This window comes from Pan troglodytes, chromosome 22, assembly GCF_028858775.2.
Source record: "Pan troglodytes isolate AG18354 chromosome 22, NHGRI_mPanTro3-v2.0_pri, whole genome shotgun sequence".
NCBI lineage: Eukaryota > Metazoa > Chordata > Mammalia > Primates > Hominidae > Pan > Pan troglodytes.
In genome coordinates, this window is record NC_072420.2 from 43,236,682 (window position 1) to 43,494,318 (window position 257,637).

General features: G+C 50.3%; 1 protein-coding gene and 2 long non-coding RNA genes across 11 annotated transcripts; 2 read left to right on the forward strand and 1 right to left on the reverse strand.

The window, feature by feature from the left end:
• Positions 1 to 15,452: 15,452 nt before the first annotated feature.
• Positions 15,453 to 31,253, reverse strand: LOC101058401 (uncharacterized). The gene is made up of 2 exons (XR_168986.5): positions 31,011 to 31,253; positions 15,453 to 16,892 (listed from the first exon to the last, which is right to left on the reverse strand). It is a non-coding gene; the product is annotated as an uncharacterized LOC101058401 (long non-coding RNA).
• Positions 31,254 to 68,786: 37,533 nt separating this feature from the next.
• Positions 68,787 to 191,865, forward strand: PDE9A (phosphodiesterase 9A). 9 transcript variants are annotated; one of them, XR_010154451.1, is made up of 21 exons: positions 68,904 to 69,088; positions 101,367 to 101,437; positions 103,092 to 103,169; positions 114,243 to 114,286; positions 148,428 to 148,607; positions 148,728 to 148,782; positions 150,013 to 150,083; positions 160,326 to 160,410; positions 167,682 to 167,763; positions 170,545 to 170,619; positions 175,400 to 175,486; positions 176,705 to 176,809; positions 177,202 to 177,284; positions 178,463 to 178,619; positions 181,782 to 181,895; positions 184,587 to 184,691; positions 185,423 to 185,551; positions 187,065 to 187,160; positions 187,255 to 187,453; positions 188,800 to 188,881; positions 191,635 to 191,865. XR_010154451.1 is itself a non-coding variant. In XM_063803507.1 (20 exons), the coding sequence occupies exons 4-20, from the start codon at positions 112,577 to 112,579 to the stop codon at positions 191,646 to 191,648; spliced, it is 1,458 nt and encodes a 485-aa protein (XP_063659577.1). In that variant the 5' UTR covers positions 68,826 to 69,088; positions 101,367 to 101,437; positions 103,092 to 103,169; positions 112,575 to 112,576; the 3' UTR covers positions 191,649 to 191,865. The 9 variants fall into 9 exon arrangements, 5 of the variants coding, with proteins under 5 accessions (XP_001140087.3, XP_063659577.1, XP_001140174.3 ...); XM_063803507.1 differs by lacking the exons at positions 148,428 to 148,607; positions 187,255 to 187,453 and adding an exon at positions 112,575 to 112,650 and having other exon boundaries at positions 68,826 to 69,088; XM_001140174.8 differs by lacking the exon at positions 187,255 to 187,453 and having other exon boundaries at positions 68,826 to 69,088.
• Positions 191,866 to 206,536: 14,671 nt separating this feature from the next.
• On the forward strand, positions 206,537 to 208,056 carry LOC107970203 (uncharacterized). The gene is made up of 3 exons (XR_001712591.4): positions 206,537 to 206,670; positions 207,428 to 207,508; positions 207,835 to 208,056. It is a non-coding gene; the product is annotated as an uncharacterized LOC107970203 (long non-coding RNA).
• The last annotated feature ends 49,581 nt before the right edge of the window (positions 208,057 to 257,637 follow it).

The following is a 257,637-nucleotide window of genomic DNA, read 5'->3' on the forward strand; positions in this document are numbered from 1 at the left end:
AGCGTGGCTCTGCCTGTCACGCACGTCTGCGCTTGCCGTCCTGTGGAAGCGTGGCTCTGCCTGTCACGCACGTCTGCGCTTGCCGTCCTATGGAAGCGTGGCTCTGCCTGTCACGCACATGTGCACTTAGTGCACATCACTAAGACCCTCCTATTCATGTTGACAAAAAAATGCCGGATGATGGAAACACAAGCTGGTGACAGGGCCAACAAAAGAGCTCAAGGTGGGACTCCAGCTCTCCAGCCTGTCTGTAGGCAGGAAAAACTACTCCTGGAAGCTCACCTCAGTGAATGCACCTCAGAGTCCAAGAGCTGCCACGAATACAGGGGCCTGGTGGCTCGTATACTGTGCGTCTCAGAGCAGAGCCAGCTTTCCCATCACCAGCTTGTAAAATCCAAGAAAACGAAATTGCTTGATAAACTACGAACTGAAAAAAAATGAGCCCTGATTTATTATTATTCAATTCAACAGACATAAAAACCACTCTGCTAAATGGCCACAGGACCACTCCAGTCTTGACTCAGCAGAGCACAGCTGGGCCAGGTGAGAAGCAGGTGTGAGGGCACTGTGTCCCTTGCAGGCTGTGCCCACAAGGCACCCAGGCTGTCCCCCACAGGGCTCCAATGCGCCAGGCCACCTCCCTTCCCAAGGCTCCGCATTGACCCACAGTCTCTGCACAGGACACCCCAGGTCCCTGGAGGGCAGTAGAAGAGGCTGTAGCACTGGCTGCCAAGGCAGGGGCAGCTGCCAGGCCCACCAGAGACCACAGGCAGTAGGCAGGTCACTTCCCAGGATGGGGAGGAGGGCTGAGGTGGGAGCACAACCTAGGCCCCTCCTGGGGAGGTGGTGGAGTCAGAATCACGTAAAAGCCAAAGTTCCAGTCCCTCAGTGCCGGCTCCATTGTCCCCTGGACTTCCCTTACAAACCACAGATGCAAAGAGAGCACTTCTCAGAATCTCCACACAGCCACGGTGGAGCACTCAACCCACGCGACCCTCGGGCACAGGTGCTGGGTGACTGCCCTGGCCACGTGCCCTGTGGCCCCGCAGAATGACACCTCATCCAGGATGGAAGCGGGAACCGAAAGCCTGGCTGAGAGACCCCAGGGGCCTGAGTCGGGAGGAGCGATGGTTCATTTGGAACCCGGTGGTGCCCTTCACTGAGTTGGGGTTAACTGTCATCACTTCCCTGTCCCATGCGTTCCAACGTGCCCTGCCCCTGAGAACAGATCCAAGGGACTCTGAAGAACACAGTCCTGAGCTGCTTGCTCATTCTGAAGCCAGCTCTTGTTGCTGGCCCCCTCCAAGGGGGCCTGTGAGCTCCAGACATGGGGATAATGTGGGGTCTGGGCCACCCGTAGTGGTGGCCAAGTGCAGCATGTTCCCCGCCACACCCCTTGGGAGCTGGAATTTAACTCCAGCTGCTGAACACAGGCAGTGTTTCTGGCACCCAGGGCCTTACCCTCCCAGGAGAGTCCATCATTGCTGAGCCAGTCGCAGGTCACCATGAAGCATCGTCCTGGGCAGCAAGTGGGATGCAGGGGCACAGCAAGGCACCTCCCAGGCGGCTGAGAAAGTCCACGGAGGGCAAGGGCAGGGGCATGCACCATCGCCGGAGACAGTCAGGGTGGGCGGCACCCTGGACTGCTGGGAAGGACAGTTGGGGGAGGGTGGAAGGCAGGGGAGCCCTTGCCAGTTGAGAATTTCTTGATCTTTGGAATTGGTCCCCAACATCCTCTGGGACACGCTTAACAATGGTCAGGTCTGGTAACTGAAAGAAGCAATTGAGGCAAATATCTCAATCAACCGAGGTTTATTCTGCCAGCATTAGGGCATGTCCAGGAAAACACAAGCCACAGACACATCTGTGGCTGTTTTTCTAAAGAGGCTTACAAGAGGTTTGGTATTTAGACATTGAGGTGAGGTGAATGGTGACATTCTTGTGAGACTTCAGTTAGCACCCAGTAAATCTGCATTTCACATGTAAATATTTGAAGAAGAAAAGGGAGCAAAGGAGGAATCCATTTTGCAGACTTCTCTGGGTAGGTGGAGGAACACTTGATCTCGTCTTGTCTTTGGCCTGCCCCTGGGAGGACAAGCTTGTAAAGGACATTATCAGCATAGAATGGAACAGACTCTCATTTTAGGAGCTGGACTTACATTGCACACCTAAATTTATGACTGGCATGTCCTTGTTTATGGGAGGCCAGCAAAGAATGTACTGATGAAAGATCTGTGGGAGCACTTGCAGACGGCTGTGGCCTCCACCTTTCTGTGGGGACCTGGCTGATGCATCCTATTCATGACAGCTATCCATACGGATGCAGCGTTGCATGACTCTCACTCCAGGCTTAATCTTCCCTTTGGCATAAGAAGTTTGGGCATCCTGTGATTTTTACACCCACAGCCACTTTTTTTTTTGAGACGGAGTCTCGCTCTGTCACCAGGCTGGAGTGCAGTGGCGCCATCTCAGCTCACTGCAACCTCTGCCTCCTGGGTTCAAGCAGTTCTCATCCCTCAGCCTCCCAAGTGGCTGGGATTACAGGCACGAGCCACCACGCCCAGCTAATTTTTGTATTTTTAGTAGAGACAGGGTTTCACCATGTTGGCCAGGCTGGTCTCAAACTCCTGATCTCATGATCCGACCACCTCGACCTCCCAAAGTGCTGGGATTACAGGCGTCAGCCACCGAGCCCGACCAGCCAGGCCAATTTTTGACCAAAACAGGATCGGTGAGTGGATGTCATGTGTCATTTGGGCCAACAGTGAACACGGACTTTGAAGGCATCTTGATCCAGAATATTCCATTCCCTTCTTCCTTGACTTGGTAATAACCAAGACGGTTCTGTCTCTCTTTGAAATTCTAAAATGAGGCAGGCATTGGACATTCTGTTACTGTTAAAATCCATACCCTGCCTGCCTCTAAAAGGAACTTGGAGTGGAGATGCAGAAAAATGGCAGGTGCATTTAAGGAGTCCCTGCACCCCACGACGAAGTGACAGCCACACCCAGACATCCTGGAGCCCAAAAGGAGGAGCTAGTGGCTCTGGAGGGGCAGCCTCTCCCGGTCTCAAGGGCTATTATTATTTTTTTTTTGGAACTGAGGTGACATTTACATAACATGCAAATAATCATTTCAAAGCATACGGTCGGTGGCGTTTGGCGCATTCACAGTGCTGTGCAGCCACCAGCTCTCTCGAGGTCAACACGTCTCATCACCCCAGAAGATCACTCGAACCTGGTAAGCGATCGCTCCCCTTCCCCTCCCATTTAAAATGAGAGTTTTCAAGGAGATTGGGTCCAGGGTGGCTGTGAGCACTAAAATTCTGGAGCAAGGTGAAAAATAGACCCCACTTCTCCTTCCATAATAAGCCACTGATTCATTAAAGAAACACAGGGAAGGAGCCTACACTCAAAATTAGCATCTCCAGTGGAAACATGGCTTGAGAATTATGCGTCCTTACGGACCAGAGACCAGGCCTCCAAGAATTCTCCCAGGAAACAAATGTCCAGCAGGACCACGGCTGGGCTGTCACGTCCAGAAGCCACCAGGCCGCAGCAGGGGCCCCAGCAGGCAGGCCACGGTCCAGAAGCCACCAGGCCACAGCAGGGGCCCTGGCAGGCAGGCCACGGTCCGGAAGCCACCAGGCCACAGAAGGGGCCCCGGCAGGCAGGCCACGGTCGGAAGCCACCAGGCCACAGCAGGGGCCCCCGGCAGGCAGGCCATGGTTGGGGCTGCTTTGGCCTCTCTTTCCCTTTTGCACCAGCTTTCAATAAGGCTTTCTTCTTCCACGTCCCCACGACCCCTTGATTGTCCACCTGCTATTGGCAGCGAAGCCTTGAGGCTCTCATGGTGTGTCCCCACATGTCCGCAGACGGGAAGGAGTCACCCCAGCCTCCTGGGGCAGCAGGATGCAGCATATCTGACTCTCATCACACTTTCTGTGTCTCAGCAAGTTACCAGCATTTCTTTGTATTTACTTCTGGTAAGAACAAAAACCTTAGCTGGGGCCTTGGCTGCCCTTGGAGCTGCTGGGAAAGTTACATGAGTAGAAGGGTTGGGTTAAAGGATGGAAACACCTCTGTCTACACCAGCTCACGATAAGCCTGAAGAGGAGTTTGGAGTCCCTCAGACGCTCTCGGCACCACTTACTCAGCGGGGGGAATAATAGCTTTCCGGGAAACAGGCCCGAGACGCGGGAAGGGAAGGGAAGGGAACCCCGTGGGAAATACCTTACTCATTCTGCCCCTTGCAGTCAGCACCTGAGGAGAAGCAGCGGGGAAAAGAAGTGCCAAGCTCGGCGCGTTGACCAGTGTTAGGGCCGAGTAGCCACAGGACAGAACTGAGAAGCGAGTACCAACATCAAGCCTGCCGCGCCATTTATATCCACGCATGCGTCTCCCCTTACCTGCACCGAGCCTCCCGCCCCGTTTACATCCACGCAGGCGTCTCCCCTTACCTGCACCAAGCCTCCCGCCCCGTTCACATCCACGCAGGCGTCTCCCCTTACCTGCACCGAGCCTCCCGCCCCGTTTACATCCACCCAGGCGTCTCCCCTTACCTGCACCGAGCCTCCCGCCCCGTTTACATCCACGCATGCGCTTCCCCTTACCTGCACCGAGCCTCCCGCCCCGTTTACATCCACGCATGCGCTTCCCCTTACCTGCACCGAGCCTCCCGCCCCGTTTACATCCACGCATGCGTCTCCCCTTACCTGCACCGAGCCTCCCGCCCCGTTTACATCCACGCATGCGTCTCCCCTTACCTGCACCGAGCCTCCATTCCCGTTTACATCCACGCATGCGTTTCCCCTTACCTGCACCGAGCCTCCCGCCCCGTTCACATCCACGCAGGCGTCTCCCCTTACCTGCACCGAGCCTCCCGCCCCGTTTACATCCACGCATGCGTCTCCCCTTACCTGCACCGAGCCTCCCGCCCCGTTTACATCCACGCAGGCGTCTCCCCTTACCTGCACCGAGCCTCCCGCCCCGTTTATATCCACGCAGGCGTCTCCCCTTACCTGCACCGAGCCTCCATTCCCGTTCACATCCACGCAGGCGTCTCCCCTTACCTGCACCGAGCCTCCCGCCCCGTTCACATCCACGCATGCGCTTCCCCTTACCTGCACCGAGCCTCCCGCCCCGTTCACATCCACGCAGGCGTCTCCCCTTACCTGCACCGAGCCTCCCGCCCCGTTCACATCCACGCATGCGCCTCCCCTTACCTGCACCGAGCCTCCCGCCCCGTTCACATCCACGCAGGCGTCTCCCCTTACCTGCACCGAGCCTCCCGCCCCGTTCACATCCACGCAGGCGTCTCCCCTTACCTGCACCGAGCCTCCCGCCCCGTTTACATCCACGCATGCGTCTCCCTTACCTGCACCGAGCCTCCCGCCCCGTTTACATCCACGCATGCGTCTCCCCTTACCTGCACCGAGCCTCCCGCCCCGTTTACATCCACGCAGGCGTCTCCCCTTACCTGCACCGAGCCTCCCGCCCCGTTTATATCCACGCAGGCGTCTCCCCTTACCTGCACCGAGCCTCCATTCCCGTTCACATCCACGCAGGCGTCTCCCCTTACCTGCACCGAGCCTCCCGCCCCGTTCACATCCACGCATGCGCTTCCCCTTACCTGCACCGAGCCTCCCGCCCCGTTCACATCCACGCAGGCGTCTCCCCTTACCTGCACCGAGCCTCCCGCCCCGTTCACATCCACGCATGCGCCTCCCCTTACCTGCACCGAGCCTCCCGCCCCGTTCACATCCACGCAGGCGTCTCCCCTTACCTGCACCGAGCCTCCCGCCCCGTTCACATCCACGCAGGCGTCTCCCCTTACCTGCACCGAGCCTCCCGCCCCGTTTACATCCACGCATGCGTCTCCCTTACCTGCACCGAGCCTCCCGCCCCGTTTACATCCACGCAGGCGTCTCCCCTTACCTGCACCGAGCCTCCCGCCCCGTTTATATCCACGCAGGCGTCTCCCCTTACCTGCACCGAGCCTCCATTCCCGTTCACATCCACGCAGGCGTCTCCCCTTACCTGCACCGAGCCTCCCGCCCCGTTCACATCCACGCATGCGCTTCCCCTTACCTGCACCGAGCCTCCCGCCCCGTTCACATCCACGCAGGCGTCTCCCCTTACCTGCACCGAGCCTCCCGCCCCGTTCACATCCACGCATGCGCCTCCCCTTACCTGCACCGAGCCTCCCGCCCCGTTCACATCCACGCATGCGCTTCCCCTTACCTGCACCGAGCCTCCCGCCCCGTTCACATCCACGCAGGCGTCTCCCCTTACCTGCACCGAGCCTCCATTCCCGTTTATATCCACGCATGCGTTTCCCCTTACCTGCACCGAGCCTCCCGCCCCGTTTATATCCACGCATGCGTTTCCCCTTACCTGCATCGGGCCTGCCGCCCTGTTTATATCCACGCATGCGTTTCCCCTTACCTGCACTGGGCCTGCCACCCTGTTTTTATCTATGCCTGCGTTTTCCTCTTGCTTTTTCAATCCAGAGGCCTCACTAGCTTTGGCCTAGTCATCCTTTCTCCTTGTCTTCTCTTCAGGTATTTTATTGATGACTTCCTGATAGCACCAAATGGCTCCCCGAGGGCTCTGAGGCATTCACACGTGTGTGAGAGTGTGCAGGGATTCCCTGGAATTCAGAGGGACTGCCTTAGACTAATTTGACTGCTTTTAGGCAAAATAAGCTTATGGCCTGAAACTTGCCGATTATCCTGGCCCAGACGTGCCTTGCCAAAGGTGTCTCTGGCCTGGCTAGCGGGTTTGGGCAGCAGCAGCAATTACCAGTGTGACCTGAGGGCGCCGTGTCACAAGCGCAGGGTACTTTGGTGGACACCTGAGAGGCAGGAATCCTGCTCAGGAGGATGAGGCTGCAGGACGCCCCCACAGCCTGCTGTGGTCAGACCCCGAGGATCCAGTGCCAGCTTGTGGTCCCCCTACTCGCTTACTGAGAACCCAGAGCCTGCCCCCAGGGCCCCGAGAGCCTTTACGCACAGTTTAATAACTAGCTGTGACTACACACCCATGCAACCGCTCTCCCGGGCAGGAAATCGAATGTCACCAGCGCTCCGGAAACAGCCCTTATGAGGAAACGGCATTCTGGCCCCGGGGGTTTTAACTGACTACCTGGTAGGCCATGTGGATCCCGTCAGCCGCGCCTCTCCTCTTTGCAGCCTTTGCCCACTGTCCTACTGGGCCGTTTGTCTCTTTCTAACTAATTTGTGTCAGTACCTTCTGAGCTCCGTTCACGTCTGTGAGGGTTAGTTTTCTGCGCCCTCTTGACCAGGCCTTAGGACCCAGTTATTCAAGTGAACACTACTTAGGATGTTGTCGTGAAGGCATTTTATAAATGTGCTTAACACCGTCAATCCATCAACTTTAACTAAAGGAGATTTATCCTCCATAACTTGGGTGGGCCTAGTTCAGTCAGTTGAAGGGTTTGAGAGCAAAACTGAGGCTTCCCCGAGGAAGGAGAAATTCCACCCGTGGACTCAGCCTCAGCTCTGGCCTGAGAGTTTCCAGCCTGACACCTGCCCTGGATTTCAGACTTGCCTAGCCAGCCCCCACAGTTACATAAGCCAGTTCCTTGAAGTGAATCTGTGTGTGCACATGTGCATGTGTGTGTGTGTGCATGTGTGTGTCCATATGTGTGTGTCCATGCATGTGTGTGCATGTGTGTATGCATGCATGTGTGTCCGTGTGTGCATCCATGTGTGCATGCACATGTGCATGTGTGTGCATGTGTGTGCATGCATGTGTGTGCGTGCATGTGTGTGCACGTGTGCGTGTGTGCACGTGTGCATGTGTGTGTGCGTGTGTGTGCGCGTGTGCGTGTGATCTCCAACTGGTTCTGTTCCTCTGGCTGAACCTGGAGGATGCATCGTCTTTCCGCATTGTCTACCTGTTTTACAGGGACCTGTCTTATCTTTAAAATCAGAAGTAATTAAGTTCATTTTAAAAGTCAAGGCCAGTACCAAAAAGAATGTAAACACTCTATTCCAGGGCTGTTTCTTCCTGGGACAGTTGTATTTTTAACACATTTTCCCAAGAGTTGCTGCAGCCACTCTGTGTGAGCCCCGCATCCTACCACAGCCTTAGGGACAGCAAGGTCACCAGCTCTAGAAGCTCTGCCTTCAGAACGGCCCACTCTGCAGCCAGCCCCATGAAGACACCTCTTGGGTGCCTGGTGTTGTAAAATTTACCCAAATCCAGAGCCATGATTCCAAACCTGATGGTACAAGAGCAGCATTCATTTGCTTGTTCATTCATTCAGCACACTCGTATCGCCAAGCCCTGAGAATAAGCGCAGGGATACGGTAATAAACCGGGAAAGCCAAATCGGCCCCATGGAGTCGAGTCTAGGGGAAGCAATAGACGACTAACAAAGGAACAGTAAACAGTCTGGGGCAGGAGCGGGGGGTGTATGATTGTGTATTGACGGTCGTCTTCAAGGATGGGATAAGGGCATGATGGAATGAACCCTGCAGATCTAGGGAAAGGCCATTCCAGACCCTGGAGGAGGTCCAGGAAGGAAGTTCAGGAGCACAGGCCACAGAGGGTCACTGATTTCACCAATTTCACCAGGATCAGGGTTTTCCATACCAGTAAGGCTGGAGGGACAAGGGACAGGAGCGTGAAAGGAGAGGCGAGGCTGGTGCCCCAGGAAACCCAAGCCTGGTCTCAGGCTGGTGAAGAGGTGGATGATGGAGCGAGTGGGGAATGAGTGGTCCCAGTGGCCGGAAAGCTTGCTGGGGGCTGATCTGGACAGATGGGAGGTGGGTGAGGTCCTGGGAGCGGAGGTTCTGGAGACTGGCGGGCATGGCCAATGATGAGCCCTAGGGCGTGACTCTCACAATGGGGACTGAAGGGGTTGGAAGGAGGTGCCGTTGGAAAATTGTAGTAAGTGAGAAGAGTCGGAAATGGGAGGACCAGAGGGAAAGCCACTTCTCAGAGAAGAGTAACAGGTTCAACTTTGGTCCAATAATCACAATTTAGAGCTGACAGCAGCTTCAGAGGCCATGTGACAGATAAGGAAACTAAGGCCCCAAAAGCAGCCGTGGAGACCAGACCCAGGGGTTCCGGCCACGGCTCTGTGCCTTTTGTAAAGGCAGCCTATGTCTGCACTCACCTGTGCTCTGGCCCAGGCCGGCCCTGCACTTCGATTGCCAGGAGCCCTGCACGCGGAACTGTGTCTGCAGAAGCTCCTTTTGGCACCTGGGAGGGCACCTCTCATCAGTACTCCAGGACCTCGGCCATCGCCACGGACCGCAGGGTGAACGCTGGGTGGGCTGTACCATGGCCTCGGCCACCGCCTGCAGATCCAGGCTCCCTGCAGCCTGCTGGGCTGGTGGCCTCAGGGGACCGGTGAGCTGGGTCTGCCTGGGCTCCCGAAAAGCCGCTCCCAGGTTTTGATTTTGCTTTGTTACATAGAACCCAGGCCCTCTGTTGCCACAAGAGGGCGCCCCAGCCCCGGCTCACTGAGGCCCTCCCCATGGAGGAGCGTATCCTGTCCGGTCCGCAGCTCAAGTATCCAGAGATCGGGAGACCCCGGCCCTGGCCCCACCCCTGCCCCAGCTGGGCCACACTGCCCCCTCCACCACACCCCGGCAAGCCCCTCCTGGGGCTGCACTCAGTCCTGGGTGTCAGAGGGTCCTCTGGCTTCGCTTGTCACATTTAATGACAAATCAGAAATCAAATGTATCTAGAGCCAACCTGGGCTTTAGGATAGAAGAGGAGGGCAGGAGTGGGGGCTCTGGGGACAGAGGCTGGCCGAGGAGGGAGGATGGGGGCAAGAGGATATTCGTGGAGCACCCACTCCCCACCCATCCGCCACCCCCTCCTCCCAGCGCTCCTTCTGAGGCCTCGCTGTCCCCGCCTTTTAGTAAACAGTGGAGAAACAGCCTCACAGGGTGACCTGCTTCAGCTCCCAAAGCCATGCTGTGGCTGACTAGGGTCAGGACCCAGGTACCACGTCCACGGCTTAGGGGTGGGAGCCAAGCCTCACGCAACTCCACGCTCAGGGCCAGGACCCAGGCCACAAGCCCGACCTTTGTCCTTTCCTCGAGCTTGCTGGGAAGCCTAGACTCACCCAAATCCAACCCAAAAAAGGCTGCAACAAACCAGCCTTGCTTGTGATTTCGTTTTATGATTTTCTTTTCACATTTTCTTACTATGGGAATTCTCATGGGTACATAAAAATAGACAGCTTAATAAGCACCACATCCCATCCCTCAGCCTTGACAGTTGTCAACAGCCTGCCTTTCCTGCTTCAAATCTACCCCACCATGTAAGCCTTCATTTTATCTCATATGGTTTGCTTTTTTTTTTTTTTTTTTTTGAGCTGGTGTCTCACTCTGTTACCCAGGCTGGAGTGCAGTGGCGCCATCTCGGCTCACTGCAACCTCTGCCTCCCGGGTTCAAGCGATTCTCCTGCCTCAGCCTCCTGAGCAGCTGGGACTACAGGCTCACACCGCCATGTCTGGCTAATTTTTGTATTTTTGTAGAGATGGGGTTTCATGATGTTGGCTTCACAATGTTGGCCAGGCTGGTCTCAAACTCCTGGACTCAAGTAATCTGCCTGCCTCAGCCTCCCAAAGTGCTGGGATTACAGGCGTGAGCCACCACGCCCAGCCTTATTATGTATTTTTAAGCAAATTATTGGATCATACCATTGCACCCAAACAGTGCTGCTGTGTTACACAGCCATTTGTCCAGCCTCCTGTTCTATGGATGAAGATCGCCAGGCTTCTCTACTTTCCAGACGAACGAAGCCACTGACGCCCCGACAGGCCACGTGACTTGGCACAGCGCAGCCCCCAGGATCAGGGTCCGATCAAAGCCCTCTGGGGATGCTGGTTGTGTCTGGTGGCATTGCAGGAGGGAATGAGCCCTGCCTGGACTGTCCCCAGGTGATCACACACATGCCACTGGGATGAGGCAGGAGGGTGGACCCTTGTGAGAGGAACAAGCCACGGGTGCTCTGTCCCCTGGCGTCCCCTCAGCAGCAGGACTCTAAATCCCCTCGCCTCCTACTGAAGGAGGAGAGAAATGAGTAAGAAATTGAAGTTACCACTAACGTTATTTTTAGAAACTGCAGTACGAAATGAAAAAAAAATGTCTCCAGACTACCGAGTGGGGGAAATGAGAAATACATGCCTCCAAATTATATGAAAGGCAAGGAAACCACCCAAGTGCCAGTGACTCACAGGAGCTGGGGTGGGTTCAGTCAGGATAGGGAACTCCTGGAGGGCCTTCAACTGGGCGGCAAGTTGATGGCACTGCTGTCACCCTGCAGGAAAGACCCGGCTCTCTTCCAAAGCCTCCCCAGCCATTTGCAAGCTCGGCGTGGGAAGCAGGCCGGGCTGAGCACGTCCAGGGCTCCCAAACTACGCTGGAGCCAAAATCCAGGACTCCCGCCTGAATTGGGATCCTTGGAGCGGGGTGCTGGAGGGAATGCTGAGGCCTCTCAGGTCTGTGACCGCGTCCACGCCAAGGCTTGCTGCATGCAGCCCGTGAGCTGAGAGTTGCCACCATCCAGACACCACCCTGTGCAGCAGAGTGGGGCAGGGCAGGACAGAGAGACGGTGTCTGCCCTCCAGACCACCTTGCAGGCCCATGCTGTGGGACTCAGTCTCCCTCACCCTGGGGCGTGGATCAAGCAGGCCTGTCCCCTCTAAGAATGCCCCGTCTCTGTAGTCCTCTGTAAAAGTCACTAATGCTTTCTGCCAAGTATTTCCAATTCTTGCCCCTTCTAGGCTCCTGCAGCAATTCCGCTCCCAGCCTCCTACCATGTTGGCCAACATTTTGACACGTGAACCTTCTGGGCTGGGCATGGGTCATGTGGCAGAGCCGTTTCCCCTCGGCCATGGGGACTGGCAACATCCGACACGTCGGCTGCTCAGTGAGCCTGGTCCAGGCGTGGCAGTGTGAGGCAGAGTCCCCCAGCCCAGTAGCCCCCCAGTAACTGGGTAACCAATGTGACAGGACGGCCACGGGGAGGCCGGGGTGGTGCTCAGTGGGCAGAGGTGGCTCATTTACAGCACTGTGCCTGTGATGCTGTGGGAAGCCGACCTCACACCTAACAAAATCGCAGCTCCAGAGGAGGGGCCTGGAAACGATGTTAGTAGTAATGGGTGTTGCTTGCCTTTGGATTGCTTTAGAAAGATATTATAAGGAAATGAGGCACTCAGAAAGTAATTATGTGGTTTGTAAGCCAGGATGAAAGGGAACAGAGAGTTCAATTCAGGAACGTGCAGGACTAAACAGAAGCTCCTCAAATACCAACAGCAAAATGGTAAAATGGAAAGATGCCTGAAGCAACAGCTGCCACAAAAGCTCAACGTCTTCAAGAGGGAAATCAAGCCATGGCCTCATGTCCACTTCCACCACATCTCTTAAGAAAAAACTCAAATCTTTTTTTCTCTGCTCTCACACAATTACAACAATCAGCACAGAAGACTTCTGTGACCCCAAAATATGTGGAGATTTCTCCCCACCAGCAAGCAAGCAGTCAGCACTACAGCAGACACCGTCTGGGTGTCCTGTAATTCCATCCTGACACTCTACCTGGAGAGAGCTTGTATTCCATAGCATGGGGGCTCCATCCCCAAGACTGCCCCCTCCCACCTCAGACACCAGTTGCAAGCCTGTGCCTCTGGAACTTCTGACCAACTGGCTATAAATCAGGGTTCCCACAACCCCATCTCTGGGTTCAATTAATTTGCTGGAGCAGCTCATACAACTCAGGAAAACACTTATGTTTACCAGTTTGTTATAAAAGACATTGCAAAAGATACAGATGAAGAAACACATAGGGCAAAGTATGGGGGAAAGGGTGCAGAGCTTCCATGCCCTCCCCAGGGGCCACCCTCCAGGAGCCTCTGTGTGGTCAGTGTTCAGCCATCCTGAAGAGCCCTTTCCTCTTGGGCCTTTCATGGAGATGCATGGGGTGGGCATGATTGACAACCATGTAGAAATATGATTGGCCCAAAAGGATATGGTCTAAACCCAGCGAGGCTGTCTGGTCACATTCTTCTTGGCTTTTCTGGGCAGCATTCCCTCCTCCAGGGTGTGGGGTAGGACCCCCTCTGGAATGAGGGGCTTATGACCCACAAGCAGATTAGGGTTCCACCTGCCCAAGGCAGGTGAAAAGAGGGCAGAAGAAGATCAGGGAGAGAGATTCTGTTTGTTAGGGCTGTGGGAGTTATAAGCCAGGAACTGTGGACAAAACCCCATATATATATATATGTATATACATACATATATGCATATATTAAGCCATATGTATATGTATGTATATATACATATACATATATGTCTATACATCTATATGGGGTTTTGTCCACATTTTTTATACTTTTTTTATATATAAGATAATATTACAATGTCTGAATGAACCGAAGTGAATCATGTCAGGTGGACACAATGGCTCGGGAAAAACAGACAAAGGGTACAGCGTTCCCATGTAAGCTCTGTCGCCTCGAGAGGCCTGCAATCGTCTCTTTCCATAATTTCAGTAAGAAGCCAAACAAACGCATTTTTAAGAGGATGATAACACCAAAGGACCAATAAACCCAGAAGAAAATCATCAATTATCATTATCTGCAGCAGTTCATGTTCTAAAAAGTCACCGTAAACACGGATTTAGAGATGAATGAGCCATGCTCCTAGGAGAAAGACAGGGTTGAGGTTCCTGAGAGCTCTGGTCACTAAATTTTCATCAATCCACACGCGATCTTGTTTTATGTGTGTTTCTGTTTAAAGACACCTGTGTAATATTGTTGACTCATTAACATTGAAGCTTTCTCTAAGATGCCTTTTTTCTCTGTCTGGCACATGGCACCCAGCTTCCCAGTGCTTAGGACCACATCAGCACTATGTTTGGGCCAACTTAGACAGCAAAACCACCAAAAAAAAAAAAAAAAAGTCACTAAGGAGACCATGGAAAGACCCGTGTTTACAGGATGAGCTAGAACGAGAAGGCAGAACGTCACTGTGTGCGACCTCAGCTGGGAACATGCACATTCTATGTCTCAAACTTTCCCCCTCCCTGTATGTGTCCAGTGACCTGGAGTGCCCCAAGTATTGATGTGGGGGTTACAAATACATTTTCCCCAGCGGGTGAATTCACAGACTGCATTTGTGATCGTTTGAGAACTTGAGAATAACCCAGGGCTCCCATTCTTTGAGGAGTGGCAGAGAGGCTGAGAAAGTGGGGACTCTCCAGTGCCTGGGACGCAGGTGGCCCAGGGGACAGACCAAAGGAAGGGCCAGTCACTGCCACCAAGAACATGGACTGGGGCCTGCCTAGGGAGGAGAGCTAGGGCCACATCAAGGAGTGTCCCCTACCAAACTGGGATCTCAGGCTGGCCGCACTCCACGATTGCCATGTGCTTGCCACTCTGCCCCTCTCTGAATGGGGGCAGTTGCTATTGTCTCTGCTCCCACATTTCATAGTAAACAGGTAGGAAAAGTGAATGACTTGTCTTTCCACTTCATAGGTCTCCAGTCCAGAAAGGGCCTGTCCAGACCCGCTGAGGACCACTGGACACCACCCACAATGGAGAGACCACCTAGATCGCCAGGGCAGCCGTAGCACTTCCGGCAGGACTGGCGGGAACTTCAGGTAGGACTGGCGGGAACTTCAGGTGGGAGAGAGAGAATGTTCTTCTTACGTGAGGGGAAGAAGCTTGACCTTGGGATGGCCATGTGATGTCAGCACTGCTCAGTTACTTCTGGTTTCTCTACTCTGGGAGGGTGGCAGTGTGGTAGGCGGGTCCCCAGGAAACAGACTCAGATTCGGACCCTAGCAGGCAGGAGGCTCATTGTGAAGTTCCCTTGGGGTCAAGGGTCATGGAAAGGAGGCAGCAGAGGATGGCACAGGGAGAGAGACGGCAGCCTTGAGCCCCCATGGAGAGAGAGAACCATCCCATCACGCTTGGCCCAAACAGCCATGCCTGACCTTCCCTAGGGGTCGTTCAGGCCTCCTCTGCGGCAGGTGCTCTCTGGGAGCAGCTGCCTGTTACACACAGATCTTTGCACCTCCTGCCCACTCCCCCACGTACAACCCATGCCTCATCCCTGACTGCCCATCCCCACTCTCCACATCGCTCCCATTCTGGGTTCAGCCGGCAAAGTCGTTGGCCATTGCCCATGGGTTCAGAGATCTTCTAACCTCACAGCCACTTACACAGAGGGGATGACCACTGGGAGAATGTTCCCTCATCACCCTCTGTGTTAGTCCGTTCTCACATTGCTATAAAGATACTACCCAAGACTGGGTAATTTATAAAGAAAAGAGGTTTCATTGACTCACAGTTCTGCATGGCTGGGGACGCCTCAGGAAACTTACAATCATGGCGGAAGGGGAAGCAGGCACGTCTTACGTGGTGGCGGGCGAGAAAGACAAGTGCAAGCAGGGGAATTGCCAGACACTTATAAAACCATCAGATCTCATGAGAACTCCTTCACCGTCATGAGAACAGCATGGGGAAAACAGCCCCCATGATCCAATCACTTCCCATCAGGTCTCACCCTCATCACCTGGGGATTACAGTTCAAGATGAGATTTGGGTGGGGACACAGAGCCAAACCATATCACCCTCTTTAAAGGGCAGCTTGCTGAGACTGGAGTATGGCAGCCAGGCGATTTGGGCTGGCCCCACAGGCAGAGCAGACACCTCCATGAACTGAGGCCAGGCTTGTCCCTCCCTCCTCAGTTCACCAGAAGGTTCCTCCACTGGGGCTGTGGGGACTGCTGTGGAGGGTGGCGGGGTACTGGGCAGCTGCCGCTGCTTGGCCTCCTGCTCCTGCTCCTGCTTCTGCTGCTTCCACACGCACACTCCCACCTGTGATGGGTTATTTCTGAGTCCCCAACCTCATGACCCAGGGGTGAGACAGAATCCAGCTCATCTGAGCAGTTCCACATGCACAATCAGGTATTCCATCACCCCAGGCCCCAGGAGCACATCAGCAGGGACTTTTCAGAATTTTTTGCAGAATCCTCTGCCGCAGATAGCATGGCTTTGTTTCTGAATCCCAGGGGCCTGCACTGTGATTCTGGCATAGTGGCTTGCCATAAACACACAGCATTGCTTTCCCACATCTGATACCTCTCATAACACAGGGTCTGACCAGCTGCAGGGCCTGAGTCACAGGGCTGCCAGCACTGCAGCCTCGACCTGCTGCAGGCTCAGGGAAGGCCAACAGCTTCTTGTATCAATGGTACATAGGCTGGAGTAGTCTTCATGTGTGTGGAACGTGCTGCCTCCAGAAGGCGTACTGGCATTGTCTCTCTCTTGGTCATGGGAGATGCAAGATGCAGTAATTGGCTCTTTGCTGTGGACGGGAGGCCCAGTATGCTCCTGGTTATGGGACCTCCCCACCAAGAGTGTTATTAGTGGCAGTTCCCAGAATCTTTGTAGGATTTGTCTGCCAGCTGCAGGCACTCAGGCATCTTACCAAGACTCCCAGTGTGTTAGCTGCTTCTTGGTTAGCACCCGGCCAGCGCAATGTAATCAATGTGGTGGGCCAGTGCCATGCTCTTTGGGATATCCAGCTTGTCCAGCTCTCTCTGGGCTTCCTTAGGGCATAGAATACATAGTTTATTAGCACATAACACTGAGGCAAAGCCAAGGTCCACTGTTATTCATCCTATGTGAAGGCAGGCTCTTTCGGATGCTCTTTCCTCGTAGGAATAGAAAAGAATGCACTTGCCGTCTCAGTGGGGCAGAGCACACACCTGAGGCTGTGTTGATCCACCTTGACCGAGATCCCGCACCTGGCAGGGCAGCTGCCGCTGTGGATTCTCCTTGGTGCAGCTTGCTGAAGTCCACTGTCTTCCTCCAGGAGTCTCTTATTTCTGCAGAGGCCAGCCTGGTAAATTAAATAGAGATACATTGAAGACCACCACCCCTATCCTTCAGCTCCTTAAGAGTAAAACTGAGTCACAACAGCTTGCATAAATCCTGTTTAAACATTTCAACTTACATAATCCTATCAACTTTTCATTTGTATGCTGTGGTCCTATTAGGGGTGGAAAATATCTGAGTCTCATGGTACCAAATATGTTACCAGTGGAGGTATCCGAATTATTGGCAGTGAATCCTTATGGGTCTGCAGCAACCTCAATTCTTGCCTCCTCAGAAGAAAGAATTAGACTGAGGGGCATAAGGCAAAAAAAGACACCAAGGCAACTTTCAGAAGAGGAATGGAAGTTTCTTTCAAAAGGCTTTAGAACAGGAAAGAGGCCGGGTGTGATGGCTCACACCTGTAATCCCAGCACTTTGGGAGGCCGAGGCGGGTGGATCACGAGGTCAGGAGATCGAGACCTTCCTGGCTAACACAGTGAAACCCCGTCTCTACTAAAAATACAAAAATTAGCCGGGCGTGGTGGTGGGTGCCTGTAGTCCCAGCTACTCGGGAGGCTGAGGCAGGAGAATGGCGTGAACCCGGGAGGCGGAGCTTGCAGTGAGCCGAGATCGCGCCACTGCACTCCAGCCTGGGCAACAGAGTGAGACTCCGTCTCAAAAAAAAAAAGAACAGGAAAGAAAGAAAATACACCTGGGAGAGACCCAAGTGGAAGGTCGAGTGCAGTGTTTAACCACGATCTGAGGACTTTCCAGGCTGGCCTCTTTCCCCTGGTTCTTCCCTTAGGATGGGCTGCCCGCATGCACCTGCCCTCCTTACCCTTGGGAGGTGAGCACACACAGTGTGTTTAGGAAGTGGTACGCATGCCCCTCTGAGGCTTTCTTCCCTTTTCCTGTGGTGTGCCCCTAGAAGGTCACATTCTGCCATTTTGTTTCTTAATGCACATGGCCGGGAAGGTGCTTCTCCCTGGCGCCTGCATTCAGTGAACACTTTAGTGCAACAGGTGTAGACCATCAGGAAATGGCCTCTCGCTGGTGCCGGCTGCCAATTTATCCCTTTTAGAGAGACAATGTGATCATTGCCAAAGCATCACCTGACGTTCCTAGTGGGTGGGAGAAGAGCTCTCTCCTCCCTCTGCTCATGAGTGTCTAACTATACCTGTAACAGCACCAGGAACTTCTTTTTTCAACCCCTAGACCATTCTTCCCTCTCTCGTAAAAAAGATTTAAGTTCCCAGCAGGGGCTGAGCCAAGGGTCTCTCTTGCCAAACTTTAATCTGGACTTATCTGCATCAGCATTGCCCTAGGTAACTATTGCTCAGCTTTCTCATTGCAATCTTTGCCCTCTGATTTTTTTTTTTAATTTATCCAATCTGGGATAAATACAGAAAACTGGTTTGGGGCCCTTTAACATTGTGGGGACCAGTGGAGGCTTCCTTTGGTTCACCCAACTTTTGACAGCGTTGATTAAGACCTTTGTTTCGGCTGGGCGTGGTGGCTCACGCCTGTAATCCCAGCACTTTGGAAGGCTGAGGTGGGTGAATCATTTAAGGTCAGGAGTTTGAGACCATCCTGGCCAACATGGCAAAACCCTGTCTCTACTAAAAAATACAAAAAAATTAGCAGGGCATGTTGGTGCACGCCTATAGTCCCAGCTACTCAGGAGGCTGAGGCAAAAGAATTGCTTGAACCTGGGAGGCTGAGGTTGCAGTGAGCAGCTGAGATTGTGCAGTGCCAGCCTGGGCAACAGAGCAAGACTAAATCTCAAAAAAAAAAAAAAAACTTTTATTTTAACTCCATCAATTTCCATTTTATTCTGTTGCCGCTATAAAATATTTGAAGAGATTTATTCTGTGCCAAATCTGAGTGACCATGGCCTGTGACACAGCCCTCAGGAGTTCCTGAGAACATGTGCCCAAGGTGGTCGGGGCACAGCTTGTTTTTATATATTTTAGGGAGGCATGAGACATCAATCAAATACATTTAAGAAATACATTGGTTTGGTTCAGAGAGGCGGGACAACTCAAAGCGGGGCCTTCCAGGCTATAGGTAAATTTAAACATTTTCTGGTTGACAATTGGTTGAGTTTATCTGAAGACCTGGGATCAATGGAAAGGAATGTTTAGGTTAAGGTAAAGGATTGTGGAGACCAAATTTTATTGTGCAGAGGAATCGCTCAGATAGCAGACTTCAGAGAGAGAGAGCAGTTTGTAAAATGTTTCTTTTCAGACCTAAAAGGGTGCCTGGCTCTTAGTTGATTATCTCCGGGATCTGGAAAAAAAAGGAAGGACAACAAAGTGGGAAGGGCATTCTCTATAGAATGTGGATTTTTCCCACAAGAGACTTTGCAGGGCAATTTCAAGGTATGGCAAGGAAATATATTTTGGGGTTAAATATTTTTTTCCTTGTCTCATAATGTTATGCCAGAGTCGGATTGAAAGTAAGTCACAATATATAGGGTTAAATAAAACCCACCTGATGAGAATTTATGCTTTGTAGGGCATGATTCCCCAGACCCCTTAAGTACAAATTTGGGCAAGTAAAAAATAAGAAAAAATAAGTCCTCAATTCATTCCATTTCTTAGTAATTATCTAAAGATTGCCACCCTGGGATAAGCCCCAAGACTCTCTCGTCTTTCCTCTTAGCCTCATCTATCAATTTTTAAAAATTTATTTACCTTATTTTTATTTTATTTTTTTGAGACGGAGTTTCGCTCTTTCACCCAGGCTGGAGTGAAGTGGCACGATCTCGGCTCACTACAACCTCCGTCCCCCCGGGTTCAAGTGATTCTCCTTCCTCAGCCTCCTGAGTAGCTGGGATTATAGGCACCCGCCACCACGCCCGGCTAATTTTTGTGTGCGTGTTTATTTTTAGTAGAGATGGGGTTTCTCCATGTTGGCCAGGCTGGTCTCGAATTCCTGACCTCAGGTGATCCACCTGCCTCGGCCTCCCAAAGTGCTAGGATTACAGGCATGAGCCACCACGGTACCTGGCCTATTTACCTTATTTTTAAATAATCATTTAAAAATGTCCACTTCCCTTTGATGGATTCTGACTCTTCCTTTTGCCTTTCCCCTGCTCTTAACTAACCTCATGTTTTTATCAGCATCCGTAAGACCCATGAGAAGAAACCAGCTGCTTCATCTGAGGTGCTGCACTTGGCATTTATATTGGAGTCAGACCGTCCCTTCTCAGGGTTAACAGACCTTCCAGTGCCTTTTATCCAGTTCCCCAGGCTGGCTGCTCCCTCAGGAATACTCTCCTGTGTGTCTGGATTGTGTATACCCAGCTGCATTGTTCAGTGGTGAGTGTGGGTCCTGCATCAACCCAAACATGCTCTTTCCCTCTGCAGCATTTTAAACCAGAGACACTGCTCCCAAATTAGTCACTCTCACAATCCATTTTCATAAAGGTTCTTCAGGGAGCTGATGCTCCAGATCTACAAAATGGAACAATTCCTCCACACTCCCCTCCAGTTTCAATAGTCGCTTGCTTTTTCCCTTCCCCAACATTGACTATCTTCTTGGTAACTACAGGTCTCAAAGGTAATTTCTTTTGTTCCTGGCATAATTTTCCCGTTTGTGGGTAGCTTTGAGGCTGGTGATCTGAGCTCAGACAGACTCACATCTGAGCTCAGACAGACCCAGATCTGAGCTTGGTCCAGCCCCAAGGCCCAACCCAGCATTCTCTTCCTTTCATTTTGAAATAATCTTTAAATATCCTCTATTCTAGATAAAATTGCTTTTCCTTTCAGCAAAAACCACGTTTTTATAACCTTTACCAAACACACTCTGAGTAATCCCAATTTCTGCTGAAAACCCTAGGATTAATTTAACATAACATGACTTTAAGATCTTAAATTCCTGAAGAGAATTTTGAAACTGGTTTTATTTACCATAGATTACCAAAATCACATGTGCTAAAAGGCATTCGAGCTACCATCTATTTTTCTGATAAAATATTTGATTTAAGCATGTAAATGCTCTCCTTCATATATTTTGGTAGTGTTAGGAATGCAAAATGCTTGTTCCCTGGTGCTGTAAAGAAATAGCACTTGAGGGCTGGGCATGGTGGCTCATGCCTATAATCCCAGCACTTTGGGAGGCCAAGGTGGGCGGATCATGAGGTCAGGAGATTGAGACCATCCTGGCTAACACGGTGAAACCCTGTCTCTACTAAAAATACACAAAATTAGCTGGGCGTGGTGGTGGGTGCCTGTAGTCCCAGCTACTCAGGAGGCTGAGGCAGGAGAATGGTGTGAACCCGGGAAGCGGAGTTTGCAGTGAGCCAAGATCGCGCCACTGCACTCCAGCCTGGGCAACACAGCGAGACTCCGTCTCAAAAAAAAAAAAAAAAAGAAATAGCACTTGAACATAAATTTAATTATCTCAGCAAGGCAATTTTCACTTTCTGCAGAAAGGGTACACTCACCAGCAGTCTTGCCACAAGAGTACACCAAACAAAGGAAAAGCAGATGTATTTATCCCTTACGTATTTGGGTCATCCTTACTGCTGTGTCCTGCATCCATTGGCTGGAGCCGAACCTCACAGTCTAAACTGACACTCAACTTGCTAACAACCTAAAACTTTCTTAAATAGGTAAAGGCAAAGGGAGAACAAAGGAAAGGAGGAAGTTGCTTATGAAAGATTTAAAGAAGCAATAACGTTTCCAAATAAGGAAGGGGCATAGGCTGTGAGCTGGAACGTGCCTGTGAGCATGTCCAACAGCTACATAGGATAGGGCTTAACAAAGAGTTATTAGCACAAAGCAAGGAGGCTTGAAGAAAGTCAGTCTTTAAAAGAAACTATTATTTCTAACACTTATGATTTATTCTTTAACAGGAAAGGAAACTTTGAAGAGGAAACTTTTTACTTTCTACAGTAGCGCAGTGTCACATACGCATGACACATATGTAGATGTAGCAGACACAGCAGCAGATCTTACACATTTAATAAGATTTTTCTTTTGCCTTTTTTTAAAGATTCTCCCTCACTTTAGAGTATTAATCTCTTGATTTCCCGTTTCATGCCCTAAACAAATGTTAGGGAGAAAATTCTAAATCTGCATCTCCCAAGATGGGACTCTGGGGAAACAGGTAGAAAGGAACAGAACTTCAATCTAAGCAAAAGCAAGGTCTGTTATGTAAACTTTAAGCCATTGTCTTCTCCATAGAGAAAGCTTCTAGTGGTTTCAGTACGGAGACAGACATGCCCTTACAAATGGAGATTCCCTCTAAAGATGTACATTTCCTTTACAAAGCGTTTTGAAGGCTGATTCGTTGGATAGGCGGTCTTTTCAATTTAGCTTGTTTCTTAATTAGATTACTGGCTTTAAGGTAGAGCCCTTTAAGGACCAGGACCAAGAAAGCATGCAGGTTTTAGGACCTAAACCACGACTTTCTTATTCAAACGTGCAAACACCCAAGTAACCCCGTATCAATGATCGTTTCCATTGCACGACTGTCCTGAGCCACCTCCAACACTGTGGCTTTCACCCGCCATCAACCACCAGCCATCACACACATCAAGGTCAAGTCCTCTCACAGTGCCAAGCAGTCTCTAGTGCCCTACAAACAGCCAGCGAGCCCAGTAACACAGTACAAGAGAGCAGAGCCCTAGACCTGAGGGGAACCTGTCTGCTTACAACCTAGGATGCCACGAGGAAAAACAGGTTCCTCCCAAAGAGAGGAGACTGGTGCCTTTTCCCTGTTCCCCAAGGATCCTAGGCTGTCAGAAATTTCCTTGTTTAGGTCCTCATGTGTCATTGAAGGTTGCAAGAGGAAAGAGGGACAGAGAGAAGCAAACAGAGAAACAGACAGGGTTCTCGACTGAGAAGTTTTACAGAGAGCAGAGGCCGTAAAGCAATAAGCAAGCCGGGCGCAGTGGTGCAAGCCTGTAATCCCAGCACTTTGGGAGGCTGAGGTGGGTGAATCACCTGAGGTCAGGGGTTCGAGACCAGCCTGACCAACATGGTGAAACCCGACTCTACTAAAAATACAAAAATTAGCCAGGCATGGTGGCGGACGCCTGTAGTCCCAGCTACCCTGGAGGCTGAGGCAGGAGAATTGCTTGAACTTGGGAGACGGAGGTGCAGTGAGCCAAGATCTCACCACTGTACTCTAGCCTCTAGCCTGGGTGATGGAGCAAGACTCCGTCTAAAAAAAAAAAAAAAAAAAGCAATAAGCAATAGGCATGCACACATATACAACCCACATGGCAGATTGAACCAAGTTACCTTTTGACTGCCGAGCTCTTTTAAAAACCTTTTCCCAGTTGTAATTCCTACCAAAGCCATTTTACTTTGCCTCTGCTGCTGGCTGGGCTCCATCACCAAACAGGCAGCCCCTAGAAGCAGCTGTCCACAGCAGTAGCTGCTCACCACCCTTCCTTACCGCTGTGTGATGGACGGCTCTCAGCTAATGATTGCTTTAAGCATGCCAGCAGTTTAGGGACATCACTGCATTCACACACATGCACCTAAAAGGCGAACCATGCTGCTCCACGTGGAAGTGGCTGCTGCCTGGGATTTCTCCCACAGATGCTTCATGCCCTTTGCACATTTCTTGGTCTCTCAGTCCACGTTTTACAGTGGGCAGGTCTAGGCAAACCAGCCCCAAAGTCCAAAGAAGCTGAGAGGCTGACACATTGAGTTTCTTAGAAATGTTTCATATGGACTTACAAAGAGAAGCCATGTCTGTGTCTCAGGTGGCAACGAGATGAGATGGTGGATCCCTACCCCTCAGCCCCAGATCCAGAGCTTATATAGCACAGGGAGGAGTGGTTCAGAAGGAATGTGCAGGATGATTGAAGGATGATAATGTCAAGGTTGTTTGACCTAAGGGCAGGACCTACAGTAAGTAGCTGCTCTTACACAGGGAGTGGTAGATAAACTGGAAATCTTAGAGGCCTCCTCAGAATGTTAATCATAAGCCAATGTAAACCAAAAATAAAATTCTAAGTCCCCCAACCATCTGAATGAATGCCCCCTCTTGGCCAAGGGCATTCCAAAGTTAACCTGAAAAGCTAGTTCAGGCTGTGATGGGAATCAGGAGCCAGACATACCTTATTATCCCTTCCTCCCTTTTGGCATTACTAATAGAACTGGTGAACAAAAGGAGTCAAACTCTGTAAAATATTTGAAGAGATTTATTCTGAGCCAAATATGAGTGACCAGTGGTCCGTGACACAGCCCTTGGGAAATCCTGAGAACACGTGCCCAAGGTAGTCAGGGTGCAGCTTGGTTTTATACATTTTAGGGAGACATGAGACATCAATCAAATATATTTAAGAAATGTGTTGGGGCTGGGTGTGGTGGCTCACACCTGTAATCCCAGCATTTTGGGAGGCCGAGGTTGGGGGGATCACCTGAGGTCAGGAGTTTGAGACCAGCCTGACTAACATGCTGAAACCCCATCTCTACTAAAAATACAAAAAAAAAAAAAAAAAAAAATTAGCCAGTCGTAGTGGCAGGCGCCTGTAATCCCAGTTACTCGGGAGGCTGAGGCAGGAGAATCACTTGAACCCAGGAGGCAGAGGTTGCAGTGAGCCGAGATTCCGCCATTGTACTCCAGCCTGGGTGACAGAGTGAGACTCCGTCTCAAAAAAAAGAAAGAAAGAAAGAAAAAAAAGAAACACATTGGTTCAGTCCAGAAAGGTGGAACAAACAACTTGAAGCTCAGGGGTTGGGTGGTTATAGGTAGATTAAACATTTTCTGATTGGCAGTTGGTTGAAAGAGTTAGCAATAGAAAGGAATGTCTGGGTTATGATAAGGGGTTGTGAAGAACAAAGTTTTATTGTGCAGATGAAGCCTCTAGGTAGCAGGCTTCAGAGAGAATAGACTTAAATGTTTCTTATCAGACTTAAGGTCTGTGTTGATATCCATGCTGGGGGGTACAATGAGGCACGTCTGACCCCCACTTCCTGTAATGGCCTAAACCAGTCTTTCAGGTTAAATTTAGAATGCCATGGCCTAGAAGGAAGTCCATTCAGATGGTTGGGCGGCCTTCAAATTTTATTTTTGGTTTATAGAACAGAATTTTTAAGTCTAATAAGAAACATTTACAATCTATTGTCTCTGAAGCCTGCTACCTGGAGGCTTCACCTACATGATAAATCCCTGGTCTCCACAACCCCTTATCTTAACCCAGACATTCCTAAGTCTTTCAACAGTAACTTAACTCTTTCAACCGACTGCCAATCAGAAAATCTTTGAATCTACCTATGACCTGGAAGCCCCCACCTTCCAGTTGTTCCACCTTTCCAGACCAAACCAATGTACATCTTCCATTTATTTGATTAATGTTTCATGTCTCCCATGACCCCCTTGCACCCAGACCACCTTGAACGCATGTTCTCAGAACCTTCTGGGGCTGTGTCACAGGCCATGGTAACTCATATTTGGTTCAGAATAAATCTCTTCAAACATTTTAGAGTTTGACTCTTCATCAACACCAATATATTAGTCCTTTCTCACACTGCTATGAAGATACTACCTGATGCTGGGTAATTTATAAACAAAGGAGGTTTCATTGACTCACAGTTCCACATGGCTGCGGAGGCCTCAGGAAACTTACAATCATAGTGGAAGGTGAAGGGGAAGCAAGGCACAACTTACATGGCAGCAGGAGAGAGAATGAAGAGCGAACTGCTACTTATCAACTATCAGATTTATGAAAACTCACTCACTATCATGAGAACAGCATGGGGGAAATTGCCCCCATGATCCAATCACCTCCCACCAGGTCCCTCCCTCAACACGTGGGGATTGCAATTCGAGATCAGATTTGGGTGGGACACAGAGCCAAACTGTATCAACCAACATGGCAGATTAGCATCCAGGCTGGAGCTGCTGTGGCCTCCACAGCCCTCTGTCTCAGTGCCATAATCTCTGGTGTATAATAAGAAAGATTTATGTTATTTCTCATTCATACTCCATGTGCACTGCGGTAGTTTTGGGGGCTTTTCTCTCACTCTGGGATCCACCCTAATGAAACAGCCACCACCTTAAAGGTTGAAAGAGACGTGCCTCAGGGAATGAGACCTCTGATGCTCATTACCTGTGCTCACAGCTCATTGGCCACAGCAGCCATGTGACCCCACCCAACCACAAAGCTGCACAGCTCATTGGCCACAGCAGCCATGTGACCCCACCCAACCACAAAGCTGCACAGCTCATTGGCCACAGCAGCCATGTGACCCCACCCAACCACAAAGCTGCACAGCTCATTGGCCACAGCAGCCATGTGACCACACCCAACTGCAAAGCTGCACTTGTATGAGGGCAAGACCAACTTCTTCAAAGCCAGTCACTCAAAGGGGATTCCTTAGAAAGGAATTCCCCAGGGTTGGTTGACTTCTCAGAAAAAGTCAACACTGGCTAGGACTTCCAGTACAATCTTACTCAGAAGCAGGAAGAGCAGCCATCATTGCCTCAAAGGAACATTTCACTTTTAATTATGATGGTTTCTGTAGGTTTTGGGGCATATATGTAATCAGATTAAAGAACTTCCATTATAGTCTAGTTCACTAAGAGTCCTTTTTTAAAATTACAAGTGTACATTGATTTTTTTCATGCCTTTTTCCTAATCTGAGATGGTTTAATCCTGCCTTTAATGGTTATAAAACTATTCACATTTCATTTCTTATTATTAATTTTGGTAAGTATATTTCTGTTGTATATTTGTTTTCTATTTCAATAATTTCTGTTTTTTTCCTTCCTTCTACTTTGTTTTTGTTTTTGTTCTAACTTCTTTCTTTTTTTGAAACTAGGTCTTGCTCTGTTGCCCAGGCTGGAGTGCAGTGTCACAATCATGGCTCACTGTGGCCTCCACCTCCCAGGTTTAAGCAATCCTCCTACATACCTATATATGTATGTATATGTATAATAGAATGAAAATATAACGAATTTAGAATTGTTATATCTTCCTGGTGAATAAAGCATCCTTCTTTGTCTCTAATAGATTTGTCTCCAATAATTTTATGCCTAAAGTCAATTTTGTCTGATATTAGTATATGTACATTAGCTTTCTTTTTCTGAGTATTGCCATATTATGCTTTTTCCATTATTTTATTTTAAGTCACTTTTATTCTTACATTTTAGGTATTGTGGAATGCAGCAAAGCAATGCCTAGAGAGAAATATTGATCTTAAATGCATTTCTTCAGTTTAAAATTTTTTCTTAACCAATATTTTTTCAAGTATTTTTTCTGAGCATTCTTTTCCACTTCTCCTTTTCAGACTCCAGTAGTTTTTAAAACTTCTCACAGTATCTTCTATGTTTTTTACCACCTCTTTTGAATGTTCAATTTTTATGTCCCTATCCATGCTTGATTCTGGATAGTTTCTTTTTTTTTTTTTTTAAGACAGAGTCTCGCTGTCGCCCAGGCTGGAGTGCAGTGGCATGATCTCGGCTCACTGCAACCTCCACCTCTCAGGTTCAAGGGATTCTTTTGCCTCAGCATTCTGAGTAGCCGGGATTACAGGCATAAGCCACCACATCTGGCTAATTTTTTAAAATATATTTTTGGTAGAGACAGGATTTCACCATGTTGACCAGGCTGGTCTGGAACTCCTGACCTCAAGTGATCCACCCACCTCAACCTCCCAAAGTGCTGGGATTACAGGTGTGAGCCACTGTGCCAGGCCTGGATAATTTCTTTTATCCATTTTCAAGTTCACTAATTTTCTTATTAGCTGGCCCAATGTTCTGTTAAACCCATCCATTGAGTTCTTAATTTCAAAATTATATATTGCAGTTCTTAAATTTGTATATGAACTTTTTCAAATCTGTCATGTCTTTCTAAAATAGTTTAACGGTCTTACCTATTTAAAAGCTTTACCTGGTTGGCTGGGCACAGTGGCTCATGCCTGTAATCCCAGCACTTTGGGAGGCCGAGGCAGGCAGTCTCGAGTTCAGGTCAGGAACTCCTGAGGTCAGGAGTTCAAGACCAGCCTGGCCAACATGGCAAAACCCCATCTCTAGTAAAAATATGAAAATTAGCCGGGCATGGTGGCATGTACTTGTAATCCCACCTACTTGGGAGGCTGAAGCAGGAGAATCACTTGAACCCTGGGGTCAAAGGTTGCAGTGAGCCGAGATCACCCCACTGCACTCCAGCATGGGCGACAAAGTGAGACTCTGCCTCAAAAAAAATTAAAATAAAATAAAAACAAAAGCTTTACCTGGTTAATTTCAGTATCTGGAGCCCATGATGGTTGAATTTTATTGTCCTAGTTTCTGTGGATTCTTGTCCACACTGTCTTTTCTTTTTGTGTGTTTGCTTATTTTAGATTGTGTGCTAGACATTGTATTTGGAAAAAAATACATTTTGTGGACACAATCTGCTGATACACTCTTTCTCTGCAAATTTTTTGTAACTACCAAGCAACTGGGTATATTCACAATCTGGAATCATCTTAATCTAATTTTAGAAATTGAGATTTTTCTGGACCATCGAGATATCTAAAAACTGAAATAAAGTTATTGAAATGATTTGTCTATTTCTGGCTTATCTTTTTTCCTTAGATGTAATTCTTCAAAGTCCTAATGTGAAGAAGAAGGGTTGCTAAGACCCCCACCCTCAAAATTGGAGTGTCTCAGATGCTAAATTTTGTCCTTTATTCCTACAGAATGGCAAAAACATATGGCTCCACCTCTTAACCATCTCTTCCATGACTAAAAAAACACTCCCAAGGAAAAATTGCCCCAAATGCTGGGTTCATTTGCCTGAATTTTTATCTTCTTCCTCATGTTGGCCCAGTAGTTTTTTGCTATCTCACTAGCCCATCAGTATTCAAGTATTTTTTTTTTTAAGTATTTTGTTCAAAAGTTTCTGGCTATCTGCCAAAAGAAGGTTGGTCCATATTGCTTAGTTCACCATTACTAGAAAGAGAAGCCTTATACTGTCATGCTCAGTAGAAATTTAAAAATAGCTCATCTTCTTCTGACACCAATACATCATAGCTTCGTATTTTCTCACTTTGACAGCCTGGTTATGCTGTTCTATACTCTTGAATACAAGTGGGAAAAAACAATTTGGTCAAACTTTTTTAAAAGTTTGGATGCTTGAGCACAGACTAACCAACAAGTCTGAATATGATGCATTCCAAAGATTCTGTGTCCACGGGGTGTCTGGAGTTCAGAATGCACGTTTCCATGCCTGACAGGCCAACCCACGGGAACCCCTCATGGGGCTGAGCTACGGAGGCTACAGCAGTGGCCCAAATTCTGTGTTATGGAAGCAGCAGGTACAGATAGAAAGAGAACTACAGGAGAAAGAAATGTGCCCCCTCTCATGCTAGGGCCCTCACGCATGAAGGACCCCAGGAGAAAATGTCAGACAGGCCTTCCCTGGGGTTGGCATGTGCCCGCTGTATTAGTCTGTTCTTACACTGCTATAAAGAACTACCTGAGACTGGGTAATTTATGAAAAAAAGCAGTTGAATTGACTCATAGTTCTGCAGGCTGTACAGGAAGCATGGCTGGGGGCGCCGCAGGAAACTTACAATTATGGCAGAAGAGTGAAGGGGAAGCAAGCACCTTCTTCACGTGGCAGAGCAGGAGGAAGAGAATGAAGTTGGGGGCTGGTCGTGCTAGGCACTTTTAAACAACCAGGTCTTGGAAGAACTCTATCAAGAGACAGCACCGGGGGATGGTACTAAACCATTAGAAACCACGCCATGATCCAGTCACCTCCCACCAGGCCCCACCTCCAACACTGGAGAATTATAATTCAACATGGATTTGGGTAGGGACACAGAGCCAAACCACATCACCCACCTCTCTGCATTCTGAGCACACTGCTTCCCTTATTCCAAACTCTCCAGGTGCCCTGGGCCTTCCTGAAGTGCTCGGGACCCAATGAAGGGTCCCCATCCACCCTGTCCTCCCTGCTCAAAGTGCCCCATGCTCCCAAATCCAACCGTTTCCTCCAATAATAAAACCTCAAATTCTCTCCTTGCCGGCCACCTCCGTTCAGAGTTGAGGGAGGGAAGAAACTGCAAACTCATACTAATCACCTGCCAGTTTGTCTTAGTTTTCAAAGTGACTCTTCTTATAACAGGTGTAACAAGTGAATTGATCATTTCAGGCAAGGAAACAGAGCGGAGAGGAAGCCTGAAGGCAAAGTTGGGGAACCGATGTGGAAGCAACAGTTAGAGAGAAGGTCATTGAGGAGAGGGCACTTCCACTGCCGCCTCCCTCAGCGGGGTCCTGCCTTTCCAGCCCCTCTCCCTCCAAATCCCAGGATTCTCTCAGCGCCAGGACCAGGGATTTACTTCCAGTGGTTCTGGGGGTGTCCATGTGGTATTAAGGAGCCACAACTGACAGAGGAGATGGGATAGGGGCACTTGGGGGCTGCCCTGAGGCTCCTGGGACTTACTGGATTTATGAGGATTTATGAGAATTTTGGAACTAGGCATCCATAACCCTAGGAGTCTCTGGACTCATATTTTTAAGATTTTTGCCTCAGATGAATAAAATATTTTTATAGGCTACAACGTTGCTGCTTTTTTTCTGTTCTTTAAATCATCAGTTTAAAAATAAATTGCATTCAAGTTTTCATTCCTGGCAGGGTGCAGGGTTAAGCCGCCTACATTTGACTTTAACAGATGATTTCATTGCACTCAATTTTTTTATAAAACAGAAAACCTTCCTAGGTTGTTGCAACCACAAAGAGGAGGCTTTGGAGCCTCCTCTTACCTTTATAAGAAGGTAAAGGATTCTTAACACATCGCAGAGCCGCACAGGTCTTTATCGTTAGCCAAGCTGGATCCTGGCAACCACCTAGGACAGTCAATGTGGAGTTTTCTATTTTACAGGTGAAGAAAATGAGGCTTTCCGGTCTGGCTGCTCATCCAGGGCCCTGGTTCCCAGTACAGCGGGCCACGCTGGGCTAGGGTATTATCTGTGTGTCTGCATAACCCCCCTCCCGTGGTTGACAGAGTTTGTCTGATCAAAGCATCTTTAGTGGAAAACCACACTCACCACAGGGCTATTTTCACACACCAAAACTTCGGAATACATTTTTTTTCCAGAGAGGACTTCTCTGGGACAAAATAACACTTTTACATCCCACTGCTGGTCTGGGCAGTCAACTCCCTGATGTCTCGGTTTCTGAACATACCTTGGCAAACTCCAAGAGGAGTCCAGGCGAGAGGAATGGTCCTGTGTGGGCGGAGACGCCCCAGGCAGTGCCGGAGCTGAGCTTCCCAGGCAGACCCTGTTGCCCTGGATCTCACCCGGGGTCTAGCCCTGCTGGCAGACCTGTGAGGTGTTCCTGAATTGGGTTCAGATGTCCCCTCAGACCAGCCCTCTTACAGGCAAAGCCTGTCCCAATGCTGGCCCGTACCTGTTGTCACAGGACCTGAGCTTTAGGGGATTTAGCAATTTCAGATGAGGAAGCTGATTAATGAGTGGCTCAGAACACGGAGGACGCTGGGAGCAGAGCCGAGCAAGGCAACCTGCAGCCCGTTCCTGCCCCATCGGATGCGCCTCGGGGCTCGGGGCTGCACGTGGTCACACGCAGTACACACACACACCACACATACATCACACACCACACACACACTACACACACATCACACACCACACACCACATACACACACCACACACCACATACACACACCACACACCACACACCACACACACATCAAACACCACACACACTACACGCACACCACACACCACATACACACACACCACACACATACCACACACCACACACACCACACACCACACACACCACACACCACACACACCACACACCACATACACACACCACACACACCACACACCACATACACACACCACACACACCACACACCACATACACACACCACATACACACCACACGCACCACACACCACACACTACACACCACACACACACAGCACACACACACACATCACACACCACACACACTATGCGCATACCACACACCACACACCGCATACACACACACCACACACACCACATACACACACCACACACTACACACACCATACACCACATACACACCACACACACCACACACCACACACACCACATACACACACCACACACTACACACCACACACACACCACACACACACTACACGCACACCACACACCACATACAAACACACCACGCACACCACACACACCACACACCACACACTACACACACACCACACACACTACACACACACCTCACACACCACACATACCACACACACCACACACACCACAAACGCACTATACACACTACACGCACACCACACACAAACACAAACACACTACACACACACCACATACACACCACACACACACTACACACCACACACACCATACACCACACACCACATACACACACCACACACTACACACCACACACACCACACACATCACATACGACACCCACTACGTGCATACCACACACCACACACACCACATACACACACACACCACATACACACACACCACACACATCACACACCACACACCACATACACACCACACACACCACACACCACACACACCACACACACTACACACACACCACACACACACCTCACACACCATACATACCACACACACCACACACACCACAAACGCACTACACACACTACACACACACCACAAACACACTGCACACACACCACACACACACCACACACCACATACACCACACACACACCTCACACACCATACATACCACCACACCACACACACACCACACACACCACAAACGCACTACACACACACCACACACACACCACAAACACACTGCACACATACCACACACACACCATACACCACACACACCATACACCACACACACACTGCACACACATCACACACCACACACATACCACACACTCCACACACATACCACACACTCCACACACCACACACCGCACACACATCACACACCACACACATACCACACACACACCACACTACACACACACAGCACACACACCGCACACATCACACACACACACCACACCACACACACAAACGTACCACGAATGCACACTTTCAGGCACACACCCCCCACACACAAATACACATACACCACACACACATAAACTTACCACAGATGCACACATGCAGACACACACACACACCACGCACCACCCCCACACCACACAGAAACACATACACACCACACACACAAACGTATCACAGATGCACACATGCAGACATATCCACAGCATGCAAACACACATACACCACACACATCACACCATACACATACCACACACACATACATACGCATACACACCACACAACCATATACACAGACACCACACACACCACACACACATATACACACAGACACATACACACCACATATACATACACACAAACAGTTGCACACATACATACACACAGACACACACAAGTACACACACTACACAAGCACACACATCACACACACACACAGACATGACCCCTAGCCATGCCCAACTTTGCACTGGTCACTAATAATTTTTCTGGTTCTACCAATATTTACCGCTCTGATCAGGGAAGTGTCTGCATTTATCTATTTCAAAGCTGTTCTGTAGGTATCACGTCGTGGGTGGTAATATTGGCCACCCTGCGTCCTGTGTGCAGAGAAGGAATGAAGAGCGATTTGTGAACACGAAGCAGCAAAGCTCACTAACGGGTGCAGTTAAGAAACAGAACAATCAAGAAGAAACAAGAAAACGCCCTCCAGGAAACAGAAACCGGGTGCAGAGGCACTGTCTGCAGACCCACTGGAGCCTCAGGCAACCTGCCGAGGAAAAGCCCCAAACTTCTTTTCAATCTTTGCTCCTGATAGAGAAAGACGGTGTCCCACCGTTCTTTTCATTTGCATGCGTGGAATTTCCAGTGAGGTCCACGCTCGCTGGCTCGCTGGCAGCTCCGTGGAATCCGCCCCACCCTTGCAGAGCTCTTTCATTGATTTGAAAGAGCCTCTGTGTGCACATAGTGCGACTGTTCCGAAGTCTTTATCACAGTTACCGGTGATGCTTTTTTCCAGATGTCCTCGACGTGCACCCATGAAGGGCTCCACCTGAGAGTGCCAGGGTCCTCCGTGGGATGGGGCTGGAGGGGGTGCTCTTGCAGTCCTGGGTCCTGGGCTCCCAAGCAGCCATAGGAACAATAGGGTGATGGGGTCCCAGAGATAGAGGCCAGTGGCAGCAGCGCTTTGAACCCCTCACACGGGCACGGGCCCTCTGGCAGGGATGGGCGTCCCGGTCACACGGAGATGGGGGCTGCTGCTGCCTGCAGGTAGAGGAAGGGACGTGTTTGGCAGTCCTGTGACCCCTGGGCACCTCGCCTCCCCCACGGCCGGCTCTGCTTGTAAACAGACAAGTGCACAAGCGCAGCCCGGTGAAGGCACAGCGGTCCCAGGAGGCATCTGGGCTGCACCCCAGTGAGCCGCCCATACACGTGGAGATGCCGGCCAAGGCCCTGCAGCACACGGCAGAGGAAGGCGCGATGGGAGCCATGCTGGGCCCGGAAGGTGCCGCCGCCCGGAGCTGTAGCCATCACTCCAGCTCTTCTTTTAAGTGTTCCCAGAAATTGTGACCCACCAAAATCTGAGAGCACCCGACAGTAAGCCAGAGGACCTTGATGTGAGATCCCAGCACGGTGTGGGGGCGGACTGTGGTGGGTGCTGTCTCGGCCCCCACCCCTTCCACAGGTCGGTGTGCACATCCCACGGCGCCTGCTAAGCTGCAGTCTTCTCCAAAGGGGTCACTCTCCGTGGGAAGGGAGCCACCCGCCCCCGGGTGATGTCCCCAGTCAGTGACTGACGACAGTCCCCAGCCGAGGTGGGGGACCAGCTCCTGCATCCCTCACTCCGGGGCTTGCCTGTGGGCCAGGGTGGGGGCGAGCCTCAGCTGAGACCGCGTCCCCTTTGCCTGTCCTGCCCTGCCTCCCCTGCCTCCCCCCCGCCTCTGCTGAGCACGCCCATAGGGAGCTGCTTGCTGCGGAATCCCCACGTCTAGAGAAGGCAGCCTGAGACACAGCGGAGGTGGACGCGCACTCAGCCATTTTTCCTGAGATAGAGATGGATTTATGTTGATCTTGCCACATCTTTCTACTGCTTCCTCTAAGGTGCAAATATTTTTAAAACAGCTGTGGCTAGTGAAGTCTCACATGGTCTCAGAATCATTCCAGGTGCAGAGAAAGCCCAGATGTTGAGCCCTAGCATACGGAGGCCTTAGGAGTCAATGACCTGAGAAGCTTCCAGCAAAGCACCCAACGCTGATGTTAAAACCAGCACGAACCGCCCCGCCTCCCCACCTCCCCCCAAGCGTTGCCGGGACTGACAGATTACAGAGCTCTGCTCCCTCTGCACTCCTGCTGTGCCACCCCCAGGGTGTCAGAATGTGCCCCCGACACAGTTTCCAAAAGATTCCACACATCTGGCTGGGCGTGGCGGCTCACGCCTGTAATCCCAGCACTTCGGGAGGCCAGGGTGGGTGGATCACAATGTCAGGAGATTGAGACCATCCTGGCTAACACAATGAAACCCCATCTCTACTAAAAATACAAAATTTAGCTGGGCGTGGTGGCAGGTGCCTGTAGTCCCAGCTACTCGGAGGGCTGAGGCAGAAGAATCGCTTGAACCCAGGAGGTGGAGGTTGCAGTGAGCCAAGATCGCACCATTGCACTCCAGCCTGGCAAGAGAGTGAGACTCCATCACAAAACAACAACAACAAAACCCCACACATCCAACCTCCAGTTCTCCCACAACAGAATCCACAGCAGGAAGGACAAAGATGCAAAAGGACGTTTTCACAAGACTTGCTTTTCTTATCAGGGAAGAAAATATTTCCCAGAAATGCTCCAGGTGCCTTCTCCACGTGTCTCCTTGGTCAGAATTGGGTGACCTGCAGACTTGTGGCTTGTTCACAGGGACAGGTGGACTGGACAGCCATGGTTGGCTTGCACCAGAAAATAGTTAATCCTGGGGCTGGGGAAATCACTGCTTAAATAAAACAGAGGTTCATTAGCAACAGCAAAGGGCTTAGAGCCAACAGTGCCTGCCACCCTCCACCCTTAGAGAATTAAACCAGTGCTGGAGTAGAGCGTCACCAGGTGGTGGAAGGACCTTTGATGGTGCTGATCTCAGGGTCTATATTTAGTATCTAAAATAATTAACTGGTTGTTCACTGCCCAACACTGTAATTCATTCATTCTTTGAACATTCGTTAAGTACTTATCACTGATATTTCAGACAGTATTATAGATATAGTGATCTTTATCCCGGCTCCTTATGTAAGCAATATTACCAATAATAGAGTTGAAGATAAAAGGAAGGAAGCAAGCTTCCAAAGAAATAAACCAACACAGAATTTAATAATGTCTCATTAACCTGGTGGTTGTTCATCAGATATTCTGTGGTCTTTATTAAAATGCAGCTGACCAGGCAGCATCCCAGCACTTTTCCTGTGGTGAGGAATCTCGTTAAGTTGGGGAGCAAGGCCCCCAAGTTTTGCCACAAGAGCAGGAAAAGACGAAGTTCTTCCCTTCTCCCTGGAAGCTTAGATGTGGATTTGTGGCTCTTGGCCAGACAACTTACTGAAACGTCGGTAAGTACATGCGCCTGTTTGAGATGTTTGCCTGTACACCCGCTCATTAATTCTCTGTGAGGTCCTCTCTGGCTATAAGGCCCCATTGTTTTAAAGACAGCAACTTACAATAACTTAAAATGTCTGTTTTGCCTGGACCCACCATGGAAAGAATTGAATTAACGTGAAGTGTGTTGCAGTGAGTTCTGTGATGTATAAATTGCTGAGAACAAAGCAAAGCAGGGGCGAGGGGCATCTGTGACTGCACTGCAGGAACGGGAGAGGGGCCGGGGCCGTCTTCAGAGGTGGCTGTGCCGTGACGGTGTCTGCAGGCAACAGTGTTGTCGCAGATGGCCATGGGTGATCTGACTATGCTCTCAGCCGCTGGGCCTGCCTGGGCCCCTGTCCTTTCCTCAGCCGGCTCTCCAGCTTTTCCTCAATCCCATGACTGTTGGTTATTCAAGGGAGGCTGGTTTCTGTCGTTTCAAAACAGGAATCCAGGTCCACGTCCCTCACCAGGGAGGATTCCCTGACTGCTCACCTGACAGGTGCTGCTGACTGGTGCACAGGGCTGGCACCCCCAACTGTACACTGGGAAGGTACCTCTGGCTGTAGGTAGGGATGGTGGCCCTCACTAGTACCCCAGGCCAGTTCCCATGACTATGCAGGAGGCTGGGACCCCTGACTGTACACTCAGATGGGACCCCTGACTCTACCCCAGGGACGGAAACCCTGACCGTACGCCAGACAGGTACCCTCTGACTGTAAACTAGGATGGGATCCCTGACTGTACTCCAGGCAGGTACCTCTGTTAACTGACAAATGATGAGGTTCATGAATTTGGGAAGGAGAGTTTTATTTCTCATAGAGTTGCAGCCTGCGCAGTGGCCATTATGACAGGCTGGGAAGTGTAGCCTCTAGCCAGAAGCCACAAACAGGCACCTCAAGGGAGGAGCAAAGGGAAGAGGAATTTATGCTGGTGGCGTGGCTAAATATATATATTCAATTAGCTCTAGGAAAGCCATGAATATTTATACAAGGAGAAACACATGCATGTGCAACTAAGCTTCAGGCCTCTCCATGGGGTGCATGTTAAAAAAAAATGGCAGCATTAAGCTGGGCACGGTGGCTCACGTCTGTAATTCCAGCACTTTGGAAGGTCGAGACAGGCAGATCACCTGAGGTCAGGAGTTCAAGACCAGACTGGCCAACATGGCAAAACCCTGTCTCTACTAAAAATACAAAAATTAGCTGGGCATGGTGATGGCCATCTGTAATTACAGCTACTTGGGAGGCTGAGGCAGGAGAATTGCTTGAACCTAGGAGGCAGAGGTTATAGTGAGCCAAGATTGCACCATGGCACTCCAGCCTGGGTGACAACAAGAAAGAAAAACAGGACGGGCGCAGTGGCTCACACCTGTAATCCCAGCACTTTGGGAGGCCAAGGGGGGCAGATCACGAGGTCAGGAGCTCAAGACCAGCCCGGCCAACATGGCAAAACCCGTCTCTGCTAAAAATACAAAAATTAGCTGGATGTGGTGGCACGTGCCTGTAATCCCAGCTACTCAGGAGGCTAAGAGAGGAGAATCACTTGAACCAGGGAGTTGGAGGTTGCAGTGAGATGAGATCACGCCACTGCACTCCAGCCTGGTAACAGAGCAAGACTCCATCTCAAACAAAAAAAGAAAGAAGAAAAGAAAAACAAAAAAATGGCAGCATTAGCACCATCCAAGGGTGGAGTGTTTGGCCCTCTGACATCAAAAGGTGAAGCTGAGGGCACGAACCCTCACTGGGCATCCCCTGTAGACCATCTAGATCCACTCCACGGCCTCTCATCGGGCAGGAATGCTGGTCGGTTGCTTGTTGAAAGCACACAAGGGAGGGGCGGAGTCCAGCGGTGGGTGGATATCAGGGAGGAGTCTGTTGAAAAGGCTGGCTTCTGTTTAGCCCTGAGGAAAGAAACAAGGGAAGTTAACGAGGGAGGAGGCATAACAAGTTATGTCCAACCTCCCATCCCATCAGGGCCAGCAACTCGGTTTCCCTGGAGTTCCCCTGGGCTGAGAGGAAGACGTCTGTTCAGTCAGTTGGTGGACTTAGTAGTTCATCTTTCTCACCCGTGACTGTACACCCGGCACATACCCCCAACCATACACCAGGCAGGCATCCCTGACTGTACTCCCGGCACATACCCCCGACCATACACCAGGCAGGCATCCCTGACTGTACTCCCGGCAGGTACCCCCGACCATACACCAGGCAGGCATCCCTGACTGTACACCCGGCACATACCCCCGACCATATACCAGGCAGGCATCCCTGACTGTACTCCCGGCAGGTACCCCCGACCATACACCAGGCAGGCATCCCTGACTGTACTCCCGGCAGGGACCCCCAACCATACACCAGGCAGGCATCCCTGACTGTACTCCTGGCACATACCCCTGACGTAACATGTGACTGGTACATGAGCTGGTACCCTGGCTGGCACACATTCTTTGTAGGTCCAGTCTTACTGACATGCTGAAACAATTCGCTGTGCTTTTATTTCTAGGTTTCAGACCCATCGTAAGGCCATGGTCAATTTCTCTAACTCCCCAAGGGACACAGTCAAGAGAGACTGTTGTCACATAAGGGCCTTCTTTCAATGATTATGTTTGCATCTGAAAGAGGTAACCCACCATTGCCTGCCAGAAATGAGGGAAACAGACCGTGTCCTGAACTGCTTCCCACATACAAATCACCGCTTGTTTCCCAGGACATCTCAGTGCCAACAACTCCCTCGCAGCACATGACTCCCCCAGCATCTTCCAAAGGCTTGCATTTTCTCCACGAGCCATTACCTCTTGAAAAACTTTCACAAAGAAGACGTAAGGGCTTAAGTGGCGTGGAAAGTGGGTTTCACACAATGAGTCTATTTGAAAAGATCTTCAGAGGCTTCCAAATCCCTCTCTCAGGGAGCAATTTATGCCTCACACCACTCACGGCAACACTGTCTTTAGGTTAATTCAATTCTTTCCATGGTGGGTCCAGGCAAAACAAACATTTTAAGTTATTATAAGTTGCTGTCTTTAAAACAATGGGGACTTATACCCAGACAGGACCTCACGGAGAATTCTTGAGCGCGTATACAGACAAAAATCTCAAACTGGTGTATGTACTTACTGAGATTTCTGAAATAGGAAAAATCTACTCATACCCCTATGAGGAATAAGCCCTCCTCTTGTCCCCATTGCTGGCAGGGCACACTGTCTCGTGCTCTCTTAGGACAATGCTCAGATTTGACGTGTTGTCACTGTGGGGTGGCCTGCAGTGCAAATTCCTAACGTGAATATGATTCATTCAACGCAGAAACTCTAGAGAGCTACAATCTTTGTCCGAAATGGTCTAAAGGTGAAGGTGAATTAAGGCATGGCTCACAGGAATTATTGTCAACTTGACTTGACAAAAGTTGAAAAGGTTGAAAATGGTGCCAGCAGGCACAGGTAAGCCCTCTAAGTCAAATCATCTTTTCCCCCTCAGTACTTTCATGTTATGTGTGACGAGTGAAAAACGTGATATTCATTCCTGCTTCAAAAACTTATAAGGGACTGGCTCTGGCAATAGAAAGCTGGCAGAAATCATAGATTTCAGGAATAAATGTAAACATCTGTCCAAGACATCCCATCTTCTATATGGACGAGTTAAAGCACATCCAGAAATTTATACCATTTTTTGTATTAGTATATGAAAGAAATGCAATTAAAAGCTAAAAATAAGAAAACATCTACTATTAAAACACAAAGACATTTACAAAGACAGCTGCACCTGTCACAGCATAGGGTAAGCGTGGGTCTTAAGCTCATCTGTCCATTGTCAGCAATTTATTGGGACCTTATTGTAAACAAGAAATGGGTTAAACAATAAAGGTGCCAGACAGGTCATGAAACACCTGATCTCCATCTTCAAGCAGCTTATGCTATAGTTGACTGTCAGGACTCAGGAAAAACGCACTTGTTCTTGTTACCCAAGACGAGCGATTTAGCAGCCTTCTAAATAGCTTTGTAGAAGTCAGATGTTTTATTCTACCTCATAAACTGTGAGTCCAAGGCTGGGTGCAGTGGCTCACACCTGTAATCCCAGCACTTTGGGAGGCCAAGGAGGGCGGATCACCTGAGGTCAGGAGTTCAAGACCAGCCTGGCCAATATGACAAAACTCCGTCTCTACTAAATATCCAAAAATTAGCTGGTTGTGGTGGTGGGCGCCTGTAGTCTCAGCTACTCAGGAGGCTGAGGCAGGAGAATCACTGGAACCCAGGAGGCGGAGGTTGCAGTGAGCCAAGATCACACTACTGCACTCCAGCCTGGGCAACAGACCGAGACTCCGTCTCAAGAAAAATAAAAAATAAAATAAACTGCGAGTCCAACACTCTTGTTTGGCCGTTCAATTCGGGCTGCATAGATGCTGTAAAAGTATAGACAGTTCCCACTTCAATCCTTCTCTACTTTCCTTTAACATCAACACCATTTAGCCAGAATGACAAGTAGTCAGAATGCCAGAGAGCAGAAACAACACCCCGGTGCTTGCCCTCATTCCTCTGGATGAGTGATGTCCACCAATGTGGGCTGCTCTTCTTCCCCAGACAGGGTCTGTGCTTCTCCCCTAAGCCCCGGTGCCCTCATGCAATCCAGTCCCTCCCTGGAGTTCTTTGCTCCGTGTCTGTCTCCATGCCAGGCCTCTATGAGGATGAGCTGTGGTTACTCAACCTGGATCTCGAGGCCCCAGCTCAGTGTCCAATACATGTCAGCATTCAAAATCATACTACTGAATGAATGAGTGAACAGATGGTACATCAACCTATTTGCTATTTTTCTTCACAAGGGCATTGCATAGAACTCTTGGGTTCAAGATTTAGCCATTGTCATATACCCACTGCTGGTGAACTTGAAGGCATCACTTTCCTCCACTCTTGTACCAGCCTGCCAGTGACTGAACTTGGTGCAGGATGGGTCATTGCCATATCAGAGATGCCAGCTGGCCTCCCCTGTCTACCTGGTCATCACACAGGGCAGGAGGAATCCGTCAGCATCTGGTGCCACGTGCCTCTCATTAGAAGGCTGAGCCCATCTACCGCCCAGACACTGCTGCCTTTATTCACGACTTCCTTTAAAACAAATGAATTCCTATGATGTGTCTGGCATCATGCTGGGTGCTGCGGCGATTACAGAGGGAAAAAAGATATACTTCCAGTCCTCAAGGAGTTTGCGGTCCAGTAGGGGGATAACCACATCTAGATCCTGTAAACCAAAAATAAAATCCTAAGGCCCTCCCCCACCCCCACCCAACCATCTAAACGGACTTCCTCCTCAGCCAGGGCAGTGTTAAAATTTAACCTGAAAGCCTGGTTCAGGCCATGAAGGACGTGGGGATCGGACATGCCTGATTATGTTTACCTCTCCAGCATTAACGTCAACACAGACCTTAAGAAACATTTCACAGCGTGTTCTCCCTGAAGCCTGACAGCTAGAAGCTTCATCTGCATGATCAAACTTTGGTCTTTGCAGTGTCTTATCGCAGCCCAAACATTCCTTTCTATTGATCCCAGGTCTTTAGACAAACTCAACCAATTGTCAACCAGAAAATGTTTAAATTCACCTATAGCCTGGAAGCCCCCTACTCTGAGTTGCCCCACCTTTCTGAACCAAACCAATGTCTTTCTTAAATGTACTTGATTGATGTCTCATGCCTCTCTAAAATGTATAAAGCCAAGCTGCATCCCGACCACCTTGGGAACATGTTCTCAGGACTTCCTGAGGCTGTGTCACGGGTGTGCGTTCTCAGCCTTGGCAAAATAAAGTTTCTAAATTAACTGAGACCTCTCTTAGATTTTCTGGGTCTACAACCCTGCTGTACCAGCAGAGTCAGGGGACAGCCAGAGAAAGAGGTTCAGGGGGACGAAGCACCCCCAGCAGGGCCAAGTCACCTTCTACAGCTCGACTCGCTCAGCCATCCAAGACCACTTGGCTTTTTTTTTTTTTTTTTTTGCCTGCACAAGCTGTGCTTTGAAGTGTATGGGGTCTTAAAACTCCTGCCCATTCTATTTTGATCAGGCTTCTGTCATCTGCATTGCCATCCTGGGACAAGTTGTCAGTCACCATCTCCCTGAAATGCACGTGGAGATGCACAGGCTAATCTAGGGACAGCCGGATACATGACTAATATTACCGAGGAGCTAACGAGAGCCTGAGATGAGATGAGATGACGTTGAGATGCTGAGGAGATGGACTGGTCGTAAGCGTTCCCCAGGTTTATAGCCTTCTTTTCGGCGCCCCTCATGCCTTCCTGTGGTTGTCAGCATCCCGGATTATCCTGATCATGGGGCAAAGAGAATGGGGGCTTTCCCCGGGGCCTTGAAGTGGCAGCTGGACCCACATTACAGGAGGTCTCACCCTGCACCAGCAGCCCCACCCTAGCCCCAGCCACAACACTCTTGGCCCCCAGCTGTATCCTGAATTTGCAGCAAGCAGGAAGCTCAACACAAGGGGAGAAGAGCCTGTGGGTTCTTTAGAATGCAGATTACCAGGCCCACCCTCAGAGATTCTGATCCATTTGGTCCGGGCTGGGGCCCAGGCATCACCATTTTTAACACTCCCCGGCAGATACTCACAGGCACCCAGAGTCCGGCAGGAGTCCCTGCTCTACTGAAGGACTTTCTAAACGGGGGACTCGGAGCCCCAGACAGTTTCCTCCTCCTGGGCTCTGCTTCTACCGGGCTCTGGAGCACGTTCCTACAAACATCTTTACTCAAAACACTGACTTTTTCTGAAATGTTTGAAATAATTTAGCTTATTGCACAGGAGAAGCCACTATTTCTTTTCCAAAACAATTTAGTAAAATGGCCGTTTTTCATACCCACCAATTTCTAAGGTGAAATTTTGTGTAAAATAGACACACACGCTAGTCATGTAACACCAGCCAAGGTTGTTTGTGTGCCTAGTGACATTCTCAGCATCTGTGAAGCAACGAGTGTGCGCGCGCTCTTCCCAGGTGTGGGCTCCGCCGCAGGTGGTGGAAGGAACTCTGCTCCACATTGAGGAGCCTGGTTTGGACACCAACAGGCTAAGCTCCCACATACCCCACAAACACCTGGCCCAGGGATCAGCCCTTCCAATTCTCCAACGAGGTAAGTCACGGACCAGCACAGCCTCGGGGACAGGTCCGAGACAACGGCTGTGCCTTCCGTGGCAGGAGCTTTCGGAACAGAGAACACGTCATCGCTGGTACCAACCAAATTGTATCTTCTCTCCCCAAATTCATATGTTGACACCCTAGCCCCCAGTGTGTCTGGGTTTGTAGTAAGGAGGTCATTAAGGTTAAGTGGTGCCCTGAGGGTGGAGCCCTCATGATAGATAAGATGAGGCCCTCATGAGAAGAAATGGGAGAAGCTCTCCTCCTTTCTCTGCCATGTGAGGACACAGTGAGAAGGCGGCCGTCTGCAAGCCAGGAGGAGGGCCCTGGGTCTTAAGCTGCCAGGCTCCAGCTCTGTGAGCAAGTTCACTTCTGTTGTTTAAGCCCCCGCTGTGTGGTTTTCGTTATGGCAGGCAGAGCACACTAAGACGCACCTTGGCCATGCTCTTCTCTCCCTAGCAATGCTTCTCTTTTGCTGTGTAGTGGAGGTCAGCCATTGTTCAGGTAATTAACGCTCTCCTGGGTCTGGCCCCAGTAACTTTCTGGTGTTATCACCCCAACCCCATCTTCAAAACCCAACGTCAGGCCAAGCTGACCCACACTGTGGATGGATTCATGGATGGACCCAGATGCATGGGAAGTCCTGGGTACATTTCCTGCCTTTTCCAGCAATGCAGAGGGGCCAGAGGGGTGCAGCCACACACAGGGGGCCCTCAGCTCCTGGAGTGCTAGCACTTAGCCCGCAGGCTGCTCACTCCCCAGAGCGCGCTCTCTCTGCTCTCTTCTTTAGGTGAATGGTGCCGGCAGAAAGTTGTATACATGCCGTAGGTTCCTAATGAGAAGGGTCTTGGACATCACTCTCTCTGTGGAGTTCAGGTTTCCATTAGAGTTGTACATTGCTCTCTAGGTCCCTGAAGTCTTCAATCGTTTTTTGTTTCATTTCATTATCCAGCCTTTATTGAAAGGATGCTGTCCGGGATGCCAGGTCCAGGCTTGGGCGAGGCAGAGCGAGTCCCTGTCTCTTGGAACCTGGGGCCCAATGGTCAATACAGTAATGAAATAAATGCAGGTGGACAAGCCAAGTGGAATACCCTTTAGAAAGAAGGCTTTTCCGTCTTCCTAAGGTTTTATCCAAAGCAAGCCCTGATGCCGGTGTGATCGTAGTCATGGTGGCAGTTCTGAAGCACACACAGATCTACCTTATCTTCCAAGGGCTGTTCCTGAAAGGCTGGCAAAGCCAACTTTCCCCATTGTACTTGAAAGCTCCTTGCAATGAGATCTGAGCTGCGGAAGTCACAGTGCAGAGGCAGGTGCTGTTGAAGGCTGTGAAACCTGAGTCATTTGAAGAAGGAGACGCGGGGAGAAGTGTCCCAGTTCAACCTCGGTGGAGGGGAACTGGGTTTGAAGAGAACACCAGCCATGGCTCCAGGTGGGCCAATCACCGAGGAGACACACACAAGCCCTGTGTGCCATTGGGCATGAAAGTTTTCATCTTTTCCTGAAAACAATTGCTGGAGGTGAGCGCTGGTTCCTTCAGCTCTGAACTCCTCTTTTTCTGCCTTGTCTTTACTTCTTCGGTACAGCATTACTTGTCAGATGCAGGCAGGAAGAATAGACATTTAGACACACTTCACACTCGGCTGTGAGCCTGGCGCTCCTCCTAAACATGCTATTCAAAGTGCTTGGCTGCCTGTCTCTGGCCCACACCTGCCAGCGCTGACAAGCGCCACTGAGTTCACGTCAACTCAGGCGCTTGTCAGAGGGAATCTAGACCAGGCTGGGGCTGAGACAGGTGGGCAATCCTCATCCCACTGCCTCCCACTGAGACATAACATTGTGTGGAACAAGGAAGGACTGGTTCAAAGCCACAGAGCTGGTTACAGGCAAAGCCGGAAGCAGAACCTCTAACTTCAGGCTCAGTCAAAAATGCCCATAGAGTGCATTTTTTTCTGTTAAGATTTTAGAACTTTTTTCATTGAATTTAATCATTTCTGATATATTTGGGCTTATGCCTACCATTTTACTATTTGTTTTCCATTTGTCCACTATTTTCTGTACCATTTTTTCTCCTTTTTGCCTTCTTTAGGATTTTCAAGTATTTCTTATGACCATTTTGATAGACAGATAGATGATAGATAGATAGATTAGATAGATAGATGATAGATAGATAGATAGATAATAGATAGATGATAGATAGATAAATAGATAGATGCATGGATGGATGGATGGGATAGATAGATAGATAGATAGATAGATAGATAGATAGATGCATAGATGGATGAGTGGATGGGTGGATGGATGGATGAGATGGATGGCTAGATAGATAGATGAATGGATGAGATAGATGATAGATAGATAGAGAGAGAGAGAGAGAGATAAGATAGATAGGATAGATGGCTAGATAGATGAATGGACGAGGTAGATGATAGATAGATAGGATAGATGGCTAGATAGATGAATGGATGAGATAGATGACAGATAGATTAGATAGATAGATGATAGATAGATAGATAGATAGATAGATAGATAGATAGATAGATAAGTAGATAGATGAGATAGATGGCTAGACAGATAGATGAATGGATGAGATAAATAGATAGATAGATAGATGATAGATAGATAGATAGATAGATGATAGATAGATAGATAGATAGATAGATGTCTTCTATTGATCCTGCCTCTCTGGAGAACCCTGCATAAGACACCCACCTTGTCACCAGTTTCCTGTTTGTGCTATCTCCTGTCTCTGGCCTGCACCTACCAGTGCTGGCGAGTGCCACTGTGTTCACAGCAACTTGGGTGCTTCTCAGTGGGAAGCACTGGCCCCACCAGCTAACGCTTTTGCCATTGCCTGTGAATCTGTAAACACGCAATTGTACTTTCAGCCAACCCTACTTTTGTGTGAAGCATTTCGTGGCATTCTGTCCCCAGGAGGATTTTCCTTCTGCATTGTCTTTGAGGGTCACCTGCTGGGTGGCAGTACCTTGGCCCCCACTTCTCGCTTGTGTAGCCTACAGCCAGACCCTCTGCTAACTGGGCCTGCCCTCCCCTTCTCCATTCGCTGGCCAGAGAAACCCCTGTGGCCACAGGTGTGGTGGAGGGAGGGCTAGTGAAGGAGCGGGACAGGTTCTCTTAAGTCTGAGCTATGTGTCTTCCAGGTGGCTCAGGCCAGCTCTCCCATGTGAAAACTTCCACTCTACAATGGAATTCTGTTGCACGTATCCAAGTTTATGGTTCAGGTCTCATGGTCACTTGGTGATCTCCTCTGTTTGGGGTTGCAGCACTCCCTTTGCTATAAAACGTGTCCCCGTTGGAGATGATGGGATGTGAACACCACAGTGACTGGTGAGTGAGCTGTTCTGCAAATCCCAGAACAGCAGTGCCGGCAGAGGTGCGGAGGCCAGGGAGGACACATCGATTTGTCCCTGTGAGGATGAAGGGCTGTCCCCTCCACAGTGGGAGGGGCTCAGCATAATTCATCTGCCACCAGGTCATCGGCTTGTCCCACCAGGGAAACGCTGGTGACTCAGCGTTTGTCCAAGACCTGGCGCTCAGTGGGTTTGGCAGGCAGAGCGGCTGTAGTGAGCTCAAGCACAGCCTCCGACATTCCACACATGCAAACTGCTTGGGGTCTTCATTATTTAAAAAAATTTTTTTTTAATTGTTTTTGAGACAGATTCTCACTCTGTCACTTAGGCTGGAGTGCAGTGGTGTGATCATAGCTCACTGCAGCCTCGAACTCCTGGGATCAAGTAATCCTCCTGCCTTGGTCTCCCAAAGTGCTGGGATTATAGGTGTGACCCACCACCCCTGGCCTGGTTTTCCTTATTGATTGGAAAAGAAAAGAAGGTATTTTCTAGGCAATAGCTACATATCAGGTCCTGGGGCTGATTCCTTCCAGTAAAGATACCACGTCTAGAGCCACGGGTGGGTTCCAGCGTCACCATGTGATCACATCTGTGAAGAAAGAGCCACTGTCACACTCTAAGATCCACCTGACTTTTGCACCAACTAAAAAGGGGTGCTACCTGGGCTTATGGTGTAAATCCCCACCCCAGCGTTTCTCAGGCCTTTGCTGCTGCCCCAGCGTTTTGCAGTTTCCCCTGGGGTGCAGTGTAGGGCTTGGTTAACTGCTTTGGCAGAGGTGTGATGTGGAGGGCAGATCCAGGGCTTCCACCACAGGCTGGATGTTTCTGCCCCCTACTTACACATATATGTTGAATTTTCTTCCTTACATACATATCTCTTAAGAGGCTACCCACCTAATTCATTTTGTAACCCTGTGACCAGCTAGCCACTGCCACAGATCCCCACCAAACAGTGGGACCACCAGCCCTTCCCATTTTGATGGGGAAGTTGCACCCCCTTGTCTCTGATTGGTTTCTACCACACCAGGATTCTTCTTAGAAAGGCAGAGAACCCCCAGCCCTCCTGCAGACTGTCACTGTCTGAGCCCAGGCTTCGATGTGCCAGCCTAGCAGACTGTCAGCAGGTGCCACTCCAGAGGCTCCAGTCAACACACCTAACCATTGGTTCTCAGCCCTGGCTGCTCATTAGATTCACGTGGGGGTTGTTTAGCAATCCCAATGCCCAGCCTGGCATGGTGGCTCACACCTGTAATCCCAGCACTTAGGGAGGCTGAGGACGGTGGATCACCTGAGGTCAGGAGTTCGAGACCAGCCTGCCCAACATGGTGAAACCCTGCCTCTACTAAAAATACAAAAATTAGTCAGGTGTGGTGGCATGCACCTGTGGTCCCAGCTATTAGGGAGGCTGAGGCAGGAGAATCACTTGAAACCAGGAGGTGGAGTTAGCAGTGAGCCAAGATCATGCCACTGCACTCCAGCCTGGGCAACAGAGCAAGACTCCATCTCAAAAAAAAAAAAAAAAAAAAGAATCCTGATGCCGAAGCCCTGTCCCAGAAAACGGAATCAGAAGCGCTGGGGGTGGGACTGAGGCATCTATAGCTTATGCAGCTCTGCAGGGGGCTCCACTGAGAAGTAAGGCCCAGCCCCGGCATCCTGTCCTGCCTCCCGGTGGCTGCCCCATGTCTCGGGATTGGCCTCGTGGAGCTTACACATGTGCTCCTCTGGTTCCTGCCGACACAAGTGAGAAGGCCTCAAACCCTTTCCATGGATGGGAGGCCGCCTGCCCCAGCGGGTCCGTCAGGGCTGTGTTGCAGCCTGACTCCTCCCGGCTACTCAACACCTGGTCCCACGTATGCACACATCCATCCTTCCATCATCCTTCTATCCATCCATTGTCCATCTATTCATCCACCCACCTATGCATCCATCCAAGCATAGACATATACACAGATCTAACCACGTATACACACATCCATCCATCATCCATCATCCTTCTCTCCATCCATCCATTGTCCATCTATTCATCCACCCACCCATGCATCCATCCAAGCATAGACATATACACAGATCTAACCACGTATACACACATCCATCCATCATCCATCATCCTTCTCTCCATCCATCCATTGTCCATCTATTCATCCACCCACCCATGCATCCATCCAAGCATAGACATATACACAGATCTAACCACGTATGCACATCCATCCATCCATCCATCATCCTTCTCTCCATCCATCCATTGTCCATCTATTCATCCACCCACCCATGCATCCATCCAAGCATAGACATATACACAGATCTAACCACGTATACACACATCCATCCATCATCCTTCTCTCCATCCATTGTCCATCTATTCATCCACCCACCTATGCATCCATCCAAGCATAGACATATACACAGATCTAAGCATTCATGCACACATCCATCCATCATCTTTCTATCCATCCATTGTCCATCTATTCATCCACCCACCTATGCATCCATCCAAGCATAGACATATACACAGATCTAACCACGTATACACACATCCATCCATCATCCATCATCCTTCTCTCCATCCATCCATTGTCCATCTATTCATCCACCCACCCATGCATCCATCCAAGCATAGACATATACACAGATCTAACCACGTATACACACATCCATCCATCATCCATCATCCTTCTCTCCATCCATCCATTGTCCATCTATTCATCCACCCACCCATGCATCCATCCAAGCATAGACATATACACAGATCTAACCACGTATGCACATCCATCCAACCATCCATCATCCTTCTCTCCATCCATCCATTGTCCCTCTATTCATCCACCCACCCATGCATCCATCCAAGCATAGACATATACACAGATCTAACCACGTATACACACATCCATCCATCATCCTTCTCTCCATCCATTGTCCATCTATTCATCCACCCACCTATGCATCCATCCAAGCATAGACATATACACAGATCTAAGCATTCATGCACACATCCATCCATCATCTTTCTATCAAACCATTGTCCATCTATTCATCCACCCACCCATGCATCCATCCAAGCATAGACATATACAGAGATCTAACCACGTATACACACATCCATCCATCATCCTTCTCTCCATCCATTGTCCATCTATTCATCCACCCACCTATGCATCCATCCAAGCATAGACATATACACAGATCTAAGCATTCATGCACACATCCATCCATCATCTTTCTATCCATCCATTGTCCATCTTTTCATCCACCCACCTATGCATCCATCCAAGCATAGACGTATACACAGATCTAACCACGTATGCACACATCCATCCATCATCCTTCTCTCCATCCATCCATTGTCCATCTATTCATCCACCCACCCATGCATCCATCCAAGCACACATATATGCACAGATCTTAGCATTTGTGCACACATCCATCCACGTGTGCATCTATCCAAGCAAACAAATATACATATATGCTGATCTAAGCATACATATATACAGAGTTAAGTATTCATATACACATCCATTCATCATCCTTCTCTCCATCCGTTGTTCATCTATTCATTCACCCACGCACGCATTCACCCAAGCACAAATATATACATCCATATATACACAGATCTAAGCATTCATGCACACATCCATCTCTCCATCTATCCATTGTCCATCTATTTGTCCACCCACCCATGCATCCACCCAAGCTACATATATACATTCATATATGCACAGAGCTAAGCATTCATGCACACATCTATGCATGTGTCCATCCATTTGAGCACCTATCCACCTATCCATCACTCATGCATCCATGAGTCGTTCATCCATGAGTCCATCAATCCATTAACCTGCCCATTTAAGATAAATTAATAAGTTCTCCTATTTCTTTCAGCACCAGCATCCTCCCATCAGATGCCTGTGGCTTGTAACATTAACCTCTTCTTCAACTTCTCCCTGGCTTCTTCTCCCAGAGGCTCATGCAGAAACACAGAGTGGCACTGAGCTGCAAATGCTGAGACTGAGAAAGCCTTGCCTCCTGTTGAGGTCTGCGCAGATCGCCTCCTCACCCGGGGGCAAAACAGCTCCTTGGTCAGAGGGGCCGAGGGGAGCATCCTCACATCATCCCCCGGGGCGGGCAGGCAGGGCAACCCTCACTGGCCACAGCAGTGTTTCTTATTTGCCCCTCAGTTAAAGCACAGATTAGAACACAGGGAACCTTAGTGCATATTCCCTGGTTTTCATTTTGTTTATTTAAAGACAGTTCTTTTCCTTCCTCCGTGAGGCAGCTAAGTAGATTTAACAGTGATTCATTAAAGCTCTGTCTGCAGATCATCAAATCAGTCAGTGGAAAGGTTTACATTGAGTCAAATCACTAGATATTTCCTCCACATAGTGATAAATTCCCAACGGTGAGTAGCTTTTCCACTGAAGCAAATGGTTGTTTTCATGTTCTGTAACGCTAATACTGTAACAATGTACTATTGTGTAATATATTAATTACAGCCTGCAAGCATCATAACTCAGCTGAAGAAGCCTTGCATAATTTTCCAAAGACGTTTTTGCCTTTTCAGTTTTGTGCCATTTCATACACCATTGTCTTTTCTTTTCTAAAGCACAAGGCCAGCATATTAAACCAACCTGTCAAGAAGGACAAATAATGGCATTTATTGTGAGCATGGGTTGGTATCATTTTTTACCATGCAGCCCATGCACATAATTACATCAGGCCCATGTGCCTGATCACAGCATCTCTTAAAAGGATCAATCTAAGTTGCAAAATAAGACAAAGGAATATTTCTAAAGTATTAAAGGACTATGCATTTTCTTAAGCCACAATTATGAGATTTTCACGGAGTAAGCCTCGGAGGCTGTATGTGTTTTGTAGGTGGGATTAGTTTAATCAGCCTCAGCCAGAATAAGACACTCGTGTCCAGTTCCCACTGGTGCTAAAACAGCTCGTGCATGGTATTCCACAGCACACACACGTGCACACACAGACATATACACATGCACGCACACTTACACATGCACACGCATGCACACACACAAATATACACATGCACACATGCACGCACACACATGCACACACAAACACACACGCACACACTCGCAGACACATACACACACATACACACGCACGCACATACACACATGCACACACATGCACGCAGATACATGCACACACACGCACACACATACACATGCACATGCGTGCATACACACGCATGCACACACATACACACACGCGTGTGCACACACACGAGGAAAGCTGACTCCAGTGACCCACACCTCCTTCTCAGAAGTACCACAGCGCTGAGCTCTGATCTCACTTGCGAATTCTGATAAGAAGCGACATCTCCTAGATGGGAAGGGGGCGTGTGACCATGAGGCGACGTAGCGTCTGGGCTGCATGGGAGAGGCGTAGGGAACGCAAGAGGCAGACGGTTTCTTCACCCTTCAGCAATCGGCAAAGGACAGCTCGGGTGTCAACAGACAACTGATGCTGAGGGTCACATAGCACGAGGACGTCACATGTTCCCTGATGGATCGTGCTGGGCAACTTTTGACCAAAATACCCAGGCCAGCTCCGCTGACTCTCAAGCCTCAGGCAGGGGGGCTCCTGGCTACAGCTGCAGCTGACAGTGCAGGACCACCCCAGCCAATAGGGCAGCCTGCCCCCACGCTCACCCGCCCAGCCCCATTGCAGGAGGACAAGGCCAACAGGAAGAGCCTCAGCGCTACCCCAGAGGGAACCCTGTTCCAGGAGCGGACCCGGCACCCAATACTTTAATAATGCACCAGTGTTACCAGCTGGACTTCTGGGGGCCCTGACCAGGCTCCCTCAGTCTGGCTTGGGGACTTTTCAAAGAGGCAGTCACTTTGGACGACAGGCAGGACAAGGTGCCTTTCAACATTGTGCTTGCGAGTTCCGTTTTAACCCTGGGCTTCTCGTCAAGAGGCTCACAGCCTAACTCAAAATTAACGCGTGGTCTTCTTCCAGCCCATGGAGGGTCTCTGTTCTTTTCACGCCCTCTCTGGGTTAAAGATTCTCTCTGGCTTGTCTGACAGCCCCTTCCAGTGTCTTTATGTGTTTTCTCACAGCCTTTGCTGGCTTGTGGAGCTGGGCACACTCCTCGCCTCCCACACGTGAAAACATCCTTCCTATCATCTGAGCCTCGAAGCAGACCCGCGGCGTGCAGCCTGGGCTGAGAGGAGGAAATGAGCAGCTCTCCGGGCCCCTTATGGAACATTCTGCAGAGGAGTGGCTCAATTGTCCATGAATTTCATGTCTGAAGTTTAGCTCCTCAAACACTGCTGGGGCCCAGCCTCCTGGTCGGGGAGGAGGGACTGTTCTGCAGCCACGGCCTTGGAGCCGGGAACAGGGTCCCACCCGGACTCCCAAGCTGGAAGCAGTCACATCCGATGTGCCCCTCCCCCACCCTCCCTCGCCGCCACATTCAGGTGGCTAGGTCCTGCGCGCCCATCCCCCGGCTGGCTGGCTCTCCAAACTTCCATGCACATGAACGTTGGAACCAAACAATTCAGCACCGCATGGCAGGTGGCTTGGTCAGCTTCTTCACTGCTGGGTGGGAAGTAACAGATGAGCAAGAGGAGGCTGGGGTGGTCCATGTGGCAATGGATTAGAATTGAAGGGACCAATATGAGCTCACATCTGACTTAATATACACACAGAGGCTGGGCACAGCGGCTCACACCTGTAATCTCAGCACTTTGGGAGGCCGAGGTGGGCGGATCATGAGGTCAGGAGTTTGAGACCAGCCTGACCAACATGGTGAAACCCCCGTCTCTACTAAAAATACAAAAATTAGCCTGGCGTGGTGACGTGCACCTGTAATCCCAGCTACTCAGGAGGCGGAGGCAGGAGAATTTCTTGAATCGGGGAGGCAGAGGTGGCAGTGAGCCGAGATTGTGCCACTGCACTCTAGCCTGGGCGACAGAGCGAGACTCTGTCTCAAAAAATAATATATACATACACACACACACAGAGTGTGTATATATATATACACATACATACACACACAGAGTGTGTATGTATATATACACATACATACACACACAGAGTGTGTATGTATATATACACATACATACACACACACACACACGGAGGCCATATGTGGAATTGGTTATGAATATGTGTACATACCCATGTCAGTGTACACGCAATGCTTTCTTGCTCTGTCAGCCGAGAGGGCCTAGAAGCAGGGACACCCAGTAGCAACAAGCACACCTAGCACCCAGGCCTTGGTTTCTAATACCCTCTCCAGGAATAGGAACCTGGGCTCCTTGGAGAAATGGCTGATTCTACAATTGGGACAGGAAATATACAAGATGAGCCTGGAATGCCCTGTAAGTGCCAGAATAAAAAGAAGTGCTCAAAAACACAGGAAGGAAAACAGGCTCACTTATGGGGTGTGTCACAGGGCCACAGGATCCAACCGAAGGAGCTCCCAACGGCCAATGCTGGAACACTGGGAGCAACATTTAGTAAAGTTGTATGGAATTGTAGCCCACAGTATGAGTCCATACAGAATAAACAAAAATGGTGGAAGAGACAAATATGTGGGGGAGAAGAAACAAATGTCCCATGCCAGATTCCAAATGACGTGGGCAGACGCCCCCTCGAGGAGGTGCTGTGGACCCCCCGCCCTAAGTGTGGGCTGTGCATAGTGACTCCCTTCCAGAGCACACAGCCTGGAGATAGGGAGAGAGAGGGTGACCTTACAGTGGGGAAGCCTGACTCACAGCACCTCAGCGAGGTGGCCAAGGTCAACGTCAACAGGAAGGACTCCTTTGGAAGTGTGTGCCTTTGACATGATTTGGCCACAATCGCCCTGCTCCTTTGTGGTCTTCCCCCTCAAACACCCTTAACCCCAGTCTAATCAGGAGAAAAACATCAGGAAGATACTAACTAAGGGACAGTCTACAAGGTACCTGACTAGGCTTCCTCAACACTGTCAAGATCATCAAAAGCAAGGAAAGGCCAGGAAATCGCTACAGCCAAAGGGAGCTGAGGAGACAGAATGACTAAATGTCATGTGGGGTCCTGGATGGGATCCTGGGACAGAGAAAGGACATGTTTAACAAAAAGGAAATCTGAATAAATATGGACTTTAGTTAATAATAAAGTATCAGTATTGGTTCATTTATTTTACCAAGTGTAACTTCCTGAAGGAAGGTAGTAAAACTGGGGTAGGGTCTATGGGAACTCCATGCACTATCCTTGCAAGTTTTCTGTAGATCTAAAATAGTTCTAAAATAAAAATTTGATTTTAAAAATATAATTATTGAATTAAACCTGCGACTCCTGGGTATTACTGCTTAGAGGGGACCCCACCATAGCACTCAGGGCACCCAGTCCCCCACTGAAATGGCTCACCGGGGGCCCAGCTCAGCCCTCAGGGTTCTCTCCAGAACATTTCTCATGAAGTTTTCGGGAAGTTACTCTCTTTCTACCAAGGTTATGAGGCTGGTAGGGTGTGAGCTCTGGGCAGCCAGCCAACCCTGATACTGGCCATACGGGAGGGGAAGGCCTTTGGGGGAGGGGAGGGGAGAGAGGGAAATTGAGTCCCTGATTCTACTTGGCGTCTAAAGCCAGATCAATCTCCGGACTATTTAGTTATGAGTCAAAACATAGCCTTTGCTTAAGTTTATTTGACCTGAGCTTCCTTCTTCTGTAGCTGAAAGCATTCTCACACATCTGAGATACGAGCAAGATTTGCTAGTCCTGTGTTTTAGACAGGAAAAGAAAAAAGCTTTGGAGAGCCATGTATGGTGTCATCCAATAATGAACCGAAATTTGTATTGGGCACCTCATCGGTGAAAAGCTCAAATCTGTTTGTTTCTGAAGCACCGGGCTTCCCTGTGCGCAGTGGCCAAAGCTCCTTGTTCTTTGTTTATTAGGATGGTTGAGGACCGGCTTGCCTTAAAATAACTAACGTTTTGCTGGTGGGCTATTAGATTTGCTCCTACCACTGTGCTTTGAAAGGGAGTTTATCTGAAAGCAGCAATGGCCACGACCGCCTGCCCCCCCCCACCCCCCCACCCCACCGATGTGTTTCAGAAGCACAGTCACAGAGCTACTCCCGAACAAATGTCAAATAAATGTAGACTGTGGTTGCCAGGAAGACAGCCTTGGAACGGCGCTCATTCTGTGCCCACAGGGCAGCCCAGTGCATGCTTTGGCTGTGGGGTGAGCAGGACCCATGAAGGCTGCAAGGAATGACACGGGGGGAGGGCGCTCCAGGCCTCTGCAATTCTTCGGAGATTTCAGCTGCCCCCGGAGGATCCTCCTCCCAACAGCCAGATGCCTGACGTGGAATTAGCTCCAGAAATGGTTGCAATTCCCCTGATAGGGAGAGAAATTTTCTCTAGAGTGCTCGACTCACTCTAAAGGGGCCTCTTCAGCAATTCGTAAACCTACGCTCCTGAGGGGGAAAGAAATTGCAACTGCCATGGCAACAGTGATCTAGTGCTTGTTCCACAGAATGCGGACCTCACAGGGCCACCGCAAAGCAGCCCAGATTCTATTCATATGTTAGAAAGCAGGAAAGGAGGCAGGGAGAAGAGAGCAAAGGCAGGATAACAGCATCGTTTGTGTGGGCGAAATGCTCTTCACACTTTATACCAGATCGTCCCTGCCAGGGTCCTACTGCTCCATTTTACAGAGAAGAAAACTGAGGCACAGGAAGGCTAAGGGGTGTATCCAGTGTCCCCAGCAGGTAAGAGCTGGATTCAGATCCCAGGGCTGGCTGGCGCAGCCACCCCGCAGACCTCTCTGTGCACCTGCACCTAAGTCAGCTCCACTCACTCCATGCCTTTGCCACCTCCAGTGGCTTCTGTCATGCCTAGAACAGAACCCCAATCCGGAGAAAACTGACCCACTGTGGTCCCTGGCTGCTCCTCTCCACCATCTCCCTGCCCAGCACCCGCTGCCTCTGGCCTTCCCTTCCAGAGTCTCCTCCTCGTTCACTTGACTCACCTCTCTGCTCAAATGTCATCTCCACGATGCATGCCCGGACCACAATATCTAAATCAGCAGCTCCAGGAATTCTCTATCTCCTTTCTCAGCTTTGTTTTTTTCCTTTAGAGCTCCTATCTCTGCCCTGACATTAGACATCTATCAATTGTTTATGGTCTATCTCCCCACCAAAATATAAGTCCCAGGTTGGTAGAGCTCTGCTTGTCTTATTTACTGATGGAGCTTTTTGCACACCTCTTTTGGAGATAGCATTTGTCATGTCCTGCGGCTGTGCAGGGTTGGGTGGCCGGGGGCTAGGGTATTTTCTCTCATTTACATACCTCCCTCCTCTGTCTGCCAGTAAGCTCCTCGGAGCTAAGGCCCAGCTGCATGTAGCCCCAACTCCTGCTCCCGACTCCCAGCTTCTGAGCCAATGCCTCACCCTGATCCAGACTCACTGAAGGTTTTTGCTATTGTCTGAATTTGGGTTGGGCCCAGGGGCTGGAAGACCCCTCACTCAGCTTGGCCTTGGTGGAATCCTGGCCAGGCACAGGTCCTCTCCTCCTCATGCTTCCTCGCTTTGGCAAATCCTTGAGATTTCCCCGTCTCCCACCTTATGTAATTTTTCAGTAGACACTTCTTCGAAACACTGCAGCCTCTCCTGGTCTAAACTGGTCCAGAACAGTGTTTTCCCTCATTTAAGAACATCAAGGTGGTGGTGAGAATGGACCTGCCCCTGAGGACTGGGGCATCCAGGACTGAACTCCAGAGTGCCCTGTCCCACCCCGAGCATACCAGAGGAGGGGAAGGCACATGACTGTGCAGGCCACAGGTTGGACAGTGCTTAGAAAGCAAATCCAAAGGGAATGAGAGAACAGAAGAAGAGAAAGGAAATGGTCCCTCAAGGCTGGGGATCTTGACAACAGCCATTCCCAGGCAGCTGCAACCTCAGAGAGGGACCCTTCTGAGGGGAGGTGCCTGCAGCTGGGCTACCGGAGACCACGTCCAGGTGAAGGCACTGGGTATTCCTCACTCCACCGGGCTCTCAGATCCAAATTACTCAAATGAGAAAATGCCAGCAAGGGCTCCACTGCTAAGAAAAATAAAGGAACAGAATTTTCCTACCTGTTAAGAACTTGGTTTTCTTTTTTTTTTTTTAAACAGTCTTACCCTGTTGCCCAGGCTGGAGTGCAATGGTGCGATCTCAGCCCACTGCAGCCTCTGCCTCCCAGGTTCAAGCAATTCTCCTGCCTCAGCCTCCCATGTAGCTGTGATTATAGGCGCGCACCACCGTGTCCAGCTAATTTTTGTATTTTTAGTAGAGACAGGGTTTCACCATGTTGGCCAGGCTGGTCTCGAACTCCTGACCTCAGGTGGTCCACCCACCTTGGCCTCCCAAAGTGCTGGGATTACAGGCATGAGCCACTGTGCCCAATAAAGAATTCAGTTTTCTATAATCCTGCAATCTGTGAAATATTATCTTACACACGCTTGGGGAGGGGTGCTTTGGGTCTGTTTGCTTGTGTTTTCAGAAAGCAATAGAAGAAGCGGGCTGGCAGGAGCCCTGTGCTCTCCCTGCAAGAAGGGGTCAGAGACCCCCCTCTGACCTGAGCAAACACCTGGTGTTTCAGACAGGTAGGAGTGAGAGGGCCTCCAGCAGGCGGCTTCCTGCTCATGGGAGCAGGTGGTCCTTAAGAAATTAATCGGAGGCCAAGCGTGGTAGCTCACGCCTGTAATCCCAGCACTTTGAGAGGCTGAGACGTGCAGATCACAAGGTCAGGAGTTGAAGACCAGCCTGGCCAACATGGTGAAACCCCATCTCTACTAAAAACACAAAAATTAGCTGGTCATGGTGGCATGTGCCTGTAATCCCAGCTACTCCAGAGGCTGAGGCAGGAGAATTGCTTGAACCGGGACCTGGGAGGTAGAGGTTGCAGTGAGCTGAGATCTTGCCGCTCTACTCCAGCCTGGGCTACAGAGCCAGACTCAGTCTCGAAAAAATTAAAAGAAAAAGAAAAAAGAAAGAAATTAATCGGATAAAGCGTGGCCACAGTTTCTTTCACTAAAATAAATACAAACTCTTGCACCTAAAACTAGCATTCATTCAGTCCATTTCTAAAGGAATGTGACAGGCACTGCACAAGTCACTCAAAATAAACAGGACGCAGCCCTCTGTACACAGCTTGCTACTGAGTGGGAATGACAGGACCTATGGATCTACGCTGTTAGGGACGATGGAGCTCAGGTCTGAGGACAGTTAGGATTCCAAGTCCTATTTCTGGAAATGACATCATCAGTTTGCAGTTTCTTGCACTTTTGATGGCTGACTCAATTTGGAGTCAGGCCTGAGCAGAGGGGTCATTTGGCTTCTTGGATCAGCCTTGACCCTCACTTATAATCTGCAGCTGCTCACACGGTCACCTTGGGAAGCTCCCGGAGGCCAGGGATGCTAAAAAGAGACTCAGATGCCCACCACTCTCCCAGGGCCGGCCTGAGAGGTCCACACAGAAAGGCCCCTGCCTTTTGGGTTGGCTCCTCACAGGAGGTCATTTCCCACCAAGGAACTTTCTGCGGCTGGAGGAAATGAGATTCTTACAGAAACACCAGCTGGCTGGCGAGCTGAAAGTGCCTGTGCGGGGCTAAGGATCAACCTCCAGGCTCCAGGCTACTGTGGCCGAAGCATTCGGGCCCCCAGCTCGCCCCAGCCTGGCCTGCTCGGACCCTCCTCCAGTTCTCCAAGCATCGTTCCTCGGTCTTCCCACAAAAAACGCAGCCCTATAAACCACAACGAGCTCGAGAGGTGGGGTTCTCTTGCACCAAAGGGCCCCAAAGCCCCACCTAGGGTGCCTGTCAGTCACACTCAGACACTGGCTCATAAGGAGTGGGCTGGCCCAGAGAACAGCCCAGGTCACTGGAAGGAAGTGTGAATTGAAAACCAGTCAGCACTCCAGAAATTGGAAGGAGATAGAAGGTGGGAGATGAGTTGCAGGTGGGCCACGCTCCTCATGAAGAGAGTTAAGCATCTTTAGGCCTAGCTGTGCAAAGGGGATGGGGAGGGCTCCCACCTTAGAGACCATCCTGACACGCAAAGCACTCTGGCCCAGGTGGCCGTGCTGATGGCAAAACCTCATGACCAAAACAAGGTTATCTTCCCAGCCGCGCCATCCCCAGCTCATGCTGAGAAGGTCACATGCTACAGCAGAGCCCCGTAACTGCCTTTGGGGCACGTGGCCTCCGTGTGTGCATCTGGGGCCCCAGCTCCAGTGGACATAGGCGACAAGAGAGTCACAGGCCCGTGGCTGGGGACAGAGGCCTCCTGGGGTCTGCAGGAGGCAGCACCTCTCCAGTTCAGAAAAGCCATTTTAGCCCAAGGGGGCGGGGGGTGCAGAGTTGGCTTTTAGTATTGTTTTTAATGTTAATGAAGTCAGAGGCAGACGAGCTTTGTACAGAAGGAGTAAGGTTGCACAAAGTCACTCACTGATGGAACACTGGCCGTCCACTCAGCTCCAAGTGTGGGGCCTGCCCCTGCCGGAGAGGCCCCCAGGAGCCTCCCTCGGTCCTTGCCCTCAGCAAGTTTATTATAGAGTGGGCAGGACCAGCACTGTTGCAGCGCACAGGGTGGGAGCCTTGGGGACAGCCGCACGGCAGCCTCCCAGGAGGCCCCGGGCTGAGGGATTTGCAGCACGCTCCCATCCTCCCAGTTAATCCTCAGCTTTCGGGTTGCTCGTTGTCATCCTCATTTGATAAATGAAAAATCTGCGGCTTGGGGAGGAGACACAGGTTGTCCAGGGTCACACAGCAGGCACCACTGAGGTGTGCTGGGGGTCTCAGGGACCTGGGGAGGAGCTCCTGGGTCTGCTCCAGGGATCCAGGGATTCAAGGAAGATGTGATCGTGTAGATGACACCGTAACAAATCTTAAAGAATAAGGTGACCAAGGGGAGGAGAAATGGAGGGACATTCTTCTCCAACGAGACAATGTGCAAAGTCAGGAAAGTGACACCAGAGAATCTGGTGCCTTCAGGAGTGGGGACAAGGGCTACAGGGACCAGACAACAGAGGCAGGTGTGCCACCCACCCAGGGGTCCTGAAAAAGCCTGGGCATGCCACCCTGGGGGCTCCACAGGAAGCCTGGGCAGGCCACCCTGTGGGGGACCATGGGAAGTCCAGGCAGACCACCCCGGAGGCCATGAGAAGCCCACATGTGCCACCCTGGGAGGCCATGAGAAGCCCACATGTGCCACCCTGGGAGGCTAGTCTCTAATGAGGCCAAGCAGGGACATGACAGGGACGGATAAGCAGGAGAGAAAGATCCCTGGGGAAGTGCACGAGGAAAGGACGGAGGGGGAAGGGGAAGCCGGAGACCTGGAGGCCACCAAAATGCACCAAGAGAGAAGGCAAGGTGGCCCTGACCCATCTGCTTCCCACAGAGGCACTTGCTGTCCACTAGCGGGGAGTCAGGGCAACCAGCAAACACCCCCTCGTGAAGCGCCACGACTCGACATCGCAACCGCAAAATGATAAGTACTTGCTCAGCCCCAGAAGGCCACGGCACCACTTTGCGTCTACAAGGATCTGTTCTTTCCTATCCAGCCACTTCTGAGAAAGTGGGAGGGTACTGCTTTGTCCTGGCTAATTTTCTGTCACTTTCACTCCCCCTTTCTCTGAGTTTATGGCAAAAATAACCTCACCGCTCAAATTTTTTGGAAATAAAAAATTTTTAAAAAGCCTAGAATCCCAGCACTCTAAACACTTCATATCCCAAATCGTTTCAACTCTGCTGGATTTCACAAAGCCTGACGCTGGGGTGCAAGCTCAGTGGGGCGGGGCGGCTCTGTGTGCTGGTGGATGGCCAGGCCTGGCAGGTGGCATGCACTCAACAAGTGGGCCGTGGGCGCACATGGACAGGCGGCCAGCGTGCAAACGCCCCTGCCGTCTCTGCAGTCACCAGACGTGGCAGAAGCCTCTCCCTCGGCCTCTGTCCCCTCGTCATAGTCACCGTCCTCAATGCTCCCCTCTGTAAGCATGCCAGTTTCCTTTCCCAACCTGGGGAAATCTAGGTCACTTCTTTCTTACTTTTTTCATTTTAATTTTCTATTATAAATGATGCCTCCTTTCTGGGCTGACGAGAAACCCAGAATACCTACAGGAAAAGTGGCACAGTTTTGATTACTTACATGAGGAAAGTTAAAAGACAAGCCACAGACTTGGAGAAAATAGTTGCAAAATACATAACAGCCAATGGGTTACTATCCTTTACATAGACGGCGCTTGTAAAAATCAATAAGAAGAAGATGTTAAAATGGAAAAAAGGGCAAAGAATATGAATTCACTGGCAAGACACAAGCAGGTAGTAGACACAAGCAACATCTTGTCTCGCTTATAAACACAGAAATGAAAATCAAAACAAGATCCTTCCCTCCCTACACTGGAAAAAATAAACAAGACTAAGTCTCTCTTACTTTGTTGAAAGTGTGGTGAAAGGATCCTCTCATGTTATGATGATGGGAGTATAATAAATTGGTATAACCAATTCAGAGGGCAATTTGGCAAAATAATGTAAATATGCTTTTACTAGCACACAAAGGTGTAAAAAACACACTTTTGGCCAGGCGCAGTGGCTCACGCTTGTAATCCCAGCACTTTGGGAGGCCCAGGCAGGAGGATCACCTGAGGTCAAGAGTTCAAGACCAGCCTGATCAACATGGTGAAACCCCGTCCCTACTAAAAATACATAAATTAACTGGGCATGGTGGCAGATGCCTGTAATCCCAGCTACTCGGGGAGGCTGAGCCAGGAGAATCACTTGAACCCAGGAAGTGAAGGTTGCAGTGAGCCGAGATGGCACCATTGCACTCAAGCCTGGGCAACAGAGCGAGACTCCATCTCAAAAACAAAAAAACACTTTTACCCGTAAATCTTACTTCCAAAAATCAATTCTGAAGAATAGCAACACAACCAACAAAGGATATGGATATGGGTGTTCGTTCACACTGTTTACAACAACAACATATTGGGAAAATCCAAATGCCCATCACACGAGGAGCTGGCCAGGAGTCGGAAGCACACAGGCATCAGGGGCCTGCTGGTCCATGGTGAGAAGGGGTGGGTCTCCATTGTCTTTTTCTTTTTGTTTTGTTTTTTTTTTTTTTGAGTGGAATTTCACTCTTGTCGCCCAGGCTGGAGTGCAATGGCACGATCTCGGCTCACTGCAACCTCCACCTCCCAGGTTCAAGTGATTCTCCTACCTCAGCCTCCCGAGTAGCTGGGACTACAGGGACGCGCCACCACGCCCAGCTAATTTTTGTATTTTTAGTAGAGATGTAGTTTCACCATGTTGGCCAGGATGGTCTCAATCTCTTGACCTTGTGATCTGCCCTCCTCAGCCTCCCAAAGTGCTGGGATTACAGGCATGAGCCACTGTGCCCGGCCTCCATTTTCTCTACTAGAAGAGGGACTTTGCCTTTTCTACCACATGGTTTGAAATATTTACAACTAGTAATAATTTTGCAATTACCAAGACCATAAAAAGAAACAGGTGGAGGGTATATAAATCAAATACTACTACGACAGACACGGAAGTGAGATCTTTGTGCCAGTGTCTTCTCCTTTCGCACAAAAGTCAAGGGCAGACCATCTGCCCGTCTATTTATTGATCCCATCTTGTCGGTCTCCCCCAGAGAATGCCAGCCTCTTCAGGTCAAAGGGCACCCCCTTTCTCTGATTCTTGGTGCATCCCGCCCAGTGGTTATCCTGAAGAGCTCGTCGTGGCAGGTTCATTATACACGTACAAGACAGGCTGATTTCTCTTGGTGTTCAACGGTGTACCTTTCGGAAGGTAAAGTGCCTTACCTCTGCCTGTCTGATTTATTTTAACTCTCTCCCATAAGGTTTCCAGGGTCCAGAGGGCTTCAATTCTGTTTCACAAGCCCTGCCCAGTGCCTGGTCTACAGCAAGCAGGCGCTGAATACATTTTGCTTGTTTGATGAATTGATTTTTCCCCAACCCCCTGCACCACCCCCAGCTCGGAAGAGGTGGTGGAGGAAGTGACTGGAGTCTTTTCAGAATAGTCACGAGAAATGCTGGTTAGACCCAAGAGAGAACAGGCAGATGATGCCCACGGGCACTGGTTCAGTAGCTGCCACTGACCATGGCTCTGACCCGCCAGGCCAGGACGGCTAGAGCACATGCTGGGAGCTGCTGGCCGTGGCAGGACACACTGCCTGGACACCTTCTTTTGCCTTTGGGAACCCCCTTTAGACTTTCCCGGGGTACTCGGACTTTCCTTCCCAGTATTCCAATCTCGTGGGAAGGTGATCACTCTTCAAGGATAGGCCAGACCCTTCTCTTCTCCTCATGTGGCTTCGCTTGTCCCTTTCTTGCTGGAGATGGTGAGCTGGCCAGGGACCTGGGAACCAGCAACCAGCTCTTCACTCCGCAGTCTTGGCCCTTCTTCCGGACTCAGCTCCTCCAATCTTCAATTTGGCTCTGATGCCCTAATTTGAAACTCTCCTTTGGTGTGATCTTTTTGGGAATTAAAGAGGGAGCTCTGCATACAGGAATGAGCCTGTGTGCACCCTGGAAGGTACCAGAAGAAAGTGCAGTCTGGGCAGAGAGTGGAGGCAGAGGCTGGACCCACTCGGCTCTTGGGAGCCCGGGGGCTTGGCACCTCCAGAATCTCCTCCATCTCCAGCCTCCTTCCCTGTGACACATGGGCAGAATCTCACACTCTGTCTGAAGTTTCCAGACAGTTGGAAACGTCGCTCATGCATATATGAACTCAGTCACCACGTTCCCCAAAGACCCAAGGCCTGAGCTGAGGAGGCATTCGACCCCACCCAGCGTCCCCAGCCTCGTCCCCCCAAGGGTCCCCAGCCTCATCCCCACCCAGGGTCCCCAGCCTCAACCCCACCCAGGGTCCCCAGCCTCGACCCCACCCAGGGTCTCCAGCCTCGTCCCCACCCAGGGTCCCCAGCCTCGACCCCACCCAGGGTCCCCAGCCTCGACCCCACCCAGGGTCCCCAGCCTCGACCCCACCCAGGGTCTCCAGCCTCGTCCCCACCCAGGGTCCCCAGCCTCGACCCCACCCAGGGTCCCCAGCCTCGACCCTACCCAGGGTGGCCAGCCTCGACCCTACCCAGGGTCCCCAGCCTCATCCCCACCCAGGGTCCCCAGCCTCATCCCCACCCAGGGTCCCCAGCCTCGACCCCACCCAGGGTCCCCAGCCTCGTCCCCACCCAGGGTCCCCAGCCTCGACCCCACCCAGGGTCCCCAGCCTCGACCCCACCCAGGGTCCCCAGCCTCATCCCCACCCAGGGTCCCCAGCCTCATCCCCACCCAGGGTCCCCAGCCTCGACCCCACCCAGGGTCTCCAGCCTCGTCCCCACCCAGGGTGGCCAGCCTCGACCCTACCCAGGGTCCCCAGCCTCATCCCCACCCAGGGTCCCCAGCCTTGACCCCACCCAGGGTCCCCAGCCTCGTCCCCACCCAGGGTCCCCAGCCTGGCCCGCGGCTTGCCTGGCAGAGGCAGGAGGTTCCCTTCGTTTTTATCTTGATTCTGAGGAATGAACATTGGCTGCATTCCCGGCAGCCGGGCCAGGAGCAGGGATGCAGGTTTAGGATACCAGGAGACCCTGGGGCTGATGTGGGGGGCACAGAGCAGGCGCCACTTCTGGAACCTTCCCCACCAAGGCTGTTCAGGACCAACGAGCATGACTGCAGGCAGAGCCAGGGGAAGGAAGGCAGAGAATAGGCATAATGCCCACCTAGGAAACAGGCACAAATGAAGACCCCACAACCTCCAACTTGGATGCGGAGTCAACCATTCCTCACTACCTGCACTGGTGAGGTCTGTGTGTCCTCCACCTGGCCAGCCCGGGATGCCCAATAGCTGGGGACGCGCTGTTTCTGGGGGAGTCTGTGAGGTGCCTCTGGCTGAGACCAGCGTTTGCAGTGGTGGACTGTGGCGAGCAGATGCCTCCCTGTGTGCATGGGATCATGCAACCCCTTGAAGGGCTGAAGAGAACAAGAAGGCAGAGGAAGGAGGAACTTGCCTTTTTCCTCCCACCTGCCTGCTTGGGCTGGGACACTGGCCTTCTCCTGCCCTGGGACTGGGTCCCCACCATCAGCTCCCGGGTGCTGGGCCCTCAGGCTTGCACTGGAGCCACACCACCAGCTTTCCCGGGGCTCCGGCTTGCAGGCGGTAGCTGGCAGGACTTCTCAGCCTCCGTCCTCAGGTGAGCCAACTCCTCACTATTGGTCTGCTTCTCTGAAGGACCCCAACTCATAGGTCCACCTGACCGTGGTCCAAGTCCCATCACACTTTGCAAAGCTGACTGCAGCTGCTGCTCACTGGCCTCCCTGCCTGGCCCCTTCCATGCACCCTCCTCCAGCATCCAACAGGATCCTGTGAAAACCCACGTCAGACCATGGCCCTCTGCACCGCCTCCCGCAAGGCATGCAGTGGAGGAAGAGTGAGCTCAGGTCACTCATGTGACCACGCGGGGTTGCCCCCGTCACCTCTCTGACCTCACAGCCCACTACGGTCCCCCACAGCCCACTCCCTCCCTCCGCTCTGGCCACGTGGCCTCCTGCATAAGACTGCTTCTGTGCCAGAAGTTCCTTCCCTCTGACACACACAGGCTCCTTGCTCCTAACGCCTGTAAGATCCCTCCTCCTATGTGACCTTTTGCCTGGCCACTTTCTCTAAAATTCCAACTCCCTCACGCTGCACATTCCCTCACACTGCACATTCTATATCCCCTTCCCTGCAGGATTTTTCTTTTTTAGAGATGGGGTCTCACTATGGATTTTTCTTCTTTGCCTTAATTTTTATCCAACACCCTACACATTCTATTTATTTATACCATCGTGTCTGTCTCCCCCAGAGAATGCCAGCTTCTTCAGGCCAGGGATCTCTGCTTATTCTGTTCACTACTGAATTCCCAGTGCCCAGAACAGCACCCAACACGCAGTAATGAGATTGTTGATGAATGGAAGACCACACTGCTCCATGGGGATCTGGGAGAGGAAAGGGTTCCTCTCTAGGCAGCTGCTGTGGCCTCATCGATCCAGTATCTATACAGGGGTCCAGTCCAGCTCCTAAGAGTGCAAAGTAATTACAGATGCGATTATTCTCCTGAGCACAGAATCAGCCAGGCAGTGTGAGGGGCCAGCCTGCACTGGTGCTGGATGCACACAGAGTCTCAGAGCCACACCCTCCACCCTCCTGGGGAACTGCCCTGCAGAACCACCCCCCATGGGCGGGCACTCGTCCTTCTGGGGCTCTTGGAGGAAATGGTTACAGAAGACTAGGCCAGATGACAATAAGGGATGGAGAATAACTAAGTGCCAAGCCAACGAGCCATCTGCTGGTAAGAACTCCATGCCAGGCAGCACAGGCGGTCCCAATAGCACGATCTCTGGATTAGCCCAAATAGCATCGGAACATTTGACAACAAATTGAACTACTAGTAATAGTGCTCACTTCAATGAGCCGGGGACACAGCATCCCCATGGCGAGTCAGGTGGCCCGCTGTAACCACCCAGCTGGGTCTCCCCACCCCAAAGGCCTCCAGGCTGTCCCCTTCTCATCCTGTCACTTGAAAAGCAAAACTCATGGTGCCAAAGCTCTGACATGGACTCCACTGAAGCTGTGGGCAGGGGGTGCCAAGGTACCGAGTTCCAAGCCGTTGTTATTTGAGAGCATGCCCCCCGCCATGAGGGCAGGTGGGGGGACATAAAGTGACACAGGATGGACTGGCCAAAGGCCGAGGATGATCACTTACTTCACAGGATGATGCCACCCCCACGGACAGGCAAGGAGCTCTCACATTCCCCAGGACCCCAGCTGCCACCAGAGCTCCAGATGGCCCTGGGGGTGTCTGTAAAGCCTGTGATCGTCCACCAGGTGGAGACCAGGCTGGCCAGGGGAGGGAGAGGAAGTGACCACTGGCCCTGGCACTGGCTGGCCGGCTCCAGCAGGCCCGAAGGGGAGGGAGGAGCCTGGGTGCACCAGACTCTCGCAATAAGCAGCACCCAGACACTTAACAGATGGAAAGCGGTGGCTTGGAACTCACTTCCAACGAAACAATAGCACATGCTCCGGCTGGCTTTGACACTTGCTTCCAAAGGCGACATGCACCCAGGGCCAGGACCACGGCATCTGAGCCTCCCCCAACAGCCGCCAACCCCATTCCCACTGGAGGAGCCCAGGAGAACTGGGGGCGGCCAAGGCAGCCCTTTCCTGCTCCGCAGATCCAGAGGATGCCCACAGCCCCCTTCCCCTCCCGCCTTTCCCACACTCCCTGTAGCAATTCACACAAGGGGGGAGGGGACGAACATGCTGAATCCAGCAGATAGCTTGTGGCGGGGTAATCCTCCGTCCGGCCCCATACAGGACAGAAATAAAATCGCCATTTCAGCTCCGGGCGCAGCTGGAGGAGGCTGACGCCCCCTAGTTAGGGGAAGGCTGTGGGTGAACGAGAAGGAACTTTTCCCGTTTTCTATTCAAATGAAATGAGGGTGGCGGTCGCAGCAGGGAGAGAGGAGCGAGGGGAGTTTTCCCGGCGGGGCTGGGGGGTCCACAGCGGCGCTGCCACGCTCAGCCCAGCGCTGGCTTAGGAGGGACGGACTGCGTGGGGAGGCGACGGCTCCGGGCCGAAGGGGTCGCTCAGGGCTCTGCACAGCTGCCCAGGGGGCATCGGGAGATAGGCAGCCGACCGGGGGCTGGAGTCCAGGGAAGAAGAAAGAGGGGGAAGGGAGGTGCAGGGAGTGAAGAGGAGGGGAGAGAGGAGAGACGCGGGAGGGAGGGGGAAGGGGGGAGGGGGGAGGGGCGGGCGGCCGGGAGGAGGAGCGCGCGAGCCGGAGTCGGAGCCCGAGCCCAAGCGCGAGCCGAGCGGAGGAGACCCTGCGGCGCGCGGCGGCGGCTCCCGGGCGTCCCGGGCCCGGTGGCGGCGCGGCTGTGGTTGGCTGAGCGCCGCGGGCCGCCCCCCGCCCGCCCCCTCCCCTGCTCCCCTCCCCCGCCTCCCGCGGCGGCTGGCGTCGGGAAAGTACAGTAAAAAGTCCGAGGGCAGCCGCCGGGCGCAGGATGGGATCCGGCTCCTCCAGCTACCGGCCCAAGGCCATCTACCTGGACATCGATGGACGCATTCAGAAGGTAGCCCCTCCCCCACCCAGACACCCCCTCCTCCCCCCGGGTGACAGCGCCGGGGCCGGGCGCGGCGGGGCGGGACTGTCCGTGCGTCTGCCGGTCCAGGCTGCGGCCTCCGTGCGCTCCGCCAGCTCTGGTCGGGGGCGGGGGTCCCCACGCGCCGGCTCCCCGGGGAAAGGAGCGACTCGCCCTGGGGGGTGGGGGGTGGGGGTCGGGCTAGTGTTTCCATTTCACAGGCAGAGCTTTTCTTTTTGAAAATCTGATTAGGCTGAGTTTTTACATTCAAGGGCTGGCACAGGAAGCCTTTAATTTCCGGTGGATCGGCCCGCCGGGCAGCCCCGGGGTCGTGGTCCGCGGAGGGGGCGAGCAGCCGCCGCTTCCTGTCGCGCGGGGGCAGGTGCGGGGGGCGCCGGCGGGGACACTGCTCCCCCGCAGGTGGGTAGCTCCGACTGCAGAGGGGGACTCGGGCCGCTGCACCTCCGGGGCCCCGCGGAGAGCCTGGGGGGCAGCGGGTCCGGCTCTCCCCTGCTGTGCGGAGATAGGAAGTCCCTCGAATGTCCAGTGTTCCTAGCGGACTTCAGTTACACGGGAGAGGGGTTCAGAATAGACCCCCTTTGTTCGTGGCCCCCTCTGACGGGCAGAGAGGGACAATGAGCGCGCCGGCTTGGAAGGGGCTCTCATGAGCTCCCCCTAAAGTCCCCAGGGAAAAGCCATTGTGAGGAAATCCCTCAAACCTCAGCTGGGCGTTTCAGGAAGCCCTTGCAGCTGCTTCTCACCTTTCTGCCCACGGAGTACTCCACTGAAGGAGGCCAGGGAGAGATGCCCCAGCCAGGCACAGAGCAGGTGCCGGCCAGGCTTGAGTCTTTCCTGTTCCCAGATGTGCACTTGGCCAGTTTCATCAGTAGATTTAAGCCAACAAGCCGCCCTCACCCTGTGCCCGGCTTGATCCCCGTGAAATGGAAAGTACAGCCCTCTCCCACCGTAGCCCGCTTTGAGAGACTCAGATAATCGGGAGGAGGAAGCATCTTCAAGGACAGGTGGTCACCCCCTTATTTCATCAGTGCTGGGCAGCTGGGCAGCGGCAGACGCACAACTAGACCCAGGTCCCTGACTCCAGGACTAGGCGTCTGCAATTGCATGGGACTGTAACAGCCTCCTTTCTCCCCAAAGGAAGGAGTGGCCCTCCCTTGAATATGTCACTGCACCAGCATGCACACTCACACACACACACACACACACACACGCTCCAATGCTCACACATCCACTCACAAACACACACATGCACACACGTGCATACACACACGTGCACATGAGCACACAGACATGCACACCACATAGGCACATGCACACACACTTTTTCTGCCCAATAGCTGAGAATGTATCAAAGACCTGCCTTAAAAGCAAAAATCTTTTTAAAGTGAGTTGTCACCAGATCAACAGTAGCAGGTCCGTCCTAAGAACTTCCTAAAGATGTCCCGAGAGCAGCTCTCTTGGAAGCAGGTGGAAAGTGGAGGAGAGCTTCAGGAGGGGTGGGAGGAGGATGCTGGGCGTGGCAGGCCAGGCTGTTATTGTGGGCAGGGTAGCTTTTCACAGTGGACACGCTGAGGTTGGGGTGATCTCCAGAAAAGCAGCCTGCAGGTGGGCCCTGGGGAAGACATGGCATGTGGCACCTTTGCGGGGGAGAGGCGGATTGACTGCCAGCTCTACCACTTCCTGTAACCACGAGCAAGCCCCTTGGCTCCCCAAGCTGGCATCCCCGTCCATAAAGAAGGGATAATAAAATCTGCTTTATAGACTGGAATGAGAAGGGAATGAGTGAATGTAAACACTGCCTGGAACACTGCAGTACACGATGAGCATTATTCTTCGCTCAGTTCCTTCCATAAACGTCCTTTTGTGGTGCAAACAGGGAGGCGCCAGACGGGTCTCCAACCCCCACCCCGCCCCCCATCTCCACGAGGTCTGTTGCTTGCTCCTGAGCTGCCCCCGCCGTCTGCCCCTTGCTGTGAACCCCGTTGGCAGCTCCTAGCTGGACTGTGAGTCCTGGTTGAAGCTGAATCGTTTGCCCAAGCCATGTGCCGGGCAAAGCATGATAACTTCTCGCTCATCTCCCAGGCTGCACACCCAGCAGTGCTGTCACGGATGGGTTGCACCGGGCTCAGCTGAGAGCACTTTCAGTGCCGCTGCCATCAGCCGCCATTCCTTCTCTTAAAGTACCAGGCACTGGGTAAATCCTGGAATTTCCAGCGTGAATCTGTCTCCCTGCCATCCACCCCATCTCCTCTCCATCAAAGGTCATGGAAACAAACCCATGTTGCTTCCTAGGAGGGGGCCCTGGGGGTCACTGGGTGCAGGAGATAAGGGATGTGTTGCTTTCCGTCACTGTGTTCGTCTGCACCACCTGGCCATGAGTCCTGGCGATGGGCACACCGGCCCCTTCGTTATCTCTGCTCTTTGTCCCTCTGGTTACCTGACCCCTGGCCATCTCAGTTTCCCCCTGAGACCGCAGAGATGGGGAGGAAGGAGGGAACATTAGAAACCAGGGGTTCTGCCGAGTTCTGTGCTCCGGCAAAGCTCCAGATTGACAATCTGAAGTTGTCTGAGGGAGGCCCCGGGCAGCAAGTGCCGGTGTCTCCTGGCTTGGCCTTACCTGTGCAGGTAACCCTGCAGACATGCCCAGTGATTCAGAGGAGCCGCTGCAGCCACTTGGCAGCCAGGCCAATGCTTTCTTTATATGAAGAAAACTCCAGACACGCACAGGTGTCACATCACCAGAGTGACATAGTGGGAGACAGCAACAGGAATTTGGGGGATTGTCTTCCCTCCTCAGGAGCTTTTCCTTCAGAGGTTGTGCAGAGGAAGCTGGGCGTGTGAAGTGAGTCGGAGGTTGCCTCCTGAGCCCTACACGAAGGCAGGACTCTGTGCCCTGGAGTCCAACTGAGGCTCCGTTTTCAGTGCTCCCCTCTCATCTCGAGAACCTTAGGTCAGTTACTTCACTCTGTGCCCCTGTGCTGCTGTGCTAATAATTAAATGGGATAAGGCAGATTGCCTGGTCAATGAGCCCGCCGTGTTTATTGAGCATCTACTATGTGCTGAGTGCTGGGGTCCATGAGAAGCTGAGTGCTGGCGGAATGGGAAGGCAACTACAAATGATAAACAGCAGCAGACGTTGCAGGCTGGGTGGGCCAGCCCCGTGTGGGGCCTGATGAACAGGTTTTTTTCCCTGATGATCGGCTTTGCAGGCTTTGTGGGCTTTGTGGGGAAGGAGCCCTTTGTGCAGAACTGGCAGCCATGAGGATGGCCTGGTGAGAAGCTGCTGAAGGGCTGGGGACAGCCTCCACCCAGCCAGCAGCATCTGCACCGGCCTGTTCCCGTCATCTGTTCCTTGGCTTGCCAGCGTGCACAGATCAGGACTTGGCACTTCCCCAGCACCAGGTAAAGCCCTCCTGTCACCCCCAACCCCGTGTCTAGACCTTCAGGTGGGCTGTTAAAGAAGGGGAGAGGTGGAAGCCAGGTCCCCAAACCTAGGGTGCTGAGGTCCTTGCTTCAGAGAGACTCTGTCCTCTAGGAGCTGAAGCGCTTCGTCTTTCCCCAGAGGGTTCGTTTTTTCCTTTCCTCAGCTGCCCCTACCCTGGGGGGCCCTGGCTGCAGCACCTGCTCCTTTCTCTTGCCTATGGAGAAAGGGTTTGCTCAGCTGAGCTGCCCATGGAGTGACAGGGACAACGCACTCAGCACTGGGGAGCTGGAGGGGGTCCCACCTGGTGGCACATCCAGGCTTGGGTTTGCCAATCTTCAGAATCGGGGAAGAGAGAGGCCTTTGGGACCCCTGGGCCAGGCTGTGGGCTCGGGTGTGGTGAGGAGCCACATCTGGGCAAGACTGAATGCTCCGGAGCCTCTGTGGTGCCACTGCCCTGACCTGGCGGCCCCCTCGGGACACTCGCACTGTGCACGGCCTCCCTGGCGCCTCTGGGCTGTGGTGTTCTGGTCTTGGCCTTGCTCTGCAGCTGGAACCCAGGTCTGAACACATCGGCGGCCACTTGAGTTTGCGGGGCTGTTTCTACTCTAAACCAGAGCAGCGAATGCGCACAGCCCAAAGGGAGGAGCCGCGCTAGAAAGTGTTCAAGCGTCCGCAGAAGTCGGCTCCCAGTTCTTAATAGTTTGCCACCCACTGTGGCTACGCCACACCTACGCTTGCCTCCACCCCACCTATGCCTGCCCCCTTCACCTGCGGGAGCCCAGGGCTCCGTGCCCTGGGCAGCTGGTGGGGTCTGCCCAGGCCTTCTCGTGATGCTTCCACCCAGCCTGGTCCTGGCACCCAAGGCCAACCTCTGCGGGCCCCAGAGCTGTGCCTTTTTGGCTCAGGTCCTCCCCGCAGTGCTTGGAGTCCAGGCCTCTGCACCCTGCTGGGGTGGTCTCTGGTCCTGGCCCAAGGGAATGTCGCTCCCTGCTGCCTGGTTCTACTGATCTGTCCTGTCCAGGCCCCTCTGCCTTCATTTCTTGCTTTGGCACAAGCATGAGCTGCTGTTTCCCCCGGCTCCTCAGGGGAGAGGAGTGCACTGCCCCAAACTTGTCTGGTGTGGTTAGCACGGTGGGGCCTTAAGCCCTACCCGGCTCCTGGGTGCCTTTCCCCTCTCCTGCCCACGACATGGTCAAATGCAAACCTCCTTTCATTTTAGAAGGCATAGGCTGCTCAGCCCACACGCGCAGTGCCCTTTCCTGTGGCTGCAGGCATCGCTGCTCAATCGTGCAGGGCTGCGTCCCCCGGCCACACTGACTCCTCTCCAGGTTTCTCGGCTCCGGCACCACTGTCTACGCCCTCCTTCCCAGGTGGACGGCGGCTCTCCTCGCCATCCTCTCCACTTCCAGCCTATCACCTGTCTGCCTGTTACATGTTTGTAACTTTTGATCTTTAAATTGGTATAAAAATGGTACTGTAAGTTCACTGAACCAAGAAAATCTGCTGAAGGAAGGGGGTCAGTCACACCCTTTTGGGGTTTCCAGTGTATGAATGGAGGGGGTGGCGGTGGTGGGGGGACAGGGAGCAATGAGAGTTGCCAGCCTTATTGCTGTCCTGACCCCTGGCTGGGGACGACTCCCCTGTCTCCACCTGAATTGAAGCTGGGCTGTGAAAAGTAGTAAGAACCCTCGGGTTTTGGTTCCTTTTTCAACCAGCAATCAGCCATGAAGTGCCTGACCACTTGAGAGCTACGGCAGGTGCTGTCTCGGAGAGGGCACTGGAAACTGGGCCCTTCCCAATTTTAGCCCGAGAAGTCAGGGAGCTGCTGGCCTCCACACTCCTTCCCATTGGTGTGGTCCGAATTCCCCTTTAGCCAGACATTTCCAATGTCCAGAGGCCCAGGAGGGGACAGCTGGAAGCCAGAAGCCCACCTGACGCCATCAGGAATTTCCATGAATGACCTGGAAACCTCTCAGACTAAACCAATGCCGCCCAATCTGGGAATCCAGGAGGGCTGGTCCCATAGAGTGGTGGGGACATGGTGCTGAGACGGACAGCCTCGCCTCATCCGCCTTTCCCACTTGCCAGCCAGGAGGCCTGGGCAAAGTCACTTTCTCCCCAGGGAAGTGGAGACTCACTGCGCAGTCCACGCAGAGCAATGGGGTGAAGTTTCCATAGCAGGGCAGGGCATGTGGGGAGGCTCAGGAATGCCACCCTTGCCCTCAGGCCTGGGCACAGCACAGCCCCCATGACGCTTCTCTCATCCTGGACCCATCAGCCCGGAAGACTCTGGAAGCAGCAGTGGCAGCACCTTCCTGTCACTTGTCTTGTCACTCCCCGAGTCCACTGTGAGCTGGAACCACAGGCTCCCATGAAGAAGGAGCCAGAACCACAGGCCCCAGGAGCCCGGGTCCCACAGCCCGCACCTTCATCTCCCAGCCAGCCTCTCCCGAGCTCAGTGTGGGTGGAGGGGCTGTCTGGCCTCAGAAATGGGCAAAAGACAGCTCTCGTTGTCAGCGAGGTAAATCTAGCGCAGAGGAAGGGCACAGTGTCCCCGTCAGACGCCTCAGATGAACTGACATGCAAATGAGAGATGAAACGGGGACGCGCCGGGCAGCTGATCTCAGTGCAGCAACCGGGACACCTCGGGGCATAAGCCGGGCAGGGAGGAGGCAGGAACTGGGCCCCAGGGGGCCAAGACTTCCTGAGAGGCTGGGCCCGGTAGCCCAGTCCTGGGCTTGCTTCCCAGGGGGTGGTGGGCAACCCTGAACCCTCTCTCACCCAATCACCTGCTCCCCTGGGTGCAGGTGACCCAGCAAGCCACACTCCTGGGAAATTTCAGAAGGTTTTGGGCAAGAAGGGCCCAGAGAGCCCCCAGAGACCAGACGGCACAGCCCTATAGCTGGGCCTGCCCCAGACAAAGCGTGTCTGCACTCCTTGGCTTTCTCCCCAGACAAACCCACCCTGAGCACAGGATCCCTCCAGCTTCCAGGAGCAGGTGCAGGGCCTGCAGGGACGGCTCGCAGAGGAGCAGGTGCAGGGCCTGCAGGGACGGCTCGCAGAGAAGGCAGTTTGCGAGTCAGTGCCTGGCTTGTGGAGGTTGAGACCAAGGCCAGTTGGGTGCTTGCATTTCCAGGGGTCCAAATATTTTTGAGAAGAAAATGTTCTAAGAAAGTGCACAGGGTGGTGGATGAAAGACCACGCTCTGGGTACCGTGTACACCGCTCGGGTGACAGTGCACCAGAATCTCAGAAATCACCACTAAAGAACTTACCCATGTCACCAAACACCACCCCTTCCCCAAACACTATTGAAATTAAAAAAAAAAAAAAGATTAAAATGGTTAAAAAAAGAAAGTGCACAAGCAAGGGTCCATCTGCAGGAGTTGGAGGAGCGCATGCCTGTATTCCTGGCACCGCGGGCACAGTCATGCCATGGGCACCAGGGACGCCCAGTGCACTCAGCCACCCAGGGGTGGCTCCCAACATTTTCAAGCTCAAAAAGAAACATTTTCACTTGAGGGTGCAACTTATTTGTCTTGAACCCATCCCTGACTGCCTGTCTCCCCCCTCACCCTGACCACATCTCCCCAAATCCCAAAGCTGGTCACGCAACGGGAGCATTGGCCCTGAACAGAAACCCGCAGTACCCCTGAAAACTCGGTCTAGAAACAACTAAAAGAAGAACCACAACATTTTATTCCGTTTGCTTTAGATTCTCTGCCAATTTTTTTTTTTTTTTTTTTTTTTTTTGAGATGGAGTCTCGCTCTGTCGCCCAGGCTAGAGTGCAGTGGCGTGATCTCGGCTCACTGCAACCTCCGCCTCCCAGGTTCAAGGAATTCTCCTGCCTCAGCCTCCCGAGTAGCTCGGACTACAGGCACCTGCCACCAGGCCCGGCTAATTTTTTATTTTTAGTAGAGACAGGGTTTCACCACCTTGGCCAGGCTGGTCTCGAACTCCTGAGCTTGTGATCCGCCCACCTCAGCCTCCCAAAGTGCTGGGATTACAGGCGTGAGCCACCGTGCCCAGCCATTTTTTTTTTTTAATTTTAAATTGTGGTAAAATATATAAACAATAAACCCTCCCTCCCCATCCCCCTCCCCCAGCCCCTGACCCCCACTGTACATTCCGCTTTCTATCTCCATGAAACTGCTGAGTGCGGGGACCTCACAGAAGTGGAATCACACAGGATCGCCCTGCTGTGCCTGGCCTCGTTCACTCGGATCATGCCCTCAGGTGCATCCATGTTGTAGCACGTGTCCGAATTTCCTGCCTTTTTAAGGCTGAGCGGTATTCCGTTGTGTGCGTGGACCACATTTTGTGTTTCCATTCAAAACGGATGAATCGATGAAACTGCCTGATATTTTTAAAGCCTCAGTCATTTTCATTCTTAGTTCTTCAGTTTGCAAAGGGCCGGCCTGTTGTGATGGGTTTATTGTTGCGTCTTCTGAAAAACTTTGTGAGTTCCCGAAGGCCTCTCCACGTCTTGAGTCATGGCTGTGCTGCTTTGCGAAGCTGCGTGCATGTCTGTGGTGTAGCCTGTGTACAGCCTGTGATGCGTCGCAGCGGAAGGGTAGGGGGCTGCCCAGGGAAGACAGATGCGCCAGGTTCCGCTCCACGGAGCTCAGCTACCAGCCCTGGTGGAGAGCGCAGATGGGACCGATTTGTCATTTGTCTGCGCTTGAGCCCAGCAGCTGTGTGGCCTCCCTGGGGCAAGTCATTCACCCTCTCTGTGCCTCAGTGTCTCTGTCTGTGAAGTGGGGGGAAGTTTTTGGAAGATTAAGTGGACTAATACGTGTCAAATGCTAGAACACACTGGCACTTGGTAAATGCTATATAAATGTTATCATTTTTATTTGTTTGTTTATTATTTATTTATCCATGTCATGGATTTAAGGCAGTCTAATCTCAGTGCTTGGTGGAGACCCGGGCCCCACCCTCCCAGGTTGTCAAGTGGCCCCTGTGCCTCCCACTATCGTCCCCAGCACGGTGCCGTGTCCGGGCGTGCGTGAAGGGCCAGCTCACCTCACAGCTCTGCTTCCCAGGTTAGCTCCCATCCACCCTCCCCCTACCTGTTTCCTCACCGAAGGAAGGGGCGGAAAGATGCCCTCCATGTCCCTTCCGACTGTTGCAGAGGGATGGAGGACTATGGTACACACACACATATACACGCACACACCCACCACACACACACACCATGCACATGCACATCACACACACGCACACACCATGCACACACACCACACACGTACACACCATGCACATCACACACAAGCACACCACACACACCAAGCACACGCACATCATACACATGCACACACACCACACACACCACACACATGCACACACACCACACACACACACATCACACACCATGCACACACACACGACGCACACGCACTGCACACACATGCACACACCATGCACACGCACATCACACACATGTACACACCATGCACATCACACACAACGCACACCACACGCAAGGACACACACCACACACACACCAAGCACACACACACCACACACACGCACACACACACCACACACCACACACATGCACACACCACACACATGCACATCACACACGTACACACCACACACAGCACACACAAAAACACACACCACACACCATGCACATGCACATCACACACATGCACACCACGCACACGCACATCACATGCACACGCCACGTGCCTCACACACAAGAACACACACCACACACACGCACACCACACACGCACATATCACACAATGCACATCACATACATGCACACACACACACATGCACATCACACACAAGAATGCACACCACATACACGCACATCACACACATGCACACACCACACATGCACATCACACACATGCATATACATCACACACACATCACACACATCCACATGCACCACACCCACCACACACATGCACGCACCTACCACACATGCATATCACACACATGCACACACACCACACACAAGCACATCACAAACACCACACAGGCACATCACACACATACATACACACCGCGCACACATCACACACATGCACACACACCACACACGCACAGTATGAAGATGACAGACAAGTCAGCAGAGCCCCTGGGGGTTTCAGGAGTTGAGTGGGGACGAGGCAGGTGGCCACACAGCTCGGAGGGAGGGCAGAAGGCACCCTTCTTCGCAGAGTCACAGTGGGGCTTGCCTCCTATACGTGCCGGAAGGGTGAAGCCCCTTATCTCATTGCCCGATGTGATGAGGTTTGAAGTGGTTGAGCTTGGAGGGTATGGGCTGAGCCCACAGCAGACAGGCCTGGCAGTGCCCCCCGTCTTCCCACCCTGCGGTCATGCAGCCCGACTCTTGGGGGCGGGGTGCCACCGTGATGTGCCGTCACTTGCAGCAGTATGTCCTCATGCCAGGCTGAGACCAGCACTGTGTGACCAGCCTGCCCCATGTCCCTCAGCGCTGTGTCACACTCCACACTGAGGCCCCACTGAAGCATGCCAGGCCCCATCCTATTTCTTCCAGGTAGTCGTCTGCCCAGCACCTCCCCTCCCAGGCCTTGCCCTAAAGCCCAGGCCTCTCAGCATCCAGGACTCTGGAGTCTCCCAGGTGTTGATGGCTGAGGTCATCAGCTGGATGCCAGGACACCCAGGATGCTCCAGGTCCTTGCTGGGGTCTGGAGTTTGTGATTCAGCCTCAGTCCCTGTGGTGAGTCCACCATGTGTCCTCAGACAATGGATCAGAGAGCCCCCAGAGGACGGCCCGGGGCTGAGTCGGGTCCAGATGCCAAAGGGGCTTCTCGAGGCATCTCCAGCTCCCACCTGCCCCTCGGAGTGCCAGGCTTGGCTTCTGGAAGAGAAAGCTGGGGGTTTAGTGACTCCAGCCAACTGCTGTGAGCCCAAGGCATCAAACTAAAAATAGCGAGGCCAAGAGGGAGTCTTTGTGTTCGGCTCAGTGGGCAATGGTGCCTCACCTTGCAGCATGACACAGGGCTGATGACACGGGGCACGTTGGTCACAAAGTGCCAGTCTCAGCCTGGCACAGGGACATGCCACCTGCAGGTGATGACACATCACAGTGGCAGCCGCCCCTGACGGTGCTGCTGCATTGAGTAGGAGCCCAGATCCAGGGAGACACTTGCAGCAGATGAGGCAGGAGGCCAGCGAGGGGTTCTACCTGCCTTCCGGGCTGGCCTCTGCATGGACACAAAGCAGAAAGGGCATAAAGGTGACCCTGGCCACCAAAGCAGACCTGGAGCAAACTGGACCAGCGCAAGGCCCCGGTGCCAGCACTCAGAGACATTTCTTTTCTGGCAGGAAATTTGTGCTTCATTTTCTAATGAAATTCCAAGGCAATCAAAAGGCAAGGAAAGAGGAGGGAAAGGAAGGGAGGGAGGGGGTTCCATTCCCATCCGAATGGAAGCCCCCAAGGCTTCTGTAGCTCCCCCCATCACCAACTTCACTCACCACTCTTATCTGATGCCTATTTGGGTACACACGGCCGGGTCGGCCTTGCGAGAGACTCAGTTTCCTCTCGACTTCCGCCTGCCTGCACTGTTACCACGTCCTGCCATTGACCTCTGTTCATCCACTCATGGTCACTGCTGTGAGTTGAATTGTGTCTCCCAAAAAAGTGGATTCCTGTCCTAACCTGTGAATGTCCCGTTAGTTGGAAATAGGGTATTTGCAGACATAATCACATCAAGATGAGGTCATACTGCATTGGGATGGGCCTCAAGCCCATATGCCCGCCATCCTTCTAAGGAGAGGGAAAGGCAGACACACATTTGTCCATGGAAATGAGAACGGAAGACGCAGAGACAGAATCAGGCCATGTAAAGACAGACTCAGAGACCAGAGTGATGCGTGTACAAGCCAGGCTCTGCGGGCAGCCCCTAGAAGCTGGAAGAGGCAAGCCTCCTCCCTGGAGTCCTGGGAAGGAGCCAGCCCCGCCCATGCCTCGAGCTCAGGCTTCAGGCCTCCGGAGCCAAGAGAGATAAACCTCTGTGGTTTCATGTCACCCAGTTTGTGGTCTTTGTTATAGCAGCCCCAGGACACTCAGGGGGTTGCCTTGTCCACCCCCATCCTGGCCCTCTGAGGGACTGGTTGGCTCTTCAACCTGCCCTCTGGTCCTCCTCCCCCACCCAGAGACCCCTGGCTACACCCTGCCCAAGGGAGCTCACCAAAGCCCACAGGGTCCCTGTGATCCTGTCACCTGGGCTCCCACAGGCCAGCAGTGTTGGAACCTGGACATCTGGCTCCAGCCTTGGTGGCCACCCCCGACCTTGCTCTGCTCCTACAGCTCCCGGCCTTCCCTGCCCTGGCCAGCCCTTGCTGAATGTCCCCGCTCCTAGGAAGCCGGATGTGTCGCGTGCAGGTTCCTCTCTGCACTGTAATAACTCCTCACCGGGCACCCTTGGAGCCCAGGATCAAGTCACTCACCTTCCAACCCTGCCCCTGCCCAGAGACTGGCACGAGAACCAGTAACAGTTGTTGAATAATGAACAATGGATGCATGCAGCTCACCCGTGAGAGGGCGTTGCTCGGCTGGGCCAGGGATGAAGCTTCTCCCGCGTGGCTCCACCGTCTATCCCTCAAGCTCCTGATGCTCCCCTGGGCACCTCTGCGCCATGAGGCCCCGTTGAAGTCAGTTGGGGAGGCAGTGTGGACCGTAAGAAGGGAGTCCTAAGCACAGGAAACGCTGCCTTCCTGGGGCCCTAAAGAACAGGCTCACCTTCCCCAAGGGCCTTCAGGCCCTGACATCTAAAAAGATGTTCTTTATCAAAGGGGAAAGCAGCCCTGGGGTGGGGGCGTGGCCATCAGTGCAGTGGGCGTGGCCACAACCGAGAGGGCGTGGGCATCAAGAAAGGGCGTGGCTGCAGCCGGAAGGGCGTGGCTATCAGCTCCAGAAGGCCCTTCTTGCTGTCCTTGGACTTGGGTTCTCCTTGTCGACGAGGATCTCAGCTGGAGCTGCCAGGGGCAGGGCTGGCACCAAAGCACTTCTGAAGTCTCCCCGCCTCCCAAGTGTGAGGCTGTGGGGAAGGAGGGAGGGCAGCTGGCTTGTTTCTGGATGAGCCCATCTGACTCAGCAGCTGGGACCCAGCAGGAGCGCAGAGCAGGTCCTGAAGGTGCCGAGGCCCCACCCGCAGCTCCGTCTCAGCTTTGTGAGGGCTGCACTCCCCCGTGTGCATCCGGCGTCACAAAGGACCACAGGCCCGGCGGCCTCCACAGCAGACACCAAGGCCCTCGCGGTCTGAAGGCCGAATTCCCAGGTCAGGCTGCAGCAGGGCTGGTTCCTGAGGCCTCTCCTGGGCTGGCACCTCCTCCCCGTGTCCATGCAGGGCCGAGCCTCTGCATGTCTGTGTCCTCGGCGCCTCGTTTTACAAGGACATCTCATTTTAAAGGCCCGGTCTCCAAATAAGGTCATATCGTGAAGTGCTGGGGTCAGAACTACAGCATGAATTTTGACGGGACACAGTTCAGTCCATAGCACCCCCTTTGGGAAGTGGGAATGACCTCTCCCTTCCCCATCTTCTGGCCTTTGTAACCCTAATGTGGGAAAGCAGGAGGGACCCAGAACGACATTGGGTCACCAAGGAGAGCATCGCAGCCCAAAAGGTTGAAAGGCGGCACCAAGGTCCCGCGCCTGGTGACCGCCGACTCGCCCTCCCCGGCTCCAGGCTGTCCCCACTCCCCCCCGCCCCAACCCCAGCATGTTGAGGCGCCTGGTCCCAACTACCCATTCACTCCCTGTACACAGACTGCTTCTTTGTCCTCCAGCCAGGGGTAAAGGGCCATGCTGGCGAAACAGCAAACAACCCCAACATGCTTTGCAGCCTGGCCAACCACATGACCAGTTTGAGGAGGTTGGCTGGAGATCACAATGAGGAAGTTGGATGAGGGGGTCCAACTTCTAGCAGCCCATAAGCCTATCCATTCAGACACCAAATCCATGGAAAACAGAGAGACAATATACTGATTTTCAAAAGGGAGACATACCCCAGCAAGTACAGACCAGGGAACAGGGTGCTGACGTGGCCACAGTTCTTAAACTACTCGACTTCATGGATGGGGCACAGTTTTTTTTAAAGGAGGATTTAGAATTCTATTTGGCAGGTGGCATGAAAAAGAGTTTTGAATAGAAACACACCCCTCCCTCCCAGTTGCCTGCCCAGTATGTTTGTTTTGTTCTCTTGAAACAAAGGAAGAGAGTGGTGAGGAGGGAGGGAAGATGAACCAGGAGGAATGAAAGCACTTGGCCTGCTTCTCAGATGGTCTCGGACTGTCTCCGCTCACAGGAGTTGCAGGTTTTTGGGTTTTATGCAAGTTCGGATCACAACAGGCGTCTTGCAAGAACCAGGCATTACCTTTATTCCAAAAGCCTTGCTGGGCCTTCTTGAAAGGACTGGCAGCCACCACTTCCCTAGAAACCCGTGGCAAGTTCCCTCCTCCTGACCCCCTGCTGTTTGGTCCAGGACCCCTGCAGTCCTGACTGGGACCCACTTGGCCCTTCTCAAGGGACCCAGCACAGGACGTGTGTTTCTGCTTTGACGAACCGCCCTTTCCCCGCTGCAGTTCTAGTGGAATCTCCCCTCCCTTATCCCATTCCCACTTGGAAATGATGATGATGGAATGGGCGATGCCAGCTTACCAAGACATCCAAGCTCTCTGGGTCGAAGTTGGGGAGAGGGGTGCACAAAAAGGATTCCACTCCTGTCTGCCTTCCCCTGCCTCCCCGCTGGGGTGTCCCTTTCCCATGGTTTCCTCTAAATCTTTTCACCCATGTCCAGCCACACCATTCTCACATACTGCCTTGAAACTGGGCTCGAAGGGGCTGCGTGCTGAGAGAAGGTCCTCTCCCCCAGTGATCCTCCAGAGGGGCTGCCGCCTGGGTCCCCCGAGCACCTCCTACCCCACCCTCCCCATTCCTGCCATCCCCAGGGTCCAGGGAGCCCAGATTCCAGGGAAGGGTTGCATTAGCTCCCACTCGGAGTCCTGATACAGCAGAGACAGAGGCCCTGGGAGAAGTGAGCATGAATTATTAAGACAAGACAAGGATGAGGCCCCAGAGAGGGGGTGGCGGAAGGGTCATGTTCATGCAGCGAGAGTTGCTTCGAGCTTGAACCGCGTATCCAGGAGTCAAGCAGATTGCAACTGGCGAGAGGCCTTCAGAAATGCCCCGTGAGAGTCCTGTGCGCAGAGCTCCATCTCAGCACACTTCCTGTTCTTTTGGTTCGTCGATTTTTGCATTTTCAGTCCCCTGTGATCCATTATTTATAACAGTGGAGATTGGCCTCAGACACTAGCAGTGAGGAAAACAAAAGCGAAGCTACGCAGAAAAATGACAAGAGTGATGAGCACAGCAGTCGTGACAAATGAGCCCTGTGCGGAGGCCCGGGATCCGCGCAGATGCCGGCGCGGGGGAAATGGGCCCTGAAATCCCACCGTCAGGCCAGGCAGCTCTGAGCGTGACCTGGAGGGCTGTTCAGACGGTCTGGGTAGCCGTGTCCTGCGCATGAACATACTCCGTCGGGAGAGGAATTCCCCACGGATTATCAGAGCTGCTCCCTCCACCCTCCCACGTCCCACGCGGGCCACATCAACTCCCTCTGCAGCCTCTGGCCAGCGGCTGAGCCCTCCGTGTCTCCGCTCGTTAATGCCTCCTTCACCATCCCTTCCTGAAGTTTCCCCCATTGCATACACGCGCTGAGGCCCACCCGGTATCAAGGACTCCCATTGCTTGCGAAAAAGATTCCACCCCTCTTAGAACAGAGGCCAGGGCCGCTGTAGCAAATGGCCATAAATGCCACAGCTTAAAACAACAGAAACGGATTATCTCGCAGCTCTGGAGGATGGAGTCCAAAATCTGAATCGCTGGGCTGAAATCCAGGTGTGGGCAGGGCCGCGCTCCCTCTAGAGGCTCCCCCGGAGATTCCCTTCCTTGCCTCTTCCAGCTGCTGGTGGCTGCCAGCAGTTTGGGAATTGCGGCCGCATCACACCACCTTTCTGTTTGTTGTTGACATCCCCGCCTCCCCTACCTGCGGGGTCTTAGATGTCTCTCTCCTTCCCACTGAGTTTCACTCCACATTTGAATTGGATTAACTCATGCCATGTTAAGCAAACGTGCCCCTCAAATCCTTCCACTTAACAGACATTTATTGAAGATTCCTGTGTGCGGGGCCCAAGAGAAGGGACATTAAATTAGGAGATGAACCTTGGGAGGCCATGGCATGCTTCGGAGCCTCGGCGTCAAAATGACAACCCACACCCCACTTGGCGGTTCATCTGGGGCCCTGGAATCAGCAGACTGAGGCTGGAACCCAGCAATGGCACATGCTGGCTGTATGTTCCCGGGCCTCAGTTTCAACATCAGTGACATGGGGATAGAATCTGCCCAGCGGAGTTAAGTCACCGCATCCCGGAGAGCCGAGTGTCTCATAGAGGCTCCTGGTGTGGGCTCCATGCTGCTGCTCAGCACGGAATGACGAGGTTCAGGAACTTGCCCACAGCCACGGATAATAAGGGACAGAGCTGGAACTGAGCCCGGGAACCTGCACACACAGCCCAGTGTGACCGTGCCTTCCAGAGAGAGGCCAGCCCTGGCACCAGGTGGGCATGCCAGCATCACCTTCAAGGTGTGCTTTAAGGATCCAAGATAATGTGGGTGCTTCAACAGATGCATGGCAATAAAAGGAAAGCACCAGGTTTCACATTCACACACACACACCTACACACACATTCACACACTCACATACACTTACACACATTCTCATACACTCACACATATGCTTACACACATTCACAGGCTCACACATGCTTACACACATTCACACTCACACTTACACACATTCACATGCACACATACACTTACACACATTCACACACATTCACACATACACTTACATTCACACACATACATTCACACACTCACACTTACATTCACACTCATACACATAGTCACACATATTCACACACACATTCACACATACACATTCACACACTCATACACAGACACCACACACATACATTCACACACATTCACATACATTTACACACACATCCACACACATTCACATTTCCATTCGAACATTCACACATACATTCACACGCAGTCACACATACACTTATACACAGTCACAGACTTGCACATAGACTTACACAATTCACACACATACACACGCACTCACACCTTCACACACAATCACACATTCACACTCACATACACTTACACACTCACATTCACACACACACCACATACACGCATACACTTACACATGCACTCACACACTATCACATTCACACACATACACTTACAAACTATCATTCACACACATACACACATACACATGCACATTCACACACATGCTCACACACATACACTTACACTCACAGTCACATACACCCACATTCACACACATACACTCACATTCACACGCACATACACTCTGACACACATACACATACATTCACTCACACATACATTCACACACACACGGATGCATTAGTTTTCAAGTCAGGATCCTAGCACAGCCCACACCCTGCATTTGCTTGGTGTCTCCTGAGGTCTCTTTCTAGTTATACTTCCCATCCCTTTTCTTGCCATGTATTTCCTGAACACATGTTATCTTTGATCCTTAAACCATGACTTAGAGATACAGATGTATGACAAGCTGAGAGATGATGTGAGACTGTTGTTAATTTTTTCTCTGTGTACTAATTACATTGTGGTTATCTTAACCACAAAGGAAGCCTTCTACTCCAGAGAACCGCGCGGAAACAGTGCAGATGGACTAGCACGATACCTGAGAGGAGCTTTAGGATAACTCCGGTGCTGGGGAGGTTGGGGCCCAGTTCAAGCAGGAGGGGAGGCGTGGGGACAGGTGTTGAAGCTGTGGGTGTGCAGTGGAGGCTTCATGGCGCTTTCCTCCTGCTCTTGTGTACGTCTGAGCATTTCCATAACAGGGAAGTGTTTTGTTTTTTTTTTAATAACATTTTAAATGCCTCTGGCACATGGGAATCCACGGTAATTTCTGTCGTTGTTGTATATTCTTTTTCAAATGCAAGGACCTGAAAAATATCTCCTAAACTGGAAAAGGAAATGAGGCTGAATACAGATTTTATTTTAGCAAATAGAGAAGCAGTGATTGTCTGGCGGTTAACTGTAATCCATTCTGAGTGTGACTTTACTGTTAAGTATTCTAAAAACAAGAGACCAAACAAAATGAACAATATGTCCAAATGTGTATATATATAATTTGTAACTAGAGGTAAATTGCAGATGAATTGCAGATGTACACAGATAGATGGATGGACAGATGATTGATATAGATTGATTGACAGATGATTCGTAGATAACTTGCAATGTTTCTTCAGTGAACGCGTATTTATTTCTTGGGTAATAAGAAAAAACAATAGAATGTGGAATTTGGGGCTTGGCCTCTTTTAGCTCATTTTAAAAATATTAAACACTTGTAATTATCGAGCGCTGAAAAAGGCAATAGAAAATTCACCTTTTAACTCCCTCAAAGATAGAAATGTGTGAATCTGCTAGTGGGTTGCGTTTGGCTGGTCCTGCAGGCTGGTTTGGTCTGTTCTCTCTCCCAGAGAGATCCCCAAGCCCGGCTGAGATGTGCTTGTTTGTCTTGAGGGCAGACAAAGCCTAGCAAAATCTTATAGAAGCTGATATAAAAGCTTAATAGCTTATAAAAGCTCTAAAAATGATTCACAGTCTAGGATAGAGAAAATAAAAGGAATTTGAATTGGTTTATTTTCCTTTAGAGGAGCCTAAATCAATATTTATTCTGAGTATGCAATCAGAAATATCAGTAATTTGAGAACAAGGCAAACAGAGCTGCACATCCCGTTATGGCCACGAGCCCACCTCGCCTTCGTTCAGACCACGGCTGAAGGTCTGACTCAGGTGCAGCACGCACCCCTGGAGCTGAGGGCCTGGAGCAGGGCCAGGCCGGGCTCTTCTCTCTCTTGTCTGTCCTCGTCTGTGGGAATGAAGATGACACAGCACTCAGGAGGTCCTTTTCAGGACCCAGAGTCACTGGGCTTTTAGGGCGTTTGGCTCTGGTTCTAGCCCGAGTGTGGTCTCAGTCCCCATTGGTGGTTGTGGTTGTGGCATGGGCATCATTAGTCACATAACATAAAACCACGGAATGCAGAATTTGCTCACCCTGGTTCACACAGGAGCAAGCTTGGGCACCAGCACCCCCTGAACGCATGCCAAAGGGCAGGTCCAGCTCAGTGCTGGGGTGTGGAGGAACCCACCTGGGGCCTGCCTACAAAGACAGATGCCCTGCCGTGTTTAGAAAAAGAGAAAACTGGCCTAAACCACAGTGAGGTCAAATGGATCATTTAACCCGTCGAGTTTGGTTTCTTGTTCATCCGACGCGGTTGATCTTATTAACACATATGTGTTTGTGTTGATGTGGCCTCCAGCTTCCGTCGCACTGTGGACACAGTTGGATGTGGCTGCTAATCAATGCGGGGCTCCGTAGGTCAGTGAGAGCAATCAGAGCCTGCTGTGCGGTGGCATCCCCGAGTTAAGACAGGCTTTTGTTCCATACTCTATTGAAACACCCAGAAATGCTGACATGTTGAAGTTAAGGCCACGTGCCTTGGTGCTACTTGCTTGCGAAACAGCCTTTGAAGGAAAAAGGAGGAGGAGGATCCATGAGTTTCAAGGGTCCCCTCCTGTAATCACGGCTGCCACTCAACAGAGTAAGTAATGTGTAGCGGGCCCTCTATCTGCATGACGAATCCTCCTAACATTCCTGTGGGCGAGGTAGGATTTGTCTCGCTTTGCAGCCGAAGAATCAGAGCCTCAGAAAAGTTAAGAAATCTTCCCTGGGTCAAGCTGGTAGGAGGAGGGACTGGAACTGAACTCACATCTCCACCTCCTCTCTTCCTACTCCTCTGCCTTTCTTGCACCTACAGCAGTGTACAACATCAACAACTGACCAGGGCGATCCTAGAGATAAGAGACAGCCGAATGGCACCGACCCAGCCAAGCCCAGGCCTGCCCAGGTGGAACAGAGCCAGCTAGGAGCATTCGGTAGCAGAGGTCAGTCCGCTGATTGACTGTTCTCACTTCCAGGCCCACAGCCTCCTCCACCCTGATGGTCTATGAGTCTAGTGCGGCCCTTTGCACAATTTTAGCAACTGAACCCTTTTCCTCACAAAATTGTGATACCATCCTAACATATGAAGCATATATAAACAGTTAGGCAAATCATACTAGTTTCCATTATTTCATAAATTTGCATTTGTGGCACCAAGGAGAGAATTAATGGGAACAAGAGGGTTCTTGTGTGAGTTCCGCATTTGGATTTGGGGGTTCAAGGTGGCAGCTATAGGCTCACATTAGTGTCTGCATCACTTTGCTTCGGTTTGTCACGGTGGCCCCCCAAATCCAGAACCGCCCTCCTTGCTGTGTGAGGAGAGTCCTGCCTGCACCGCTTCGCAGACATGGGCCGGCCCGGATGCCTGGGCAACGCTGCCCTGCGACTCGCTGGCCTGCAGGACATCTGCAAAACATTCAGGTCTCACGGCAGTGGCCATGAACGGCCTCACGGACACGGAGTGGACCTGACCCCAAAGAGAATGCGTCGTCCTTGAACGTGTTGATATTTAGGTTATGACACAATGAGTGTGTTGCTTTGCAATTAGTGTCTGAAAGAGTTAGAGCAGATGTACATATAGAAACGAAGAAACGAAATCTGAATCCATGCTGACAGATTCCCCCTCCCCAAACCTTGCTCAAGGTAACACAGGCGACCAGGAGCAAGTCCCAGCCGGCCCCCTGCTAGCGTGGTCTGAGTGGCCCAAGCGGGACTCCTGCCCAGGCTCACTGGACTCTCCTGGAGCCCCCAGACACGACACCCTTCCTCATCACTGAAAATCCACTTCCACAGTGTAGGAGATGCATGGATCTGAGGGCCAGTAGGAAGTGCTGGAGCTTTAGGCTTTAGACATTCTTTTTTTTTTTTTTTTTTTTTTTTTTGAGACAGGGTCTCCATTTGTGGCCCAGGCTGGGGTACAGTGGCGTGAGAAACTCTTTAACACTCTGCCGAGTCCTGGCCCTTGGGGAGTGAGGCCTGGCTATGAGGCTTCTGGTCAGAACTCCATGTGACTCTCTGGATGGAAGAACAGGGTGGGGGCTGCTCCTCCCCTCCCTCCCTCCAGCCCCTGGCCTTTGTAAAACGGCTCCGCCTACGCGCCCCATAGCCAGTGCAGAACCATGGAGGCCTCTCCCCTTCCCTTCCCAGGAGGGGCCCCGCCTTGTCCTCCATGCCGGATTCTGTTCGTCCTCCCCCAGGTCCTCTCTGCTGCCTCCCACTGCCCCATTTCCTCCAGGAACCTCCCTCTCTCCTACCACCAAGCCTCTCTCCTACCCCCAGACACACACTCTTTACATGCCAATTTCTGTCCTCTGGTTAACTGGCGTTTAATTTTCTCAGCTGCTTGGCTTAATGCCAAAGAGTGTTCTTCCAAATAAAAATGGTAAAGACCTTTTTTCTCCCATGAGAATTTTATGTAAACGCAGTGCAGCATGCTCGTATGCTGGTTCTGTTATCAATTTCTAAGCTCAGCTTCCACAGCTAGAGAACTTTTTTATTGGTTATAAAAACCCTACATATTCAGTGCAGAAATTTTGAAAAATGCAGAACAGTATCAGGGAGAAAGTGACTCATCCCCCACTACCCAGAGAAAACCGCTGTCAACACCGAAGTGCCACAGTTGCTGGCGTTCTCACGCAGGTGTGCGTTTAGGAGGGTGTGCGTGTAAGTGTGTGTCTGGCTTTCTGTCACATAATTTTGTGTCCTGATCATTTTCACTCAGCATTACATCAGCAGCGGTTTCCAATATAGCATTAAATTGTCTTCAAAAACATGATTTTAATGCCTCTATAAAGTTCCATCATGGAGGCTCACTAAAATGTAATCACTTCATTGTTTATGAGATACTCAGCTTAATTCCATTTCTCTGCAGTGAATAATCCAGAGGAACACGCTCAGTGCGCATCTTTGCTTGCAGCAGGGCAGCGCAGGGCATTGGTTGGGGTATAAATCCGGGGGTGCAGTGGAGATTAGATTAGATCGTCCGTGGAAAGCACCAGAATGGTGCCTGGCACTTAATAAATGCTCTTATTAGTATGTTTATCTTCATTATGTCCCTAAGAGCCATTCCTGGAAATGAGACTCTGAGTCAAAGGGCACAAATACCACCAACCTGCTTTCCGACAGCGCTGTGTGGATACACAGGCCCGAACGGCACCAGCCTCACTGCCTCTGCGTTAGTGCCGCCACTTCATCTCAGATACTCTCTTGAAGATAAGAGGAGAGTCCCATGCAGCTGTAAGAAAGACAATGGGGAGATCTGTGTACCCTCCACCCAGTCTCCCCTACTGGGACTGTTGTGCAAAATTATGGCCCAGTCTTACAACCAGGGTATTGACAGTGAGACAAGCCCCCATCTGATCCAGATTCTCCAGTTGTACTTGCTGATGTAGTTTAGATATTTGTCCCTGCCAAATCTCATGTTGAATTGGTATCCTCAGTGTTGGAGTGGGGCCTGGTGGGAGGTGACTGGATCGTGGGGTGGGTTTCTCACAAATGGTTTAGTGCCATCCCCTTGGTGCTATCCTTGAGATAGTGAATTCTTGCAAGATCTGGTTGTTTATGTGTGAAGGTAGAAGGCATCTCCTCTCTCTCCCTCACGGGTGTGCACGCCTCCCTTCATCATGTGATATGCCTGCTCCTGTTTCACCTTCCACCCTGAGTGAAAGCTCCCTGAGGCCTCCCCAGAAGCCCAGTGATGTCGGTGCCATGCTTATACAGCCTGCAGAACTGTGAGCCAATTAGAAATTGGCTTTATAAATGACCCAGTCTCAGATATTTCTTTATAGCAATGCAAGAACAGCCTCATGCACTTGTACTCACTTGAGCATGTGCCCTTAGTTCTGCACAATGTTCTTGCCTGTGTAGACTCTTACATCCACAACCACAGTCACAGTCTAGAACATTCCATCGCCGCAAGGCTGCCTCTTATAACCAACCACATCCCCTACCTGCACCCATTTCCAACACCCCATGCCTAACTTGATTTCCAGCACCCCGTCCTGGTGAACATGAATCTGTTCTCTATCTCTTCAATTCCGTCATTTCAAGAATATTATATAAATGGGATTACACAGTATGTAACCTCTCGAGACTGGCTTTTTTCAACTGGCATCATTCCCTTGAGATCCATCCAAGTGGTTGTGTGCACCTTTTCCTTGCTGAGCCGTGTTCCATGTTGTGGGCGGACCCCAGTTTAGCACTCGCCCATTGGAGGGTTGGAGGGCATCCGGCTCATCTCTAGTGTGGGGCAGTGCGTCACCTTCTCACAATTGTCAACGTGATTGTCACTAGTATTTGCCTTCCATGTCTTGGAGGCCAATGTGGCTGCTCTTAGAAATCAGTCCTCCTTATTTTGGTTGGGGAGATTTCTGATGTCAGTTTGACGTTTATAATTAATAAGCATCATCATCAAGTTACAAGAGTAAATAAAAATATGAGGCAGGGTGAAATGTAAGATGCTCGAGAGGCTGAGATCAGTACCTGTGTGAATACAGCAGGGCGGGCACCAGCAGTGAGCTCCACGGGGCCCAGCGTCCGGCCTCATTAACCAGCTGCCCTTGGGGAGGAGCAGAGCCCACTCTTCCCTCCTGGGGAAGGGTAGTGTGATGGAAAGACAGGCTGCCCTTCTCTCCTGCAGGAGCTCAGCATCATGCTGTGTACATGCCTGGGCTCTCTTCTTCAGCCCTAGCCACTTAAAACCACTTGGGGGGAAAAAATGTAGAATAATTATAATGAGGAAAATTTCGCTCCAGATTCGTTACTCCAAGTTCAAAGAAGCTCTGTAAAAATTGTTGCTAAGGCAATTGAATAAAGAATGTCAGCCGATGTAAGCGATAACAGCAAGACAATGAACATAATTGTATGTTTTACAACAATCAACCTCAAAGCATGACTTCCCTGACATAGATATGTTTTTTAATGATTTTGAAAGGTAACACAGACATTTTCAGGGATTTGGAGAGGAAACTAATGCCATCCTGGTTTACCAGCTTTATGGGGTCATCTCTGTGGTGAAAAAGACTGCAGCCAGCCTCACAGAGAGGGCGCTGTCTTAGGGAGGCACCTCCAACTGTCCCCGCGACCCAGCCCCTAAGTGTTTCACATCAACACTGTTCTTTTGTGACGGTGCTGCTGTCTTTCATTCCCCAGCCTGTCATGCTCAACTCAAACCTCAGTTGCCATCCAGTTATCTTTTTTTTTTTCTTGAGATGGAGTCTTGCTCTGTTGCCCAGGCTGGAATGCAGTGGCACAATCTTGGCTCACTGCAATCTCCACATCCCGGATTCAAGTGATTCTCCTGCCTTGGCCTCCTGAGGAGCTGGGACTACAGGCACATGCCCCCACGCCCAGCTAGTTTTTGTATTTTTAGTAGAGCTGGGATTTCGCCACACTGGCCAGGCTGGGCTCAAACTCCTAACCTTGGGTGATCCACCCACCTCAGTCTCCCAAAGAGCTAGGATCACAGGCGTGAGCCACTGAGCCCAGCCTAGTTATCTTGTTTGTCCAGGAATTGGAGCATTTCTAGGTAGCACCACAAATGTCTGTGCAAGAAACCCACAATTTCCAGTGGTCATTGACTTTGTGCCAATCCAAACTAGAGTCTGACAAACCCAGCAAGAAATATTCGCGGCAGCTGCAAGGAAGCTCCTCAAATAGAAATAGAAAAATGAACCAGGGTCTGCTCTTCCCTTCCGGGTGTGGAATCAACGGAAGCCAACTCAACACAGAGCCCTGGGGGTGTGAGGGGTTTGGCGGGATCTCTGCCGGCTGCAGATCTCTGCTCTGTTATTACCAGCCCTTCTGCCCAGCTCCTAATTGCTCTGAAGAGGGAATAATTTTCTCAGCAGCCATTGCCAGCCACATTTGGACTGAATAGATGCTGAAATGGCAAGGGTAAATGGGGCAGAGACAGTGAAAAGCCATTTTCTATCTGGAGCCCAAATAAAATCTTCCTCCCACACTCCTGCCTGGCTCCTCCGCAGCCTCAATGCCCTTCTGAGAGCTGCCTGCCCCAGTAGGAGGCCAGGCTGGGACCAAGGACACCCAGTTCTGGGTAACCATCTTCCCGTGGCTCCTTGGACAACCACCTTAAAGAAGAGAAAGGCAAGAAGCAGAAGGAAAGCAGAGGCTGGACATTGGAATCAGCCTTTCTTTAAACTAAAAAAAGTTTTCATATATGTGAATGCGTGTGTGAATTTGAAGTCGTATGTGGAAGGGGCCATATATCCGTCAATGCATGCTCCAAAAATCAGAACTGATGGACGGCAAACAGCATTGGATGTGCAGCCAGCATTCTTCCGGCGGCCACCTCCCGGGGAAAATAGGTGCAGCAGCCAGGACCGTCTGTGTGACGGGGACAGGCAAGCATGACAGCAGGTACCACGGATCAGGGTGCACAGACAGGGCTGGGGGAGGCAGCGTGGCACGGCACCCACTTCCCCTCGGCGTGTCTGGCCTGAGGACTCGCACTGATCAGAAGGATCCTCCACTAGAAGGATCTCACCGGACGAGTCCCCTCCAAACTGGAACATGCAGGTGCCTTGGGCTTCATGCTGCACCTTTCAGATAAAAACACACAGGTGAGCTGGGAGAGCTGGAGTCCCATGGACCCCAGAGATCCAGGTCACGAGGAGGGGATCGCGCTGCACCAGGACACATTCACCAAGGTGAGCCCTGGTTCCTCCCCACAGGCTGTGGGCGAGGAAGTGTCGATGCCAGGCTGGCTCAGTAGGTGGAAGAACCTTCCGGAATGCCTGCCCGCAGGCTGCTGCTGGCATCGAGTCTGTGTCCTATTTTCCATTCACTGCATGCATCCTCCAAGTATGATTTCCACTCGGAACCCTGAGCTGCCTCATCCCTCGCTCCGTCTCCCCTCCCTCCCACACAGCTCACACTGAAATCACGCCTCGCATTCAGCGGCTGGAGTCCTGGTGGATTGCTGCTTCGGGGCTCTCAGAAATCCCTTTACTTGAGTCTTGGTTTTACAGGAAGACCATGAAGCACCCCCCAGGAGCTGGAGCTCCTCCTTCTGGACCCAGTGTCTCTTCTCAGCCTCACGACGCGGAGACCTGCTCATGGAGCTGCTGCCGCGGCCTGAGCTCTGATCCCTCCTCCGGCCCAGCCTCACCCTGCAAGCAGCACCATGTGGGGCTCAGAATGGGGATCTTAAGGGACCCTTCCCACAACCTCCCGATAAGCCTTTCCACGGAGGGCCCAAGCGGAGACAGGAGAACACTCTATTTGATAAAATAGAGTCAAATCCAGGAAAATGCCTCTGGACCCGGAAAGGAAACGACTCGCCCCCCACCCATGAGAGACCCTTCTGTCCTGTCCCTTAACCCAGAGGCCCTGGGTGTGGGTTTCGCAGCCCCCTCGAGGCCAGACCCTCAAACTCCAGCCTTGTTTCTTCTAAGTGTGCCAGTCAAGATGCTTCTCACTGCAAGAAACAGACTCTTTCTCAAGCCAGTTCAAGAAGATCTGCATTGCTGCAGAGGCTGCTGGGTGTGGGGAGCAGGCTCAGTGAGAGACTGTCATAAGGAGGCTGAGGGGGGTCTTCAGAAAAATCCCCAGGACCTGGGGTGCCAGGAGCCTGCAGCCCCTCCCCTCCCTCTCACAGCCTCCGCTGCCCCTGGGCTCAGGGCCCCTGCCTGTGCCTTCTCCTTTTTACCTCTCAGGGTCCCAGTGTGGCCAGCCCGGCACTAAATCCATGCAACCCTGGCTCACTGACGGTCACCACCAGCTCCACATCTCTCAGTAAAAGTTCCCCCAAAAGAGTGTGATTGGGAGCTGGCCAGGGGGGCTTAAGGCAGCCCCCTGCTCCAGTCCCCTCGGCCATGGAGACAGGGCAGGGTTAGCAGGAGGCAAGGCATGCGCAGGACAGCTGGCCGGCAGAGGTCCCGTGTGCTGTCATGGGTGCAGGGTGGACACTGTGACCCTGAGTCCCCACTTGGAAGGGGTGATCTAGAGGGACTTTTGTCAGAAAGACCCCCACCCAGCCAGTCTGACTGATGGGGCCATCACCTTGACAACAGGCTTGGTGGCAAAGCAAGAGGGTACAACCGACCAGAGCCCCGGGTCCCCTGTGCCCTCCTGCACTGCCTGACAGGGTTGGGCCATGGCCCGTACCAACCGTGAGCTGAGCCAGGAATCCAGTCAAACCGTTGCCTGAGTGACACGCAGCTCTCTTCCTTCTCTGGATTAACTTCTGATCAACCCCAACAAGCAGTAGGACTGTCTTGCTGTGAAGCCACCGCTTGCAGACCCCTCCCCAGGCCTCCATTCCCGCCTTTCTGAAGGTCAAGGCAGCGCCCTCCCCAAGAAACAGTGGGAACAGAGGAGCCAGGTGTTCGTTCTTCCCAGCTCCGGAAACGCTGCAGATTGCGCACTCGAATTCCTGCTGAAATAACAGTGGCTGCCGGACAAAATGTGGCGAAAAGTTTTCTAGGTGCATTTGTTCACTCAGAGACCTCCTAGAGACTTGTGTGAAAATCACAGGATTTGCAACCAGTGGGGACGTTGAGATTCGCGGCAACTGAAATGATACAAAATTGAACTTTGTGTCAAACCAGTAGTGTTTTGTGTAATTCTTTTCAAACCTGTCATTTCACTTACTGCTTCTCACAGCCCCAAGGGGCAGGTGGAGTTGATGCCATCAACCCTATTTACAGAATGGTAAACTGAGGCTCCCACTGGTTATGCGCTTGCCCACAGGGTTGAGAGAGAAGCCATGGACAAAAGGAGTCACTGGTTACCCAAAGGGCTTCCTGTTCTCAAATCCACTGCTCCTTCCATTACATGGTGTCTAGAAGGAGGCTCTTTTGGATATAGACATTAAATAATCTGGGAGTCAGTGTATGCTGTGGTCAAGCATATGCGGTCCGCAGCCGGTGGCCCAAGATGCAGTCCTGATGTACACTTTTGGCTGGGTGCGTGGGAGCCACACACATCTCTGTGTGCCTTGGTTTCCGTGTGTAAACATCTTAGACTAGTGCTTGCCTGTGGTTGGCACCTGGTAAGTGTCAGCCTTCTCTAATGCAGGCAGCTTGAGGGCTGCCAGACAGTGATGTTCCCGCTGACATTCCCAGGTCTCAGCTGATTACGAAGAGGCATCAATTTCCAGTGGGGGAGCCGCCCTCTGTCTCATCATTTGTTTCTCTCATCTTGCTTTAATATCACAGCACTGCCAGTCAAACCACACAAAAGGGTTTGTGATGACTTGCCGTGCACTCTTGTAAGCTCCAGCCCTGACTCGCCTGCAAGCCAGAAGCCAACATAAAACTTTCGTTTTTCCCTTAATCTTGCTGCCTCTGCATCTCATTTTCAAATTTCATTTTATCAACTTTTTTCGCACTATTTGTTTCTGGATAAAGGATTTGCAAAATTCTTCAGCATGTGGTCAGGAAGCCCTATGGCCTCCTGACGAGGCAGCCTGGGGGTCCTCCCGTGGTCTGAAGCTGCAGCCGGGCTGGCCTCCCACAGTCAGGAGCAGCATCAGGCTGGGTGCTTCTGACACCAGCGAAGAGCGCGGCTGTCCGAGCCCCCATCCCTAGGGCTCACGCCTCATGCCCAAACTCGCATCCACTTTGGTGCCGCTGGAGACTAATGAACAGCAAAAGCTGAAGTCATGACTCTCATCCAGATCTAAAATGACCGTGTGTCAAACATTTTTACTGAACTGATGAATCGAATGGGAACTGGTAAGAAGGTACGACCAGTTCAAAAGAGAAATCCAAGAACCCTAAATGTATAAGGAGTGAAGCAATGTTGAAATGGACTTACAAACGGATGCAGCTATATTCTCCAGTGGAGACAGCCAGTGCCAACTTTTGTGCTTATTCCAAATTTCCTAACAGCCTCCCCACCTTTTTTCCAACATAATCTCAAAGAGAGATTATTCTGGATGGCAGAATAAGGCTGGTCCCCCTAGGTGTGGCATCCTTGCTTGCATAGTGGTGGCAAGAGTGCCACCATACCATACAGGCCTTTTTCAGTTTGTTTTGCTGGAAGACCTCAGAAGATACCAGAAGCAAAAGCCTCTGTTATTTGCTATCCTAAGGTTAGGAAGCCAAGCATCTGCACTCTCCTCCAGATTTCACCGGCAGTACTTATAAATTCGATGAACCCCTCTCTTCTCAAGGCCCCCACGATATTCCAAAATCCTGGCCTGCCAGAGTAGAGCCTTTTTTCCCATCTTGAAGGCTGCGACCCTGAGAGCCCCTACCCTCCCCCAGGGGACTTTGTGGGCATGGACGTTGCACAGTCACCCTCGGCCCCTCAAGAGTGGTCACAGCCCAGCAAATGGGCGTCGTTCTCACACACGTCTCTCAGGCTCAGGCTCGGTTGCATAAACCTTCCCCAATTATATCCTGGCAAGAAGGAGGACAGATCCTTCCAGAACCTTTGCGGATATTGCCACAAAAAGTAAAGCCTTCATAAAAGTTTGAATTTGGGGAGGAAGGAGAGCAGATGGTGAAAATCAGATATCACTTAAAAATTACTCATTTCAGTTTACAAAAAAATCTAGGTCGTTAAAGGTGACTGATAGCTTAAGAAGACAGGGAAAGGGCTTCATAACAGAGCCGGAAAGTCCAACAGTACAACAACATGCATGATGCCAAAAAGTAAAGCGTTCCTCACTCATTCCACTCAGTGCTCCGTAACTGATTCTCCACTGGCTCCTGAGCTGCAGCCTCATGAAGCCTCAACTGAAAAGAGCCCTGGAAGCCCTGGGCAGCCCACTGGCAGGGTCTGAATATCATCTGAGCGAGGCCATCAGAAGCTGTCCCCAGGAGTCTGCGCTTGGGGGTCAGTCATCGGAGGTGCTTACTGCGGTCCTTTTCCATGCGGCTCAAAGCTTCTGCATTGAATCACAAGCTCTGGCCTCCAGCCTGGTGCAGAAGCTTCCAGGGGGCATCGGAGTAAAAGCTTCTGTAGATGACGGCTACCCCTTTTTTGGCCCATTTTACAGCAGAGGAAATTTAGGTTCAAAGAAGTTGAGTTGAGAGTCCCAGGAGTAAGAAGCAGTCAAGGATCCCCCCCAGGCCGCCTGGGCTGCCTGGGCCGCCTGGCCTCACGCCCTGGCCCCACGCTCCTGAGATGGAGACGCCCCAGGCCCATGAGCCTGGTGCCCTTGGCAAAGCCACTTCCCTTCTGAGTAAAGTCAGACGAGCCTGCCCAGTCCCAAGAGACTGCGATTCCGTAATCGCCCTCCCCTCGCCTTTTGAGGTCTTGCTGGTAGGTGTTCCCCCTTCAAGCCAGCCCAAGGAGCCATGATTTGAGTCGGTCTTGCCAGATGTGTCTGGAGAGAATTTAACTCCAAGATCATCCCCCGTGCACTCTGAGGGGCTGGGACAGGATGTGGTGCCCTTTGTGCCCACGAGGAGAAGCACCCAGTGGGGCGGGGTGGGGCGAGGACTTTATAAAGGCGTCATTTGCTGCGGCCACCCAGGTTGGAGCACAGGGACCACAGGGCCCCCCGCCTCCTGCAGGACCACCCCGCTCATCTGAGGGAGACACTGTAGAAACACATCTTTGAGCAGTGGCTTCTAATCCAAGAAACCCAATAGAAGTCAAACGCAGATTCCTAGGGCCCAACCCGGACCCACTGCGTGGGAATCCCTGAGCCGGGGCCAGAAGCACGCTTTGAAGACACCAACCTCCTTAGCAGGCCCCTTGCAAACCACATCCTGCTTCTCCAGAAGCTGCAGATCTAGAATGTTCAAAGAAAGAGCCCTCCTTGCCTTCCTCTTCTTCCACCCCTGCCCTCTGCAGACTGGGGTTCTGTAGACCCCCAAAGTAAGTAAGTCCGCCACACCAGAAGGAAGTGAGTTACACAGGGGCCCACATGGGAACCGCTTTTTGTCCTGTCTTGGTGGGAAAATGGCCACGACCCCAGCCCAGGCTCTGCCACGCCACAACTCCACGGGCATAGCCTGGGAGGCCGCAGCGTGAACTGTGACTAGGGCTAAGGATGGTGCCATGGTAGAAGTGAGGGCCTGGCACCCAGCCAAGTGCAGGACTCCTCGGCGGTGGGGTTGGGAGAAGCAGCCTCTGCACGCGAGGCCAGGAACCAGGACACAGGAGGAGAAGCACATCTCAGAGGAGGGAGCTCTGGGAGGAGCCAGCAGAGTCCTGCAAAGGAGGATGTGGGGGAAATGGGGTGAGGCCTAAGTGGGGGCTGCTGAAGGGGCTACTGCAGGGGCTACTGCACCCGTGCAAGCATGGCCAGGACCAAGCTGCGTAGGCAGCCAGGGATACAGCCGATGCCACAGACGTCAGGAAGCACGCAATGACACAGGCCACTTTGACCGACCGTTACCCCTGGGGCAAATACCAGTGGGGATAACGGGCAAGGAGAGGTGCTGTTTACTGTCTTATTGTTGCCAGTTCAGCAGCCCACAGGAAATGGTGTTAGTCACAGAAAAAAAAAAATCTGTTTTCTATATTTCACTGTTTCCAAGTAAAGAAAAAAGAAAACTAATCTTAGCTTAAAAACAAAAATGGTGCTCTGGGCACCGAAAAATAACCATCTTCCTAGGCCTGCGTTTCCCCCACGCCAGGCACTTGTGCTGGAAAGAAAAGCTGCGTTGGCAGCCAGGAGCCGGGGAAACTGTCCAGGGAGGCATCCTCTGCCATGAAGGCGGGGCCTCGGCGTGGCCCGTTCCGCGCTCTGTCCAGCCCTGGAGAAGCCCCATCCTCACCGATCTCGAAATGCCCCCTCCCTGAGAGCCGAGACTCATGGCCGGGACCCCCTGGACAAAAGATGCGGATGCTAACCCGGCGCTTCCACCGCAGCCCGGGCGGCACTGGGGAGCGAGCGCGGCCATCCCGTGCGTAGGTGGTGTTTCTCTGCAGGCGCCAGTTTCACCGCGGGCGCCCCGGATCCTCAACGGTTCTGTTGTGATGTGATTCCCCTCTTCAACTTCGTCATTCAGCCTCAGTCCCTCAGTCCCCAAATACCGAAAAGCAGTCTTTTTTTTTTTTTTTTTTTTTTTGAGACGGAGTTTCAACTCTTGTTGCCCAGGCTGGAGTGCAATGGTGCGATCTCGGTTCACTGCAACCTCCGTCTCCCTGGCTCAAGCGATTCTCCCGGCTCAGCCTCCCAAGTAGCTGGGATTACAGGCACCTGCCACCACGCCCGGCTAATTTTTTGTATTTTTAGTAGAGACGGGGTTTCACCATGTTGGCCAGGATGGTCTGGAACTCCTGATCTCAGGTGATCCACCCGCCTCTGCCTCCCAAAGTGCTGGGATTACAGGCGTGATCCACCGCGTCCGGCCTTTTTTTCTTTTTTATTTTGAGGTTAATGAACTTGAATTTTATTTTATTTACAGAATAGCCCCCATGAGATACTTGAAGACCCGGTGCCAAGCGACAGTGTTGACCCCAGGTGGTCGGTCCTGCCTGGCCCCTTCCAAGGGATGCGCCTTCACCATAACCATGTCACGGACAGGCGTGTGGGCAAGGGGGCATCGCTGTATTTTTCACAACTCTTTCCACTGAACACGACAGTGACATTTTTCACCACCCGTATGCATCAACCAAATGAAAAGATGAGCCTGTGACATTCCAGTGCCTAGAGTTACAGCTTTTCTTTTCAAAACGAACCTTCAGGTTGGAGCCGAAGCAGAAGCACGTGGCGTCTGACGTCTCCAGGGAGACCCGCCGCCCTCGCTGCCGCCTCACCGCGCTTCTGTTTTGCAGGTAATCTTCAGCAAGTACTGCAACTCCAGCGACATCATGGACCTGTTCTGCATCGCCACCGGCCTGCCTCGGTGAGTGCGCGCTGCGGGCTCTGCCCGGTGACGCCACGCGGCCTCCTCGCCTTTTCGGGATGGCTGGGAAGGGCGGGAAGAGGCGCTGAAGGGCCCGAGGCACCGGCCTTCTACATGGGGCTCTTCGAAATCAATCAATGCGCAGAATCCCGAGGGAGGCTCAGCCGCCCTCCGGGCCTCTCTGCCTCCACAGGTGATGGCTGTGTCCACAAGGAGGAAAACGTCGGGCTGAATTAAACAGAACCGCCCTCCTAAGAGTGTGGGTTTTTCTGCCGGGCGTGGTGGCTCACACCTGTAATCCCAACACTTTGAGAGGCCGAGGTGGGCAGATCACCTGAGGTCAGGAGTTCGAGACCAGCCTGGCCAACATGGTGAAATCTTGTCTCTACTAAAAATACAAAAATTAGCCGGGCGTGGTGGCGAGCACCTGTAATCCCAGCTACTTGGGAGGCTGAGGCAGGAGAATGGCTTGAACCCTGGAGGCAGAGGTTGTAGTGAGCTGAGATCATGCCATTGCACTCCAGCCTGGGCAACAGAGCGAGACTCCGCCTCAAAATAAATAAATAAATAAAAAGGAGGGTGGGTTTTTTCCTCTCACTTCTTCATTCACTTTTCGAGAAAGCGGGGTGGTTGTGTGTGTTTGGTCCCCAGCCCCACATCACCCCATAGGTGCCTTTTCTACCCAGGGGGCTTGACCCAGATCAACACTGGGCGAAAGGCTGACTTCAGAAATGGGTTGAAAAGACCAGTGATCTGCCTTATCGAGTCCTCAGAGTCCCCCAGGAGTTAATGTCCTAAATCAACAGTGTGTTCGAGCCAGTGAATTTTCTAATTATCAGCAAACTTTCCAAATGTAAAGGGTGAGCAGGAGTAGCTTTGGCTCAAGGATTAACTTTAAAGTTAGGACGGAGGTGGAGAAGGGCAATTGAAGTTTCTCACAGACAGGTGAGAAAAGGGAGATGAAAGTACACGTCTGAAAGTGCAGCAAACGGCAGTTTTAGCCGCAAAAATAGCCCATGGTCTGGGGCATCTTTGGGCACCATATATGAAGCAATGTGCCAATAAATAAATATATATACACAGTATTCCGTATAGCAGCCCTGGGATTTGAGTATCACCTCTATTTCACAGATTTTAACAATTTACAACTGAAGATCAGAGATTAACTTGGTGGAGGTAACACAGCTTGCAAGAGGCCCCAAAACATGTGAGGTTGGAGGAAGACTCATCCTAAGCATTTAAAACTATTTTGTAGGAGAGACTTGCGCAGTTCAGACGGACTCCCAAAGGCACTGGAAGCGGAAAGACAAACTATGAGTTCGTCATCTGCTGATATAAATGTTAGTTCCTATTTTACCACAGTTTTTAAAAAAAAATCTCCCAACTCAATAAAGTAGACTTGCTCCAAGTCCCATTTTAAAGTATTTCAGCATCTACACGCACTCAGGATTATACGCAGCTGTTTAATTTCATTTACAATCGGAGTCTCAATGCCCTGGGGATGGCCTCCCACCCTTCCCATCCCACCACACCTTGGTCAGGCTGGTCCTGGGACTGTCCTGGTTGTCTCAGGGCTCTGGCCCCATGTGTACATTCAAGTGTACATCCCAGAGCACGCTATGGGTGAAAACACGGGCTTGGGTGTGTTTTCCAGGAACACGACCATCTCCCTGCTGACCACCGACGACGCCATGGTCTCCATCGACCCCACCATGCCGGCGAATTCAGAACGGTAAGAGGCTCCGGCCGCGCTCCTCGGGGTGTGCCTGGCACTTCTCTCCATGACATGGGAGGCTTTCTGTGATTTTGTAAATGTGCTACTGCAGAAAGGTGTGAATTGACAGCAGAGATGGAGGGCGAGGGTAGGAGCGAGTGTGAAGGAAGCTTGACTCGTCGTGTTCCCCTGCGGAGGAGCTGGGCACGTTCCAAGATAACAATTGCAGCCGTGGCTCTGCACCTGCTTCTCAACGGGAGGAGGCATTGTACAGAGGGGAAACTGAGGCCCAGGAGGGTGAGCCAAGAGCTGCAGAGCCAGGCCCCGGGATCCCCACGTTAACCCCAGGAAGGACCACGGGAGATTCCCTACAGAGCCCCTGGGGACATTTCGTGTTTACCCACTTAGGGCCGGTCTCTGTGTTCATAAAGTGATGCCTGTGGGAGATTCTAAGCACAGAAGGGCCAGGGACAAGGGAGGCCCAGGAAGTCAAGAGGAGAGGCCGGTGAAAGCCTCCGTGAATGTCTGTGAACTAGGTCAAGCCAGCGGTGTGTGGCCCAGGAAGGATGCGGAGCAGGGGCCCTCAGGTCAGTGACCTGCCCCTGTTCCTGGTGACCTGGGGAGACCCCAGCAGCCTCCACTGCTCTTTGTGGTTGGGCAAAGTGGAACTTAGATTTCCTCATGAGGCGAGGGAGCAGGTGAGCTGGGGGTGGGGCGTGCGACCTCAGGACCCCTCTCTGGCGTCCTCTGTTCCTCCCAGAGTGGGACTCACTGTGCCTCCAAGGGACTCAGTAGATGCGATGGTACACTTGTCAATCTGGTCATCAGGGTGTCCTGCCCAACTGACCCATGGCCAGCTCTGAGCCCACAGGAGAAAGTGCATGTCAGGCAGACCCTTGTGTCAGTGAGGTCCCAGTGGGCGTGGCCAGCACCGTCCCCCTCAGTGAGGCCCCAGTGGGCGTGGCCAGCACCGTCCCCCTCAGTGAGCGCTCAGTAGACATGGCCAATGCCGTCCTCCTCAGCGAGGTCCCTGTGGGTGTGGCCAGCGCCATCCCCCTCAGCGAGGTCCCCGTGGGTGTGGCCAGCACCGTCCCCCTCAGTGAGGCCCCAGTGGACGTGGCCAGCACCATCCCCCTCAGTGAGGCCCCAGTGGACGTGGCCAGCACCATCCCCCTCAGTGAGGTCCCAGTGGGCGTGGCCAGCACCGTCCCCCTCAGTGAGGCCCCAGTGGACGTGGCCAGTGCTGCCTCCCTCAGTGAGGTCTCAGTGGACATGGCCAGTGCCATCCCCCTCAGTGAGGCCCCAGTGGACGTGGCCAGCACCGTCCCCCTCAGTGAGGTCCCAGTGGGCGTGGCCAGCACCGTCCCCCTCAGTGAGGCCCCAGTGGACGTGGCCAGTGCTGCCTCCCTCAGTGAGGTCTCAGTGGACATGGTCAGAGCCGTCCCCCTCAGTGAGCGCTCAGTAGACATGGCCAGTGCCGTCCTCCTCAGCGAGGTCCCCGTGGGTGTGGCCAGCGCCATCCCCCTCAGCGAGGTCCTCGTGGGTGTGGCCAGCACCGTCCCACTCAGCGAGGTCCCAGTGGACATGGCCAGCGCCGCCCCCCTCAGTGAGGCTTCAGGGGGCATGGCCAGTGCCATCCCCCTCAGCGAGGCCCCAGTGGACGTGTCCAGAGCTGTCCTGGTCAGCCGTCCTCCCTGTCACCTTGAGGCCTCAGCCGAGCTCCTCTCATCTGGCTGTGCCCGTCAGTCTCCCCTCCTGCCCTAGCCAGGATGCCCGTCTCCTGCCCCACACAGTCTGGCTCTGACTCTTGGCTTCCAGACTCCCAGGAAGGTGCAGTGCTAATTGGCTCCCCAGAGACTCCAGTGAGCATCTTGTCAGCCTCAGCACCAGCTCCAGCCTGGGGGGTCTCGCTCAGAAGCGAAGTCACTGAGGGACCTGTCCTCCTGACACCCACAAGACTAAAATGATCTCTCAGAGGTGACCTCACAGAAACCAGCACCTTGTCCATGCCAGCTGGGTCTCTGAGAGAAACTGCTTTGTTTTCCTGAACTCATTTGAAACAGCATGCAGAGACATTTAAACTGGGCGGGAAATAGGAGAAGCCCACCTTGACCCTTCTAATTCTCTGGCCCCAGGTGCCTTATTAACAAGAGACAGTATCAGACACACCAGACAAAAGCCCTCCTGAGCCCAAAGAGCCCTAATGTCTGGAAGCTCTCTGCTGAGATGCCAAAATGCATGCCTTTCTGATAAAGAGACAGAGACAGATGAGGTACCATGATATGGACATGGCAGTGGACGTGGACAGGGGAGCAGTGGAGATGGAGAAGATGGAGACACACGCACTTGAGGATACACGTGGAGAAGATGGAGGTAGACGCGGATGAGGATACAGGCGGAGAAGATGGAGGTAGACGCGGATGAGGATACAGGTGGAGAAGATGGAGGTAGACGCGGATGAGGACACAGGTGGAGAAGATGGAGGTAGACGCGGATGAGGACACAGGTGGAGAAGAGGGCGTTAGACGCGGATGAGGATATAGATAGATGCATAGGGTGTGGATCTAACCGGGTACGGGTGATGTGGAAACGGATCTAGACAGCGATGTGGAAACGGATCTAGACAGCGATGTGGATGTGATCTAGATAATGTGGCTCTGGACGTAGAAAGAGCTTCGGATGCTCTATCTATGATCGTGGGTGTGGATATAGGCATAGACATGGTGAAGAGGAGAGAATAGACTCTCCTCTCTCATGACAAACTGATCGTGGCTGGGGGCGGCACGTGCTGAGATGTGGCTGTATTTGTCCCCCAGGCTGGTGCCTGCGCCTCCTGCACCCCCGTCTCCTTTGTGCCTTCTTCCATTCCCTCTGCCACTCTTAGGTCCAGGCCTCACTGAGCTCTGACCTCCCTGCCTCCAGCCTGCCTCTCCCACACGGCTGCCAGGTTCAACCTGGTAAGACACCTTCTTCTCCATGGTGGCCTCCCAATCTGGGCCCTGCCAACTTATGCCTCACCAACTTCTCCAACTTATCCCCTGTACCCACACCCGCACCATGCCCAGCCCACAGGATCCTGCCTTCCCAGCTCTGCAGAACCAGCTTCTGCTCATCCGCTAGGTGCCAGCCCAGCCACCTGCCTTAAGCACCATCCGCAGTCACCCAGCCCATCACCATCACTAGCAAAGTCACCCAGACCCATCACCATCACCATCCAGAGTCACCCAGCCCTTCACTATCACCATCCAAAGTCACCAGCCCCATCACCATCACCATCCAAAGTCACCTACCCCGACACCATCACCATCCAAAGTCACCCAGTCCTATCACCATCACCATCCTAAGTTACCCAGCCTGTCACCATCACCATCAAAGTCACCAGCCCCATCATCGTCACCATCCAAAGTCACCCACCTGTCACCATCCTATCCAAAGTCATCCAGTACCACCACCATCCAAAATCACCCAGACACATCACCATCACCATCCAAAGCCACCTAGCCCATCACCATCACTATCCAAAGTCATCTAGCACCATCACCATCCAAAGTCACCCAGACACATCACCATCACCATCCAAAGTTACCAGCCCCATCACCATCATCATCCAGAGTCACCCAGACCCATCACCATCACCATCCAAAGTCACCCAGCCCATCACCATCACTATCCAAAGTCACCAGCCTCTTCACCATCACTATCACCAGGCCCTTCACCATCATCCGAAGTCACCCAGACCCATGACCATCACCATCCAAAGTCTTCCAGACCCATCATCATCACCATTCGAGGTCACCCAGACCCATCACCATCACCATCCAAAGTCACCCAGCCCGTCACCATCACTATCCAAAGTGACCAGCCCCTTTACCATCACTATCCAAAGTCACCCAGACCCATCACCATCACCACCCAAAGTCACCCAGCCCCTTCACCATCTCCATCCAAAGTCACCCAACCTGTCACCATCAGCACATCACTGGCTTCCTCCCCTCGGTGTGCGCCTCAGTCTGAAGTGATCTCACTTACTTGTTTGAGGTTCTCACTGCTGCTGGCCCCGCTGGACGGTCTTCTCTCGTAGGAAGGAAATTTCACCTTGCTCTCTGCTGGATTTCCAGCCCCTAAACGAGGCAGGGCATGCTGGGTGCAGGATGGAATGAGTTGGGGACGGAGTGAACCAGTCCAGCTCATGCGTGCCTCCCCCTCTGCACTGCCCAGAGCAGTTTTTTTTTCTGGGGACGCAGGGCAACGTCTGGAGACATTTCTGGATGTCACCAGGGGTAAGGGCCTGCTACTTGTATCCAATGGGTGGAGACCCGGGATGCCGCTTGGCATCCTACAGCGCACAGGACAGGCCCACAACAATGACACACGTGGCCGGAGACATCAGCAGTGCTGAGGCAGAGCACCTGGTGTCTGAGGTCTCCCCTGTGCTCTGTCGCTGTCCTCTCACCCTCCCCCAATCTTCCAACCTAGTAGTTCTCAGACAACTGCGTCGGAATCCGCAGGGGGCTTGGTGGAGCACAGAGCTCCCCTCGGTCTCTGGTTTGTGACGGAGGTGGGCCCCGAGAATCTTGCTGCAGCGGAAAGCCAGGCTTTCTGCAGGTTCCCAGTGAGGAGGACGAGGCTGGCCCGGGACCCGCCACTGATGCTCTTCTGACCCAGGGGCTTTTCTCTCCCGCTTCCCTCCCTCTTCCCTCGCCGGCAGGTGACGTTACTGGCCTTTTCTTTTTTGGCCCTGCCTCCCCCTTGGCTCCTCCCCTCTTCCTCTCGTCCACTCGGTGCCTGGTGACATGCGGCCATCCTCAGAGATGTGCTTCGGGGCCCGCACGCCTTGCTCCTCGCACTCTTCCTGCACCGGAGCCGCCGCGCGAGGCCTCGGGAATGCCCACCGTTTCTCTCCCGCCCCCCGGCCGCATGCTGCAGCCATTCCCTCCCCACATGTCCAGGAGGGAGCCGGCATCCTTTGCTGACTTTCTTGCTGTGCCTATGGTGCTGCGTGGAAAAGGGGCCGTGGGAAGGCTGGGCCGGTGGCTGCTCAGAGCCCCACCTGACACGGTGACCCACGGGGCCTGGAAATTCACTGCCCCGATTTCCACACAGGTGCCTGAGCTCCTGCAGAGAATGCCTGAGAGCGAGACGCATGCCCGTCAATTTGTGCTTTCAGGCGTCCTAAGCACACACGCCTGCTCTTATTTGAACCACTCCCTGTAAGCTAGTTCCACTAAAGAGTGGCTTTCCACCCTGGCTGCAGATTGCAACCACCCAGGAATCTTTTTTTTTTTTTTTTTTTTTTTTTTTTTTGAGACGGAGTCTCGCTCTGTCGCCCAGGCTGGAGTGCAGTGGCGCGATCTCAGCTCACTGCAAGCTCCGCCTGCCGGGTTCATACATTCTCCTGCCTCAGCCTCCAGAGTAGCTGGGACTACAGGCACCTGCCACCACGCCCAGCTAATTTTTTGTGTTTTTAGTAGAGACGGGATGTTAGCCAGGATGATCACGATCTCCTGACCTCGTGATCCGCCTGCCTCGGCCCCCCAGAGTGCTGCGATTACAGGCGTGAGCCACCGCGTCCTACTTTTTTTTTTTTTTTTTTTTTTTGAGACAGAGTTTCACTCTTATTGCCCAGGCTGCAGTGCAATGGTGTGATCTCAGCTCGCTGCAACCTCTGCCTCCCAGGTTCCAGGGATTCTCCTGCCTCAGCCTCCCAAGTAGCTGGGATCACAGGCATGCACGACCACACCTGGCTAATTTTGTATTTTTAGTAAAGATGGGGTTTCTCCATGTTGGTCAGGCTGGTCTCAAACTCCTGACCTCAGGTGATCTGCCCACCTCAGCCTCCCAAAGTGCTGAGATTACAGGCGTGAGCCACCGTGCCCAGCCCACCCAGGAATCTTTTAAAAGGTACCAGTTGATGCCCAGACCCCTCAATTAAGTCCAGATTTTTAAGAGATTGTTTTTTAAAGCTCTGCAAGTGATTCCAGCACACAGTCTGGGGACTAACCGCTGATGTAAGGTCTGGAAAATCTAAGAAACCACTCTACCCCACCCTCTGGTGACCAGAAGCTTATGTCTACCAGACCCAGGGCCTTCCCTTGCTGAAACATGCTGGGTAAACTCTTTGTTTCTTCCTAGCAGACAGCAGCCCTCTCCCTCTAGCTCAGAAGCTATGTCAGCAGTTGGTTGGTTGGTTGGTTGGTTGGTTGGTTGGTTGGTTGGGTTGTGTCTCTCTTTAACTTCCTCCACTTCTGAAGTCACCTGCAGTGACTTGGTGTGGACTTGGTCACCTCACTGTCCCCCCAGCCTCAGGCCCAAAAACCATGTCTTTGGAGGAGGCTCTCCTGCTGGCAGCTGGTTGCATCTGGCATGCTTGGATTCCTGCAGGTGGCTGGTTGTACCTAGCTTGCTTGGATTCTTCCCAGATTCACAGCCATAGGGTGGGCGTTTCATGAAATCTCCAAATTCCAAGGGCTCTTGACAGACCACCTCCGTCCTGATCAGAAGGGGTGATGCCGGTTGCACGGTCTCTTAGAGCTTAAAACTCTAGCTTCTTCTCTGCTCCTCATTCCAAACTAAACAAATTGTTGCATTGGATTATTCTTTCAAAATACTTCTTGCCTTAATGCCATCCTTTAGATTTTGGTGGCTGGCTTCTGGTGTGGACCGCATCTCACAGGTGGACTCCCTGGTTTCTGCCTCCTGTTACCCCTCACAGTTATCTCTCCCTTGAGTCCTGCTACCTTCCAGAAAAATAGGCTCCAAACACACTTTCATCCCATCACTCCCAGCATGGAGTTCTCCAGTGGCCTGTTGGCTGCAGGACACTCTCCAGCCCCCCGCATTGGGATGTCTGGCCCCAATCCACCATAATGTACTTGTCTCCAATCTGCTGAGCTGCATGAATGCCCACCCCAGCCCAGCGGGCACTCCCCTTCTGCAAACCTCCAAGCACATTCCCCCTCTGCACGCTGTCAATCTTCCTGTCCCCGCCCCGAATCCACAGGCCCCTCCTATGGCTGGGGATCCACTGGCAGCTGCCTAACCCTTCCTATGCTCCTGGACGTTTGGTGCAATCTGGAGCATGCTCAAGCCGGCATTTGAAATAACCTGGAACACGTTTACATCATGGAAAATATGGAAAATAGGCTGATTGGCTTCCACTCCCTTTTAGAGCTGGCAAGAAAAATAATTGATGACTAAACAACCTAACGACCAACAAATATAAAAAGTCATAGCCCAACCGTGATCAAATAAAGCTCCAGCATTCCTCCTTGGAGGGACTCTGAGCCATCTGGTGTCATTTTCCTTTCCAATCCGGGAACATTCTGGAGATCCTGACATCCAGCTAACATGGGCATTGCTTCCTGACAACCCTACCCCTTCCATTCCCCAGTCACTACTGCTTCAAGATGCAGTGGAAGGAGAAAAATCAGACACCTCAGTAGCGTGAGTGAAAGTGGGGTGTGTGGTGAGACACATACAGAGGGGAGAGGGCCAGAGGATGGCGCCGTGCGACACACACCATTGCTCCTTTTGTTCCCGGTTTCAGCCAAGCTGTGCTGCGGGTGACTCTCCACCGGATGAGTTCTGTGCGTGCAAGGCCAGTATTCTCGGCCATTCTGGCTTAGAGAAAAGCTTTCTATATTCCAGAATGGCTCCAGGCCTCCTCCTCCTCCTATTAAATGTGTTTTAAAAGAGGTCTTAGAGCCTAGGCAGTTAGATCTTAGAAAAAGACAAATACAGTAGAAGCTGGAGGCAAGCTTATCCTTTCCAAAGAGGGAGTGCTTCCTGTGTTAATTTGTTATTGAAGAGCATGATGAAGATTCAGCTCCATTGAGACTGAGCCAAGAGTTGACTCATTCATGGGAGCAACATAACGGGTTGTGAGAAGCCAAAGGATTAAGCATCTGGGAGCCAAGACTGATCTTGAGTGGCCCAGAAATGCAACCCAAGGATCTTGGGCCCAAGGGCCAGGAAGGTTTCTGCAGCCTCCTGGAGCATTCACAGAGGCTCCCTGTCCATCCACTTTTCCCTCTGTTGCTGATGTGATGGCTCCTGCCCTCAGCTTACCAGACTCCTCGGAGAGGCTGGCCTCTGAATAGGTTGAATGGGCTTGAAGGGGGCTGGACTCCATTTGGGTGGATGAGCAGGCCCAGTGCCCCTGTATGAGGGGAGGGTGTCTTGGTAAGCCTGTTTTTGTATCAGGTCCCCAGGGCACCTTCCTCTGAGTCTCTTGCGTGGGAGAAGTTGCTGGACACGCCTCTCGGGCTCTGTCCCCGCCGGCACTGTGTGGGATCCATGCTGTTCTCCCTCCAGCCCTTGCCCCACCTCCTGGAGCCCTTCTCTGCTCCTGGTCACTACCTGCCCCCCACCTCCAGCACTAATTTTCTAGGGACAAGGGGCAGGGGAAGGAGGAGAAGAAAGAGTCCTTGCTGCTCCTCAGAGGAGACGCAGGAGAAGAAAGTCGGGGAGGAGTGGGGAGCCAGGGTGGCAGGAGCGATGGCAAAGCCCCTTCCTGCTGCCCACGCAGGTCCTGGCTTTCTCTCCATCCACTGCACCATTTCCAGGGCTGCTCTCATGGTGGGAGCCGGAGAGACACTGAGAAGAGGAAGGAAGGAGGATCCAAGAGGAGCCCAGCACACCCGGCTTCTCTGCTGCCCACCCTCCACTCCATCCTCCCAGCCCGGGCCCTTCCTAGGCAACCCTGGCACGGGTCCTCACTGGCCACACTGAGGCCATCAGCAAAGCACCTGGCCTCTTCACACCTTGGGCTCTGGGTCTGTAAGGCAGTGAGGCTGAGGTTCCTGGGACAGCTGGGCACCGTGGACTTGCCCAGCTGAGCACAGGCATCAGGGGCTAGAGGGGCCCTAGTCCCGATGACGACCGAGTGCCCTCTCCACCTGGGGAGTTTGGAGGACTCCGCTCTGCACTGAGGGCCACGCTTCAAGCCCAGTGCCTCTTATGACTGAGTCTCTGGGGAGAAATGAGCCCTCCAGTGCCAAATGACCCACCACTAAAAGGCCTTTTGAGGCAGGGCCTCTCCTGAGCCCACGCAGGCACGTGGTGGGAGATGAGAGGTTGTGGGCTCACTTCTTGACATTCTGTGTGAGTGAGGTCATTCATAGGGTGAGGGGAGAATCAAGGGGACAGAGGGCCCTCTAGTCCCCAGCACTTGGGCTCAGCTGGCAAGTCCACAGTGCCCGGCTCTCCCGAGAACCTCAGCCTCACCGCCCTACAGACAAAGGGCCCAAAGTGCAGGGAGGTCAGTGCCACACAGGTTTTATTTTTTCCCATTATTGGTGTTTAAAATTGTAAAGATTTTCCACGTTACCTGTAACCATCAAACCACATGTATTGCCCCCAGTTAATCACCATGAACAGCTTGGTGTGTATACCCCTCCATATTCACTGTGTTTCTTCTTCCAGGAATGAGCTCATTCTCTATACATCACTCCGTAACTTGTTGTTTTTACCTAGTAAGAAGTCATGGGCGTCCCACCAGGTGAATACTTGCATGCTTGTCTTCATCTTCTTAACAACTACCTGACACTGCAGTGTCTCAGTCTGTCTGAACTTAAACAGCTAGACATTGAGTTCTCAGAGTCTGGAGGCTGAAGTCCAAGATGAGGGTGTGGGCAGGTTCTGTTCCTGGGGAGGCCTCTCTTCCTGGCTTGCATACAGCTGCCTTCTGGCTGTGCCCTCATGAGGCAGAGCAAGAGACAGCTCTGGTGTCTTTGGCCCTTGTAAGGACACCAACCCCATCCCGTGGGCCCCACCCTCAGGAACTCCTCCAAACCTAATCACCTCCCAAGGCCCCACCTCCTAATCTTACCCACTGGGGATGAGGGCTTCATTATATGAATTTGGGGTGGGGGTGCCTCAACATTCAGACCCTAGCACCATGGGACCACTAATGTGGCATCCTGCCTGTGGAGAGATGCACAGACTGACCCATCCAGACAGCACAGTGGAGCACGCTCTTTCAACCCACCTGCACCTGACCACAGTGGGCACTCAGGAAGAAATGGGTAGAGCGAGTGAATGAATGAATGAGCAAGTCAAAGACATGAACACATAACATCTGACTGTCTCCCTGTGTGCTCGTGTTTCATTCTGATACATCCCTCCCTAAATTCATCTGCTGAGACAAAGGATTTTGAATGAATGAATGAGCAAGTCAAAGACATGAACACATAACATCTGACTGTCTCCCTGTGTGCTCGTGTTTCATTCTGATACATCCCTCCCTAAATTCATCTGCTGAGACAAAGGATTTTAACTGGTGTTTCTACACTGCTTTCCCCAAGATGTGGCAACCCACACCCCACCAGCAACACCTGTGACGTCTGCCGCCCTGTGTCCTTGTAGCACCTCTCTTACCAGGTTTCCAAATGTTGCTAAACTGCTGGGTCAAGGAATAGCATCTGCCTGGGGTTGGCCTCACTTGTGTGAATTTTTTCTTACTCCTCTTGGCCGCTGCCTGTTCCTGGTCTATGCCCGTTCCATTGGCTGCACTGTCCTTCCCTGCCTCCTGGCCAGAGGCTGTCGTGTGTCAGCGACAGAAACGTTTTGGCTGTCGTCTGCACAGCCAGTATTCTCTCCCCATCACGCTGGGCCTCGTGATGACGGGGGCGGGGGGGCGACATCACAGAGATCCCAGTGCATTTTCGACTTCGTCACTGTCACCATCCTCTCTTGTTCATTTGGGGGATACAGTCGCCATCAGCTCAACAGAGCAAAAGAGAGGGAGGCCACCTGCATCCGCCAGGTGCTGAAGTGGGTCCAGGCAGCTGCCAGAGTCTGACGTTTCCAACTTGATACAGCACCTGTGATCGGCAATAGTACCCATGACAACATTTATTTAATTGACCAAACACGAACATTATAGAGGAAGTTGATCATTTAAATGATATACTTGAAATTCATCTGAGTAAGGAAGCTGAGAACAGTCAAAGAAGCTAATTTAAAAAATAAAAAAATTTAAAAACCACCTAATCCGCTGAATTCTAATCATGCCGAGTGCTTATCTCTCCTGCCAGACATACGGCGAGCGCCTTGCAGAGTCTCACGGTGGCACTGTCTTCTCTTTTGCAGCACTCCCTACAAAGTGAGACCTGTGGCCATCAAGCAACTCTCTGGTAAGGCCCTGCTGTCGTTTTTTAAACTAAAAGAAGGAAAAAGAAATCTTGAGCTTGCCCCTGTGATAAAATATATACTAGTTAAGCATTTGAATCTAAGCATTTGAAATATATATGAGTTACCTTTGAAGCATTTAACTATATGTTAGTTAAGCATTTGAATCTGCATTTGAAGCCGATACCACTGCAGAATCTGAAACCTTGTACTACTGTAAGGGCTCTGCCTTTCTAACCCCAGGGAGAATAGCATCTGCCTGGGGTTAGCCTCCCTTGTGTGGATTTTTTCTTACTCCTTTTGGCCACTGCCTGTTCCTGGTCTATGGCCGTTCCATTGGCTGCACTGTCTGTCCCTGCCCCTTGGCCAGAGGCCATCCCAAGGACTTTGCAGTTGCAGGGCGGCATCCACTCTGGTCTTCCTGGCCCAGCACCTGTCCTCCCCACTCCACTGTGAGTTGCCAAGGCAGGCATTTGTGGCCCCTGGGATGCCTTGGGGTGCCTCATACAGTTACTTGGGCCGCCGTGTTACAATCCTTTTTCTTTTTTTTTTTTTTTTTTTAAGACGGAGTCTGGCCCTGTCGCCCAGGGCTGGAGTGCAGTGGCACGATCTCGGCTCACTGCAACCTCTGCCTCCCAAGTTCAAGTGATTCTCCTGCCTCACCCTCCCAGGTAGCTGGGATTACAGGCGTGCACCACCAAGCCTGGGTAATTTTTTTGTATTTTTGGTAGAGACGGGGTTTTGCCATGTTAGCCAGGCTGGTCTCGAACGCCTGACCTCAGGTGATCCACCTGTCTTAGCCTCCCAAAGTTCTAGGATTACAGGCGTGAGCCACAGCACCCAGCCTAGAATCCCTTTTCCATTTGATTTTTATCACTTTTATTTATGTGTGATTTATACATCATAAAATGCCATTTAAGTGCCTATTTTGATGAGTTTTGAAAAATGTGTACACCCTTGTAACCATCACCAACATCAAGAGATTTGCACCACCTAGAAAAGCTCTCTCTTGCCCCCTCCAGTGTGTCTCAGTCCACAACTGACCTGCTTTCTGACATCATCCATGAGATTTCTTTTTGAGAGTTTCATATATAAGAAATTACATGGTACATGTGCTCTTTTTGACTCAACATAATGTTTTTGAGACCCATCCATGTGCTGTGTGTAGAGACAGTTCATGCTTTGTATTGCTAAGTGGTATCCCATGGTGTAGGTTGTACCACAGGGCGTCTTCCATTCACTGTGGATGGACATTTGGGTTGTTACCAGTCTGGGGGCTTTTAAGAATAAGGCTGCTGTGAGCATTAAAGTACAAGTATTGGTGGAAACGTATATTTTCATATATTTCATTTCGCTTGGCTAAATGCCTAAGATACCTATAACCTTGCCAACTTTTTTATACAGTTAAACATATACTTAACCGTCTTCCCTAAGAGTGGATATAAGAGTCTGTAGAGTGTTCCCCAGTCTGGGTTTGTCTGACGTTTCTCTCACGACCAGCCTGGGTGTGGTGGGTTTTGGAAGGAATACGTGGGGCGCATGACAGCCAGGTAGGACCACGGGCTTCTCCACTGCAGAGTTACTGTTGATCTCCTTCCCTGCTCTTCTTTGAAAGCAAGTCACTAAGTCCAGCCCACCCAAACAGAGGAGAGAAAAACCGAGGTTCGTTTTCTCTACACAGATATTCATTTCTCCAGCACCATTTGTTGAAAAGATGATCTTTTCTCCCACTGAATTACCATGACACCTTTGTGGAAAATCGATGGGCCATGTATGTGTGAGTCTTTTTCTGGACTCCAGATCCTGTCGTGTGAATTTACATGTCTTAAAACAACAGCACACCATCTTGACTACCGTAGATAAATAGTAGGTCTTGAAATCAGGTACTCTAAGTTATCTCTGGTTTCTTTTTTCTTTTTCAAAAATGTTATTGCTTTTATTTTCAAATAAATTTTAGAATCAGTCTATGAATTGCTTCCAAAAAAACAGTCTGCTAGGATTTTGACTGAAGTTGCATTAAATATACAGACCAATGTGGGAAGAATTAATATCTTAAGAATGTTGAGTCTTCTGGTTCATAAATATGGTCTATCTCCCCATTCATTTGGGTTTCCTTTAATGTTTCTCAATAATGTGTTACCATTGTTAATATGAAGTACTTAATAAATACTGATAAATACATCACTATTTCATGTATTTAATGGTACTGTAAATGGATTTTTTTCATTTCAATTTCCAGTAGTTTTTAGTTTATAGGAATTGGCTTCTGTATGGGACCTTGCTAAACTCATTTATTAGGTCTAGTACCTTTTTGCAGATTTCCTATGATTCTATAGATGATTTTCTTATAGTGCTGGTCTTCTGACAACAAATTCCTTCTGCTTTTGTCTGAAAAAGCTTTTCTTTGCTGTTTTGCTTTTTTTTTTTTCAAAGAGAGAGAGAGATAAAGTCTCTGTCTGTTGCCCAGGCTGGAGTGCAGTGATGCAGTCATAGCTCGTGACAGCCTTGACCTCCTAGGCTGAAGCAATCCTCCCTCCTCAGCCTCCCAAGTAGCTGGGACTATAGGCACACACCACCATGCCCGGCGAATTTTTTAAGTTTTTATAGGGACAAGGTCTTACAGTATTGCCCAGGCTGGTCTCAAACTCCTAAACTCAAGTAATCCTCCCTCCCTGAGATTACAGACGTGAGCCACCATGCCCGACTGACAGTGTTTTTATTTCATCTGCATTTTGAAAGGGTATTTTCTTGCCATAGAGAATTTTAGTTTCACAGTTTTCCAGCACTGTGAATATGTCTTCTCATTGTGTTTTAGCTAGTACAGCTTCTAATGAGAAGTCTGTGATGTCTTATCTTTGTTCCTCTGTGTGCAATATGTCTTTTTCCCTCTGGCAACTTAAGATGTTTTCTTTATCACTGGTTTGCAGGAATTTGATTATGATGGCCTTGGTGTGGTTTTCTTTTGGTTTAACCTGCTTGGTGTTCATTGATCTTCTTGGAACTTTGGGATCATATTTTTCATGAAATTTGGAATTTTTTCTGCTCTCCTCTGTCTCTCTCCTTTCCCCTGCGACCCTAACTACCTGAATGATAGACAGCCTGAGAGCATCCCCTGACTCACTCACACTGTTTCTTTCTTTCCAGACCTTTTTTTCTGTTTGCTTTATTTTTCTTAGACTTTTCCGTGACGTCTTCCATTGCACTGGTCTTCCCTCCTGCAGTATCTAGTCTGCTGTTAATCTCGTTCAGTGAAATTTTCATTTCAGATATTGCATTCTTCATCCCTAGGAATTATGTTTCCCTCCTTTTTCGTATCTCCCATTTTTACATCTCCCATTTATGCCTCATTATGTTTATATTTCCTGTAAATGCTTATACCTCATTATAATTCTGTTTCATGCCATTGTCTGCTGGTTTCCTCCTCTCTGCCATATCCGAGTCTGTCTCTGTTGATTGATTTATCTCCTGGGTATGGGTCATATTTTTCTGATTCTCGTGAATCTAGTAGATCTTGATGGAATGCTGATCACAGGAATGCACGCTGGTTCATCATCTGGTTTTGTTTCTCCCAGTTAAGAGTGTTGGGCTTTGCCTTGGCAAGCAGTTAAGTTACTTGCACATCAGTTTGATGCCTTTGAGCCCCACCTTTAAGCTTTGTGAGAATGGCTCTAGAGGGCCCTTACCCCAGGGATAGCTCAGTCCTACTAAGACTTGATCCCTTTGGGGTCTCCCCCAAACTCCTGGCTGATCACCAAATTCCACTCTGGCTGTTTAGAGTGCAAATGTTTGGAGATGAGAATGAAAGTGCCAGGGCCTTGAAGGTCGTTGCAAGGATGCTGGCTTTTATGCTGAGTGGCGTGGGCAGCTATTAGAAGGCTTTCAGGAGAGGAGTGACATCATCACATTTGTGTTTTAAATCTTGCTCAGGGCGCTGGGTCGAGATCACGAAAGGGAACTGGCAGCAAAGGTGGAGGCAGAGAAATCCAAGAGGAAGGTATTTTTTTGGGAGGAGACGGAGGCCCAGGCCGGGGTGGGGGCCATGGAGGTGATGAGGAGCGCAGGTTCCAGCAGGTTCTAAAGGAAGGGACAAGCTTTTTCCTAAGTGGAAGCGGGATATAGAGACCCATCCGGGGCTTCTTTGACCTGAGCACTGAGCGCCACGGCCCAGGGAGGGGGTTGCTGCGGGTGGGCTTGGCCTGCTCATCAGACATCAGGTGCATGAGGAGCAGGCAGAGTCAGGGCAGGTGGCCTCTCGGCTGTCGGCTCCCAGTGGATGGTGTTGAAGTCTGGGACTTGGTGAGGCCGGCAGGGAGTGAGTGAGCACCAGCAGGAGAGGCCAGGCCTGAGCCGAACAGAGACCGAACCCATCCGTGGGAGAAGGACGCTGGTGACAGGACACCATCGGGAGCAGAGGGGAAGCCATGAAGCCCTGGAGGCAGGAAGAGGCAAAGGCTGGCCGGGTGTGGGTGGGGTGCTGCAGGGCTCTCGCAGGCCAGCGAAGACAGGCGAGATGGCTGTGCTCAGAGTTAGAAGAGCATCGCTGGGAGCAGAGGAAAGAGGGATTTCTGTGTCGCTTGGGGGCCCATCCAGGACCAGTGGGAGATGGAGTTGGGCTCATTGAGGGAAAGAGGTGAATGGAAGGAAGTTGGAACCAGCTGTCCTAAGGCCGGAGCTGCTCCTCCCTGGAGGACTCCGGCAAAGGCTGCTGGCCTTGGGCTGTGCGGGCACCCAGTGGCTGAGAGATCAGTGCCCTCTGCAGCCCTCCTGGAACTTGGATCCTAGGAGCCACAAAGGGGCTTGAAAAATAATCCATCCTGAGAAACACAAAGGCTCACATTAAACTTCGCATCGTAAAGTTTTGAGTAAAAGAACAATAAGGGGCATTTCTGCTAAAGGTGCCAGGATGAGAAAAAGCAGAAAACAGTGCTGCACCTCCAGGCTCTGCACCGTCTCTACAGAGGGCTGGGGCTGGTTCAGGAGCATTCGGCCCAGGCCGTGATCTCCTCGAGAAGGTGGTCAGGGCCCAGGCTCCCGCCAGCCCTCACGGCAGCACGAGGCTGGCACGAGACAGGTGCTTCAGGTGTTTGTTGAGAGCTGCACACACTTCTGCTGGGCTGGGCAAGACTTCCCTCTTCAGAGAGGATGAGCGGCCACACGGAAGGCCAGGCTGGGTGTCCCTCCGGGCCAGCCGAGGAGCGCTGCGCTTATTCTGCAGTGAGGAGTCGCTGGCTCTCCAGGGGAGCTGCATTTTCCTAGCAGCGTCAACCCCTCCCACATCTCCATAGTCACATCCTGGCTGGGCTAACACCACCTTTCCCCGCCTCTGGGTGCGTGGGGACCCCGCTCTCCAAATAGGCCAGTGTTCCAGGCTTTTCTTTAGGAGACAAAGTCGGTGTCAGGTAGACCCCCCACCCCGCCAAACACACACACACACACACACACACACACACACACACACGGCTTTCCTGAGAAATGTGTTTAGAGAACATTTTTTCCATTTGGGGTTTGTCCTTAGGAATTCTTCACTCTCTCTATGGCAACAACCTTCCCTCTCCCATCCATCGGCCTTGGGTCCCAGAGCCACTGAGCCATGGCCCAAGGTCAGGAGTTAGCTCTAGCGACGCCGCCCTGAGTTCTGGCCTGTAAGCAGCCCCAGTTGCCCTTGTGAATCAACAGACCACATTTCCAGTGGCAATAAAAGACCCTCAGAAAAGGAAATGGGAGCTGTTTCTAGACTAGCACAAGGCTCAGGGGGTGGGGGGTGGGGGGCAGGGTGCAGGGAGGCCAACGCCACGCAGCCCCACACCCAGCCTTTCCCAAGGCCCTGGGTTCCTCACTGATTCTCAGCAGGTTTCAGTAAATGCCTCTAACAGGCCCGGTGGAACTGTGCAATGCAGAAACACCCCAGGGTTTTGCTGTTTTGCTACTTAAATATTCAGGAAATAGTAAAGAGAAGAGTATTATCAAAAACGTGACTTTTCATAGAAAAGGAAGAATAGGCCAGCCCTGGCCTGGGTCCACAACCCCAGTGTGAGCTGCAGAGACTTCTCTGGAGCGGTGAACAGCTCCTGCCAGGAAAAAGCATGGCACAGCCTCGTTCTCCAGCATAGAGCAGAAGGAATGGCCCCGTCCATGCGAAGGTCTGTGTTCACCAAGCATCTTCTGTAGAAAAATGCTCTCTTCGCCTGATCATGGGAGGGAATCAAATGGATAGAGCATTTCTCCCTTTTGTGACTAAAATAAAGGTAATAGCAACTACAAAAACCATGACACAGGCTTCTCAGCATCTTTTTATAACGATAGTGCTGATTTTTTGGAAAATCCTTGAGCCTCAATCACTTTTATTTGATGTAAGCCGCTCAAACTCAAAGAGTGGTGTTTTCCAGATTATAAAACACAGATCTCAGCCGATGGCAGTTGACGGGTGTCCCCCAAGTGCCCTCGGCTGCCAGGAGCTGGCAGGGGAGATGCCCATGATGAGGATTGGGTGCCGTGATCACAGCACGCAGGAAAAGGACAGGGCCTCCCTCAGCGTGGCAGATCGCGTGGGTCCATGGGTCCGTGTGATCTCATGACCGTATCAAGGGGATTGTGTCTTTTTGACCAGAGCGTTAGGGAAAGCGTGCTGCAGTCACACGCCAGGACGGCCCCCCACGGCCCAAGTCCTGTAGGAGAGCCAGGGGCTATCACGATTTTCTTAGGCGCAGCAGCAGTTGAACCGTGCTGTCACACTTAACCCAAGTGATGACAGCCTCTTCAACTAGGACAGTGCTGTAGGGGTCTGGTTCTGCTTGTTCTCCCCCACATTCCTGCCTGCCCTAGGACCCAGGACATGTCTCTAGTCACACACACCCTGTTCAGCCTCTGCATCTGGCCCCCGCAGAGACCCACACCACATTCTACTCCCCTGGCCAGAGACCGAGGGTGACTCGGAGGCTTCCACTTCCCAGCAGCTTTATTGGCGTTGCTGTTTCCATAGAAGGACAATAAAAGGGGGCCATAAGGAGGCGCATCCGCAGAGTGCGTGCTTGAGCTTCTGCAAGCCAGAGGAGGCCGGCAGGGCGGGCAGGCTGGCTGGCTGTGCCCCACAACATGCATGTGGAGAGGTTTTGGGGGCAGCCATGGAACCCCGGAGCTGCCCCCACATGAGAGTTCCCCCAGGTGGTGACCAAATGCATTTACAGTCCAGCCGCAGTCCAGATGCAGACGCACGGTAACTGTAAAACACACAGCAAATTCTGAAGGCTTAGTATGAAAAAGAATATAAAAATCTCAGTCATTTTTATATTGATTTCATGTTTCCTGGTTGAGATGTCATTGATATAACATAAAGCCCACCATTTTAAAGTGTACATCCTCAGCCAGGCATGGTGGCTCACGCCTGTAATCCCAGCACTCTGGGAGGCTGAGGCGGGCAGATCACCTGAGGTCAGGAGTTTGAGACCAGACTGGCCAACATGGTGAAACCCTGTCTCTACTAAAAATACAAAAATTAGCTGGGTGTGGTGGTGCACATCTGTAATCCTAGCTACTTGGAAGGTTGAGGCAGGAGAATCGCTTGAACCTGGGGGTAGAGGTTGCAGCAAGCCGAGATCACACCACTGCACTCTAGCCTGGGTGACACAGTGAGACTCTATCTCAAAAAAATATATATATATATACAACCTCAGTCTTTTTTAGTGTCTTCATTTTGTTGTGCAACCATCACCACTATTTAATTCCAGAACATTTCCATCAACCCAAAAAGAATCCCTGTACCTGTTAGCAGTCCCTCTCCATCCCCTTCACCCCCCAGCCCCTGGCAGGCCCTGTTCTCTGTCCTGTGCATTCTGACCTTTCACATAACAGAATCCGTGGCCTTTCCAGCCTGGCTTCTTCCACTTTGCACACTGTGTTGCAGGCTCCCCGCGTTGTGGCACATGACAGCTCTTTGTTCCTTTATGGCTGGATGACGTTCCGTTGCGTGGCTGCGTCGTGTGGCTGCATTGTGTGGCTGTGTCACGTGGCTACGTCACGTTTGGTTGATCCGTTCATCAGCTGATGGACATTTGGGCTGTTTCCACAAAGGCTATTGTGAATGATGCTGCTGCAAACGTTTGTGTGAAAATTTTTGTATGAAAGATACATGGTGAAATGAGGTATTTTGAGGTACATTGGATTAAATGAAATATTAAAAATTTTTTTAAAGTCTAGCCGTCTTGAAGGGGAGGGCCTGAGAGAAGTGCTGAAAGTTCACAGCAGAGGATACCGGATGCTGCGGGTGTGCCAGGCTGGCCTGTCCAGGAGGTCCCTGCAGCCTGGATGGGAGGTCCCTTACCCACTAATGGGTGCCTCCTCCAACCCCTGAGTCCCCCTGCCTGAGGACTTCCTCTGTGCGCGGCACACGCAGCTGCCCCGAGGTCAGTCCTCCCCAGTGAGAGGGAGCTGAAGGACAGGTGCCCAGCTTCTTTGCTCCACAGTGGGACCATTCTCTGACATCATCAATGCAGTTGCTCAAAGGGAGCTCAGAGCGAGGAGTCACCTGTGCATCAGCTCACCCTCTGGGAGCTCTCTTCCCTTCCATGCCTCAATCCCCCACTCCCTCCCAGGGCTTCCTGGGCTGGCCTCCAAATGCACCACTACCCCAGCTCCTTGTCTCCGGTGGGCTTTTGAGGATCTCCAACTAAGAACCTTAGACTCCAAGACAGGTCAAGCCCCCTGGCATACTCATTTGTCATTTGGATGAAATAGCCTTAGGAGAGCTACTTAACCCCACTGAACTTCCATTTCCCTGACAAAATAGGAATTCTAATGCATACCTTGCATGGTTCTTGGGAGGATAAATGAAGTAATTTATGCAAAATGCTGAGCACAGTGCCTGCCACTTGGTAAGTGCCCAGTAAATGGTTGTTATCATTGAAAATGACCTAGGGGGCATTTTTGAATGGCTAAAGTTATGTCTCTCTGGAATTGCTGAATTTTAATAGAACAGGAATGCTTCCTAAGGTCTAAAACAAAAGGCGGAGGACTGGCTGTGTCTGCCCTGGAAGCCAAGTTAATGCTGGAAGTCTGCGCATAAATATGTTGCTCATGAGAATAATAATGCTCCTTAATAATATTGCCTATTTCAGTGCAATTTCAGTCTAGAAGGCTTTATAAGCAAAGCCACAGTCACCCTTACTTGTATTTTTTTTGAAACAAAAAGACTGCAGTGTATAAATGAAAAATAACCATTTCTGGAATGGTGTGTTCAGACGGATTCCCCTTAGAGTAGCCTAGTCAACGAAGACAGCAGCAGCCCTTAGCGTGCCACTGTCAGAGATATTGATGGCAAACAGTAATACAGAAGCCTTCGGAATGGAAGTGTCCTGACGGCAGATTTGAGTAAAATGGAGATGATGACAGCCGAACATTGCTGCACGGACCTCAAGACTGCAAACGTTAGGACTGCCCTCCCTGCTCCTAGGCATTTGTGAGAACCAGGCCAACCCATACCCACCCACTGCTGTGTCCTGCCTGACTGCACTGAAATGCACAGATCCTGTGGGTGCAGTTTGATGAGTTTTGTTTTGTTTTTTGTTGTTTTTGTTTTTGAGAAGGAGTTTCGCTCTTGTTGCCGAGGCTGGAGTGCAGTGGCGCGATCTCGGCTCACTGCAACTTCTGCCTCCTGGGTTCAAGCAATTATCCTGCCTCAGCCTCCCATGTAGCTGAGATTACAGGTGCATGCCACCATGCCCAGCTAATTTTTTGTATTTTTAGTAGAGACAAGGTTTCACCATGTTGGCCAGGCTGATCTCAAACTCCTGACCTCAGGTGATCCACCTGCCTCAGCCTCCCAAAGTGCTGGGATTACAGGCATGAGCCACTGTGCCCAGCCACAGTTTGATGAGTTTTGATAGAAGTGCATGTGTTAGATCTTTCAGGAATCACCACCCAAACCAGAAATACCATTTGACCCAGCAATGACGTTTATATATATACCCAAAGGAATATAAATCATTCTATTATAAAGATATATCTACATGTATGTTCATTGTAGCACTATTCACAATAGCAAAGAGATAGTATCAATCCAAATGCCCATCAATGATAGATTGGATAAAGAAAATGTGGTACATATACACCATGGAATACTATGCAGCCATAAAAAGGAACAAGATCATGTCCTTTGCAGTGACATAGACAGAGCTGGAAGCCATTATCCTCAGCAAATTAATGCAGGAACAGAAAACCAAACACCACATGTTCTCACTTATAAGTGGGAGCTGGACAATGAGAACACATGGACACAGGGAGGGGAATAACACACACTGGCGCCTGTCGGGAGGGTTGGGGGAGGGAGAGCATCAGGATAAATAGCTAATGCATGCTGGGCTTAATACCTAGGTGATGGGTTGACAGGTGCAGCAAACCACCATGACACACGTTTACCTGTGTAACATCCCTGCATGTCCTGCACATGTATCCCAGAACTTAAAATTAAATTAAATTTTTTAAAAGTGCACGTGCATGTAACCGCCACCACAATCAAGACAGAGGACATTTCCATCACCCTAGAAAAATGTCCCTGTACCCCCTTCAAGGCAGTCCTCACTGTGGAGTTCTCTGCCTATTTTTGAGTTTCATGGAGTTGAAATCATACAGCACGAGCTCTTTGTGTCTGGACTCTTTCACTCAACATCATTTTTGTTTGTTTGTTTGTGTGTGTGTTTGTTTTTTGAGACAGGGTCTCACGCCTGTTGCCCAGGCTGGGGTGTGAGGCACAATCATGGCTCACTGCAGCCTCGACCTCCTGGGCTCAGGTGATCCTCCCACCTCAGCCTCCGAGTAGAGACATGTTGCCCACGCTGGTGTCGAACTCCTGGGCTAAAGCAATCCGCATCATGATGTTTGTAAGATCCATTCGTGCAGTTATTTCCTTTTGCACTGCTGAGCACTGCACGCCTCGCTCATTCATTCTTCTGTGGAGGGACATTTGGGTCATTTCCAGTTTAGGGTTCGGCTACTAGAATTATTGTACAAGTCTTATTGTGGGCATCCTTGTCCGTGATCTTGGGTCCAACTAGGAGTTAAATGGCTGGCTCATATGCTGTGTTTGTTTAACTTAAGACTTAATTGTTAAGTGTAAGAAACTGCCAAGCTGGGCCGGGCACAGTGGCTCACGCCTGTAATCCCAGCACTTTGGGAGGCCGAGGCGGGCGGATCACTTGAGGTCAGGAGTTCGAGACCAGCCTGGCCAACATGGCAAAACCCCATCTCTACAAAAAGTACAAAAAATTAGCAGGGTGTGGTGGTGTGTGCCTGTAGTCCCAGCTACTCAGGAGGCTGAGGCAGGAGAATCTCTTGAACCTGGGAGGAGGAGGTTGCAGTGAGCAGAGGTTGCGCCACTGCACTCCAGTCTGGGTGACAGAGCGAGACTCCATCTCAAAAAAAAAAGAAACTGCCAAGCTGTTCTACCAAGAGGTTGTACCATTCCACATTCCCACCAGCAGCATCTGAGTGATACAGCTGTTCCACATCCCTGCAACACTAAGCATTCTCTGCTTACATTTTAGACATTCGAGTAGGTGTAAGAGCAATCCTATCTTCTTATAGTTTTAATTTGCATTTCCAAGTAACTTAATGATGTTGAACATGTTGCTGTGTCTTATTGACTATTTGAATGTCATATTTTGTGAAGTGTCTGTTCAATAATATTTTGCTCAGGCCAGGTCCGGTGGCTCACGCCTGTAATCCTAGCTCTTTGGAAGGCCAAGGTGGGTGGATTACCTGAGGTCAAGAGTTCGAGACCAGCCTGACCAACACGGTGAAACCTCCTCTCTACTAAAAATACAAAAATTAGCTGGGTGTGGTGGCAGGTGCCAGTAATCTCAGGTACTCGAGAGGCTGAGGCAGGAGAATCGCTTGAACCCAGGAGGTGGATGTTGCAGTAAGCTGAGATCGCGCCTTGCACTCCAGCCTGGGTGACAGAGCAAAAGCTGCATCTCAAAAAAAATATGTAAAAAGGATTTTGCTCATTTTTTAAGCTGGCTTGTATTATTTTTGTCACTGGTTTGTAGGAAACTCTACATAAGCTAGGATATAATTCATTTGTCAGATATATGTGGCAAACATTTTTCCCAATTTGTGATTTGCCTTTTTCATTTTCTTAATGAGGTAATTTGATGAGCAGAGGTTTTTAATTTGATGAATTCCATCCAATGTAACAAGTTTTTCTGTTGTGGTCAGTACTTCTTGTGTCTTCTCTCTTCTCTAATAAGTTTTTTTTTTTTTTTTTTTTTGAGACAAGGTTTCTTGTTGCCCAGGCTGGAGTGCAGCTGTGCGATAAGCTCACTGCAACCTCTGCCTCCCGAGTTCAAGTGATTCTCCTGCCTCAAGCTCCCGAGTAACTAGGATTACAGGCGTTTGCCACCACGCCTGGCTAATTTTTTTGTATTTCTAGTAGAGATGGGGTTTCACCATGTTGGCCAGGCTGGTCTTGAACTCCCGACCTCAGGTGATCTGCCCACATCGGCCTCCCAAAGTGCTGAGCCACCGCACCAGGCCCCCCAAATTGCTAGGATTACAGGAGTGAGCCACCATGCCTGGCCCTAATAATTTTTTTTATCCCAAGGTCATGGAGATACATTTTAGAAGATTTAGAGTTATAGCTGTTATGTTTTTTCTTAATTTAAAGAAAATTTTTAACAACCCAATCTGTTGAGATGTTATGTTTTAATCTGTCATTCATTTCAAGTTAATGTTGTGTGTGTTGTGAAGTAGAGACTGCCATTCATTTTCTTCCCCACGCTGACACCCAGCTGTTACTGCACCACTTGTTAAAAAGACTCCTTTTCCCGCTGAATCCATGGCTCCTTTGTTGAAAGTTAATGGTATCTCTGTGTTTGGGCCTCTCGCTGAACTCTGTTCTGCTTCATTGATCTATTTGTCTATCCTCACACCAACACCACACTGGCTACGTTACTGTGCCCTGGAATCAGGTACTCTAAGTTCTCCATGTGTCCTTCCTCTGCATTTGTTTTGACTGTATAGTTTCTTTTCTTTTCCCTACAAATTTTAGAATCAACTTGTCAATTTCAAAAAAAAAAAGCCATCTATGACTTTGATTACTATTTTATTTACTATATAATTTGGGGAGGGTAGTGTCTTAACCATACTGAGTCTTCCAACCCATGAACATGATACATCCCTCCACTTATTTAGGTCTCATTTAACTTCTCAAAAGGTTATGGCTTTCAGGATAAAGGTCCTTCATGTCTTCAGTTAACTTTACTCCAAAGTGTTTTCTGTTTTCTGGTTTTATTGTGAATAGGATTTTATTAATTTTCCAATTGTTTGCTGCTAGTTTATAAAAATGTAATAGATTTTTGGATGTTGGCGTTGGATCCTGTGAATTTGCTTAATTCATTGGTTAGTTCTAGTTGTTGTTTTATAGGTTCCTATAATTGTCCACAGAGACAATCATGCCATCTAAGAATAATGACAGTTTTAATTATTGCATTCCGATTTTTGGCTTTTATTTCTTTTACTTGTCTTGTTGTACTAGTTGAAACTGCAATACGGTTAAACAAAAGTGAGAGCAGACAACCTCGCCTTGTTCCCAATCTTAGAGGAGATGCCTTCGGTCTCTCACCGTTACGTACGATGTTAGCCACAGATTTTTTTGTGGATGCCTTTCATGAGGTTGGAAGTCCCCGTCTACTGTTGTTAGTTTCCTGAGAGTTTTTTGTCTCATGTTCTTTGACAAAATTCTTTGTTAACTTTTATCAAATGTTCTCTCTACAGCTACTGAGGTGGGTTGAGGAAGTGTCCTCTTGTTCCTTGTTTTCTAATGGTTTTGTCCCATAAACAGGTATTGGATTTTGTTCCAATACCTTTCTGCATCTATGGGATGAGCATATATATGGTTTTTCTCCTTTATTCTGTTAAGATAATGAATAATACCGATTGATTTTCAAATGTTAAAACCACTTTGCTTTCCTAGGGTAAATGCACTTGTATTTCCAGGAAATGTTCCTAGGAAATTTCCTGGGGTAAACTCACTTGTATTTCCAGGAAATATTTCCAGGAAAATACTTGGGAATAAATGTAACAAAGTATATGTAGGCCCTCTCCCTGATGTGTTTGCTTTTTATGTATTGACTTGTTTTTGTTTTTGTTTTGAGACAGTGTCGCTCTGTCGCCCAGGCTGGAGTGCAGTGGCACCATCTCGGCTCACTGCAACCTCCGCCTCCAGGCTTCAAGTGATTCTCCTGCCTCAGCCTCCCGGGTAGCTGGGATTACAGGTGTGCACCACCACACCAGATAATTTTTGTATTTTTAGTAGAGACAGGGTTTCACCATGTTGGTCAGGGTGGTCTCGAACTCCTGACCTCAGGTGATCCACCCGCCTCAGCCTCCCAAAGTGCTGGGATTACAGGCGTGAGCCACAGCACCTGGCCGCTTTTTATGTATTGCTAGATTTGATTTCCTAACAATTCGTTAAGAATGTGGCTGTCTATGCTTAAATGGGATATTGATTTGTAATTTTTTTTCTTGCAGTGTCTTTGTCATGTTTTGATATTGGCCCTATAGTGGCCTCATAAAACACATTGGGAAGTTTACTTTCTTCTGTATTTTCTGAAAGATTTTATGTAATTTTGGTATTATTTTGTCCTATGTCCCTTTACACTTAATGTATTTGGGTTTTTTGTGTGTGTCTTTTTAATAGTTAATAACAATGTATTTTATTCTTGAAAATCACTGAGAGTACATTTTGCATTCTCACCACAAAAAAAACTATGTGGCATAATGTGTATGTTAATTCACTTGATTTAGCCATTCTACAATGTATATATTTCAAAACATCATCTTGACCATGGGAAATGTATCTAATTTTTGTCAATTTCTTAAAACTTTTTTTTTTAATTCCAATTTTTTTTTTTTGAGGTGGAGTCTCGCTTTGTTGCCCAGGCTGGAGTGCATGACCATGGGAAATGTATCTAATTTTTGTCAATTTGTTAAAACTTTTTTTTTCATTCCAATTTTTTTTTTTTTTTTTTTTTTTTTGAGATGGAGTCTCGCTTTGTCGCCCAGGCTGGAGTGCAGTGGTGCAATCTTGGCTCACTGCAAGCTCCGCCTCCCAGGTTCACGCCATTCTCCTGCCTCAGCCTCCCAAGTAGCTGGGACTACAGGTGCCCGCCACCGTGCCTGGCTAACTTTTGTATTTTTAGTAGAGATGGGGTTTCACTGCGTTAGCCAGGATGGTCTCGCTCTCCTGACCTCATGATCCACCTGCCTTGACCTCCCAAAGTGCTGGGATTACAGGTGTGAGCCACCACGCCCAGCCCCAACTTTTATTTTACATACAGATCTAAACGTATCACATGCAGGTTTGTTATGTGGTGTGTCGCACCCAGATGATGAGCAGAGCGCCCAAGTCTTTGTTGATATGGTTGGGGTTAGCTCTCCCAGTCTTTGTTCATATGGTTGGGGTTAGCTCTACCAGTCTTTGTTCATATGGTTGAGGTTAGCTCTACCAGTCTTTATTGATATGGTTGAGGTTAGCTCTACCAGTCTTTGTTGATATGGTTGGGGTTAGCTCTACCAGTCTTTGTTGATATGGTTTGGGTTAGCTTTACCAGTCTTTGTTGATATGGTTGGGGTTAGCTCTACCAGTCTTTGTTGATATGGTTGGGGTTAGCTCTACCAGTCTTTGTTGATATGGTTGGGGTTAGCTCTACCAGTCTTTGTTGATATGGTTGGGGTTAGCTCTACCAGTCTTTGTTGATATGGTTGGGGTTAGCTCTACCAGTGTTTGTTCATATGCTTGGGGTTAGCTCTACCAGTCTTTGTTGATATGGTTGGGGTTAGCTCTACCAGTCTTTGTTCATATGCTTGGGGTTAGCTCTACCATTCTTTGTTCATATCTTGGGGTTAGCTCTACCAGTCTTTGTTGATATCGTTGAGGTTAGCTCTGCCAGTCTTTGTTGATATGGTTGGGGTTAGCTCTACCAGTCTTTGTTCATATGCTTGGGGTTAGCTCTACCAGTCTTTGTTGATATGGTTGGGGTTAGCTCTACCAGTCTTTGTTGATATGGTTGAGGTTAGCTCTACCAGTCTTTGTTGATATGGTTGGGGTTAGCTCTACCAGTCTTTGTTGATATGGTTGGGGTTAGCTCTACCAGTCTTTGTTGATATGGTTGGGGTTAGCTCTACCAGTCTTTGTTGATATGGTTGGGGTTAGCTCTACCAGTCTTTGTTGATATGGTTGGGGTTAGCTCTGCCAGTCTTTGTTGATATGGTTGGGGTTAGCTCTACCAGTCTTTGTTGATATGGTTGGGGTTAGCTCTACCAGTCTTTGTTCATATGGTTGGGGTTAGCTCTACCAGTCTTTGTTGATATGGTTGGGGTTAGCTCTCCCAGTCTTTGTTGATATGGTTGGGGTTAGCTCTACCAGTCTTTGTTCATATGGTTGGGGTTAGCTCTACCAGTCTTTGTTGATATGGTTGAGGTTAGCTCTACCAGTCTTTGTTGATATGGTTGGGGTTAGCTCTCCCAGTCTTTGTTCATATGGTTGGGGTTAGCTCTACCAGTCTTTGTTGATATGGTTGGGGTTAGCTCTACCAGTCTTTGTTGATATGGTTGGGGTTAGCTCTACCAGTCTTTGTTGATATGGTTGGGGTTAGCTCTGCCAGTCTTTGTTGATATGGTTGGGGTTAGCTCTGCCAGTCTTTGTTGATATGGTTGGGGTTAGCTCTGCCAGTCTTTGTTCATATGGTTGGGGTTAGCTCTGCCAGTCTTTGTTCATATGGTTGGGGTTAGCTCTGCCAGTCTTTGTTGATATGGTTTGGGTTAGCTCTACCAGTCTTTGTTGATATGGTTGGGGTTAGCTCTACCAGTCTTTGTTGATATGGTTGGGGTTAGCTCTACCAGTCTTTGTTGATATGGTTGGGGTTAGCTCTACCAGTCTTTGTTGATATGGTTGGGGTTAGCTCTACCAGTCTTTGTTGATATGGTTGGGGTTAGCTCTACCAGTCTTTGTTGATATGGTTGGGGTTAGCTCTGCCAGTCTTTGTTGATATGGTTGGGGTTAGCTCTGCCAGTCTTTGTTGATATGGTTGGGGTTAGCTCTGCCAGTCTTTGTTGATATGGTTGGGGTTAGCTCTACCAGTCTTTGTTGATATGGTTGGGGTTAGCTCTACCAGTCTTTGTTGATATGGTTTGGGTTAGCTCTACCAGTCTTTGTTGATATGGTTGGGGTTAGCTCTACCAGTCTTTGTTGATATGGTTGGGGTTAGCTCTACCAGTCTTTGTTGATATGGTTGGGGTTAGGTCTGCCAGTCTTTGTTGATATGGTTGGGGTTAGCTCTACCAGTCTTTGTTGATATGGTTGGGGTTAGCTCTACCAGTCTTTGTTCATATGGTTGGGGTTAGCTCTACCAGTCTTTGTTGATATGGTTGGGGTTAGCTCTACCAGTCTTTGTTGATATGGTTGGGGTTAGCTCTACCACGTTGCTATTTGCTGTTTCTTGATCTTGGGTTTTGTTTTTCTGTTCCTCCTTTTCTGCCTTCTCCTGTGTTAATTGAATAAATTTTTGTTTTCCATTTTATTCCTTCTGCTGACTCTTTAGCTGTCTCTTTTTGCATTATTTTTCCTCGGCTGTTGTAAGTGTTACAATATGCATCTTTACTTTTTTTTTTTTTTTTTTTACAATTGATAGACTTTGTTTTTTAGATTCACGGCAAAATTGAGTGAAAAGTGCGGAGCTCCCACATGTTCCCCCCACACAAAGACATTCAGCCTCTGCCACCGTCAACGTCCTGCATCAGATTGTATATTGGTTACGGCCGGGCGCAGTGGCTCATGCCTGTAATCACAGCACTTTGGGAGGCCAAGGCAGGCAGATCACTGGAGGTCAGGAGTTCAAGACCAGACTGGCCAACATGGTGAAACCCTGTCTCTACTAAAAATATAAAAATTATCCAGGCGTCATGGCGCACACCTGTAATGCCAGCTACTTGGCAGGGGAATCGCTTGAATCCGGAAGGCGGAGGTTGCAGTGAGCTGAGATTGCATCACTGCACTCCAGCCTGGGCGACAGAGAGAGACTCTGTCTCCAGACAAAAAAAAAAAAAAAAAAGATTGTACATTGGTTACAATCAGTGAACCAACATTGACATATCCTTATCAGCCAAAGTCTATATTCCACCTCAGAGTTCACTCTCAGGGCTGTACATTCCCTGGGTTTGGACAAATATATGATGACCTGTGTGTCCCATCCCAGTCTCAGACAGAATCGGTTCACGGCCTTCAAAACCCCCTGTGCGCCACCTAGTCATCCCTCCCACCCCAAGCCCCAGATCTTTTTACTGTCTCCATAGTTTGGCCTTTTCCAGAATGTCACGTAGTTGGAGTCATATAGAATAAAGCCTTTTCAGGTTTTCTTTCACTTACTAATATGTCTTTAAGATTCTTTTATGCCTTTTCCCGGCATCTTAGCATTGAAGCATATTCCGTGGTCTGTATATATCACAGTTTATTTGCCCACTCACCTATTGAAGAGCATCTTGGTTGCTTCCAGGTTTGGGCAGTTATGAATAAAGCTGCCATAAATATTTGTGCACAAGTTTTTGTGTGCATGTAAGATTTTAACACATTTGGATAAATACCAAGAAGCACAATTGCTGGATCTTTTGGTAACAGCATGTTTAGTTTTGTAAGAAGCTGCCAAACGGTCTTCCAAAGTGACTGGGCCATTTTGCACTCCCAGCAGCAATGAACGAGCATTCCTGCCGCTCCACATCCTCCCCAGCTTTTGTGTTTCAGTGTCTTGGATTTTCACCACTCTGATAGGTGTATTGCAGTATCTTCTTCTTGTTTTAATTTGCAATGCCCTAGTGACATATCATGATAAGCATCTTCTCATATGCCTGCTTGCCATCTGCATGTCTTCTTTGAGGTGTCTGTTCAGATCTTTTGGCCACTTTTAATCATCCTGAACTTTTCACAATCTATTTAGAATTAATACTGTACCACCTCACATAAAAAATAAGGACATTGCAGCTATATAAGTCTACTTACTCCCCTCTCCCACCACCTTTGAGCTATTGTGTCATGTGTTTTATATCTGCATACATTTTAAGCCCCATAATACAATATTATAATTTCCTTTTTTTTTTTTTTTTTTTTTGAGAGGGAGTCTCACTCTCTTGCCCAGGCTGGAGTGCAGTAGTGAGATCTCAGCTCACTGCAACCTCCACCTCCTAGGTTCAAGCGATTCTCCTGCCTCAGCCTCCCGAGTAGCTGGGATTACAGATGTGTGCCGCCACACCCGGCTAATTTTTTGTATTTTTAGTACAGACGGGGTTTCATCATCTTGGTCAGACTGGTCTCGAACTCCTGACCTCAAGTGATCCACCCGCCTCAGCCTCCCAAAGTGCTGGGATTACAGGCATGATTATAGGCCACTGTGCCTGGCCTATAATTTCTTAAACAGCTAGTTGTTTTCTGAAGAAATTATGAAAATAAACTTCCAGATAGTTTTTTAATAGTTGCCTATATATTTGCCATTTCTGATGTTTTTATTTCTTCTCAACTTCCAACTTATATTATATCCCTTCACTCTAAAGCATTTCTTTTTTCTTTTAATGTTTCTTGCAGTGCATATCTGCTAGTAACTAATTCTCTCAGCTTTTGCTCATTGGAACATGCCTTTTTTTTTTTTTTTTTTTTGAAATGATGTCTTGCTCTGTCGCCCAGGCTGGAGTGTACAATCAGTTCACTGCAACCTCCACCTCCCGGGTTCAAGCATTTCTCCTGCCTCAGCCTCCCAAGTACCTGGGATTACAGGCGCCCACCACCATGCCCACCCAGGCACTCCACCCAGGGGTGGAGGTTGCAGTGAACTGAGATCTCACTACTGCACTCCAGCCTGGGCAAGAGAGTGAGACTCCATCTCAAAAAAAAAATTTTTTTTTGTATTTTTAGTAGGGACGAGGTTTCACCATGTTGGCCAGGCTGGTCTCGAACTCCTGACCTCAGGTGATCCACCCACCTCGGCCTCCCAAAGTGCTGGGATTACAGGCGTGAACCACCGTGCCCAGGCAAGGAACATGCCTTTATTTTGCCTTCATTGTGAAGGATGAATTTTCATGGTGTGGAATTCTGCATTCACAGTTTGTTTTCTTTAAGAAGCTTAAAGATATTGACTCACTTTCTTTCTGGCCTCCATTGTTTCTGATGAGAAGTCAGCTTAATTTGATCATTATTCCTCTGTATGAAGTGTGTCTTTTTTCTCTGGCTGCTTTCTTTGGGGGTTTTTTGTTTGTTTGTTTTGTTTTGTTTTGTTTTTGAGATGGAGTTTTTGCTCTGTTGCCCAGGCTGGAGTGCAGTGGTACGATCTCGGCTCACTGCAACCTCCGCCTCCTGATTCTCCTGCCTCAGCCTCCAAATAGCTGGGATTGCAGGTGCCCGCCACCACGTCCAACTAATTTTTAGTAGAGACAGGATTTCACCATGTTGGCCAGGCTGGTCTCGAACTCTTGACCTCAGGTGATCCACCCACCTCGGGCTCCCAAAGTGCTAGGATTACAGGCGTGAGCCACTGTGCCCAGGCCTCTGGCTGTTTTCAAGCTGTTGATTTCTTTCCTTTATCTTTAGGTTTCAGCAGTTGGACTATGATGTGCTTCAGTCTCATTTTCTTCTTATTTATTCTTCTTCATGTTCATTGAGCTTCCATGGACTATGAATTTACATTTTCAGCAAATTTGCAAAACTGTCAGCCATTACGTGTTATATGTGCCATTCTTTCTCACTAATGACCTATATGTTAAAAAGTTTGCTGTTGTCTTTCAAGTGACTGCGGCTTTGCGGTTTTTTATAATCTTTTTTTTCTTTGCCCTTCAAATTGGGTAATTTCTGTTGATCTGTCCTTGATTTCCCTGACTCTTCCACTGACTCCAGACTTCTGTAAGTTGATCCATGAAGTTTTTTTTTATTTAGGATATTATATTTTAAAATTCTAAAATTTCCACCTGACTCTTGTTCGTAGATTTGTCTCTCGAGACTCCCCTCTGTTTACGATTTACTAACACCGCTTTTGTTTCGGTGTTTGCACGTACCTGCAATTGCTGCATTAAAGTCTCGTTTGCTCATTTTGGCATCTGAGCCGGCAAGCGTCCAGGGTGTCTGAGGGATGATTTTCTCTTGGCCATGGGTCACATTTTCCTATTTCTTTGCATGTCTGTTTTTTATTGTAGACTAAGACTATGAATAACACCTAGGAGAGACACTGGACTTTCTTATCATCCTCTGAAGAGTGTTAATTTTGCTCCAGCAGTGAGTTCCATTACTGGCTGATCATCTGAACTTCGTGCAGCCTGGTTTTATGCTTTGTTAGGGCAGATCTCTAGACTGACCCTTCTGTGGTTTTAGTAGGAAGCCTGAGGTATTTATCAAGCCCCTCTAACTGGACTACATTTAAACTCCAAACTTTGTCTCCTCCACAGCAGGAGCTGAAACCTCTGCCACACTAGGCCCACAGACATGCGTCATTCAGGGATCCACCAAGGAACAGGGTAGTTTATACAGAATTTGGGTCCCACTGCCATGGCTTCCTCCTTTGGGAACTCTCCTTTCCATTTCCATCCTCTCTGACAACCTAAAACTCTGTCATCTGACACTTCAACCTGGAACTTTCTGCTTAAGTTTTAGCCATCTACATTATAAGGGCACTTTATAGCAAGAAATAGAATATTATTCCATTCTAGGCCAAGCACAGTGGCTCACACCTGACATCTCAGCACTTTAGGAGGCCGAGGTGGGTGGATCAACTGAGGTCAGGAGTTTGAAACCAGCCTGGCCAACATGGTGAAATCCTGTCTCTTCTAAAAAAAATTTTTTTAAAATTAGCCGGGTGTGGTGGTGCATACCTGTAATCCCAGCTACTCAGGAGGCTGAGGCAGGAGAATCCCCCTTGAACCTGGGAGCCAGAGGTTGCAGTGAGCCGAGATGGCGCCACTGCCCCCCAGCCTGGGTGACAGAGTGAGAGTCCGTCTCAAAAATAAAAAAAAAAAGAAATATTCCTTCGTTCTTTTATAGGAGCATAGTACTTCATTTTGTAGATGTACTATTGTGTATCCTACTGATAGATATTTGTGTTGCTTCCAGTCTTGTTTTCACAGCAATCAGATGGTTCTTCTTAATTTCTCTTGCTACAAATGTTGCTGCTGTGTACAACCTGTTAAAGTCCACAGATGGAGTAAAACCTTTGGTTTGCAAAAATGACTCAATCTTTACAAACATTCTGTCATTTGTACCATAATCAATTAGTTTATTGGATCACAGAATTGCCTGACAGAATACTTCCTGGAACTAGTCTGTGGGGTCATTTGGCACAGAGTCAAAGCCTCAGACACGATGAGCCAGAGTTGATTTCCTTTGGCTTCACAAAATTAAACTTTCCCAGAGGATTATCAGGTTATAGTGACACACACACAGGCTGTCAGATAATGGACAAAGTCCCAGCAGCGTGTACAACCAGCTGGTGGCTCCCAAATTCAAATTCCCCCAGCGGCATCCATTTGGTTATTCGTACCCACACCCTCCCTTAGAAGTTCACCCCTCCGCCAGGCGCAGTGGCTCACGCCTATAATCCCAGCACTTTGGGAGGCCAAGGCGGGCGGATCACCTGAGGTTGGGAGTTCGAGACCAGCCTGACCAACATGGAGAAACCCCGTCTCTACTAAAAATACAAAAATTAGCCGGGCATGGTCACGCATGCCTGTAATCCCAGCTACTCGGGAGGCTGAGGCAGGAGAATCGCTTGAACCCGGGAGGCGGAGGTTGCGGTGAGCCGAGATCATGCCATTGCACTCCAGCCCGGGCGACAAGAGCAAAACTCCATCTCAATAAATAAATAAATAAGTTCACCCCACTATGGGCAAGAAGCCACACAGAAAGAAAAATAAAATAGGTATCTCTGGGGTTTTCTGAAGAGAAAGTAAGTGCAGCTCTGTCCCGTCTTTGCAGCTCTAAATAGGAACATGGTGGAGTAGGGCAGGTCGGGCTTGACGATGTCATGACTTGGCCTCTCTCAGTGTCACACAGCCCCTGCAGGTTATAAGGAGGATTGAGCTGGCCAGGCGCAGTGGCTCATGCCTGTAATCCTAGCACTTTGGGAGGCCGAGGTGGGCGGATCACCTGAGGTCGGGAGTTCGAGACCAGCCTGGCCAACGTGGAGAAACCCCATGTCTACTAAAAATACAAAATTAACCCGGCGTGGTGGTACATGTCTGTTAACCCAGCTGCTCAGGAGGCTGAGGCAGGAGAATTGCTTGAACCCGGGAGGCGGAGGTTGCAGTGAGCTGAGATTTCGCCATTGCATTCCAGCCTGGGCAACAAGAGTGAAACTCCATCTCAAAAAATAAAAGAAGGATAGAGCTAACATGCATGAACCAGCTAGAACAGCACCCAGAGCATAGTAACAGCTCCTTGCAGATGTTACAGTACCTTGATCTATACAACAGTAAAGGGAAATGCATGCTAGCTGCCCCAGACGCTGCCAGCTTCACAGGCATTTTTCTGCCTGCAAACTAATCCTAAGGAAGAGAGGAGAGCAGGGGGAGAAATTGCACCCAGTCAAATGTAAACGATGCAAAACGTGAAATTCCCCTCCCTGAAAACGAAAGGGAAAAAACTCGATTCAATGCCTGCCCCTGAGGTGAACCTGAAATGACAAGGCAGACACTCTCCAAAACTTCACGTTTGGCCACCAGGGTCTTCGGTCGATTTTCCTTTCTTCGTCATATCTGAGTGGCTGAAACGCCAGTGATCTGGGATAGTCCTTTGGCTGCTGATAGACTTATGCAATCCCTTGGCAGCCAGGACAGGCCAGAGGAAGGGCTCCTGTGCCTTTAAGGTCACTGTTAATCATGTAACTTTATTGTGTTCCTGGGCTATAAAGGAAATGTCGTCCTTGATCTGAATGTCTGTTTTATGATGTCCATAAACAGTGAATTGCCAGTGACTGTACCCTGAGTGAGAACATCCTCAGCCAGTTGAATAGTTCAAGGGCAGTTGCAGGGGTCAGGAGAGAGCAAAAGTGGGACAGAAGATGAGTTTGCTTCGCAGGAAGAGAGACAGTGCCACCCCACCCCTCGCTGACAGGGAAGCCTGCCAGCCCTTCCTCCGAAGAGCCTTGGCTCTCAGGGGTCGGAGGTTGGACAAGAGCAGAAATAAAGGCACCCTGCCCCCACCCCCCACAATCTTCAGGACGTCTAGAGTGCTTATCTCTTTGGGGGCAAGTAATGTGAATTATTTTCCCTAATGCAAAAATAAAATATAAGAGACCCCTTTTACCCTTTTCTGAAAGGATAGCAGAGGTATTTTTCTTTTCTTTTTTTTTTTTTGAGATGGAATCTTGCTCTGTCACCAGGCTGGAGTGCAGTGGCACAATCTCAGCTCACTGCAACCTCCGACTCCCTGGTTCAAGTGATTCTCCTGCCTCAGCCTCCCAAGTAGCTGGGATTACAGGCACGCACCACCATGCCCAGCTAATTTTTTTGTATTTTTAGTAGAGACAGAGTTTCACCATGTTGGCCAGGATGGTCTTGAACTTCTGACCTCATGATCCGCCCACCTCAGCCTCCAGAAGTGCTGGGATTACAGGCGTGAGCCACCGTGCCCGTCCAGCAGAGGTATTTTTTCTAATACTTGAGAAGTGTCTGCTAAGTATATACTCACTGGAGGGTGCTCAGCACCTCGCCCTGTTGCTCTGGGTCGGGACTAACAAGGTGAAACATGGCTCATTGCATCATATTAATAGCATGCAAATCTAAGCCCAGTGATGCCGTGCAATGGCTACGATCAACGGCAATAGAATGGATCGTGCATGAGCTCCCAGGCCACACGCACACGCCCTTGTGATGTATTATTCCCTCTACTCTTGCAGGTCGGTGCTTGGGATGCTAGTGCCCAAGCTGATGTTCCTAGGTCACCTCCCTCAATGCATGGGTCTGGGGGCCAGCGTGTTCTATTGCTAGGGCCATGTGTGCATTCGTTTGCCTAGGGGAGAAAAGTACACATTCCCATCAGCTCAGGTGCGTGGAGGACGGAAGAACTGCTGTTGCTGCTAGTATTCTCTTCAGCACAAGATAAAAAGGAGATAGGCAAATCAGCTGGCTGGCCAATCAAATTAACTTATTGTTACACTAATTTTTAGAATCAGAATTATGGGTCAGGCTGTGCTAGCAATCAGTGAAATCAAATTTCATGTCATTCTGCGCTGGGTAGACTCAGGATTTGCCTGAAACAAGTAAACAATTCCTGGAAGAAGTGGGCGAGGCAGAGGCTTGAACTGTCCACTCAGACCAAGGAGGAGTCAGGCAATGGCTTCTGGGCATCGCGTGGGGTGGGGGCAGCCCCTGCCCTGGACACCCGTGAACACGGAGGCAGCCGTGTGAACACCATGAGGCAGGGTGTCCATCCTGCCACCCACACAGCTGCGTCCTGCCCAGGAATGAGGCTGGCAGCCCATAGGCCCCTCCTCGGTCCCTCTAGAGGTTTGCTTCATTCCCGTACCCTTGGTTCTGTCAAGTGGGCAGGGCCTGGGCCCCTCTGCTGCAAACCCATGGCCCACAGCGGACCTGATCCGGCAGCATCTAAAAACAGGACCCGGAGAATCTGCTGGACTCCAGGATTGCCCTGGAACAAACCTAAAGTCTCCTATGACATGCAAACAATTCTGCCAGCCCCGCCCAGCATTCCCTGCATGTGCTTATCAAGTGAGGAGGCCAGCAGGACTTAGCACCCAGGTGAGCACACTTCATTGAGTCCAGGTGTGTGCAGATGAGAAGCAGCCAGGAGTTGAGGCTGAAGAGGAGCCTACCTAAACCTGTCATTACAACTGATTGATCCTTGGTGTAGTCAAATCTTCTGCCTTTATGAAAGTCATGGTATCTAGAGGTAAATCTCCATCAGCTTGGAGCAGCACCATGAAATCCACTCTAGCATGCAGACGCGGGGGCACTTTTAGATATTCTATTGGTTGTTCTCGGGGGACAGCTTCCTTTGGAGAACATGTGAGTTGTCTGTGAATATCAGCTTGCTCTCCCTCGGTTTCCATCACATGGATCAGCGAGAGTTAATGCTGACTCCCCCTCCCTCGGGGGCTTATTTGCAATCTCCCCATTTGCTCAAAAACTTCCAGGTCCAGAGGGACCCTAAAGACCCTGTCGTGTCCCCCTGTGAATTACCAGCATCCCAGGCCATTGCTGGGTTTTCTTAAAACTATTAAGACACTATCAACGTGAAATGACTTGAATATGCTTTAATTTTTTTAATTCATTATACGTCCTGCAGCATTTAGGAAAAAGAGGGAGGTGTCACACATAATATCAAATTTGGCTGACACAAGGTGATTTTGCCACGAAGGTTGGGAAGGATGAACATTTGCAATTGAAAACTGTTTGTTGCCCCCAGAATCCAGCGGTTTCAGGCTCTCTGAGGATTCCAGAGGTGCTAGAGGGGGTAAGGGCCACATTCAGGTGGTGCAGGTGGGATTCACCCCTTCACAGCCTGGAGGTGGTGCCCGGAGCACGCCCCATCACCCCAAGGGTGATGACACCCCAGGGAAGGTGGTGGAAGCAGGAAGGGGAGGTCAGAGGAAACCTGGGGCCCTCAGTGGGCGTCCGTGATGCGGAAACACTAATAATGCCAACAGCAATAGCAGAGGCAGGCAGGGCTTACGTGGCCAGGGCTGGGCTGGTGCTGTCCTGAGCACTTGACATGCATGAAATCACAGTTGTTTTAAGTTCTGAACTCCCCTGGGAGGAAACTGTGGCCACAGCAGGAATTCCAATGATTCTAGGGTCAGGAGAGGAGGCACCCACTTCCTGATCAGGGCTCTGTTTGTGGATGCGTGGGTGTGGTTGGCCTTTGTGCACACTGGCGGTTTTGCTTCTTTCCCCCAGCAAAAGAATGCAGATTTTGCATTATCTAAAGAGGCGGTTCCGTGAGCCCACTGTGCTGAGTCACATATATTCCATCGGTGTAAGTACCACCACCTGGGCAGTGTCCCTGGAGTGTTCTCACTGGGAGCGCAGCTTTGTGTCTGTACCCTTCCTGAGAATAGCTGACATGCTGGCCTGGGTGGCGCATTGGCCGAGGTGTGGCTATGACAGACCAGGATACCAGCATCTGCCCCAGCACTGAACTGAAAACACCACAGAAGGTGTGGACAGAGTGGCATGAAACATGACAGCTGCTTGTGCTCGAAATTAGATGTAGCCACACAAATCCTGTCGTGCTCAAAGGGTTCCATCTCCAAAGTCCAAAGGAAAACTCTTCCTTAACTTTTATTCCATTCTGTCTATACATTTCTTATTTTGAAGCAAGGATAGATTCACACGCTGCTGTAATGATGCATACAGAGAAAGCCCATTCATGGCCCGGTTTCTCCCAGTGGTGACATCTTGCAAAACTCTAGCACAATGTCACAGCCTGGCATTGACCGTGACACGGTCCAGATCCGGAACATGGCATCCCCCACAAGGATCCCACCTGCTGCTCTTTAATAGCCACACTGCTTCCCTTCCATTCCCCACTGGATCCCTGTCCCCTGGCAACCAAGAGGTCTCTCTCTTTTTTGTTTTTTTTTTTTTTTTTTTTTTTTTTTGAGACAGAGTTTTGCTCTTGTTGTCCAGGCTGGAGTGCAATGGCACAATCTCGGCTCACCCCACAACCTCCGCCTCCAGGGTTCAAGCGATTCTCCTGCCTCAGTCTCCTGAGTAGGTGTGATTACAGGCATGCACCATCATGCCTGGCTAATTTTGTATTTTCAGTAGAGACGGGGTTTCTCCATGTTGGTCAGGCTGGTCTCGAACTCCTGACCTCTGGTGATCCAGCCACCTCAGCCTCCCATAGTGCTAGGATTACAGGCATGATCCACCATGCCCGGCCTCTGGTCTCTATTTGTATGATGTTGTCAATTCTGTAACGTTCTACACATGTAATCATGCAGTAGATGACTTTGGGATTGGCGCCTTCCACCCAGCACAACCCCCTGGCATCCATCCGGGTTGTCGCCTGTATCCGTGGTTCATTCCCTTCTTTCTGAGTCATACTCCGCGGTATGGATGGACCACGGTTGGTTCAACCATTCTCCCTTGAAAGGCATCTGCATCGTTTGCATTTGCGGCTACTAGAAATACATCCGCCGGGAACATGTGGACAGGCCTTTGTGTGAACATCAGTTCTCCGTGTACATCATCTCTCTGCCCTGGTGCTTGCATCTTTAGTTGGTTTTTTCTGTCTTTTGAAGAACCTACCAGACTGTTTTCAGAATGACTGTACCATTTTTCATTCCCACCAGCCACGAGTGAGTGAGCCGTGTTTCCACATCCTTTCCAGCACTGGGGGTTGGCACTATTTTGTATCCCAGCCATTCTGATAGGTGTGCAGTGGTGTCTCACTGTGGTTGTAACTGGCATTTCCTAATGGCCGAGGCTCAGCATCTCTTCATGGGCTTCTTTCCATCTGTGACTTTCTCCAGTACCCATCTGCTCATCTCTTGCCCGCTTTCAAGTTGGCTGGTTTTGTTTTCTACCTTTGAGTTTTGACCATTCTTTATACATGCTATATGCAAGTCTTTGTCAGATACGTGTCTTGCAAATATTTTCTCCCAGACCGTAGCTTGTCTTGTCATCCTCTTACCAGGATCTTTCTCTGAGCGAAAATTTTAATTTTGATGAAGTCCAGTCTATCCATTTTTCTTTTTCTGGTTTGTGTTTTTGCTGTCAAGTCTAAGAACTCCCCACCTTACCGAAGACCCTGAAGATTTCTCCTATTTTCTCTCTGTGTTTTATAGTTTTATGTTTCACATCTGTGGTCCACTTTGCATTGATTTTTATATAAACTGAATTCTAGGTCAAGGCTCTTTTTCTTGTTGGCCTGCGGATATCTAATTTTTCCAACACTACTGAAACACTATTTCCAACACTATTACTGAATGCCACCACACCTGGCTTTTTTTTTTTTTTTTTTTTTTTTTTTTTTTTTTTTTTTTTTTGTAGAGATGGAGATCTCTCTTTGTTCCCCAGCCGGTCTCAAACTCCTGGGCTCAAGCAATCCTCCAACCTCGACCTCCCAAAGTGCTGGGATTACAGGCATGCGCCACTATGTGTGGCTGGCATTTTATTTATAATTTCAGTGTCTACATGGTCATTGCTAAGCTTTCTTTTCTCTGTTGAATTGCTTTTACAGCTGGGTCAAAAATCAGTTGGGCGTATTTGTATGGACATGGTCATAGGCCCTCTGTTTCTTTCCATTGCTCTACCTGTCTGTCTTTCTGCCAGTACCTCACAGTCTTGATTACTGAAATTATGTCATAAGTCTCAAAATAAGATAGGCTGATTCCTCTCATTTTATGTTGTTTTTCAAAATTGTTTTTATTCTTGTGAATCCTTTCCCTATCTAAATGTTAGAATAACCTCTATTTCTACAAAAAAAAAAAAAAAAAAAAAAAGTCTTGCTAGGCTTTCAATGGGAATTGTGTAAAACTTGTTTACCTATGTGGGGAGAATTTACTATGTTGAGTCTTCCAACCCATTAACGTGGTCAGTCTTGCCATTTGTTTATATCTTCTTTGATTTCTTTCATGAATGTTTTGTAGTTTTCAAGATACAACTTCTGCATATGTTTTGTCAGTTTGACACCTAGGGGCATTTTTGAGTGACTGTAAATGGTACTGGTGTTTGTTTGTTTGTTTTTGAGACAGGGTCTTTGTCCCTGAGGCTGGAGTGCAGTGGCATGATCGTGGCTCACTGCAGCCTCAACCTCCGGAGCTCAAGCAATCCTCCCACCTCAGCCTCCTGAGCAGCTGGAACCACAGGCACATGCCACCACGCCTGGCTATTTTTTTTTTTTTTTTTTTTTTTGTAGAGATGGAGATCTCTCTTTGTTCCCCAGGCTGGTCTCAAACTCCTGGGCTCAAGCAATCCTCCAACCTCGACCTCCCAAAGTGCTGGGATTACAGGCATACACCACTATGTGTGGCTGGTATTTTATTTATAATTTCAGTGTCTACATGGTCATTGCTAGTATATACAATTGTAGTAAATACAATTGAATTTTGTATGCTTTCCACCCTGCAAACTTGCTAAACTCTCTTCTTAGTTCTAGGAGGGTTGTGTTTTGTTGTTGTTGTTGTTTGTAGATTCATTGGGGTTTTCTATGTAGACAACATGTCATTGGCAAACAAGGACAGTTTTCTTTCTTCCTTTCTAATCTGTTTGCCTTTTATTTCCTTCTCTTGCCTATTGCACTGGCTAGGACTCCCAGCACTATGTCAATTAGCAGCAGTGAGAGCAGACAGCTTTGCCTTGTGACAGTCTTAGACACCAAGCACTGAGTTTTTCACCATTAAGTACAGTTGGCTCTTCTGTATCTGTGTGTTCCATATCCATATATCCAACCAACCGCTGATCAGAAATGTTTTAAAAACAAGAAAAACAATACAAATTAGTAAACAGTACAGTATAGCAACTCTTTACATAACATTTACATTGTATTAGGTATTCTAAGTAATCTAGAGATGATGTAGCGTGTACGGGAGGATGTGCATAGGTTATATGCAAATACTACACCATTTTATATAAGGAATTTGAGCATCCTTGGATTTTGGCATCCTTGTGGGGGGTCCTGGAACCAATCCCTCAGAGACACCAAGGAACAACTGTATAATGTTGGCTGTAAGGTTATGGTTGATGCTTTTAATCAACTTGAAGAAGTTCCCCTCCATTCCTAATTTTATGAGAGTTTTCTCATGAACATGTGTTGAATTTTGTCAGATGTTTTTTATGAATTAGTTAATATGATCATGTAATTTTTCTTCTTTAGCCTGTTGATTGGAGATTACATTGATTGGTTCCCAAATATTGAGCCAACCTTATATCCCTGGAATAAACCCCACTAAATCTTGATATGCAATTATTTTTATCTATTACTGAATTCTACTTGCTAGTTCATTAGTGATTTTTGTATCTATATTCATGAGGGATGTTGGCATGTAGTTTTCTTTTTGTTGTTTTTCCTTGTCTGCATTTGGTATCAGGGTAATACCAACTTCATAAAATGAATGGGGCCCAGGTGCAGTGGCTCACGCCTGTAATCCCAGCACTTTGGGAGGCCAAGGCAGGCAGATCACTTGAGGCCAGGAGTTCAAGACCAGCCTGGCTAACATGCTAAAACCCCGGCTCTACTAAAAATACAAAAAATTAGCCAGGCTTAGTGGCGGGCGCCTATAATCCCAGCTACTCAGGAGGCTGAGGCAGAGAATCACTTGAGCCTAGGAGGCGGAGGCTGCAGAGAGCTGGGATCATACCACTGCACTCCAGCTTGGGGGACACAGTGAGACTCAGTCTCAAAAAAAAAAAAGAATGGTAGTGTTTCCTCCTCTTCTGTTTTCTTGAAGATATTGTTAGAATCATGTTGACTTTTTAAACATTTGGTAGAATTCTCTATAAATGTTTAGAACCATCTTGGCCTGGACATTTCATTTTGGGGAGTTTTTAAATTACGAATTGACTTTTGCTATAGGTTGTTTAAATTACCTGTTTGATATTGAATGAGTTGTAGTACCTCATGCTTCTCTAGGAGTTGGTCCATTTTATTGAAGATGTCAGAGTTATGTGTGTAGAGGCATTTGTAGTGTTCCCGTATTATCCTTTTGATGTCTGCAGGGTCTGTAGTGATGTTCCCTCTTTCATTCCTGATATTGACAGTCTGTGTCTTCCCTCTAATTGTTTCTTTGTCAGTCTTGCTAGAAGTTTGACAATTTCTTATTTTCAAATACCTAGCTCTGTTTCGTTGATTTTCTGCATTGTTTTTCTGTTTTCTGTTACCGGGATTTCTATTCCCCTATCTTTGTGATTTCCCTCCTTCCTTCCTTTGCTATCATTGTGGGTTTACTTTGCTCTTCTTTTCCTGGGTTCTCATGGTGGGATCTTGGCTTATTGAGTTGAGATTTTTCCTCTCTTCTAATGGAAGCCCATAGTGCTATAAATTTCCCTCTCAGCATTGCTTTAGTCGTGTCCCACAACTAAATTTTGTGTTGTATTTTCATTTTTATTGAGTTCAATGTCTTTTTAATTTTCCCTTGAGACTTCCTCTTTGACCCTTAAGTTATTTAGAAGTGTGTTGTTAAGTTTCCACGTGTTTGGAGATTTGTCTGCTATCTTTCTGTTATTGATTTCTACTTTGATCCTCGTGTGGTCAGAGGACATGCTCTGTATAGCCTCAGTTCCTTTAGATGGGGTGAGATTTCCTTTATAGCCCAGGATATGGTCAATCTTGGTACATGCTCTGTAGGTGCCTGAAATGAATGTAGCACTCTGCTGCTGTTGGGTGAAGTGGTCTGTAAATATTCATCATTTGATGGACTTCTAAGTTTATCTCAAGACTCTGAGATCATTTACTCTCAAAGGTTTTGTGATACGCTACCTTTTCCAAAGAATTCCTAAGTGATCTAAACCCCTGCTGAGTTCACCAAGCAGCCTGTAAAACCCTATGATGATTCTTGTTGATGGGAGCCATCTTCCCCCACTAGTAGGTGTGGGCCTTTCTTAAGGTGAGGGCCTCGAGCTCGCACCAGTTCAACCTATGGCTGTATGAAAATTTTCTGGCTGACATTTTTACGCTTGTACCTTCAAGAAATATAACAAAACATCATTTTTCTTCTTCTTATCAAGTCATAGAATGCTAAAGGCAGCGGGAATCTAGGGTGATCTGGTCTACCCTCTCATTTGACAGGTGAAGCAATAAGGTGTTGCGAAGTTAAACTGATTAGTTTTTTTTAATTTTTTAAATGAAATTAATATATGTTAATTATAGAAAATGCATAAGAAAAAGGGGAAAATGCATAAGATAGAGGGAAGCAAACATTTTAAAATAAAATTTATATAAAACTTATAACCAAAGATGACTACTATTATTATTTTGGAGTATACCCTCCCAATATGTTTTCAAAAGCAGGATCACTCGCTATTACTGCTTTAAAATCTTTTTTTTGTACTTTAACAACAGACATGAACATTTTTCAAAATATTATTTCTAATAGCAAAATATCATTCCAGATATATGTCTGATGATACAGTTTTCTCATCATTTATTTAATGAGTCTCCATTGGGTGGGCGTGCAGGTTGTTACAGTTTTCTCTGTGTTAAATAACACTGTGATGAATATCTTTTGTGTACATGCATGATGATTTCCTAGAAATGGGACCCTGGGTCAGTGCTTGTAAACATTTTTAGCTTCCGAGCCCCATTGCCAAGTTGGATTCTTAAAATTTTTTGTTTGTTTGGGCAGCTTTGGTTTTGTTTTTTTGTTTTCTTTTGAGACGGAGTTTCGCTCTTGTTCCCCAGGCTGGAGTGCAATGGCACGATCTCAGCTCACCGCAACCTCTGCCTCCCGGGTTCAAGTGATTCTCCTGCCTCAGCCTCCCGAGTACCTGGGATTACAGGCATGCACCACCATGCCTGGCTAATTTTGTATTTTTTAGTAGAGACGGGGTTTCTCCATGTTGGTCAGGCTGGTCTTGAACTCCCGACCTCAGGTGATCTGCCTGCCTCGGCCTCCCAAAGTGCTGGGATTACAGGCGTGAGCCACTGCGCCCAGCGCAGCTTTGGTTTTATTTGTTTTGTTTATAGTGGAGGGTTAGGCATCAAATCAACATAGAAGATGATGTGAACTTATGACTAAGCCTGGTGTGGGCTCTCGGTGTTCTGGGGCATGAGCTAGAGGATGGCTGGAGCCAGGTAGAGACCGCTCCCTTCCTTAGAATGTCACCTTGCTGACAAGGACAGCGCTGTGAGCATCCACACCTTCCTGTGAGGTATCTGGCATTGAGCCTGGTCAGGAAACAGGAAGACAAGCAGGTTCCATTGAGCCTGGGACCTGGACCTTGTAAAGCCAGCCACCCAGCCCAGTTTTACAGGCCAGGCAACAAAGGGAGCAACCGGCTGGACCCAGGCCTGCCTCCCCGCTGCAGACCCGCCGTGAGAACACCGTGTTCTGAATTGAGACGTGCCTTGAACTCACTTTGTCCCAGTAATTGCCCCCATAAAATAGACCTGGAGACTAAGAGGAAACTTCCCATATTTGGAAACCCAGTCCTGCCTGCTTTTTATAGCTGGTGTCGAGGACAAGAGAACCACAAGCCGTGGCCAGTCTGCTGAGAGACCACTGAGGGACAGACGGGTTGTGGGCCTGGAGCAGCCCCGGAGGGAAGGAGCATTTGAAAGTGGACAGGTAGAGCCCAGGCCCAGAGAGCCCCAGGGCTGCTGCCAGGAAGGCCAGCGCATCCCTCCAGGTAACGGGCAGCTCCTCGGCCACAGCCTCCACCCCCCAGCACGTGGGATTCGGGCTGCAATGGCCTACGCATCTTTTCCTCTTGTCCGTGTTCCATCTGTCTTTCTTCTTTGGTTTGTAGAGAGAGAAGAATTAATCCAGAGCGTGCTGGCGCAGGTTGCAGAGCAGTTCTCAAGGTACAGAGTCTTCTAAACTTACAACCAGCCAGAGATGGGCACATCTTTCTCTAAGAGCGAGGGCAGGCCCCAGGCTCTGAGGCTGGCCTTGGCCGGCAAGCGTGGCTGTCTCACCTGCCTGGAGGAGCTGCCCGCACGGTGGAAGCCTTCTGTGGCTTCTGTAACTAAGCCAGCTTGGATGGGGCCCAGGAAACGCTCACCTTAGACCAAAGACCATGTTGAGTGCACGCATTAGAATGTGAGCTCGTGAGGTCGAGAATGTTCTCCACCGGCTCTTCTGGGATGGGAGAACAAGCTATGAGAATTGGCTCCACTGGAAAATAAGCTTCCTCGCTGAGCCTCTGTGTAGTTAGGAGACTTCCTTTTCATCAGAGTCATCCCAACAATCCTGACCTGGATACCGTATTTTCCATTTCTCAAACTGACTTCTCTGTGGCGTCTTACTGCCCAGGTTAATTAAAATAGTGAAAAGCACAGACGGGTGGGATTTTTTAAAAACCTTCGAATTGGCCAGGTGCGGTGGCTCACGCCTGTAATCCCAGCACTTTGGGAGGTGGAGGCGGGCGGATCACCTGAGGTCGGGAGTTCAAGACCAGCCTGACCAACATGGAGAAACCCCGTCTCTACGAAAAATACAAAATTAGCCGGGCGTGGTGGCGCATGCCTGTAATCCCAGCTACCCGGGAGGCTGAGGCAGGAGAATCACTTGAACCCGGGAGGTGGAGGTTGCCGTGAGCCGAGATCATGCCACTGCACTCCAGCCTGGGCAACAGTGACACTCTGTCTCAAAAAACAAAACAAAACAAAAAAACCTTCAAATCGTTTAACTGACTGGTTTGGAGCCTCCAGAGAGCACAACAGGTCCTCCGAAGGTGTCTGTGCCCATCAGGGGAAGGTGCGGGGACTGGACCATCTCAACCGCATGAGCAGGGAGAGGGCCATGTGTCCACCCCAGAGAGCTTGGTTCCACTGCTCAGGCCCGAAGAAGTAAATATGCCCACCAGCTCAGAAAATACACCTCATGATACTTTGGTGATTCTTTCCTCCCCATGGGACATGATGATTTCTGAAAAGCAAGTCCTAGCATGTTGGCACCTCAGACCCTCACCAGCCCACCTAGAGGCCTTGCCCATGCCCACAGCAGGGACTCAGTAGGTGTTTGCTTAACCGGTTTTGGCTCTGAGAATTTTAAGGGTCATATTTACTCTCTCTTTTCTTTTTCATTCCTAGAGCATTCAAAATCAATGAACTGAAAGCTGAAGTTGCAAATCACTTGGCTGTCCTAGAGAAACGCGTGGAATGTGAGTGACGTTTCTGTTTCCTTTTTGCTTCTCTGTCCTTTAACCTCTATTCAAATTAACCACTTGGAACGGGGAGGAGTTCAGTGCCGAAGGTAAATACAAATGTCTTTGTGAAATACTTGAAAATTACCTTTGATGTTAACAAAGGCTAGCACAGTGACTAACTAAGCATTTTATTTCTATTTTAAAAGAAGCACAGCTCATGGTATAAAGCATTCTTTCAGCCCCAAAGAATAAAAATGAACACACGAAGCCTTCCACACTTAGCCCCTCTGAGAACTTCTGCTGAGTGTCTTGTCTGTGTCTTTTTGTGTGTAAATGAAGACATTCTCTGCACACTGATCGGCACCCTGTGGGTCATAATTGTTTGGAATATGTCTACTAAGTTGTTATCTCTTGGTTTCTGATACAGTCTGGATGTCCCCTCCACATCTCACGTTGAAATGTCATTCGCAATGTTGGAGGTGGGGCTGGTGGGAGGTGTTTGGGTCACCAGGCAGATGCCTCCTAAATGGCTTGGTGCTCTCCTTGAGGTAGTGAGTTCTCGCAAGATCTGGTTGTTTAAAAGCACGTGGCATCTCTCTACCCTCCTGCTTCTCCGTTGCCTTCCACCATGATTGGAGGCTTCTCGAGGCCTCCCCAAGAGCCAAGCAGATGCCGGCACCAGGCTTCCTGTAAAGCCCACAGAACTGGGAGCCAATCAAACCTCTTTTGCTTATAAATTGCCCAGCCTCAGGTATCTCTTTATAGCAACAGAAGAACAGCCTACTACAGCCTCCGATCACCACCAAAGGAAAAGCAGAAAAAGGACTAGGGAGCCAAGGAGTGTCGATTCAAGTCCTGATTCAATGATCACAAAGCTCAAATTCTGGGAAGAAAACAGCTTCAAGTCACCCACCCTTTTTGTCCTCATCCATAATATCAAGATCAATGCTTGAATTCCACAGGCCTCATGATTCTGTATTCAACTCACAGCTTGACAAGTGAACTCTTTGTCAATGACAAGGCAAAGGTTAATGATTAACAGGCACCGTATTTACCAACTTAGGAACTAAATAAACAGAATCCAGACAGGATACCAATAAGAGTTGCAGCATCACCAAAAATATCTGTCTGATTGACTGAATGTCGTCGCTTTTCTTTTTTTTTTTTTTTTTTTTTTCTTTTTTTCAGAGACAGAGTCTTGCTCTGTTGTCCAGGCTGGAGTGCAATAGCACAATCTTGGCTCAATGCACCCTTCGCCTCCTGGGTTCAAGTGATTCTCCTGAAACATGATTTACATAGTCAGATTTATACTTTTCAAAGTGTGTTGACATTTCTAAAAATGTATGTGGTCACTGGATCTTCAAGACAGTTTCATTTTTCCCATTGTCAACGAGGAAGCCACAGAGAGGTTAGGTAACCTCAAGTTCACTCAGCAAATTAGAAAAATAAATAAAGCTGGGACTGGCACCCAGGGTCCTGGCCAGGCTGCTGTCACTGCCTGCTACCTGCCCTTCTGGGATGAGTCACTTCCCTGCACACCTGGCTGAAGAGGACCAGGCACTCCATGGGGATTCCTTGATAACGCAGGTTAGAAAGCTGAAGCTGCAAGCAACAGAAACTGATCGTGGTTGCTTTCGACAGAAAAGGAGTTTTTCCCTAAAGGATTTTGGGAAGCTTCCCCAGATCCCCAGGAAGGCTTGGGAACAGGGCTCAGAGGTTGTACAGCAGCAACAATTCCCCAAATCCCGTGCAGAGCTGATGCTGTGCGGATGCCTGTGCTGCCGTCTCTGAGCCCCAGATGCGGCACCAGCTCCCCTGTACTCCTCACTCTGGACCTAGGTCCCCCGGAGGCTCCACAACCACTTATGCAGATATCAGGCTGCTTCTCCATGTCACTGGCTACAGGTTCAAAATCTAGACAGAGCCAGGCCGCGCACCCAAGGTCTAGCTGCAAGGCAGGCCCCACAAAGGGAGGCTGTGAGTATCCTGAAGCTGCCTCACAAAGCACAAGAGACTGGGAGGCTTAAGCATCAAAAACTGACTCTCTCACAGCTCTGCAGGCCAGAAGTCAGAAGTCAAGGCATGAGCATGACTGGCTATTTCTGGAGGCTCTGAGGGGCCCTGGTTCCACGCCTCTCTCCTAGACCCTTGTGGTTCCCCCCAATCCTTACCGTTCCTGAGCTTGGAAGGCTACATCGCTGTAATCTCTGCCTGTGTCTACACGTGATGACATTCCCCCAGGATGTCTCCATGTCAACAGTCTCTCTCGGCTAGGTCTTATAAAGATGCCTCTCTTTGAATTTAGGGCCCAACCTAAATCCAGGATGGGCCCGTCTCCAGATCCCTAATGGATTATATCTGCCAAGGACCTTTCTCTACATAAGGTCCCATTCACAAGTTCCAGGGAGTAGGTTGTGAACAGATCTTTCTGGAGGACACAATTCAACCCACCACAGCGAGTGTTTGCATTTCCATATTCTGCCCTGGGAGGCTGGCTCAGCTCTCCACCAAGCCCCATGTCGCAGGGAATTCTCCAAACTTGGGTAGGGGTTTGAGCCAAAGCATGCAAAAAAGGCTTGCTGCAGAGTCACCACCCCCCTTTACAGACACAAAAAGCCACGCAGTCACTACGGGGCGAGTGTGCAGATGCCCGCGGGCAGCAGGTGCCTCCCACCTCTCCTCCTCTCTCCAGCACCTGGGTTTTTCCTCAGCCTTCCCCATCTCCTACGCCCCACCTGGAAGCCAGTGCCAGCTCCCCTCCATGCTCTTCCCGGAAAGTGCAAACAGGCAAGTTGAAGAGGCCATGTCGTAACTCTCAAAACTCTTACAGAGAATTATGTCGCCCACAACAAGATGAATAGTAACCCTGTGTGTCTTTGAATAACTGACCCTGGAAAATAACCATCAAGCCAGAAGAAAAGTGTTCCTATTTTACCTGCAAGTGGCAGGTGAGTCGAAGACCACTGAAGGAAATGGCCCATAGGACCTTCCCCTCTAGCCTGTTCTAGCTGTGGAATTCTCCAAAATTTCTCACTTCTCAGAAGGAAGCATCTTCCCAGAAGACCCTCAGTAAATGCACATAGATGGCCTGGAAGAGGACACCGCTCTTGACCCACCGAGCTCAGGCTCACTGCACAGACCAAAATTCCTGGCGCTTCTATGGGTAAAACCGGTTGTGACTAGTTGTACTGATTTCTAGCACCAGAGACCTAGGACTGCAGAAATGGGATTGAGGGAGCTCACCTCTCTAAGGAGTAGAGAAGGAGGAACAGTCTAGGAGTTGTGGAGGGTAAGGGAGGGGCTTGGGCGAGGTCAGGGGGGCCTCTCCTCAGTCCTCCTGGCTGCCCTCCTCCCCTGGCATGCAACTCACACCCCCACCCCAGGAGGCAGCCATGTCCAGACAGGCTGTCCTCCTCCTGAACTCCACCTGGCTTTGGGCTCATCCTCCCCGGGCACTTCTGGCTGATGGCTCCCCACTCTCCAGCGGATGTGCTTTAGCGGGAGGTGGCCAGGATGCTGCACCTGTGCTGAGCCCCAGAGATTCTGAGTTCCAGAGACACTACAAGGGCAGCAGAGCCTTAACCCAAAGATGCAAGAGCCCAGACATTTCAGGAAGCTTGGAGGGCAGAAACGGAAAGTCCTTTTGAGGAGAGGGCCTGCAGCTGAACCTCTCATGCAGGCCACTGGGTAGGTGCGCGCCCAGCTTCTCAGAAGGTCAGTCCCAACCCTGCACGGCTGCCAGAAGCTAGCCAGATGGGGAAGGCGGCCAGGAGCCTGGTCCGACACCCCGATGCACAGGGCCTGGGCCAGAGGCAGATGCTCCCATCTACATATGCACACACACATATAAACACAAACAGAGAAAGGTGCACATGCACTCACATATACACATGTGAAATCACACAGGCATGTCAGGATGTCACATATACATGCACACGTGTAAGCACCCAGGCACGTGCAGATACATTCATATATATGATCACATACACACACATGCGCACACACAGCTGCTTCTGCTATACATGAGCTGCTGTGAGCTGTTTTGTTTTGTTTTGCTTTTGTTGTTGTTTGAGACGGAGTTTTGCTCTTTGGCCCAGGCTAGAGAGAAGTGGCGTGATGTTGGCTCACTGCAACCTCTGCCCCCCGAAGACAGGACACTTCTGTCTCAGCCTCCCAAGTAGCTGGGATTATAGGCGCCCACCACCATGTCCGGCTAATTTTTGTATTTTTAGTAGAGATGGGGTTTCGCCATGTTGGCCAGGCTGGTCTCGAACTCCTGACCTCAGGTGATCGACCCGCCTCGGCCTCCCAAAGTGCTGAGATTACAGGCGTGAGCCATTGTGCCCGGCCAAGCTGTTTTCTGCCTCTTGAGTTAAAGGATTCATCCACTAGAACTGGCCACCTTAAGGCCATATTATATTGTGGTGGACTTGTCTTAAATGGAATTTCCTGCTTCTTCTTAAATGTATAATTCCTCTGAATTGAATATAAATTTCTTCATTTCTCTTCATTGACTTTCAAAGCTCTCCTTCCTTTTGATATATAAAGTTTAGCCTTGTTCGAGAGATCTGGGACTTCCCTTACGTTACGGATTATTTTGTAAACAGGACACCCAGGCTCCTCCCCTCATGTCCTGGCTGGAGGTGAAACATTAAAAAGAGATTTTAAAGCAGGGCCCTTTACTCCCTTCCTTCCTGGTTTGCGGCCAGGGCACAGGGCAGCTCTGCTCCATCCACCCTTTGTCCCCGTGCTCTGGGCTTGGACCAAAACCTAAACACAGCGTGGGCCGTGGCAGGAGCTGACCGGCTGGGGCAAAGTTTAACACAGGCCATACAAACAGCCCAGAGCCTGGATGCTAGAACCAAGCCTTGCTTTTCTCTGTCACTCAGGAAGTGTGCTCTACGCGGGCTCTTTAGTGAGGCTCCTGGAGGAAGTGTTGAAACACAGCTCTATTCATACATGTCTTTAAACAGCTTTCACTAGCTCTGTAGCCAAAGGACTGGGCCTGCCAGGTTCCCAGCCTCTTGCTGGAGCACAGTGAGGTTGGGGAAGGAGCACAGCACAGAGCCTCCTGAGCCTCGGCTCAGCTCTCCCCCACCCCCAGCTCGGCTCTCCCCAACCTCCGGCTCGGCTCTCTCTGACCCCCAGCTCAGCTCTTCCCCACCTGCCAGGCCAATTTCCCCAAAGCCAGCGTCTGTCAGAAAATCACCCTTAGTTTTTCCTGCAGGTGGCCTGTGACTTGTAGAAACTCACAAAAATCTCTTTCAAAGCCCTTTTTTGTTGTTGTTTTGTTTTGTTTTGAGACAGAGTCTCACTTTAATGCAGTGAAGTGCAGTGGTGTGATCTTGGCTCACTGCAACCTCCACCTCCCGGGTTCAAGTGATTCTCCCGCCTCAGCCCCCAGAGTAGCTGGAATTACAGGCAGCCTGTGACGACGCCTGGCTAATTTTTGTATTTTTAGTAGAGACGGGGTTTCATTATGTTGGTTGGACAAGCTGGTCTCAAACTCCTGACCTCAGGTGATCCACCTGCCTTGGCCTCCCAAAGTGCTGGGATTATAGGCGTGAGCCACCGCGCCCGGCCTACAGTCCTTTTAAGAGGACAGCCCGGGGTTTCCAGATAATACTAGCCCCACACACAGGCATGTCCTAGGGTCCACACCTGGTCAGCGGGAATAGCAGGCAGTCGTGGGCTGGGCTCCCAGCCCCCTAGCAGGGTCCAGTGGGCCAGGGAGCCTCTGCTTTGGTTTGCGGTGCGTGGTCTGTGCTCGCCTGTGTTCAGCGTTTGAAGGCAGAGGAGCGGGTCATGACGGGCAGAGCCGACGTCCAGGCTCCACGGTAGGGCCGTCCTGCTGCTGTCTGCAGACCTCTCAGGCTCGAGGCCCCACGCCCCACAGGACTGGCCCGCTCCTCCCTCTGGATTGAGGTGGAGCAGGGCTGGCAGTGGGTCGAAGAGGGGAGCTGTGGAATCTTCCCCAAAGCAGCCGGGTGTCCTGGAAAGGCCGGGGAGTGAGGAGGCAGGACCCCCGGGGACACAGGCACACACATCCACCACAGGCTCACCTCTGCCTCCTCCTGCAGACCTCCCCGCCAGCCCCGTCATTTCATGGCATCTTGTTTTCTCTTCATTGAGGAATACACTTTTGCAATCTTGTTACTCACTATCCATCTACTTGGCCAACAGCCTCTTCATAAACTTAATTGCCACAAATTCTGCATCTCTGGGATTCAAACTAGTGATGCTGTGCTGTGTCACCCAAGAGGCTTAATTTTAACATCACCCCAATAGGTAGCCAGGGAAGCGGATCTCGGTGGACTCTGCACTGTCAATACAAACGCTATGCACCCATCCAAAACCATGAGCTGGCTTAAAACAGAGCCTTGTATGGACATGGGAAAGAAAGTATAGTTTGTTGCAAACTCATTTAGCAGCAAAAATGTGATCTGAACTGACATGAAGCCCTTGGTATTTATTTATCCTGCTCAGTATGATAAATAGCATTTTCCTCGGGGGATAAAAAGAAAAACGTGAGCTGGGACAGCAGCCACTAACATGGGGAAGGGCCGTGACCTCCTGATGAGTGAAAATAGCAAGTTAGAAAACAACAAATTTTATCTTTTAAAATTAATAATAGATATATAGATACATAGACACACACAGGATGGATAGAAGCTAGATAGATACATACATAGATAGATACTATATAGATATGTAAATAGAAAGATAGGTAGAGGCTGGGTGCAGTGGCTCATGCCTAAAGTGGTTCCCCAGCACTTTGGGAGGTGAAGGCAGGAGGATTGCTTTAGTCCAGGAGTTCAAGACCATCCTGGGCAACATGGCAAAACCCCATCTATACAAAAAATACAAAAATTAGCCAGGTGTGGCGGTGCACCCCTTTAGACCCTGTTACTCAGGAGGCTGAAGTGGCAGGATCACTTGAACATAGGAGGTGAAGGTTGCAGTGAGCTGTGATTGTTCCACTGCACTCCAGCCTGGGTGACAGAGCAAGCCCCTGTCTCAAAAAAAAAAAAAAGAAAAGAAAAGAAAGATAGGTAGATACATAGAATGGGTGGATAGAGAGATAGAACGGATAGAAAAATAGATAGGATGGATAAATAGAACATAGGCAGATACATAAATATGATGAATGCATAGATGGGTGGATGGATGGATGGATGGATGGATAGATGGATGGATAGATAGTAGATAAATGAATGGATGGATGGATAGATACACAGTAGGTAGGTAGGTAGTAGCTAGATAGATAGATAGATAGATAGATAGATAGATAGATAAACAGGATGAATATTTAGAAGGCTGGGAGTAGGCAGAAAGCCTGGAAGGACACACATTAATACAAATAATATTAACTGAGTTGTTTTCTGGGCCCATAGGATCCTAGATAAATTTTTAAATATTCTTCTTTGAAGTGCTATTTCCTACACTTCCTACAATGATAATAGGATATTTTATATTCAGGAAAAATGACATTTAAGACATAGTCAATGGTCCATAGACCTTGGACAGAGGGCACAGCTGCCCTGTTTGCAGTCTACACCGCATGCCCAACCCTTCCCCAGATCTATTCACTTTCAGAATGTGCTGCCTTCCACGTGTGAACCAGACTGAGCTCCTTCCTGCCACTGATGTTGAATTGTCCATTTGCTCACGTCAGTGTCCACGTGGCAAATCCACAGGGCATGGGTGGGATCCTGCAGTCTAGACAAAGCCAAGGAGCACCCGTGGAGGCCACGTTGGGCTTCCCAATCCACATGCAAACCCAAAATGTGTTCTTGGGTACCTTTTCTGAGAAGATGGCCTGTGGCATGCATCAGCTTCCTTGAGGGGCCCATGATGCTGGAGAAAACGGAGACCCGATTCCAAAGGAGAATGTGGACTCTTAGTGGTTGGACAAAGACGTCCCGACCTCAGACCTCAGGTACCCTGTGTTTCCCCAGCGGCAGCTCATCTGGACTCGGCCATCAGGACAGCGACCACACTGGCTCCAGCCACATGCGCTTCCGGACCCCATGTCCTCTAGCCGTTGGGTAGAAGAGGGGTGGAGAAGGTTTCCGTAGCACAGAAACACATCAGCAGGACCAGATCCAAATATTGCACTCTCCAGATTCTTCGTCCTTCTGGCAGAAAGAAGCAGTGTCCCGGGAACATGCCCCTGCTTGACCCCTGACCCTGGAAACGCCTCGAAACCCACCCGGGAGGCTGATTCCAGCCAGTCTGCCCTGGGCCACTGCACTGGGAGAATTTCTTTCCCGAGCTGCAGTACTTCCTTCGGGGTGGGAAGGAGTTGTTACAAACTAGCCAAAGGCTCTGAGTTGCTTGGTTTTTCCTTTAGAAAACATTTGCTTTTTATTTTTAGCAGTTATTCAGAGCCAAACTTCATGAAAAGGGGAATAGAGTGGTATCCTGGGAGTATCCTTTTGCATAAAAACTAAGGTGTGATTACAAAGTAACAAAGCTAATCTTTTTTGTTTCTTATGAACCAACTCTAATTGAAAAGCCGTGCAAAGCTGCTTGCTTCATGGCAGCTTTTCTGGGGTAAACGTGCAGTCAGCCAAGGGTAAATATCTTGAAGTTTAACACTCGCTCGGAGGCATAAGCTCCAGTTTGTTTTTGGTTGAAAAATAGTATCCTAACTGTTGAGGCACACCTTTGCAGTGGGACTCTGTAACCGCCCAAGGGGTTCACCCTGCCTGCTACCTAAACACAGCTCATTCATCAAGACAGGGGAACTGCAATGGAGAAAGAGCCATTCACCCAGTGCCGGCTGTGCGGGAGACCAGAGTTTTATTATTCCTCAAATCAGTCTCCCCGAGCATTCGGGGCGCAGAGTTTTTAAGGATAACTTAGTGGGTGGGGGGAAGCCAGTGAGCCAGGAATGCTGATTGATTGGTCAGGGATGAAATCATAGGGAGTTGAAGCTGTCTTCTTTTTTTTTTTTTTTTTTTGAGACGGAGTCTCACTCTGTCCCCCAGGCCAGAGTACAGTGGCGTGATCTCGGCTCACTGCAACCTCCGCCTCCCGGGTTCAAGCTATTCTCCTGCCTCAGCCTCCCGAGTAGCTGGGACTACAGGCACTGGCACACCATGCCCAGCTAATTTTTGTATTTTTAGTAGAGACAGGGTTTCACTATATTGGCCAGGCTGGTCTTGAACTCCTGACCTCGTGATCTGCCCACCTCAGCCTCCCAAAGTGCTGGGATTACAGGCGTGAGCCACCGCGCCTGGCTGAAGCTGTCTTCTTGCACTGAGTCAGTTCCTGACTGGGGCCAGAAGACCAGACGAGCCAGTTTATCTATCTGGGTGGTGCCAGCTGATCCATCAACTGCAGGGTCTGCAAAATATCTCAAGCGCTGATCTTAGGAGCAATTTAGGGAGGGTCAGAATCTCATAGTCTCCAGCTACATGACTCTTAAACCGTAATTTCTAATCCTGTGGCTGTTAGTCTCGTCCCCAGGCAAGAAGGAGGTCTGCTTTGGGAAAGTGCTGTTACAGTCTTTGTCTAAACTATAAACTACAAATGAAGTTTCTCCCAAAGTTAGTTCAGCCGAGGAATGAACACAGACAGCTTGGAGGTTCGAAGCAAGATGGAGCCCGCTAAGTTAGATCTCTTTCACTGTCTCAGTCATAATTTGGCCAAGGCAGTTTCAACTCCAGGAATGTGATCAAGTCCAAGTTCTGCTGATCCTCAACTTTGCCTATTTATTTCTCTTCTGTTTTAAGTCAACACTTTCTCCTGGTGAAACTGCTCTGGAAGGACGTTGCAATGAAAAGCTTTTCCCATAATGAGATCGTAATCCTTGCTGAAAACGCTTTGCTGTTCACTGCATTTTAATGCTCTGGCACCACATGTGCCCCCTTTTTTGGGGGGGATAAAAGACGCCTTTGTCCCATGTCCTCAGCTGGTGCTAAGGGGTATGGAGCAAAAAGTGGGTGCCAGAGTTGAGATTCAGGGAGTGGAGAGTGGGGAGGAGCTTCTGCCTTCTGAAACTGCCCAGATGGATGCGGTAGTGCAGCGGTGGCCACGGCACATGCCTGCGAGGATAGAGTCAGTTGTGGCTGAGCTAAGCGGGGAAGTGCAGGCAAAACCTGAGTATCGGCAGCCAGGGCAGGTGTGGGGACCTCTGCACTGAGGTATATTCCTCCCTGGGAGCCACAGGGAGCCCTTAGTTACCAGCCTTGAGAGATCCTCCGCATTCGTCCGTGGTAACCCCCTTGCTGTCTCTCTCTCTGTCACCAGTGGAAGGACTAAAAGTGGTGGAGATTGAGAAATGCAAGAGTGACATTAAGAAGATGAGGGAGGAGCTGGCGGCCAGAAGCAGCAGGTAGGGTCTGCGCTGGGGCCACGGGCGGCCGGGCCTGGGGAGGGCTCCCCGTACCAGTTGGGCTGGGGCTGTGGGCTTTGTTTGCCTAAAAGAAAGGCTGGTGCACTTCGGTACAGTTCAGGCTTGGGAGACTGCAGTCTGGAGGCAGCCACCCTGCTTGCGACCTGTTTGTCAGTGGTGTGACTTTCTTCTAACAAAAGAGCACGCATGGGCCAGGTGTGGTGGCTCACGCCTGTAATCCCAGCACTTTGGGAGGCCGAGGTGGGAGGATCACCTGAGGACAGGAGTTCAATACTGGCTTGGCCAACATGGTGAAACCCCGTCTCTACTAAAAATACAAACAGTAGCCAGGCATGGTGGCACATGCCTGTAACCCCAGCTACTTGGGAAGCTGAGGCGGGAGAATCGCTTGAACCCAGGAGGTGGAGGTTGCAGTGAGCCGAGATCGCGCCACTGCACTCCAGCCTGGGCTCGACAGAGCAAGACTCTGTCTCAAAAAAAAAAGAGCACATATTGGAGACAGGGGCTGGGAAGACGATTTCACAGAAGAAGAGTCCTCCTGCTGCAGATCCAAGCCTTAGGAGCAATGTGTCCAGCTTGGAATAAGTTGATATCCACTTTTAAAGACAGAACAACAAGAGGAAAAGCATTAGGGGAGGAGCCTCCTGGTGCCCCCAGGGACCCCGTTCCTTGTGTGATATTCCCACTGGGTTGCATTCCAGCGAGGGCTCCGGCACTGGGGACACAGAAGTCATTCTCCTGGGAACAGGCATCCTTCACAGGCGCTGCGGGGGGCCCAGTGAGCTGTGACTCGTGGGGAAAATGCCCCAGTCTCCACGATGCCACCTCCAAAGTCAGTTTTGTGTACAGCAGGACTCTTTACTGGAGCCAGGGTCAGGACACGTGTGGATGAACCACGACCAAACTGGGGATGGAAACGCCGGTAGTAGCAAAGAGACGGCGGTGATGATGAGCAGAGCGCATGCATTGAGGCACTTACTGTGTGTGGGCGCCGTGCTTAGTGAGGGGCACAAAGGACCCGCTCACACCTCTGGGCTTTACCTCCATGCCTGCTGGTGCCAGCCCAGAGACCACAGGCATATGATGTGGCTCATGGTTCCCCAGAGTGCCACTGCCTGGCCTCAGTGGGATTTAATGGGGACTAATGAACTGAGAAACAGCCCTGTGCAATTGCACTGAGTTGTCTCAGAGCCACCTGGCATGCTGACGATCATTCCCTGATTTTGAAATTGAGGGCAATCTGCTTATTGAGGAAGCGTGACAGGTGAAAGGGTCTCAGAGGCAGAAGGTGAAGGGAAAGCCGACGGGCCTCATCTGGTCCCCTCAAAGCCCCGAGGGCCTGGCCTCGGGGTGGGCGCAGGGAGGAAGGCCGAGCGGAAGGAAGCAGGCTTTGTCTGAGCCACGTGAGAGCCTGTCCTACAGGGACCGTGTCACGTGTCTGTCCCATGCACTCATGGGCTCATTTGAAGTTAGGGATGTCTCAGCCCAATTGACTTAGGGGAAGTCAGGCCATAGTTTGTGGCCATGGAAAGTTGTGAGTGAACAATCCATCTTCGTCATTCCTGTGCTGGAGGCTCTTTAAAGGACGGGAGACACAGTCTCTCATTTGTGAGCCAAGGAAGAGCTCCCAAGTTGCACAGGGACGGCCACACAGCTGGGGTCCCAAGGCTGGGACCTGGCACGGCTGGGACCCGGCTTGGCAGCCTCAGACACACAGCACCTTCACCTGTGGCACCGCCCTTGGCCGTGGGCTCTACGTGGCTTGGTTCAGCCCTCTGGCTGTCCCTTGCGCCCCAGGTGCCATGGCTGCTTTGGCAGGAGGGTGGTGTTCCAGGGTGGTGCTGCCTGGCAGGGTTCCCCTCTGCCCAGAGCCAGGCGGAGATGGGTTGCCTCAAGCTGGGGCTGCGGGTGTAGCAGGGCCAGCCTTTCCAGCCCCACCAGCAGCACAAGGGGAAGAGGACGAAAACTGAGTTCTAGTCTTCAGCCTGAAACCAGACTCCCCGAACAGCGGCCTCTGGGCTCCATATGGGTTGGGGAACTCCACCGCCCCAAGGGGTGTGTCTGGAGCCAGGCCATGCCTCCCGGAGCTGCCCCCAGCTCCTCACCCACAACTGTGTGTCCCTGAGCACTTTCTGGAGGTGTTTGTAGGATGCAGCCTCTTATCCCTTAAACGACTGCATTTACCGCCCACCTACAGCAGCAGGAGTGAGTGGTGAGACAGCCTCCGGCCTCACAGGTCTTGCCTCTGCCGTGCCTGATGGGCACCCGCTCTGTAGAAAGCAAGGCGAGTGCTCGGATCACACGCCGCTCCTGGCGTGGTTTCTGGTGTGCACTAGTCCTGCAGGTCAGATTGCAGGGGGGATAATAATTTTTATCGAAGTTGTAGTCATTTCCTGGGGCTGCGTAACGAATTCTCATAAACTGCGCAGCTTAAAACAATAGAAATGTATTCCCACATAGTTCTGGAGGCCACAAGTCCAAAATCAAGGTGCCAGCAGGCCCTGCCACCTCTGAAGGCCCCAGGGGAGGGACCTTCCCGGTCTCTCTTGGCCTCTGGTGGCTGCCGGCGGCATTCTCTGCCTGCTTCTTCACCTGGTGCTCCCATCCGTTCTGTCCAAATTCCCCCTTTTTGTAAGGACACCCATCCTATTGGAGTAGGGGTCACCCTCCTCCAGGATGACATCACCTTAACTACATCTGCAACAGCCATGTCCCCAAATGAGGTCACCCTCACAGGCAGCAGGGTTAGGACTTCAACATACGAGTTTTGGGGGGAGATGTACTTCAGCCCATAACACAGCACGTGGGAGGATAACACGATTTCAGAGCTTGCAGACGAAGCCGCCAGGAACTCCAGTGAGACATCAGCCCCCAGGTGCCTGTCAGGCACGCCGGGCTGTGGGGGGCACCTGGGCCCATCTGAGTGACGGAGGCGCATCCGCACTTCCCCCAGGAGTACATTTTTAGAACCCACAGCGCCATAAACCAAAGACAAGGAGACTTCCTGGTGCCCCGTCGGCTTCTGGAGGCGACGTTCTCGGCTGACAGCTCTGGCAGCCTCCCCTGTAGGTGAGAGACAGGTAAATGGGACTCTTGCTTCCAAAACGGAACAGGGTAAAAATTCTCAAGCGTTGTCAACACATTGAGAAAAAACAAATCCAGCCTCCTGGGCTCTGGTCTCATCCCCAGCCACGTCATGTGCCCCAGGCCGTCGTTGCCACACATGAAACCCCTTCCTGTTTTTCTATGTAGAAAGGAACTCAGAATAGAGACACTGAGCTATTCGTGTTGTCCCTTTTGTCTTTGTCAACAGCAGAGTTACATCTTACTCATGAGAGCCCTGTAGCAATGTGGGGACCCTGGGACCACTCTCAGTTAAGCTGGAACTTCCCTGGATGACTGGGGAGAGGAGCTGCAAAAGGCAGGGTGGGGGTGGGTGGCCTTCCCGAGATGGCAGCCCAGCCAGAGGCCAGCGTTCTTGCCTCTGGGAAGAGAATAAAGGCCCCAGACAGGGTGGAGCTAGCTCAGCCCCGTGCCACACAAATGGCCAGTGTGAGCCTGAAATGTGGAGCTACATTCAGCCCACATAGCACACCCTGGTGGGGCCTCGGAGCCAGGGGTATGGATCCACCAGAAGCTGCCCCTTGGGAACAGCAGTGGCATCGGGGTCCGGCACACAGCACCCGGGAGCAGGTGGCCGTCCCCTGACACTCACGGGCTAGGTTTCTCCTGCTTTTCCCTCAAAGAGGACAGAGGTCCAACTGCCAGCTTACATTTAGGGCAGGGGCAGGGGCAGGTCTACCCTAGGGGCCACGGCCACTCTGGCCCCCAGCACTGTGCCAGGCAGAGAGCAGAGCATGGAATGTGGGGTTCACCCAGAGCTGGGGAGTCTGCAGGAGCCTGGGGTGGCAACTGAGGGCTCAGCGTTCATCCCAAACAAATGGCCTAGCCCACTGGCCTAAGCCCCAGAGAAGGGGGATGGGGACCCCAGGAAATGAAAGCAAAAATAAGCTCCAAATAGGATGAAAAGAAAGAGCTCCATGCCAGCTGCTCTGTTTGCTGAAGACGCTGGTTCCCGTGGCAACGGAGCGCAGAGAGAGGGGCTGCCTGGCCAGGCAGGGTCAGCGGGCCCCAGCAGACCCTCCTCTGCTCCCAGCTCTGGTATCTGCAAGGAAACAGCGGGATTCGAGCAGTCAAACTGTCTTGCTTGGTGAAGATTTCCATAACCCTCCTGGGGAATGTAGGAGACTTACAGAGACAGCACGTGTGCGAATGTTTACACAAAAGAGGTTAAAAGCGCGAAGAAATCATCATGCCATCTATTTTTTTAACTGCTCAGAAAACGTTCGTTACTTCTCAGAAATGTGTAAATGGAATTTCTCGTTTAATGGATGACAATGGAAATCATTTGATTGGTGCATTTTGTTGGTTGGTTTTGTTAATACTTTGCTGAATCTGTTAGCGTTCCCCCTTACACATCAAACTGTGGTAGCAACTCTGATGGGCTTTGCAAGCATGAAACAGAGGGAAGGGCTACCAAATGGATCTCCGTGGAGTGGTGGTTATCACGGGGAAGAGACAGCAGCATGCCGAGAAAATAACACTGAAGCCTCTTTTTCCAGAAAGGAAATAGATTGATTATTCTAGTTTTGAAAATAGCACAGGCTCATTGGAAAACCTCCAAACTACACTGATGGGAGCTGAAGGGTGCGCACCGATCATGACAACAGCTGGCAATGTCCCCCCAGTTTAAACCTGGACACGAGGCCTTCTAGATGTTTTTCTGTGCACAGATACCTTGTTTTGAAAAACAACTAAAACATGCTGTTGTGTAGTCTTTTTTTTTTACTAGTGGCATTGTGAGCAATAAATAGATTAAATTTTAACCAGCGTACAGCTCATAGATTTTCCCAGAAGGCCACAATCAAGCACTCTTTTTAAACCTACCGAATGTGCTCTTTCTTCCTCGTAGCGTGGCATTTTTTGGCATTTGCTTTCAGTACATACTGTGCATAGCATTCTTATTTTCCCTTTTCCTGTCAAGTTTCTTCACTTGGCATAATATCCGTGATGATCCTCCTAATGGCATAATAGTCCATCATGCAGAGGCACTGTGCTGGTTTAAACCGCTTCCCATCTTGGGACATTCAGGTGGCTTCTAGTCGGTTTTGTGTTTTTGTTACAGCAGATCACACCACGGTGAATATCTGTGCATAGAGCTGTTTGTTCCTGTTTGATTCTTGGCTTAAGATAAATTCCCCAGGATAGCTATGTGGGCTTAAAGGATACGAATTTCTATATGGCTCTTACTGGGCAGTATTAACTTGCTCTCCCAGAAGAAAGGGCTTTATTTACAAATCGCAGGAGCTTGTGCCGCATTTAGCTCCCTGAGTGCCCCCATAGCCTGGTGAATGTCACACAAGCCAGGCGTGACCCCCACCCACCATCGTCCAAGTACACAGGGAGCCTGTTCACTTCTAAGCAAGTTCACACCCATAGGGTGTGAACCCAGATCGGCCCAGCCCCCTGGTGCACTCTGCTGCAGGGGCCCAAGAGCAGCCAGACCTCCTGGGGCAGCTGCTCCTCATTCAGCCTCTGGGGACCACCCTGAAGCCAGCACACTGCCCAACCGGAAGGTGGCTTTCCTCTGAAACATGCCTGGCTCACTTTGCCCTGCTCCTATGTGGGATACCTCGATACCAAGTGCTAAACAAAAACAGAGTCAGACAGAAAACTCATCTGCTAACATTACATGTAACAGGGAAAGTTGGAAACATTCTAAAAGTCCATCACTGGGGACTGGATTGCTAACGTGTGCTATGGCCACACCCTGGAGAAACTTGGAAAATGAAGCTAAGCTCTGTGGAGCAACTTGGGATGAGTTCATGATATGTTAGATGACAAAGCAGGTTGCAGCAGAGTGAATTTGGTGCAATTCCATCTTTGTTTAAAAGTACAAAGGGGCTGGGCGCAGTGGCTCACGCCTGTAATCCCAACACTTTGGAAGGCCGAGGCAGGTGGATCGCTTGAAGTCAGGAGTTCAAGACCAGCCTGGCCAACATGGCGAAACCCCGTCTCTACTAAAAGTACAAAAATTAGTCAGGTGTGGCAGCATGCACCTGTAATCCCAGCTACTCAGGAAGCTGAAGCACGAGAATTGCTTAAACCCAGGAGGCAGAGGTTGCGGTGAGCAAAGATTGCGCCACTGCACTCCAGCCTGGGCAACAGAGTGAGACTCTGTCTCAAAAATAAATAAATAAATAAAAATAAAAAAACAAAAGTACAAAGGGGCGGGGTGCAGTGACTCACACCTGTCATCCCAATACTTTGGGAGGCTGAGGCAGAAGGATCGTTTGAACCTAGGAGTTCAAGACCAGCCTGGGTAACATAGCAAGACCCTATCTCTACAAAAAATAAAAATTAAAATATTGTTAAAAGGTAAAAGCGGCCACCCATGTGTGTCCACACTTCAAAACATTCTGGAAAGATACACCAAACTATTAGCAGTGATTTCCAGAGTATGGGATTTAGGGAAATAAATGGGTAAAGTGAGGACTTCGGTTTTCATATTTTGGTGTTTTTTTTTTTTACTTTACTCTTGTGTTGTTTAGATTTTTTAGAATGTTTTTGTTTTGAAAACATTAGAAAAAGGTTTTTTAGAAGCTTATCTAAAAGAGAAGATAGCCCTCAACATCTGACTTTTTTTTCTTTTTTTTTGAGATGGAGTTTCGCTCTTGTTGCCCAGACTGGCCAGGCTGGCATGCAGTGGCACAATCTCTGCTCACTGCAACCTCCGCCTCCTGGGTTCAAGCGATTCTCCTGCCTTAGCCTCCCAAGTAGCTGGGACTACAGGCACACGCCACCACGCCCAGCTAATTTTTGTATTATTATTATTTTTTTAATAGAGATGAGGTTTCACCATGTTGGCCAGGATGGTCTCGATCTCCTAACCTCATGATCATCCCGCCTCGACTTCCCAAAGTGCTGGGATTGCAGGCGTGAGCCACCACGCCCAGCCCCAACATCTGACTTTCTGTGTGTTTTCCAAGAGTCCAGTGTGAGGTCAGAGGTCAGGCAGGTCATCAGGGATTTTGCTTCGAGTGAGTTGCTGCTGCCCTGACTCCTCTCCCACAGCAAATAAGACCACACGGGGCTTGGGGGTTTGGGTCTGTCGCTTGCTTTTGCTGTGCTGAGGGCTTCACCAGACTGAAACAGCAGGACCACAGCTCATCTCTGCTCCCTCTCTCTAGGACCAACTGCCCCTGTAAGTACAGTTTTTTGGATAACCACAAGAAGTTGACTCCTCGACGCGATGTTCCCACTTACCCCAAGGTAAGATGAGATTCCGGCCCAGAAGAAGCTGCAGCTGTGTCCCCAGCCCCACGCCCAGCCCTGTGGCCCTGCGGCCAGACCCTGCTGTGTGTACGTTCACATCAACCGCCCCTCCCAGCCCTGGGCCGCGGATGGTGCGGGTTACTTTAAGGCGAAGTATTTTTTCGCTTTGACATTTGTTTAGCAAAAGTGATCCCAGACCATACCTTCCCCTGCAAGGACATAATAGCTCCGTGCTGCTGCCTGCCCAGCCCCGGAAGCTGACCTGGGTAGACAGTTTTTACACTCAAACGTTACTTGAAAGAACTTTAACGTTTAACTGAATTTTTAAAAAATCCATTCCATTGGCCCTTGTCTCTGAGCAATTCTTAGTTGTCCTGGCAAGTTTTGCTCTTTTGCACAAAAGTGTTCTTAGTTCTAAGAGAAGCTGTGACGTTGGTGAAGTAGCAATGGCATTTTTGAAATAACGACAAAAGGAGGGTCTCGAGTTGCCGGTCACCCGCTCAACGCCTTCAGCTGGGAAGCAGGCAAAATCCCGGCCCACCTGCTTTTTTTTTTTTTTTTTTCTTTGAGACAGAGTTTTGCTCTTGTTGCCCAGGCTGGAGTGCAGTGGCACAATCTTGGCTCACTGCAACCTCTGCCTCCTGGGTTCAAGCAATTCTCCTACCTCAGCCTCCCAAGTAGCTGGGATTACAGGTGCCCGTCACCATGCCCAGTTAATGTTTTTGTATTTTTTTAGTAGAGACAGGGTTTCACCATGTTGGCCAGGCTGGTCTTGAACTTGTGACCTCAGGTGATCCGCCTGCCTCGGCCTCCCAAAGTGCTGAGCCACCGCACCCGGCCCGGCCCACCTGATTTGTAATGTGCTCTCATGCTAAGATTCAGGGGGCACAGCTTCCAGAGACAGCAGAGGCCTGGGCTGCACACAGGTGGGCTCTGCCACTGCCTGCGGTTCAAGTGATGGCAGAGCCTTCCACAGCCTCCATGTAGGCCACTGGTGTCCATTAGTGATTCTATCCACGCAGTTCCAAACAATGTCCCTGGGGGGATTTGGGGGGTTTTTATTCTTTTCTTTTGATACTGAGTCTCACTCTGTCACCCAGGCTGGAGTGCAATGGCACGATCTCAGCTCACTGCAACCTCTGCCTCTTGGGTTCAAGTGAGTCTCCTGCCTCAGCCTCCTGAGTAGGTGGGATTACAGGCACCCACTGCCATGCCCGGCTAATTACTGTATTTGTAGTAGAGACCGTGTTTCACCATGTTGGCCAGGTTGGTCTTGAACTCCTGACCTCAGGTGATCCACCCACCTCAGCCTCCCAAAGTGCTGGGATTACAGGCGTAAGCCAGCCCAGCCTCATCTGAGATTTTTGAATGGAGACTAGTGCCTTTTTCCATTGGAAAATATGCCCTGCGCTTCTCAGGATCCTGTCCCAGGGAGCCATGAAGCACAGCCTAGATCCAAAATAAAAGGTGTCAGCCCTCCAGATCCGTCCCCTTACAAAAAACAGAAAAACAAGTATCCATTAAGACCTAGGAGAAGACAGTGTGCAATACCAAAGCAGTGTTCTTGTCTTCTGTATAAAACCACAGCCTTCTGTCCTTGTGACAGCTTAACCTAAAGCCTGATGTCCTCAGAAGCAACCCAGGGGCACTGGCCCCATCAGCAGGCCTGCTCTTCTAGCTCTCGGCAGAAACCAGGAATGGGTTCCAGACAGGAGCATCTCAGAATAACTTCTTAGGTGGTATCTGAATTTATGCCAAGTGAATTTTACCCCCGCACTTCACTTTATTGCCCTTTTTTTTATTATTATTTTTGAGATGGAGTCTCGCTCTGTCGCCCAGGCTGGTGTGCAGTGGCACGATCTTGGCTCACTGCAACCTCCACCTCCTGGGTTCAAGCAATTCTCCCGCCTCAGGCTCCCAAGTAGCTGGGATTACAGGCACCTGCCATCATGCCTGGCTAATTTTTGTATTTTTGTAGAGTCGGGATTCTACCATGTTTGCCAGGTTGGTCTTGAACTCCTGACCTCAGGTGATCCACTCGCCTCGGCTTCCCAAAGCACTGGGATTACAAGCATGAGCCACCATGCCCAGCTATTGTCCATTTTATCATCGGGCTTGTTGAGGTCTAATTTACATGCAGTAAAGTTATTTAGGCTTGGAGTACAGTGAATTTTGACAAACTTGTTTAGTCCTGTGACCTCCACCACAAGCGAGATATGGAACATTTCTGTCACCCCAAACCCTCCCCTCTGCTCCCTCACCCTGCCTCTGGCATCCACCGATGGGATTTCCAGCCGTAGCATTGGCCCTTTCCAGAAGTATGTGGCCTGTGAGTCTGACGCAGGTGCCTTAGAAAGAGAACGGGAGAAGCTGGGTGCGGTGGCTCACACCTGTAATCCCAACACGTGGGGAGGCCAAGGCGGGTGGATCACCTGAGGTCAGGAGTTCGAGACCAGCCTGGCCAACATCGTGAACTCCCCATCTCTACTAAAATTACAAAAATTAGCCAGGCATGGTGGCGGGCGCCTGCAGCCCCAGCTACTCAGGAGGCTGAGGCACGAGAATCACTTGAACCCAGGAGGCAGAGGTTGCCGTGAGCCAAGATCGCACCACTGCACTCCAGCCTGGGCAACAGAGTGAGACTCTATCTCAAAAAAAAAAAAAAAAGAAAGAAAGAAAAAGAAAGAGAACGGGAGAAAGAGGAGAAACATCTCAGCATGCACATCACTGTCACAGGCCCACGGCGCCTGGTTAACACGGAACTCCTGTCCTTTCTAGTACCTGCTCTCTCCAGAGACCATCGAGGCCCTGCGGAAGCCGACCTTTGACGTCTGGCTTTGGGAGCCCAATGAGGTAAGTGCGGGGCTTGCAGGCACCACGTCCCGGGGGGAGGCAGCTCAGGATCATGGACCCCAGTGGGACCACCCCCATCGCTCTTCCTCCTTCTTGCTTTCTCCTCTTCTTTTTAAAGACTGAAAAAATAAAAAACTTGTTTTGCCAGGTTTTAGTTGAAACTAACTAACACTTTATAGCAGGGCCCAGGAGACTTCACAGCAAGGGGATTCTGTGAGTGGGGGAGACGGCTGTCAGGGGCAGGGAGGCTCCACCCAGGGCTCCTGATGGCGCTGGGCCCCCCGAGCCATCTGCTCACCCTGCAGACCCTTATGCACGCCGGTGGCAGCCCCGTGCTGCAGAACGCCCCTGCCAGGAGCAAATCTCTCCTCAAGGAAGGGGCTGCGGTCAGAGTGCTCTGCTCTGAGAGCAGTGTCTGCAAAGGCAAGGCACAGGCAGCCGGCTGCCCCAGATAAGTGGACATGTGGGATTCCGGGAACTGTGTCACCTTCTGCAGCAAGGCTTGAGGCCAGGAATTCCACACTAGCCTGAGTGATATGGTTTGGCTGTGTCCCCACCCAAATCTCACCCTGAATTGTCATAATCCCCACGTGTCGAGGGCGGGGCCAGGTGGAGATCTTGAATCATGGGGGCAGTTTTCCCCATACTGTTCTCGTGATAGTGAGTAAGTCTCACGAGATCTGATGGTTTTTAAATGGGGGATTCTCTTTTGCCTGCCGCCATATAAGTGACTTTCTCCTTCTCTGCCGTTCGCCGTGATTGTGAGGCCTCCGCAGCCATGTGGAACTGTGAGTCCCTTAAGACTCTTTTTCTTTATAAGTTACCCAGTCTCAGGTATGTCTTTATTAACAGTGTGAGAACAGACTAATACGCGGGGCAACATAGCAAGACCTCGTCGCTACAAAAAAAAAAAAAGTGTTAAAATTCCTATTTGCTGAAAAATACAAGAATGGGGAATTTTTGGTTTCATCTCATTGGCTAATAGACCCCCTCTTTTCACACCCCAAAAAATGAAAAAGTTCCCTCATTGCAGACCTCGGCCTCAGCTGTTTTCAACCCACCAAAATCTAAGGACGTTTTCCTGCTTGTCAGCAACACAGAAAATGCACAAGGCTCCTCAGCAAGCTCACCTGTGCTCTTTGACAAGCTCGGCCGCAGCGATGTCTCTGCAAAGGGCAGAAAGTGGGATCTTGCCTCTTGGCACCCCTGAGGCCAGGTTGCTGACACCTGGGGCACTGCCCTCTCCTAAGTGAACCTCTTTTCATGTGCATGGTCTCCCAGCAGGAGAAAAACTGCAGCACCAGCCAGAAAAGCAAAGCTCCAGCCTCCACTCCCCACCCCAGTTCACCCAAGAGCAGCAGGCGGCCAGTGCCAGGGGCTGCACTGCTGCAAACCTGCCCAAAACCTCCAGCCGCCACGTGGCAACTTGCTCCCCAGCTCTGAGAGTGCAGGACCGGGGCACAGAGACGACAGGAGAAGAGGCTTTAAATATGCAGCATGACTGTCTAGGTCAACGCACAAAAAGAAAGGGCCCCAGGTGTGGGAGATGCAAGGGGTGAGAGGGAAAGCTCAGAAGAGACGTGTTGGAGCTGCTGCAGGCCAGCAGCTCCCAGGGTCCCTGCACAGCTGCTGAGATTGGGCAGAGCAAGTCCACAGCAAGTAGACACCACAGACAGAGCACACTGACTCCTGCCCCCAGCCTGTGGGCAACTGCCGCACCTCAGCATCATGTAGAAAAATCACCATCCCCAAAGTCATTTTGACCTCAGCCTGCTGGGAGGAAGAGCCAAGCCAGGGGCCACTGATGGCAAAGCGCCTGCGTGGAAACTGGCACTCGCTGTCTTTTCTGCCACCTTCTACCAGGGAACCCTTTGAGCACGGACCACTGTGACTGGGGAGGTGGGGCTTGCCCCACGAAGCTGGGGGATCTGTGTCTCCATAATAGAAAGGCCACCTCTCTGTCCTCTGATCACAGAGTGGATTCACAGCTGCTCTCGGGGCTGGCAGGTGGGCAAGGCAGACAGCTCCCGGCAGCTGGACTCAGCCTCTGGGTGGCATCTCCCACGGCCCGTGGCTCCTGCCCAGCAGATCTCAAGGGCACTCCAGGAGACCGATGAGGGTTCCAGTGCTTCCAAGAAGTATCTAGCTGCCTGTGTGTGAGAATGCAGAGATGCCCAAGACAGGAGCCTTGGCCTCTGGCAGATCTAGGGATGCCAGGAATTTTGGAGTGTGAGTGGCAAAGAGAGACAACTAAAGGGACACACATGAAAACAGCCCACTCGGCCCCACAAAACTGTATCTGGCCGCCCATGAGGCAGCTGGCACTCAGAGAACGTCAGGGCACCTAAAAGTGATCACCTCCCTCCCTTCCAGCAGGGGCGCCCCCGCTTTTCTCCGAGTGGTTTGACCCAGTGTCCTGCCCATCACAAACCAGACAGAGGACGTGACTTCAGGCTGCTGTGTCCTCCCACGTGTTAGGGCCTCCGAGGGCCCAGGGCTGTGGCCCGTGAGCATGGCCTGCCTCTATCAAGTGCAGAGCTGGAAGGCTGCAGGAGCCTCCCCCGTCATCTCATGAGTCCCCCACTCACGACCGTGCAGCCCACTCAGACCAGGACCCGCCGCCACATGCGGGAACTGCTGGCTCCCTCGTGCCCACCCGGGGCTGAGGACTGCACGTGCAGCCACAGATGCATCCGGCCCTCCTGCCCCACAGCCTCTATGAAGGCCACATAAGTGGCACCAAGTGTCTCTGTCTGCCGATCAGCATCCCCTCTTGACTTCACAGCAGACGCATCTGCCTTTCAGGACTGCCTTGAACAACATCTGGGCTGGTCAGGTGGAGAGCGAGGAGTTTCCAGGTTGCAGCCCCTATGGTCCTGAGGGCTGGTGTCCAGGATGGTGGGGGGGCCAGCAGCTCTGGGCAGCGAGGTCCCCGGCTGGGTGATCCAGGTGGCAGCTGACCAGTGACCTGGGAGCCCAGCCCTCCTGTCCTCACGTGGGGCCCCATCTCCAAAAGCCGGTGCAGTGCCCTGCACATTATCCAACCTACATCTGTACTGTCTCCCCAAGGAAAACAAGTGTGTGGTTCACGTGCTTTAAGGACGTTTCCCAGGTGACATTCCAAGCTCCCATCTGTGGCCGCATGTGGGGGAGTTTCCAGTTTTCCAGATGGATTTCCTGCGATGCCGGAGAACCCTCCGCCTCCTTCAGAGCCATCTCATCAATGCAGTGATCGCAAGCTTCGATTTACAAAAACTCGCCTCCCTTGCAGCATTTCCAGGTTTCACACACGGCGTAACAAGTAAAAATGGATTTTTGGGCAGCACGCCTGTCCTAGTTTGCTGAGGCTGCCATAACAGAGTACCAGAGACTGGGGTGGCGTCAGCAGCAGAAGTTGATTCCTCAGTTCTGGAGCTGGAAGTCCAGGATCAAGGTGCTGCCAGGTTCGGCTTCTCCGGAGGCCTCGGTCCCTGGTGTGGGACCTTCTTGCTGGGACCTCGGTCCCTGGTGTGGGACCTTCTTGCTGGGTGCTCATGTGGCCTGTTCTCTCGGCACATGCATCCCAGGTGCTCTTCCTCCTCTAATGAAGACACTAGTCCCATGGGACCAAGGCCTCACCCTGACTAGATGGAAACTTCATTACCTCCGTAAAGGCCCCATCTCCAAATAGCCCACTGGGGTCGGGGCTTTACCATGTTGACCTGGGGAAGGGGGCAGTTCAGTTCGTAACATGCCCTTTTGGGAAGAGAAAGTCAGGCAATGAGCAGACACAGGCAGGAAGCCACGCCGGGCTCCAGCAGGGATGGCCCAGTGCCCTGCACAGGCAGCAGGCAGCTGGGCTGGAGGTGGGCCCTGGGTGGAGGACACCTACCAGGTGTGTCTAAACTGCCCCTTTCCTACACATCTTACTTCGCACTGGGCTCGCCACCCAAGACCTGCTTTTTCCAGAAAGCAAAGCCTACTTTGGTCAAACTCTCGTTTTTAAAAATCACTTCATCTTTTCCTCCCTAACTTAATTAGCTCCAAAGCACTGAGCTGTATTGAAATAGATCACCACAATGACAATCCTCTTTGGGACTGAAAACAAAATCTATTTCAACTTGAACAGGGATATTGATAGAAGACAGGGCTCCATGAAAAAGGGTTAGGAGGAGCCGCTTGCTGGGGCAGGGGCCGCATCTGGGCACTGCAGTTAAGACGTTAAAGTGTCTTCGGTCCCAGCGGGGCCCCAGATGAACACAGTTCAGCGTTTCTGGATGTAAATTGTCAAAGCTCCTTCGATCCCCAGCCTCGGGCAAGGAAAGGGCCTTTCTCTCTGTGATGCCACCTGTGCTCAGGTGTGCACTGGATGGAACTGTGTCCTAGAACCCTCAGCTGTGATATTGATCCGCTGAGATTGTTTTTCATCTGTAGAAATCAATAAATTCCTTTTTGGTGCAGTGTTTTGTGAACGGGTGCACTCTCTCACCCAGTCGCTGTCCTAAGAATTCTCCTTGACTTCGGAACTGGCCCTCCACACCCCAGGATCCACCTGCCAGGAGACCCCCAGTGTGCTCTCAAACCCCCACCCATCTGAGTGGCCTGGAAAGGCTGGTCTGAAGACCTCTCTTCCCATGTCTGCCGACCAGGCTTTGCTCTCCAGGGACTTTCTGGGAGGGGGAGAACCCACCTCCTGCCAACGGCCCTGCTGGCACTCCGAGGACGGCAGAGGGAAGGAAGCCAGGGGCTGGGGAGCCGGCCACACAAGTGCCCAGTGCCTATCCTTCTCCTGTGCCCACAGATGCTGAGCTGCCTGGAGCACATGTACCACGACCTCGGGCTGGTCAGGGACTTCAGCATCAACCCTGTCACCCTCAGGAGGTGGCTGGTGAGTGCCAAACCCGCCTTCGGTTCTTCCTGGGCACGTGGTTTCATCCAGTTCCACAGGAATGGAGGGAATGGATCACCAGGGCACCTTCCGGATGGCACTGCGCTCCCCGTGAGCAGAGGTGACATTTCCCCGGGAGTTCTGTGAGGACACTCAGCCTGTCTCTGTTCCTCCTTCCACCAAAACCTTCTTTACGCCCGAGCTACTCCTGCTCTGATAAGCAAGGAAACAGTGAGACTCTGCCATCATCAAGCAAAGCAGCATGTCCTAAAGCAGCGGTGTGTGGGAGCGTGTGTGGGGGGGGGGGGAGCGTGTGTGTGTGTGAGAGTGAGTATGGGGGTGTGGATGTGAGTGTGTGAGTGTGGGGTGTGGATGTGAGCATGGGGGTGTCTGCATGTGTTTGTGAGTGGGTGTGTGGATGTAAATGTGTGGGAGCATGTGTGTGTGAGTGTGGGGTGTGGGTGTGAGCATGGGGGTATCTGAGTTTACGGGTGTGTGTGTGTGAATGTGGTGGGAGTGTGTGGGGTGGGAGTAGGAGTGTGGAGGTGTGTCAGTGTGGGTGTGTACATGTGTATATCTGGATGTGGGGTGTGTGTGTGTGTGGGTGTGTGTGAGGGTGTGTGTGCATGTGTGTATCTGTGGATGTGAGATGTGTGTGTGCATGTGTGTATCTGGATGTGGGGGTGTGTGAGGGTGGATGTGTGCATGTGTGTGTGTGGATGTGGGGTGTGTGTGTGGTGTGTGAGTGGGTGTGTGCATGTGGGTGTCTGCCTGTGTTAATATGTTTGGCAGCAGGTTTTTTTAATGAAATATTGCTCAGAACCAAATATTAAAAGCCTATTAAAGGTTTCATGGCGACTGGGGACCCAGAGCTCCCTCTTGGAGTCTCCCCTCCCCGCATCCCCTAACTTTATGCCCCACTGTGGCTCCTCAGACACCTCCGGGGAGACCCCAGTCCTTGACTGCAGGGTGAAACCCCTGGTGGGAGCTCTGTCCCCACACCTGCCCCGGGTGCCGTGGTGTGGCCCGCTGGACGTTCTCAGGGTCCCTGTGTCACCTCATTGGTACCTGTGGTAAACCTGGAACACTGTTGACCTCTGGTTGGGATGAGGGTTTGGCAGAGAATGTTCAAACCAGCGCACAGCCTTCTGGGTGGCTTTGGGAGGAGAGGTGGGCGGGCCCAGGCACAGGGTGACTGGGACCCCCTGCCTCCCGCAGTTCTGCGTCCACGACAACTACAGAAACAACCCCTTCCACAACTTCCGGCACTGCTTCTGCGTGGCCCAGATGATGTACAGCATGGTGTGGCTCTGCAGTCTCCAGGTGGGTCCTGCCCCCTGCACACCCAGACCCCTACTCTCGGGGGTCAGACGGAGGTCCCCTTCCGGGAGCGGCAGCCCCATCCCACCAAGAGAGCCACAGGCGTGGGGTCCCCAGCCGCTCCGCCCCTCCTAGGGAAGCACCCCCGCCCACCGTTGTCAGTCACCCCATGGATGAGGCTGCTCCTAGGATTACAAGAGCGGGTGAGTCCCCGACCTGGTCACCCCCCCCCCACCCCCACAGGCAGGCCGGTCCTCTCCCACCATGCCAGGAGATGCCAGATGGCTGCAGGGGCCTTTGTCCCCCGCTTACCACTCACCCAATTCCACCCCCCTCACCCCATCCCACCCTCCGAGTGAAGAGAGCAAACACCTACGCCCCGTTTTCCAATCCAGGAGAACTTCTCACAAATGGATATCCTGATCCTAATGACAGCGGCCATCTGCCACGATCTGGACCATCCCGGCTACAACAACACGTATGTACAGGATTTTCTCTTTTTTTCCTTTTAAAAGGCACCCTGGCTACTGGAGGGAACCTGTCAGCCCAACCCTCAGAGCAGTTCCCAGATGGAGCTGTCAACGACGGCCTCCCAGCCCCCAACTCTGCCTCCACTGACACAGCTCCTGGCTTCTGGACTTTGCCCAGGGCCTTGGGTCTCCCCGGAGTAGGAACTTTCAGGATTATCAAACCCCAGGGGGGCTTTCCCACCCCTGTGCAGGCCTGGCTTCAGGCTCAGGTGCACGGCAGAGCCCTGGCCCCGCCGGCGCCTTCTCCACCCCAGGCAGGGAGCAACACCTGTCCGCATGCAGGGATGGGGGCTCCACACGCCCGTCTCAGGAGCTCGCCTCTCCCTGGGCAGGCTCCCAGCTGGCTTCCGCAGGGAAAGCACAGGCAGGAGCCAGAAGAGAGCAGAAGAGAGGGAGAAGAGGGACTGCAGAGGGACAGGAGGTGGGAGTGAGGTGTCCCTCGTGGGGCCAGGGATCAGAAGGACAGACCGTTGCTCAGCTCCTGCCTCCACAGGCACAGAGTTCTGCCCCATGTGGCAGACAAGGCCCAGGCCGTGGGCTTGGGTTTGTGTCCTCAGTGGCGCAGCAGCTCTCTCTGTTGAACTGTGTGTTTGTGTGGTGATGTCATCACATGCCTGAGAGCTCTGCTGCCATGTGTCAGCGCCCAGTGGGTTCCGAGGTGTGGCTGTCGGCGCTCCTCCCGGGGCCATCACCGTGCACACCCATCTGTTCCCCTTTTGCTCATTTCACACTCACAGTGGCCGGCACAGCACAGGGCAGCAGAGGCCTTGACCACAGCATCCCAGTGAACCTCAGCCTCGTTCTGCCCACCTGCCTCTGGCACCTGGTGACGTTTGATAATTTCACATGAGACCGTGCTGCCTCAGGGCCTGTCCCAGGGAGCATGCCGCTTCCTCAGAGGTGTCTGTCTGGTGGGACTGCAGGAGCATAGGGACATGCAGTTGCAGGGGCAGCTGAGCGGCAGGAGGGACCTCCTGGCCAGGGCAGGGCACAGGCGGCTCCCCCAGCCCCCACGGCACCTTCTCCCGACTCTACTTGCTCCACTTACATGGCTGGGTGTTGCTCCCCCGTGCAGGTGCCTGGTGAGGGCGCCTGAGTCTCCCCTCACTCTCTCCTTGCCTCCCAGGTACCAGATCAATGCCCGCACAGAGCTGGCGGTCCGCTACAATGACATCTCACCGCTGGAGAACCACCACTGCGCCGTGGCCTTCCAGATCCTCGCCGAGCCTGAGTGCAACATCTTCTCCAACATCCCACCTGATGGGTTCAAGCAGATCCGACAGGTGTGTGGGGTGAGGGCCCTCCCACCGGAGTGGGGGCACATTCAGGGACAGAGCAGCCCCCACTCTCCATTGGCTGGAGGCTCCCAGAAGCTCCTGGCCACAGCAGTGCCCTGGGGACCCAAGGGAACCCCTCCCTCCTTCCTCACCTCCTCCAGGGCCCAGAGTGGAGCCCCAAAAAGAGGGTACCCTCGCCATGCGCACGTGTATCCCACTGACCTGCACTTCCCAGCCTGTATTTAATTCAGCCTTCACTGGCTCCCTTTGAGATAAATCCTTTGTCCCTCTTCCAGCCCAAGAAACTGAGGCTTAGCAAAGGTAGGGAGCCTGCCCAAGGAGGGGACAGGCCCTGGACAGACACATCTGCTGCATCCAACATAGGAGAGCTGCCCCCTGCCCCATAAACCCAGCTGCTGTCACCTGCCACCCACAGCCCAGTCAGCCCCCTTCCTTTTATTTATTTTTTTTCTTTTGAGACAGAGTCTCTCTCTGTTGCCCAGGCTGGAGTGTAATGGCAGGATCTCGGCTCACTGCAACCTCCACCTCCTGGGTTCAAGCAATTCTCCTGCCTCAGCCTCCCAAATAGCTGGGATTACAGGCATGCGCCACCAAGCCGGCTAATTTTCGGTATTTTTAATAGAGACGGGGCCATCACCGTCTCTATTATGTTGGCCAGGCTGGTCTTGAACTCCAGACCTCAGGTGATCCACCTGCCTCAACCTCCCAAAGTGCTGGGATTACAGGTGTGAGCCACCACACCCGGCCGCCCCTTCCATTTTAGATAAGGGGGCTTTATGCCTCTCAGGGCGTGATGGGAGGAGAGTGAGAGGATATCTGCGTGAGAGGAAGATGACCCGGTCCACCTGCCCCAGACAAACACCTCCAGCTCACCGAAATAACGCCCCATTCCACACGGGAATTCCTCATCAAACCCTCGCTCTCTGACATTTGCAGGGGAGGGAAGCTCTCGGAGTAAACTCTGGGAGAAATGTGTTGGGTTGAATAGCAGCGTCCTTCAAATAAGGTCCACCTCCCGTGAATGTGATCTTATTTGGAAAAGGGTCTTTGCATTTGTACTTGTTAAGATTTCCAGATAAGACCAGTGTGGATTGTCTAAGGGGGCCATAAATCCAAAGACTAGTGTCCTTGGACGAGACAGAGTAGAAAACAGCCCAGACACAGAGGAGAAGGCCGCATGAAGACGCAGTGATTGGAGATTTGAGTGACGCAGCCCCAAACCAAGAGACTTCGGGGCCCCCAGGAGCAGGAGGAGACAAGGAAGGACCCTACCCTGGAGTCTTCTTTGAGAGCAGGGCCCTGCCCACACCTTGATCTTGGTTCTGGCTTCCAGAACTGTGAGAGAATGAGTTTGTTGTTTTAAGCTGCCTAGTTTGTGGTACTTTGTGTGGCGGCCCCAGGACACTCACCCAGGGCACCGTCTTCTGCGGTTCCACAAGGCAGACCTCAGCCATTCGAAGTCTAAGTGGCTTCCTTCCAGAGGCAGCAACAAAGATTGCCTGGACTTCAGCACTGGGAAGATACCCACCGCCCTCCTGGCATGCTGCTGAGCCTCCCTTTATCAGAGAGCAGCAGCCTCTTCGACCATGGCTTTCCAATTTGTCTACGCTTCCAGGAAGTTCAAAGCCCAGTGTAAAAAACTGAAGTCAGTGAAGCATTTGAGGAAGCTCCGAGGAAGCAGCATGCTCCCTGGGACGGGGCCCTGAGGCATCACGGCCTCTTGCGAAATTGTCAAACGTCACCATGTGCCAGAGGCAGAGGTGGGCAGAACCAGGCTGTGGTTCATTGGGATGCTGTGGTCAAGGCCTCTGCTGGCCTGTGCTGTGCCAGCCACTGTGAGTGTGAAATGAGCAGGAGAACAGATGGGTGTGCATGGTGATGGCCCCGGGAGGAGCGCCGACAGCCGCACCTCAGAACCCACTCGGCGCTGACATACGGCGGCAGCGCTCTCGGGCCTGTGATGACATCATTGCACAAACATACACAATTCAATAGACAATTTACAGTCATTATTGAATCACCGGTTCCCAGTACAGTTATCTACCCTTTATCTATAGGCTCTCTGGCCTCTCCTCCATGTTTGTGCCCCTCCCCACCCTGCAAGCAGGTGCCCTGTGTGGCTACGATAAGCTGTGGCAAATCTTCGTCTGCAGTAGGTCAAGGAGCAACCGTGAAGAGAGAACGCTGCATCTGCCACTGCTACCCCAGTGGGGAGTTCCTCCAGGGACAGGACCTGGGGAATCAAAGCAAGTGAACGCCCCTTAGTGTAGGCCTTGTCCCACTGAGCCATGTCGGAAAGCATCCCGCAAGAGAAGGAGGCGGCACCTGATTGGAGGAGCAGCCGCTCTGCACAGGGGATCGTTCTTGTGCCCATCCACCGTGGGGACACACCAGCATTGGCCTGCTCCAAATGCTTCACTGACTGCAAAATATGACTCTCCTCTGGGGGTAAAATTAGTTGTCCCACTTTTTAAAAAATATATTTTGTCATGGAAGATTTCAGGAATAACTGAATAAATGCTTCACTAATAACACAATTAAATGTTTACAGGAAAATTGAATAGTTCAAGATACAAGTGATCCCCCCCAAAAAAATATATATATACAGTTGAAATGACCTAGATTGATGGGTTTGGGTTTTGTATCTGATGCTTGTGGTTTTATTTTCTTGGAAGAGGAAAACATCATACCTGGCACAGAGACGTGTTCTGTAAATGCTTGTGGGGTGGGTGGGTGGGTGGGTGGGTGGATGGATGGATGGATGGATGGATGAACAGATAGATAGGTGGATGGGTGGATGGACAAATGGATGGAAGGGTGGATGGATGGAAGGACAGATGGGTGGGTAGATGGATGGATGGGTGGATGGGTGGATGAATGGACAGATGGATAAATGGATGGAAGGGCAGATGGATGGGTGGATGGGTAGATGGATGGAGGATGAATGGGTGGATGGATGGATGAATGGATGGGTTTTCGGGTGGGCAGATGGATGTGTGGACAAATGGATGGGTGATGGATGCACATATGAATCGGAATGAGAGATACATGAAATAATGTGTGCAGGGGGCTCAGTACACAGTAGGCCTCCGCTGAATAATTGTTCAGACTATACCCGTGTTAACACGTTGTTCTCTCGCTATTTAGGGAATGATCACATTAATCTTGGCCACTGACATGGCAAGACATGCAGAAATTATGGATTCTTTCAAAGAGAAAATGGAGAATTTTGACTACAGCAACGAGGAGCACATGACCCTGGTGAGTGGCTTATTCTGCCTGGGTGGGCAGCCAGGCGGTGGGCTGGTGGAGCAGGTCATCCATCCAGCTCACACTGGAAGCCAAGAAGCTGAAATTATTAGTCTTCTTGGAACAAGGTGTCTATAAATCTGGTTTTCAAGGTCATGACTCTTACTAGGAAAGTCCGGGCAGGGCCTCCCTCCTGATGGGGCCTCCTTCATGGTCAGAGGCAGCATTCTCCCATTCCTCCATCTCTTTTGGATTTGAAGGAGATAAGTGGGTGAAGGCCGTGCATCTCGCTCTGCTTTCCAGAGAATAAAACCAGCTCTCCCATGAAGGCACAGCCCCAGCATGGCACTCTGAAAGCCCACCTATGTGGGGGCAACTCCAACACAGCTCCCGCTCCCCAGGCCAGCATCCCCCACCAGGCCCACACCATAGCCCAGCACCCCTCCATAACCAGGACAAGGTGGCCAGAGAAGGGGTAGGGGGCCTTCCCCATGAGAAGGTGCACTTAGGTTGCCCAGCATCTGCCTTTTGGAAAGGACAGGCACTGGGCACACCAAGGCACACAAGGACCAGAGCACGACTCATGCCTGGAATCCAGCACTTTGGGAGGCCACGGCAGGAGGATTGCTTGAGTCCAGAAGTTTGAGACCAGTCTGAGCAATATTAGCAAGACTCCATCTCCACAAAAAAAGAAAGAAAAATAAAAAATCAGTGCATATCTGTGGTCCCAACTGCTTGGGAGGCAGAGGTGGGAGGATCGCTGGAGCCCAGGTCCAGGATGCAGTGAGCCATGGTCGTTCCACTGCACTCCAGCCTGGGCAACAGAGCAAGGGTCTGTCTCAGAAAACAGAGAGAGAGAGAGGTGCATGAGAACTGCCCTCCCGGCCTTCAGAGAGAAAGCTGGTTTTGTGGAGCCTTGTCTAAACATCAGGTGCACCCCTGGCATTCTTACTCTGAAATTTGATTATCTGTTTAAAATCAATAGCATCACTTTCCACCTCCAGAGACGTTGAAAGATAGGGAACTCTCGGCTCAGGCTGACCTTCTAACCATCCAGTCCCAGTAGGTAGAGTCATTAGGACTCATCGCTCTCTGGAGCTGAGGTGCAGTTAATTCCCAAAGACTGTGCGAGAGGATGGGAGCTCCCGCAGGCAAGGGCTGGACAGCAGGCAAACCTCCCCAGGCCAGGGCCACCAGAAGCCCCTTCCCTAAGAGGGAAACAGTCACATAGAGCGGCTTCCTGGCAAGCAAGTTTCTTGCTCCTGAAAAACCAAGGGAAGGAGGGAGGCGCCGCCTTGTCCTCTAAGATATGAGGAAGGCAGAGATGGACCTGCAGTCAGGGGTGACCCAGGCCCCGCCGATGCCTTCCTCCTCTGAGGTGGGAGGAGAGGTCAGGGAAGAGACGGGGAGGGGCAGGATGCCAGAGGATCGGGTGCCAGGTGGTCAGGACAACTGAGCCCAGCTGAAGGTCCCCACTCCCACCCCACCCCCAGCCTTACACACTGCAGCTGTGCAGACCAGAGGCAAAGCGAGGCTCAGAGCCCAGGGTTCCGTTTATCCCAACGACCTGCACCGCGGGGTCAGATGACAAGCAGCACGGCCAGGCATCGTCTCACTGCTACGGAGCCCCAGACGGGGCTTTATGAACACGGGTGGAGGACAGAGGTTGGGGTAAGGTCTCGGGGGAAAGGTTCTGATTCAAAATGGGCCCCGATAGGGAGGCCTCTGAGGAGAGTGCGGGCCGGTGTGGGAGGTGTGAGGTGCAGGGAGTGTGGCCGGCAGGGCCTGGGACCTTGACCTTCCCCAGAGACACTGCTGCCCTGGCCCTGCCCTAGGTCTGGTGTGGGGACAGCTCCACTGAGGCCGGCCAGGCACAGGCTAGTCATTGCCTCTGGTCTGGAGCCGGACTCCACAGAGGAGTCAAAGAAAGGCCTGAATGGCTTCCTGGGAACTGATAGGGCAGGGAAAGGAAGGGCGACCACAGCAGGATCCCTTCGAGGTCCTGCCGAGGTTGGAAGGCAGGATCCACCAAGCATCATGCAGACTCCGAGCTGAACTGAGCTGCTCCTCACCTAGTCACGTTCCCCAAACCAGCAGGTGCAGCCCGCAGCCCGGGGGCATGTGCCTCAGCTGGGCTTTCCTGTCTAATCAGCTTCAGAGCCTGGATGGCAACCAACACTTTGGTCTGGAAACCTGGTGATTCCAGACACTCATTTGTGCCCGGTGCAGGCAGGGCCACGGGACGCCAGCCCTCCACCTCTTGTCCTATGGCGACATCCGGGCTAGTTTGGGTGGAAGCTGCTGCATCCCTGGGCCTGCCCTATCTCCTCCTGAAGCTCCTATGGCATGCCCAACCCTGGCCAAGCTGAGACAGAGCTACCTGTCCCCTGGGAAGATGAGCAATGCACCCACCTAGGGAACAGCAGAAAATAGGGGGTGACCAGGCACAGGGCAGTGCTTCAGGGGATATCACCTGGGCTGGGGTGGCCAGAAAGGCTGGAAGGAGGGGACCCAAACAGGACCTTGAAGGTTCATTCTCCATTGAGAAGGGAGCCTGTCCTCCCTGAAGGCAGCCAAGCTCAGTTGCATGGTCCAGCAGGTCCTCCGTCTCTTCCTGCCTATAATGGCAAGTCCAGACCCGAGCAGCAGCAGCAGGCCGTGTTCTACCTCCTGTTACCTCAATTCCAAAATCTCTTCTTTCAGCTGAAGATGATTTTGATAAAATGCTGTGATATCTCTAACGAGGTCCGTCCAATGGAAGTCGCAGAGCCTTGGGTGGACTGTTTATTAGAGGAATATTTTATGCAGGTAAGAGTCTTGCAGACCAATCAAGCCTCCAGCCACTTATTAGCCCCACTTAGTAAGGGTTTGCGTTAAACAGAGCACGCCAGGGTGGTCCCGCATATTCACCGGGCTGCCGACAGTTCAGCCTCCAGAAAGCCTTCAGGGTAAGCATACATCAGAAACAAAATAGGTTATAATTTGAGACCTGAAAGACAGTAACAATCCAGAAAAGCTAATATTCTAAAACTGTCACCTGTCACTGCTAATTGAGCCATTATTAGAAGCAGCCTTGTCAAACAAATTGCCTGAAAGTCAAGAAGCAAGTTCTGCAGAAGCAGAAGGGGGCCCAGGAGGGCCGAGACCCAGCAGGTCAGCTCACACAGATGGCCACGGGGAAGGTCGGGGACATAGAAAACCAAGCCAGCTGAAAACAACCACCAAATATTAATACAACAGCTTGATCAACCCTAGAGAAGTCGGGAGGCTTTCTGCAGGACGCTGCTGCCGTCCTGGGATACATCCATCCAACTCACCTCTGCCTATCTCTCAGGTCGGTCTTCCCAGCTAGACCTGCACGCCCGGCTCTGTTTAGCACTGGAGATAGGGTCACCTTCTCCTTGTTCTTACTGAGACACATTTGTGGTGTGGTTTGTTGGTTGGTGGTTAACTGGCGCATCTTGTCTTTCTCTGAGAACAGCGATCTGGTTATGGGGCATTTCTGTCTCTAATGTCGCTGTCTGCTGCATTCCCTGCAGAGCGACCGTGAGAAGTCAGAAGGCCTTCCCGTGGCCCCGTTCATGGACCGAGACAAAGTGACCAAGGCCACAGCCCAGATTGGGTTCATCAAGTTTGTCCTGATCCCAATGTTTGAAACAGTGACCAAGGTGAGTAACTGTCACCACATGTCACACTTGCTTACACTCAGATACATGCATGCACACACAGGCACACACACATATACACATATGCACACAGGTACACACAGGCACTTATGCACACACATACACAGACACACACAGAGGCACATACACATATACGCACACAGCTACACACAGGCACACACTTGTGCACACACATGTACACAGGCACACACAGGCACACATGCACATGCAGGTACACACATGCACACACAGGCACACACAGGGACACACAGGCACACATAGGCACGCAAATGCACACACAGGCACACATATACACACATGCACACAGGTACACACAGGCACACACTCGTGCACACGTACACAGGCACACAAATGCACACGCAGGTACACACAGGCACATAGGCACACACAGGCACATACACATATACCCACATGCACACAGGTACACGCAGGCACACATGTACAGAGGTGCATACATGCACACACATGCACACACAGGTATGCACATGCACGCACACAGGTACACACAGGCACACATGTACAGAGGTGCATACATGCACACACATGCACACACAGGTATGCACAGGCACGCACACAGGTACACACAGGCACACCTGCACATCCTGAGCAGCCTCTTCCCCGGCTGTCGTGGTGACCGCTGTCCCTGTTCCATCCAGAGCCTGCTCCCCACAGCCTGGCCCGTGACCCCAGCATCTCCCACTCTGTGCTGCACTCCCTGCCTTGCCTTGCTGGGCCCTGGGGGGCCCCTCACTGCCCTCGCCCATCGCTGCCGGCCTTCAGGACCCTGGAGGCAGCACTGGCTGTTGACTCTCCTGTCCCCACTCTGCGTCCCAGTTCCTCACCTGTGGAGGAACCCCTGAGCTCTGTGCCCTCGAGCTGTGAAGCCCCTGTCCAGCTCCCAGTCTCACCGCACCCAGCCACCGAGACCTTGCTCCTTGCACACAGCTCGTTCCCGCCCAGCTCCCCCCAGGGCCTCTGAGCTGCCTGTGGCCCCCTGCCAAGGCCCCCACCTCAAGGCACCCCCAGCATGTCCAAAACAGGCCCATCTCTTGTTCCCCCCGGGGATCTGGGCTCACAGCCTCACACCCTCCGACCTTCCTGGGCTCCTACACTGCAGATCCTTCTGCTCTAGGGCATCTCTTGGAGCCACCCCCACCCACTTCCCACTCCCAGGAACCTCAGCCAGGAGGCTGTCAGCTCCTTTCCCCTGCCCCGTGTCTTTGTAAGAACCTCCCAACCTGTCCCCCACCCTCATCTCACGGGCACGGGGGACACAGGAGGCAGGAAGGGGACTTTCTGTAGGACCTCATGGAGGGTGATGAGGGCCAGAGACAGAGCCGCAGTGGGTGGGGGCAGCAGAGCCGGCACGAGGGTGTCCAGGAGCTGGGACTGGCCCAGAGGTTTCCGCACGGAGCACCTGACACCTGTTTTTCTCCGACGTTTCCCATTGCCTTAAGAACAAGGGACTCTGAATAAATCTGTCTATCTCTCCCAGCTCTTCCCCATGGTTGAGGAGATCATGCTGCAGCCACTTTGGGAATCCCGAGATCGCTACGAGGAACTGAAGCGGATAGATGATGCCATGAAAGAGGTAAAACGCACTGAGAAGGGCCTGCCTTCCTTGCGGCAAGCAGGCACGCTGCCCTCCGCACTCCTGACTCCAGAATCTTGGACGTGCCAAGCAGGGCACCACTGAAGGCCCCGTGGACAGGCACACGTGTACCTTCCATCAGAAAGCCTGGCTCAGTAAAATTAGGGAATGTGATGAGGGAAACCAAAACTGCATTCGCCAGGAACACGCCAGGTGTCGGTACCTTCGAGGGAGTTGACTGGCCATGCCCTTCACAAGAATCACAACTGTCACCCACACCTGTGGACAGCCAGGTATCCTTCGGTGCATCAGCCGCCATTAGAGCATCTGGGACCCCTCAGAGTACAGTGCCTGGCCTGGCCCCAGGGCTGACTTGTTCAGAGGAGGCCATGGGGTAGAAAGGGGCCCTCCCCTGGCACGAGGACAAAGCGACCACCCACCTGCCAGCTCCCGGGCCCAGAACACACACCGGCACCTCTCAGGGGCCAGGGAGCCTGGGGCTGGCTTTAGGTTGCTGCTGGATAGATATCGTTTTGGAGGAAGGGGTCCAGGTCACAGCCTCAGGGCCCACGCAGTCTTTCTACGGATTCCCCCGGCTGTCTGCTGTCCTGCTGCCCATGGTGTGGCCCCTGCCCCGCCCACCCTCCTGCCTCCTCCCTCCAGCGCCCCCAGGCAGCTAGAACAGTCTTACTACTCCTGCAGGGTTTGACCCCTCCTGGCCTTGGCTGGTGTTGCCTCTGCCACCCCCGCTCCCCACAGTGCCACTGAAGCACCCTCCAAGGCCCGTCAGTCAGGGCTCCGCTAGTTACTGTGCCCACCACCCCGTCTTTTCTGCCTGGGCGCTCCTGAAGCCCATGTGGCCCACAATGCCCTTTTGAGCACTGAGCCATTTTCCAGGCGTAGCCTTGGGTTGGTCTCATCTCCCTCAACTGACGGCCCTGTGCTCCCCGTGCCCACACCCGCCTGGAGTGCCATGCCAGGCACATGGTAGGTGCTCAGCAATTGCTTAGGAGTCCACTGAAAATCCAGACCAGCTGCCCTGACTTCTCCAGTTGATGTCTCCTACTGGAAAGTCACAGAAAGGTCTCTAAACCTCTGGAAGGCTGAGAGCACTTATGCAGAGGGACAGATGTAGCAAGAAGGCTTCCCCTACTCCAGAACCCCGCAAGAGAGCTGAAGGGGCTTCTGCCTCTCTCATGGGCCCTACGAGAGCCATAGCCCTGATGGCCTTGAGTCTCTAGTCCTGAGCCCTGCTGCCCAGTAGGGGATACTAGGGTTCTTTAAGGCCTCTGCCTTCCCCCCTGTCGGCCCCCACAAAAAGGAGAGACACACCAAAGAGGTGAAAAGGCCAAGCCCAAGCCGCAGGCTCTGCACACACCACCAGTCCCCGCGGCTGTGGTGGCTGCGGCTGGGTGAGCTCACTGTCCAGGCCCCAGATGAGGCACCAAGGGTAGCGGGACAGGGTATGCAGAGCTGCCTCTGAAAAGCCCATGTCAGGAGTGCTTGGGCTCAGAGGGGCTGGGGACCACAGGCTTTCACGTTGCAGCACCTCCAGGCAACGGAAGCTGCTGGGAGAGAGGCAGACACTCCCCTGCTGTCTCCTGCTCCCTGACTTGGCCTTCTCTGTACTCTATTCCAGTTACAGAAGAAGACTGACAGCTTGACGTCTGGGGCCACCGAGAAGTCCAGAGAGAGAAGCAGAGATGTGAAAAACAGTGAAGGTAATGCTTGCTCTGCTGAAGTGGCGTCTCAGCACATACAATGATTCTGACAAAGGACAGAAGGAAAGAGGAAGGGGTGAAAATCTGAATTTTGGAATACCTTTAAATGAATGGAACTTTTTTTTTTTTGAAACGAAGTCTCGCTCTTGTTGCCCAGGTTGGAGTGCGATGGCACGATCTCAGCTCACTACAACCTCTGCCTCCTGAGTTCAAGCGATTCTCCTGCCTCAGCCCCCCAAGTAGCTGTGATTACAGGCATGAGCCACCATGCCTGGCTAGTTTTTCTATTTTTAGTAGAGATGGGGTTTCATCATGTTGGCCAGGCTGGTCTCGAACTCCTGACCTCAGGTGATCCACCCACCTCGGCCTCCCAAAGTGCTGGGATTACAGGTGTGAGATTGCGCCTGGCCAAATGAATGGAAATTTTATTTCTTGCAACTAATCATTAGAATTAGGCTCTTAAGGCTGGTGGCTCATGCCTGCAATCCCAGCACTTTGGGAGGCCAAGGTGGGCGGATCACTTGAGGTCAGGAGTTCAAGACCCAGCTTGGCCAACATGGTGAAACCCTGTCTCTACTAAAAATACAAAAATTAGCCAGGTGTTGTGGCGTGCACCTGTAGTCCCAGCTACTTGGGAGGCTGAGGCAGGAGAGTCACTTGAACCTGGGAGGTGGAGGTTGCAGTGAGCCCACATTGCGCCACTGCCCTCCAGCCTGGACAACAGTGAGACTCCATCTCAAAAAAAAAAAAAAAAAAAAAAGTGAGGCTCTTAAAGAAGGGGAACATGCTTTAGTTAATAGAAAAACATCAATAATTAGCATATGTATCACTTATAAGAGTAAGTACTTTTTAAAAGTGCAATTGAAGTACTGAAAACTTTTCACAAATCACGTGTTTGCTTTATATGGCTTTGAGCATTTTCCTCTGTACTTGTTGATACTAGTCATTCAGCTCACGGGGAATGCAGAGCAGCCGTTTGTTCACCTCATAATAAGGTCACACTAATGGCCAGGCGCGGTGGCTCACGCCTGTAATCCAAGCACTTTGGGAGGCCAAGGCGGTGGATCACGAGGAGATCGAGACCATCCTGGCTAACACCGTGAAACCCCGTCTCTACTTTAAACACAAAAAATTAGCCGGGCGTGGTGGCAGGTGCCTGTAGTCCCAGCTACTTGAGAGGCTGAGGCAGGAGAATGGAGTGAACCCAGGAGGCGGAGATTGCCATGAGCCAAGATCGCGCCACTGCACTCCAGCCTAGGCAACAGAGCGAGACTTCGTCTCAAAAAATAAAAATAAATAAATAAGCCGGGCACAGTGGCTCATGCCTGTAGTCCCAGCACTTTGGGAGGCCAAGGTGGGCGGATCACAAGGTCAGGAGATCGAGACCATCCTGGCTAACACGGTGAAACCCTTCTCTACTAAAAATACAAAAAAAATTAGCCGGGCGTGGTGGCGGGTGCATGTATCCCCAGCTACTCCAGAGGCTGAGGTGGAGCTTGCAGTCAGCCAAGATCGCGCCACTGCACTCCAGCCTGGGTGACAGAGCAAGACTCTGTCTCAAAAAAATATAAATAAATAAATAAATAATAAGGTCAGACTCCATCTCAAAAAAATATAAATAAATAAACAATAAATAAGGTCACACTCTCCATGTCTAACAGATAATTCAAGAGATAGTGCATCAAGCATGCAAGGCTCAGGGCAGGACAAACGGGACATGGCTCATAAGAGGAGCTGCAACAGGCTTTGGCATCCAACACACCTGGTTTTGAGTCCAGGCTTGCCAATTACAAGCCGAGAGATGTGCACAAGTGTCCCAGCCTCTCTGAACCTCAGAGCCCCAATCTCTAAGCCAGAGGCAATAATACCATTGTTACTGCTGTTTTAGTGATTAAACAGTCAAAGTGCTTGTCTGGTCCCGATGAAGTGCTCAGTCAATGTTGCCATTTAATTTTTAAGTCAGTTCATATTTTTCAGTGGCTCAGAAAAGAGATCAATATTGTTTTACTTTGTCTAAATGTGTTCAGCAATATATCTGATGGCCTCTTTCTTTTAAAATGGTCTGTGTGTCGGCCGGGCACGGTGGTTCACACCTGTAATCCCAGAACTTTGGGAGGCTGAGGTGGGCAGATCACTTGAGGTCAGGAGTTCTAAACCAGCCTGGCCAACATGGTGAAACCCCATCTCTACTAAAAACACAAAAATTAGCCAGCTGTAGTGGCGTGCACCTGTAATCCCAGCTACTTGGGAGCCAGAGGCAGGAGAATTGCTTGAACCCAGGAGGCGGAGGTTGCAGTGAGCCGAGATCATGCCGCTGCACCCCAACCTGGGCAACAGAGCAAGACTCCATCTCAAAAAAAAAAAAAAAGTCTGTGTATAATCCTGTAACGTTTCTGCGACTGCTGGCCCTTTTTTTTTTTTTCCTTCTTTTTTGAGACGGAGTCTCACTCTGTCGCCCAGGCTGGAGTGCAGTAGTGCAATTTCGGCTCACTGCAACCTCCACCTCCCGGGTTCAAGCGATTCTCCTGTCTCAGCCTCCCGAGTAGCTGGGATTACAGGCGTGCGCCACCACGCCTGGCTAATTTTTGTATTTTTAGTAGAGACAGGGTTTCACCATGTTGGTCAGCCTGGTCTCGAACTCCTGACCTCGTGATCCACCCGCCTTGGTCTCTCAAAGTGCTGGGATTACAGGCGTGAGCCACCGCGCCCTAATTCTAACAAAAACAAATTAGTCATCGTTTCCCTTCTTCCAGGAGACTGTGCCTGAGGAAAGCGGGGGGCGTGGCTGCGGTTCTGGACAGGCTGGCCGAGCTGCGCGGGATCCTTGTGCAGGGAAGAGCTGCCCTGGGCACCTGGCACCACAAAACCACGTTTTCTAAGAACCATTTTGTTCACTGATACAAAAAAAAAAAAAAGGAATTCATGATGCTGTACAGAATTTTATTTTTAAACTGTCTTTTAAATAATATATTCTTATACGGAAATGGGTACTGTACTTCTTCTTTGGTAGATTTGTGTATGCTGCTTCCGGTAAGTTCTCTCATGGAGATGAAGGACACTGTGCTTTTCCCCCAGATGTATCTTAGAGCAACTGACCAGTGTGATGCGGTGCGTACGTCCCTGTAAATTCAGCATTAAATGTCAGAACGGTGCCCCGAGTGCAAGGACGTGCACGGGTCCTGTGTTTCTGAGCAGAGGGGGACGTCAGTGCCGTGTGTGGGACATCTGGGGACTGAGGCAGGTTGGCCAGACTGTAGGTCGTGTGTCGGAGCAAACGCACCCATGACCGTGGGGACAACACACACTGGGTGCTCATGTGGAGGAAGGCTGGTGACTTCACACTTAAATCCTCAGATAAGGAAAAGAGACACATGTATTCAGCACGTCTGAGGGTCTCTATCTCGGGAGGAGAGACGGCCCTCCCTTCCTGCCTTTGTTTTGGTAACGAGCACAGGGGACATTCTGGGTGGCACTGTGTCCACACAGGGGACCCAGCCCCCGGCTTGTTCATGGTCAGGCTCTTGTTGCTGGGACAGTCGCACCCCTGAGCTCTCACTGAGACTGCCTGCGTGCGGTGGACTCCTGGAGACCCGATTTATAAAAAGCAAGGAAAAGGCTGCTGGCTGTGTCCCCTGGGCTGTGGGCTCCATCTCCCCTGCGCTCTAGAGACAGAACCACCTCCCGAAGTGCTTCGCCCTACAGAGCTCACCTTTACAGCCACTGGCGTGGTCTGAGCTTGGCAAACATTTCATTTCTGTGTTGGGTCACTTTCCTCGGGGCATTTGTTTCCTTTTGGTGAATTCCAGAATATTACTTCCCACCTTCAAATAATTCATTTTTTACCTGTAAAATTTTCCATCTCGAATCCAGCTGAATACAGATAAGGGACCTTGATTTCTACACCCCTTCTTGTTTCTGCTTTTGTTTTTCATTTGAATCCTATTAAAGCCAATAGATATGGCAACGTTGGCAAAAATAGAAGCAAAACATAGGCGTGCGGATATTGATGCCCTCCACCTTCCTGCCAGCCTCTATGGGGGATGATTACCTGCTCTCCTCATCTGTAACAAGGCTCTTTCAACAGCACCTTCATCTACTACATTACTTGGAATGCACATCTCACCAAACGGTGCCCCTCATCAAACTCCATACAACACTTCCTTGAATTTTACTATCATAAACAGAAACACACAATCACATGCACACACGGACACGTATACACTCCTACACATCAGCACACTTCCTCTGGTTCTAGGCTATACTGCATCCTGAAACAATTAATCAAATGACTGAGGTCCATTAGGGGAGGCATCTAGAGAGCATCTACTGTTTTTTTTTTTTTGAGACAGGCTGGAATGCAGTGGCGCGATCTCGGCTCACTGCAAGCTCCGCCTCCCGGGTTCACACCATTCTCCTGCCTCAGCCTCCCAAGTAGCTGGGACTACAGGCGCCTGCCACCACGCCCGGCTAATTTTTTGTATTTTTAGTAGAGACGGGGTTTCACCGTGTTAGCCAGGATGGTCTCGATCTCCTGACCTCGTGATCCACCCGCCTCAGCCTCCCAAAGTGCTGGGATCACAGGCATGAGCCACTGCACCCGGCCTGACGGCATCTACTGTTAGTCCTGGTTGGTGTGCAGCCAGCCTGGTCTCCATGCACGGGACCCCCAGAAAGCCCACCAACCCACCCTCCTGTCACACAGAGCAGTCCCTGAGGCCCCACGGTTGGAGGCCACGTCCACCCTGGTCAGCCTGCACACCCAGAGCCTGCCCGCACCAGGAGGCAGCCACACGAGTGAGCTGAATCATGGGCTGCATGTGGCAGTGGAGGCTCAGGACAAGACAGATGTGCCTACGGCCCCGGAGAGCTCTGGGTCCAGCAGGAGAGGCAGGTGTGGGGAACGCAGCACCCAGGCCTGGGGGCATGCCCAGCATAGGGAGTGAGTGTGCAGACACAGGGGCCCACCCCCATGAGCACAACCCACTGAACAAGACGCCCCTCTGGGGTGAGCGGCACCATCTCCACCCAGGATGATGTGTTTCCAAGTGAACTCTCGCCCGACAATCAGTATTAAGTCAGCATGAAGGGTAAAGATGTTTACAGCTGAGCCACACGCACGTCAGGAGACAGGAGCAGTAATGCCTGGGGCTTTCCATGGTGAGCTCCCAGCACACAGCAAGCATGTCGCCAGAAAGAACAGAAAGTTCACAAAGGGAGGGCCAGCCTGTGCACAGCCTGGCACCGTCCTGGGAGGCCATCATCACCTGTGCTCCTCTGACAGGACAGGAAGACGCTGTTTTCCACTTTTTTCTCCCCAAGACCGTTTATTAGCAATTGAAGGAACAACGCATGTATCAAAGACTGGATTTGAGAAATCCCAACAAATCTGCCCCCTCGCAGTTGGGAGCTGGCATCGTGCGATCTTCGGAATGCAGCCTCTGGCTCTCCCATCAAAAGGCAACGCAGCCCCCTGTGATTTCAGCTTTGACCTTGTGGGTAATAAAAGAAGGAAAGAGGAATGTCTGCTACTGGAATCCTGGATGGGGTCCCCGCGGCCGAATCCCCCCTCCCGTCCCCTCCTGTGTCACCTGTCATGTCTCAGACTTTGACCGCCTCCCGCAGCTTCCTTTTATTCGTAATGTCTAAAGCCAACCCAAGCGTCTTTGCCGGCTGACGTCTTAGCCAAATCATGTGGGAAACCCGTGAAGCAGAACTGACCGCTGTGAGGGCTGGGAGTACACTGGGCATCTGAAATACTTCAGCCCAGGAAAACATCCATCAGTGGACACCATCGGTTCCCAGGTGGCCTCTGGAACAGGAAAGCAGTCACCCCCTCGTCTGATCCCACAGGAAACCTCATTCCACTCTAGTGGCAGTGGCTGGGGCTAGATCCCCCCGAGCCGGGAGACGCCGGGAAGTGCCCGGACAAGGCTGTACTCTGCCCACAGCTCCTCCACTGTGGCTACGAGGGAGGTTTAGAAATCTCAGTCCAAAGGCTTTCACCGTAGTCTGTCTAAGGGACAGATAACATCGTCTCTCTGAATTTGGGAGGGGACTGTTCTCTGTTGGTAGCTAAAAGGGGCCCAGCAAGGTGCTAGGGTTCCAGTCTCCCTGAGTCCTCAGGCAGGTCTTCCCAGCCCCCACCCTGGGACTCCCTGCCCTGCTGCAGGGGAACATGAGGGTCAGGGGTCCCCAGATTCCTGGGACCTGGGGCCGGTGCCCTGGCTGAAACACGGCCTCAGGCAGGGGCCAGGGCCTGTGGGGGTGAGTCACCTTGTTATGGGCTGAATTCTCTCCCCAAAACTTACGTCCAAGCCCAACCTGGTGCCTCCCAGTACTGTATTTGGAGACAGTGCCTTTAAAAGGTGGTTAAGATAACATGAGCTGACTGGGGTGGGCCCTGAGCCACTCTGACTGAGTCTTACAAGAAGAGGAGGTTGGGGCACAGATGCACATGAAGGGCGCCAGGGAAGGACAGACCCTGACACACAGAGGAGTGGGGACTCAGCAGAAGCCAGCCCTGCCAACACTTGTCTCAGACTTTGAGAGGTAAGTGTCTGTCGTTTAAGCCCCCCGCCAAGCTCACACACACACACACCTGTGTGCCTCGCTAGGGCTGCCCCAGCGGACTCACACATCACACCTCCCTCACCACCGAGTCCCTGGGCAGCAACGTGGGCCCGGCTCACAAGCAGTGCTGGAGACAGCTTGAGCTTGGGTTGACTGGGCCAGCATAGCATGATCTCTCTCTCTCTCTCTCTCTCTCTCGCTCTCTCTAAGGAAAAAAAGAAGATAAGAACTAGAGAGTCAGAAATGTCATCTCTTTCTTTCTTTTCTTCCTCCTTTCTTTCTTGCACTCCAGCCTGGGCAACAGAGTGAGACTCCATCTCAAAAAAAAAAAGGAAAGAAAGAAATTGATTTTATTAACCAAAACTAGTAAAGGGGAAGTGGCCAGATAGCCATCCATGGCAACCACTTCAATTTTGGGGAGGAAGGCAGGGGTTTAAGAAAGGAAAACTTGGCCGGGTATGGTGGCTCACGCCTGTAATCCCAGCACTTTGGGAGGCCAAGGTGAGCGGATCACCTGAAGTCAGGAGTTCATGGCCAGCCTGGTCAACATGGTGAAACCCCGTCCCTACCAAAAAAAAAAAATTAGCTGGGCATGATGGCAGGTGCCTGTAATCCCAGCTACTGGGGAGGCAGAGGTGGGAGAATCTCTTGAGCCTGGGAGGCGGAGGTTGCAGTGAGCTGAGATCGCACCACTGCACTCCAGCCTGAGCGACAGAGCGAGACTCTGTCTCAAAAAGAAAGAAAGGAAAACGTGATAAGGAAGAAATACGAGAATTGGGTGGGGTACAATGTCTGTGTGTCTCCAGTGGCTGTCTTGGGTCCCCATCCACCTGGGTCTCAGGCTGGCATCACCTCAACAGTGGCCAGGTGGTGAACTAGCCACCTTGATGTCATCTGTGGAACTTTGCAGCTTGATCTCCAGGCTTGGTCTGTCTCAAGATTAGCCCCTGGAACGTCTGAGAAGGTGCATAATGAGATGCGCGCATACAGTTAGAGAACTGTGAAGCGGGTATAGACAGTGAGAAAGGCGGGGACGTGAAGTCTACTTTAAGGCTAAGGGAAAAGGCTTCTGCAGTTCGCTTCAAGGTTATATCTTAAAATCCAAGAGAAAGGGGGAAAAAAGTTAAGATGCATTTTGAAGTTAAGCTGCCGGGTTACAAGTGAAAATACATAAGAGTACTGGTTTTTTTCTGCTTAATCCTAACTTTTCTAATATATTTTGCTAGCAGATACTTAAAATCTGGTGGTTTAGCCAAAGAATTTGGGACAGCAAGACTATACAATCTTCCATCCGCTGCAAAGAGATGTTCGTTTTTTCTCAGTGTTTCTGAGAAGCTGGAAAACAAGGTGAGCTGCCGCCTTGGACACCCTCCTCTTAATTCTGGTTCCTTCCTGCTCGACATGGGGACGGGACAGTCCGAGGCTCCCTCTCATGAGAATGTATTTGCAGACATCATATCATGGAAAATACTAAACACAAGTGTTGCCTCAGAAGCTCACGATGAGCCGGGTTCACAGCCGGTGTAATTCTGCAGGGGCCGGACCCTGAATCTCATGCACGCGCGGCTGCGAAGGCGACGCAGCTTCTGCCTCTGAGCCGCCTCCTTCACGTGCGTGGGATGAATACACCCCGTGGGAGCGGGAGCCACACTGAGCGCCAGGTCTGCGGCCTGCCCAGCCGGCCGGGTGGGAAACAGGCGCTGCTGCCAGCAAGCTCCTCCCACTCTGCTCACCTACCCCGAGGTTCCCAGAAGTTCTCAATCAGTACCATGTCCTTTCCCCTTTTCGAAGAAAAACACTGTTGGCAATGGAACAGCGCATCCCATTATCCTCCTGTCCTCGCCAGGAACAGGCTCCCCAGACAGTAGACACGGTTTTCCGCGAGCTGGAGGCAGCCAGATTTGAGCCCTGATACCCCCATGGCCACTCCTGCTAAACCCTAGAAAGCTGGGGACGTATTCAGGGGACTTCTCTAGCTCCAAGAAGCCGTGGCCTGGCAGTCAGCGCCTGCACACAGGCAGCTCCCATGGCAGGAGCATGGGTGGCCAAAGGGGCCAAGGTTCTCTGTTGTCAGCCCTGCCTCGCCTGCCTCCCCTCCCTCCCCTGCCTCTCCTCCCTCCCCTCTTTCCCGTCCCTCCCCTCCCTCCCCTCTCCCCTTCCTCCTCTCCCTCCTCTTACTCCCCTCCCTCCCTCCTCTGCCTCCCTTCCCTCCCCTGCCTCTCCTTTCTCCCCTCCCTCCCCTCCCTCCCTTCCCTCTCTTTCCTCCTCTCCCTCTCCTCTCTCCTCGCCCTTCCCTGCCTGCATGATCTTGAGCTTTTCCTCTGTTAGTCCCAGGAGCGGCTGCACTGGGTCAGGAGTTTCTGAGCCTGGCTGGTCCTCAGGCCGTCTGTGGACACTGAGACACGCCCCAGCCCTGAGATTCTGATTCTCTAGGCCTGTTCTGGTTGCCAGGTCTGTTTTGCCAAGCTGTGTGTTTCTGGTGCAAGGCGTAGGGTGCGTGCTCGATGGCCTCCTGGGTGCTGCCATCTGCCCATCTGTATCTGCATCTGATGCCCGTGAGGTGACATAATGGAAGCAAGAGTGTGGGGTGGGAGGCCCTAATTGTTTCAGGGAAGTGTCCCAGCATGGAAGTGGATTCTTGCAGGGGCTCTGGTCTGGTGGAGAAAGTGGAGAAGGCAGCCTGGGGACGTGGCTGGGTGGGGAGTGGGCGCAGGCACAGAGCCAGCCTGCATGCTCCTTCTCTCCCTCCATGGACATAAGGACAGTGAAGCACTGTCCATACCACCGCGTCCAGGCATCTCACACGCCCTACACCTGAGAAACGGAGCTGAAAAATGAATTTGTGCTGTCCACCCACCGCATCAGAAAGACGAGGGACAGTGATGCCTAGTGTGGGTCACCAGAGAGGCCCACAGGGGACCCCTAACCTGCTACAGTTGTGCTCTAGTCATTTGTTTCTTGGCATTAGGGGCACTTTAAACCATCAAATTAACAACCTCACCATAGTAACAACCTGTTCAACGTCACCAGGGGATCCTAATTGGCTCACAGTTAAGCCCCTTTCAACCTTCGCACTGTCGTGGTTGTTAGGACCGCCAAGCCGCCCTCCCATGCCTGCTCCTCATGCCTGTCCACTCTACAAGCCAGCTGTAAAACCCCTGCCCCCACCCTCTGTGTCGGTCCATGGTCACCACCCTGTCACCTCCAGCATCAGTCACGCCTCCGTGGTGGGCGTGGGGGCCCCACCCGAGGCTCCCGGGCATTTCTCTGTTGGCTAATGAGACTGATCTTTGATTTTTGATCTGCTCATTGGCCATTCAGCTTCCTCTTCTGTGATGTGGTGGCCTCTGCCCACATTCTGCTGGGGCAGTTTGTCTTTTCCAAGTTGATCGCAGGTTTTTTTTCTGTTTTTTTTTTTTTTTTGAGACACAGTCTCACTCTGTCGCCCAGGCTGCAGTGCAATGGCAAGATCTCGGTTCACTGCAACCTCCACCTCCTGGGTTCAAGCAATTCTCCCACCTCAGCCTCCCAAGTAGCTGGGATTACAGGCACCTGCCATCATGCCCAGCTAATTTTTGTATTTTTACTAGAGATGGGGTTTCACCGTGTTGGCCAGGCTGGTCTTGAACTCCTAACCTCAGGCGATCCGCCTGCCTCGGCCTCCCAAAAGTGCTGGGATTACAGGCGTGAGCCACCTCACCCAGCAATCAGATCACAGTTCTTTTTAAATTCTGGATTCTGATCCCTTGCAGTTAACTCTATGTCCTATTACATCTTCTCCTGATGGGTGGTCCAGGAGGCTACAACAGGCTGAAGTCTGTGTGTCCCACAAATTCCTATGTTGAAATCCCAACCCCCGAGGTATTAGGAGGTGGAGGCTTTGGGAGGTGATGAGGTCATGAGGGGAGCGTGAGACTGGTCCCCTTGCAAAAGGGACCCCAGGAAGCTCTGTTCCGCCACGTGAGGATGCACACGAAGGCAGCACCGCCTGCAGCCTGGAGCAGCACCCTCCCCAGAGCCCGACCATCCCACCCCGATCTGCGGCTTCGGACCTCCAGGGCTGAGAGAGCCCAGGCTGCAGGGCAGAAGCCCCACTCTCCAGCCCCCGCCTGAGCTGCGTAAGGCGGCCGCCCTTCCTCCACCCCCCTCTCTTCCGGGTCTCTGCTTGCGCTGGTTTCCTGTTGTTGCTGTAACAATTGCCGACGGAGCACCACAGATTCCCTCTCTGACAGCCCTGGGCATCAGGAGCCCACAGGCCCTGCCACAGAACTGAAGCCAAGGTGCCAGCTGGACTGCTTCCTTGCCAGGGACCTGCAGGAAAATTCATCCTGGCCTTTTCTGTGGCCTTGCCCATGGCCTCTTCCTCTGGTTCAAAGCCCATCATTCCAACCTCTGCTCCTATCATCCCCTCCCCTCTCCTTCGTTCCCTCTCCGCTGCCTCTCCCTGCCCTCCTCTGCTGCCCTCCCGAAAGGACCCGAGGTGACACAGGCCCACAGGGCAGTCTGGCACAGCCTCCCCCGCTTCAGGTCCGGGGTTTAATCACATCTACAAAGTCGCTTTGGCTGTGGGAGCCAACGCTCACACGTTCCAGGAATTAGGACCAGGAAATCCTGGTGGGAGGGTGGGGGCAGATTCTGTCCTCCACCTGGCTGGGGGACCAAGTTGGCAGCGGGGCCTTTCCTGACTGCCCTGTCAGAAACTGCAGCACCACCCTACCCCACTCCACCCCATCCACACTCCACCTCACCCCTACCTCACCCCACCTCACCCCACCCCACCCCCATCCCACCCGACCGCTACCCCACCCCACCCAACCCCACCCCCACTCCAGCCTATCCCCACTCCACTCCCACCCCACCCCATCCCCACTCCACTCCCACCCACTGCACTCCTACTCACCCCATCCTCACCCCACCCCACCCCTGCCTCACCCCACCTCACCCACTTCCACTCCAACCCACCCTACCCCACCCCACCCCTACTCCACCCCACCTTTATCCCACCCCACCCCTGCCTCACCCCACCTCACCCCTGCATCACCCCACCTCACCCCTGCCTCACCCCACCTCACCCCTGCCTCACCCCACCTCACCCCACTTCCACTCCAACCTACCTTACCCCACCCCTTCTCCACCCCATCTTTATCCCACCCCCCCACCTCACCCCACCCCTACCTCATCCCACCCCACCCTCATCCCACCACACCCCCACTCCACCCACCCCTACTCCACCCCACCTTTATCCCACCCCACCCCTGCCTCACCCCACCTCACCCCACTTCCACTCTAACCTACCTTACCCCACCCCTACCCCACCCCATCTTTACCCCACCCCACCCCACTCCACCCCACCCCTACCTCACCCCACCCCTACCTCACCCTCATCTCACCCGACCCCACCCCACCTCCACTCCAGCCCACCCCACCCTCATCTCACCTGACCCCACCCCCACTCCACCCCACCCCCACTCCCCACTTTGGGTACAAAAACCAGAAAAGCCCAGGCGAACGGCAGGAGGAGGTAGGTGTCCCGGCCCCATGCGCTCCACATGGCTGGCTTGTTCTGTCTGTCGTTCCCCTACTCCTTGTTCTGTCCGGGGTTCCTCCAGCCCCACACCTCAGCATGCCTGTGATGCCACCCTCAGACAGCCGCAGGCCCCGCCCTGTGGTGCTCCCCAAAATTCCAAGTCCCTTGTGCTCCCCAAAATTCCAAGTCCCACTCCAATGGCCCGAGACCGGCCAGGCTGGCAGTTTCATCTGGTTAGGGATGCGTGGGCTCCTCCACATTCCACCTTTTGAGATGTGCTCTAACCTTCTACCTGGACCCCAGACAGACAGGGTCAGCCGAAGCCCCAGGCACTCCTGGACTCAGGCACCCGTGACTGGCAGCAGAGCACGTCCCCTAGCCAGGGCCACATTTGTCACGGGATCGCTGGACATTGGCCACCAGAATGGTGCTGGCATGCTGAATTGGGGTGGTTCAAAGTGTCTGTATAGATAGGCACCCTGCAGAACCTCCCTTCCTAGGATCCTGAACTCCCCAGGGCGGCCGGGTGGCTGGGACATGCTAAGGGTTCAGTGACCATTTGTGGGATGAGTGGGTGGATGTGAGTTGTTGTTGCCAACCTAAAGAAGCATGGAGGAAAAAACCCACAGGGCAGATTGTGCTGGGGGACGAGGGGGTCCTCTGGTAGGCAAGTGTATTCATGTGATGTGTGTGCCTGGGCACGTGTGTACATTATGTGAGGACGTGCACATACCACTCACCTAGCCCTGCTTCCAGCTAAGAGAAAGGAAGCCAGAAACATGCAAAGATGCCAAGCAAGCACCCTGGGCACGGTTTTCCAGACCTCGCAGGGAACAGAGTAAAAGCTAGGAACACTGGGCTTCACGAAGGAGCAGAGGGGCAGGTGCAGAGGGAGGAGGCCGGCAGAGAGCAGGTCCCTCCTGGAGCAGCGCGATCGGGCGCCGAGGCCTCATGCAACATCCGACAACTACTCATGGCAAGGAGAATTCTGGACTGACTTTCTATTGTTTTGATTAAAAGTAATTTTATCCAAAAATCCAAAATGTACTGGACGTGCCAATCAGAATGGAACAGAAGGAAATGCTGCACCACCTGGCTGCCTCTCCCCTCGGCTGCTGGTGGCTGCCCATAGACCCCTGTGAACAGCTGATGCATGTCCCACCTGCACCATAGGGCCTGGAGGAAGCGGCTGTAGCAGGACTCGCAGAGTTCCCCGTGCGTGGCCACCGGCCCTGCCTCCATCGCTGTTGTCTCCCTGCAGGCCAAGGCGAGGCAGGCGGGGCGCACTGCATGGCTCTTAGGGGAAGGATCCACTTGGATGTTCCCTCTGCCCATCGCCTGCCCACCTCGGACTGCCCACCATCCTGGATGGAGCCACTGGAGGCTCCCGTGGCCCACACTGGCCCCTCCGACACCCCTGCTAACCTCAGGCATGGCCCATCGCTGCAGCTGTGTTGGGGTGCCTCTGCCATCAGGATGTGGCCCACACAGAAGCCACCTGCTCTGCAGAGAGCAGGAACTGGGGGTTAGGACCTGCATGTATCATTTTGGAGACACGATTCAACTCACGACACTCTTATAGTCTTAGCTTTCCCATCTGTCAACTTCTACCTCTTCAGTTGTTGTGAAGTTTTAATAAAATGAAGTCACGCCAGGCAAGTGCTTTGCATGAGGTCTGGTGCTCCTTGGGTACCCCTCGGGGCCTGCCTCATCTCTCCTGTGTGTGGAGGCATCGTTACTCCTATTCCAAGCAAGCACGGGTGGAGCTGTTAGTTGGGAACGTCTTTTCCTCAAACAAGCCAGGATCTGAGGAAAGCAGAGGGCAGGAATTGTGACCAAAAGAGAACAACAGACTCAGAGTGCATGTGGAGATCTGGGATCTGCCAGTAGGGTCTCCCTGAGAGGCCTGGGATAGCTCAGGGGCTCTACAAACTGGGTACAGTGTGACATGGGAGGGGGAAACTGATGGAAATGGGCAAGAAGGAAAAGGTTGACAGGGAGGTAAGAACCCAGGAGAACAAATCATGACCAATGCATAATCTACTCGGTCAATTTCAAACCTAAACTTTTGCCTTTGACTGCCTGGACATAAAAGGAGAGTGTGTCAGCTAGCCCTGGCTGTGTAACAAACCTCCCCAACACTTAGTGGCTTGAACAACAATGTTCATTATTTCTCACAGTTCTGAGGGTTGACAGGCAGATTTTTTGGTCTAACCAGCCCAGCTGGAGCTGGCTGGTTTACGATGGCCTCAGCCACACGTCTGCCACTTGGTTTGCCAGCAGACTGCAGTTTCAAGCACACATCTCTGTCATTGTGTGGCAGGCTAACAAGGCTCATTCACACGGTGACAGGTGGTTCCCAGCAGCCAGAGAATGTTAAGTCCTCCTAAGTCTCAAGCACTTTTCAAGTCTCAATATGCACAGATCCTTACCTCTCATCGGCCACAGCAAATCACATGGTCAAGCCCAAGTTTAAAAACTCGCTTCACAGCTGGACACTGTAGCTCACGCCTGTAATCCCAGAACTTTGGGAGGCCAAGGTGGGTGCATCACCTGAGGTCAGGAGTTCAAGACGAGCCTGGCCAACGTGGTGAAACCCTGTCTCTACTAAAAATACAAAAATTAGCCTGGCATGGTGGCATGTGCCTGTAATCCCAGCTACTCGGGAGGCTGAGGCAGGAGGATCGCTTGAACCTGGGAGGTGGAGGTTGCTGTGAGCCGAGATTGTGCCACTGCACTTCAGCCTGGGCAACAGCAATAATGAGAAAAAAAAAGAAAGAAAGAAAGAAAAATCACTTAATGACAGAAGGAGCTGCAGAGAATTTATGGCATTTTTAAAATTTTTTATTTATTTATTTATTTATTTATTTTGCAATCTACCAGAGTGAGGAAGATGGCTAAAAACAAGATTGGGAGTCATTCTTCAAGCATCTGTCTTTACATGCCCTTTTCAGCTTTCTCTATCACCAAGCCCCTGCTGCTTTTTCTAACACTTTCAAGAGCTACTTGACTCCAGGGTCAGGGCACACCACGACCCTTTATTATAAAGAACAGCTGAGGCCAGGCGCGGTGGCTCACGCCTGTAATCCCAACACTTTGGGAGGCCGAGGCAGGTGGATCACCTGAGATCAGGAGTTCAAGATCAGCCTGGTCAATATGGCAAAACCCCATTTCTACTAAAAATACAAAAAAAAAAATTAGCTGGACGTGGTGGCGCACACCTGTAATTCCAGCTACTCAGGAGGCTGAGGCAGGAGAATCGTTTGAACCTGGGACGTGGAGGTTACAGTGAGCCAAGATCACCTGGGCAACAGAGTGAGACTTCGTCTCAAAAAAAAAAAAAAAAGAAAAAAGAAAGAATAGCTGAAACATTAACTTGGCATCCGATGCTATTCTCCTCGAACTCACACTGAAGGATTCCACCTTCTAAGACTATTGAAACCCTCCACGCGGTGCTCAGAGAGACTGCCGGAGACCTGCTGCTGATCAGTTAATGCTACCCCAGCACTGACGGGGTGTTGATTACAACCAGCGCGAGTCAAGGAGGGAGTTAGCACCTAACTTCCAAGACTCAGGAGTGTGTAAAAAATGAGTGCCTTACATCTGGTGTTATTTTACCTCACCAGTATTTATACATAGGTGTTTATTTTAGCAAGCCATCAAAGGAAACTTAAAAATGTAAAGAATTCTTACACATTCTCCTTGCAGCACAAATGTGTAATTAAGGGATTCTCAAAAATGAGTGCAAAGTTTTATTCTGAGACCCCCAGTGCTCACTGAAATTGTCACATTTGGCCTTCCACATGGTGGGAGAGCAGAGTCACTCAGTTTCTGCGAAGTTTAAAGGAGATTTGAAGCTTTCAGGCAACGCTGAGGAAGGTGGATGACAGTGTTTTACAAGTGGGAGAAACTTCAAATTAAACAAAGCACAGCCAGGTGCAGTGGCTCATACATGTAATCCAGCACTTTGGGAGGCTGAGGCGGGAGAATTGCTTGAACCCAGGAGGCAGAGGTTGCACCATTGCACTCCAGCCTGGGCGACAGAGACAGACTCTATCAGAAAAGAAAAAGAACAAAAGAAAGAAAAGAAAATTTACAAAATAAATATCCTTACAAAAATTAAAAATAATAATAATAAATAAATAAAACAGGCTGGGCAAGACAGCTCACACTGTAATCCCAGCACTTTAGGAGGCCGAGGTGAGTGGATCACTTGAGGTCAGGAGTTCAAGACCAGCCTGGCCAACATGGCGAAACCCCGTCTGTACTAAAAATACAAAATTAGCCAGGCATGGTGGCGCACGCCTGTAATCCCAGCTACTTGGGAGGCTGAGGCAGGAGGATCACCTGCATAGCCATAGAGAAAAAGGAAATCATGTCCTTTGCAGTAACGTGGGTACAGTTGGAGGCCATTGTCTGAAGCGAATTAACGTAGGAAGGGAAGCCACATACCACATTTGCTCACTTCCAAGTGGGAGCTGAACACTGAGTGCACAGGACGTAAAGAGGACAGCAACAGACATTGGAGACTATTAGACATGGGAGGGAGGGGCCAGGGCTGATAAACACCTACTGGGTACTATGCTTAGTACCTGGGTGACGGGATCAGTTGTACAAACATCAGATAAACACCTACTGGGTACTATGCTTAGTACCTGGGTGATGGGATCAGTTGTACAAACATCAGCATCACGCAATGTACCCAGGTAACAAACCTGCACATGTACCCCCGAATCTAAAATAAAAATTGAATTTTTTTTAAAAAAAGAACTTCTTATATTCTAGGCATAGTATGTTCAATATATATAATGGCAAATGAAGAAAGATAGTGTTCTTTCCCTCATCAATCCTAAAATAATATGAATCAAAAAATTAATTATGGGCCAGGCGCAGTGGCTCACGCCTATAATCCCAGCACTTTGGGAGGCCAAGGTGGGTGAATCACCTGGGGTAAGGAATTCGAGACCAGCCTGGCCGCCATGGCAAAACCCCGTCTCTACTAAAAATACAAGAAAATTAGCTGGGCGTGGTGGCGGGTGCCTATAATCCCAGCTACTCGGGAGGCTGAGGCAGGAGAATCGCTTGAACCTGGGAGGTGGAGGTTGCAGTGAGCCGAGATCCCACCACTGCACTCCAGCCTGGGCAACAAGAGAACACTTCATCTCAAAACAATTAAATTAAATTAAATTAATTATGGCAAGAGTAAGCAGCATTGTTGTTTGTTGACAAATGGCTTTGAGTTCTAAGACTGATCTTCATGATCGTATCTGTGTATTAATGTATGTTATACATGAATATTCAATTCATGTAAGATTTTTGTTCACTACATGGGTTACACAAGACACGATAAAACAAAATTTCAAAATAAAATAAGAAGAAAGCATATAGAGAGATCCCATGTGCCTTTATTCTACATACTCGTCCTCTGTTGGGTATAGGGCTTGCAAATAGTTCCTCCCAGTCTGTAATAAAAGGCCCCAGGTCTCCTCAATGCTCACATCTTCTCTAACATATCATGATGTCACAGGCAAGAATGGACAGTGACACACACGAGATCCAGAACACTCCCCAGTCACCTCCCAACTCACAGACATCCCTCCAGGGATCCACAGGATCCCTCCAGTGCCCCTGTAAGACCCGTTTGTATAACCATTGAGGACATCCAGGCTAGTCCGCTGTTTGGCTTTGACAGGTAAATCTGCTATGAACATTGATCCGCTGGTTGTTATGAACATGAGTCTTCGCCTGTCTGGGCGTGCCCAGGAGAGCAATCCTGGGGCTGTATGGTAATTGAACATGGAGTTTTGTAAGAAACTGCCAAACCGTTTTCCAGAACGGCTGCACCTTTTACATTCCCAACAGCAATGCACAAATCGGTTATCTTTTTGTTACTGACATCTAGTTTGATTCCCCTTTGGTCAAAGTACACATTCTGTATGATCCCAACCCTTTTACATTTATTGGGGTTTAATTTATGGCTCATTATGCAATCCATCTTGGTACATGTTCCATGAACGTTTGAAACGAATGCGTACAGCCAGTCATGGTAGCTCACGCCTGTAATCCCAGCACTTTGGGAAGCCAAGGTAGTGGACTGCTTGAGCCCAAGAGTTTCAGACCAGCCTAGGCAAAATGGTGAGACCCCCATCTCTACAAAAAATACAAAAATTAGCCAGGCGTGGTGGTGTGTGCCTGTAGTCTCAGTGGGAGGCTAAGGGAGGAGGATTGCTTGAGCCTGGGAAGCAGAGGTTGCTGTGAACTGAGATCGCACCACAGTGCTCCAGCCTGGGCAACAGAGTGAGACCCTGTCTCACCAAAAAAAGAAAGAAAAATAAAATAAAAGAATGCGTACAGTGCTGTTGTTGGGTAGAGTTCTGTGAATGTGGAGAAGGTCATGTAGATTGACAGTGTGTTGAGTGCTTCTATGTCCTTGTTTGTTTTATGTCCAGCAACAATGGCAATGGTCTTTCACTGAGGGCTGCAGCCCCACCAGACAGTCATCTCCATGCAGCCATCTGCTCCACATCCAGGTGAGTCTCCTCTCTGCCATTTCAGACCTAAGGGAAGGGAGGAAAGGCACAGCTGCCTGCTCTCCCTAGCCCTGGAATACTGAGTTCTCTGCCCCCTGCCCACAGCTTTGTAAATAGTCCCATTACTAAACTTTCCTCAGTGACCCAGTTTTCCGTGATATCTGTGGCCCGCTGTGGCCTTATCTTATGACAGATATCCCAGGGGGCTACTGCCATTACCTAGGACTCCTATGGAAGAAATTCCCACTGAAAATGAGCTCACAGAGTGAGTCCATTAGGCTGTGGCTGTAATAAGATGCATAACGGAGACTTCCATTTCCTCTTAGAATGTAGAAAACTGCAAAGAACATTGCTCCCACACTAACAATGAGAAGAGTCAGATAATCCTCAACACGCCTGGAGAGGTGAATCACAGGGGAACAAAGTGAACTGAATTCCAAAAAGGATGGGCCCCTTCAAGCAGAGAGAGAGCACATGAACTGCTTTTTGACAGGTGTCAAAGAAAAAAATATTCAATAACACTTGTGTCTTTTTTGGTTTTGGGGTTATTTTGTTTTGTTTTTTGTTTTTTGGTTTTTTTTTTGCGGGGGACAGGGTCTCACATCTCACTCTGTCACACAGGCTGGAGTGCAGTGGCACAATCATAGCTCACTGCAGCATCAACCTCCCGGGCTCAAGTGGTCCTCCCACCTCAGCCTCCCGAGGAGCTGGGACCACAGGTGTGTGCCACCAGCCCAGCTAATCATTTTTTTTTTGAGAGAGATGGGGTCTGGCTATACTGCTTGAACTCAGGAGGTGGAGGTTGCAGTGAGCCAAGATCGTGCCACTGCACTCCAGCCTGGGCGACAGAGGGAGACTCCGTCTCAAAAAATAAAAATAAATAAATAAACTGACTTAGCAGGATTCTTTGCTAAAGCTGGACTTCACAAGAAGCGCACAGATGGTCCTAAGAGAAGTTTCTGGAGCTTGACTAAATTTTGGTCGAGCAGATCATCTTATTACAGAGTATAGAAGAAACAGTGGCCACCATATGGACGGACAAGAAAGATTCAGTAAAATTCTTAAAGGCGGGCCGGGCGCGGTGGCTCACGCCTGTAATCCCAGCACTTTGAGAGGCCGAGGCGGGTGGATCACGAGGTCAGGAGTTCAAGACCAGCCTGGGCAACATGGTGAAACCCTGTTTCTACCAAAAATACAAAAATTAGCTGGGCGTGGAGGCCCGCGCCTGTAATCCCAGATACTCGGGAGGCTGAGGCAGGAGAATCGCTTGAACCCGGGAGGTGGAGGTTATAGTGAGCCGAGATCGCACCATTGCACTCCAGCCTGGGCGACAGGGCGAGACTCTGTCTCAAAAAAAAAAAGAAAAAAAATTCTTAAAGGCCAATTTATGTGACAGATGGGGAGAGCTGGGGTCCCATACAGAAGGGGATCTTGCACTCACTTGTAAACGCTCCACCATGGGCCTTTAAGAAAGAGTGGGGACTGGCCGGGCGCAGTGGCTCACACCTGTAATCTCAGCACTTTGGGAGGCTGAGGCAGGTGGATCATGAGGTCAAGAGTTTGAGACCAGCCTGGCCAATATGGTGAAACCCCATCTCTACTAAAAAACATAAATTAACTGGGTGTGCTGGTGCACACCTGTAATCCCAGCTACTCGGGAGGCTGAGGCAGGAGAATTGCTTGAACCCGGGAGGCGGAGGCTGCAGTGAGCCAAGGTCGCGCCTCTGCACTCCAGCTTGGGCAACAGAGCAGGACTCCATCTAAAAAAAGAAAAAAAAGAAAGAGCGGGGACAGGGCAGGTGATAACAGACAGCCCTTGTGGGTGACGTGGATGTGCGAGAGGGGATGGTGCTGGGGCAGGCAGGAGCCCCAGCTGCTCCCTGGACACTCTTACAAGCAGAAGACTTGCGCTGCTGAGGAAGGTGCATTAAACCGTCTTGCTCCCAGGGCAGAAGCAAAGCTCCACTGATTCCAGGGTGGAAGAAAGGGAAAATCCCATCTGCCCTCAGTTAATTTAGAAAGTTTATGTTGTGAAGGTTGACGACGCGCCTGTGACACAGCCTCAGGAGGTCCTGAGGTAAAGAAAGGCAGATTTGGCCAGGTGCGGTGGCTTCATGCCTGTAATCCTAGCATTTTGGGAGGCCAAGGAGGGCGGATCACCTGAGGTCAGGAGTTCGAGACCAGCCTGGCCAACACGGTGAAACCCTGTCTCTACTAAAATTACAAAAATTAGCCAGGCATGGTGGCATGTACCTTACAACACGTGCCCAAGGTGGTCGGGGCACAGCTTGGTTTTATACATTTTAGGGAGACATGAGACATCAATCAATATAGGTAAGAAGTACATTGGTTCGGTCTAGAAAGGCAAGACAACCTGAAGCAAAGGCAGGAAGACTCGAAGCTGGGAGGGGGCTTGCGGGTCACAGGTGGGTGAGAGAGCTGCATTCTTTTGAGTTTCTGATTAGCCTGTCCAACAGAGGCCATCAGATATGCATCTATCTCAGTGGTGGGGGTGGGGGTGGTGACATTGAATAGAATGGGAGGCAGGTTGGCCCTAAGCAGTTCTCAGCTTGACTTTTCCCTTTATTTATTTATTTAGCTAGTTAGTTAGTTATTTTTGCCACGGAGTCTTGCTCTGTCACCCAGGCTGTAGCACAGTGGCGCGATCTTGGCTCACTGCAACTTCTGCCTCCTGGGTCCAAGCAATTCTCCCTGCCTCAGCCTCCCGAGTAGCTGGAACTACAGGCACGTGCCACCACGCCAGGCTAATTTTTGTATTTTTGGTAGAGACAGGTTTCACCATGTTGGCCAGGCTGGTCTCGAACTCCTGACCTCAGGTGATCAGCCTGCCTCAGCCTCGCAAAGTGCTGAGGTTACAGGCGTGAGCCACCACGCCCAGCAGACTTTTCCCTTTAGCGTAGTGATTTGGGGGTCCAAGATTTATTTTCCTTTCACACTATCTTGTTTCCAGGGCGTAAGCGAAGATCCACTGATTATAGGGGTGAAGAAAGGGCAAAACCTGTCTGCCCCAGGGAAGGGATGGAAAATCCTCTTCCAGGACCTTGGCAAAAATCCACCCCCCGAAGGAAGGGTCAAGGGTGTGGACATGGGGCCAGATGGGAAACCGCCACCCAAGACCAACCACAGAGAAAAGGTGCTGTGGGGTGCCACACAGAGAGGAGAGCAGGGATGCCTGGAGAGGGCCTCCCTCTGAGCTGCAAACCTGCAGGCACAGCTGAAAGCTGGGGGCAGGGGGGTGGGTAGGAGCCTGAGAAGGACCCCCCGGCATGAGGTGGCTGCCTCCCACAGCTGGAGGAATTTGAAGTCTCCAGTGCGGTGCACTGAGATGACCATTACAACAAACCCACACCCAGCCCAACTGCTGACTAGATGGTGGTCTCACCGCCCCCACCAAGAACCTGGAGAAGATGAGACAGGCCAATTTCCAGGCGCAAGGAGTCTGCCTACTTGTTCTAGTGATCACCCAGAGGGCACTGTAGATGTCTCCAGCTCTAGTTGTGGATTTGTTTATTTCAGTGTTTGTTCTTTCCAATTTTTTGGTACATTTTGAAGCTCTGTTGTTAGGTATACACACATGTAGGATTGTGATGTCCTAATGAAGATTTCATCGCGGGTGCAACTGGCTGGGGCCAGCGTCATGGTCAGTAAAAGGATTTACCAGCCAGGCACGGTGGCTCACACCTGTAATCCCAGCAGTCTGAGAGGCCGAGGCAGGAGGATGACCTGAGGTCAGGAGTTCGAGACCAGCCTGGCCAACATGGCAAAACCCCATCTCTACTAAAAATACAAAAAGTAGCAGAGCATGGTGGCAGGCACCTGTAATCCCAGCTACTCGTGTGGGATATGATGAGGTTTCTCTTCAAATCATCTGATCAATCTTTTATTCTTTAATTCACAGTACCCCCCCCCCCCCGCCGCAACTTCTCCTTTTTCTCTTTTCCTTTTCTCCTTTGTTAGATGCCCAGGCATGCCATAGTACTAGGCGTTATCAGTACCAGCTCACATTCCTTTCCTTATTTGGAAAGAGGACTAACTTTCTAGCTCATTACAGACACCCCTTCCCCTTCCTCTCCACTTTCTTTTATGTGCCTGCCTTATCTAAAAAAAAATCAAATGTTTAGCCAACCAGGATTAGTTTAGATTGTAGGACCTGACCCCAGCCAATGGGGAAAGGGTACAGGGGCAGGGGTAGGACTTGCATCAGGAATAAATGCTCTTGTGCCCCTTGTTCAGGTGTGCTCTCATGGCCACTGGCCAAGGAGGCACCCCTCTGCGCAGAAGGAAAATTGCTTTGCTAAGAATCCTTTGTTCGAGTGTTAGATTTCCTTAGGATTTTGAGCATTATTCCTAACACTCAGGAGGCTGAGGCAGGAGAATCCCTTGAACCCAGGAGGTGGAGGTTGCAGTGAGCTGAGATCGCACCACTGCACTCCAGCCTGGGTGACACAGCAACACTCTGCCTCAAAAAAAAAAAAAAAAAAAAGAATTTACCAAGACAGTCGTAGGTAAAGAAAGGCAGATTTGGCCAGGTGTGGTGGCTTCATGCCTGTAATCCTAGCACTTTGGGAGGCCAAGGAGGGCAGATCACCTGAGGTTAGGAGCTCGAGACCAGCCTGGCCAACATGATGAAACCCTGTCTCTACTAAAATTACAAAAATTAGCCAGCCATGGTGGCATGTACCTGTAATTCCAGCTACTCAGGAAGCTGAGGCAGGAGAATCCCTTGAAACTGGGAGGCGGAGGTTGCCGTGGGCCAAGATCGTGCCACTGCACTCCAGTCTGGGTGACAGAGTGAGACTTCATCTCAAAAAAAAAAAAAAAAAGGCAGATTTATTTGAGAAAATACGAAGATGCGTTGCAAGGATGTAACAGGCAGCACAGCAGAGAAGGAGCTGTCTGCAAAGAGGCAGGGGCTGGAGGGACGTTCTGCAGGTTCGTGCTGCAGGGGCTACCTGCTGAGCGAGGTAGTTGTGCCAGAGGGTTGCCTGTGGTTAGCCACCTCTCAGAGTAATTCTTCTCCCTCACCTGGGACCTCTTCCTCATTGTTGCTTACTTACCTTATCAGGACTCCACAGACTTGACCCCTTGATCTTTATGCAATATCCCTCTTTATCCATGGTGTCAACCTAAACAGAGAGGGGCTTTCTAAAAGAAGCTGAAGTCTATTTGGGATTGGAGCACTGCTGAGGAAATCCGTGCACCGTCATACACTCTGTGTTACTCAGGGAGGGAACACAGCGAGATGACGGGAAAATGAGGAGGGTCATATCATTGTTTTGAGATAACTATCCTCCGCTGCAAAGACCAGTAACAAAGGTGGCACCAATCCAAGGCTGGGCAGGCAGTCGCTGGGCAGATGTCCTCACAGAAGGACCTTTGATGTGAGGTTGCCATGGCCTTTTTGCAAGGCTGTGGGTTTTGCATTCTTCTGGGATAGCTGTGCTGTCAGACATTCATGCTCAAGAACCCTCTCTTCCTGGTCTTCTCTGGCTTCTCTGTCTAGGCTTTTTTTATTTCCTTTGTGATGGAGTTTCACTCTTGTTGCCCAGGCTGGAGTGCAATGGTGCGATCTCGGGCTCATCGCACCTCCGCCTTCGGGTTCAAGCAATTATCCTGCCTCAGCCTCTGGAGTAGCTGAGATTACAGGAATGCGCCACCACACCTGGCTAATTTTGTATTTTTAATAGAAACAGGGTTTCTCCATGTTGGTCAGGCTGGTCTCGAACTCCCGACCTCGGGCGCCTCGGCCTTCCAAAGTGCTGGAATTACAGGCGTGAGCCATTGCGCCCGGTCACAAGGTTTTTGGTTTTTGTTTTTGTTTTTAACACAAGAGATTCCATTTTGATTCTGACAACTTTCACACTGGTAACATTTCTTGTACCAAGCTTTGTTTAATATGAATATTGCGTTCCAGCTGATTTTATAGTGTGTGTGCACAACATATCTTTTCTCATCCTTTTATTTTTAACCTATTGTGAAAGGAAAATAAATCTTGGGGCCCCCAAATCACTAAGCTAAAGAGAAAAGTCAAGCAGGGTACTGCTTAGGGCCAACCTGCCTCTCATTTTATTCAAAGTCATCCCTCTGCTCACTGACACAGATGCATAACTGAACGCCTCCTTTGGAGAGGCAAGTCAGAATCTCAAAAGAAAACAACCTTTTGTCTCTTATCTATAGGTGGCCTGGAAGCCCCCTCCCGGCTTCCAGTCCTCCTGCTTTTGCTCTGAGTAGTCCCGCCTTTCCAGACCGAACCAATGTTCATCTTGCGTATGTTGATTGATGTCTCATGTCTCCCTAGGACCTCCTGAGTCTGTCACAGGTGCGCATCCTCAACCTTGACAAAATAAACTTTCTAAATTAACTAAGACGTGTCTCAGATTTTCCAGGTTCACACTATCTATGTCTTTATACTTAAAATGAGTTTCTTTTAGATAACATATAGATAAAAAAAAATAGCATCCATGAACCATGAAACAGGTTATCGTTTTTAAAGAAGAATATTTTAAAGCAAATAAAAATGTTACTATAGTTATTATGATCCATTGACATAAAATATTTGACATAAGGATTATACAGTAAAGCAGAGACCAGTGCTGTAACACAGAAAGATTGAAAAAGTAACGAAAACTTTAGATAATGTCAACAAAAAGACTCAAACTTTGTAAAACATTTTAAGACATTTATTCTGAGCCAAATATGAGCGTCCGTGGCCCATGACGCAGCCCTCAGGAGGTCTTGAGAACATGTCCCCAAGGTGGTCAGGGCACAGCTTGGCTTTATATATTTTAGGGAGGTGTGAGATGTCAATCAAACACATTTGATAAATAGATTGGTTTGGTTCAGAGAGGTGGGGCAACTCAAAGGGGGTGGGAGGGGAGGGTGGGGGGCGGGGCTTCCAGGTGAACGTAAACATTTTCTAGTTGACAATTGGTTGAGCTTCTCTAAAGACCTGGGATCCAGTAGACCAGGTACTCACACCTGTACTCACACCTGTAATCCCAGCACTTTGGGAGGCCGAGGCAGGCAGATCACGAGCTCAGGAGATCAAGACCATCCTGGCTAACACGGTGAAACCCCGTCTCTACTAAAAAATACAAAAAATTAGCCAGACGTGGTGGCGGGTGCCTGTAGTCCCAGCTACTCAGGAGGCTGAGGCAGGAGAATGGTGTGAACCCGGGAGGCGGAGGTTGCAGCGAGACGAGATCGCTCCACTGCACTCCAGCCTGGGTGACAGAGCAAGATTCTGTCTCCAAAAACAAACAAACAAAAAAAGACCTGGGATCCATAGAAAGGAAATGCTCAGGTTAAGATAAAAGATTGTGGAGACCAAGGTTCTTCTGAAGTCTCATAGTAGCTGCCCTTAGAGACAATCGATGACACATGCTTCATATTCAGACTTTTAAAAGGTGCTAGACTCTCGGTTAATCTCTTCAGGATTGGGAGGGCCGGAAAAAAAAAAATCTGGCTATGTGAATAGAGATTCTTTACAGAAGCAGATCTTCCCCCACAAAGGATGGCTTTGCAGGGCATTTCAAAATACGGCAAAGAAACATGTTTTGGGGTTAAACATTTTGATTTTTTTCCTTGTCTTATAATGTTATGCCAGAGTCAGATTGGAAAGTCAGTAATGATATATACGGTGAAATAAAACCATCTGATGAGAATTTATGGCTTGCAGGGCATGACTCCCCAGACCCCTTCGATAGGAATTTGGGCAAGATAAAAAATCAGAGCTTAGTCCTCAAAAAGTTTAAGAAAATAGAGTAAGGAGCTCTAACATGCATTTTATAAAGAGAAAATGGAGAAAATGAAAGAGACAATATTCAAAGATAAGAGAACTTCCAGGCCAGGTGCAATGGCTCATGTCTGTAATCCCAGCACTTTGGGAAGTCAGAGTGTTGTAAGTAAAGTTTCGGTGCCACAAAAGAAATTTTCTTGTAATTCTCAACAAGGCAAGTAACTTCTACAGAAGGGTGCGCCCTTACAGATGGAGCAATGGTGAGCGCACACCTGGACAAGTGAGGGAAAGGGGTTCCTATTTCTGATGCACATGGTCCCTACTGCTGTGTCGTTCGCCTATTGGCTAGGGTTAGACTGCACAGGCCAAACTAATTACGACTGGCTAATTTCAAGAGAGTGATGAGGTGAGTGGGTTGGCAAAAAAAAAGGGGTAATGAAATGAGTCAGGGTGGAGAATGAATCGGAATGAGTCGGTGGAGTAGGTAATCAGAATGAGTCCAGGTGGAGAATGAGTCAGGGTGGAGCAGGTAATTGAAAAAGGTTGCTTTACAAGGAAGTTAAGTTTAAAAGTAGAAGGCAAACAATTGAACATACTGACATATTAATTCTTTGAAGAGAAATGTAGAATTCATATTTAACAAAAGCAAGAGGATTGCTTGAGTCCAGGAGTTTAAGACTGGCCTGTGCAACATAGCGAGACCTCATCTCTACTAAAAATTTTAAAAAATTAGCCAGGCATAGTGGCCTGCACCTGTAGTCCCAGCTGCTAGGAGGGCTGAGGTGGGAGGATCACTTGAGCTCAGGAGGTGGAGCCTGCAGTGCGCCGTGATCGCTCCACTGGACTGCAGCCTGGGTGACGGTGAGACCCTGTCTCAAAGGAAACAAAAAAAGGAGAACTTCCAGACTTGGGGTAAAAAACTGTCCATTGGTTGGATACTATGTTTCGCTGCTGGTTATAGAAAATGAAAATAAGACTGATTTATCTTGATAGCATGAACATGACAGAGGCTTATTTTTCCTCATGTTGAGAAGACTGAAGAGAAGCAAGCATGAGGTCAAATACTGAGCAAACCTCTTGCCAGTCTTGCAGCTCCTCAAGAGCCTGAGAGCCACCTCTTTGGTGGTGGTGGTGGTGGTGGTGGTGTTTGAGGTGGAGTTTTGCTCTTGTTGCCCAGGCTGGAGTGCAATGGTGCGATCTTGGCTCACTGCAACCTCTGCCTCCCAGGTTCAAGTAATTCTCCTGCCTCAACTTCCCAAGTAGCTGGGATTACAGGCATGTGACACCACACCCAGCTAATTTTTTATTTTTAGTAGAGAACTGGGTTTTTGCCATGTTGGCTAGGCTGTTCTCAAACTCCTGATCTCAAGAGATCCACCTGCCTCGGCCTCCCAAAGTGCTGGGATTACAGGCATGAGCCACTGCGCCCGTTCGGAACCACCTCTCTGAATCGTCAAGGAAGCTGACACCACCTTGTGGTTTCTTAGAGTTTCCTTTAGACTACGAAATACGGTGAGTTGACCAATTGTACCTTGAAAACCTGAAGGCCAGGGGTTGTATCTTTCACACGCGTCCGTGTGAAGAGACCACCAAACAGGCTTTGTGTGAGCAACCAGGCTGTTTATTTACGGTGAGTTGACCAATTGTACCTTGAAAACCTGAAGGCCAGGGGTTGTATCTTTCACACGCGTCCGTGTGAAGAGACCACCAAACAGGCTTTGTGTGAGCAACCAGGCTGTTTATTTCACCTGGGTGCAGGCAGGCTGAGTCCGAAAAGAGAGTCAGTGAAGGGAGATAGGGGTGGGGCCGTTCTATAAGATTTGGGTAGGTAAAGGAAAAAGGGGGGTTGTTCTCTGGCGGGCAGGAGTGGGGGTCACAAGGTGCTCAGTGGGGGAGCTTTCTGAGCCAGGATGAGCCAGGAGAAGGAATTTCACAAGGTAATGTCATCAGTTAAGACAAGGACTGGCCATTTTCACTTCTTTTGTGGTGGAATGTCATCAGTTAAGGCAGGAACAGGCCATTTAAATATCACTTCTTTTGTGATTCTTCAGTTACTTCAGGCCATCTGGATGTATACGTGCAGGTCACGGGATATGATGGCTTAGCTTGGGCTCAGAGGCCTGACATTCCTGTCTTCTTATATTAATAAGAAAAATAAAACATAATAGTGTTGAAGTGTTGGGGCGGCGAAAATTTTTGGGGGGGTGGTATGGAGAGAGAATGGGCGATGTTTCTCAGGGCTGCTTTGAGCGGGATTAGGGGTGGTGTGGGAACCTAGAGTGGGAGAGATTAAGCTGAAGGAAGATTTTGTGGTAAAGGGTGATATTGTGGGGTTGTTAGAAGAAACATTTGTCGTATAGAATTATTGGTGATGGCCTGGATATGGTTTTGTATGATTTGAAAAAAGAACGGAATAAGACAAGGAGAAAAACAGGTCTTAAAGGACTAAGAATTGGAAGGACCCAGGACATCTAACTAGAGAGTGCCTAAGGAGGTTCAGCATAGCCCTGCCAGCAAAGCTTATTTACTTTAAGAGGGAGTTAAGCGTGGTGATTTAGGGATAGCACCAGTAGATATCAGCTGTGATGGCTTGGAGAAACAGTGTAAACCAGCAGTGTAAACAAGAGCAGGGCATTTATGAGTAGTTGAGAACGGTGAATAGGAGTATGATTAGACAGAAGATAGTAGGGATGACAAGTTTTGTTTTTTTTGCCGGGGGGAGGGCGCCGCAGTCCAACTTGGTCTGGTGTCTGGAATGAGACTGGGGCCTAATAAAAAGGAGCATCTATACAGGAGCTCAAATGGGCTACACCTTATAGCATTCTGAGGACAGGCCTGAATTCTGAGACGGTCAAGTGGTAAAAGTATTGTCCAGTCCTTTTTAAGTTGGTGGCTGAGCTTGGTGAGGTGTGTTTTTAAAAGACCATTAGTTCACTGAATAAGAGCTTGAGAAACTGCTTGGCTGATTTGACTAATAAAGGCTGGTCCGTTATAGGACTGTATAGAGGTGGGAAGGCCAAACTGAGGAATTGTGTCTGACAGAAGGGAAGAAATGACCGTGGTGGTCTTCTTAGACCCTGTGGGAAAGGCCTCTACCTATCCAGTGAAAGTGTCTACCCAGAACAAGAGGCATTTTAGTTTCCTGACTCGGGGTATGTTGAGTAAAGCCAATTTGCCAGCCCTAGGCAGGGGCAAATCCTCACGCTTGATGTGTAGGGAAGGGAGGGGCCCTGAATAATCCCTGAGGAATAGTAGGATAGCAGATGGAACATTGAGAAGTTATTTCCTTGAGGATAGATTTCCACGATGGAAAGGAAATGAGAGGTTCTAAGAGGTGGGCTAGCGGCTTGTACTATAGCATAGCCTGCCTTTGCTGGTGTGTGGCAATTAGGCCTGGTGGAACTGCCATCAATAAATCAAGTATGATCAGGGTGAGGAACAGGAAAGAAGGAAATATGGGGAAACGGGGTGAATGTCAGGTGGGTCAGAGAGATACAGTCACGGGGGTCAGGTGTGGTATCAGGAATAATGTGGGAGGCCAGATTAAGTCCAGGCCAGGAACAATGGTTATTGTGGGAGACTCAACAAAGAGTGAGTACAGCTGAAGGAGCCAGGGAGCAGAAAGTATATGTGTCAGGTGTGAGGAGAAGAACAGATTTTGGAAGTTATGAGAACTGTATAGAGTGAGTTGAGCATAGTTTGTAATTTTAAGGGCCTCTAAAAGTATTAGGGCAGTGGCGGCCGCCGCATGCAGATTTGAGGGCTAGGCAAAATAGTAAGGTCAAGTTGTTTGGATAAAAAGGCTACAGGGCGCAGTTCCGGTTCTTGTGTAAGAATTCTGACTGCACAGCCCTGCACTTCGGCTGTGGGTAATGAAAAGGGTTAGGATGAGTCAGGGAGAGCTAGCGTGGGGGCCAACTCTAAAGCTGTCTTCAAGGAATGGAAAGAGGAGTGGGGAAAGGATTTAGGATCTATGGGCCCAGCTAGGTTTCCTTTTGTGAGTTTATATAATGGTTTTGTTAGGATGGCAAAACCAGGTATCTAAAGTCAAAAGTATCCAACCATGCCTAGGAAGGAAAGGAGTTGTTGTTTTGTAGAAGGTGCCGGGGTTTGAGAGATCAATCGGACACGATCGGCAGGGAGAGCACGTGTGTTTTTATGAGAATTATGCTGAGATAGGTAACAGATGAGGATGAAATTTAGGCTTGACTGAAGTAATGGGGGCTGGCTGTGAAGCCTTGTGGCAGTACAGCCCAGGTAATTTGCTGAGCCTGATGGGTGTGAGGGTCAGTCCAAGTGAAAGCGAAGAGAGGCTGGGATGAAGGGTGCAAAGGAATAGTAAAGAAAGCATGTTTAAGATCCAGAACAGAATAATGGGTTGTGGAGGGAGGTATTGAGAATAGGAGAGTATATGGGTTTGGCACCACGGGGTGGATAGGCAAAACAATTTGGTTGATAAGGCACAGATCCTGAACTAACCTGTAAGCCTTGTCTGGTTTTAGGACAGGTAAAATGGGGGAATTTTAAGGGGAGTTTGTAGGCTTTAAAAGCCCATGCTGTAACAGGCGAGTGATAACAGGCTTTAATCCTTTTAAAGCATGCTGTGGGATGGGATATTGGCCTTGAGCAGGGTAAGGGTGATTAGGTTTTAATGGGATGGTAAGGGGTGCATGATCAGTCTCCAAGGAGGGAGTAGAGGTGTCCTATACTTGTGGGTTAAGGTGCGGGGATAGGAGAGGAGGATGTGAAGGAGGCTTTGAACTGGGGAAAAGGGCAGCAATGAGGCATGGCTGTAGTCCAGGAACAGTCAGGGAAGCAGATAATTTAAAGTGTCTCGGCCTAATAAGGGAACTGGGCAGGTGGGGATAACTAAAAAAGAGTGATAAAAGAGTATTGTCTAAGTTGGCACCAGAGTTTTAAGAGGTTTAGAAGCCTGGCCGTCAATACCCACAACAGTTATGGAGGCAAGGGAAACAGGTCCTTGAAAAGAAGGTAATGTGGAGTGGGTAGTCTCCGTATTGATTAAGAAGGGGACGGACTTATCTTCCACCGTGAGAGTTACCCAGATCGTCTGTGATGGTCCTGTAAACTCCCGAGGCGATCGGGCAGCGTCAGTCTTCAGCTGCTAAGCCGAGAAGATCTGGGAAGGAGTCAGACAGCCTTGGGCCAGAGTTCCAGGCACTCTGGAAGTGGCTGCCAGGTGAGTTGAACAGCCCGATTTTCAGTGGGGTCCTGCACAGATGGGACATGGCTTAGGAGGAATCCTGGGCTGTGGGCATTCCTTGGCCCAGTGGCCAGATTTCCGGCACTTGTAGCAAGCTCCTGGGGGAGGAGTTTCTGGAGGAACCCCTGGCAGCTGCGGTTCAGGCATTTGGAGTTCTTGTGTGCTGGAGATGTGGCTGGGGTTTGTCTCACAATGGAGGCAAGGAATTGCAACTCAGAAATATGTTACTACTTAGCTGCCTCTACTCTATTGTACACCTTGAAGGCGAGGTTAATTAAGTCCTGTTGTGGGGTTTGAGGGCCGGAATTTAATTTTTGGAGTTTTATTTAATGTCAGGAGCAGACTGGGTAATAAAATGTATATTGAGACTAAGACAGCCTTTTGACCTTTTAGGGTCTAGGGCTGTAAAGCATCTCAGGGTTGCTGCCGAATGAGCCATGAACTGGGCTGGGTTTTTCATATTTGATGAAAAAGAGCCTAAATGCTAACTGATTTTGGGAGAGGTTGGATAAATAAAAAGCATTAACCTTGACTATGCCTTTAGCTCCAGCCACCTTTTTAAGAGGAAATTGCTGGGCAGGTGGGGGAGGGCTAGTCGCAGAATGAAACTGTAAGCCAGACTGGGTGTGAGGAGGGGAGGTGATAAAAGGATTATGGGGTGGGGGAGCAGAGGCTGAGGAAGAATTGGGACCTGGCTCAGCCTGGCAAGGAGCAGCCTGGGGAGGAGGGGTGAAGTCAGATGGGTCTGTAGAAAAGGAGAATTAGAAAAACTCAGTGACGCTTGGGATTGGGACTGAGAGGACAGGCGGGAGGGAAAGAAGGAGGATTTGGGACATGTCACATTGGGAACAGAGGCTAGGGAGGGAACAATGTGTAAAAGAATGCCTGGACGTCAGGCACCTCAGACTGTTTGCCTATTTTACGATAAGAATTATCTAGATCTTGTAGGATGGAAAAATCGAAAGTGCTGTTTTCTGGCTATTTGGAACCACTGTTGAGTTTGTATTGGGGTCAAGCAGCATTGCAGAAGAAAATAAGGCGTTTAGGTCAGGTGTGAGTTGAAGAGGTTTTAAGTTCTTGAGAACACAGACTAAGGGAGAAGGAGGAGGAATGGAGGGTGGAAGGCTGCCCATAGTGAAGGAGGCAAGCCCAGAGAAAAGAGAGAGTAGAGACACAGAGAGAAGGGGTTGGGGGGTTCTTGCCCCCCAGAAAAGCAGTACTTGCCGCTAAGGGTGAAGGACCAAGGCAGGCGTCCCCGCATGGTCAGACACCTCTGAAATGTGGGTGAATAATCAGGCAGGCGTCCCTGCGTGATTAAACACCAAGGGAAGATTGTCTTCCCGAGTCTGTGACTGGTGCCAGAGTTTTGGGTCCATGGATAAAACACGTCTCCTGTCTGTACGAGAAAAGGAAAGGAACTGAAATTAAGAGAAGGGAGAGATTGAAGTGTGGCACCAAGATTGAAAGGAGAAAGAGGGTGAAGGATAGCGAGAGAGGTTGGAGAAGAGAGTAAAAAGAGGCCACTTACCTGATTTAAAATTGGTGTGATGTTCCTTGGTCTGGTTGGTCTGAGGACCTGAGGTTGTAGGTGGATCTTTCTCATGGTGCAAAGAGCAGGAGGACGAGATTGATCTCCCAAGGGAGGTCCCCCGATCCAAGTCACGGCACCAAATTTCACTCTCATCTGTGTGAAGAGTCCACCAAACAGGCTTTGTACGAGCAACACGGCTGTTTATTTCACCTGGGTGCAGGCAGGCTGAGTCCGAAAAGAGAGTCAGCCAAGGGAGATAGGGGTGGGGCCATTTTATAAGATTTGGGTAGGTAAAGGAAGAAGGGGGGTTATTCTCTGGCGGGCAGGAGTGGGGGTCACAAGGTGCTCAATGGGGGAGCTTTTTGAGCCAGGATGAGCCAGGAGAAGGAATTTCACAAGGTAATGTCATCAGTTAAGGCAAGGACTGGCTATTTCACTTCTTTTGTGGTGGAATGTCATCAGTTAAGGCAGGAACAGGCCATTTAAATATCACTTCTTTTGTGATTCTTCAGTTACTTCAGGCCATCTGGATGTATACGTGCAGGTCACAGGGTATATGATGGCTTAGCTTGGGCTCAGAAGCCTGACAGTATCTAATCCACTTTGCTATACAAAGGCGTGAGATTCCTACTGTCTTTCCAATCCTTTGAGTGGATTCCTGGGATGCACATTACATTCTCGTTAAATGCTTCTTTGATAATGCAATGGCTTCCTTCCTCTTCTGCTTTGTGGAGAGGTTTTCTTGGGTTGGGAGGAGGCTTTGTTTCTAATTCTGCTTCCCCAGCACAGTCTTGGCTGGTGGAGCAGCTCTCCCATTTGTCAGCGTTTCAAGTCCTTTTATGTTTCTGCGTCAGTTTCCTTAATATGTGGCATTGTGGAAACAAGCAAAGACCACCTGCCTAAGACCAAGCACGCACCGTGTATTCCGAGCTGGCTCTAGTGAGGGGGCCACCTCCACCACCTGCCTTTGGCAGAGACTCAGGGAAGGCATGGGGGAAGCTTGGTGATGGACGACAGACCCCAGGGGTGCCCGGATGAGGCCTTTTTCAAAAGGAAACTGGGCAGGCTCGTGGGAGCGGACATCCTAGGGGTGCATATTTGACTTTCTCTAGTTAGTCCAAAATTGGAAGCAGGGACAAAAATGACGGAAGCTGACAGTTATTAATCAAATCCTGGGCAGTTTGGACCAATTGTTAGAGGGGTCATTGTTTGGCTTCCTTGACCAGTTACCTGTGGTAACAGGCTTACTACAGAGCTGACTTAGAGAGCGAAGGCTGGCTCCCGGGGCTGGTTACAGGGAATCACAGGTTGGTTTCCTGAGCTGGTTGCACAGATTATAATTTGGGGTTCTGTTTTTATATGAGGTCTGACCATTGTTCATTTGTATATTCAGTTTCTCAATATTTGCCATCAAGGTGACCTCATGGTCCTAATGTAGCAGGACGAGCTGTGGACAAAATCCCTCAGACACCGAGATAGTGAAGGGAGTGGCTTTAATCAGCTGGGAGCATCAGCAGGCTATCGTCTTAAAATCCAAGCTCCTTGGGTGCTCAACTTCTGTCCCTTTTAAGGGCTCACAACTCTAAGGGGGTCCGCGTGAGAGGGTCGTGATCGATTGAGCAAGCCAGGGGGTACGTGACAGGGGTTGCGAGCACTGGTGGTCAGAGTGAAACAGAACAGAACGGGAGGTTTCACAATGTCCTTCCATACAATGTCTGGAATCTATAGATAACATCAGTTGCTAGGTCAGGGGTCGAATTTTAACTACCAGGCTTAGGTCAGGCAGGCCCAGGCCTGGTTTCGGGTCTGGTTCCTAGGCGCCGGGCTACCTGCCTTTAGTTTCGCTTCTCTTTCTTTTTCTGAGTATAAAACAATATAAAACAATATGAGAGGGTCTCTCTCTTCCCTCACTAATGTGGTAGGAGTTATTAAGAAATTATTTTAGGCAGATAGGAAAAGTTTTCATTTCTTTTAAAGCAGCTCCAAAAACATTTCTTGTCTAGAAGGATAGCAGGGTGGCAACCTTTGACATGCAAATGGAGGATATTAGAAACTGGGTCCACCCAACATGGCAGTTCTCACGGTTGTCCTCTTGCCCTTGCCCCCACATGTGCCTGGCAACATGGCCGCCCCCACAGATCCTCACGTGTGTAGAACATCATGGCGCTCTGCATTTGCATATTAAAAGGCTAGGGTGGGAGGGTCAGCTTTTTCGCAGGCCATGTGAATGACATGCCTGGTCAAACCAATGACCTGAGCCCTGTGCAAATCAGACGCCACCTCCTACGGTCTCTACATAAAACTGGCTGGTATCTGTGGCACTTGGGGTTTCCTCTTTAGGCTTTGGAGTCCCCCTCCCTCTGTCTCCGTATGGGGGAGCCTCTTCCTTCTGCCTTTTCTTTCTTGCCTATTAAACTCCCCACTCTTTATAGCCATTCTACGTGTGCCCCATGTCGTTTTATCTAAATTGCACAAGACAAGAACCTGGGGTTCCTCCACTCATCGGAGCCGTATCACTAACAGGCCGCTGGAGATCCAGCCATTGTGACCACATTCCAGGCAGGAAGAAGAAAGCAGAAGGCAAAGAGCACGCCTCCCAAGTGAATCCCTAAACAGGTTCCACCCAAATACATTTGCTTCCATCTCTCTAGCCCTCTCTGCCTTCAAGGATGCAGGGAAATTTGTTTACTGGCACAAATCATGCCCCCAAAACAAGAGGACTTCTGTTGAAGGACAAAGGGACGCTGGATATTGCACAGGGAACCAACAACCTTGTTCACACCTTCAGCCTGAAAAACTAGAAAAACAGACCCAGGAGGAAAACACATTTATGAAGAATGCATCACTGAATATCATCTTGAATGTATTCTTCAATACGAAATAATTCTTTTAAGATTACTTTAATAAAGGATTGGTTGATCAGAATTCTTCACAGTCACGATTATGTGCTCAAAATATACTCTTCTGATGCCTTCTCAAATCCCCGTCTTTACTCCCCACACACCCCATCTCCAGGGCACTAAGGCAGAGACAGAATGAAGGGTCAGTGTGCTGATAGAAACACAAGTTGACAACCACCCAAGGAAAATGAATTAGTTCAAAGCAGCAATACATTGGGAAGTTGGTCATTTGGCAAATTGGCTCTTCCAAGAATTGGCTTTTTGCAATTGCCCTACAGCAAGTGAGAGAGAAAAGCAAAACCCCCATGGGATGGGGAAGAAGATCTTCCCTAAAGACTGCAGGGGGCCTTCCTGGGGGGCCAGAGATCCTCTTCCAAGTTCGGTGAGGTCCCCGGGACTGGAGCCTTGAGTCTACCGCAGTCATGACTCCTTTTAAACTCTATCATCTGTAGCCCCTGGAAATGATTAAATGAAGCAAAATCTGAAAATCACTGAGTTCAGGAGAGACTGTGTCCTAAAGACACGCAAGGGAACAAGACCTTTGCATGTTTGAGACTGGAGTGTGCTCCAGCAGCTTGGGAAGCAGGGGCGCCTCGCTGGGGAACCACATTACAGGAGGGAAGGGGAAGAATAAGGGCCTTAAAAAGCCTTTCACAGCTCTCCAGGGTGGGCAGCTTTTAATCCAATGCATCAAAAGTTCTCAGGAAATGAGAGCAACCATTATGTGAAGGACCCAAATGCTGCAAGCACACACACACATGCACATGCACGCATAGGCACACACATGCACACCTACAGGCACACACAGGCACGCACACACACGTACATACTCATCACAGGTACATGCATGCCCAGGCACATACACACATGCACAGGCACACACATGTACATACACACATGCACAGGTACACATGCACAGGCACATACATGCACAGGCATGCACACACAGGCACACACTCGCACACGCACAGGCACGCACCCACACTCACATGCACACACGCACAAGCACACATACACATGCACACATTCCACTGTCTTTCCTTCCCTGGGGTTTTCCATTTCCCCTGCTGCTAGCAGTGGATCAGGAGATGCTTTCTTTCCTTTTGCACTGAGATTTGCTCCTCACTTCTCTTGCTCTGGAGCTGCGACGTCCTGGGGAAGCAGCCGTGGGCAGCAGTTGCCCTCCCCTGAGCGAGCTGTCAGTCCCCCTTGCAGAGGACACACACAGTGACAGTGTCCTCCTGCCTCTCCCCATAGGAAAAACAAAATTGTCATTCCTCCACCAGAGATTCACTTTTCTCCATTAGGGAACTGTCTATTATTAAAATGCAAGGCGGTGACCGCCAGTTGATAAAAGGATGGAGAGTGCCTCTGAACCCTCCTGGGAGACTGGGAAATGGGAAACCCCAGGGAGGGAAAAGGAGGTGGTGCCGGTCCTGCTTTGATTCAATCGGAGCAAGAATAGTTCAAAGGAAGAATAGAAAAATATTGGGTTGGAAGCTTTCTAAAAAACAAAAAGCAAGCATGGATGAATAGATGAGTCATTGACAATTTAATGGGAATTAGATCCTCTAATCATTTCTAATTGCAACTGACAAGAAAGGGTTTTGATGCAGAAGCAAGCAGATATTTTGCAAGGGTGGAACCCTGGGTGATTCTGTTTGGGAACTGCTGACTGGAGCGGGAAGGGACCGCCAGGGGTGAGGAGGAAACACTTGGGTGGAGGCTGCAAATTAGGCTCCCAGGCCCTAGCTTCGGGCTTTCCCGCACAGGGGCCTGCCACCCTGGTGATCTCCCTTGGGCCAGCAGGGACTCTAGACTCTGCCTCCACAGCCAGATAGCTGGGTTTACATTCAAAATCTATCCTTTGGCTGGGCACAGTGGCTCACGCTTGTAATCCCAGCACTTTGGGAGGCTGAGGCGGGCAGATCACCTGAGGTCAGGAGTTCAAGACCAGCCTGGCCAACATAGAGAATCCCCATATCTACTAAAAATACAAAAAAAAAAAAAAAAAAATTAGCCGGGCATGGTGGCGTGCACCTGTAGTCCCAACTACTTGGGAGGCTGAGGCATGAGAATCACTTGAACCCAGGTGTTGGAGGTTGCAGTGAGCCAGGATCATGCCATTGCATTCCAGCCTGGGTGACAGAGCGAGACTCTGACTCAATTTTTAAAAAAATGCATTATTTGCTTAACCTCCTGGGCCTCAGCTGCCTTCACTAAAAGGGGTAAGAGTCACATCACCACCTCGTTGTGAAGATTAAATGAAATCATGAATGTGCACCCATGCAGGGGTAGGGCATAGGGCCCTATGCAGACATAGGGCATCCATGGAAAAGTCAGCTTTTACTGTCCTCACACAGTGGGAGGGAAATGTTTGGTTTTTGAGGGGTTTTTTTAATTTTTTTTTTTTTTTTGAGACAGTCTCTGTCACCTAGGCTGGAGTGCAGTGGTGCTGTCTTGGCTTGCTGCAGCCTCCACCTCCAGGGCTCAGGTGATTCTCCCCTCAGCATCCTGAGTAGCTGGGATGACAGGTGCATGCCACCAAGCCCGGCTAATTTTTGTATTTTTTGTAGAGATGGGGTCTCACTGTGTTGCCCAGGCTGGTCTTGGACTCCCGGGCTCAAGCGATCCACCCTCCTCAGCTTTCCAAAGTGCTGGGACTACAGGTGTGAGCCACCGCACCCGGCCATTGTTTTATTCTAGACCAGATGATGCCCACCTCCAGGACTGCCACTGTACTGACCACACTCCCTCTTGGTATGGTCATCCACGGGTCAGGTGTTTGGTCTTGCACAAAAATGTGTCTATGTGTGTGGTAAAATATATGCTGTATAACATAAATTTTATGATTTTAACTATTTTTAGTTTTAGGGACAAACTACCCCAAAAAGCCTCTTGGTACCGCCAACCTTCCCCCCAGACCTCTCCGTGCTGCCCACCCTTCCCTGAAAGCTTTTTACATTTTTAAGCCCTTATCTAGGCACCGTGGTGAGGCCAGCAGACTTTACCTATCAGGCCTTGCTACGATAAACAAACCCCAATTACAAACCATCCGGACCCCACAGTGGGAGGTCCTGGGAAGCATAAACAAACTTTACCTACACCCTCCTGTAAGTTCCTTCATCTAGCTGCTACCATAAACGTCACAAGGTGATATATGGCAAAGTTAACCAACAAACGACCCCAGGGTCTCTATCCCCCATATAAACCCCTCATTTTGCAAGCTCAGGGCTGCCTCCTCTGTCTGTAATGGAGCAGCCGGCAGGTTAATCAAGGCTTGACTGAACTTGGGTCTCTCTGGCTTGTCCTTTCTCTCAGCTGACCCTCCATTCAGGTGTATAGTCGTCAATTGAGAAAAATGACGAGACAAATCTCATTTTAGGAGATTTATTTGCCAAAGTTAAGGGCACACGCCCGTGACACAGCCTCAGGAAGTCCTGATGACATGTGCCCAAGGTGGTCAGGGCACAGCTTGGTTTTCTACATTTTAGGGAGACGTAAGACATTAATCAATATGTGTAAGAAGTACACTGGTTCCATCCAGAAAGGCAAAGACTTCTGTAAAAAGTAAAAGTAGAGGTTCCTCTTCAAAGACTTTCCTCCCCATCTAACTAGGAATAAATAGTAACTTCTCTTAGAAGCAAAATTTATTCAAAGACCTATGCCCCTAAGTATTTGCCCTGGCACGCTTATACTGGTCCAAGCAAGCATTAGGTCACAGCCTGTTCCTCTTCCTTATTTAAAAGTTGTTTTTACCTTTCTCAGCACTCCACAAGTTACTTCCTCCTTCCTCTGTTCTCCTCTGCCTTTGCCTCTTTTAAAAAGTTCTAAGTTGCGAGCCAATCGGGACAAATACAGAATGTGAGGTCCTGTTCCAGCCAATGGAAACCAGACACAACAGTAGGGTGGGTGCGTCAGGTTATAAATGACCCTGTCTCCTTTGTTCGGTGTACTCTCATGGCAAAACTGCTGGTGAGTGTACCTTTTCTACAGGAAGTAAAAATGGCCTTACTAAATAAATTAAATTTATGTTCAAGTGCTATTTCTTTATGGCACCGGGAGCAAGCATTTCAAAGACTTCCATGTCACAGGTAGGTGAGAGACAAATGGTTGCATTATTTTGAGTTTCTGATAAGCCTTTCCAAAGGAGACAATCAGATATGCATCTGTCTCAGTGAGCAGAGGGGTGACTTTGAATACAATGAAAGGTAGGTTTGCACTGAGCAGTTTCCAGCTTGAATTTTCCTTCTAGTTTCTAGGGATTTTAGGGGCCCAAGATATTTTCCTTTCACATTTCCCCCCTTTTCGTCTTTAAAATCTTTTGGAGAAAGCAGTTTAGAAGAAAATGGATCTCTGATCTTAGGTTTTATGTGATTTCTTATGGCTAGGACAGTTTATTCCTAGATGGGCAGGTCCCAAAAGCTCCTTTTCAGCAGGTTATGAAGTCTCATGTCCTGTGAAGAGAAAATAGGGGGAGGAAGGGAGAAAAACAACAATAAACAAAAGAACAATCCTGAAAAATTCATATAGGCCACATTACTCTGAAGTCTATATACATCAGTAGGCAGGTATGAAAGTGGCTTATGTATGTAAATATGTTGCTGTTACTTTCTTCTGAAGTTTAAGTTATCTGGTTTCAGTTCACAGGGCTTTAAGAAAAAACAGCTTAGTTTTCAGTGATTCCAAATTAGAAAAAAAATTGAAAAAAAGAAGGAAAACAATTTAAAAACATTATTTTCTGTAATGAGTATACCAAATTGTTAAAAGTATACTAAATTGTTAAAAGCTGTCAATAGTTTAAAAGAAAAGTCTTAAGACTCTGAAAAACAAAACAAAGGATCAGCAAACATTTTAAGCAAAAAGTCAAAAAGATTAGTTCAGTCCATACAGGTAATTCCTGTTCTGCTTGATACTCATGAACATTTTAGCTCTCCATGAGTCCTGAAAGCTTTTCCTCTATTCTGATGTCACAATCTCCAAAGTTATCAGAAACCTGCATTCAAGAGCACCTGTTACAGTTTTATAGCTGATTATAAAACCATCATTTTAATAGGACCAAAATAAGACAACAATTGTTCATGAATGACAAAAAATTTTAGGACAGCCATAGTCAAAGACACAATTGACAAGGAAACTTGTTACCTCTATGGCACACAATTTTAACATAACAATTATGATTATTTCTGATAATGTACACTAAGTTATATCAGAATTATAGGAGTTTCCCAAAATTTTGGAATACATACCAATAACATATTTATACAAATACAGCCCAAAGAAAACCCAACACCATTTCATATTTGACAATGCTTCCTGTATACTTTTTGTACTAAATAAACCAAATTATGTCATTGTTTGGACTTTAGGGAACCTAATATCTTAAAGGATTAATTAGGTCAGAAAAAGACATAATTTATCATTTGATTTTGGAAAGTTTGTCAAATATGAAAGGTTTAAGACACTTGATATCACAAAGTAGGATCCCAGGTCATTGTAAGTCATTCATGCTGGGCATGGTAGCTCATGCCTGTAATCCCAGCACTTTGGGAGGCTGAAGTGGGCAGATCACCCAAGGTCAGGAGTTCAAGACCAGCCTGGCCAACATGGCGAAACCCCATCTCTACCAAAAATACAGAAAGTAGCTTGGTGTGGTGGTGGACACCTGTAGTCCCAGCTACTCGGAGGTTGAGGCAGGAGAATTGCTTGAACCCATGAGGTGGAGGTTGCAGTAAGCTGAGATTGCACCACTGCACTCCAGCCTGGGCAACAGAGCAAGACTCCATTTCAATAAAAATAAAATAAGTCATTCACTTAACCAAAGTGATAACAAGGATTTCAGGAAAAAGGTGAAAACCTTTATTCTTTGAGAGAGGAGACTTAATTTTCCAAACAATAATCCCTAATAAAAACAGCATGAATCTAATTAAATTTGTTGTTCAAAATTTTATAAACAATCTATAAAATTTTAATCTTGATCATAAGATATAGCTTCTGTATGCCTTTTATACCCTTTATAACCTTTATTAAAGAGCCAGTTAATGCTTCAAGAAAACCTTGTTAATCTGACACAGGGGCCCAAATGCTTGTCTTGCATCAGTGTACCTTTGATATTAATGATTAATTTATAGATAAATTGAACTTATTTTATCTTTCAAAATTGGCTCTTACAATCTCATGCACCCACCTCTTCCACAATAGTCTCTGGGCCTTGAGGAGTTGAACAGCTTTAATTTTTTACTCTGTGTCTCAGGAATGAGTTTATTTTGACTGGCATCTTCTATGGGCCTGTAGATGAGGCTTCAATTGCTGTCAATGTTTAAGACTTAGCAGGACTAGGTGTCCTTTTTAGACCCAGGAGTCAAAGCCCTGTAATTCAGTGTCACAAGGACTTTAAAAGCACATACAGGAAGATATGTGGATGTAATAAACTTAATTTAAAAAATTTTTATCCCAGTTTTTTTTCCTAAGCAAACCAAAACTTAATAATGACAACTTGATCATATTAAAGTTTCAGGTTTTTTTTAATACATATATCCTCTTATTGAGACTTAACACTGACTGTTCATGACATGCTTGGACTTTCTGTTTTGTCCTGAATATTCCTCCTTCTTAAACAACCAGTCATTTTATTTTAGGACTAAATTGACCATAAAAAAATTATTTCTCTTTAAGCTTTCTTATGACAAAAAAAAACTCTTTATTTTTATAACTTTATCTCTGTTTTTATTTCCTGATTCCTTTTACCCTGTTGTATACATAACATTTAAATAAATTTTGAATTAGACAAAACTTGTTCACCTTTTCTAAAAAGGACACAGTTTTTTTTTAAGCAAAAATGTTTTCCTACAATATATATTTATTGGAAAATACCCAAATAATGCAGTATCTATTATTTAATTTTTTTTTGAGACAGTTTTGCTCTTGTCACACTGGCTGGAGTTCAATGGTGCTATCTCAGCTCACTGCAACCTCTGCCTCCTGGGTTCAAGCGATTCTCCTGCCTCAGCCTCCTGAGTAGCTGGGACTACAGGTGCACACCATCACACCCAGCTAATTTTTGGGGTTTTGGGGATATTTTTTTTTTTTGAGATGGAGTCTTGCTCTGTTGCCCAGGCTGGAGTGCAATGGCATGATGTGAGTTCACTGCAAGCTTCACCTCCCGGGTTCAAACGATTCTACTGTCTCAGCCACCCAAGTAGCTGGGATTACAGGCACCCACCACCACACCCAGCTAATTTTTTGTATTTTAGTAGAGACGGGGTTTCACCCTGTTGCCCAGGCTTGTCTGGAACTGAACTCAGGCAGTCCACCCGCCTCAGCCTCCCAAAGTGCTAGGACTACAGACGTGAGCCACTGTGGTGCCCTGCCTCAGTTATTTCTTTATAGCAATGCAAGAAAGGACAAATATAGGATGGACTTGAGAACAGTAGACCTTATTACCTCATGTGGTTGCTATGAGGACAAAATGGGTTAATATTTTTAAAACACTAAAGGCAAGTCCTGGCACACAAGTTTCTATACCTGCTTACTAAGTAACCATTTTCCTGCTCTGCCATCCTTTGTGAAGTACCTTATGGGCCAAAGTGGTGCTGAAGCACCAGCCATTATGACTGCATGACAGGAAGGAGGATAAGGCACAATATTTCCCCTCACACTTGGAAACACAATTTTCTAAAATTAGGATTCCATCACCAAGGAGAAACATTCATTTTACTACACACTGCTGTGAATTTATCTCACTAAATAATGCTATTGTCTTTGTCCATTTTCTGTTGCTTATAACAGAATTCCTGAGGCTGGGTCATTTGTAAAGAAAGGGAATTTATTTCTTCCATTATGGAGGCTGAGAAATCTAAGGTTAAGGCACCACATCTGATGAGGGCCTTCCTGCTGGTGGGGACTCTCTGCAGCACAGGGTATCACGTGAGGGGCTGAGTGTGCTAGCCCAGGTCTCTCTTTCTCCTCTTATAAAGCCACTAATGCCACCACCATGATAACCTGTTACTCACTTACCCATTAACCCATTAATGGACTAATGCATTCATGAGAGCAGAGCCCTCAGAACACAACCACTTTTTTTTTTTTTTTTTTTTTGAGATGGAGTCTTGCTCTGTTGCCCAGGCTGGAGTGCAGTGGCACAATCTCAGCTCACTACAACCTCCTCCTCCTGGGTTCAAGCAATTCTCCTGCCTCAGCCTCCTGAGTAGCTGGGATTACAGGCACCTGCCACCACGCCCAGCTAATTTTTGTATTTTTAGTAGAGATGGGGTTTCACCACATTGGCCAGGCTGGTCTCAAACTCCTGACCTCAGGTGATCCACTGGCCTTGGCCTCCAAAAGTGCTGGGATTGCAGGTGTGAGACACTGCCCCTGGCCCCAATCACTTCTTAAACTTAATCTCTACATTGGGGATCAATTTCCAAATGGGTTTGGGAAAGGACAAGCATTCAAACATAGCAGGTTTTTTTCCTCAACAATAAATTCCCATCTTCATTTTATTGGGATCTCACTGTCTGAGCTCTTTATTCTCTTTTCCCCAGGAAGATTGTGCTTGAGAAACAATCATCAAGTCTGTTGGTCCACATCTCCCGCGCACTCCCTGGATACCCCCAACAGGCCAATCCATCGAGCCACAGCTCAGTTTCCAGGGCTTTAAGAGAAGCAGAAGAAACGCTTCCACAGTCCTCATTGTGTGCAGGGAATGAGCATGAGTTATGGGGGCTCCTCAACGCTGAGCCTAGCCACCCCACTGCTGCATCCCCACAGCCCTTCCAGAGGGTCTCTATCCCTCCTTATCTAAGAGCAAATCTGGGCTCCATGTCACTGAGTGCTTACTCATCCCCAGGAAGAGGTAGTTGTTGCACTACGGGGTTTTTTTCTGTAATAAATGTCCTTTATTTTATCAGAGCACGGCACTGAAAGAAAAGAAATCAAATGTATAACTTGCAAACCAGTGGAGTGAGGAAAAGAGGAGGAGGTGCATAAAACACAACCAACCCAAAAGAAGGGGGTTGATGCCAGTTAAAAAGTGGATGCAGTAAAAAGAAAATACGAAATAAGTTGGGAAAACTGAGTCAAAATATACTAGAATTCTATTTCATATAAATAATGTAGTCAGTTAAAAGACAGACTTCTTAAAGTAAAAGAAAAAAATCCAGCCATCTGCTGTTTACAAGAGACATACCTAAAATACAATGCAAAAAGGAGGACTAAGAAAAGAGTTGGGGAAAATATACCAAGAAAATACGAAATCAAAAGAAAGCTGTTGTCACAATTTTGATATCACACAAAAGTGACTTTGAGACAAATAGCTTTATTAGGGATAAAGAGGGTCCTGGCTTAGTAGTAAGAGGAAGAATTTTTGAGGAAAGGCAAACAAACTTTGAACCTATGAGCCACTAAGTAAATGTTTTCAAATATGTAAAACCTAAATTCAAAAAGTTAACAAATTTTCAACTCCTTCCATTCCTCTTCCTTCTCCTTCCTCTCTCTCCTTCTCTCCCTTCCTTAATAATTTAGTCTAAGATCTATTAGACTGAGCAAGGTGATGGTGGGCCCCCCAGTGGTGTGAAGCGCAGCAGCAGGAAGAGGGGCAGCATCACAGGCCTGGAGGAGGTGTCAGAGTCCAGGTGGTGGAGGGGCCAGGATGGCAGACCAGCACAGGATGGCAGGGTGGCAGGGCCCAGATGGGCACTATGGACCAAGTTGTATCCCTCAACATTCAAATATTGAATCCCTTTGTGACTACATTTGGAGATAGGGCTTTTAGGAGGTAAATAAGGAAGGTTTCATGAGGTCATAAGGGTGGGACCCTCATCTGATAGGACTGGTACCCCTCTAAGAGAGAAGAAGAAAGTCTATGTGAGAACACAGCATGAAGGTAGCTGTCCACAAGCCAGGAAGGGAGCCCTTACTGGGAACCTGACCAGGCCAGCACCTTGATCTCAGACTTCTTGCCTCCAGAAGCCCCAGTGCAATGAGGAGGTATCCACGGGATCTGGCCCCAGAATTGTCCTGGTGCAGAGTTCCAGATCCCAAAAGGGATGAGGAGAGTTTACTTATGGGGACAGCAGTGGCCCACAGGGTGCCAGGGCCCAAGAAGAGTGGTCAGGACATCCATGTTAGGAGGTGGGGCCATCCACTGGAAATTGGTTAGACACTGGGGATTGATACAATAGTAAATACATTGATGATAATGGGAACCAGGTTTCTCACTGTTGGAAAAGGGAGTCACAAATCTGGAAAGGGAGAAAATGAGAATGCGCTCCATGGGGTTGGGTCGGACGAACTGGTGTGCACTCATGGTCTTCAATATAAGTAAATACAGAAATAGATCTGCATAGAAATGTGTGTATTAATATGCTTGTTTCCTTGCTCTGTCCACTGAGAAGGCCTTAGACCTCAACAGTAATGAATACACCTAGAGCTCAGATCTTGGTTTCTAAATACCATTCTCCAATATATAAAATCAGGGCTCCCTGGAGAAATGGCTGATTGTAGAGCTTGGGCAGGAAAGGTACAAAATAAGCCTGAAATCTTTTTTTATAGAAACAAGGCAGTGCTCAAAGAATGATGGGACATGTCAAAAAACAACACAGGGGAAAAGAGGTGGAGCAAGATGGCCAAATGGAATCCTCCACCAATTGTCCTCCCAAATTTAACAATGATCTACACAAAAAAGCACCTGCATAAGAACTAAAAATCAGGCTGGGCACGGTGGCTCATGCCTATAATCCCAGCACTTTGGGAAGCTGAGGTGGGTGGATCACCTGACATCAGGAATTCAACACCAACCTGGCCAACATGGCGAAACCCCATCTCTACTAAAAATACAAAAACTAGCCGGACGTAGTGGCAGGCGCCTGTAATCCCAGCTATTTGGGAGGCTGAGGCAGGAGAATCATTTGAATCCGGAAAATAGAGGTTACAGAGAGCCAAGATCATGCCACAGCACTCTGGCCTGGGTGATAGAGTGAGACTCCGTCTCAAAAAAAAAAAAAAATCAGGTGAGCAATCACAGTTTTAACTTCGTATTACTGAAAGAGGCACCACAGAGGGTAGGAAAGGCACTCTTTAATTGCTGACACCATCCCTCTGCTGCCCGCTGGCAGCTGTCGCATGGCACAGAGCAATCATCTGTGTGCTTGTGGGAGGGAAGGTGCAGTGATTGTGGGACTTTGCATTGAACTCAGTGCTGCTGCTTTGTCACAACGGAAAGCAAAACTGGGCTGAACTCAGCCAGCGCCCACCCATGGAGGGAGCACTTAGACTAGCCCTAGCCAGAGAGAAATTGCCCATCCCAGTGACTGGAACTTCAGTTTAGGGCAAGCTTTGCCACCACAGGCTAAAGTTCTCTGGGGGCCTAAATAAACTTTAAAGGCAGTCTAGGCCACAAGGACTGCAACTCCTTGGCAAGACCTAGTGCTGTGCTAGGCTCAGATCCAGTGGACTTGGGGGACATGTGACCTAGTTAGACACCAGCTTGGGTGGCTAAGGGAGTGCTTGCACCATCCCTCCTCCAACCCCAGGCAGCACAGCTCACGGCAATGAAAGCAACTCCTTCCTTCTGCTTGAGGAGACAAGAGGGAAAAATAAAGAGGACTTTGTCTTGCGTCTTGCATACCAGTTCGGCCACAGTAGGACAGGGCACTGGGCAGAGTTGTGAGGCCCCCATTCCAAGCCCTAGATCCTGGATGATACTTCCAGACACACCTGGGCCAGACAGAAACCTACTGCCTTGAAGGGAAGGACTCAGTCTTGGCAGGATTCATCACCTACTGACAAAAGGGCCCTTGGACCCTGAATAACTAGTAACGATACCAGGTAGTACACCAGGGCCTTGAGTGAGACTGAGATGTGCTGGTTTCAGTTTCTATCTCGGCCACAATGGGGTAGAGCACCAAGTGGGCTCTTGGGGTCCCTGACACAAGGCCTTGTCTTTTGGGTTCCCTGATGCAAGGCAGTTCTGGACCTGCCTTGGGCAAGGGGGTGCCCATTGCCCTGAAGGGAGGGTCCCAGGCCTGGCAGCATTTACCACAAGCTGACTGAAGAGCCCCTGGGCCCTAAGTGAACACTGATGGTAATCAGGTAATACTCTCCATGGGCTTGTAACGGTAGTAGCCATGGGAGAGGCTCCTCTGCTTACGGAAGTGGGAGGAAAGAGTGGGAAGAAATTTGTCTTGTGGTTTGAGTGCCCACTTAACTGCAATAGAATAGAACACCAGCTAGATTTCTAAGGTTTTTTGAGTCCAGTTTCTGGCTTCCAGATGGCATCCCCGGACCCACTTGGGGCCTGGGGGAACTCACTGCCCTGAAAGGAAGAATATAAGCCTGGCCAGCTTCACCACCTGCTGATTGTAGAGCCCTATGGCCTTGAGTAAACATAGGCAGTAGCAAGGTAGTAATTACGGCAGGCCTTGGGTGAGATTCAGTGTTGTGCTGGCTACAGGTCTGACCCAGCACAGTCCCAGTGGTGGTAGCCACGAGGGTGCTTGTGTCACCCTACCCTCAGCTCCAGGCAGCTCAGCACAGAGAGAGAGACTCCATTTGTTTGGGAGAAAGTAAGGGAAGAGAACAAAATCTCTGCCTGGTAAGCCAGAGAATTCTTCTGGATCTTATCCAAGACCACGAAGGCAATACCTCTATGAGTCTGCAACAACCACACTGTTACAGGGCTTCAGGTGCCCCCCACCCCGCCCAGAGCAGATACAGCTTAGATCAAAACACCTAAGTCCCTTCAAATACCTAGAAAGCCTCCCCAAGAAGGATGGGTACAAATAAGCCCAGACTGTAAAGACTAAAATAAACACCTAACTCTTCAATGCCCAGACATCAACGAACACCCACAAGCATCACAACCATTCAGGACAACATGACCTCATCAAATGAACTAAATAAGGCAGCAGGGACCAATCCTGGAGAAACAGAGATACGAGATCTTTCAGACAGAGAATTCAAAAGAGCTATTTTGAGGAAATTCACAGAAATTCAAGATAACACAGAGACAGAATTCAGAATTCTATCAGATAAATTTAACAAATAGATTGAAATAATTCAAGAGAGTCAAGCAGAAATTCTGAAATTGATACATGCAATTGACATAATGAAGAACATATTAGAGTCTCTTAATAGCAGAATTGATCAAACAGAAGAAAACATCAGTGAGCTTGAAGATAGGCTATTTGAAAACACACAGTCAGGGGAGATGAAAAAAGAATAAAAATAATGAAACATGCTGACAAGACCTAAAAAATAGCCTCTAAGGGGCAAATCTAAGAGTTATTGCCTTAAAGAGGAGGTAGAAAAAGAGATAGGGATAGAAGCTTATTCAAAGAGATAATAATGAGAACTTTCTAAACCTAGACAAAGACATTAATATTCAAGTACAAGAAAGTTACAGAACACCAAGCAGATTTAACCCAAAGACAAGTACCTCAAGGCATTTAATAATCAAACTCCCATAGGACAAAGAAAGGATCCTAGAAGTAGCAAGAGAAAAGAAACAAATAACTTACAATAGAGCTACAATATGACTGGCAGCAGACTTCTCAGTGGAAACCTTACAGGCCAGGAGAGAGTGGCATGATGTATTTAAAGGGCTGAAGAAAAAAAAAAAAAAAAACTTTTACCCTAGAATAGTACATCTGGTGAGAAAATATCCTTAAATAAAGACTTTCCCAGACAAACAAAAGCTGAGGGATTTCACATTCTTTTAAATGCTGTATAGTAACCCATAAAATGAATGTACCATATTTAACACATAATGTCTAACACATTATTAAATGCCTAGGGGCATTATTAAATAATGAAGCATGCCTATAAAAACTAGAAAATAGCCTCAAAGGGGTGAATCTAAGAGGAGGTAGACAAAGAAACAGGGGTAGAAGTTTATTCAAAAAGATAACAACAAAGAACTTTCCAAACCTAGAGAAAGAGATCAATATTCAAGTACAAGAAGGTTATAGAACACTCCTCACAAGAAACGCTAAAGAAAGTTTCTTCAATCAGAAAGAAAAGGACATTAATGAGAAGTAAGAAAACTTCTGAAGGTATGAAAGTCACTGGTAATAGTAAGTACATAGAAAAACATAGAATATTATAACACTGTAATTATGGTGTGTAAACTACTTTTAAGTAGAAAGACTAAAAGATGAACCAATAAAAAATAATAACTACAACAACTTTTTAAGACATAGACAGTACAATAAGGTATAGATAGAAACAACAAAAGGTTGAAAAGCAGAGGGATGAAGTTAAAGTATGGAGTTTTCATTAGTTTTCTTTTTGCTTATTTATGTAATCAATGTTAAGTTGTCATCAGTTTAAGACAACGCATTATAAGACAGTATTTGCAAGCCTCATGTTAACCTCAAATCAAAAAAATGCAATGAATAAGAAATAATAAAGAGCAAGAAATGAAATCATACCACCACAGAAAATCACCTTCACTGAAAAGAAGACAGGAAGGAAAGAAGGAAGACCACAAAACAACCAGAAAACAAATTACAAAACTGCAGGAGTAAGTCCTTACTTATCAGTAATACTAAACTCTCCAGAAAAGACATAGAGTGGCTGAAAGGATTTAAAAACAAACAAACAAAAACCAAAAAAAGACCCAGTTATCTGTTGCCTACAAGAAACACACTTCATCTATAAAGACACACACAGAGTGAAAATAAACAGATGGAAAAAGATATTCTATGAATATGGAAACCAAAAGACAGCAGGATAGCTACAGTTCTGTAAGACAGGATAGATTTCAAGAGAAAAACTAAAGAAGAGGCAAAGAAGGCCATTATATAAATAATAAAGGGGTCAATTCAGCAAGAGGATATAACAAGTGTAAATACATATGCACTCAACACTGGAGCACCCAGATACATAAAGCAAATATAATTAGAGCTAAAGAGAGAGATAGACCCCAATACAACAATAACTGGAGACTTCAACACCCCACTTTCAGTATTGAACAGATCTTTCAGACAGAAAATCAACAAAAATAATCAGACATAATCTCTGCTATAGACCAAATGAACCTAATAGATATTTATAGAACATTTCATCAAACAGCTGCAGCATATACATTCTTCTCCTCAGCACATGGATAGTTCTCAAGGAGAAATAATATGTTAGGTCACAAAACAAGTCTTAAAACATTCAAAAAACTGAAATAATCTCAAGCATCTTCGCTGCCCACAATGGACTAAAACCAGAAATCAGTACCAAGGGGAATTTTGAAAACTATATAAATACATGGAGATTAAACAATATGCTAGAATCGCTCGAACCCAGGAGGTGGAGGTTGCAGTGAGCCAAGATTGTGCCACTGCACTCCAGACTGGATGATAGAGCAAGACTCCATCTCAAAAATAAAAAATAAAAAATAAAAAAACAATATGCTCCTGAGTGACTAGTGGGTCAATGATGAAATTAAGAAGAAAACTGAAAATTTTCTTGAAACAAGTGATAACAGAAACACAATATGGGATAAAGCAAAGCAGTACTAATAGGGAAGTTTATAGCCATAGGGTCTACATTAAAAAAAAAAAAAAAAGATGCCAGGTACAGTTTAATCCCAGCCTGGGAGGCCAGGCGCAGCCTGTAATCCCAGCACTTTTGGAGGCCAAGGCGGGTGGATCACCTAAGGTCAGGAGTTCAAGACCAGCCTGGCCAACAGTGAAACCCCATCTCTACTAAAAATACAAAAAAATTAGCCAGGCATGATGGTTGGAGCCTGTAATCCCAGCTACTCGGGAGGCTGAGGCAAGAGAATCGCTTGAACCTGGGAGGCAGAGGTTGCAGTGGGCCGAGATTACACCATTGCACTCCAGCCCAGGCGACAGTGCAAGACTCTGAAAAAAAAAAAAAGAGAGAAAGAAAGAAATAAGAAAGAGAGAGAGAGAAAGAGAGAAAAAAAGGAAAGAGAGAGAAAGAAGAAGGGAGGAAGGAAGGAAGGAAGGAAGTTAGTTCGATTAAACAATGTAACAATGCATCTTAAAGAAATAGAAAGGCAAGAGCAAACCCAACCCAAAATTAGTAGAAGAAAAGTCAGAGAAGAAACAAATGAAGTGAAATGAAGAAAACAATACAAAAGATCAATAAAATAAAAAGCTGGTTTTTTGGAAAGATAAACAAAATTGACAAACTTTAGCCAGACTAAAAAAAAAAGAAGATACAAATAAATAAAATTTTAGATGAAAAAGGGGGTTATTACAACCAATATTGCAGAAACTCAAAGGATCATTAGTGGCTACAGTGAGCACTATATGACAATAAATTGGAAAATCTAGAAGAAATGAATAAATTCCTAGACGTATATAACTTGCCAAGATTGAAGCATGAAGAAATCCAAAACCTGAACAGACCAATAACAGGTAACAAGATTGAAACTCTAATAAAAAGTCTCCTAGCAAAGAAAAGCCCAAGACCCCATGGCCTCACTGCTGAATTCTACCAAACATTTAAAAAACTAATACCAATCCTACTCAAATTATTCCAAAAAATAAAGGAGGAGAGAATACTTCCAAACTCACTCTACAAAGCCAGTATTATCCTGATACTGAAACTAGACAGACACATCAAGATAAGAAAACTACAGGTCAATATCTCTGATGAATATTGATGCAAAAATCCTCAACACAATACTAGCAAACCGAGTTCAACAACACATTAAAAAGATCATTCATTATGACCAAATGGGATTTATCCCAAAGATGCAAGGATGGTTCAACATACACAAATCAATCATCACTGTGCTACATCGTATTAACAGAATGAAAGACAAAAATCATAAGATCATTTCAACTGATGCTGAAAAATCATTTGAGAAAATTCAATTTCACTTCATGATAAAAACTCTCAAACAACTGGGTATAGAAAGAACACATCTCAACATAATAAAAGCCGTATACAACAGACCTACAGCTAGTATCATACTAAATGAGGAAAAAGTGAAAACCTTTCCTCTAAGATCTGGAACATGACAAGGATGCCTAATTTCACCACTGTTATTCAACATAGTACTGGAAGTCCTAGCTAAAGCAATCAGACAAGAGAAAGGAATAAAGGGCATCCAAATTGGAAAGGAAGAAGTCAAATTATTCTTGTTTACAGATGATATGACCTTATATTTGGAAGAACCTAAAGACTCCACCAAAAAAATATTAGAACTGATAAATTCAGTAAAGTTGCAGGATACAAAATCAACAAACAAAAATCAGTAGCATTTTTATATGCCAACAGTAAACAATCTGAAAGAGAAATCAAGAAAGTAATCCATTTACAATAGCCACAAATAAAACACCTACAAATTAACTTAATCAAAAAGTAAAATACCTCTACAATGAAAATTGTAAAACATTGATGCAAGAAATTGAAGAGGACATCAAAAAATGGAAAGAAAGTCCATGTTCGACCCAGCGTGGTGTCTCACACCTGTAATCTCAGCAGTTTGGGAGGCCAAGGCGGGCGGATTGCCTGAGGCCAGGAGTTCAAGACCAGCCTGGCCAACATAGTGAAACCCTGTCTCTACTAAAAATGCAAAAATTAGCTGGGCGTGGTGGTGGGCACCTGTCATCCCAGCTACTTGGGAAGCTGAGGCAGGAGAATCACTTGAACCCAGGAGACAGAGGTTGCAGTAAGCCGAGATTGCGCCACTGCACTCCAGGCTGGGTGACAGAGCAAGGCTCTGTCTCAAAAAAGAAAGGAAATTCCATGTTCATGGATTGAAAGAATCAATATTGTTAAAATGTCCATACTTACTCAAAGCAATCTATAGATTCAATGCAATCCCTATCAAAATACCAATGACATTATTCACAGAAATATAAAAAAAACCTAAAATTTATATCAAACCAGCAAAGACTCAGAATAGCCAAAGCTATCCTGAGCAAAAAGAACAAAACTAGAGGAATCAGATTATCTGACTTCAAATTATACTACAGAGCTATAGTAACCAAGGTGCTGGCATTACAGGTGTGAGCCACCACACTTGGACTTGGCTCCTGTGAGTGTTTTTCTTTTTTTTAATTTTTAATTCTTGTGGGTACATAGTAGGTATATATATTTATGGGGTACATGAGATATTTTGGTACAGGCATCCAATGCATAATAATCTCATCATGGAATATTGGATTTCTATCATCTCCTCAAGCAATTATCTGTTGTGTTACAAACAATCCAATTATATTCTTTTAGTTATTTTGAAATGTATAATTAGGCTGAGCACCGTGGCTCATGCCTGTAATCCCAGAACTTTGGGAGGCTGAGGCGGGTGGATCACCTGAGGTTGGGAGTTCGAGACCAGCCTGACCAACATGGAGAAACCCCGTCTCTACCAAAAATACAAAATTAGCTGGGCGTGGTGGTGCATGCCTGTAATCCCAGCTACTCAGGAGGCTGAGGCAGAAGAATCGCTTGAACCCAGGAGGCGGAGGTTGCAGTGAGCTAAGATCACGCCATTGCACTCCAGTCTGGGCAACAAGAGCAAAACTCTGTCTCAAAATAATTATATATATATTATGTATATATAGATCGATATATATATAGTACAATTTAATTATTATTGACTATAGTCACCCTGTTGTGCTATCAAATACTAGGTCTTGTTCATTTTGTCCATTTTTCCCCCCATTAACCATCCCCACCTCCCCTACCCTCCCACTACCCTTCCCAGCCTCTGGTAACCATCCTTCTACCCTCTATGTCCGTGAATTCAATTATTGTGATTTTTAGATCCCACAAATGAGCACATGTGATGTTTGTGTTTCTGTGCCTGATTTATTTTAATATAATGACCTCTAGTTCCATCTATATTGTTGCAAATGACAGGATCTCATTCTTTTTAATGGCTGAATAGTACTCCATTGTGTATATGTACCACATTTTCTTTATCCATTCCTCTGTTGCTAGATACTTTGGTTGCTTCCAAATCTTGGCTAGTGTGAATAGTGCTGCAACGGACATGGGAGAGCAGCTAACAGTTGGATAGACTGATTTCCTTTCTTTGGGTCATATACCCAGCAGTTTGATTGCTCGTAGTTCTATTTTCAGTTTTTTGAGGAACCTCCAAACTGTTCTCCATAGTGGTTATAGTAATTTACATTCCCACCACCAGTCGATGAGGGTTCCCTTTTCTCCACCTCCTCGCCAGCATTTGTTATTGCCTGACTTTTGGATAAAAGCTATTCTAACTGGAGTGAGATGATATCTCATTGTAGTTTTGATTTGCACTTCTCTGATGATCAAGGATGCTGAGCACCTTTTTGCATGCCTGTTTGCCATTTGCAAGCCTTCCTTTGAGAAATGTCTATTCAAATCTTTTGCCCATTTTTAAATCAGATTATTAGATTGTTTCCTATAGTTATTTGAGCTCCTTATATATTCCGGTTATTAATCCCTGTCAGATGGTTAGTTTGCAAATCTTTTCTCTCATTCCGTGAGATTTCTTTTCATTTTTGATTGTTTCCTTTGCAGTGGAGTAGCTTTTTAACTTGATGTGATCCCATTTGTCCATTTTTGCTTTGGTTGTCTGTTCTTGTAGGGTATTACTCAAGAAATTTTTGCCCTGACCAATGTTCTGGAGTTTCCCCAATGTTTTCTTTTTTCTTTGAGACGGAGTCTCACTCTGTCACCCAGGACGGAGTGCAGTGGTGTGACCTTGGCTCACTGCATCCTCCACCTCCTGGGCTCAAGGGATTCTCGTGCCTCAGCCTCCCGAGTAGCTGGGATTACAGGCATGTGCCACCATGCCTGGCAATTTTGTGTGTGTGTGTTTTTAGTAGAGATAGGGTTTTACCATGTTGGCCAGGCTGGTCTCAAATTCCTGACCTCAAGTGATCCACCTGCCTCAGCCTCCCAAAGTGCTGGGATTACAGGAGTGAGCCACCGCCCCTAGCCCCCAGTGTTTTCTTGTAGTAGTTTCATAGTGTGAGGTTTTAGATTTAAGTCTTTAAAAAAAGAAAATTATTTCATTTTTTTGAGACAGGGTCTGGCTCTGTTACCCAGGCTGGAGTGCCGTGGCACAATCATGGCTCACTGCAACCTCCACCTCCCAGGCTCACGCCATTCTCCCACCTCAGCCTTCCAAGTAGCTGGGACTACAGGCACATGACACCATGCCTGGCTAATTTTTGTACTTTTTGTAGAGAAGGGGTTTCACCATGTTGCCTGGCCAGATTTAAGTCTTTAATCCATTTTGATTTGATGTTTGTATATGGTGAGAGATAAAGGTCTACTTTCATTCTTCTGAATATGAATATCCAATTTTCCCAGCCCCATTTATTGAAGAGATTATCCTTTCTCCAATGTATGTTCTTGGCACCTTTGTCAAAAGGGAGTTCATTATAGATGTATAGATTTGTTTCTGGGTTCTCTGTTCTGTTCCATTGGTCTATGTGTCTGTTTTTATGCCAGTACCTTACTGTTTTGGTTACTATAGCTCTGTAGTATAATTTGAAGTCAGATAATCTGATTCCTTTAGTGCAGATGCCATGTTAATCTGATGGTCAAGGTTAACATCACCACCAATGGGCCACATTAAAGCTGTGTGCCCTGGCAGGATGCAGTGAGAGCTCTGCGTCGCTTTCACCATCTTCCTGCCCAAAAGGCATCACCTGAGCCTCATCGTGGGGGAATCGTCAGCCCAACCCGCACTGAGGGGAGGGGGCTCCACAAGACACCTGGCCTGTGATCATCCAAGGGCAAAGTCCTGAAAGTCAAGGAAAGATGGAAAAGCTGTTCCAAGGAACAGCTCGGAGAAGGAAGAGACATGACCACTAAATGCAACAAGGGATCCTGGAAGGGACTCTTGTGCTGTAAAGGACGTCGCTGGGGCCATTGAGGAAACTCGAACAGGGCCTGTGGATCAGATAATCATGATACATCAGTGCGATTTCCCGATTTCTATGTCTAGATGTGGTTACGTAGGAAAACATCCCTGTTCGTAGGTAGTTCACACTAACATATTTGGTGGTGCGTTATCATGGTGACAACTCAATTGGTTGAGGAAAAAAACAAACCCTTTGTGATATTCTTACAATGAGTGAATGAGTGAGTGAATGCTAACCCCTCACCACAGTACAGGAAGGTTACAACAAATGCAGTCATAAAGACTGGCTTCAGCCACCCTCTGCAGCCAAACCCATGTGACGGGCCTACAAGTCATCCAAAGTGTGCTCATTCATTCATTCGATGTACATTCATTCATTCCTTCCACATATATTAAGCACCTCTTGTGTGGGGGGGACCGCACAAGGTTCAGGGATCCAAGGACAAAGAAAGCCGTGTCTTCTCTCAAGGAGACAACAGTCTAGTCCATTGTAAGGTTTGACTTTGTGTTTTTTGGTTTTTTTTTTTTGAGACAGAGTCTCGCTCTGTCACCCAGGCTGAAGTGCGGTGATGCGATCTTGGCTCACGGCAACCTCCACCTCCTGGGTTCCAGCAATTCTCCTGTCTCAGCCTCCCAAGTAGCTGGGACTACAGGCACCTGCCACCACGTCTGGCTAATTTTTGTATTTTTTAGTAGAGGCAGCGTTTCTCCTTGTTGGTTAGGCTGGTCTTGAACTCCTGACCTCAGGTGATCTACCCGCCTTGGTCTCCCAAAGGGCTGGGATTACAGGTATGAGCCACCGCGCCCAGTCAGTTTGTTTTGTTTTGTTTTGTTTTTTTGACACAGAGTCTCACTCTGTCATCCAGGCAAGAGTGCAGTGGTGCGATCTCAGCTCACTGCAACCTCCCCCTCCCGAGTTCAAGTGATTCTCCCACCTCTGCCTCCTGAGTACCTGGGATTACAAGCACCCACTACCACACCTGGCTAATTTCTGTATTTTTAGTAGAGACGAGGTTTCACCACGTTGGCCAGGTTGGTCTTGAACTCCTCACCTCAGGTGATCCACCCATCTCGGCCTCCTAAAGTGCTGGTATTACAGGCGTCAGCCACCGCACCCAGAGTGGGGGGTTGACTTTGGAGGAATGCCAGTTCCACCCCTGGCTCCAGCACCTTCCTGTGTGTGACCACAGGCAGTCATGGAGCACCAGGCACCTCACTCATGAAGTGTGACAGTGATAGCAACTTCCCTAGGTGGCAGTGAAACTTCAGTGTAGCGGCCGTGAAAACACTTCCTACGGTGGCCGGCGGGTACCTGGTCCTTGGGAAATATTATTTTTCTTCTCATTTCCGTGGAAATAGCCTTCAGAGTTCTCAGAATCGCTTTCCCCGAAACCTGAAAATTTTAAAGGGGAAACCATTTTCAGAATAAAAAGAGCCACCTCTCATGACTGACACTGCCCCCTGCTGTGGTACTCTGATGAGAACCAGGGCACTAGTGGGTAAGGTATGGGCCGTGCCTGCCAGAGAGACAAGCCCAGTGTTTCCAACGTGAAGTAATACTTAGAAACTAAACAGGAGTTCCAAAAATTTTAAACTTGAGGTTGGTTTTTTTTTTTTTTTTTGGAGATGGAGTTTTCGCTCTTGTTGCCCAGGCTGGAGTGCAATGGCATGATCTCCACTCACTGCAACCTCTGCCTCCCAGGTTCAGGCGATTCTCCTGCCTCAGCCTCCCGAGTAGCTGGGATTACAGGCATGCGCCACCACACCTGGCTAATTTTTGTATTTTTAGTAGACAGGGGGTTTCACCATGTTGGCCAGGCTGGTCTCGAACTCCTGACCTCAGGTGATCCACCCACCTTGGCCTCCCAAAGTGCTGGGAATACAGGCGTGAGCCACTGCACCCGGCCCTCCTGCTTCCTTTTAATGCCATGTATATTCCTTTGGATGAATGTGCTGCAATTTGATTTTTCATGGACATTTGGTTTGTTTCCAGTCTGGAGCTGTTGAGAATGGAACTGCTGTAAACATTTTTGTGCGAATCTTTTCAGGGACATTGCTTTCATCCGTCTTGGGTAAATGCCTAGGAGTAGGATTGCCTGGCCATCAGTGCATTTATGACTTTATTAAAAACTGCTGATTTTGTCTTTTTTTTTTTGAGACAGTCTTGTTCTGTTGCCCAGGCTGCAGTGCAGTGGCACAATCATGGCTCACGATAGCCTCCAACTCAAGTGATCCTCCCACCTCAGCCTCCCAAAGTGATGGGGTTACAGGTGTGAGCCACTGTGCCTGGCCCAAAACTTCTGGTTTTCTGAAGTGGTTGTGCCACATCCTTGCTAACTTGCTTCCTTTGTGCTTTTTTTTGAGACTGTGTCTTGCTTTATTGCCTAGGCTGGCATGGCTCACTGCAACCTCTGCCTCCTGGGTTCGAGCGGTTCTCCCGTCTCAGCCTCCCAAATATCTGGGATTACAGGCGCCCGCCACCATGCCCAGCTAATTATTGTATTTTTTTTTTAGTAGAGACAGGGTTTTACCATGTTGGTCAGGCTAGTCTTGAACTCCTGACCTCAAGCAATCCACCTGCCTTAGCCTCCCAAATTTTGGGATTACAGGCGTGAGCCACCGGGCCCGGCCTGCAATTCTTCTAAGCTGCTTTCCCCCCTCCCCCTGTCCCCCCAGCTTCAAGTGATTCTCCTGCCTCAGCTTCCTGAGTAGTTGGGATTACAGGAATGCGCCACCATGCCCGGCCAAATTTTGTATTTTTAGTAGAGATGGGGGTTTCACCATACTGGCCAGGCTGGTCTTGAACCCGACCTCAAGTGATCCACCCACTTTGGCCTCCCAAAGTGCTGGGATTACAGGCGTGAGCCACCGTGTCCGGCCCTAGGCTGCTTTTAGCCATCAACGTGTATTGAGGGCAAGGACATCTAGAGTCGAGTGAATAGTGGAGAGGCACCATGGAAACACAGCCACCAGACTGCATCAGAGGGACCTGTCCTTGCCCTGCCTTCCTCTGTCTAGCGAATGTACAGGGTGGGGAGCGGGCCAAGGTTGGGTGCATCGTTTTATTTTAGTTCAACTGCACAGCAGTCTGAAACAGAGCAGAATGCTTCTTCCAGGACTGCATGTCATTCTGTGTCTGCTTTGAAGTTTGCCATGCCTTTTCCCCACACTCACACGTGCTGTCTGCCAGCTCCCCCCATCATCTGCCAGCCCCCTCCAACCGCAGGACTACTCAGTATCCGTGGGATGCCTCTGCCACCCTCACTGGAGCTGTGGCCACGAGATGTGCTCTGGATGCCTCAGCGGGTCCCTCAGGACCTGCAGGGACAGTATCCAGCACAGCATCAGGACAAAGTGCTCTTGGCTTCTAGTTCTAGAACAAGTGGCTCGTGCCAATCAACCCTGCTTCCAGCTCTTCCTGTCTTTATTTTTTGACCTGAAAATGTGCATTTACCTGTTACTGGGGAGACTGGCTAGCCAGGCAGGGAGCGCGAATCCTAAGTGCACACACATTCCTCCGTGTGAACAGACCACAGCTTGCTTTTCATTGTCCTGGCCACATCAGGAAACAGCACCCACAGCGGCTTCGCAGACCCCTCCCCTCTAGTGTTCTTGTATTCAACCCCCGCACCCTGCAAGAAGTAAGGATGACCCTGACTTCTGACACCTGACGTTGGCTTTGCCTGTTTCTGAATTTGGTTGCAGAATCACTCAGCATGTTCTAATGGCAGAGAGTCACTGGTGTCGCTGTGATTACACATTGCCTTATCGAGGGTGCTGCCTCCCCGTGTCAGGCTGTGGTGCTGCTGGGAATTGCTTGCGTGTGTCACACCTGACACAAAAGTTAGCCAGGCGTGGTGGCACGCGCCTGTAATCCCAGCTACTCAGGAGGCTAGGGCAGGAGAATCACTGAAACCTGGGAGGCAAAGGTTTCAGTGAGCGGAGATGTCGCCACTGCACTCCAGCTTGGAGACAGAGCGAAACTCCGTCTCAAAAAAAAGAGAAAGAAAAAGAAAACCTGGCAGATACCTCCTTACCCTTGTGCTCAAGGTCAACACTGCCAGTCATGAGACACTTGGACATGTGGACCCCTGGTGTGGTACCCTGGGAAGGACACAGCGCCACTGCATACACTTCCTGCCAAAATGTGTAGCCTGTGAAATGATGTCAGGCCAAACATGGAGACACATTCCGCAGCACTCACCCCTCAGAGGTGTCATGGCCACTGAGGCCAGGACGAACTGAGGGACAGTCACAGCGTGGAGGGGACTAAGGCGACAGCAAAGGGCAGCCTGGGAGGCTGGCTTGGGTCCTGGGACAGGAAGATGATGGCGTGGGGACACTTTTTAAAGTACGGAGTCACTTGGCCTGGCTGTGTTTGTGCATGAACCAGCAGAGGGGGAGAAAGTGGTCAGGTCATAGCGGGAGGGCCGCAGGGGACATCCAGGGGCAAGTGAGACCGGGAAGGACTCCTGCCTGATTTTCCTGCCTTCTTGAATTTCTGTGTTTGCAGGGGCGGGGAGGGGGGATGTAATTTACATACAGCAAAACAGAGAGATCTCAAAAGATGCTGTTGGGCGAGTACTGTCAAACGTGTACACCATGTAACCGTCACCCCAGTCAAGACGTGGAGTGTTTCCATCACCCCTCAGGCTTTGCCCTGTGCCCCACAATCATACTTCCCAGTGCTGCGCTTAGACCGGGTAGGCAGGACGCCGTGCCTCAGGGATCGGGCTGACCGAGGAGGAAGCAAATACTTCAGCAGCCCTACTCAGGGGCCGCGCTCTAGTATTTCTTTGGGATTTTCCAGGTCCGTCTTTGGTGCTTGGGAATGGTTGGTCCCCATCTTTCCCATGCAGGGCACTCTCTGATCCTCTATACCCTACCTCCTAGAGTCAACCAGTCCATGCCTGTCTTGGCCTTCAGCAGTGCGTATGTGTGTGTGCGTGCGTGCATGTGTGCACACATACCCTTTGGTATTCTGCTGTTCCACTTTTCTGGTTAAGCACCCAAGGTGGTGGGGTAGTAGGGGGGTCCTTCACCCTGTACACTCCGGGACACACCCCCATCCCCTCTGTAGGCTCCACTCCACACCACCTGCCCACCTCCACACCTATGACCTCGTCCCCTCTTGCCTCTGATCAGGATGGTGATGCTGTGGCGAGGTGGTGCTCTCCCAGGTCCGTCTCCAGGCCTGTAGACAGAAGGACGGGCCTTCCTCACACAAGTGGACCTCTCTTCTCGCTTGACCCAGAGCCCTGCTGGAGGCGGCCAGGGAGGCAGGGGTGTGGGCGACACTGGGAATGCAGCCATCGTGGCTGAGGAGTCCAAGTGGGCCCATGACTGGAAGTCTCCTGGTCTACTAAGAATTTTTTTTTTTCAAGACGGGAGTTTTGCTCTTGTCGCCCTGGCTGGAGTGCAATGGCCCACCTCGACCTCCCAAAGTGCTGGGATTACAGACGTGAGCCACCTGGCCATATCCAGTTATCTGTTAATATCAGTATGGATTTGGGGACATTTATTTTATGCTGTTATAAACCAGTGCTATGGCCATTGACTCATTCCAGGTTTGGCCCCTGGGATCTCCCTCAGGCTGGCCCCTGGGTTCTTTCAACAATTCCCCATCTTTTTCAAACACATCCTCATTTCCTGGGTCCACAAAGTACTCCAGGCTTAGCTAGGATTTCGTCTGCCCCAGTCCTGGAACAAACCAGTTCTCCAAGGATTGCCAGTTTCATACACTGGAGAATAGTGCTAGAAAATGAAGATCTGAGTGCAAGGTGAGCTCACTGTGGCTGGGATATCATCGTTTCTAGACCCTTTGAGCTTAAAGACCTAGAAAAGACGTGCACACACAGTAGCCCAAGCATAGGCAGGCTTCTGCATTTATTCCTGTATCTACCTGCATATATACATGGTAAAAACCATGGGTTTACACAGATACCTTGAAGCCAACCCAACACCGAGGGCTTTCCTTGGCCTCCCTCTGGCTCTCACTGTCCACTGCAGATTAGATTTACCTGTGTGGTCAATCCTCGTGTGTACATACATTTCAGAACTGCTAGCCTGGACCCGTGTGAAAAACAGTCACCATCTACAGCAGGGGTGTCCAAGCTTTTGGCTTCCCTGGGCCACATGGAACAACTGTATTGCACCACACATAAAATACACTAACATTAATGATGACTGATGAGTTAAAAAAAAAAAATCGCAAAAAAATCTCATAATGTCTTAACAAAAGTTTACAAATTTGTGTTGGGCCGCATTCAAAGCTGTCCTGGGCCGCATGCAGCCCAGAAGCCGCGAGTTGGACAAGCTTGATCTCCAGTATTCTGTCCAGTTCTTTTTGTCTTTAAACTTACAGTATCCATCAAAATCCTATTTTCCAAAGTTACTTTTTTTTTCTTTTTAGATAGAGTCTCGCTCTGTGGCCCAGGCTTGAGTGTGATCTCAGCTCACTGCAACCTCCACATCCTGGGTTCAGGCCTCCTGCCTCAGCCTCCCCAATAGCTGGGACTACAGGCGTGTGCACCACCATGCCCAGCTAATTTTTGTATTTTTGGTAGAAACAGGGTTTCACCATGATGGCCAGGCTGGTCTTGAACTCCTTACCTCAGGTGATCCTGCCTCAGCCTCCCAAAGTGCTGGAATTACAGGCGTAAGCCACCGTTCCTGGCCCACAGTTACTCGTTTCTTTCCTTCACCCTGGATTCAGGGTGGTAAAGTTATTCCTTTTAAACAGTGAAGTTCGCTTGTTACTGTTTATATCCATTTGGAATTTCTCCCACAATCTGGTTGATCTTCATTGTTTATTTTAGGGGGCTGTGAAACATCACTGTGATTCTAAGAATGGGGCGCTTCACAGAAAGTCTCCTTAGAAAAATGTTGCTCCGCCCCATCCCTGCTACTCCATTCCCGTTCCCTTCTTTCTGCCCCACTCCCATCCACCCCTGCAGGCAACCACTCTCTTTAGGTCCTGGTTTATCCTTCCTTCCTCCAGAGCACCCGAGTAACTGCTTCTCTCCTCATCTCCCTTACCTGAAGAGCACACGCTGCAGACACACATCTGCACGTGCTTCGTGCTCAGCAGCGGGTCGTGGGAACCACCCCACGTTGTCACTCATCTGTCACGGCTGCACAGTGCTCCCTTGTGACACAATACACAGCCTATAACCTTTTGGGTGTTTGCATATTGTTGGACGTGCATCTTCAGGGCAGACTCCACCAAGCGCTGCTTCTGGGTGTGGGTCAGACTTGGGACCTGGGAAAGGATCCAAAGGGCCCTGTGGTCCAGTCCAGACCAGGGTGAGGCGTGGAGGAGGCTCTGCACAGCCATTTGCAGCTCAGCCAGCACCAGCTGACGGCAGGGAGGCCTGGGCTTCTGCACTGGCTTCTGGCCTCTTCTGGGCACCCACGCTTTGTCCATGAATGGAAAGCAACGCTGACGGCTGCCAAATGTGTCCAGGACGTTTCTGAAACTCCTGTCCCTCTCTCTGTCCCACTGTCCACCTCAGTGACCTGCTCTCTTCGCGGCTCTCACCCCACACTCTGCCACTGCCACATTTTCCTCTGCGCCCAGCCTCTGCCTCCACCTGAAACTTTCCTGGAAATCTCAAAATGTAATTCCAGGTCCCGCTGCCCTGGGCAGCACACCCCCCCCTTCAGAATAAAGGGCACCAACCATCCCCTGGCACCTGCCTAAGCCATACCCCTTGCTCCCCTCCCCAGTCCCTGCAGCCCAAGGGTCCCCTCGGCCATCCCAAGTCCCCACCTGGGCTTCTGCCGCACCCCCGCTGCCCTCCCTCCCCCTGGCCGGCAGCACCTTCTCCACCTGGGCCCCTCTGCTCACAGCGCCCCCCGCCCCCATCTCCCCAAGGGGCGGGGAGCCAGGGCATGGCCCTGAAAGCCTAGCCCTGGCCTTGACCTCCCCGGAGCGCCCTCCCCACCCTCCGCCCTCTGCCAGCCCCGGCCCCTGCCCTGGCCCCGTCCTTGTCCTCTGCTGCTGGCCTTGGGGTCGTGCCCCACAGACTGGGCTGCACGTGGGGGTCCTGGCGGCCTGGGCCGTCCCACGCCTACGGGGATGGGCGAGGTCCTTCTTGGGGCTTCTCTGACCCACTCTCCAGTCACCTGAGGGCGCTGCTTCCCCGCAGCCACCCCAGGTTTCTGTGCAGCCGAGGCCTCCGCCTCCGCGGCCGGGTGATCCCGAGACCCCGGGGTCCAGGGAGGCGCGGGATCTGCTCCCCCCGGTCCCAAACGCACCGGCTGCGCCTTAGGAGGGACAGCCTCCACCCATGGCGCTGGCGCCAAGGGGCCGCTCCTCGGACTACAGCACTTGCTCGTCGCCCTGCGCCCTGTTCTCATCACCAGCAGCCTGGACTAGGGCACGGGTCCTTCTGGCCTCCTTCCACAGCCCGCTGCACGGCTCACCCACTTCCCCAAGGTGCTGTCATTGTTTAGCTGGGACCCTCAGCCTCTGTGGTTTAGAATCGTCAGAAACCCCGGTTCATCAGGTCACTATTGATTCTGGTTTGCATAATCCTTTCTAAACTGTGTGACTGTTCCCTGTCAAATTTGTTTGTGAAATGGAGTCTCTCTCTGTCACCCAGGCTGGAGTGCAATGGCAGGATCTTGGCTCACTGCAGCCTCCACCTCCCAAGTTCAAGCAATCCTCCTGCCTCAGCCTCCCAAGTAGCTGGGACTACACACACCACCAGAACCAGCTAACTTTGTATTTTTAATAGAGATGGGGTTTCACCATGTTGGCCAGGCTGGTCTCAAACTCCTGACCTCAGGTAATCCACTCGCCTCAGCCTCCCAGACTGCTGGGATTACAGGTGTGAGCCACCACGCCCTACCGAGCAGTGGTTTTTAAAGGCAAAATGAAGGCCGGGCACGGTGGCTCACGCCTGTAATCCCAACACTTTGGGAGGCTGAGGCAGGCGGATCACTTGAGGTCAGGAGTTCAAGACCAGCTTGGCCAACACAGTTAAACCCCGTCTCTACTAAAAACTCAAAAAAATAGCCGGGTGTGGTGGACACCTGTAATTCTAGCTATTCAGGAGGCTGAGGCAGGAGAATCTCGAACCTGAGAGGCTGAGGTTGCAGTGAGCCAAGATTGCACCACTGCACTCCAGCCTGGGCAACAAGAGTGAAACTGTCTCAAAAAACAACAACAACAACAAAAAACCCTGCTTTCTGGCTGGGTGTGATGGCTCATGCCTATCATCCCCGTACTTTGGGAGGCAGAGACGGGAGGATAACTTGAGCCCAAGAGTTGGAGGCCAGCCTGAGCAGCATAGCAACATCTCACCCTACAGGTTTTCTTTCCTGTTCCCATCTCTTTATTCTCCTTGGCTGCTTCCTCCACTCCATTCTCCTGCTCAGGAATTTGCTCTCCAGGGTTTTTCATTCTGCCCCTTAGCAGAGTGTGTTATTCCTCCGCTCCGTTCTCCTGCTCAGTTTGCTCTCCAGGGTTTTTCATCCCGCTCCTTAGCAGGTGTTCCTGTTGCTTTCCACGGTCAGTTTTCACTCCCAAGGCCTCTGTGTTGTTCTCCCTAATGGTGCCCTCTCCCAAATCTGATGGAAGCAAGCCCCTGCCTGCTCTGGAGGTCCCCAACCCCCAAACGTGGTGGGTGGGTCGCTTGGTGCTGCCACTGACTCCTGCCCCCAAGAGCTGCCTCTCACTTCAAGCTGATGCACTTCTCGCTGTGACCTCACAGGAGGAATGGCGTGTCCCACCTGTCTCGAGAGGTTGCTGTCTGACATCAGTGCAGGTGTAGAGAGGAGGGGGCAGGGGTGAAGGGCCATCGTGGTGCAAACCCCACTTCCTCCAAGGAGGAGCTGAGCAGAACAGGAAGCGTCGGGCCTTCAGCTCCCACGCCTCCGGCTGAGGCTTCCATACATGACCCAGGGCAGACTGGTAGTGAAGTCCCCATGCTCAGCCAGGAGCACCGCCGAGGCATCCAGTGCACAGAGGGGTGATGTGCAGAGGCCCCGCCGCATCCACGGTGGTTTTTTGGTGGGCAGCACTTGCATGCCCTGGCCCGGAGTGGCCCTGCTCATGACCCCAGCCCAGGGGTGTCTGGCAGGAAGGGGTCTCGGGACCATCTGCTCCAGGGTCTCCTTGGAGCAGTAAGGGGAAGTGCCTGCCATCCGTGAGTAGAGCCTCGCAGAGTGCTGGGAGCGCCTGTGGCTGAGGATGGGGCTGGCCTGGGAGGACGAGGGGCTTCGAGGCCACGGAAAGGAGGCTGGGGCCACAAGCCCCCAGGGGGGTGGTTGGGAGGGGCTGGGCAGGAGGAGGGTTCCCGGGGCCGCCTCAAGCCCCCAGGGGGGCAGATGGGAGGGGCTGGGCAGGAGGAGGGTTCCCGGGGCCGCCTCTGTGTACCTGCTGTGCCTGCCTGAGTTAGGCCCTCCTGTCTGCACGCCACCCCTGCTGGCTGCAGTGACTCCATCTCCAGACCAACTGTGTGTGTATTTGTATGAGTGTGTGTGGTGTGTCTGTGTATGGTGTCTATGCATGTATGATGTGTGTAAATAGTATGATGTGGTATTTGTGTATATCTATGTGGTGTGTGTGTGGTGTCTAGTGTAGTGTCTGTGTGCATGTATGATGTGAGTGGTACAGTGTGTGCACAGCTGTATGTGGTGTGGTATATGTGGTGTCTGTGTGATGCTGTGTGAATGTGTGCATGTGTGGGGTGTGTATGTACATGTATGGTGTAAGTGGGATGGTATGTATCTGTATGTGGTGGTGTGCGTGTGTTTGTGGTATGGTGTGTCTGTGTGCATGTGTACATGTATAGTGTGAGTGGGATGGTGTGGTATTTGTGCATATGCATGTATGGTTTGTGTGTGTGTGGCGTAGTACGTGGTATAATGTGTGTGTGGTGTGTGGTATATGTGTGCACCTGTATCTGTATGGTGTCTGCGCATGAGTGGACGTGTGTGCATATGTGGTGTGGTGTGTGTATAGTGTAATGTGTGGTGTGTATGTGCGCAATGCACATATGGTGCGAGTGCGTATGTGATTGGTGTGCATGTGTGGTGTGAGTGTATGTGCACATATGGTGCATAAGTGCCTGTGTGGTGTACTGTGATGTGTGCTGTATGAATCTATGTATGTGCATATATATGGTGCGAGTGTGTGCATATGTGATTGTGTGGTTGTGGGTGGGTGCATCTATAGTGTGTGCATGTTGTGTGGATGTGGATGTGTGTGGTATGTGTGGATGGGGATGTGTGTGGATGTGGATATGTGCATGTATGGTGCATGTGTGTGTGGAGTGGTGCAGCACGTGAATGTGCATGTATGGTGTGAGTTTAGTGTGGCACGTGTGTGGATGTGGATGTGTGGTATGTGAGTGCATGATGTACCTATGTACATGTATGGTGCGTGTGGTGTGTGGAGTGTGCACGTGTGATGTGTGGTACATGCGTAAGTACATGTATGGTGCATGTGTGTAGTGTAGTATGGTGTGGTGGGTGTGTGTGCGTGTGGAATGTGCACGTGTGGTGTGTGGGTGTTCACGAGCGCGTGTAGTATAGTGTGTGGCACATGCGTATGTACGTGTATGGTGCACGTGTGTGTAGTGTGGTATAGCGTAGCATGGTGCATGCTCCACGCTCCTCTGGGACCCTCAAGCTTCCCTGCCTCCTTCTGTGGGGACCCCTGGGTGACGTCTTGCTGTAGAGGAGAGGGCGCTGCTGTGCGATTCTGGTCCAGATGGTTCAGCTGGTGACCCTGGCCTCCCCATGCCAGGCTCCTGGAGGCCATTCCCAAGGTCCTGGGGGGAGGATTGAAGCCACGCCCCTGGGTCCCACGCCCACCTGGTCCCCTACCCCCGAAACTGCACTCTTGGGGCCAGCCCTCCCCACACCACCTCCAC

Coding starts and splice junctions, on each gene's coding strand:
- PDE9A (XM_001140174.8), top strand. CDS start 69,020: ATGGGATCCGGCTCCTCCAGCTACCGGCCCAAGGCCATCTACCTGGAC. Junction 114,287..148,427: donor GGCCATCAAGCAACTCTCTG/GTAAGGCCCTGC, acceptor TGCTTTTTATAG/CTGGTGTCGAGGACAAGAGA. Junction 185,552..187,064: donor TGTTTGAAACAGTGACCAAG/GTGAGTAACTGT, acceptor TATCTCTCCCAG/CTCTTCCCCATGGTTGAGGA.